General features: G+C 46.4%; 3 protein-coding genes across 5 annotated transcripts; 1 reads left to right on the top strand and 2 right to left on the bottom strand.

Annotated features, from left to right (window-relative positions):
* Positions 1-14,716: 14,716 nt before the first annotated feature.
* On the bottom strand, positions 14,717-41,740 carry TLR5 (toll like receptor 5). Of its 2 annotated transcripts, none has more exons than XM_058533648.1 (2): positions 41,696-41,740; positions 14,717-18,317 (listed from the first exon to the last, which is right to left on the bottom strand). In XM_058533648.1, exon 2 carries the CDS (start codon positions 18,311-18,313, stop codon positions 15,737-15,739), a length of 2,577 nt encoding a protein of 858 aa, XP_058389631.1. In that variant the 5' UTR covers positions 18,314-18,317; positions 41,696-41,740; the 3' UTR covers positions 14,717-15,736. The 2 variants fall into 2 exon arrangements, with proteins under 2 accessions (XP_058389631.1, XP_058389629.1); XM_058533646.1 differs by lacking the exon at positions 41,696-41,740 and adding an exon at positions 41,209-41,657.
* A 59,176-nt stretch (positions 41,741-100,916) lies between these two features.
* SUSD4 (sushi domain containing 4) lies at positions 100,917-224,144 on the bottom strand. 2 transcript variants are annotated; one of them, XM_058533645.1, is made up of 9 exons: positions 224,083-224,144; positions 222,853-223,035; positions 158,073-158,285; positions 141,102-141,275; positions 137,240-137,428; positions 108,155-108,346; positions 106,756-106,900; positions 102,938-103,320; positions 100,917-101,941 (listed from the first exon to the last, which is right to left on the bottom strand). In XM_058533645.1, the coding sequence occupies exons 2-9, from the start codon at positions 222,998-223,000 to the stop codon at positions 101,913-101,915; spliced, it is 1,473 nt and encodes a 490-aa protein (XP_058389628.1). In that variant the 5' UTR covers positions 223,001-223,035; positions 224,083-224,144; the 3' UTR covers positions 100,917-101,912. The 2 variants fall into 2 exon arrangements, with proteins under 2 accessions (XP_058389628.1, XP_058389627.1); XM_058533644.1 differs by lacking the exon at positions 224,083-224,144 and adding an exon at positions 223,621-223,859.
* Positions 224,145-244,699: 20,555 nt separating this feature from the next.
* On the top strand, positions 244,700-246,779 carry CCDC185 (coiled-coil domain containing 185). Its single transcript, XM_058533920.1, is given in 2 exon segments — positions 244,700-246,490; positions 246,492-246,779. Coding segments are annotated over 2 exon segments (1,926 nt in total). The 3' UTR covers positions 246,627-246,779.
* Positions 246,780-288,358: the final 41,579 nt, after the last annotated feature.

Raw genomic sequence — 288,358 nt, 5'->3', positions numbered from 1 at the left:
TCTGCCCCTCCAAAGCCCCAGTAGATAGTTGTGTATAGTTGTAAGTCCTTCTGGTTCTTCTATGTGAGCCGCTGCTATAGCATGGCTACTGACAGACGAGTGGTGGGGTTCCATGCCCGGGAACCGAACCCGGGCCACCAAAGCGGTGAGTGCCGAGCTTTAACCACTAGGCCATAAGGGCTGGCTCCAGAACAGTTTTAATTATAATGGTACCACTATTACATTGAAGTGCACTCCCTCCTTAGCTTCCATGTCGATTCACTCCCGAAAACTCAGCACCTTGCTGGTCAGCTCCCTTTGCCTCCAGTGTCCCTCTTGCCTCAGCTGTCTGCTTCCTACCTCCGCAGGGGTGCTCAGGTGCAGGGCTCCCCCTCTAGGACACTTCCCAGGCACCCATGCTGGAGGCTGGTGGTACCTTGGCCATGTCTCAGAAACAGCCTTAGAAGCCAAGGTATGGACTCTGAATTTTAACCTAAAAGCAATAAGTTCCCATTTAAAGATTTTAAGCTGGAGGGGGGATGTGGTTGGATCTGTGGTTGGAAGGGTCCTCCGGCTGCTGTGTGGAGGAGGAATAAGAGGGGTAGAGGAGCACTCGGAGCAGTGATGCATGCTGGAGTCCCCAGGCGACTTACAAAACACCCAGGCCTGGGCCCCACCCTCGGGATCCCGTGCAATGGGTCTCTGGTGTGACCTCGGCCATGTGAGTGTCAAAAGCTCCCAGGTGATTCCACTGTCCAGCCAAGGTTGAGAACGATGGGCGAGAACAGTGATCCTTAATTCCTTAATCCGGGTCACATGGGAACCACCTAGGGGATCTTATAAAACCACGCCCAGCTCCCACCTCCAGGGATCCTGATGTAATATGTTTGGAGTGGTTCCTGGGTGTGGATAGTTGTGATTCTGCTGTGGGCCCAGGGCTGAGAGCCACCAAGCGCGTGGCTGTTGCAGTGACCCGGGTGGATGAACCAGACGTGGGGATGGCGAGAAGTAGAGTCGGAGATGTTTAGGAGGTGGCGCTGATAGAGCTGGGTGATGGATGCAAGGGAAGATCTGAGGCAGGAGAGAAAGGCCAAGATGTGCCCTACTTTCTTGACTTGGTCAAAGGGGTGAAGGGTGGCAGAATATGCCCCCCCAAAATACACTGGTTTGGCATATTGACTATTTTGAGCTGTAGGCACTTAAGAAACAGCAAATGCAGGGAGAGGCTTTGTCTGAACTCCCTTACCTGCCTACAGACAGATCCTCCAAAAGGAACTGAATTGTCGTAACTCCTCCTCCCCAGGAGTTATATCAACCAGGGATGACTGACTCTCATCACGGGGGAGGAGACTACAAGTTAACACCACACCCAGATAAACTTGTCACAAACTATCATACCTCCTATCTAGTCTTCTAAGGTCCATTCATCTTTCCTAAGAATCACTTACTCTCCCCTGAGAGGCCTACACCTCCCCTCCCCTTTCCCTATTAAGACAGCATTTAAGCCTGAATTCTAAGCCACCTCAGGGAGTTACTCATTTTTTCCTGGGTACCTCCCACCTATACAGGAAGTCTACATGTTAATAAACTTCTGTTTGCTTTTCAGATTAACTCTTGTTAATCTGTTTTTTATTACAGGGGTCTCAGCTAAGAACTCAGAAGGGTAGAGGGAAAATTACTTTTCCTCCTCTACAGGGGCAAATGGTGGCCCTTCCAGGTGGGGGTCAACTCTCCCAGCCTTTGCCCATAATCCTAAATCTGCTGCTGCCTGCAGTCCTGGCAACTGAGAAACAGTCAAGTCCAGTCTTGTGTAAATTACAATATTCCAGGTGTGATCCAGTTGGCACCACTCATGTAAATAGTAATCTTTACTACACATGTTAAAGATTTTGTTCTTACTATCTTTAAACTAAATCAGGGTATAGAGCATTGCTCTGGTCTCTGATGCACATCCAGTAAAACCAAAGATTATCAGGAACTAAGACCAGGTGTCTGCTCCACCCAGAGACCAGCCCCTATATAACGGGCCTGTAGTCTTTGTTCCGTAAGATGGGCTTTAAGGACACTAGTCAGCCATCTTCTGTCTTTGCTGGCAAAAATGAATAGACCCTTTCTATTCCACCGACTTGCCTCCTGACTTTTTGGCTAGTCTTGTGGCAAACAGAACGAGCCCGTTGCTTGGTAACAATCCATGTTTAAGAATGTCAAGTATTGCTGTCTCCTGATGTCTGAGAGATCTGGTGAAGCTCTGAAAGTGCTACCCCAAGGGACTCCCTCTTTCAGTGGGGGATCTGGGCCCATGGAAAGCACTCTGAGCCTCCCACAAGAGAGGAATTGGACCAAAACCACAGAATGTGCCAGCAGAGAAGGAACTTAGAGACCTTCTCTGTCACCATGGAGGGAGGGGTACGTGTGGGAGGATGCACGTGGGCTCATCTACAAGGAAGGAATTTTTACTCATCATCTCATCAATTCTAAAACATAGTTTTTCATATTTAACATTGAACAATCAGGATGCATTATACAATAGTCATTATTTAAATGGTAGGCTTTTAAAATTTATTAGTGGTACATCAAATAAAGGAACACATTACATTCAATGACATCTTAGATTTGATGGCATTATTTTGCTTTTATTTTTATAACCAACTTGGAAATTCATTGAACAAGATGGTCCATTGGCCAAATACATTGAGATAATGATAATTGCATTGAGATAATGAAAAATCTGCCAACTAAGAAATTCCTTTGTGAGCTGAGACTGTGGCTTATACACTTTTGATGCTCTGAAACTTCAGGCCTGTTCTTGCTTTTTGCAGGAGCCTAAGAACCGCTTGTGGAGATGGTGACCCTGATAATGATGCCAATGGCAATCCTATTCCCAGGGTTCTGAGGATGCTTATATGCTACTGCTGCTTTTCCTGCTACTATGTGGGAACTTTCTTTCCATGACAACTAAGGATTTGGGCTAGTGTGGGTGGTAGTTTGTGGACTTTACTGGGCAGCCGCTAGGGCTCATCTACATTAGCCATCATGGTGGCAGAGAATGCAGAACAATCTAAGGAGGCCAGGCAAATAGCTCCTGTATTCCGTCTACTTTTTTCTTTTGCGGTATGTTGCATAAGCCTGGTGGTCTAGTGGTTAAGATTCGGCACTCTCATGAAGGTTTCCTCACTAGGTTCAGTTCCTGGTCAGGAAACCACACCACCTGTCTGTCGGTTGTCATACTGTGGCGGCTGCGTGTTGCTGTGATGCTGAAAGCTGTGCCACTGGCACTTCAAATACCAGCAGGGTCACCCACGGTGGACAGGTTTCAGCAGAGCTTCTAGACTAAGACAGACTAGGAAGAAGGGCCTGGCCACCCACTTCCAAAAACATGGGCCATGAAAACCCTATGAATAGCAGTGGAGCATTGTCTGATATAGCACTGGGAGGGGAGAGGATGGCACAAAAAGACTGGGCAGGGTTCGTTTCTGCTGTCCACAGGGTCCTAGGAGTCAGAATCGACTCTACGGCACTAACAACAATGTTGTGTAAATGGGTTAAAATTGGCCCCTGTGTATTGGCCCCTATTTTGCTTAGTTCTTCACAGCAGGCTAGGACTGTTAGCTCCAAGACTGGCAGCATCAAAGTCAAATTTTTACACATCCAATTGCTTTAAATATAGCCCAAATAAATATATATTTTTTACCCATTTAGAGTCTGCCTGCTTTGCATAACCCATGACTATGAAACTGCCCCCAATATCTGCTAGCCATAGATAAGACAAACCCCAGAGCTATAAAAGACCCCACTCTGCTGCTGCCCTTCAAAGGTCTCTGACCTCAAGACTCGCCACCATGTGGCTGAGCAACATCACCCAGACACATAAGTCCCCTATCTGAACCCCTTCTCCCCTGGGAGTACACTTGCCCCCTACCCCTTCTGGGTGGTGGCCCCAAGCCACTGTCTATGGAAGGTCTCCTGGCTGAGAGGGACTTTACATCCCATGCAACCTGTCCAAGTGTCATCCCAATAAAGCTGGGTGTATGCCACTGCCATCTTGTGGGCGTGTCTTTCTCCTTCATCAGCCCCCAAACCCTAGAACACACCACAGGGTATAGTGTGTAAATAAGCAGATAAATCTAGTCTTAAGCACTGAACCACCAAGAGGCTTCACTGGAGTCTGCAACGTGAGAGATAAGCACGGCTGATGACACCATTGAAACGCACACTGAAACATATCACATTGATGTGATGATGTCAATCATCATATATGCAGAAAGTTCTAAAATGAAAAAAAAAATAGTATCAGCTTCCTTAACGCAAAGATAAACACATTTTAAATTACAGAACAGAGGAGTGAGCACACTTGGCTCATTGGTTTTGCTGCTGTCCTCTGTGGGCTAAGGCCCCGGACAGTCCCAAGGCGGGCAGCTCAGCCACTATTCTCAGGAAGAGGACACAGCTCCCCCCAGCAGCAGACACCACCTAACAGGGAATATTGATGTGCATCTCAGGAGACGGGATGGAGCAAGAGAACCAGCGACGATCACTAGGGCTTATTACATTTGTGCTAGATGCCAAGTACATGGATTATCTCAGATCTTACTCACAAAACCCTACAATACAAATGAGGAAACCTAAGCTCAGAAGAGATAACTGACTTGCCCAAAGTCACAAATTTAACCTGTGGTACAATTGGGATACAAAACCAGGTCAATCTGACTCCACCAGTGATGGGTTTGATCACCTTACTCTGCTGCAGAAATTCAACCAGTCCGAGCATATTGCAACGTGTCATCAGTTCTGATAAGGGGCTGGATGAAGGAAGGCAGACATGTAGATAGGAACTGTGTCTTCTCCCTCTGTCTCCCCCAAAGTTATGGGCCAGAGGAGGGTGGGGCAGGTCTCAGGGGATAGGCCAGACCCCTGTGGACAACCTACATCCTGATGTCAGGCTTGGGTACTGACCTACAATGGGGTGTGTATGGTTTAACAGGGCTCTGACTGCTCACAGCCCAGTTCCATAGGTCCAGGAACCCCATCAGCCTTCCATGCTCCTCCCTGGCCACCTACAGCACCTGGGCAAAGGGCTCCTATATTCAAACAAGAGTGATGCTCAAGCGACAGAGGATGGAACAGAATGCTGTGAAACCAAGGGAAGATTCTAGTTCTTTTCCAGTCCACAACCAAGCTCTCTTGTTCTCAGTTATCAAAACAGTTGGGAACATCTCATCCCACATCCCACCCCATAAGAACTGATCCTCCATGTATTAGTTTCCTAGGGCTGCTGTGACAAATTACCACAAACTGAGCGGCTTACACAACACATGTGTATCATCTCACAGTTCTGGAGGCTGGAAGCCCCAGATCAAAGTGTCAGCAGGGAGCAGGGTTGGTTCCTTCTCAGGGCTGTGAGGGAGAATCCATTCCAGGCCTCTCCCCAGCTTCTGCTGGTTTGCTGGCATCACTGGCGTTCCTTGGCTTGTAGAAGCACCACTCCGATCTCTGCCTTCATCTTCACATGGTGCTCTCCCTGTGTGCGTGTCTGTGTCCAAATTTCCCCCTTTTATAAGGACACCCGTCCTATGGGATCAGGCCCCACCCTACTCCAGTACCACTTCTTCTTAACTAATTCCATCTGCAATAACCCTATTTCCAAATAAGGTCACATTCTGAGATACTGGGAGTTAGGACTCCAACATCTGAATTTGGGGGGGGACACAATTCAACCCATAACACTGCATAACTCACAAATCATTTTCTTTTCTGTGCGAGTTTCCTTTGAGTAATCAGCTGTTGTGGTATGAAAGCCCCTTCACATTCACAAACCAGCTCCTGGCCTTTCCGGGCTGTGGGGGGAGCACAGGCTTCTATGACGCACATTAGCTCAGGACACGTTGTTGGGGTACATGTTGTCCACGATCAGGACACGATGCCCCATCACAGGGCACAGGCTGCCTGCAGAGGACACAGGATGGGGGGTGCTCCAGCCCAGCGTCAGGCCTTAGGCTGCCATCTTCTCAGAAGCGCTGGGCATTCTCTCCTTCAGAGTCTTGTCCCTGAGCCATTCATCTTTTCCCAACCTGGACCCAACACCACTGGCTACAAGGCTTTACCCACCTCACTTCTGCCTTTGCTTCGCCCTTCAGATTGCTGTTCTCCATTGTCTTTTTGGCTAAGACATGGCTCTTGTTCATGGCTGCCTTGGCCACCCTGGGTAATGTTGGGCTGACCCAGAATCATCCTGCCTCTGCACCTTTCCTGTGGGGACACAGCACACCATTCCCCAAGTCATGGGTGATGGAGGGGCCCTGAAAATGCTACTCAGGGGACACAAACTCCCCTCATGGGCTGGAGCATCTTGAAGGGAGTGCTGGACTGTCTGAAGTCAACTTGGCATTACCTCCCGAACCCACCTCCAAGGTCTCTTCTGCAGAGAGAAGCAAAGTCAAGAACAGTTCCCCGAACCCCTTTCCTGTCTGGCTACTGGTTAGCGTTTGCAAATGAGAGGCACTCCTGAAATTAGGAAGAAGGAAGAGGAAAGGCTATTATTCTTTGGAGGCAGTTGCAGCCACACTTGTAGGGACTTGAGATTCAAGATGTCTTCCATAGCGCTCTTGAGAACCATTCTTTGCTGCTGCAGAGGAAGCCAGTGGGAGCTTCCTAGAGGCTCTTGACAACGCTGTGACTTCCGGGGTCCATGTGCTTGAGTGTTGCAGGCTGAGGCCTTTGGTGTTGGCTTCCCTGTCCTTCTGCATTCACTCTCCTAGAGTCTTCCAACAGTTCACTATACCCCTAATTCTCTAAATTAAAATGGTGAGTACCTGGAGTACATAGAGTGGCTTCTGTTTTCTCATTGAATCCTGACTGAAACAGAGAGAAAGAGCAAACCTCCAATGAGAAATGTCTTATAGCCTGCTCCAAGAGCAGGGGTCCTCTGGTGGTTTGCTGGGACTGGGCCATAGCACTTTGGCAGGAGGAAAGAAGAAGGCAGATCCCAACAAAGAGAGCAGCCTCTCTGAGTGAGCCACAGTGGGGAGAGACAGCGGCATTTCAGTGGACCAGTAAAGAGAAGCAGAATCAGAAAAACCCAGATTTGAATCATTTAGTAGCTGGCAAGTTGCTTAACCCTCCTAGTCTGAGTCTGAGGTTCCTTCTCTGTAAAGGAGTGGAAGATCATGCGATGACTGGGGACCAATGAGTGGGGATGTACCCCCTCATTGCCTGATCTTGTTGTGACTTAGATGAGATGATTTAGGTAAATGTCTAGCATGGAGCCTGGCAGTGGAAGGTGCCAATAGGTGTCAGTTCCTCTCCTCCTTCTTGGCAGAGACAGCCCATTTGCTTAACAAAGATGCTACCAGCAGCTTTCATCCTTTACTTTCAGCCCGAGGCTACAGCTTCTAACTGTTCCCTCCTATTCAGAAGGAAGAGGGATGAAGAGGCAAAGAACAAACTTCTGCTGGGTGCAGTCTCATGCTAGAACAGCTCCTAAGCCATGCATTTAGCCCCCAAAGCAGTGTGGGGACCATCAATTTAAATACAAGAGCTAAAACTAGAAAACCTCTAGAAGAAAACAGAGGGATATCCTCCGGACCTTTGTATAGGAAACGTTTCTTAGGCAGAACACAAGAACACCACAAAATAAAATGATAAATTGGACTTCATCAAAATTGAGAGTTTTTGCTTATTAAAGACACTTATTAAGATGAAGAGGCAAGCCGAAACCTGTGATAAAATATGGGTGATATATACGTCTGATGAAGACTTGTATGTAGAATAAATAAAACATGCCTACAAATCAATGATAAGAAGATAACCCATTTAAGATGGACACAAGACTTGAACAGACAGTTCATAAAAGAATATATGTAAATGGGTAACAAACACGTGAAAAGGTATTCAACATACAGTCATGAACCACATAATGACATTTTGGTCAACGGCAGACCGCATATATGATGGTGGTCCCATAAGATTAGTACCATATAGCCTAGGTGTGTAATAGGCTACACCATCTAGGTTTGTGTAAGTAGACTCTATGATGTTCACTCAATGACAAAATTGCCTAACGACGCATTTCTCAGAACGTATCCCCATCGTTAAGCAGTGCACAACTGTTCCAGTTATTAGGAAAATGCAGATGGAAACCACTATGAGATACCACTTCACATCCACTAGAAAGGGTAACGTGAAATGCTGACCACACCAAGTGCTGGCAAGGATGTGGAGCCACTGGAACCTCATACGTAGATGGCGGAAGTGTAAAATGTTACAACCATTTTGGAAAACTGCTTGCCAGTTTCTTTCAAAGTAAAACATATACTGACCCTATAACCTGGCAATGTCACTTCTAGATAGTTACCCAACAGAAATGAAAACACGTCCACAAAAACATTTGTAAAAGAATGTCCATGGTAGTTTTACTTGTAGTAGCTAATAACTGGAAACAACCCAGTTTGTTGGAAACAACGAACCTCAACAGGAGACTGGATAAATAAATTGTGGTAAATGCATACAGTGCAATGAAATGGAGCAAACCACTGACAGACACAACACCTTGAAGAATCTCAAAATGTGATAAGCAAAAGAAGACAGATGCAAAAGATTGATCAAATGATGCTACGTATGTGAAGTTCTAGAACAGGTAAAATTAATCTATGTTGATGGAAATCATGGTTATCTGAGTTGGGGCAGGGGTGGGTATTGGCAGGAAAAGGGCAAGAGAGAACTTTCTAGAGTGATGGAAATGCTCTATATCGTGATTGAAGTAGTGATTACATGGGTGTAGACAACTGTCAAAACACATTGAAATGTACACTTGGCATCTATTTGGTATGTTAAAAAAAAAAAAAAACCAAAAATCCCAGCTCAGGGATTTCCTTCTCAGATTTCCAGAGGCATTGCCTAGACCTCCAAAGGGGTCAGCTTCACCCCAGGGACGAGGAGTGGAGTGTCCAGACCAGAGAAACTGAAGGCAGACTCGAGAAACCCTGGGAAACCCAGATGATGAATGGACACAATACAGCTCCACCTCTATGCACCCACCAGGTGTTAATGTGCATTTATTTTGTGCTAGAAATATGCTACCTGTTTCTACATACCTTTTAATCCTGGGGGGACATCAATAACAGTAACAAAAACCCAAAACCTGAAGCTCCAACAGCTAAACAACACACAGCTAGGACAAGAACTCAAGTCTTTCAATTCCAAGCCCAGAGGGTTTTCTAGCTGGGAAGGATGCTAGCTGGGGAGCTCCCATCCCACCTCATTTGGGGGCTGCAGCCTGAGCAATGTTAGAGGCAGCACCTTCACCAGCCAGTGAGCCCCACACCAACTTTTCCTCTTTTTTTTTTTTTTTTTTGCTGAGGAAGATTTGCCCTGAGCTAACATCTGTTAGCAATCTTTCTCTCTCTCTCTCTTTTTTTTTTTGTATGTGAGCTGCCACCACAGCATGGCTGCTGACAGACGAGTGGTGTAGGTCCACACCCAGGAACCAAACTTGGGTTGCCGAAGCAGAGTGCACCAAACTTAACCACTAGGCTACCAGTGCTGGCCCCTCCTTTGTTTGACATCTAAGCCTTAAGGTCTTCCTTAGAAGCACCAGTGGTGACTCCAGGTTCCCTCTCCAGAAAGGTTCTCTTGTTTTCACATGGACCAGCACACAGTAACACCAGTGACTTATGTTTGCAAACCCCTCCAGGCTTGGCAGGACCTGCAGGTCTGGAAGATGCTGGCCCTATAACACAGCTGCAGCTGGAGAAAGAGCTGGCAGCTGATTCATGGCCAAGGTCACTGGAAAAACCACAAAAGCGGTCTCACGTGTTAAGCCCTGAGGGTTGCCTGAGCAGCAAACCCTGGTCAGGGCAGCAGAAAAATGCCCCAGCCTCCACTCCGCCCAAGCACCTGCTTCCTAAAGGGGCTGGGGCCCCGATGAGACATGATGTCATTGATTTTTATCACGTCTCAGTGAGGCAACCTTCGTAGTGGGGGAGACAGGAAAACAGGGGCCCTTGGAGGTGAAGGGCCTGTGCCGGGAAAAGAAACGTGATTTCCAACCTGTTGGATCAAGTCCCCAAGTTTGAGGAATAAAGCCGCCTTGTCATACTCACCTGGACCGTGACGCCCGAGAGGACCACAGGAGCCTAGCAAGTTCCTTCCCTGGAATTGTCTGTAAAATAAAAATGTTTAATTTTTTAAAAGGCACATCTAAATGGAAGTTATTGTGGCCATGAAGGAATAAAATCTTTAATTGCTAAGTAAAACAAATGAAAAGTTCCTTTAATCTTAAGAAAAATAAAATCGAGCAAAACATTATACATATCATTCACATGTGTATTCACCTGTTGAAATAATGCTATTTTTCTTTGTTGGTGATTTAATTTTAAAATTCTGGCTAATGCTATTTTCTCTGTCTTCCACCAAGGGCAAGCTATCATCTCCATTTTATGTATGTATATATTAATTTTTGTCTATATTAAAGAATTATTAATGAAACGCATGCACAGAGTTAAACATTAAATAATACGAAGACACAAATGAAAGCTTGTAGTCCCCTGTCCCACCCCAGCCTCCTTCCATCTCCCTAGGCCCCCAGAACAATCACTTGTGTATTTCCTTGGGTTGGGGCTGAGCAAAGAAACACATTTAGACCAGAGGCCATTCCTAACAAAGATAAAGTATTTGGGGAAGAATGTCCCATTAGCGCTACAGGAATTGGTCTACAACATGTCTTCTATTCTTTTAACAAAAAAAATCTGCCTGCTTCTTAGACACTTTTTTTTTAAAACTGAATAATACCATACAGAAGAGTGAACAAATTGGTACAGATAAAATGTATTGTCACAAAGTGCACACACCCATGTCATCATCCCCCAGGTCAAGAAAGGGAACATGACCAGCATTTCAGAAGCCCCCCTCTAACACCCCCACCCTTCTCCCCAAAGGTAACTGTTATCTTCACTATCATCATACATGAGTTTTGCCTTTTTGAAATTTCTAAAAATGGAACCACTCAGTATGTAATAGTTACGCCTTGCTTCTTTGACTTAACATTTTTGAAAGATTCACTCATGTTGTTGCATGTAGCTGTAATTGGTGAATTGCCGTTTCTGTGTAGGTTTCAAGTACTGCAATTTATTTATCCATTTTATGGTTGATGGACATGTGGGTTGTTTCCAGTGTTGGCTACTAGAAATAATGCTGCCATAAACATTTTTGTCTTCTGGTGCATATGTGCATGGATTTCTGATGTATATATACCTATGAGTAGAATTGCAGTGTCATAGGGCATGTGTGGATTCAACTTTAGTAGATAACAGTACACTGTTTTTAAAGTATACCAATTTACATTCTCACCAATAACGCGTGAGAGTTTCGATTGTTCCACATCCCTGCCAACACCTGGAACTGTCAATCATCTTAATGTTAGCCATTGTGGGTGTGTAGTGTATTGCAATGTGGTTTTAATTTGCATTTCCATGATGAATAAAGGAAGACAAATGTCTTCTCATTTGTTTGTTGGACACTGGATATCCTTTTGTGAAATTCTATTTTTTTTTTTTTTGCTTGAGGAAGGTTGGCCCTGAGCTAACATCTGTGCCAATCTTCCTCTATTTTTTTGTATGTGAGTTGCCGCCACAGCATGACTGGTGAGTGGAGCAGGTCTGTGCGGGATCGGAACCCGCGAACCCTGGGCCGCCAAAGCGGAGTGCACGGAACTTTAACCACTCGGCCCCGGGCCCGGGCCCCTGAAATTCTTAAGTTTCTTGTCCATTTTTCTTTTGTGTTGTCTTTTTCTCATCGATTTCTAGGAGTTCTTTCATATTTTGGCCATGAGTTCTTTTCAGATACATGTATTATTATTCTTCCATATCACGGTTTGCCTTTTTAGTCATTGATGGTCTTTTTTTAGTAGAAGGTCTTAATTTAAATGTAGCCATCACTCTTGAGTTCCTTCTTCTCTTGGGTCTTGGCCCTATTTACTGCCTTGTGGTTCTTCAATGTCTTTAAATAGATTTAAAAGAATAGTTTCTCCAGCTTTTCTAGATGATCCCAATGGAAGAATTGGGCAGAACTCCCTCAGGCAATCACCATTAATTTGCCTAGTTCTTTCTTCTGGCATTTTCACGTTTCTAAATATACACTCAGAATGCTATTTCTTGATTTAACATTCTAGATATTTTATATTGATTTTATATTGTGGTAGATGAACATGTAAGCAACATGAAACATGTTAACTCTTGTCCTCCATATTCTCCTATCCTCCCAATAGAGTTATTTCATAATTTCAAACCTTCAACCACAGTTACATTATTTCAAGACTATCTAAAATATTATTCACTACAGATTCATGTGGTTGACAAGAAATTTTCAAAGGCAGTTGTATTTAGGGTGATGAGTAGGATTCTCTTGGAAGTCTTCAGCAGCTCCAAACAATATTCTAGATTTTCCAGAAAAGTCTCAATTTCAAACACAGAAAGCTCTTGCCATTCTTGAATTGTTGTAGTTCCTCCTATTTAGGAGTGATCCTGAAGGGCCATACTGTACGGAATTTTTCCATTCACTGAGGCCTGACTTTGAATTGCTGCGAAGTGGAATGTAAGAGCAGTTGCTTAGCAAGGAGCATCCCAGCTGACCACCTAGGACCCACATCTCAACATGGCGCTGCCTGTCTTTTCTCTTGCCACCTATGCAGCAACTCTTGTGAAGTGAGACTTGGAAAAACGGTCTCAAAAAGAATTCCAACTGCTGAGCCTGGTGATAGAAAAGAAGACAAAAATGAAAAGAATTTAAGAAAGTTTTGGGTCTTTGCTGGAAAAGAGTTTTGGAATAAATTAAGAATGGCACATCGAGTTCAACCGTGGCTGGGATATATGATGTGAACAGGTCCCCCATAAAGTCTGTACGGAAATGTCAAAAGGTGCTTTTTAAACGTGTTTCATTAGGAGAATTACCTGCTATTTGTGTTTTCAAATAAGGGGATTAGAAAAGGCTGTGAAACAGACTCCTTTCATATGTCAGGTTATCTGTGTTCCAACGTATTGTTCCTCAAAATACACTTACATTGGTCATTTTACACGTCCCAGGTCTGGTTTGGTCATGGTGATGGTCCCCCAAAGCGTGGGGGTACCTGGTATAGCACCACTTCCCCGAGCCCCTAGCCAGGACTAGGGATCTCCTGTCCTCAGGAGTCCTGTTTGTACAGGAGGTTCTGATGGGGAGACTTTGTCAGTGTTATGGCTGCTCCTGCTCCAGCACCCTGGGGATAACCATGGCTGATAAGCAGGTGGGACAGGAAAGACTGCGCTGAGATAAAGTGGCCTTTCTACAGTCTTCTTGAACTGTGGTTGTAGTTGTTACTGGCAGCAACACTTTGTTGCTGTTGTTTTGTTTTACTGTATTTCTTAGTATAAGGTTCAAGAGGAACTTCTTCACCCATTTTCCTTCCCCACTCCTCCATCTTCCATCCCTGTATCCCTCCATCCCTCTATCCGTCCATTCTAGCCTGACTCCTGGCTGCTAGTCTAGGCTGTGACCGTCCCTCTACCCAAGAGCTCCACACTATGCCCCATCGTTTGACACGATGTTCAGTGGGTTTCTTAGAGCCTGTGGTCTCCCGCCCCTTCAGCTCACCATTCAGCACCTGTGTGGATATCCCACTCTCACTGGCTCCTGCCCTGCTCCCCCCAGGAGCATCTAATAGCAGCAGGCATTGACGCTAGGGAGGCTGGGCTTTGCAATGCACCTCATCCGTTCACCAGGCATATATTAAGCACATACTATGGGCCAGGCACCTTACCGGGCTTAGGTTACGAAGATGAACAAGGTCCCTGCCATCAGGGGTTCATAGTCTAGGTAGTCTGCAACACACCCATACACACACTGGCACGACACACTGTTACGTATCAGTGACAGAAATCTGTGGGGTCACAAGGAATGGGCGGTTGTGCTAGGAAATTCACCAGGCAGACAGGGGTGGGGATGGGGAGAAGAAATTCCAGGGGGAGGAAGAAGCATGGACACGTGCAGGTGGGAAACTCTTTTGTGGTCCCGAAACCATATGTGATCTGTTATGGCCAGTGAGACCAGGACACAGAAGAAAGGCCTTTCCTCATGGAGCTTATAGTCCAGAGGGGTGGGCAGCCAGACAGGCTCACAACTCTCTAAGGAGGCAGGAAGTAGTAAGTGCTTGTTTTAAAAGAATAGATAAAGTGCCAAGAGTTTGCACAAAAGGGAGACAGGACTTTGGGTTGGAGGCATCCCAGGGAGCTTGGTGGGCTGGATTTTAAAGAACATGTAGGATGGATGTGCAGAGATGGGAGAACATTCCAGAAGGAAGGGGTAGAGTGGAGTGTGTGTGTGCTGTGCATAAGAACAATGCTAATGGGCACAGGCATTGTTGCAAAGAATAAAGAACAATGGGGGCAAGGCAAGCTCAGTCTCATGGATCAGAGGGGGCCCAAAGAAGCTGGGATGAGAACAGCAGTGTGTGTGTGTGTGTGTTCTGGAGGAATTAGGATTGAGGGGGCACAGTGAGGGGAAGGGAGGGACATTTTGGAGTGCTGAGTCCCAGGCCTAGGTGCACGCCTACCCCCGCAGCAGCTGACCTGGGGCTGTGTTGGATTTGGAGGAGCTCATATGGGAAGCCATGGGGTAATTTGGGCACACCTTCCTTGGTCTAAATACTCTTAATACTTTTGCAGCAAAACATTTCTATATTAAAATAAACAAGAAAAAAAATGAAACAATGCAAAATACATATAGATTTATTTTAAGATAAAAAAATACAACTTCAAAGAAACTTTGACTGCCTCCAGAAGACCCCTCAGTGTGTATACCCTCTCGAGGCCATTTGGGCAACTAAGAAGCCCTGATATCCTTGGCCAATTTAATTTTCCTGGCAACTCTATGAGGTAGATATTATCATGCCCACAGATAAGAACACTGAGGCCCAGCAAGGGTGTGTAACATGCTTGAGATTACACAGCTAATGAGCAGCAGAATTAGCACTCAAACCAGGATCTGTGTCCAAAATCCAAGTTCTTTCTGCAACAGCCTGAGTGGGTGATAAATGAGATGGGGGAGGAAATAAAGCTGGGATAGGTTGGTGCTAAATCATGGAAGTTCTTGAATGCCAGGCTGAAACAAAGGCTGCATGCAAAAAAGAATGTTCGTGACCCACTAGGGTTAGATCTGGAAGGTAAGCGTAGGAAGAGTGGTAATGAGCACAAGAGATCTAGTTATTCTCATCCTGGCTTCTTTGGGGCCACCTCTCATCCCTGAGACCGAGCGTGACCTGCACCCAGCAATGGCACCATTCCCATGGCCAAAGAAGGAAATACCACTTCTTTATCTGTTTGTTTTCTACTTAATGTTGTTCTGCAGAGCGCAGAGCACTCAGAATCATTGGCCAGCCCCTTCTGGAACTGACGCTGGAGAAAGGGTGTCAACCATCCATAACTTCTCTCAAGGTGCCCTTCCCATGACTACGATAGATTCTGTAGTCAACGGGAGAGAACAATATTATTGGGTCTGAAAAGAAATCAATGGATAGTGGGAACCTGTGGGGGCAGTTGCAATTTTCCAGATCTATTACTTTCCACTTGGAGGTCAGTGAGACAAAACATTGCGTTGTTATGAAAATCGAGAGATTTATATTGTTTTCATAGTAGGAAAAACTCCCTCCAAAAACCTCAAAATGGTAACTTTAATGCAAATACAAAGTGAAGAGCTATTTGTGGCTTGAGATAAGTTGAAACTGCTCCTTTGACTAGGAGATGGTTGCTAGAGCTTCCAAAGGAATGTTATTGTCTTTCTTTGTGCCCTTTTCTTTCTTTAGTATGTGTTGAGAGAGTTTATTGAGAAACCAGCCAACATCCTGGAGATCCTCAGGCCACCTCAAGTACTGCTGGGTCTGTACGAAGCCTCTGATGGACTGATGCTTCATCAGCTGGTACTGGGACAGGGACCCCACCACCACCATGATGAGAGCACTGTTGAGGTCAGATAAGCACCTGCTCTGGGCATAACTGAAGGCTTCGAGGCACCACCCGTCTCCTAGGAAGTGTCTGCTCACAAGGCAGACAACCTTTCTGCTGCTCCACACGGCATCCTGGATGTTGGTGATGTGATTTTCTCCTGGCACAAAGTCTCTTTCTTCAAAGCACAGCTTAAATCTGTTTTGGTCGCTGTACTGAGCATCCAGGTGTGTAAGCAAAGCATTCTGCACCCATTCAAAGTCTTTGCTACTGAAGCACAAATAGGCATCGTATTTGTACGTGTCTGTTTCTCTGCCCCTGGTACGGTCCTTGAACACCAGTCTCTGGGCTGTCATATAACAGGTGAAACAAGACCCCCGGAACTTCGTGACTATGAGGATGGTCATGAGAAACAGAGTCAAAGTGACAGTGAATAAAAGGAAAAGGGAAAAATTGAGAGACTTGAAGAATTCCTCTTCATCACAACCCTCTGTGGAAACAGAGTAGAGGGAAGCGCCAGAGAATGAGTCGGGGTACATGCAGTATATGTCTGCATGAGACCCAAATATAGTGACATTGGTTTGATTGAGCCAATTGATGAAGGCACTAAGCTCACACTCACAAATGAACTTGTTATGAGTTATGTCCAAGGCACTAAGTGATGCGAATAAATCAGGATCAGGAGACAGGAGCTGGTTTCTGGATATATCCAGGACCTCTAAATTAGCAGGTAAGTCTCCAGGAGAAAGAGCCGTCAGCCTATTGGAGTTGAGGCTGAGTCCCCTTAATGCAGTCAGATCACTAAATACTCCTGGTGGAAGGAAATTCAGGTAGTTATTATTCAAATACAAGACTTGTAGATGGAAAAGCCCCTTAAAAACATCCCAACAGAACCCTCCTTCCCAGGCAAGTTGCAACATATTTTCTCCAAGGAAAAGCTGTTCTAAGCTGAGATTCTTTGAAGGGGCATGACCTTTGTTACAAGTAGAAAAGCGATTTTGATTTAAAATGAGAATTTGGAGATGAGGTACCTGGAGGAGGAAGTATAGATAATCTAGATTTTCTAGCCTGTTCTCTGATAAGTGGATGAAGTTGGCTGTAAGTTGTATGTTTGGCAAAGTCACCAGTTTATTGCCACCCAAGAAGATATTAGGTATGTTTGGAATAAAATTAATTGTTTTAAGAGCATTATCCCGAAGATCTAAGGTCTCTAATTTTTCCAGGAATCTGAATGTTTCGGCCTGAATGATTCCAATGTGATTCTTTTGCAGATCGACATAGGCCACCTTAGGTAGTCCATCAAAATTAGAATTATAAAGTTCCCCCAGAAGGTTATATGACATATTGAGAATTTGGAGGTTGTCAAGTCCATAAAATGCTCCATCTGTAATCTTGTTTATCTTGTTGTAGGCAAGGTTCAGAACCTTTAACTCCTTGAGGGTCTCAAAGAGTCGGAAGTTCAAGGAGAAAATAAACCCATGTGAAAGGTCCAGGCGTATCACCGAGCTTCTGGCCAGGCCAGCAAATGTGTTCCGGTCAGGATCTTTGATGTTATGGAAGCCAAACCCAGAACCCATAATGTGGTAGGCAAGAACGAGAGAGAAAATCTGGCTTCCATTCATGGCACTGCTAAAGTTTCCTGTGACATCCACGGTCCAGCCATTGCCAGAAACATCCAGGGTTTCCAGGACCATGTTTCTGAATGGGTTCATACACTTTTTCCAGTCCACTGCGACCCTGCTGTACAGGTTATTTTTAGCAAGGCTTAAAAAGGAGAGTGTTTTCCCTTGGAGGGGCTCGAGCCCATGCTCACATACAATGGGTATTTGGTTGAGGGAAAAATCGATGGACTTCAGGGAATTCAAGTCCTGGAATGAAGGATGAAGGTAGAGACCACGAATCTGATTTATGGATAGGTCTAAGCGAGTTAAAGACTCTAAATTTCTGAAATAACCATCTTTCAATACAGCATCGGAGAGACCACAGGAAAAGAGTCTAAGTTCAAACAGATGGGGCAGCCCCTGAAAAGCATCTGGATGCAAGAAGTCTATCTGATTTTTGCCCAGGTCCAAGATTCGAAGATTGGGCAGGTTTCTGAAGGCTTCTTTGTCAATCGTCAAGGGGGTAAACTGAGTCCCAAGCTCCAGAAGCTGCAGCTGCTCCAGGAAGGGGAATGACGTGGTTGTGACTGTTTTGATATAGTTGAAGCTCAGTAGGAGGTTCTTGGTGGTGCTGAGGACCTGGGGGACCTGAGTGAGGTTGCAGAAACGATATAAGGCCACCTGGCCATCTGAGGAGCAGGAAGGAATTCCAAGCACAGGACTGGCCATGAGCACCACGCCTAAGAGAAGGTCAAGGTGATCTCCCATGATCCTGTGGAGAAGAAGAATGAAAACACAGACATCTAAGCTCAAGGCATTGCACATGGCTCCTGAGAATTTGGGGGATTCCTCTATGATGCGCCTGCTCCCTTAGTCCCTTTGTTCCTCTGGCTCCATGGACGTGGCTGTTGCTATATTGCCCGGTGTAGACAGAGCTGGTCTCACTCTCTTTCTATAAAACACTACATTGCATTTTCCACATGCTAGGCACTATCCTAGGTACTTTAGAAATATTTCACTTAATCTTTATAATAACTCTGTTTGTTCATTTACTAGTTCATGCATTCACTCATTCAAGATTTGCTGAGGGAAGTTAGAGAAAACAGCAGGATGAGCATTTTTGTTTCACATCAGCCAGGGACCCCATTCCTCACCCTCAGAAGGCTCAGCTGATGAGTGGAAAATAAATCCATTGATTTCTTTCCCCCCTGTAACCTGTCAAGGATGCTCGCCCATCTCCATCCATCTATCCTTACTCCATGCATAGTACATCTCATCATACAAAAATTGGGTACTTTACATAGTTTTCCACAAAAAGTCAGATTTGGCCAGTTTAATTCAAATGTATTAAGCACCTACCGTATGCCTGGCACTTGGGTGACTGCAGGAGTGCACAAGAATAAACAGAAACAGTCCACTTGCTTACGTCCAATAGGGGAGTTCACCGTCTGTCTGCATTGACCATTTGCTTCACATGTGTAGCAGCAAAAAGCACTCAATAAATGTGTCTGGCTTATGTTCCAAGTACTGTGCTGGGTGCTGTGAGAGGTACAGAGAAAACACACAAGGACCCCACCCTCAGAGAGCTTAGTGTCAAACCACTGGCATAGCACCTCCATCTTTGGTGCCTGCGATGTATTCAACTTGCTCGAACTATGACCTCAGAAGGCGTCTGTTGGAAGAAGGTAAGGAAAGAGTCACATGGCTCAGAAGGCAGGAGAATGAGTGGAAAAGAAAAGAAATTGGAAGAAGGCATTGGTTTATAAAGAGCTTTAATCCCATGAAACACCATCACTGGCAAGTTTCAACATCAGGGTAGATCGAGCATGGAGCCGTCATGGCGCTAAGGTAGGGCACGGGCCCTGGACCACCGGCTCGGAAGAGGTTTTGCTTTCTGTTGGGGCTGATTTGTGAGGGGTTTCCATAGAAACTTTGAAGCCATGACACGCAAATCAGTAGACATCTACTCCTGAGTTGACCCTAAGTATCCAAACTAGATATTTAATAATTAGGAAAAACTCGGTGAGAATGTTTATCCTAGCTCCTAATTTCTCCACCATTTCCTCCCAGAGGCTCAGGATAACAACAGCAGAGTCACTCTTGTTCCCTTGAACATCACCCCCACGTCCTCTCCATCAGCAAGTCCTGTTGGTCCCACCTCCCAAGACTACTCCATTCCAAGTCGCCACCATCTCTCCTCTGGGCTAGTCTGGAGACTCCTCACTGGTCTCTCTCATTTCTGGTCTCGCTCTCCATTCTCCACATAGAAGTTAGGGAATTCTTTTAAAAACACAGTTCAGCTCCTCTCTGCACAGAACGCTTCCTGCCTTCCCACAGCTCTCGGAATAAAATCCTGCAAGGATTTACATGATCTGGCTCTTGTCTGTCTCTTAGACATCATCTTGAACCATTCTCCTCCTCAATAACTTAGTCAACAAATATTTGCTGGGCATATACTCTGTGTTGGGCCCTGTTTGAGGAGCAGGAGATTCAGCAGTGAACAAGATAGACCAAGCCTGCCCTCACAGAGCTTATGTTCTAGTGTAGGGAAGAGGCAACAGACAACAAAAGAAGAAGAGGTACTATCAGGAGGAATGTAAAGCAGGAAAATGGAGACAGGGAGTGCCAGAGCTGGGGTGGCTGATATTTATAGAGTGGTCAGGAGAGGCCTCTCTGATGTAATGTTATTTGAGCAGAGACCTGAAGGAAGGAAGGAAGGGATATGGAGAGGCCAAATATTTGAGGTAGAGGGAACAGCCAGTACCATTGCCCTGAGGTGGCAGTTCCTCCATGTGGGGCTCCTGTCTGCTGTTCCAAACTCTTTCCAACCTCAGGACCTTGGCACATGCTGCTTCCTCTACATGAACTCTTTTCTCTCTGCTCCTCACATGGTTGGATCTGACATCAACATTTTTTCAGAGAGCCTTCCACTACACCCACTATTTGAAATAGCTCCTCGGCCCCATTACTCTCTTCGAAACCACCTTGTTTATTTCTTTCAAAGCAATTATCACAAATCCTTAATTATCTTGTCTAACTATTTGTTTACTTATTTATTGTCTATCTCTCCTTATTGTTAGTGCAATCAAGTCGATTCTGACTCCTAGCGACCCTGTGTCCAGCAGAGCAGAACCCTGCCTGATCTTTTTGTGTCATCCTCTCCCCTTCCGGCGCTATATCAGACAATGCTCCGCCGCTATTCACAGGGTTTTCATGGCCAATTTTTTCGGAAGTGGGTGGCCAGGTCCTTCTTCCTAGTCTGTCTAGTCTGGAAGCTCCACTGAAACCTGTCCACTATGGGTGACCCCGCTGGTATTTGAGATACTGGTGGCACAGCTTTCAGCATCCCAGCAACACACAGCTGCCACAGTATGACAACCGACAGATAGTGGTGTGGTTCCCTGACCGCGAAACAAACCCGGGCCATGGCAGTCAGAGCTGAATCTTAACCACTAGACCACTAAGGCTGGTTATCTCCCCTTACGAGGCTATATTCTCCATCAGTGCAGCACGCATTCAGAAGGATGCTTGGTGCTCAAAAGAAAAAAAAAAAAAAAAAGAAGAGTATGTTGAATGAATGACACTGCCACCAATGAAACATGAAGGCCTTAGATCTGTTTGAGGAACTTCGCCCCTTTTAAGCAAGAAAATTGCTTTTTTATCTATAAAACTTTCCATGTAAAACAGCGGCTCTTAATGGGCACGGCTGCCTCTTCACGACTATTCTATAAATGTGTAGGAATGTTTTGTGGTTGTCACAACGATGGGGTGGGTGTCCCTCCAGTAAGCAGGGACGCTAACATGCATGACTGTCCCATCCCACGCAGAATCGTCCAGCATCCACACAGCTTTAGGATGTCCCGCCAGACGTCACTGAAGATGAAAACCCTGCTCAAAATCACCTCAGAATCTAACTCTCTTTTACATGCCAATAAAACGTTTTTTGTATTGCTTTAATATATACCGAATTTTCCAGGAATGCAACCACCTTGTAAATCTAGGAAAGACTGTACCTTGTTTAGTTTGGAACGCTATGAAGAGTTATTCACCGTTTCAGAAAATCTCTTCACGATGGCCAATGCCTCCTTGGGGAGTCACGAACAATGTAACACACCGTGTCGTCTATGTCACCTTCATGGTGACTGCATTTATGTGTGAGTAGATTTATTTGGCCCTCGTTTCTAAATGCCAAATGTAATTAAAAAAAGTTTAAGAAGTGCCAGTTGAATATTTTAATACTTCTCTTGAATTCAAACTTACTCTATAAATAGATACAAGAGTCTGACTCACATTTCATTTTCTAGTGTAGCTGAACCCAAGCGTGCACATGTTCAAACACGTATTAATTCATTATAAATCACTTTCCCTTTTATTTCTTTTTTATGTTCCAGTTAGGGCATTATATTGATTTCTTTAAAATTATGTGTGTAGGTAGATTGTATTATATCTATGAATTTCATTTCAAAATAGTAAAAGGGTTATTCAAACATTTGTTATAAAAACAGACACTGGGCCTGACCACACTGCAGCCCACAGATGTAAAGCTTCTAGTTCTTTCTTTCCACATGCACTTACAGGCACCCCGATGACCAAAACCAGACATTCTTTAAGTCCTGTTTATTATTTCTGCCTACACAGTTTGTGATTATTTCTTTTATGGTGGGCCTCAGAGCCAATGGTCTTGTACGTAGAGATGACACAACACTGGTGGGGAGGTTGGCATTTTGAAAAATGGGACCGAAGTTCAAAGTGATCTCAATAAATAAATAGAAGAATTATCAGAAAAAAAATAGAAACCAGTCAGGGCTGATGTGGGCGTTACAGCTCAGAAGAAATCCCCAAAGGCCAACACCGGTCCCTCCTATCTTGAGGTTTGGGACAGATCCTCTAGGGACAGGCTCTGTAACTCCACTGTCCCTGCCATCTTCAATTATACTTTTGTAATGTACATTCTGTGTATTTCCCCAAAGCATTCCACAACATCAAATATAATCATGATGATGAAACTCACTTAAAAAGGGCAGATTGGCACTTTCAAAGAGAGTCGGACATTACAAGGAACGAGATAAGAGGCAGTTACTACAGCGCGCCCTAAATCGGGCTCTGAGTCTCCTGGCGTGCAAACCATTGGACTGTGATTCTAGAAGCTGGTACAGTTCTGGGCGGCACAGATAAACGCACGTGGTAGGAGCATGAGCCCTTATTTGGTAGTCTTGGGGGAAGATTCTAAAGATGTGCTTTGGAGGAGACAAGAAGAAAACTGAGAATGGGCAGAACCAATGGTCAAGGAAAGATCATATTCTAACTGGGTTTTGTGTATCTCACCTTTTAGTGTGAAGCAGACCCTAAATTAACCTGCAAGGACATAAGAACGTTAGCATCATGGCTCACATGTGAGGATGCTCCAGTGAGCTGTTGCTCTCTGTCTACACAGCCTAGCAGCAGACCACATACCACAGGAGTTCTTAAATGTTTTGAGGTCATGGACTCCTTTCAGAATCTATGATAGCTCTGCTTCCTTGCCCTCCGTAAATGTAGACTGCATCACAAACCAAACTTTGCACCCAATTTCAGAGAGTTCACTGACCTCCCGAAGCCTGCCCATTTCAACCTCATGAAATATGAGAACCTTTAGTTTACATATAAGAACCATCATGTTTTATGTTCTAGAACAGGGCTTGGAAAACTCTTTCTGTAAAGGGCCGGATGGTAAATATTTGAGGCTTTGCAGTCCAAATACCACAGTTTGCTGACCTCTGTTCTAGAAGAAAAAGGAATACAAATTTTGATTTCACAAATGAGGATTTTAAGTGACAGATAAACATGTTCTGAAATTGAACTACAGTACTTTTGGGAAAGAACTAACTTGGCTTCCAAATTGCTCACAGTTTTGCAGCTGCTGTTTGAGCCAAACACCAGAATGAATTCTCCTCTGATGTCACCAGACAGAAAAATCCCTGCAGAGACACGGGAGTGAGAATATCAGCTCAGAATAACAGAGTTAAATTTTCTAGTTTTACTTCTGTCTTTTTACAGATGACGCAGTGCTGGCCCTCAAATGCATATGCTGAACTAGGTGGCTTCACTTGAATTTGTGGTTACAAGGAGTGAAAGAGAGCCCCAGAGAATATACATTCCAGTATACTGAATTTTCAAGTCCATAGTAGGGAAGCTAAAATTAAATAGTAAAATGGGTAAGACCAGGGGCCAGCCCTGTGGCCTGGTGGTTAAGTTCAGCGTGTTCAACTTCAGCAGCCCAGGTTTGGTTCCCAGGCATGGACCCAAGCCACTCGTCGGCGGCAGTGCTGTGGCGGTGACCCATATACAAAACAGAGGAAGACTGGCATGGATGCTAGCTCAGGGTGAATTTTCCCCTGCAAAAAAAGACCAGTAGAACAAATAGATTTTAAAAGAAATTATTTGGGCTTATGTTATATTACAAAGATACCAGGCAGACCTATTTTCTTATGAAATACAGAAATGCATGAAATAACTACATTGATATCTCTGAAGCAGACCTCTGTGAGTCAAGTGCCAGGACAGGTAAGCAGAGGAGCCAGGTGTGCTGGTGAACCGATGGGAGCCTAGAACTCACGATGACAGAAGCTGGGAGGAGGGACCACTCAAGCAGGAGAGTCCTGGAATGGGAGCCAGAAGCCAAAACCGGTTGAAGTCAATATGACTGAGCACTGAGATAGGGCAAACCTAATCTAAAGATGAGAACCAGGCAGAGCAGACCAGATCAAACCTCGGAAAGATGAGAGTCCGGGAGTGGAGTGTGTAGGCAGCAAGAGAGCAGGTGGGCAGACGGGGGAATCCAAGAGAGAAGACCAAGTGACCTAAAACCTCGAACCCTAAATGGGCTGAAGCCAGAGGGAGCAAGAGGGGTGAGCGTGTGTGGGGTAAGGCCCAGAAGAGGCCTGCATAGCTGGGAGCCACTTGCAGAGAGGAGCGTCTGACCCCATTAGAGGAGTGCACCACGTAGTGGGGCAGGAGTGGAGCTCTAGAGGCGGCAGTAGAAGGAGAAAAGGGACAGACAGGGGCAGTGCGCTCCTAAATCACTATTAAAAAGATCACGAGAAGCAACACGTGCAGTTACTTATACTATTAGTTCTGCCATCAGGCGACATACGCGTTCCTTCCTAAAAATTACTGCACTATGCAGAATCCCACAATGAAACCACCGGGCTTCTGGAGAGAGGGGCCAGCACACAACAATCACAAAGGCCGTTGGTGGCACCTAAAACACCTAATAAAAATGGTAGCACAGTTTAAACATGTTGCATGTTAAGGAATACACAAACACTGCCATAAATATCTCTTTACCTTGAAAAAGACCTGAGGGCTGCTTGGGGAAGTGGGCGGCAGTGGGCTGCAGCTTGTGAGGGCCCGTGAAGTCAGCAGTAGAGGCGCAGGGAGGGGGTTATTTGCTATCAGGTGGAAAGTTGTAACACTCGTCAAAACACACGTGGAGGGGCCGGCGCTGTGGCCTAGTGGTTAAGTTCGGCATGTTCTGCTTTGGTGCCTTTGGTTCAGTTCCTGGGCATGGACCTACACCACTCATTGGCAGCCATGCTGTGGTGGCGACCCACATACAAAATAGAGCAAGACGGGCATAGATGTTAGCTCAGGGATAATCTTCCTCACCAAAAAAAAAAAACAACAACAACAAAAAACCCATGTGGAGAATGGAGCTCACTGGTGGATTTTTGAGGTGCATTTTGTTTATTCATACGTAGGTCCGTTCACTTGGGTATAGTTTTCTTCATTTAAACAAATGGCACATAAACAAATGTGAAATTCACATTCATTAATATGTTAATATTGTTCAATAATCTCCCCTAATATATCAACATTGTTCCTTAACGTGTCAGTCGCGTTGGCACAAATTCGTTATTTCAAAATAAGTATTAGAGCAGAATTGACTGTGCTCTAATCCAAGGCTCCCAGTTCAAATTTAGAGGAGAAAAGATGCAGGTTCTATCTGAGTCTGCCCTCCACGCCTGTGTGGTAGTTTGGAGGACCCATGGGATTGGCTTGGGAATCAGCCCTGGGAACCAGTGTAGATTCAGGTCCCAAAGGCTCAGAGACTGGGGTGGGTCGTGTCACCTCCAGCAGCCTCAGCGTGCTCACGTTTCAATGAGGGACTGAAGAAGATGAGAGGTTCTCAGCCCTGGCTACATATCAGAGTTACCAGAGGAGCCTCGAGAGCAAAGAAGCCCAGGCTTCCTGTAGACCAACTAAGTGAGACTTTCTTGAGTGGGCCTCAGGAATTCGTATTCTTCACAAGTGTGTGAATTTTATACACACTCAAATCTGAGAATCACTGGTGTAAACCAATGGTTCTCGAACTTGGCCACACATTGGAATCACCAGGGGATTTTTTAAAGACACAGGTGCCTGGGTCCCACCTGAGAGATGATGTAGTTGGTCTGGGCGGTGGTGTGGGCATCTGGAGTTGCTAACTCTCTCCACATGATTCCAACTGCAGACAGTCTGATCCCCTAGTCCCGCAGTTCCAATCCTGACCACATCTAGAACCACTTAGGGTGCTTTAAAACACTCAAAAAATTAAACGTAGAACTGCCACATGACCCAGCAATTCTACTTCTGGGTATACGCCAGAATGAATTGAAAGCAGGGACTCAAACAGATATTTGCACACCCACATTCACAGCAGCATTATTCACAATGGTCAACAGGTGGAAACAATCCAAATGTCCATTGACAGATGAATAAATAAACAAAATGTGGTATATACGTATAATGGAATATTATTCAGCCTTAAAAAGGAATGAAATCCTGTCACACGCTACAACATGGATGAACCTTGAAGACATGATGCTAAGTGCAATCAGCCAGTCACAAAAGGACAAACACTGTATGATTCCACTTATACAAGGTACCTAAAGTAGTCAAATTCATAGAGACAGAAAGTAGAATGGTGGTTGCCAGGGGCTGGGGGAGGAGGGAATGAGGAGTTATTGTTTAACAGGTACAGAGTTTCTGTCTGGGAAGAGGAAAAGTTCTGGAGATGGATGGTGGTGATGGATACAACCACAATGTGAATGCACTTAATGCCAATGAACACTTAAAAATGGTTAAAATGGTGAATTTTACATTATGTATATTTTAGCACAATTAAAAAGACAAAATTAAAGAGAAAAATATGCTACTACTAATACCTGAGCCCGACTCCTAGAAATTCAGGTTCCACAGGCCGTATTTTATAGCCGTATCCTGGGTACTTAGAGCCACACGCTTCTCAGGCCATGCTTTGAGAAACACTGGTCTGAAGGATGCCCTCCAACTCAGAACCCCTCTGAATCTCTTGGAGGAAGAAGGGCAGGTAAGAAAATTCCGAGGCTGTTGAGTGTGGAGTTTTGATTATTAAGTCTGGGCCAACTGGCATCCAGGGCTCTGAGGGGGTAATAGCAACAGAACAATCAATGTGGGCCTCCATGCTCCTGTCAAGGGCTGTTAATTAAGACAATGAGACCAGAGGGAGACGGGTCAGTATCCCTTTCATCTGAGTTGAATTCATTTAGCTTGAATCCCAGCCATTAGCAGAGCAGGTTCCCTTTCTTGACTTAATTGTCTGGACAGCAGAGCTTGGGTGAATTATGGGCCATGGTGTCTCCACCGGAAACAGGCAGCCTGTGCTTCGGGGGCACCTCTGCTCCCCGGGCACCACAGTTAGCCTGCAAATGCATCTGCTGGGGCCAGGGCGGCTGCTGTGTTCATTTAATGCTTGATCGGTAACAAATAATACTAGTAATGGGCTCCTTGGCAGGACCCAGGATTCCGAGCTGGGCTGCAAGGCTATGAGAGAATGCTTCAACTGGCAGATGACGGCCCACACCTGGCAGGTGGCCGGAGCACTGAGCATGGAGGACTCGCTGTTTGAGTAAAACAGTTCATTCATTTCCAAATGGGTGCTTGGGAGAGTTTCTCCAAAGCTCACATAGCAATAAAAATCCTGGACTGAGTCCAAATATGAGTATGGAATGCAAGTTCAGCCTTGGATAAAGGCTCAAGGCTAGTAGACAAGGTGAATCACCACGAGGCAAGTGCACTCTCTAGATGCAGAATCTAGCATCCCGTTGGAGCAAGCCGGCAAATGAGCACATGAAATCCAAAAGGTTGCTTCCAGCCCAGCATTCCGCCTCTGACGATGGTTCCAATAAGACATGTGGGTGACTGTCCTGCCACGAACCTCAGAATATGCTCCCCAAACACAGATCTAGCTTCCTTCCTAAACCACCATGACTCGGAGGCTCTTCTGGAGTGACCTCTTTTTCATTCACACCACCTCTACTCATAGTGACCAGCTGCTGTCGTTAGAACTTGTGCTTGTCCTAGAGAAACTTCATGGGCTGAGGTCCCACCGTGTGCCGATCACTGTGCTGGATGTTGAGGAGTCCCTGCCCGCAAGGGGCTCACGGTCTCTAGAGAGCACCACTTGGGGCCAGTGAGCACTGCCAATTCTCGGGCCCCATCCCAGCCCTACCGAACCAGAAGCTCCTGGGCTGGGGCCTGGCAGGCCGTTTTATCAAGCCCTCTGGGTGAGTCTGATGCACACTCATGTCTGAGAACCACTGGGCTCGAGTCTGGAGGGAGGAAAGAAATATATTCTACTAACTACACCACCATGTGCCAGCCCTGGTGGGTCAGTGGTTAAGATCTGGCCCTCTCACCGCTGCGGTCCAGGTCTGTTTCCCGGTCAGGAAACCACACCACCCGTCTGTCGGTTGTCACACTGTGGTGGCTGCATGTTGCTGTGATGTTGAAAGTTGTGCCACCACTGGTATTTAAAATACCAGCAGGGTCACCCATGGTGGACAGGTTTCAGTGGGGCTTCCAGACTAGACAGACTAGGAAGAAGGACCTCGCCACCCACTTCCGAAAAAATTGGCCATGAAGACCCTATGAATAGCTGCAGAGCATTGTTTGATAGAGTGCTGGAAGGGTAGAAGATGGCGCAAAAGGACGGGCAGGGTTCTGCTCTACTGTACCCAGGGTCACCAGGAGTCAGAACCCACTCTATGGCACTAACAACAAAAACAGAACCATACAGTGGGCTATCTTCACCTGTATATGCATCGACACACAGCTCTGAGCTTCCTCCCTTCCCTCGTCCCCCCAGGCTTTTGTGGGGACTATTGTTATCTCCTTATACAGAAGAGGAAACTAAGGCCCAGGGAAATTAAGTAACTTTCTTAAGACCACCCACACATCTCTGTCTGCTGCCCTCTGGTGTGGCTGGACAAATGGCTCAGCACAGGGGTGCTGCTGTAGCCCACCTCTCGGTCATCATCTGCTGATCTTGTGGCCACTTCCCCACAGTCACAAAAGGCGTTGGCCTGGCTCCCAGTGGAAGGTTACCCTCTCAGCCCCTTACCCTCTTCAACTTCCACAGGAAGGTCCACCTTACCCCCATGGTCACTCATTTCCGAGATGGTCCCCTCTGAAATGCTGAGTTCTCTCCTCCTCTCTCATCACAGCCTCCCCCTGGCAGGTGTCTCACGCCCTTCCTTCCCCTACCTGACTGTCTGACAGCCTCATAATACCCCTGAACCTTCACTGCCCGTTAAATGTATCTGCTTCCTTACACCATCCATCATTCTAGACCCCACGGACCTTCTCTTCAAACCCTCTTTCAACACCTTGAACTCTCATGCCTCGTTGCTCTTCTATCCCGTTTGTCTACATCAGCTGCCTGCCTTCCGTGTCTACACTCGGTGGCTGAGCTCTGTCAGAAAAAACCACACAACGGTGTGCATTGGTGCCCAGACAAAGGTGCCGTATGCAATCCCGCTGTGCCCTCAATACAACTTCCACATGCCCCCCTCTCTCCTAGCCCCTCAGGAATGATTCCAACCTTCACTGGTTTCCCTCACCCATCCTGCCTTGCCTCAGCCCTCTGAGAAGCCATCCGGGTAACTCACCATGTTCGGAAAGCAATGCCCACCAGGAGGGCTCCCCAGTATCCTGGGGGCAGCGCCCTGCAGTGCCACTGGGAGGTGGGCTCTTGGGTCAAGAGGGTGTGGCCGGACTGAGGGCAGGTCACACTCAGACTAATGCGGTCAGAGAGGGTGGCTCACTTGTGCAAACTGAGTGCAAAAGGTGCTCCATGGCCAGGAACAGACGGTCTGTTCATGCGAGCAAAAGCAAAGCATGCTGCCCACCCTCACTTCTCCTCAGACCCATCACGCGCCTGAGCGCGGACAGTCAGCATCTTCCCGAGCATCACGGATTAACACAGCGAGGTGAGAGCCTGACAAGCGACGACTGTTCTCCAAAGATGAATCAGAAAATCTGCACATTAGGTTCCTGCGCACTGCTGCGCCCTCAGGTGAACAGTGTACTTACTTAGATGCTCGGTGGGCTCATTAGGGTCTGTTTGCATCTCTAAGTGCAGGTGATTCCATAAGACAAAGCATTTCTACTGAGTAGCCTAGTGAGAAATTCCCCTTCTAGGTGTCGTCTTTGATCCATTACCACTGTAGCGGGGGTGGCAGGGATAGCACGAGGAACTCTGTCAAATGCCTCGCCGAGTTCCCAGAGCTGCCAGAAACTGGTCACCCCGTCAGGCTGGAAATGAGCTGAGTCCGATATGACTTGCTGCTCCTGAACCTACGCTGACATGCAGGGGTTCCCACTGCCTTTCCTCAGAGCTGCAGACCGTCCCTAAATCTCTTCTAATAATTTGTCCATAATTGCTGTCAAGTTCGTGGTTTGTGGCTTAAAAGCCCACCTGCATCGCTTTGTGTAAATCAGAATTCCATTCCTGAGGGTGGGTATTGCTTTGTTCTTTTTGGTTCACTGCCACATCACCAGCACCTGGGGTGGAATATGTCGGCAAATATCCACTGAATGAATGAACTTGCCACATCCTGCCTCCGGGTCCTCCCTCCCTCTTCCTGGCCTGCAGGATGGCTGCTGGGGTGTCGAGGGCTAATCTGCGCTGAGTCCCTTGGATGGACTGGTCCGGGCGGGAGGCTAGGACATTTCAGAGCAGCCCCATCTCACTTGCTCTCTTCCCTCCTACCAGGGACTGGTTATCTGCTAGTATTATACCATCAGCTTCTGAGAGTGAGCTTGTCTCTTCCTTCTTCTTCCTCATCTGGACATACCTTGAAATATCCTTTTGGGCATCTGTAGCACTTCCCCCAAATTCAGAGCATTTGAGGCTATAGCCTTTCAGCACCCCTTCTAACTGATCCAACACTGCCTCATATTCATCTTTTGTTAAGGACTCTTATTTCCATCTTTGGTGTGTGTATTCTTCAAATCTAACTAGGTGAATGAGGTCATCCTGGCTTCCTAATGCCACCCTGGAAGAAGCTTCCAGTACCACATCAATGCAGCTGGTGGGAAGTCTGTGAAGTTCCCCTTAGGACACCGCCAACATCGATTCCCCTCCCTTCCAATTGTGCTGTCTCTGCTCAGCTTCACGGCCCCGCTGCCTCCTGGCTGATTCCCCCATGGTAAGTCCTACCCTGACACATGCATCTCTCACTCAGCTACCTGAGGGAGCCTGTGGAGCACAGCTCTGATCAGAAGTCTTTGCTGGCTCCTTATGCCCACGAAGGTCAAACTCTTTGGGGTAGAAGACTCCAGGGTCCTCCACCGTGGACTATACTCTAATCCCGGAATGGTTGATTGGAGAGGGCCCTTACTGCTTGAACCCTCTCACGTGACAGAGGGGGGAACTCAAGCCAACATACCTTCCCGGCTGTATTAACAGTCTTGCCCTGTGCTCCAGGGATAACTTGCCTTCTCAGAGCTTGGCCTCTATCTGATTTCTCTGCTTAGGCTGGTCCCTGGGATTCAAATGCTTCTCATCTGCTTGTCCAACTGAAACTTCCTTCAAAGGCCACCTCAGAGGCCAGCTCTCCCATGAAACAGTCCTCACGTTCCTATAGGCACTTTATCTCCCTTGATATTCTGTTGGCATCTCCATGATAGCATTTTTATTACATTACGCCTTCCCTCTGGATTGTTAACCTCTTGAGGGCAGAGACCCAGTTCTACTCACGTGGTATCCCCTGCACAACTTAAGCACCCCAGTAATATTTTTTCCCCATGAATACTCTGAAGAAGACTTATTTTTGTCAGGAGTACCTACTTCCCAGGCCTACCACAAGGGGCTTCTAATCTGTTCTTATCTAGGAGCTCGGGGTCCTCTGGTTGTTTAAAGTCTTCGGTTCCTGAGACTATAGGACACTCATCACAGTGAGGATGGTGGTCAGTATTTTTTTGGTGAATCAGAAGAAAGGGCCCTTGTTTTCCTAAGGGAGAACAGGAAAGCTAGTTAAGAGGGAGAAATAGGGCCGGCCTTGTGGCTTAGCGGTTAAGTGCGCGCGCTCTGCTACTGGTGGCCCGGGTTTGGATCCCAGGCGCGCACTGATGCACCGCTTCTCCGGCCATGCTGAGGCCACGTCCCACATACAGCAACTAGAAGGATGTGCAACTATGACATACAACCGTCTACTGGGGCTTTGGGGGGGAAAAAAAAAAAGGAGGAGGATTGGCAATAGATGTTAGCTCAGAGCCGGTCTTCCTCAGCAAAAAGAGGAGGATTAGCATGGATGTTAGCTCAGGGCTGATCTTCCTCGCAAAAAAAATAAAATAAATAAAACTGTAAAAAAAAAAAAAAAGAGGGAGAAATAGAAGACATTATAGGTGTTTTTCTACGCCATACAGAAATTTTCTTTGTAGAAGAATTTAAAACTTTAGATGTGTCTCTGATTAAGCGGAATTTTTTTTTTAACTTTTTCTCTTTTTATTTTTGCTGGGAAAGACTTTCCCTGAGCTAACATCTGTTGCCAATCTTCCTCTCTTTTTTTTTCCCCCCTCCCCAAAGCCCCAGTACACAGTCGTATACTCTAGCTGTAGGTCCTTCTAGTTCTTCTATGTGAGCCACCGCCATGGCTACTGACAGACAAGTGGTGTAGGTCCGCGACAGGGAACCAAACCCAGAACGCCAAAGCTGAGCACGCTGAACTTAACCACTAGGCCATCAGGGCTGGCTCATGATTAAACGGCATGTTAATCGGAAAAGATCAAGACCATTTTGTAAGTCAAGGCAGACAGCACATCAGAGCTGAAGGGATCTTGAGAAATCTCAGGCCCAGCCTCTGGCTCAGAAGGTGGGTGTCTAAGCCAGCCAGTTGGATGGGCAACTTTCTTCCTTGTAACTCCAGGGAGGGAAACTCTACACTTTCATAATCCAATCCATTTTTATTAAATCACTACAGTGGTGAGGAATATCTGCCTTGGACCTAGAAGTCTCTTCCACGACATTTCTGTGGTCATTTGGTTACCAAGGACTCACACACAAGGATGAGGGCAATCCACTGTCTACTCCATGGTGAGCAGAGAACTTGCGGGTTTCTTTCTTTTTCTGCGAGGAAGATCAGCCCTGAGCTAACATCCATGCCAATCCTCCCCTTTTTGCTGAGGAAGACCGGCCCTGAGCTAACGTCTATCAGCAATCCTCCTCCTATTTTTCCCCCCTTTTCCTCCCCAAAGCCCCAGTAGATAGTTGTGTGTCATAGTTGCACATCCTTCTAGTTGCTGTATGTGGGACGCCGCCTTGGCATGGCTGGACAAGTGGTGCGTTGTTGTGCGCTCGGATCCGAACCTGGGCTGCCAGTAGCGGAGCGCGCGCACTTAACCGCTACGCCACGGGGCTGGCCCCGAACTTGCAGGTTTCTAGAGAAAAACAGCTAGGTTTGCCATCAGAGTTTGACACTTCTAAGCAGCACAGCTAGGTAAATTATGGCAGAGTTAGGAGACTGGGTAATTATTGAGTCTCAGATTTAGGATGAGAAGGGTCCTGAAAGTTGAAGAATTGACGTGTAGTGTTTCTCATCATTTTACAGACAATTAAACTGATGCTCAGAGTGGTTAAGCTCTTGCCTAAGGTCACACAGCCATTAAATTGTGGAGCTAGGATTTGAATCCAACTGCAAAGTTAGTTGTCATTCAGATCTTTCAAAAAAATCAAATTTGCGTACACTGCAAAACAGATACAGACCTCAAAGGGTGACTGCGTATGAATTACCTGGAGATCTTGCTGAAATGCAGATTTTGATTTAGCAGGTCTGGGGTAGAACCTGAGATTCTGCATTTCTTCTTTGTTTTTGGTGAGGAAGATTCACTCTGAGCTAATATCTGTTGCCAATCTTCCTTTTTTTTTTTTTTTTTGCTTGAGGAAGATTAGCTCTGAGCTAACATCTGTGCCAATCTTCCTCTATTTCGGATGTGGGTTGCTGCCACAGCATGGCTTGACAAGTGGTGTAGGTCCGTGCCCAGGATCTGAACCCATGAACCCAGGCGGCCCAAGCAGAGCGTGCCGGACTTAACCACTATGCCACAGGGCTGCCCAAGATGCTGCATTTCTAATAAGCGTCTAGGTGATACTGATGCTGCTGGTTCACTGACCACAATTTGAGCGGTAAGGACTTAAGGGACCTGTTATTTGCCTCATTGCTCACTACTCAGACTGCCTGGTTCTCCTGGGAATAAAGTATGACCAAGATGCTGCATGATCACTTTGGAAAAGGGGGCTATTAACATACATTCACTGTTAATTCTTTCCAGCCCTGAAGGAGGAAGCATCAGATGGTTTCTCAAAGAGGATCAGTTGAGGCTTCTGAGGCCGGAGAGCTGGACAGAGCACATCGTGTTACTTGGAGCTAAGGCAACACAGGGCTTGGGTGCAATTTCTCTGGTTCCAGGACAGGTGCTTCTCCTGGAGACCAGCAGGGGGCGCCAAAGGGCGTAGACCGAGGGGAGGAGCCCACGGAACTGCCCCCCACAGGGAGAGGCTAAGCTGGGGGTGTGGAGGCCAGGGCTGCTCTGAACTGAGCTCGCTGAGAAGTTGCTATTGCTTGTTTACGTTAGAGTGCACACAGGCGCTCCTGGCAGGCCGGCCATTCCTAAAGCAGAGGAAGAGGAGGTCACGACTGAATTTCAAAGCAGGACCGTGCTGTCTTTTCTTCCTGGGCATGCACCTTAGAAGGAATTATCCACCTCCCATCCTCAAGCGCCCTTTGAGGCTCTGTATCCGTTTTGCAGTGTACACAATTTTGACTTTTTTTTTTGGAAAGATCAAAATGGCAACTAAGTTTGTCACTGAATCCAAATCTTAGCTCCACAATTTAATAGACGTGTGGCCTTGAGTAAGTGCTTGGCCCCTCTGAGCACCGGTTTAAGCATCTATACACGAGCAACAAGAATAGTTTTTACTTCCTCCCCAGGAAGCATCACGGGCAGCTTCTGAGGACACTCCAGTGGCTGAACCAGAGAGTCCAGTTATTAATGCGTAATCTTCTCCTATTTCTTGCTCGCTTAAGTAGACAGACAACTCCACCTCGCTGGAAATGTACTCCTTTTAGAAACCACTGAAGGGGAACAGAGGAAATGGAATTTCTCAAAACACTGGGGTGGTTTGGTGTTTGTCTTTCCTGCACTTATGAGAAATTATGTAAAAACTTGCCCTATTTTCTTTAACATCTTCAGGGAGTGGTCCCCCAGACCACGAACCAACAAAAACAGCAGCATCCAGAGGCAATGATACTCTGAAGACTGTATGTTGAAAACCCAGATGCTTTAGGCACAGAATGGCTTCTCTTGTGTCTGTGCATTACAAAGTATTGAGCAGCTTTAAAGCATCTGCTTGAAAGAAATAATTCCATCCGAGCGATTATTAAAAACTAACAAGTAGTATGACACATTTAAAATCTTTGGGAAAAGATAGCGCACAGAGGAATTGAACATCTCTACCTGTCTTCGGGTTCAGGCAGCACCAATATTCTCAATTAGAAAATTAACGTCGGAGGTTCTGACGGTGTCCCTGAATACAACTCAGCGAAACCTGGTGTGTTGATGGGCGACTCCAAGGCCAGGAGCCAGAGCACGAGAGAGCTGGCAAGTCTGATATTGCATCCCCGGAAAGTCACGACACAGACAATCTGGTAAGAGCAGTGAAAATCATTTGGATTGTGATATAAATTGGAAGCAGTTGCAGGGAGGCACGGCGAAGAGAAATCTTATTAAACCATGATCCGTTAGACACAGAGAATGCAAATGTGAAGAGAGATTATAAAACACTTGAGAACTGTCCTGGGAAGATCTGGAGTCTGTGCTGAGCTAGCAAACGCATCAAGAGAAACCTCCCCGGGCCGACAAAATCCAGTCCGCTCTGTGGCTGATGGAGACACTCCCTGGTGGGAGGTGAGGGAAGGGAGAGGGAGTGAGTCAGGCCAGAAGGAGGGGGACCTGGTCTTCAGGCCTGCCAGGCGCAGAGGAGGAAAGATATTTCATTGGCGGTGCCCCAGAGACTGTGAGCCCGGGGAAGGCAGAGCTGGGAACCAAGCCTCTGCTGGAAGCACATGTTCCTGTCATGTGCCTAGTGTCCTGGGCCTCCAGAGAGTTTCATCGAATGTGGCATCTGCCCTGGGCACGCTGCCTAGGGTGACTGTGCTCCATTCTGACTGGCGGTAGAGTCATCAAGAGATTTGGCTCCAACTTGCTGTTGCTGGTAACTTCCAAGATGTGTGAGATCATGGCAAAGACCCTGGGCTGGGAGAGGGGAAACCTGAGTTCTAGTCCTCCATCAGCCACTATCTGGGCATCCTTGATGAGTTTAACTTCCCTTGTGCTGTGTCTGCATGTGTATCATGGCGAGTGTGAATGGGAAGCATTTTCATATCCCTGTAAACTCTAAAATCATCTACTGAAACTTGCAGAGTATCATGACAGCAATTTACAGACCAGGGCACCATCTTCTTTGGAATGGTACACTCACCCTCCCTTTTGGCAAATTAACGAGTCTTGGTGGAAAATGTTATGAATGTACCAATAAAACGAATAAGTAAAATGGACCCACATATATCCTGGCCTTAAATAGCAACTTTTTTCCCCACTAAGAATTTACTCTCAGAAGGGATTGCTTCTGTGGCTGGACAATATTTTGAGATTAGAAAACTTTCTCCCCCTCATATTTCCACCTTGTCCCTTCCCACCTCCAGACCTCTGGCAGTATCCCATGTCACTGCCCCAGGCCAGGGATGTGGCAGAACTGTACCCAGAAGTAGCTTGCAGGTTCTTCTGGCTTTGATTTCCCAAGCAGGGCCTTAGGTTGAGGACACAGAGGCTTTTCCAGGAGGTACAGAAAAGAGGGGGATTGGTGGGGAGAAGCAGAGAGGCTTGGAATAAACAGGAAGAGAAAGTAGGTCTGTGGGTCCCAGGGGGACAGGACTCTGGCAAGACTCAAGAGTCAGCTGTGTGGTCCAGAAGCAGCAGAGATCAGCCAGAGAGTGGGGATGAGAGCATGCTCAGTGGTAATCCATATGGACCAGACTGGTGAGCTGGATCACCCCCTCCCTGACCTCAGGTCTGGCCAACTCATAAGATCTGGAAATTGCGACACAACCCCGGGGTGGTTTCTATTCTTGCCAGCCTGGTGAGATGAAGCCTCCAAACAAATATTAAGTTGCTACCTAGAAAATGAAAGGAGAGGCAGTATTTCTTGCGCACCAGAGCACATTAGAGATTCATACTCGCTATCCTTTCATTTTGCCATGTTGGGAAAGGAAATAAAGTTAGTCTTGGAACATTCTAGAACCAGATAAGTCTCTGACCAAGATGAGGGGGAATCTCAGGTCAGAGAAACTCACGGCTTTAGATCTTGCCTTTATTATGGATGTCTGAGTTCAAATGCCGGCTCATTCTCCCAGTCGACAAAATGGAGTGGTTATGAAGATGAAATGAGATGGGACGTGTAGCTCATATTTTTGGGTCCCTTGCCATGCCTTGCACGTGGTAGATTATTTGTTGACTATTAAATTATTTATTGACTATTAAAGCTAGTCTAACCCACAATGATGCTGGGTCCAGAGAGATAACTGGTTTGGCGACCTTGGACAAGTCATGCTGTCACCAGTGCCAGGACTATGGATCTTGTAATGGAGTCAGGAAGGTCAATCTCAATCTACAGTAAAGTAGGAACTTGCTTCCCTTGAATTAGCATGGGAATTTCAGTGCCTGGACCCTGAAGCCACACATGTCCAGTTCAAATCTTGGCTCACCACTCACCACTGTGTGTTACCAGGTGAGCTTCCTGGGCCTCATTTTTGTCATCTGAAAAATGAGCATAATAACACCACCCACCCCCTAGGTACTCAGAACAGTGGCTGGTTCAGAGTAAATGCTGTTGATGTGTTTGCTATTATTACTGGTGTTATTCATTTGTGCACAGTAAAGGAGAAAATGTCTGGCCAGCCCCCTTATGAAGGAAACTTGACTCTGAGGCATTTGAGACAAGTTTACCAGGGGCCATGGAAGTGATAACCAATCACTTCCGCGTTGCAACATTCTGTGGTTGGATTTAGCAATAGCATGACTTTGGAGATGACACAAAATGAAAGTTCTCTGGGACATTTGTCGGGGAGGGAAGACAGGGGAGGGAGGTTTAAATGAAATACAATGTGAAGAGGGGCCTTTATCCATATTCCTCAGCATACATGGGCTCTTTCCCTCCTGCATTCAACCGTGGTCCGATCTCTCTTATCATAAAACAAACAAAAGAAATCTCTTGATATAACCACTCCTCTGGTCATGCTGAGCGAGAATCTATCCTTTCTTTAACGGCCAAACTCCTCAGACATGAATTCTGAAGACTCTGCCCAAAGTTCCCATTGCCCATTAACTAGCCTCTTTTTGACCCCATGAGATCTGGCTTTCCTAGGGAGCTCCCCTCTAGAGGTTCACCTCCTTCTCATCCATCCTTGTCTAAACCTCCCTGATGTCTTTTTTAGCACGGACAGCTGTGGCCACCTATTTCGTCTTGAAACATCTCCGCCCTTGGCTTCCCTGATTTGCTTCCGAACTTTCGGACATTCTGTTTTCTACCATTTCCTTCCCTCGCCCACGCCCCTGGCTTGTAGGTTCTTCCCAACCCCTTGTTCTTGGCTTAGACTTCCTCTCTCAGGGGTCACATTTGCTTTGACAAGTTGGACCGGCCCCACTATACTCCCAAGATCTCTCTCTCTCTAGCCCTGACCTCATCTGTACTCAAAGCATGTATTTCAGCAGATTAAAGGATATCCTCCCTTGAACGTCCTGTCATAACTTCAGACACAGTTTGCCCCAAAGTGACTTCAAAATAATTTGGAATTTTTAAAATCCTCCAAACAGAAACATTTTTGCAGAGCACTCAGAAGCATATTCGTGGACCTCTCCCTGGCCCGGGGACCCAACTCTCGTGTGGCACCACCTCCTCCCGCCTCGCAGGTCATAAGCCAACCTTCTCCTTTACTCTCTTTATATAACTAATCACCAGATCCTATTTTTTTCCCTTTCAAATGTCTCTAGAGTTGTTCCTCCTTTTCTATTTTCATCACCCTGGTCCCTCCTTCCATCCATTACATGTGTATTGGGCACTATCTCCCAGGAACCATGTTAGCCAGTGGGGCTTCATCAAGGATGAACCCAGTCACTGCCTTCAGGGAGCTAACAGCCATTTTCAGGGAGGCAGCCACCAGAGGGCGTGATGCTGCTAGATGATGTGCACGGGATGCAGTGGGTCACAGAGGATGCGCAAACCCAGCCTCAGGGGACCTCTACTCCCAGGGGACAAAGACAGAGTCCTAAGGATTAGGAGGAAGAAGCTAGGGATGGCAGTGGGCATTCCTGGCAGAGGCTGCCAAACAGCATGATCAAGGGAGAGGTGGGAGGCCAGCCCTGGGAGCCCCCTGCAGTAGGAGTGGCTCAGAAGGTCGAAGTGTGAGTTCGAGGTGGGAGCTGGTGGGAGGTGAGGCTGGAGAGGATACTCTGGGCCCAAGAAAGACCTCGCATTCCATTCTGAGGGCAGTGGGGCTGCGGAGGGTTTGGGTACTGCCGCTGCATTCAACTCAAATGCTTCAAGGCCTCTGGAATTTGGCTCCACCAAATTTATCCAATCTTAAATTTCTAATAAGAACACAACCCACACCTTCTGCTCCAAGTAGGTGAGGTGCTTCACTGTGCCCTATATATGGCTGAATTTCAATCAAGAAACACGTACCAAATGCCTATGTGTCAGACACCAACAATGGCTCAGGGGATCACCAGATGGGTGGACACAGCCCTGCCTCAGTAAGTGGGGCAAAGACCCCTCAACTCAAATGAGCACAGCCAAGAGCTTCAACAGAGGTCATTTCTAAATGCAGCTGGAGACCAAATAGCTCCCCAAAGCCCGTTCTGCCTTTTCCAGCCCACACTGGCTGTCTTCTATGAACTAGCATAAGATATCACATAATTCACACTTAATTCCTCTCTAATTGTTTCACAGGTGCTGGCTTTGTCTCCCCACCTTAATCTGGAAGCTTCTGAAGGGCAGGAACAATGCCTCAAACTTGAGCTGGTCCCATAGAGTGAGCACACTGTAGGTTGCGGCCCACACATTGGGAGCTGTACAACCGGCACCAGGAATCACGGATGCTTGAGATCTGACTGAAGATTGAGACCTGCCAACACTAAGATTGACACAAAAACATCTGGATTCAGCAACCGTACATTCCCGTGACTTCCTGTATCCGAGTCTGTGAGCACGCAGAGACACACACACAGGCCTGTTTTGATTTGAACACTCAGCAAAGCCAAATTTCCCGATGCAGGGAAATCAACAAAGAAGGCTCTGTGATGCCAGGTACAACTTCCCCAGAAGTCTTCCCTCCTCAGAAACAAAACTAAAAACCTGGCAGGGTTGGCTCTGTATTCAGACAACAGAATCTAAAAGCTTCTTGCTTTGCTCAGAGCTGTAATGCTCAAGGGGACGATCCCATGACGTCGTTTAGGGTGGATGGATCAGTCAGGCTGATATGCATGCATGTGGTCAGAGAGACGGTTAAAATACGCTTGGTAATTAGCTTTGGCCTGGGCCCCTCCTCTGGGACCCCCCTGGCACCTTCCCACAATCCCACAACTAAAGGATTAGCATCTAGCACCACAGAACTTCTCCCTGCCCCAGGGCTTCCATTCTGACTGCCCGTGCCTGGCACACGGGAGGTTCCTGGCCGTTATCTTCTGCCCACAAGAACAAGGGTGAAGCCAGTCAGGGAGTCCAGGAGATCTTGGACAGACTTGGCAGAGCTCAGATGGGCTGAGTAAATGCAGGGAAAAGTGATCAGACCACACGTCTGTCAAGGGCCAAGCTGTGCTCCCCAGGGCAGCTGCATAGCGTCAGCAGGTAATCTCCTATGCCCTTCTCCAGGCACTGAGCAAGCAGACAGCACCTCAGATGTACTTCATGTCCAAACGGGGCATCGTATTGATCGGGTCACTGCTCAGCAACACTATCTATCTGAAGGGCACAGGGGTTAAGCCACTTGTTTGTGGGTCACGGTGATGGATAGGTGTGTTCCAAACACAAGGTGACTCCATAGCTAACCCACCGCAAGCAGAAAGCTCCCGCCATGGATTCCTACCCAACATGGCCTGGGCAGCCTTCCCGGAGCAGCACCCCTCACCCCCAAGACAATCAACCAAAGCCACCCTCACCCCTTAGAAAATGTCCTTCCCGCCGTGGTTTTCCAGGAGATTTGCAACTGTGCTCTTATCTTCATAGGCAGATTTTTTTTCTTTTAAACACAAAGGTCAACAATATTTACCGTGCAGCCTCTGCCAGGTTGCTCCACCCGGAGCTGTGGGTTCAAGGCCTTTTGTTGAGAGGCTCAGTCACTTTCTGGGATTTCCATGGCCCCGCTAGAGGTGGCCGTCTCCTCTTTCGAAGGAAGACAGTGAAGCCACCTGCCCCTTTCCAAGGTGGGGATGGAAGCGACTTGCTCACAGCCGAGGTCTCCTCCTGTCCCTGCGGGGCACAAGGTATCCACATGCCCTGCTCCCCCGCCGCCGTCCCCCCAGGCCGAGGGAACTCCGCCTCCCGGGGGCCCCCGAGGAGCAGAGAGATCGTCCCGGGATGGGACGCAAGGCGCGGGGAGGAGAGCTGGAAGCAGCCCCGGACGCCACCGGAGGGGCAGAGGCGCCCGACCGCCGCAGGCAGCCCGGCTCCCGCCCCGCCGGCGACTCCGGGCCCGCCCCCGTCCCCTGCCGGGGGCGCCAGCCCTCGCCTGCCCTGCTGCGCTGCACGGCGCTCACCTCCGGCGAGGTCCCCCCGCGCCGCGCGCGCCTCCGCTCGCTCCTCCTCGCGCAGAAGCGCCGCCGGGGGCCCGGGCTCCGGAAGACCTCGCCGACCCCGCCCACTCGGCAGGCCCCGCCCCTGACCGGCCCCGCCCGAACAGGCCCCGCCCCCCCGCCAGGTAACCTCTTCGCGCTGCTGGGTAAGCCGGGCGAGCTTGGGCGAGCCCCGGAGACGCTGCGGCTGCCGGGACGGGGCAAATTGTCCGTTTGCCGAGGAAGAATATAAGGGGGCCCGTGGGTCTGGGGGGCGGGAGGCTGCGACACGGGTGTTGGGTGCCCGGGGCGCCCTGGCCCGAGGGGAAGGGGCCGCCTCTGAGGGCTGTGGGAGGCCAGAGGCGCGGAGAGGGGCAGAGCTGCAGCCTCTGTAGATTCCAGAATGTCCACCGAGATCATCCCGGCCAGCATTGTCTCTTCCCGTCCTCTTCCCATCGTACTGAGGAGTAGCCCAGGCCCAAGGAGCTGGAGTAATTGTCCAAGGGCACAGCCAAGCTGGCAAAAGAGGAACTCGACCCCATGCTCTCTGACCCCAGTGCAGTGCTCCTCCAACTAGCCAAACCGCAAGCGAAATTTTGATGATGTTAGTGATAGATTCCGGTCAGCAAGGGCCGCTGCAGATTTCTGGGAGCTGGGGCGATTTGAGGAAGGAAGCAGGAGACGCTCCCACTCACTGGCCAGCGGAGCGTGGCGCTAGGTGGGAAAGACACGTGTAAAACAAAGCCTGGCACCTAATTCCAGCGGAGGATATCAGTGTAGAGTCTTCTCGGCCCCCCTCCTTGGCTGGCAGCTTGACGTGTGAGTGACAAATGCCTCAGTCTCTAAGAGCTGCATGCAGAGGGATGAATCCGCTCAACCCCAAACCCATTGTGGGGGCTGTGGAGATGGAGGGGTGCTCACCCTAGCGCTGTGCAGAGTGGAGTTGGGGGGCAGAGTCTGTAAGGCACGCAGGAAGTGCTGAGAGCTGGGAGCCACAGGGGCTGGAACCTGACCCTAAATGACACCCTGCTGGGCAGGCCCAGGGTTCCCTTTTTGTCAGTGGAACCAGGAGCATGTGGGGAGAGGTCCATTTGTGGCACCCCTTTACCCTGCTCCGCCCCACTTCACGGGTGGACACCGTAGGGCCAGTGTGGGCCTTGCATGTCATAGGAGCAGGAGCACTGGGCATATGTAGGGGAGGGAGGAACATTCCAGGCGGTGTTACAGCCTCCCAGGGCCTTCCAAAGCCCTCTCCTCTGGGCTGCACCAGGCTTTGGATATGGGTTCCAGTCACCTGGCTCCGGGGACTGATGTCAGACCTGGAAGGACCCTTAGGTCCTGTCTACCTGGCCCTGTCTATGGACAGATGAGGTCATTGTGGGAGATGACAACTTCCACCTGAACGGCCAGGACAGCTTGGGGTCTTCTCACGTGTGACCCTTGAGGTGAGCTTCCATCCTCTTTCTCCAGTGTGGCAGTGGAGGGGCTGGTGATCAGTCTTTGCCGGTCAGGGCCAAGGGGCTGTCATTTGCTTTTTGTCCATTAAAATCCAGAGTAGCACACACACCCGTAGGATACTATAGGTGCTCACAGCCAGAGCCCTCTTAGAGGTTGGTGTCACTCCCCTCTTTAAACCTTCAGTGGCTTCCCTATGCACTGAGAATAGAATCCAGATTCCAGACCAAGGCCCTGGCAGCTTGTCTCCCCAGCCCCCACCTCTCAGGCTGCAGCCTCACCAGCTGCCTTTTGCTTGCTTGGGGTCTTCATGCATGCTGCTCCTTCTGCCTGGAATGCCCCTTCCCTATGACTTTGTGTGGCTCACTCCTGTCCATCCTTTAGTCTCCCCTCAAAAGTCACTTCTGCAAAGAGAAGTTCCCTAACCCCTCTATCTAAATTAGGCCCCTCCTGTTAGTCTCTCTCCTATATCCTATTCTTTTTCTTTACAACTCTCACCTCAATTTGTAATTTTATGTGATGTGTTTATTGGTTCAAGGTCAGTTTCCCCTTAATACTTAATAGACTGTAAGCCTCATGAGGGGAGGAGCCATGTCTGATCTGTACCACGTCAAATCTGGTATCTGACAAGTATCTCCCAATAAATATTTGTTGGTGAATGAATGACTGAACGAATGAATGATACTAGCAGTCTTCATTTTAAAGGACAAAATTAGAACTCCATAAACTTGTAAATGTAAGCATTAGTGACTATTCTCGTTAAAAAAGGTAACAACCAAAACAAGATTCAGGGAAATACAAATACCAAGGTTTATTAGCTGCCTCTTAAAGCTAACCATGCATTCAACCACCATATATTAAGCTTCTACTATAGAGCCTGTGCTTCTTGTTGGGAATACAAATCTGGATAAAATTTGACTTTCAGTATCAGGGAGCTCACAGCCGAGTGGGGAGGGTGGACATGTAAACAAATGGTTATAATATAATTTGACAAGTGCTACAATAACATCTGTACCTACCTCTGCCTGGAAACCTGCATCCAGGATTTGGTGATGTCATCATTGCAAATAAAAAGATAATGATAATTTTGTCAGCTGGACAAGGCAGAGCTGAGGACATTCTAGGCTGGGGGAACAGCCTGCAGAGGAACTGGGGGGAGAAGGAAGGTGGCTTATTTGGCGAACTACCACTGGTTTGGTGTAAATGGAGTGCAGGTTGTGCGAGGGTGTGAGGGCAGATCACAGGAGTCCATGCACGAATGCTCTGCTAAGGAGTTTGGCTTTTGCTCTGGCTGCCTGTGGGGTTGGGGATCCATTGGGTGGTGTTCAGCAATGGAGTGGCATCACTCCTTCATATTTGTATAGTGGAAGTATAACCCTAACAGCAGTGTATAGAATGAATGGGGTAAGAGATGGGTGGTCTGTAGAAAATAAGCCCAGTGAGGAGGCTACTGCTATTGTCCAAGCAAAGATAACAAGAGTGTGAATTAAAGCAGTGGCATTCATTCATTTCAGTCAATAAATATTCTTTGGTGCTTTTATGAGCCAAGCACCATGCTGGTGCTAGGGTATGATATTAATAGCCAGGGTTTATTGAGTGGTTCCCATTTGCCCTGCTCTGTTCTAAGCACTAACATGCATTAACTGATTTAATCCTCACCACAACCCTATGAATCAGTTACCATTATCTCCCCTATTTTACAAGTGGGGAAACTGAAGAAGAAGAGGTTATGTAACTTACAGATGCTCACATAGCTAGTAAATGACGGAGCCAGGATTTGAACTGAGGAAGTTGGGCTCCAGAATCCGTGCTGTTAAGCGTTATCTTGTACTGATATGGTAATAAAGAAGCCAGAGAAGGTCCCTGGTCTCATAGAACTTACATTCTGGCCCTGGAGATGTAGAAGAGAAGACAGACTGGGGCAAGGTTTAGGTTGTAAAGTTGAAAAAACATGGTCTCTTCTAATGAAAGACGTCAGGGTAATTTCGCAGGAAACTGGCTTTGTGATTGGTGGGTGGTTGTGTCAGCCTCAGAGTTAGGAAATACAGGTGTGGGGTGGCAGTGTGATGGAAGGGGGACTTGGAGGGATAGGTTGAGTTCAGTTTTGGGTAAATTGGTGTTGGGCTGTCTGTGGGATATGTAGGTGGAACCATCCAGTGGGCAGTTGAAGTCATGTGTCCAGAGCATAGGAGAAACTTTTAAATGGAGACAGAGTTGGGAGGCATCAATGTGGAGGTGACAGTTGAAGACATAGGTGAAAAACAGTGTCTAGAAGACAGGCAAAGTCAAGGCCCAGGAAACCGAATGAAAGTTCATAAAAGATTGATAAATTTGACTACATTAAAATGAGACCTCTGTTCATCAAAAGACATCATTAAAAGAGTGAAAAAGGCAAAAAACAAAACTGAAGGAGATGTTTGCAACACATATAACTGCCAGGGAATAGATTATATAAGAATTTTTCTTACAAATCAGTAAGAAAAGACAATAGAAAAATCGACAAAAGATATAGGCAGATACTCTACAAAAGAGGAAATCCAAGAAAACCAATAAATAAATAAATGAAAAAGTGCCAAACCTCGTTAGTAATCTAAGAAATGCAAATTAAAACTATAATATTGTTACCAATTTCACCTCACTCCGGTGCGACTCCAACCCACATTTGGAGGAGCTCTGAGGAGGGGCCCACGGGTGGGTCTCATACCCACAATCTGTCCCTTCCCCAGAGGGTTTTCTTTTCTGTTCGGTGTCGCAGATTTGTAATAAAACTGAAGCTGAGTGTTCAATGGTACAAGCTTTTATTCAATGGCCAAAGAATGGAGAAGTGGGGACTAGGTTCACAAATCAACTTCTCAGCTCTTGGAGTGAGTAAGCAGCTGTTATAAGGGGTCGAGGTAATGAAGGGGAGGAATATTCATAAGATTCCGGGGAACAGGGCAGGCTTTTCGGGAGAACAAGGGTGCCACCTCTTTTCTTTCCTTGTTTAGTCATATCCTGGCATTGTCATGGCAATTGTAAACTATCATGGTGCTGGTGGGTGTGTTATGTAGCATGGTAATGTATTACGATGAACGTATAATGAGCTGTGGGGTCTATATCAGGTCAAGTCAGACTGCCGTGTTGCCTTCACCTGGTTTTAACTGGTTTCAACTATATGTCTCAGCCATCACCTCCTTCCTCTCATTGTGGTTTCCTGTAGGCTAAAGAGAACGTGTTAGGCTTGTTCTGAGCAGGGTTGTCGTTAATGTCTTATGGGGCCAGGGGCTGGGGTAACAATATATCACATATTTCACATACATCATATTGACCCCAAATAAAAAGTCTGATAATAAAAAGTGTTGGCGATGATATGGAGCAACAAATATTCTCACATGTTGCTAATGGGAATGTGAATTGGTACAACCGATTGGGAAAAGTTTGGCATTATCTTAGAAAGCTGAAGATTCACATGCGCTAAGACCCGGAAGTTCCATGCCTACTAGGTGTATAACCTGGTACTCTTTCATACCAGAATATATACATGAAAATGTTTAAGGAAGCATTGCTGTGATATTCCTGTGGTAGATAGTTTCTAAAATGACTCCCAATGATTCCTGCCTCCTGGCATTCTTGCCTTTATGTAATCCCCTCCTCTTGAGTGTGGGCTGGATCTCGTCACTTGTTTCTAACAAATAGATTACAGCAAAGGTGATGGGCTGTCAACTCTGAGATTGGGTTACAAAATAATGTGATTGCTACTTGTTTACACCTTCTCTTTGGCCCCTCACTGCTTGTTTTTATGAAGCCAGTTGCTATGTTGCCAGCTGCCCTGTGGAGAGGTCCACATGGCGAGGAGTTGAGGGGGCCTCTTGCCAACAGCCAGTGAGGATCTGAAGCCATCAGTCCAACAGCCTGTGAGAAAATAACTCTTGCCAAAAACCACTGGGGTGAACTTAGAAGTGAATCCACCTCCAGTCAAGCCTTAAGATGAGACCATAGCTGCAGTCAACATCTTGATGGCAGCCTTGTGAGAGACCAGAGCCAGAGGACCCAATTAGGCTATGTTGTTGTTTTAAGTCACTAAGTTTTGGGGGCAATTTGTTATACTGAAATAAGTGACTGATACAATCACCAAACTGGAAATCACCCAAATGTCTATCAAAAATAGAATGGATAAATAAACTACAGATTGATAATGGTCATACAATGGAGCATTAGACAGTATTGAAAAGGAAACAGACTATAACTACATCCAACAACGTGGACGAAACATAAAAACATGTTGAGCAAAAGAATCAAGGCCGAAGAGAATAGGTAAATGTTATTCAGTTTATGTAAAATTCAAAAACAGGCAAAGCTAAATTAGTCATACACCGCTTAACGATGTTTCAGTCAACAACAGACCGCATATACAATGGTGGTCCCATAAGATTAGTACCATGTAGCCTAGGTGTGTGGTAGGCTATACCATCTAGGTTTGAGTAAGTACACTCCATGATGTTCACACAGCGATGAAATCGCCTAATGATGCATTTCTCAGAACGTATCCCTGTCGTTAAGCAACGCATGACTGTATATTGTTTAGATATAGATAAATAGGTGGTAAACTATTTTAAAAGATCAAGAAAGTGACCACTGTAGAAGTCAGGATGGCCAAAGGGAGAATGCACCATTGGGAAGGTGCCCCAGTGGTCTTCTAAGGTGGGGCAATGTTCTGTTTCTTGACCTGGGTGCTGGTCCAATAAAGGTTTGCTTTATGATTGTTCATTAAAACGTGCAGCTATGTTTTATGCACTTTTATGCGTATGTATTATATTTCACATTTAAAAAAGTATAAAAGAGAGAAAATAAGAAACAAAGAGAGCAGAAAGAAAAATAGGAGGAAAATCAAGAAAGAGAGGAGGTAAGAATGTCATTGTATGACTTTCAAGAAGGTAGGAGTGGTTAACTGTTCTAGAAATCAAACACCAAAAAGTATTCCTATTGGATGCGACAAATTCCAGATGTATAGGCAGAATTCTGAGATGGTGCCCAAGATTCCCATGCCGTAGTGCACCTACCCTATATACACCCCTCCCCTTGAGTGTGGGTGAGACTCGTAACTATGACGGGATATACTCTCCCTTGATTAGGTTATGTTATGTAAGACTCTACCTTAGCAGACAGTTGAGAGATTCACCTGCTGGCCTTGAAGAAGCAAACAACCATGTTGTGAACTGCCTTCTGGAGGGGGCCACATGGCTAGGCCCTGAGGGCGACCTCCAGGGGCTGAGTGTGGTTCCTGGCCATCAGTCAGCAGGAAAACAGAAACTTCCATCTTATAATCACAAGGAACTGAATCCTGCCAACAACCCCAAGCTCTAGAAAGGAGTGTAGCCCAGCTGATTTCAGCCTTTTGAGACCCTGAGCAGAGAACCCAGCTACACCACTGGACTACTGACCCATGGAATCTGTGAGATAATAAACGTGTGTGGTTTTAAGCCACTAAGTTAGTGGTAATTTGTTATGCAACAATGGAAAACAAACACAGCAGGTCATTGAGGACCCAAGCATCAAATTGGTCATTGAGAGAAGCCTGTGCAGTCCTTTAAAATAGGATTATGACATAATTTCCGCTTCCTGTGGTCCCTCCTCGTGGATTCAATTAATCCTCTCTCAATTTGCTATTTGACAAATTTGCCTGAAATAGATTATTACTTCTACCCTGTGCCACCATGACATGTCATTCCTACCATTGGTGCTGCACATCTCAACTTGAATCCAATTTGGTCCTCTTCATCATCCCCGCCAGACTGTGAGCTCCAAGAAACTCTCTTTGTAGAGTTTCCTTATCTTCACCGTTAGGTCCCTGGTCTTTGGCTCTGGGTAGGACACATGGTGAGCACCCAATAGATGCTGGCTGAAAGAGTGAACCAACGAATAGTGAAAACCCGTGTCACTTCATTATTCCCATCGGGAATCATGCTTTGAGAACAGTAGGGAGCTGACTTTCTCTGTGGCGGCTTTGGGCCTCTGGAATTCTTGTGAAGCCATTGCCAGCCACGTCAGGTAATTTGCAAGCCCTGAAAGACCCTTATGGGTGACTGCAGTTGTCCCCTCTCTAGGGCTAGTTGGCCACACGTCACTGAAAAGGAGCCCACGGAGAGGGCAGCTGGGGTGGCCCTGTCTACTGATGCGCTCAAAGAGCTGAAGAATAAAATGTTTCTAATAGCCTCTCGGTGAGGTTGTAGCTCTTCAGGACTGTCAATTATTTGAGGGCATGAAACAGATGGAGGTCTCCGGAATGCAATAAAGCCTGTGTAATCCCAGTTTTGTAACTGAACTTCACAAGAGTCTTTTGGCTAATGCTCTCGGCTAGGAAAGTAAATAGTGGCTTGCTCTCACTCTGCTAAGGTGAGTCGACATTATCCATCTAGTTTAGTGCTAGATTCCAGCTTTCTGTCCTGTTGGGAATGTCTCTCATTGGATCTTAATTGCTTCCTTCTTCCCCTCCTTCTCTTTTCCCCTTTCTTCACTTTATTTCTTTTTGCCAAAGCAAAGCTTTTTATTTCCAGGAAACTTGTGCAGGTACACCTCTCTCCTATGTGACCAGAGACATTCTTTAGACCACAGGCAATCTAACTCCGCCCTTTGTTTCTAGGTAGAGTCTGGCTGCTTCTTCCCAGACCCTCCTGTTTCCACTCTCCCTACCCTCTCCTTTTCCCAAGTCCCAGGCAAGGTGGAATGCCTTTCACCTTGTTAGTTAGCGAGTACCCAGCAGTTGGGGTGAGTAGATTCACCCCTCTGTGATCCGCACTTGCATATGTGAAATCACAGTTTCCATCATAGCTGCAGGGTTGCTAAGATGGCATCACTGGGTTGTGCATCCTATAGACTTCCAGGTTGGCAAAGGGGTGTGGTCCAGAGGGAGGCGTGTCTTGGCGGGGGTTCAGGCACTTCTAGCAATGTTTCATTCTGCTGCCTGGCAAGTCTAATACTAAGAAAGTGAGATAATCCCCTTTTTCCTTCTTTTTCTGTTTATGCTGTGAACATGAATTATTTTTTTCTCCATCTTTATCATCTGTAAACTTATTGCTGCATTTCTATCTCTAAAAATCTTGAGGAGGGCCTGGTGAGACCCTAAATCACACATTTCTACCAGCCCTCCAGGAATAGTCATAAGGTTAAAATGTGGCTCCCCGCAGGGCAAAGACAAAAGTATGTAAAACTGTATAATTGGAGTCCAATTGTGTTCCCCTTGTGTGTTGGAGGGAGCCTCTCCTATTGGGTGAGCTGCCGTCAGACTCAGGAGCATTTGATTATCTGGGTCTGGAGGGAAATCTGTTCACCATGACCAAAAGCTTCATGGTTGTGTCCCCTCCCTCCCTTGTGGCTGTCAGGGATCTGGGGTGGGAAATGGATGGGGGTGGAAATGGACTTCACAACCTCACGTCAGCCAGACTTGATTCTCTTCTCAATTATCATATTGCAAAATATTGTTAGGTGGTATTGCAATTTTGGTTCCTCAAAAAACACTGTGGTAAAAATATTTTGTTTTTAATCCACTTGACCTAGAAGAAACAGTTTGACCCAGTTGATAGCCATGTCCTCCACACTGTCTTCTCCCTTTGTTTCAGTGACACAACAGAGTCACTCCTGATGTTTTTATCACAGCGCCTCATGTCAGACCCAGAAGTATCATCTTCCTTGTTGAGTCAGCTCCCCTCTCACTTCCATGACCTGGTGGTCCCTGTGTGCTTCCCATCATCCATTTGGGCCATGTTGAGGCCGTCTTGGATGACTGCTTCCTCCCTCAGTTAATAGGCACAAAGGTTTAAACAGATTTTCTTTTCGAGATTTCTCTCGTAGCCAGTTCTTTATATCTAGTTTCATCAACACTGCCCTCGTCCAGGCCCTCATCTCTTCATTCATTCATTTGACATGTATTTATTGAATCTCTACTCGACAGTGACATGGGCTCAAGAGCCTGCTAGCTCCACATTCAAAATCCAGCTCCCTCATTTCCCAGCTCTGTGACCTTGGTTGAGTTTTTCAATCTCTTTAAACCTCAGTTTCTTATCTGTAAAATGGAAAAAAGAATACCTACCTTATCAGGCTATTGTCGGGACTAAAATAATATATGCCTTGTACCTCACTTAGCAGACGTCTGGCAGGGTCTAGGCATCCAATACTTGAGTCATTGCTGTTGTTTAGCGCCAGCGGCTGTGTTGGGCATCAGTAGGAGTGAAGGAGCCTGACCATTTACAAGAATGAGATGGACATGCACACAAGCAAGTCAGTAAAGTGCTACAGTTGCAGCAAATGACATCTGTAGGGGACACGTGGGGTCACAAAGATCAGCTGGGAGAGGATCAGGAAAAGCCATGGACAGGAGGCAACAGCTGGGCTGATTCTTGGAAGACCGCAAGCTGAGTCGTATTTTCCAGACTCCGCCGTAGCCAAGCCCATCATCTTTCACCAGCAATTGCCCTGACCTCCTCACTGCTCTCTGCAGTACCTCTCTTGTTCCCCTTCGGGTCATTCTCCAAGAGCAGTCAGAGTGACCTTTTGAAACATAATTCACATTGGTCGTTCTGCAACCACCAGCCCCTCTAGGATCAGTTCAACGGACCCCATCTTATCAATAGAGTAATTAAGAGTGGTTTTTCAGGGACTGAGACCCCTTGTCCAGTTCAGGCCAGTTGAGACCACCAATCCATCAACTGGGCCTGCACAAATGCCAGATAAGTGACCTTTTTGATGTTAAGGAGCGAAAATTCCACCCTCAGATCATGGTAGTGCTGCCATTTTGTGAACATGCATCTTACAATGAGCCATGAAGTTTGACGACGTTTGTGCCGATCATCAATTCCTCACTTCTCCTTACCTCCAACCATCTATCTCCACACTTCAGACCACCCTGCCCCCTTATCCCATAAATTGTGCCCCAAGCCCTGTTTCGGGGAGACAGATCTGAGAGCCTATGCCCCTGCCTCCTTGCAGATCGATCTAGCAATAAAACTGGTTTCTTTTCCCAAAAGCTGATGCCATAATGATTGGCTTTTTTATGTGCATTGGGCAAAAGAACCTCAGTTTTGTGCAGTAACAATTCCACTACTTAAAACCTTCCAATGGCCTCTACTTGTACTTGGAATACGATGAAAACTCCTTTGCATGGCCTATAAGGCCCTATGTGACTGGTCCTGCTTTCTCCAAGCTCAACTCTTGTCCCTCTTCCCCTCCTGCTGGCGTCCTTTCTGTTCTTCTTCCCAGACTTTGTCTGTGCAGTACCCACTGCCTGAAATGCCTTCCCCAGGGCCAGCTCCTTCTCACCCGTCAGGTTTCAGCTCAACCTTAATGCCTCCCAGAGTCCTTCCCTGCACACCTTATCTAAAGCAGAACTCCTTCTTCACCATCTGCCTCATATTTTTTGGTTGGTATCTTATTTATTTCCTTCATATTCCTTATCACTATCTGAAATTAGCTGTGTGTTCATTGGTTTACCTGTTTAGTGCATGAATGCCCGACTTAATCTAAACTCCTCATCTGTTGTGCCTGGCCCTAGGTTGGCCCATGGCTGGTGTTCAATAAGAATTTGTTGAATACATTAATAAGCTGAGGATCTCATTGTGGCTGGAGAGCTGACAAGGCTGCACGGGCAGGACCCTCCGTGTCTCAATCAGTGGCCTCTCGCCTTGCTCTAATCAATTCCAGACGCAGTCAGACAAACTTTCCTAAAACCTACTGTCTTCACATCCTTTCTCTTTGATAACATCCCATTGTTTGTTGCATCTGTTTATTTATTTATTTATTTATTGTGAGGAAGATCAGCCCTGAGCTAACATTCATGCCAATCCTCCTCTTTTTGCTGAGGAAGACCGGCCCTGGGCTAACATCTGTGCCCATCTTCCTCCACTTTATGTGGGATGCTGCCTTAGCATGGCCTGACAAGTGGTGCATCGGTGAGCGCCCGGGATCCGAACCCGGGCCGCCAGCAGCAGAGCGTGCGCACTTAACCGCTACGCCACGGGGCTAGCCCCTGCTTGTTGCATCTAAAATTGTTATTATTGATTTCATTTAAAACACTTCTTACCATTTCAAAATTGCCATCTAGTTGTTATAGAAAGATTGGATAATTCAGTAAAGTAAGGAAGGAAAAGAGATTGCTCATAGTTCTTCCATCCAGTTATAACCATTGCTAACATTTAGATGAGTTTCTTTCCAAGCTATTTGCTATGAACATTTTAAATGCAATCATCATATTGCAAATACAAAATTGTATAAATTGATTTTTAAGCAAGAATCTTTTTTCCTGATTATAAAAGTGTATACATTCAGTGTAGAAAATTACAGAAAATGAAAATGTAAAGGAGAAAAAAATTACCCAGATCCTTCTACATTCTTACATCCTTTTTGTACACACACACACATGCATACACACCATACTTTGCAATTTATTGTATCCTATAAAACAAATTCAACTTTACCACACATTACGGAGACTTATTTTATAAAACAGCTTTGTTGGAAGATAGGAAAGAGAAGCCTCATCACATCCTAGCCATCAGAAACATCCAAATTCCTATTAGACGCCTCCCTCCCATAGTTCTCCTTCTCGGGCAGTGGATTATAGTGGGCAGTATAGTGAAAGCTATGAACACAGATCCTGTTGCCGGAATTGCTTGGTTTGATCCCCAAGCTCTGCTACTTACTAGCTGTGGGACCTTGAATGAGTTACTTAACCTCTCTGTGCCTCAGTTTCCTCATCTGTAAAGTGGGGATGATGATAGTACCTACTTCACAGAGTTGCTATTACCTAAAAAAAATGCTTAGAATGACGCCTGGCACATAACGACTGTTAGCTATTATTCTTCTTCTATTTAGCTTCCCCCAGTTCTTTCTACTTTTTGGAACAATTCAATTACCACCTCATTTTGTATCCCCCACTCCGCACAACAAAAGCCACATGGTTGGAAAATTTACCAGTACTAATTGTAATGTGCCCACCTGTGGGTATGTATGTGTACACAGGCCCACATCACTATTCACCCTAAGGCTCATCAAGGTAAGCTTCTAACATAAGCAAATATTTCCCTGCAGAGGATTTCTGCTGCTTGAGAAATAAGATTTAGTTCTGTCTTGCTTTCTCATCCACACTCTTCCAAGCTCTCTTTATATATATGCATTTATGTGCATAAGTATAAATTACGTAGTCAAGATCACACTACATATATTCTTTTTAAAGAATAATTAACAGAAGAACCTTCACATATCTTAGATGGAAGATGATATGAATAGAGGCTAACGACATAATATTTGCTTCTTGGTATTGTATTACTTTTTAAAAATCAAAAACAAAACCAAAAATTTTGTACCGCTCAAGATGTGGAAAAATCACTATTAAAGTTCCTTATTATTATGTGACCATTATTAACATTTTTTTTAATGGAAGGCAAAGTAAAGATTCATAGTTTAGTAATTCTCCTGGCATAGGCTTCTACCATGTTAATCATTTACTATTGTTCATAACTACTGGAACAGAACAGCAGCAATTATTGTTTTTGATGCGCATCAACCATGGCAAAAAATACCATTGCAATTACAGAGTGATGCATATGGCTCTAAACCACACCCCCAGGTGCTGGAAAAGATACAGAAGCAGAAGACAAGAGATGAGGGAACTCTGCATGGCCAAGCTTTGCTCTAGGTAAACACATAATCAGACTTGATTACTAAGATTGAGATCCAAATCCAGCAAGAAAAGACCCACAAATACTTTTATATGTGGTTTCAGTTTTGTGTTCCAAATTTATCTCTTGGTCAAATGGAATTTTTTCCCATAAAAGTTATATTTTCCAAGCCCAAATATAGGAATATTTTTATGCTGCTTCCACATAGCACAATTTGTCTGGGAATAAAATTCTTGAATCCTTACTTTCTTTACTCAAAATATTCTGCATATAATTTTAAAAAATATTTAGCATTGCTGAGAAGTCTGTAACATATGATCCATTCCTTTGCTTATAATGCAAATAAAAAATTTCCCTTTTCTGGATGGCTATAGTACTTTCTTGCATTTCCTTATAATTAAAAACAATGTCCAAAAGGTTTGTAGAAATGAGTCAAGTCATTGATTTTGCCTGGAATCCAGACTGTGCTTCTATAATTCCTACTCGGGCTATTTTTCAGTTCTATAGCATGTGCTTTAATTATGTTTTTGATTATTTATTCTATTTGTTCTAACGTCTTCTTTGGGAACATTTATCATTCCTATGTTGGATCACCATTCTTTTTCATTTCTGCTGCTTGGAAAATAGGATTCGTTCTGTCTTGTTTTCTCACTGCCACTCCCTCAGGCTCTCTCTATCTCTGTCTACATACCTGTCACCTTCTTTCTTATAGTTTTCATGTCTTTGTTCTTTTCTTCTGCTTTCTGGGAGTGCTTCTCAAGGTTGTCTTCATATTACTGATTTGGTAGATCACAGTTACTTCTGCTCTTTACTGACACAATGCAAGTTTCCCCCAACTTTTCATTATGAAAAATTACCAAATGAAAGAGTTGAAAGAATAACATGACTGTCACATAGCTTCAATAACTGTTAGTGTTCTATTTATTTGTAATATATGCATATTTCAAATGCTGATCCATCTGAAAATGAATAGCGAATATTATAACATGTCCCCTTTAAGTACTTCAGCATGTATCTCTTCAAAGTAAAGACACTCTTCTCTATAATCTCAATACTGTATCACACCTAAAAAATTTAACAATAATTCCCTAATATCTAATATCCAGGCTATATTCAAACTTCCTCCCTTGTCCTCAAAATGCCTTTTTTCCAAATAAGTACATAATCAAAGTTAATATATTGCTTTTTGTTGTTTTGTCTCCTTAGTCTCTTAACCTAGAGCAGTTCCCCCCTCCCCTCACCACACTTTTTCATGAGATTGACTTGTACACTCTCCCACATTCTGGATTTGTCGGATTGTTTCCTCTGGGTGTATCTGGCTTCCTCTTCCATTCCTGTATTTGCTATAATGTGGAAGCTAGGTTTAAAGGTGTAGTTGATTCTGCTTAAACATTTTTGGCAAGAATACTTCATAGTGATACAATACTCTTTATGTTGTCCCGTGTTCCATTATTCATGATGCTAAGTTTGATTATGTTGTTAAGGTAGGAACAATCGGGGCTCTCTATTGTAAAGATATATTTCCTCTTTGAGATTAGCAAGTGATCTGTGGAGTGATATTTGGCACCAATGTGAATTTTATTTTTTCAATTGCACAGTTAATTTCCCTGAAATATTTTCTTATCTTTCTCTTCATATAATAATATCTGCTGTCTTTTCATCTCAGATCATTTTCTCTTTGCTCTGCTTTATGAAGGCCATATCTTTTCATATGCTTTAGAGAATGCCAAGTACTATTTCTCAATTTTCCTTTTGGTTTCTGCAGAAAACCGCTTCCAGAGACCTGGACATTCTCTAGGTCTTCAGGATGACAGATGCTTTCCCATATTCCACACTGTGTTTTCATAGGTCCTGTCTTGGGTTTTGGTTCACTCCTCCTCAAAGCAGTAGGGATCCACCCGGACCTGGTGTATGTCTACAGAGGGGTCTGTGGCTCACCGTGGCCTCTCTCTCTTTGTTCACTTGTCCACTTGTCAAATTCTCTTTCTGGATTCATCTCTGGGCAACAAATCAAGGGGCAGAGCTCCCAGCCCAATTCCCATGTCTCGTGGGCACTCGTCTCCTCTGTTCCACTGGACTAAAATGCCTCTTCCCCAGACCCTCCTGCCTAGTTCTGTGACACATGAAAGTACATTCTTCAGAGTTCACTGCCACCAGTCCCTTCTTGACATGTGTCCTTCTCTCCTGTTGCCTCTCACTGCCTGCCCCACTGGTTTTGGAAGTGGAAATCTATAAACAGATATACAAAAAGAGAAGGGATCATGAGGGGCAAGTGGATGACGTGCTGAGGGAGAAGGAACACAGTTCTTTGCCTGCCTCTAAAAGAGCTGCTCTGTGGTCTGAACTGCCAGTTTTCAATACAGATTTGGTGTTTTGGAATCAAGGTCAAGCACTGAGGGAAGGGATGTGGGTCCCTCTATCTACAATGAGACAGACATCCTCCTATCTGCCTCTGATTGGGATTTTTTTTGTGTGTGAGGAAGATCAGCCCTGAGCTAACATCTGATGCCAATCCTTCTCTTTTTTCTGAGGAATATTGGCCCTGAGCTAACATCTGTGCCCATCTTTCTCTACTTTATATGGGACGCCACCATAGCATGGCTCAACAAGCAGTGCGTCACTGTGCGCCTGGGATCCGAACCGGCGAAACCCGGGCCGCCGCAGTAGAGTGCTCGTACTTAATCGCTTGCGCCACCAGGCTGGCCCCTGATTGGGATTCTTGATCCAGTTTTATAAACTTTGTGGTTAGAAATTGGGGATAGATTGACTGTTAGACCTAATTTTTAGGGAGTTCCCATACCCCATCTTCATCATTATTTTAATGAGAAGTTGGGAAAGTTATGTTGGTGGCTGACATCCAGGTCACTCTGGAAGCCCCCTGTCTGACTGTCAAGGCCCTTTGGAGTCCAGCCCTATTTCTTACCCATTTTACTTCCACTACACCTAGGCCCTTTCCATTCCAGTCAGGGTAGCATCTTTATTGTATTCCGAACACCAGGCTCATTCGTATCTTCTTCTAGTTGGTCCCTCTTGCCTGGAACCTTTTCCTCTACCAATCTAATCCTTACAGTATCCCTTACCTCCTCCATGAATGTTTTCTTGAGAGTTCAGTCCCTCATATGTCCCTCTTCCCTCTGAATTCCTATAGCACGTAATGTCTGAACCACCCCTGTCAGCCCCCATTCTATTCTATGTCCACTTTGTCTTTTTGTTGTCATGACAGCATGGCTGTCAGCTTTGTCTCCTGGACTAGCCTGAAGCTCCTGGGGGCGGGGGCTAGGATCCTCTCTTCAAGCCCTCCCCACATCTCTGGATCGTGTGGGAGGGTTCAATGCACACGTATTGAGTGTCAGTGCCTCTGACTTCTGTGCAAGTGGGAGACAGCAAATGACTCATGAATTTAAAGACAGGATGGGGTTCCTGCTCTCTAATGATGCTCTTTCTATGACTCACAAGCTGTGTCCCCTACAGTCGCCACCTACATTATGTTCTTCAGATCCCCATGTTCTTCATGTTTCCATCCGCCCGGAAACACCCTCCTCAGGCATATGACTGTGAGATCAGGCAAGTCTCAATTTCTTACAGCTTTGATTTGATTATCTGGAAAGTAAAAGAATAATGCCTTCCTCCCAAGGTTGATGTGAGTATTAAATGAGGGAATGCGTGTGGAAGAGTGTTTTCCTCAGTGCCTGGAATGTCCTGGGCACTAAGAAATATTTGAATCTAAGTTTCCATTAATACCTATTACTGTATAGTCTGTCCTGGAATTAGCCGTGTAAGCTGCTCTTCTCTTTCCCTCTTCCTTTATCCTGTCCTCTCTTTTTCACCTTTATGATCTCCTCCATTCTTTTCCTTCTTTCCTTTTTGCATGTTATTTCAGACTCTGTCCTGCTGGACTGAAATGGTGTATTTTCCTGCCTCCCATGGCCTGTTTCCTTGACGTTCTGAACAGCTGGGGTATAAAAAAATCCATTCTAATAGTCGCTGCCGCTGTCTTCCTGTCAACAGTCCTCTCCTTTGTCCTCATTCATTCTTTCACTCACTCATTCCTTCATTTGGTCATTCATTCACTCATCCATCCATCCAAATACTCATTGATTTATTTTTGGCAACTTTGTAAATGAAAATGAATAGCTTCAGTGTTTGTGTGTGTGTGTGTGTGTATATACGCACGCGTGTGCATGTGTGTATAATTGCAGCCACCTACTGGTTACCATGACAAACTACAGGATGAAGATGGGAGAAAGAGGATGAGGAAGGGAGGGCAGAGCTCCAGCCAGGCCCTCCTAGGTACAAGGAACAGACACAATTACCCATGACAAAGATATGTTTTTGTTATATTAAAATGTGTTCATCATTCCTTTTCGTTATGTTAGGGAAATTCCCATCCAGCTCCTACAACCTTTAGGAAACTTACCATGATTCACAGAACATTAACATACCCTGATGCGTCTCAGCTAAATTGGGTTCACCGAAGGGGAACAAGGACTCTGGGGAAGATGGACCACAGACAGGTGGGAGGTGGGAGCAGAAGAGAGGTGAGATTGTTGCATCTTTGGGAAGCTATGACACCAATGATCTGATCTGCTGACTGCAGCAAAACCCATTTGGGTTGTGATGTAAATTAGAAAGAGTTTAGTTGGGGGAAGGGCTAGCAAGAGAAAACCTATTTAGTAGAGATTATAAAACACTGGAGAACAGTCCTTGGATGGATGGCTAGTTTTCTGCGCTGAGTGAAGAAGACCATTGAGGGAAACCTCCTGTAGCCTGGAGGTTCAAGTCAGCTCGGAGCTGATTGGGCTCATCCTGGTGGTGGAAAGCGGGAGGTGGTGACACAGCCCAGGAGGTGCTGGTGCCAGGTGACTTCAGGACATAGAAGCTGCATATGAGAGATGAAAGATGATTTCCTCAGAGGCACCTGGGGGAATGTGTAAGCAGAGGTGACGATGTGGAGAAAATAGCCCTCCAGACATAAATTCATCACAGTGTTCCTATCGCACCCTGTTTCAGGAGATGGCTCATCCTTGCAGCCATCCCAGCTCACCAGCTCTGGATTCACAAGCCCACTCAGGTCCCCTTGGGCCCCTTCTTACCTGGATGGACACAGGGCCTGTCAAGTCTCAGCTGCCCGCCTCCCCAAACCTCTCAGAGGCAGGCCATGGGAAGACAATTCCCAATGTGGATGGGACAAACTCTATCCTCAAAAAGAAAAGGACCATCCTGAAAAAAAATTCAGAGTTGCCTTCAGAGTGTGCAGACCTCCTGTGGGTGGTCCTCACCGTGCTCCAGGTGAATCTTGGACTCTCTATCTTGGGAGGCTCCTTACTGCCTGAAGACAGCAGTCTTCCCTGGCCTGTTGGTTGCTGTGGACAGAGGAGCTCCATTACCCTAGGGGCCAGGGGTCGCTACTCAGGAGCCTCCTGGGGCTACAGGGCCTGAGTCCAGTGGAACCCTAGAAGTTTTGCTGTTCAGGACTAGCTCAGTGGGGGGAGGCTGACAATCCTCCAGCTCTCTCTCTTCCTTCCTCCGCATCCTTCCTCTTCACTGGGTTGGCCCTCAGAATTATGGACTTTCACTTCACCAAAGCAACTTAGCACATACACATCCTGAAAGTCTTGCTACCCCAGCCAGTAAAATGAAGCAAAGGATTTCTTAAACAAGGCACAAACACCATGAACCGTAAAGGGAAGAATTGATAAAGGATTTGACTACATTAAGCCAAAAAGCTTCAGTGTCCACATGCTTCTATTTCATCATAAATAAGTGAAAACTCAACACAACTCAAAGACTGAGATAATATATTAGCGAATGTGTATTGCTGACAAAAGTTTGGTATTCAGAATCTATAAACACTGCCTACAAACCTATGAGATAGGGACAAACGACACAATAGATGAACGGGCAAAGAATAGGAATGTGTAATTCCCAGGATAGGAGACTTCAATGGCCAATGAACTTATGCAAATTTTATCAACCTCACTGGTAATCAGAGAAATGCAACTAAAAACAACGAGATGCCGTTTTCTACCAGCTGAAAGAAAAATGTTTCTTCCCCAATCCTGAGGTTTACTTTCAGAAGGAAGATTCCTCCTAAATATTCATAGCTTCTAGTCTTACCCTTTCTCCTCCCCATAGAGATGGAATGAGTTACCTAGTTGGGGGGCCTTTGGTACATATTCTTCTCCTGGGTGAAACTTATCTAAAAAAGATCTTGAATGCATGGAGTTTGGTCTCTTTCTCTCTCCCTCTCCACCTGGACCAGCATGATCCAGCAGCCCGGGTAAACATGATTATGCTGCAGATTCAATCTCCCCACGAGTGGGCTGTTCTAAAGCCTAGCAAACTCTTTTTGGCTCTCGTTGTAACCCAACTTTATTGCTGGTAAAGGTGATATTTGGGTCTCCATCTGCCAAGTCCTTGGTCTTATTTCCCAATTGGCTCAGAGCTTGGGCAAGGAGCAGTACTCCTCTTGATTGGGTCCCCCAAAGCCTACCCATTAATTGGCAAAAATGAAAGAGAAAACCCAAAAAACTAACACCACCAAGTGTTCTTAAGAAAGTGGAGCAACAGCACCTCTATGTGCTGCTGATGAGAGAATAAACCGAGCCACTACTTTGGAGAGAAATTGAGCACTATTAAACTTGAAGATGTGGTTCCCTAAGGGTCCTCAGTTCCTCCTTTAGGTAGATACCCTCACCTACATGAACATAAGTGTCCATTCAGCACTGTTGATAAAATTGAAAAATTGGGACCATCCTAGATGTCCATCAATAGGCAAAATGAAGAAATAAATCATGATGTATTCATGCCATGGAGTGCCACACAGGTACATTTATCAATATGCATAAAGAAAATGTTGAGTGTGGGGCTGGCCCGGTGGTGCAAGCAGTTAAGTGTGCGCGTTCTGCTGCAGCGGCCCAGGGTTCACTGGTTTGGATCCCAGGTGCGCATCGATGCACCACTTGTCGAGCCATGCTGTGGCGGCATCCCATATAAAGTAGAGGAAGATGGGCACGGATGTTAGCCCAGGGCCAGTCTTCCTCAGCAAAAAGAGGAGGATTGGCAGATGTTAGCCAGGGCTGAGCTTCCTCACACACAAAAAAAAAGTTGAGTGAATAAAAGAAAAGTTGCCAAAGGAGACATAGAAATGATACCATTTAAATAAAAGTTGGAAATTGTACAGAACGATACTGTATACGTGTGTGTGGTGATGGTGGTGCTACGTGGGACTGCAGGGGCTGTGCAGGCACTGAATGTGCATTATTAAGTGTCATCAGCCCAATAATACCGTGAAGTAGGTATGATTAGGGATGAAAAACTAGGAGACACATGGCTAGTAAAGGGTAGAAAGAAGAACAGAACTAGGTTTATGTCACCCCAAGGCTCACCACGCTCTAGCGGACTTCATAAGCGCAGCTGGAGGAGGGGGGAAGATGGGTCAAGGGAAGTCACAGGGGCTTTACCTTGCTCATGGACAGGGGCCCCTGGGTCTTCATTCTTAGCTCCATCTGGATAGATTCCTTCTCCTGGCCAGGCATCTGATCCCCTCAGCTTTTTCTCCATCCTTCAGCATCCTGAAGCAGGGACCCCCTAGCGAACACGATAAGATGAGACTAGAAGACTCAAGATTTGGCAGTGACCTTTTCGTAAAAGGTGAAAGGTAGAAAGTAAAAGTTCATAGAGGACTGAGAAATATTGAAAATTTCCCACCGTATTGGATATTGTGTCAATAAAGAACTGCCATCAGGTGTAACAGAGACTTGAAAAACAGTGGTTTAAAGGAATTAGTTTTATTTTTCTCTTGATACAAGAAGTTCAGAGATAGGAACTCAAGGACATCAGGACCAAGGTCTCAGCCAGTTCTTGGCATTTTCCCCATGGTTGCCCTGTGGTCACTTCCAGGCAGGAATAAGGAGAAAGGTCAATGCCAATAGGAGGCTCACTAGCTGAATCTACCTGCCTTTAGGTAGGAGGGAGCATCCTGTGACATCCCACCCAGTAATTTCTACTTACATCTCATTGGCCAGAACTAACACTCATCCAGGGAAGTTGGAAATGTAGGGTTTTTTTTTAAATTAGGTCCACCAACAAAATTGGGGTTCTAAAATTGGGGTTAGTAAAAAAGAAAAGGTGTATCAACATTGGATAGCCCAAAAGTACTGAAATCCCTCTGATAGGAAAGGAGAAAGATCTTTTAACTTTGAGAATCTGGAGGATAGTCTCAAGTGGTCCATAACAATTGGATTTTTAATTTTAAAAATCCATTTGAATTTTACATTCAATTCTTTGTCTTTTTTTTTTAAAGGCCAATGTTTTAAATTACTTATTGGTTAAAGTACTTTACTGTTTACCCCAGAAACTTTTCGGTAAAATCCATGCTCCATGAAGAAGTCTCATATTGATCGTGTTGTATCTTGCTCTCCCAACATACCCTTGCACATCCCTGGCATGGAGGGGAGGGGCTGAATAATCCATTTGAGAAGCACAACCCAGAGTGACAGGGTGGATGTGAGGCAGGAGATGAGGTAGGGATTTCAATTTATTCCTTACTTGAGAGCAAATGTTGATACATCCCTAGAACTCCTTGTGCAATCCTGGCTGCCTTCCTCCCCAGCACGCGATGTTATAAGCTGTTTCTCTCCCCTGACTGCAATCTGTCATCCCACGACTGCTGGGTTAAGCCTGTAAATCTCTTTCAGCACCTTTTCTAGTTCACTTTTCACAACCACAGTGCCCTGGGTCAGGTTCTGCAGAAGCAGACTCTAGACAGGGACTTGTGTGTAAGTGATTTATTAAGAAAGTGCTCCCTGGAGAAATGAATAAGGAGTGAGGGAAGCATGGCCAGAAAGGAGACAATGCCAAGCAAGGGCACAACTATAGACTAATTGTGTCCCGCCCAGATTCACTTGCTGAGGCCCTAGCGCCAGATCCAATGGTAGTAGGAGATGGGGCCTTTTGGAGATAATTAGGTTTAGATGAGGTCATGAAGGTGGGTCCCTCATGATGGGATTAGTGCCCTTATAGGAAGAGACACCAGAGAGCTTGCTTCTCTCTCTCCCTCTCTCCATCACATGAGGACACAGTGAGAAGGTGGCCATCTGGAAGCCAGGAAGTGAGTTTTCACTAGAAACCGACCATGCTGGCACCTTGATCTTGGACTTCCAGCCTCCAGAACTGTGAGAAATAAATGTCTGTTGTTTGAACCACCCAGTCTGTGGTATTTTGTTACAGCAGCCAGAGCTGACTACAACGAACACTTTTAGGCAAAGCCTCAGCCAGATGGTGCAGAAGAGCTCTGGAGTATAAATCACACCTCAGAAATTGTCCTGGCAGAAGAGTTGCAGGCAGGAGCTGCTAGAAACAAAGGGACACCCAAGTCAGGGAACAAATGTGCCTGACGGTAAAAGAGGCCTGAAGAAATTCAAGCTGAGCACTCACAACATCTGCTACACACATGGTTGGCCTTGCAGCTGTGTGCTCCCCCCAGTCAGCAGCCCTGTCACCCATGGGCCCACAGGGAGCTCTATCCTCTGATTGTGGCCAGGGTCCTTTTGTATGGTTTACCCTTGCAGGCTGGGTTAAACTCAGATTCCTCCTCACCAGTCTAATCCCAAAGAGAATTTGAAATTCATCCATGTATTCTGTTTATTGTCACATAGACAATATTGCAGCATGTTGCCTGAAGGAAAATGAAAACAGAACTGTGAACTTTGAGGCAACTCTGTGATTTCTTTTGCAAGTGGCAGAGTTTGCCTATTTTCCAGACCAATAATATCATGGTGAGACCTCAAGCTGCCTGGGAGACCAATAATGAATCACTATGGGACTATAGGGTGCAAAATACCGACTTGGATCTCGGCTTAGAGCAGAAATGCTGCCACAAGCTCCCGTGTCCAATCTGCGGACGAGCACGGGATGTTTCTGTTCTTAACGAGCCCAGATGCCAACCAACCTGAGACCACCTACCCCAAACTCCCCCCGAAGAACTTATAAATTCTTAGTCTTTTCTGACAAATTTAACACTCATTTTAGCTAGTGCTTAAAATTAAATCACATCATTTATGTGTGGTTGGGTCCATTGCAGCATTATTTATAATTCTGAAAGAATGGGAGGAGGTGAGTTACCCAGTAAAGGGAAATCGGCGAAATAAATTATGGCACATGTGGCCTTTAAAGAAGTTCTTGGAGAATATTTAAGTTCATGGTATAGTTAGATAGATAGATAGATAGGGATATAAAGGTAGAACTAGATATGTATAGATATAAATTAGTCTATAATACATATGAAATTAGTGTCAAACATTTCACATTTTACCCTTTAGAGTGGTCCTTAAGAAAATAGAACTACTCTAAAAACTGAGCTGAATGTACTTGGTAAAGGATTTTTTCTGTAACTTGTTGGGCTCCTTTGGTGTCAGTTTGTAGAGGATAATCCTAAATCACAATAGGAGAACCTTGTGCAGGGATAACAGCAGCATTATCATCTACAGCAGACACTTTAGAAAACTGTAAAACTCTCTCTCCCTCCTTGCTCTGAAAGATTACCCAACCAGTAACTCAATGAACACCATCAAAGAGTTCAGGAAATATTAACTCATAAAGCATTATTAAACTAAAAAAAAAATCATATTGCAGTTTGTGTAGTAAGATCCCAATTTTAAAAAAATAACAAAACAAAAACACTGCATACCTGTGTCTGAAGATACATGCATGTGAAGAAGTTTGAAAGGGAGAGCACAAGTATACCCCACAGTGTACCCCTGCTTTCCCTGTTGATGCCATCTTTGTTCTTCAGGGCTTATAGAGGATGGAAAGACCAGAAAAACACAATGGAAAAGCCAACCACAACCTAGGGAGGAGCTGAGCAGAGAACAGGGTGCTGGTATGTACTGGTTCAGTGCTTTTGGGACCTATTAGGCCTGGGTTCAAATTCAGATCTGTTCATCTCTCGCCAGATGAGACCGTGGTAAGCCACTTTACTCTCTAAGTCTCAATGTCTTCATCTGGAAAATAAGGTTCATAACGCCCCCCTTGCAGAGATATCTGAGCATAGAAGTATTAATATTGTAGAGTTCTTAGAAACTGGCTGGCATAGAGCCAGGGCTCAGTCAATGGGAATGGGTTTTTTTTTTAAATCGACATTATGGAGGTATAATTTGTACACAATAAAATGCGCTGGGCCCCACATCACGTAGCTGTAGCCTATCCTACGATCACTATAAATTAGATGTGCCTTTTCCATAGTTTGATATAAATGGAATCATGAGGATGTGCTTCTTTCCCTTGGCCTAATATTTTTGGGATTTACCTATGTTGTTGCCTGTATCATCAGCTTAATTCCTAACAACCCCCAGCTGACAACACTCTTAATGTCCATGAGCAGGTGAATGGTGCGTAATGAAGAGTTAACCAGAGAGAGGTCTGGCCTTTGCCTTCAGCTGCTGGGAGGTGATCTGTAGGCCCCTGGAATGTCCTGCCTCGTAGGACTGTCTTTGTTTGCTTGGTGGCTTGGTCACTCAATGGTCTAACAATGTGATTTCTGATGGGTCTTTGAGACACATCATATCAGCTCCAACTGCTGAGAGGGGGTGGAGACTAGAGGTTGGCCATGTGGGCACTATGTGATCGAGCCCCAATAAAAACTCTGGACACCAAAGCTCAGGTGAGCTTCCTGGGTCAGCAATACTCTGTGCATTTTGTCACACATTGATGCCAAGAGGGTAACACATCCTTGAGGACATGGGAACGTCATGTTTGAAGCCCTCCCAGATTCTGTCTATGTCTAGAACCTTTGGCTGGTTCTAATTTGTATCCCTTTGTTATAACAAAAATGTAATTCTAAGTATAGCACTTTCCTGAGTTCTGTGAGTTGTTCTAGCAAATTATTGAATCTGAGGCTGGTTGTGGAGACTTCCAAATTTGTAGCCAGCTTGTCTGAAGTGAGGGTGACCCTGGGGATCCTCAAACTTACGGTGGGTGTCTGAAGTGAGGGCAGTCTTGTGGCGATTATGACTTCAGACTGCAGTTTGGCAAACTCATTGCAAATGGATAAACAAATTGTGTTGGGTACACGGAGTAGTACTCAGCGATAATAAAAAAAGGAACAATCTCCTGATGCATGTCACACAAAGATGAATCTCAAAAGCACCAGGCTGAGGAAGTGTGGTTTTTAATGCAGCAATTCAGCAACTGGTTCTGGGCAACACATGACCGGGGACCCTTGTGGGCTCATTGCACAGGAAATGCCATGCTTTCACAGAAAGACGGAATAACCGAAGCCTGCGAGAGAGGAGAAATTTAGAGGGAAGTGAAATGTGGGCGGGGCCTGGAGGATAGAGATGTGTGGAGGTGGAGAAGGCACTTTCCTCCTAGGCGGGTGGAAGGTACCCTGGGAAGACAAGCCTGGCAGAAGCAGAGACATTGAGGAGTTGTGGAAGATGCCGCTGGAAAGGTGGCAGACGAGGAGCCAAAGGGAATTTGGATTCACCCAGTAAGGCACAAGGAGGCCTCAGAGTTTTCAGAGCTGGAGGAAGGTTGCCATGTCATGAAAGCAGATTCGGAAGAATTTGTTTCATAATGTTGCACCAGATGGAATAAATGGGGGGAAATCTGCTGACTCCCCAATGTAGAATAATTGGGGTGGTTGGAAGATTATTTGTTCTGAATATAGCAGTCAGCAATCAGTATAAATTTATTTTTATTTTTATTTTTTTTGCTGAGGAAGATTCGCCCTGAGCTAAAATCTGTGCCAATCTTCCTCTGCTTTATATGTAGGACGCCACCACAGAGTGGCTGATGAGTGGTATAGGCCCGCACCTGGGATCTGAGCCCACGAACCCAGGCCACCAAAGCAGAACACGCCCAACTTAACCATTATGCCACAGGCCAGCCCCAGTATAAATTTTGATGTCTAATAAGTGGTTTTCAGACTTTTCTTGATAGTGACCCCACCAAAAAAATACATTTTACATCAATACTCAGTCACACATACACACAAACGAAACAGAAGTTTCATGAAACAGTATTTCCTCTTACACAATGTACTCTGAAATTTTCTATTCTATTCTATTCTTTCCTTTTTTAAAAAAAAAAATCCTGGTCATTAAGCAGTAAATTTATTCCGTGACCTAATACTGTCCCCTCCAACCCCTGCCGCCCTCTGGGTGGATGGAGGACATCGCCATTTCTGAGGAGCCCCGGGGAGTGGCTGCCGTGTGGACCCGGCGGCGAGCCTGGGCTTGGGGTGGAAAAGCGTGCATGAGGACAGGCTCTGCCTCTCTGGTTGTGTGGCCTCAGGCACATATCATTGCCTCTGACCCCCTTGCCCACTCCTCAGAGGGGCTGACCACCCCTGCCTGCCTCAAGTGACCTTCAGGGGTGACATCACGAAATTGAAAGCATCTCGGAGCTGCCATGTGCTATTTGGGGGAGAGATCGTGTTCCTGGTTTTGCCCCTCTTCCCCCATCCCTTCCCACAGAGGTCTGGCCACCGCTGCAAGTGACGCTTATTACAAAGTGAGCATGCGGGTGTCACAGCACAGGTAATTTAAAAAGTCTGAGGACCCACTCTGAGCCAGGCGGGTCTAGACATTTGATACATGGTCTCTAAACCTTACCAAAACATTCTTAGCTGGGAATTATTATCTCGTCTTATCAGTGAGGAAACAGATGCTCAACATACCATATGACTTCACTCAAATGTGGAAGATAAAAAAAACAAAAACAAACATATAGATACAGAGAACAGATTGGTGGTTACCAGAGGGGAAGGGGGTCAGGGGAGGGCAAAAGGGGTAAAGGGGCACATATGTACCGTGATGGATGGAAACTAGACTTTTGGTGGTAAACACCATGCAGTCTATACAGAAGTTGAAAAATAACGATGTGTACCTGAAATTTACACAACGTTATAAACCAATGTGACCTCAATAAATAAAATAATATATTAAAAAAAAAAAAAGAAAACAGAGCCTCAGAGAGGGGAGAAGCTTGCCCATGATCACAAGCGTGAGACAGGTTTCAAAGCCCAGATTGCCTGCTCATCAGCCCCACTCCCCCTGCCTACTCCGCCCCCCACCATGCAGCCCTTGGACTCCCAAGGCCAGACCCTGGGCATTTAGGGATCAGTTTTAGCCATGGACATCCCTGTGGTGCTCATTCCAGGTTGTAGGTGTCCCCCAGTGCTCTGGAGATCTTACGTATCCCGGTCTAGCTCTGCCATTGGAATCTTGCTTTCCAAAATGATAATAAGGGCAATTGCTAACACTCAGGGCCCTGGCTAAGCTTGATATATTCACTTCCTCGACCCCTTTGGCAGGTACAGTCATTATGCCTGCTTTCCACATGAGGAGGGAGGGGTGAGATAATTTGCCCAAGGTCACACAGCTAGTAAGTAAGCAGAGTTGGGACTTGCACTCAGCTTGACCCCAAAACCTCCGATGCTGTCAGCCACTGTGTTTTCGGGGATTTGAGGAACAAGGAATGGAGAAGTGGAAGAGAAAAGGTGGATGCTCAAGTCTGAGGACATCCTGAGTGCTCTGAAGGAAGCCCAAGAACAGAAGAAGGGAAATCTAGACTAATAGAGCAGAACATCAGCCAAGCCAGAGTGTACAACACAACTAAGACCCCAGTTCCCAAAGAAAGTGTTTCATTGTTTTCAAAATGGCCAGGTGTAAAAATGGCTCCTACAAACAAGATGGCGGAAAGGCTAACCCTGGCTAGTCCTCCAGTAATGGCAATTCCTCAGAGCCCTAGCCAGCACAACCACGAGAACGAGCCTTCGCTGTGAGCTCTCACTCAGGCAGGTGGATTTTTCACAAAGACTTTGCTTTTAGTCTAGAGAAGAGTGTAAAATTACAGTCTTGGCGGCTCTGACAGCTCAGCGGACCAGGAAAGACTCTCCATCCACCCTGTCACACATGCATGGCGGGGTCACCAGGAGCCTGCAAGCCAGGGGCAGTGACCACAGAGGAGGGCAAATGGCTGAAGAGATGGGAGAGATTTTATAAATAACTCCGTCCTTCTCTGCCTTGAAATCACAGCACCGTGACAAGCTGTGAAATTAAATGAAGAGCAGGCAGGGCCTGGGAGAAACTAACGCATCAGTGGGAAAGAAGGTACAGGAGAGAGATAAGGCGGAGAGGCAGGTTGATGATAATATAGGTAAACAGGTGGTCCTTGAGTGGAGTCGAGGAGCCCTGGGGTGTGCACGCGTCTGTGTGTGTGTGTGTGTGTGCATGTGTGTGAAAGAGACAGAAAGGCCCATGACATCCATTTGTATTTCAGTCCTTCCTCCTTTGTTTTTTTTAACCTAATCAAATTGGTTTTCTTCTGCTACATGGAGGTTTGTATGGGCCCCCCATACTCTCCTGGCCAGTCCATCTCTACCCTCATACCCGAAGGTTACTATAAACTACTTTGCAGTGAAGGTGTCTTTAAAATTTAACACCCTGCACCCCCCTAGCCTGGAGTGGAAGGATGATTAGGCGGCCTGGGTCCCAAAGAAAGGTAACCAGAAGGGACTAAACCAGATCCTCCGGGAAGAGAGACACCCGCCTCCACATCAGCTCCTCACTGATCTGCCTCAGGAAGTCAAGATGAGCTGAAATCCGCTCCCTCAGAGTTGTGCCCCTGAGCCAGGGAGATAACTCCTGCAGTGTCTGGGGCAGAAAACACTGAGGGATGGTGCCCTCCCTTTCAATGAGGTGAAGCATTTCCTTCACTAGCTCTATTGTGTGGCTGTTTGTTAGAGTCCCACCTCCTTCAAAGTCCCCTTCTCTGCTGAAGCATCTCATTTAGACCTTCATGGTCCCTCTCCCTCTGGCTCTTCCCACCCCCAGTAGCCTCTCTGGTCTGAGACTGACCACAGAAACTGCTATACTATGGACTGTGTTGTATCCCCTCAGATTCCGTGTTGAAGCCCTAACCCCTAATATGATGTTAGTTGGAGATGAGACCTTTGGGAGATAATTAAAGGTAGATGAGGTCATGAGGGTGGGGTCCTAATGATGGGATTGGTGGCTTTTTAGGAAGAGGAAGAGAGAGTTTACTCTCTCTCCACCATATGAGGACACAGTGAGAAAGTGACCATCTGAAAACCAGGAAGAGGGCTCTCACCAGGAACTGAATTGGCCAGCACCCTGATCTTGTACTCCCCCGCCTCCAGAACTGTGAGAAATGTGTCTGTGGTGTAAGCCACTCAGTTGATGGTATTTTGTTTTAGCAGCCCAAGCAGACCAATACACACTGCAAGTAATTCTCAGGCCCTTTCAACTTTATGTAGTATTTACTGAGCCAGGCACTGAGCTAGGTACTAGAGAATGTTGAAGTGTGAGATGCTGTCCAGTCTTTAAGGAGCTTACAGTTTGGTTAAGGATATAAGACTCACCATAAAGCAAAGAGACACATGTATGTAATAAGGTCTCTGGATGGAAACAAGTCTGTGTACAGGTCAGCATATTCTGGGGGCATTTGGCCCAAGAACATCTCTTATCAAATATACACACTCTCACCCATATGTACATACTTTCCTTCCTCGAATCCTTGGTAGCTGAGCTGTGTGACCACACTGGAATGAAGTAAAGAGAACTCTGTGGCCTGAGTAGTTTTCTCCAAGAGCTGTCGATGTGACCTTGACAAATGGCATCGCGTGAGTTAAGCTCATAAACTAAACCAGTGGCTCTTGTCCAGTGGTCACCACAGCCAAGTGGGGAGGACATACCCAGACTTGGAAACTTTCTATCAATTTGACTCAGGTTGAGTCCAGCCTCTTTCTTTGGATGGTTTTGAAGCCAGGGTTGGTTTTGTCTTCTTGCTCACTGCCTTCCTTCACTTGCTTCGATATTTACCTTGTATCTGTTCCTACTCTGGCTGAGAGAAGATTTGTACTAACTTGAGGATAATCCTTGAGTGACATTGTCCTCCATAGTCCTTTCTAAAGATGCAAATTTCCTCAAAGCTCCAGGATTCAGTGTTTAGCCATCTCTTCTGGGATTCTCGTACAGAGAGAGGCTTGATGTTAAGTTCAGCTTTTCTTTCATACCAGGAGCCGGTTGTTATAGAATTACAGAAAGCTATTCCAGAGAACATGCTGTCCACTCTTAGAATCTGCCTGAGCTACACAGATCCAGCCAGAGTCCATTTATATAATGCCAAATGAGAGTTCCCACATACAGAGAACTTGAACATCCCCAGATAAATAATTCTGCAAGGAGAAAATGCAAATTATGACTTAAAGTCGGCTTCTGATTCTGCACAGTGCATACCAATGTGGCTTTATGCTTTAGCTAGGGCAATGTAGCCACTGCTTTTTTTATGCAGATATACTCCCTGCATGAATTTGCTTCCTGAGACTGTTAGAAAAATAAAGATCATTAGCTACTTGGTATCCCCTTCAGAAACACAGCAGGCAGGAGAGGGTTAGTTGCTGAATCTTTAAGCACCTTTAAGCATTCTACAGGTCTGTGCAATGACCACACCTTAGGGCATCACTTTGAGCAGGACTGAGGAGGTTAAAGGAAGTCCAGAGAAAGGGTGAAGGCAGTCAGGTAGATTGGAAGGTGCTAAGTTTGTGCCAGAGACTTTTATAATCAAGATTCTTGCCATCTAGATCTTGTAACAAGCAGAGAATCCACATGGATAAGGAGGAAGTGTAAGAAATCAATCAGAACTTCAAAGAATGAAATATGGGAGGCATAGAGTACCACATTCTGGGAGACAGGAGGAAAAATTAGTCACAGAAATGGATCACGAGGAAGATGCAAGTGCAGGATAATATGAGCTGAGGATGCCAAGAGGGGCCACGGGATGTGTGTGGGCCCTAAGGAGCGGCGGATTCCTGCAGCTTTCAGCAAGCCCAGCCTGGCCCACGTGCACGTGTCTGGGATGTGAGAGTGCATGACGTAGCATAGAATGATAGATGGGCTTTAAACAGTTGCCCAATGGTTCTGCTGAATGCAATCAACTCTTCCTCAGTCTTAAAAGGAAAATAGAAAAGTGGGGAAGGGGGGTAGGAAATAGAGCACAGAAAAAGGAAGAGTGTGGGGCAGGGGAGGGAGAGAAAAATAGGACAAGGTAAGAGGAATGCAACGGAGGAGAAAGTAAAGGATGAATGAAAATTAGGGTCCCAGAGCCCATATTAAAATGAACACTGTGTGTGTGTGTGTGTGTGTGTGTGTGTGTGTTCGCATGCGCGCTTCTGTTTCTGGGAAGATGCACTTTTTCCTTTTCCTCTTGCCAAGGAAAGCTAGAAACTCTGGACAGTTTATATAAAGCAAACATGAGAGGACTTCGAAAGGTGGAGAGAAGGTAGACCAGCTAAAGACTGGGGGACCTGAGGAATGACACTGTAGTGAGATTCCTTGGAGTTTTTTTGGCTCATATACCTTAGACTTGGACCCAAAGAAACCAGCAACAGGTGCAGACAAAAAAAAGAAGCCCCAACAAGAGCCTGCTCTCTCTAGCCAAAGGATGAGGAAAGAGGCAGCCTAGCAAGATAGAAAATGTTTAGACAATAACCATTCTACTCCAACAATACAGAAAAAACGGTGGTCCTATCCTCACCCATGCCAGCAAAGGCCTAGTGGGGAGCATAGATTTCCACCCTCCGGAGACTTTAATGAGATGCCCCAACACCTCTGCTGAAGTGGTGTCAGCAAAGGCCAAGTAGAGAGTCGGGACTTTCATCTTCAGCTGGGGACTAAGCATCAGCAGCAGCCAAGTGAGGTGGAGGAAGGGCAGGAGCTGTCCTGGCTGGGGAGCTGGGGGCTTGCAGTTGAGTCAGAAACCCCCAGGCTAAATCTTTGGTTACGTGCTTCCACAGTCACCTCTGAGTGCTGGACATGTGTCTCCCCCAGACAGGGCTGTGATCTCCTCTCATGTGGTAAATTAGGCAACGGACACTGAGACAACGCACTGGGGCCTCAGGAGGAGGATGAGGAATAGGATACGGGGACACTCATCTCTCTCTGAGTGGGGGGACTCAAGGGCCTGCCTCCTGGGGGCTACGAGGGACTAAAGGGTTTGCAAGATTCCTGCGTATTGTGGGATTCTGACTTATTTCCAGAGCCTTCCCCGGGAATGAGAGAATTTATTTACCAACATGACAGCATCATATGGGAAGTGATACCAGGTTTTGTCTCATCTCTGTCGCGTTGTACTCTCTCCTCCTCTGACCTCTCCTTTCTAACCCACCAACCCTGTCTGGGATGTTGGCCTCTGCCATACTTCCCCTTTGCTGCATTCCACTTCCTGCTCACGGCCCTCTCCCCTTCACCTTCCACCTGCCACTTGTCTGGATTGGAAGCCACTGTGTGGGTTGTCGTTAGACTACTGAGCCCTGTGGTCAGCAAATGCCTGGTGTGTCTAAAATGCTTGGGGAGTGTGGACTGCGCCACCTGGTTGCGGCATTCTCTCCGTGAGATGGTGGAATTGGGTGTTTCCAAAATGACCCTACTTCTCTGTTGTTTTAAGTTTTCTAACCACCAAAAATTTATGTTTCATACTATTACAGAGAAAATAGAAATATGGTTTATGCCTCACAATTTATGTAGCCAATTTCATAAATATTTGGTAGTTCTATCGAGTATCTGACAGGTATGTATTATTTTTTCCCCTAAGAAGTCGTTGAGTGTGGATAGAAACTACTTAAACATGATGAAGACTATTTACTAAAAACCAAGATCAAACATTTTATTAAATGGAAAAATTCTGAAGTCATTTCTATTGATTCAAGAATAAGATAGAGAGCCTGCTGTCGCCACTATTGATCAACACAGCTTTGGAGGTCAATACAGTAAGATAGGAAAATGAGCAGAGTGGAATACCCATTGGAAAAGAAGAGAAAATACCTTTATTTACAAATGAAGGAGAGTATACCTAGAAAACCTAATAGATTTTAACAAAATAACATTAAAGTCAGTAAGAGAATTTAGCAAAGTAGATGAATAAATATCTAGAGTTTTGATCTATGATAGCAATAAACATTTGGGAAAGGAAATGGAAAAAATAGCCTATTCACAACAGCAATAAAAACTATAACATTTCTAAGGATGTATTTAACAAGAAAAGGGATGCTACTTATACAAATAAAATGATAAAATTGTATTGAAGTGCATAAAACAATACCTCAACAAATGGAGATGTATAAGGTGTATTTCTGTGTGACAAGACTTAATATCATAAACATACCAGTCCCTAGAAAACTAATATATGAATTTAAGATATTAATATATAAATTCAATGCAGTTGTATTTAGAATCCTACTTCTAAGAACAGGATAAAGTAATTTTACATTTTATATGGATAAAATAATTTTACATTTCAAATATTCAGAGAATAATAGTGAAGAAAATTACAAACGAGAGATGACCAGCTTTAGTAAACAATTAAACTTAAGACTCATGCTTCCATATCTAAACAGCATGATACTGACACAGGAATTAACCAGAATACCAAGGAAAGAGATTAGAGAGCCCAGAAATAGATACAGGTAGATAGAGGAAACTAGAATATGATGGTGGCATTTCCAGTCAGAGGGAAAGGGTGGTTTAGTCAATAAATTGTACCAATACAACTGATTATCCAACTTTAAGAAAACAAAAGGAGACACTACCGTAACCATATATAAAAACAAATTCTGGACGAATTAAATATTTGAGTCAAAATAAATCATTAGCATATTGTAAAAGCTTCTTAAAGAAGGTAGGAATCTCAGAAGCCATCAAAGAAAGGGTAAAGATACATTGATTACATAAAAATTAAACACTTCATACGACAAGAAAAATCCATAAGCAAAATCAAAGAGTGAACAATTAATTAGGAAATATATTTCCATTGGATGGCTAGAGAGGTAGATGGATAGATAGGTGGATGAAGGGTTAACATCCCTTGTACTGAAAGAGTGTCTATAAATTAATCATATTTTTAAAAGACAAATAAAAAAGATAGTAAGAAAATGGAGAGGGAATATAAACTGCCAATTTGCAGAAGAGGCAATCTAGGAGTCCAGTGAACATATGAAAAGAGCCCAACCTCATTGATTGTCAGACAATACAGATTAAACAAATGAGGTAACGTTTGCACATAAGGTTTTAGGGTGACTAACTTGTCTCACTTTGCCCAGGACTCTCCCGGTTTGAAACCCCTCAGTGCTGGGCAAATCTGGACGGTTGCTCTGAGAGAAGCAAGAAAAGCCTAGAGAGAGGGTTTGGGTTTGAACTTTGACTGGACAAGCCTTTACCAATGAGATCAAGTTAACCCAAAACTGGAAGAGAAAAACCTGTGTTTCTGTGCTTCGTCATTGCCCGCCTCCCAGTCCCCACTTGTACTCGATAGTTTGTAGCATCCTGGCTATGTCCAGTTCCCTGGAAGACACGGATGCACTTTGAGTTATGGGGGCGAGGGAGGCAAAGAGGCCAGATATTTGAGGGTGTTATGGACTGAACATTTGTGTCCCCCCGAAATTCATATGTGGCTGCCCTAACCCCCAATGTGATGGTATTTGGAGGTGGGGCCTTTGGGAGGTGATTAGGGTTAGATGAGGTCATGAGGATGAGCCCTCGTGATGGGGCCCTTATAGTGTCCTTACAAGAAGAGACACCAGAGCTCTCGCTCTTTCTCTGCCATGTGAGGACCCAGCAAGAAGGTGGCCATCTGCAAGCCAGAAGGAGGGCTCTCTCCAGAACCTGCCATGTTGGCAACCCTGATCTCAGACTTCCAGCCTCCAGAACAGTGAGAAAAACAATGCCTGTTGTTTAAGCCACCCAGTCTGTGATATATTTTTTTTTGTGAGGAAGATTGGCCCTGAGCTAACCTCTGTGCCCAACTTCCTCCATTTTGTATGTGGGACACCGCCACAGCATGGCTTGATGAGTGGTGCATCAGTCTGTGCCCGGGATTTGAACCTGCAAACCCTGGGCCTCTGAAGCAGAGCACTCGAACTTAACCACTACGCCACCGGGCCGGCCCCTGTGATATATTTTTATGGCATCCTGAGCAGACTAAAAGACAGAGGGGAGAGGAAGTACGGAAAGCACCTCCAAGTCCAAAGGAAGCTTTGACCATTTAGAGCCCCGGACCCACAGTCCCAGCCACAGCTGGGAACTTGTTAGAAAACCAAACAGACCTCCAGAATCAGAAACTCTGGCAATGGGGCCCAGCCTGCCAGATGATCATGGTGCATGCTTGAGTTTGAAAGCCACTCTCAATTTACACTGTACCTGGGAAGCCCCAAGCGTGCCTCCCGAAGCCCCACTGTCTCTGGCACTTGAGATGTCGGGCCATAAGGATGAATGTGACCTGATCTTGCAGGGGCTGGAGGAGCACAGACGCCTGCTTCTGAGAGATAAGGTGGCACAGAACATTTGCATGAATAGGCAGGCAGGAGAAGTACAAGCCCTCTGCCAGCTTCACTATGCAAAGGCTGATGATGCTGTTCAGGAGAAGCAGTGGAGAGGGGGGAGTTCCAGCCTGGATCAGCTCCTCTCCCATCTCTGGGGTTCCTCCCTCCCTCTCAACCCCACCGTGGAGAAGCCACATGGCTCTCGAACAGGAGTTTGAGAGCCCGCTACTTAATGAACTACACGAAGAGCTCACCCTCATCAGGTGTTGTTTCAACCTAGCAGACCCAACCTGCTTTTGAACGAGTCAGGCCCCAAATGGCAAGCTGCGCCGTTGCTGATTTCCACGGCCAGAAGTCATGCCTCTTATCAAAGTGCTGCTACCTCATGCAGGGCCCCTGTTGGCCCTTTCACAGTTTGCAGGAGAAAGGGGAGATAACCCGGCTGGGAGCGGAGGCCAGTCCCTCCAGGTGAGAAATTTCTGTATCTCATTGATGAGATACAGAAAGCCTGCGGCGCTCTCCAGCTCAGCCACGTATGGGGAGGTAGCAGAGGCAGGAAAGTCAGTGGAATGGCAGTGTCTGCTGTCTTTCAGTACAAGCCACCTTGTGTCTCAGCTCAGGGTTGGGCGCACAGTAACCCCAGAGTGGCTGGACACCAGTTAGGAAGAGAGGGGCTGTAAGTGAGTGATTCAGGGCATGCGTAATGGTTAGTTTTACGTGTCAACTTGACTGGACCATGGGGTCTTCAGATTTTTGGTCAAATATTATTCCAGGTGTGTCTGTGAGGGTATTTTTGTTTGTTTGTTTTGCTGAGGAAGATACACTCTGAGCTAACATCTGTTGCCAGTCTTCCTCTACTTTGTATGTGGGTCGCTGCCACAGCATGGGTGACAAGTGGTGTAGGTTCCCGCCCGGGATGCAAACCTGGGAACCCAGGCCACTGAAGCGGAGAGCACCGAACTTAAACACTACGCCCAGAGGCTGGCCGTGTGAGGGTGTTTTTGAATGAGATTAACATTTGAATCAGTAGACTGAGTGAAGCAGATTGCCCTCCCCAATGTGGGTGGGCCTCACCCAATGAGTTGGAGGCCTGAGTAGAACAAAAAGACTGAACCTTCCCTAAATAAGAGCAAACTCCTGCCTGCCTGCCTTCAAGCTGAGACCCTGGCTCTTCCTGGTTCTACAGCAGCCTGCTTTCAGACTCAAACTGGGACGTAGGCTCTGCAGATTTTGGATTCGCCAGTCTTCATAATTTCATGAGCCAATGTCTTATAATAAATCTCAATCTCTCTCTCTCCCTGTTTGTATCCTATTGGTTCTGTTTCCCTGGACCACCCCAACTACTACAGCATGTAAATGAATGATTTGTGTAAGTGGAGAGCTGCTGCAGGGGACTCTTTGGTAGCCTCCTTCTTGGCTCTGCCCTGAAGACTGCTCTGTATGGTTGAGAAGTCTGTGCAATGCACAAGGCAATCAAAGGCTCAGGTAGGGACTGGCATCCAGCTCATGCTCTGCTTGCTGAGCCGTGTGCCCTGCTGTGGGGCCAAGTCTGTCTGGAGAAAAGGGTGCCTTTTACTTTGTACAAAGGCATCACATGAGCTAGAAGGGACTCTGGTGATGGCTGTCCTGCCATCTGTAGAAACCCTGGGGTATGTGAAGCCCAGGCCCACAGTTTCATGACACTCAGAGGACATGCCCCTGTGTGGTCCAAGGTGATGTTTCTGAGAAGCACCTGTCTGTGTGGGAGACTTGGGGGTTTGTAGGGCTTGAAAGTGTCTATGATGCTGCCTATGATGGTTTTTGACCTTCCTGGAGCCTTCACTGAGGGGGCACCAGGCCTCCCAATGGCCCAACTGGCCATGTCATCCAGTGCTGCCCTCCCAGCTCTCCTGTCCCTTATTCACACAGCCAGCTCCATGGAACCGCTTGCACATCCCTGCAGCCTTTCCTCCCCTGGCCAGGCCTCTTGGCCCCCTCCTGCCTGCAGCCTGCTCTGCCTGGGCTCTGAGAACCTGCCCTGACTGGACACTCCAGCCCAGGGCTCTGGGGCTGAGCCTCAGGTCTCAGATGTACTTCCTAAGACAGCTACCACAGGGCTTCCCATCCCACAAGCTCTTCTTACAATGTGTTGTTGGCTTTCTTCCCACCCAGAGGTGAGGTCGAGTTCCCCGCCATTGAATTTGGGAGGGCCTGTGTCCACAGCAAAAGTGACATTATGTGAGGCTCATTTCTAAAAGGCAAAAGAGCTTCTGCCTGGTTCTCTTGGGACGCTTGCTGTTGGAACCCAGCCACCATGTTGTGAGGAAGCCCAAGCGTTCAGGAGAGGCTACACGTAGATCTGGCTGATAGCCCCCACTGAGGTGTGAGCTGACCACCAGATGGTGAGTGTGGAAGCCTTCCAGACCGTTCCTTCTCAGCCACCATGACGGTGCAAGAACCACCCAGCTGAGCCCAGTCAACTCCCAGAACTGTGAGAGATGATAATAAAAGTATCATTAGTGTTTTAAGTTTGGGGTGATTTGTTCAACAGTAGCAGATAATTGGTGCCATAATTCTGGCAGCTGGACACTCAGGCCGAGCTGCTGTTGTAAGCTCCTGCCCTGATAATTCTGTCCTTGTCACTTTCCTGGTGATCAGTCATTTGTTCAACTTGCATTGGTGGAGCATCCTCAACGGCAGGCTCGGTGCTCAGCACTGGGGTCCAGGGCCAGGTCAGGGAATAAATAGACCTGGTGGCTGCCTGCAAGGAACTCGCAGTCTGTTGTAGGGAAGACCCACGCCCTCCTTACGGGGCGGGCTGAGGGGTTCTGGTCCCGCTAGCTTCCTCCCTCTGCATCTCCCCTCAGCCAGGAGGGCCTGGTGGTGTCCTAGTTCCTGTCACTCCAGTGACTGAATTCTGAATGTTATTATAGGCGTCCCTGGAGAACTGAAGGGGGCCTTGAGGGATAAGATCAGATGATCAGGCTTGAATCAAAGGGGAGACAAAGCCACCCCAAACTGAGAGGGAGGGTGGGGGATAGAGAGGCCCCCAGAAAGCAGGGACCTCACTCAGGATGAGGGGTTTGAAGGACGGGTAGGTGGGCCTGGGGCGGTGATTGGCATTGGTAGGGGGATACTGCTGAGGGTGACTCAGCATGGTGTCCCCCACATGTCCTCCAGAGAGGGACCTGTTAGGAGAGGAGGCTGTTAAAAATATTGTAGTAACTCCCTTTCCTGAGGTTGGCCCAAAGATCTGTGAACTATAGAGGGAAACCTCTTCCTCAGTTCAAAGACCTGTTCTGAGCACATCATGGAGCAGGACTGCCATGAGGAGGCCAGGAGGCAACAGCCACCTCAGAGCTCGGAGACTGGGATGGGCTGGGGGGATGGGTGGGAGAGTTCCAAGCCCTCCCAGTGAGGGCCTATTGTGGCAGCTCAGAGTCTATAGGGTGTGGGGAATCCATTAGTTTCCTGTGGCTGCTGTAACAAAGTACTACAGTCTGCGTGGCTTTAACAGCAGAAATTTACCGTCTCAGTTCCAGGGGCTGAAAGTCCAAGATCAAGGTGTCAGTAGGGTTGGTTCCTTCTGAGGGCAGTGAGGGAGAATCTGTTTCAGGCCTCTCCCCAGCTTCTGGTGGTCTGCTGGCAATCTTTGGGGTCCTTTGGTTTGTAGCATCACCCTCATCTCTGCCTTCCCCTTCATGTGGCATTCTTTGTGTGTGTCTGTGTCTAGATTTCCCCTTCTTACAAAGACAACAGTGATATTGGATTAGGGCCCACCCTAAAGACCTCATTCTAACTTGGTTATCTCTCTAAAGACCTATCTCCAAGTAAAATCACATTCTGAGGTGCTGGGGGTTAGGACTCCAACATAGGAATTTGGCGGGGGGAGTGGACACAATTCAACCCATAAGAGAGGACATGATACTGTAAACCAGACATCTTGTCCTACTTTACTTCTTCACCTCAGGTAATCTGCTTGGCAGCTCTGTGAGAAAAGTCCTATTTTTTTTTGTAACTCTTTATTGGAGAAATTTTTAGACAAACAGCAAAACCAAAAGAATTCTGCAGTGAACACCACGCCCAAATGCCCACCACCTAGATTCCACCATTGATATTTTACTAAATTTGCTTTGTCACATAATCTACCTACCTATTCATCCTTCTAACCATTCATTAATCCACCTTATTTTTGGATGCGTTTCAGAGTAAGTTGCGAACATCAGTACACTTTCCCCTAAATTCAGCATGCAATCATTAACTGGAGTTCAATATATTTTTTTTTTACAGATTTCTCTTTTGAGGTGAAATGGACTTAATGAAATGCCCAAGTCAAATTTATCGAGTTTTGAAAAAAAGAAAACAGCTGTGTAATCTAAACAAGATATAGACCATTACCATCACTCCAGAAAGTTCCCTCATGCCCTTTCTCAGAAATCCCTGCCCCCACACCCCCAAAGGTAACAACTGTTCTGATTTTTCCATCACAGGTTAGTTTTCACTGTTCTAGAACTTCATATAAATGGAATCATTTAGACAGAATGCACTCTTTCATTGAAGGCTCCTTCCACTGAGCGTGTTTTCAAGATTCATCCATGTTGAATGAATGATGTTCCATGTACCCTTTTTATTGCTGAGGAGTATCCACTATAGGGATGCACCACACTCCTCTTGATAAGCACCTGGCTTGTTTCTATCATTTGGCTACTATGGATAACAATTTATTTGCACTTGCATTTTACAGATGAAGACAGTGATGTTCAGGCTGTTAAGCGACTCGCTGAAGGTCACACAGCTAGTGAGGGGCAGAAGCAAGAGCTGAACTCAGCCAGATCTGTCTGATACTAGAGGCCAAAAAGCTTTTTATTACACTGTGATATCATCTTTGGCTTTCCCTAGCCTGGGGTGGCTTGGGAAATAAAGTATTCCATGGCGTATGGACTCTGTATTCAAGGGACTGAATTGTATCAGAGTCGGGGGGTCTGTAGAGTGGCTTTGAGCTCACTTTGATGTTTACCAGATGCATGACCTTGGGCACTGAACCTGCCTCTGCCTCTACTTTCTCATCTGTAACATGGGGTGATAACAAGATGCCTTCACAGGGTTGTTGTGAGGGTTAAATGAGCCAATATATGTAAAGCCTGTGACTGTCCCAGGCATGTGCTAAGTGCCATATCAGTGTTTGCTGTTACTAACTTCACAAACACCAAGTGAGCATCATCTCTAGGCCAGATCCCTGTGCTAAAGGATGAGTAACACGTTGTATCAGACTTCTCTTGTCCACACTTCGCATCCTCTGGACCCACCTTTTCCTCCAGCCACTGGTGAGGCCATCAGCTTCATGCAAGTGTACCTGTCAGCATCTTGCCTCGCTGCGCCACCATCTCCCGCAGGAACCGGCCTGACACTCACGATGGGCAACCTGAATGAACGAGGGCATTAACAACCCACGGGACCACTGTGGACAGGGGATGGGAGCCATGGATAGTGCTGCCCTTCCGTCACATGGGGGGAAATTCCAAGGCACGTTCTCCTAGGCATCTCAAAGGGTCCCAGTGGGATGGAGCTGCAAGGGCCCCAGTGGTGACATCTCAAGCACAAACCCCTTTCCTTCTTTCTCTGCTTCGCTCTTCCCAAGCCCCCCCACTCCTGCTTCTTAGCATCACTTCCCCAAATTAACTACCTGCAAACAAGCTCTTGTTTCAGGCTCTGCTCTTCAGGGAGAAGTTAGGCTGAGACAGCTGCCATTGCTCACAGGCCAGCAGGGAAGACAAATGAGAAGCCAGTGACAGCAGCCCCTTAGAGCTGGCATCAGGGAGCCCAGGTAGCTGTGTGGCCAGAGGAGCAGGGGACACAACTGATGTGGGGCAGACAACGTGGTCGGCCAGTGCATCCTGAGAGCGAGGCTCGAGGGGCCTTCATGCCATCTTCCCTCATGCCTTCTTTAGTCACAAGGGGCATTCTGAGGGTGGCGTGTGGCATTCAGGTGTCAGGAAGAGTCTGATTAAAATAGTCTGTGCTTAAAGCGGTGTAGCCACTGTGGAAAGCAGTATGGCAGTTCCTCAAAACCTTAAAACTGGAATTATCATATGAGCCAGCAATTCCACTTCTGGGCATACACCCAAAAGGATTGAATGTGAGGTCGTGAAGAGATATTTGCATACCCATGTTCGTAGCAGCGGTATTCACAATAGCCAAAACGTGGAAGCAACCCAAGTGTCCGTTAGCAGATAAACGGATAAACAAAATGTGGTATATACATGCAATGAAACATTATTCAGCCTTAAAAAGGAAGGAAATTCTGACACATGCTACAACATGGATGAACCTGGAGGACATTATGCTAAGTGCAATCAACCACTCACAAAAAGATAAATATTGTGTGATTCCACTTATTTGAGGCACCTGGAACAGTCAAGTTCATAGAGATAGACAGTAGAATGGTGGTTGCTAGGGGCTGGGGAAGGGGGAATGGGGACTTACTGCTTAATGGGGACAGAGTTTCAGTTTCACAAGCTGAAGTGAGTTCTGGAGTTGGATGGTGGTGATGGTTGCATAACAATGTGAATGTACTCAATGCCACTGAACTGTACACCCAAAAATGGTTAACATGGTAAATTTTGTATGTGTATTTTACCATAATTAAAGGTAAAAAAATGCTTCCAAATGAATTTAAAAATTAAACAATAAAAGTCTGTGCTAAGTGCTCCCTCCTGCTCCTGACCCCTGGTGGCTAACCTAAATGATGCTCTAATGTTGCAGAGGGCTAGGCAGCATCAGGAAAATGTTCTGGGGCCAGAAGGCACATCTTAGAGTCACTTCTCCGCCTGTACGTCTGGATGGCCCTGCAAGGGGAAGAATGTTCCTGTCTTCCCAAACCCTTCTTCTAGTTTGTGAAGAAGCGGGAGAGGAGGGACCGGCCTGAGCAGGAAGACGTAGCCCCTGCCCCCTCCCGCCTTTTCAAGGTGGGCAGTGCATTCAGCTCCCTCTCTTGCACCCCTCTGTGGTGTGCTCCCGGGCCCGACACCCTTGTCTGTCAGGGGAGGAGCAGAAAGGCTCAGCTACTTGGGTCTCAGGCACGCAGACTCTGGGGTCCTTGGGTTACTGGGCGCAGGCTCCCCACTCAGGGGGAGCGGGGAGACACCCCCTTCTGGAGAGGACGGACTGATCTTGGAAATGTTTGACTTGGTTATGTGAAATCTGAGTCAAGCCCCAAACACTCTCTATGACAATTTACACAAATGTCTTGCTCTTTGTAATGAATCACAGAAGCACATGGTTATTCATTCATTCGTTCACTCGTTCGTTCATTTAGTCAAAGAGCATACACTGTCTACCAGGTGGTAGACACAGAGCTCGGCACCAGGAGAATAGACACCGTGGAGGCAGACCTAGCCATGCCTTCCAGCAGGTTCCAGTGCTGAGGAGGATTGGACGTGGGACAGGAGGTGGCACAAAACTGGGTGAGCCTCTGACGGCAGGGGGGCTCTGGGCACAGAAGACAGGAAAATGTTTAGTGATGCCTAAACTGAGATTTGAAGATTGAACTAAGTTAGCTGGGCAAAGGAGGAGGGGGCAGCACACCCAATGCCCTGGGGTCCAGAGGGCAGGCATGTTTGAGGAGCCAAGAGAGGTGGAGTTTGGGCCGAGTGTGGAGTGTGAGGGAGACGGCTAGAGCTGGGTGTGGCTACAGACGGCCCTACTGGTTGTGTGAAGGAGCTTGGGCTGCATTCCAAGGGTAATAGGAAGCCGGGGAGGGTCTGAGGCAGGGAACTGTAAGCCGTTTCTGCAACCGGGCAGGAGGTTCCACTCCATTAGTGGAAGCAGCCACAGCTGGCTGGCACTTCACTGGCCGGACATCCAGGGCTCTCAATGTCGCCGTGGGCACACGTCCAGCCTTGCTGGCTCCCAACACTGGCCAGCCAGTGTGGGGAAGCAGAAGCTGTTGAATTGCTTCCTCATCCAGGAGCCTCTGAGCCCAGAGCCAGACTGATACCTCAGCATCTGCCATGTGGAACAGGTGGCATTCTGAGGGGTTCTCAATTAGCCCATATCTGATTCTTTGAGCAAGCCTGCCTGGGGCAGCATCCCCAGGAACCAACGTCCCCATGACCCAGCATCCTTTTGGGCTTTGGGCTAAGACTGAGGGCTGATGGGGACACTAGGTCAGCTCATCTGTGCCAGGAGCACTCCCCAGCCCACCTTCCTGCCTGTCTTGGAAGGTGGGCTTTGCTGCAGTGCACTAAGGGCTAAGGGGCTCCCTTCGGTGAGCAGCAGATGGCCCCTTCGTGGGAACTGTAGACACAGCTGTAGAGAGTCTAGTGCTGGGGCCAGGAGGGACCCCAGAGTTCATCTCTCTACTCGGATGGTTCCCAAGCATCACTGATTCACCATGCTCACCTTCTTTGAATGTGCTGTTATTTACTGATATTTTTTAATTGATTCACTTAAAATTAAATATACTGATTCAAAAAGGAGAAAGTATTCTTATTGTATAATGAAAAACTATTTGCACTTTCCATAAATAGGAGGTTAAAAGATAAAAGCCTAAATATCCAAAGAAGGTTGTTCATGTACCTTGTAACATCTCTCCGTGCACGCCAGCTGCAGATGTGCCCCAATTTGGGGTTTTGTTTGGATCCACAAGCATGTGGGGGAAGCCCTTGCAGCAGCTCTGTGCTCAGCCCTGGGGTGCGAGAGCCCATGGCCGGAGTGATGGACTCATGTCCCCCTCATGCAGCAGGGCTGGTGCTGACCTGGAAACATAGATGGGAGCCCATAAGGTATGTGGGGGGCCCTAAAGAGGTAGTGGCCAGCCAATGGACAGGCAGGGCTGGTCTGGGAAGGTTTCCAGGGCTTGAGGCTCTAGCTGCCTCCCCGAGGACATGGGGTGATGCTGGGCTGAGGACATTCCTGGCTGGGGCAGGAGCTGAGGGGCCCGGTGCCATCGAGGGGCTCGAGGGCATCTAGAGAGGCCGATGTGGCTGGCCAGGGGGGCCTGGGAGTGCCTAGAGTATGGCCTTTATCCCGAGATGGGGAGCCTCAGAAGGGTTTTGTTTGTCTTTTGGAAGGATTATTCTGATGGGATGTTGGGAACAGAGGAAGGAAGGGACCCCAGGCAGGAAGTGAGCACTCTGGTCTGAATCTAACTGAGGACCAAGAGGGTGAGTTGCTGCATACAGACCCCTCAGCGAGTAAATGGTTGAAGAAGGACAAAAACTAGATCTCCTGATTCCCACCCAAATGGCAGGGCTGTGACAGGCAGTCGTCACACCGGGAAGCTCTTTCTGAGTGCCTGCAGGCACAACTTACGTTGTAATTACAGAAAATTCACAGAAATGACCTCACTGCGCCAGACACAGTGAAAGTCTTCAGTCCTTCCTCTGTGGCCTTTTGCACCGAGGTGTGCTCCCCTGTCCACCCTCTTCCCAGCCATCTGGTTAGATGCCGTCCATTCCTCGGGGTCAGCCCCGGCTGCCCGCTCTTCTCACTCCTTGCACGTTCTCAGCGCCATCTTGCCCTTCACCCAGCTGAAAGTCCCATGCTGGTGACTCCAACTCTCCATCTCCAACCCCACATTGCTCCTGCGTTTCTGACCCATTGCCCATTCTGTATCTCCACTCCCAAGTCTTACATGTTCCTCCAACTCAACATGGCGGAGCAACCTCACCATCTTCCACCCAGACCCGTGTCTCCCCATCACTGTGACTGACGCCCACAGCCCTCTCGCTGAAGCCAGACACCAGGAAAAACTCTTGGTAGCCCCCTCCTCCTCCCCCTAGCGTCCCTGTGCATCCATCTGAACAGCCTGTCCAGGCTGCCTCTGGAGCATCTTTCCGTCCACTGCCTCCCCCTCCAGACTAGTCCGGGCCACATTACCTCTTAGCACAGCCTCCTCTCTGGTCTCCCTTCTCCAGTCTTGTTCATGCCACACTGCAGCGGCAGGGGTCTCCCCAGACCACAAAGCTGATTGTTAAAACCCTTTCATGGCTCCCCCCTGCCCCAGGGATGAAGCCCACCCTCCTTAACATGGCCACATGGCCCTGCATTAGGTTTGGGGGCCCATCTCCAGACTCCCTGAGCACGCTTTCATCCCCCATCACAGCACTCGTTGTCTGATTGCATTTTCCTGGAACTTGTCATCTCCTCTAGACTTGGAGCCTTCTAAGGGCTGGCCATGCCGCTAACATCACCCCTGTGTCCCCAGGGTCCCTTACAATGCCTCACACAAGGCAGGCACTCAATAAATATTGTCAAATAAATACCCGGCCTCGGAGACCTTGTCAGAGCTAACACAGCCCTTTACACCATCTCCCACCTACGCTCCTGGTGCCAGGCCTGTACCTCTGGGTGTCTCTGGGAACCCATCTGAGCCCTGGCCTTTTGAGGAATGAAGCACAGCCCAGGGATTGCCAATTCGTGGAGATTTTTGCCACTTTTAGCCCATTTACTTTTGAGAGACATGGGTTTCAAGTCAGATAAGCCTGAACCCAAGCGCAACCATGTGGCCTTGATCAAGACACGGAGCCTCCATTACCTCATGGGGTCACTGGATTCAGCGAGAGAGTGAGTCACGGAGCCTCGCAGTGGTACCAGCAGAAGAAGGCTGCCATGATGGTTCCTCTCACTTTCTCTTCCTTGGCTCTTGGCAGGCAGGCGGTTCTGTTTGGACTTTTAAAATGTTGCACGTGTCTGCTTTAACCATTTTACCAATTAGGAGGCTGGTTTACACCACCTCCAGCCCTTCCTGCCGACATCCAAGTGGGACACCCCCTTTGCACGGCACCCAACCCGGATTCTCTCTTGGCCACAGAAGGATCCAGTGTGATGGGCACTCGAGCAGGCCTCATACCACCCCTGGTAACCCGGCTACCTGGCTAAGCCAGGCCTAGGAGGGGGAGAGTTGCTGAGCCGACGTGTGACACTTTCTCTAAGACCATCACTCACGTTTCGTCATCATCACCCTCAGCTCCCAGACCTAACAACTTGCTCCCACATATTTAGAAACTGTACTTTTCGTCCCTTGTGCCATATTATGCGCCTTGTACCCCAGGGGCTGGACTGGGGCCTCTGCAGATGCTGGAATGAAGTGGAAGCACAGGGCATCAGAGCTAGAGGGGACCCCGAGAATCATCTATGTTTACCTCCTCTGATGCAGGTGGGGAAACCGAGGCCCAGAGAGATGAGCCAGGGTTGGAGTCCTTTTCCTGACTCCCCATCCAGTGCTCAGCATGGCAGCCCAGGCTGCCTCCCCAGCTCCTCTCTGAAACCCCAGAACTACCCTGACCTGTGGGGCTGGGGAGAAGGGAAATCAGTAGACACAGATGGGGCTGTGTTTGACCTCTGTTTGACCTCTGGAGAGGCCAGCGTGAGAGGGCGGTGCTTCTTCCCTCAGCGCTCCAGCCCCATCAGCATTCAGAGAGGCAGCCCTGGCGTGTGGATGAGGGCCAAGGACTTGGCAGGGAATCAGGCTGGCCGCCGCATGAGTCATGAAGAGTGGCACTGCCTTGATGATCAGACTCGGAGAGCGGGGACGGATTGGCATGCAGAGCAGGTGTACGGTGGGCAGGCGGGGTGGGGGAGGGTACCACATCTGTCCACTGTGAGAGGCAGTATTGCAGGACAGCCCTGCGGGTGGACGGATGGGGGGCTCTTTTGTCCTGCCGGTCCACCCTCTCTTCCCCACATACACTCATCTCCTCCCCCTTTTCTCCTCCTTCTCCTGGCTTCCCCCTCTCCCTGACTCCCTTTCTCCCTCCTCTCTCACCCTCCACCCACCAACGTCAGCCCAGAAGCAAACCCGGGCTGTTTTTTCTGACGCCCTGTCCTCTGTGGATTCCTCTGATGCTGCTCTTCAGGAAGAGTGTGCTCCCTTCTCCTGGGTGCAGGCTGCACACAGCCTCTGCTCCCTCCTTGGTCTGAATGAGCAGTTCCAGGGCCTGCGGGCTGCCCCTCCTTTCCCGAGAGAGGTGGGGGCTCTCTGAGACCCTGTGCAGAGGCAAGGACAGCGAGGGGAGGCCTTCAGGGGTTGGAGCTAATGGAAGGACAGGGAGCGGAGCAAAGCGAGTGATGTGGGAGGGAAGGAGGCTGGTGGGTGTGCAGAGAATGGAGCCACTTGGCAGCACAGTGCCTGGGACCAAGCGGGCACTCCGTGCTTGTTGAATGACTGCTTGAGGGAAGGAGTGACTGAAGGAACAGAAGGAAGGCTCTCAGATAGTCAGACTCCCAGGGCTCCTGGCTCGGGGGCTCTGTCTCGTCCCACCAGCTCTGGGCTCCTCAGGGCTGACTCTGTGTATTACAGATCACCCTGGCACTCTCTTCCTCTGGGAACCATCCTATGGCCTCTCTCCAGCCCTCTGCCCGGAGAGTGAGGAGAGAGGTTCATCATGCTGGCACGTCTGGAGGAAGCTGGCAGGCCCGAGGAGGCCTCTGTGTTCCCTGGAGGGAGCTGCCCGCTGCTCCCCTCAGCAGTCACTGTGGCCCAGTCCCTGCCGCATTAGGAACCAGGAGAAGCAGCACTCACTCTGGCTTTGGGCTCAGCGGGCCTGGCAGGAGGAGAGGGGCGCTGTTCCTGGAGAGCTGGTGCATCAGGGCCTCCTGAGGGCAGAGGGGTAAACTCACGCCCTGAAAACACTGGTGCGGACACAGTTAGAAATTCTACAACCAGGGGCTGTGTCATCTGCAGGTTACCCAGTCTTACCCAACTGGCTCATTTGACAGGTAGGGAACTGCAGCCAGAGAGGGAACAAGGTCTGCTCAGGTCACCCATGTAGCGACAGAGCCAGGCCCCGAAACCAGGTCTCCTGGCTTCACCACACGGTGCTGTTTGGTGAACAGACAGACCAGGGAAACGGCAGCCACAGTTGGCTGAGTGCGTGGTGCCATCACTGGGGGCGGAGGGGTCCAGGCTGAGAGGGAGCGCTGGCAAAGGCTGGAGGGGGAGTTCAGGCCAGGGGAAAATGCTTAGTGTGAAGGCACATTGGTTCCATTAGGCTTTTTAAAGAATTTATTATTTAGGCCCGTGGAATGATCTACCTAGATACCCCAGAGTCGTTGGGAGAATTGAACGAGATAACGGACGTGACAGTGCTGTGGAAACTTGACAGCTCTACAAATATTAGTCCTTATTATCACCTTCTTATTAGTGGCTTGTATTCCTAACACCCGGGTTTACGGAGACTGATAAAATGACAGAGCTGGAAGGGATCCACGAGGTCTCCCAGACCACCCGCTACCTGTCAGCGAGCCTCGGGCAGGGAGGGCCCAGAATCTTTAAGGAAAAGAATGCAGAAGTACAGATGCAACGTTAATACAAAAATGAATATTTATTTAGAATAAGAAATCACAACAAATTCTCCATTTCAAAAAGCTGACGACACAGACATCACAAAATTCGAGATAAAATAAAATATTTTATAAGTTATTATTATTGATCATCTGCTGCCACTCACCTATAATACTTTTCTCCTACGTGTTTTGGCTGTATGTTCTTCGATCGCCTCTTGATGGGACAATAACTTTGTATGGCTATTTTCTACAGAGAATAAAAAGGTAATTCCGTCTTTCCTGTAAGCATGGTTGATCCCAATTTGTTTCATACTGTCGATAGTTTGAAAACGTGTTTCTTCTGGCGTCTCCTGCTTAGTGTTGGTGATGCTGTGTCTGCACCGTCCTCCTGGTCGGGGCCGAGAGCCCAGCCTCTGTCCTCGCTCTGCATGGCTCACAGGTGTCCCTGTAGCAGCTGCTTCATCGCGGTTACATCCTCGCCCACCTCCCCGGCCTCTGCCGATCCAGTCCCGGCGTGGGGGCAGGGTGGCCATGAGGCCCGAGTCACGGTGACTTCTGAGTGGCAAGCTGAGCAGTGTCTATTCTGACTCTTCTTCCTGGGGTCGAAGTGTGCGGGGCCTTGGTGAGGTCCTCCAGAAACAGGTGGGTGCCCGGCCATTGGGGGTGCAGTGGGACTGAAGTCTGGGATGCCGCTGCAGAGTGGCGTGTGACCCCAGCTGGGGCAGTGCACGCCGCTTCAGCTGGGTCCCCTGTGACCTGCTAGCCACAGCAGAGGAGAACGTTCTGGGACTCAGAGAGGCCTGTATGACTGCGGGGCCATGAGGTGTGGGCTCTAGGCCTCACAGTCAATCCCCCTCTGATCCCAGGTTAGCGTTTCCCAGAGGGGTCCTGGGGATGCTCTGTGATAAGAGGGTCCCATGGGAAACCGTATATTACCGTATTAAAAACTCCGATGTGTCCTTCAGTAAGAAAACCCAATGATTTGCCTCACAGAACTTTCCCGAAATTTGACCTCAGAACCTTCTTGCACCTAACATCTATTAACATCCAGAGCTTAGGGAAATGCCACCATATAGAGACTTATCAGAGAAGAGGAAGAGGAACTAGGGTTCAAGACCCTTCACAGGGACCCACAGGAGACCCCACAACTGGTTTTCCCACCGGGAAACAGACACATCAGTAACGTTCCATTCAATAAAGGGCTAGAATGAGCCCAATGCTCACCAGACATGGGCTCAGATGGGGTTTAATTAAATGTAACTTTTCCAATTTGGTTTAAGAAAACATAGGTAAGGTCCACACCAGGAGAGTAGGGAGTTTGGGGAAATCTGGGTGGGAGGGAGGTCCGAACACTGAGGAGAGGAGCACTGTTCAGAGTTTGGAAAAGTGGAGACAGTCTCGGAAATCATTAAAAAAAAATTGCTCCCAACACAGGGCAGTACATACCACTTTGGGGTTAGCCCTAAGAGTCTGGATGAGCCATGCGCTGGGCGGCTGAGCCTCAGTCAGAGGGAGTGGAAAGTGGCAGGTATGGAAGATACATACTTGCAGGTGAACTTGTGGCTTGGGGGGTAAAGAGACCCAGAAAACACTTATATGTGGATAACGGGAGATGGGACAGGGTAGGAGTGGTGCAGAATTTGTGAAGAGCCACTCGCCCAGGTGGAAGAAATGGATGATGTGTTGGACACAGATCGGAGACCACATGTCATCATGATTTCAACTCTCTAGAATCTTGCTGAAAATATTATTCAACTCTTGACTTCCCTTAATAATAACTACCCATTTTTGAACAACTATTTATGTGCTAAACGTTGCAATAGGCATCTTACGTTTGCTGTCTTATTTAATCCTTACAAGACACCTGCAAAGCAAGTGGTACTCTCTCCATGTTATGGATGAAGAAACTGAGGTTCAGAGAGGTTAAGTAATGAATACAAGGTCACACAGCTAGTGAATGGTAGAGCTGGGAGGTAAATTCAGGTTTTCGTGTTCCAAAGCCTGTGCTTTTTCACTTGACTACAGACTAAATGGCAAGGGCCACTCTGGGGCTAATGACAGCTCATAAGACCCAGCAGTATCTTCTCTGATTCCAGAACCCATGCCTGTTGGGAAGAATAAATAGAGTTGGTTGGATGCAAACTTCAGCCTTAGCAATACAGGCTGCAGAGGAAAGGTTTAAAACTTGGGTTGGTGGATAGAACTCACGGGGTCCACGGCCTTGAATGAGAAACACTTGGATCTCCTTCTTACAAACCTCTAACCGAGGTTAGCATTTCTATCACTATCACGCGGACGAGAAACCACAGCATCAGCTGTACCTACAACTTTGTCACCAAAAGAAACTACAGGTATTTCCAGATCACCTTCCGCTGTTTACAGAGATCTCGAAATATCGTTCACGCAACCTGTCACTGCATTGCAGTTATGGTAGTTATTAGACCTGCCGCTAGACTTCGTTATTTAGTGTTAATCAAGAAAAAATGTATAACGTATTATATATTAGTTTTTAAAAGTATTTTGATAACTGTGCTTCCATATAATCCACTGGTTTTATTTATGTTGTGCATTTAAAAATATTACCATGAGTAAAGGCTCCATAGACTCGCCAGACTGTCAAAGGGACCCCAACACGAAATTGTCTAGATGCCTTGATTCAGAGCATGGGTGACTGAGTCAAACCCTGATCATCTGGCAGCTGTAGGACACAGAGTAAGTTCCATAGCCTCATGGACCGTCTCTCTAAATCAGGTTTCTCAACCTCGGCACCACTGGCATTTGGACTGGGTGATTCCTTGTCGTGGGGGCTGTGCTGTGTGTACTGTAGGGTGTTAGCAGCACCCCGGCCTCTACCCACTGGATGCCAGGAGTGCCCCACCCCCCAGTTGCGGCAACCCAAATGTCTCCAGACATTGCCAAATGTCCCTGGGGGGGCAAAATCACCTCAGTTGAGAACCACTGTGTGGATGCACCATGTGGAATTAGAGGAGTATTTGGGGTTAACTGCAGTAATGCCTTAAGGCCTGAGCGCTCAGTCAACGAGGCTTTTGTTTAACCCTGTTTTTGTTAGAACACCAGATTTCAGTAAGTCAAGAGGGACTGGTCTCACTGCCTGAGATTCCCCAAGAAAGTCCCCACTGGAGTGCTGGCAGCCCTCCCAGTGTTAATTATGACATGGACTCCGGGGAGGCCAGCCTTGGTGAGCACTCGGGTGGGGAAAGAGCAGGGAAGCCTGAGGGGTGCGGCCTGACCTGGAAGAGGGAGGCCAGGGGGCTAAGCCCAGAAGGGCCGGAACTGTGTGGCACGCCTCACCCAACCTCAGAGGATTCGTAGTTCTTCTAATGGCCAGAAGAACGAGAGCGGTAGGGCCACACTGCTGCCCTGATGGATGGTGCAGGGCTGACAGGAGACTAAGACAAAGGGGGAATTTCTTGATTCCTTCCCAGTACAGAATGAGAAAGAATAGAATATTGAGAGCAGCTACGCTTTTTGAGTGTGCACTCTGTGCCGGGCACTGCTCTAAGCTGTCTGTATCCTCACCACATTTAATCCTCACAACAAACTATGAAGTAGGTGCTGTTAGTATCTTCACTTTACAGGTGACGGATGTGAGGCTTAAATGTCAATCATCCAGCCTGACTTTGCTTCTATAAGTGACAGAGCTGAAATTTAAACCTAGGTCTGTCGGATTTCCACGCCCAGGAGTTTAACCAGTTGATGGCACTGCCCAAGTGCCTATTCCAGGCCCCTAGAAAACCCAAAGCTGATATTGCTAAACCAGTGTGAGGGCCCCCTGAGGAACTGCGGGGGCCGGAGCTCCTGCGAGGATGGAGATGCTCATCTGAGACAGTGGTGGAACAAAATGGAGAAGGGGGTCTGTGACCTCTGGTCTTGGGAATCCAGTGTTGATGTGAGACAAGCATCTGATTCAATTATTAAACAGATGGCTTGTTAGCCTGAGATACAGAAGTGGTGGTTGATAAAAGCCACTGTAAGTTCCTAAGTTAACAAAGAACAAGTCATGCTGGACTAGCTTCATTCTTCTTTACAGCTTTGCCCCCTGATGGTTTGGGGTTGGTCGAGGGGAACCTGTAGACGGCTTACCGCAGAGCGTCTGCTCCCATTTCTCATGATATCCGAGAGGACAGATTTGGAAAAATGAGCTGGAACACACTTTCCAGTGGTGGTGTGCTGCTTTCCGGTGGGCTGTGACCTGTGCCACAGGGGCCTGTTTAGCCACTAGGAGCTTAGAGGGAATCTCAGGGGCTAACTGGAGACGGTGCAATAATCAGAATGGAAAATGTCACCGTGAAATGCTTGTGGAGAAAAGCAAACACCACCCAGGAAGTAGATTTAACTCTGTGTCTGGGATGTTGGGGAAGGAGGCCAATATCACAGAATTGGCCAGATTAAATAATAATGCTAACAGCTCACACCTTTTGAATGTGTCCTCCATACCATGAGTGGTTCTAGTCCCTTTACGTAGATAAGCTCATTAGTTCATCCCAACAACCCTATGGAGTGGGTGCTATTATTTTCCATATTTTACAGTTAGGGAAATTGAGGCACAGAAAGGTGTCACAGCTAGCAGACAGCCGAGATCGAGAGTCCCATTTAGCACTGAGATTTTCCTCTATGGTGGGGAAAGAGTGGCTAATGTGTGCACAAAGAAGATGACCTCGCTGTGCAAAGGAGCCCCCGTCCCCGTCTCTAGGAAACTTTCCCTGCCTCCCAGGCCGAGTTGGGGGCCTCCTCCATGTGCTGGCCAGGCACCGGGTATGTGGTGCTGTCGCCGCCCCTCCATCTGGTTTGTGATTTCCTGTGCCTACATGTCATCTCATTTGGTGCCCTCGGCATGTAGCTCAGTGATAACTCATGGGCTTCCCACAAATGTCGATGAGGGGATGGGAAGGAATCTATTGTTGAGGGATTGAAGGAGTTGTAAAATATGAAGGAAAGATGAAAGTTCTAGAACCATGGAGCCTGAGAGTTATCAAAGTATACAGGGCAGGTGTGACAAAATCTCAATTAAAGACCATAAGGAAGGAGTTTGTCACATCCCAGAATGTGGGCTTGAGGGAACCTGTGGAATGTTCTTTTCTGAGTCCTTGAGTGGCCTGGGAGGGGACCCTGGTCATAGACTCAGTGGCCTCTCCCATTCTTCTCCAGCTCCATGAGCCGAGGAGTCTAGGAAGTCTTTGAAGTTTCTAGTTGTGAAAATCAGGCCGCTTTCCTTGTCCTTTTAAAAGGACAGAGATCTAAAGACACGGAAATGTAAATGCATATCGCCAAGGGAAAAAAGCCAATCTGATAAAGCTACATACTGTATGATTCCAACTATGTGACGTTCTGGAAAAGGCAAAACTATGGAGACAGTAAAAAGACGAATGGTTGCTGGGGTCAAGGAGAGGGAAGGATGAAGAGGTGGAGCACAGAGGATTTTTAGGGCAGAGAAGCTACTCTGTATGATACCGTGATGGTGAATACATGTCATTGTACATTTGTCCAAACCCATAGCATGTACAACACCGAGAGTGAACCTGAAGGTAACTGTAGTTCATAATAATGTATCCATATTGGCTCATCAATTGTAACAAGCCTACCACACTAATGCAGGGTTTAATAATATGAGCAGCTATGTGAGGTGGGAGATGGGGGATACGGAAACTCTACACTTTCTGCTCAGTTTTTCTGTAAACCTAAAACTGCTCTAAAAAATAAAGTCTATTAAAAAATACAGAGATCTCTGCATCCACACCTACAGCATAACCAGGAAACACTGCTGACACACTCACGTAAAGTCACAGGGACATGAGAACCACAGGAAAAGGCAGCCTCCTCATTTCTTGTGATGGATGTAAAAACAGGCACCGGGAACCTGGAACTTGTCTGCTTCCTTCCCGTCCCCCCACCAAGTACACAGTAGGAGAACATGCTTCACGGAACGGGAAATGCCACACAATTATAAGGAATCTGTGGGCAAAGTCAGTCTAATAAATTTGTTTGGGCTTTTAGCTGCTTCAAGTCCTTGTACTAAAATGGACTCCAGGAGGGCTGCCATTAGCATCTGCTCCTTCTGGCCAAGGAGCCGAGAAGTGCCACAGGAGGTCAGAACTGCCGTGACTGGTGTCTCTTGTACCCTACTCTCATCCCAACTGAGGTGGCTGCAGAGTTTCTAGAGGGAAGACCCCTTCCTAAGGGAGTTCGGGGGTGGGGCTGCTCCTGAGCTCCAGGTGCCCCGTGGGAGGAGGAGCTGGAATGAGCGTCCCACGTTGGTGGCGGGGGAGGAGAAGCAGGAGTGGGCGCTATTAAGAGAGAGCAAAGGGATGGAGTTGGGTGATGTTTGACTCTGGATTTAAGAAAAAAGTGAGGAGGGGCCGGCCCCGTGGCTTAGCGGTTAAGTGCGCGCGCTCCGCTACTGGTGGCCTGGGTTCGGATCCTGGGCGCGCACGGACGCACCGCTTCTCCCGCCATGCTGAGGCCACGTCCCACATACAGCAACTAGAAGGATGTGCAACTACGACGTACAACTATCTACTGGGGCTTTGGGGTAAAAAAAGGAGGAGGATTGGCAATAGATGTTAGCTCAGAGCCGGTCTTCCTCAGCAAAAAGAGGAGGATTGGCATGGATGTTAGCTCAGGGCTGATCTTCCTCACAAAAAAACAAAAAGCAAAGAAAAAGAAAAAAGTGAGGAAACAGCATTTTACCCCATCAGAGCTGAAAGAAACCTTTGAGACCACCTGTTCGACCCTCTCACTATACAGTTGAGGGAACCAGGGGCCCCCTAGAGACCCAGAGGCAGCCTCACACTGGGCTCAGATGTCCCTGACTCCTAGGCTCAGCTCCACAAAATTGAATGGGGCCTGAAAAACAGCTCTCAGACCTGCTGGCTTCTCCCCGTGTCACCTAGCACTTCTCTGCTTCAAAGCTTGTAGTGGCTTCCCATTCATTCCCTAAGGGAACCACTTGCCTCCTTAACATGGCACCCAGGCCTCTATGGTCTGGCCCTGAGTTCCCTCTCCAGTCCCATCTCTCTCCCCATCTGCCCACCCTCTCCTCCCCTCAGCCTCTCTCCACCCCCAGCCTCCGGGCCTCCAAAGCATGGGACAACTCTCCATTTCCCAACCCACCCAGCTCTCCTGTACCTCCAGGACGGCACCTGCTCCTAACGTCCCCACCCCCCACACTCCCACCGTGCCTGCTCCCAGCCTGGCTGCCGTAGCCTGCAGGCAGCCTCCTGAGAGCCCAGGTCTGGGTCAGGCGTCCTGTGCATCGTAGCTTCGGTATGCAGCTGCCTGTTTACCAGTCTGTACTTCCCACTGGACTAGAGAACAGAGAGTGCCTGGCACTTAATAAATATTTATTGACTGAAACAGGGTCTATAAATATTTCTTATAGGCTCCAACTGGAAAATATTAGTCTCCTTATTCCCTCAGGCTCCATCTCGCCCCCCTTGCCCCAGATTCTTTATGCATCTGCTGGTGTTCGGGTTTCTTTATCCCACGGCCTTGGAGGACCAGGGCTCCCGCGGGCTCTGAATGCGTGGACGAGGCTCTGAGCGTAGCAGTTTTGTGGCTCCTACTCAGAGCTGGGCATTCCTCTGGCCACTTAAAATTGCGCATTGCAGGTCCCCAGGGACTGATTCCAGCCCAGTGCTGAGACAGTACACTGCCTGCCACAGCAGTTAAACACGGCTGCATTGACAAGTCACACTCTGTGTTAAGTTTTATAATTTCAATGCCATCCTGCTCAGCCTCCGCCATTACTGACAAGTGACTGCCGCTCTCAGGGGCCCCGTTCTGCCTGCGAGACCACGCATCCCTACCACGGGCTTTCCCTTTATCACCTTGGAAATGTATGGGCATTAACTTTTATGCTTTAAATCCAAAATAGACAATAAAATTAGAGAAGCAGGTAAGTGTTAATCTACAGGGCTGTCTGTGGAGATGATCCGAGTCTTTCAGATTCCTTGGGGAAATTGCTGAGGTTGTCCTGCCCTTCTTCAGCAGAACTTTCTGGAACATTCCAGAAATGCCCAAAAGGCCAAGGATTGAAAACTTTCCTCTGCCTGGAAAGCTTAGCATACAGAAGCAAGGGAGGGGCTCCTGGGAAGAGGGTCCGGGGGAACAGGGGGAGCACATTTCAGTCCATCTGCTTGGGGCGGCCCCAAACAAGCTACACCTGCAGACACGTTTGAGGGAGCAGGGACCAAGGCAAGTCGAAGGTGCCTAGGGACACGTGTCTGAGTTAGTCACCCACGTGCCAGCCTCCCTCACACTCCACAACAGGGGAGAATAGCTGCTGTTTATCAAATGCCTAGTGTGCGCTGGGTGCTCGACTTATGTTAGCTGTCATCCTCGCCCCAGCCCAGCGGGGAGGGCAGAGGTCAACCATCTCTACTTTCTGCGTGAGAAACTGAGGCCCAGGGAGGGCAATAACTTGTCCACGTGCACAACCAGCTAGTGGCAGAGGCCGGTTTTGAAGCCAGAGGATGGCCTGTTGCGAAGCCCATGCTCTCCCACGATATTGCACTGCCTCTGGGGGCAATACCTAGGGACCTGGCCATACCAGCGTAGGGGGATGAGGTGGGGGTGGGAAGCAGGAAGGGGCACAGGAATGGGAGGAGCATCTGCACCCGGCAGGCTGTGGCCCATGAGGCTTCGCATTTGACTCCTGCTGTGCGGCCAGGGGCAAAACACTTCTGCAAGAAGAAAAGGCAGTCTCGTCCAGGTGCCAGCTGCTAGGATGGGGGTAATTAGGTGGGAAAGACTAAAGATCCCACATCAGCAAATCACAACCTTGCAATTAAAAAAAGCTACATGCAAGTGAAGTGTGAAGACGCCCTGTGACTTCTGCTGTGCTTCTTACGGAGCCAGTCAGCCGGAAAACTGCCGCTCTGCGGGTCCTGGAAACATCCTCTATAAACACCCCGGGCTGACCACGGAACAGCCTTGGGGTCGCAACCGTGTGCCCCTGACCATGGTCCTGAAGGCACCTCCCTCTCCCAGAGCAGAGAGCATTGTAGTTGGGGATGGTTCTCTTGCACCCCACACCTCCAGGGTACCAATTCATGATATGCCCGGTGTGCTCTCATACCTAATTCCTGCAGTAATATGAGAAAGATCAATTTCGTTCATACCCAGAGGACCTCCCGGGACTTTTGAACCAAAAGAGAGTCCAAATCATGACAAGCTTGGGGTATTATGGGGATTTTTTCTTGCCACATAAGCTCAGTATAATGAAAAAAAGATCACAGTAAACAATATTTGTGGGTGAGACTCTGATGTGGCCATAAACTAAAGGGACTGACGGGAGGGTCCAGGAGATTCGGTAAGACCTTGTCTGACGCTGCCATTAAGCAGGCATTTCCTTCCCACAAGCCTCTACTCTTAGAACAATGTTGACACAATACCTGGACATATGTGGTACCTGTGTTACGTGTCTCCCAGGTGTGGAGAGCTGAAGAGGCATCCCTGTACTGGTTCACAGGGGAGGGGGCTGCACACTGCTGTTCTCTACTTTCCAGAACATTTTCTGGAAGGAGGTGAGGCCAGGCCCCAGAGACAGCCCTGCGTTTCTCCTCCCACCTGCCTGGTGGGAAATGAAGCGCTTACCTGGTTGTCTCTGAGACATGCCGTCCATTTAGGGGGCGTGGGAGGGAGAACAGGTGTCAGTATGGAGAAGAGCTGAGACTTGGCCTGACAGAGATCCTGGGAAGGCTACCAGGGGAGGCTGCCCACAGTGGACCCTGGCTCCCCCCACGCCCACACAGCTGCTCATGCCATCTGTCTCTGGGTGGACCAGGTGGCGTTTGAGCACCGACACTCGAGAAAAGCAGCTCCTTCTATGGGGCTTGTGGTACAAAGTTGTGCCAGTGGCCGGTGAGGCCATCACTAAACAAAGTGATAATTATTAAACACTGTTACCCACACGCCCAGCACACTGTTGCTGCTGGTGGCACCAATGCCTGGGGCCCGGGGCTGGGCGAGCACTGTCCAGTTACTTCCTGTAGGCTCAGGTTCTAGTCTTAAGCTTTATCTCCATTACCCCTGATCCCTGTCACTGCCCTCCCCTGCCCTCTGACTCCACTCCACTATTAAAGGCACACTTCAAACGGTCATTCTCTTTTTAATTTTTAATCAGCCGGTGTCAAGAAAAAACAGGATTTGACCAAGCTTCCAGCTCTCACTGCTCCGTCAGCAGAGCAATTTTATGGATCAGAGTTTTGTTTCTATTTGTCTAAAACCCAGAGGAGGAAAGGAATCAACGCCACAGATCAACATGTATCTGAAGAGCCACTTCGGGACTCCGGACATGTTTTTTCCATCATTTTCTGAGGAACAACACCCGGCAGGCACCGGGAGACAGCGCAGTAGGAATGCAGGACTGGCAGCCGGAGAGGCAGCCCCAGGCCCTCAAAGCGGGAGGGGAGAGCCGTCTCGGGGCTGGGAGGCCAGCCTGTGGACTGGGCAGGACAAAAGAAAAGGAAAAAAAAAATCCAACCTCATACTTTATTTGGAGGAGGAATGTATTTACAGAAACAATTTCTGGTTTGGAAAATAAAATATGGCTGAGTTCGGGATGGGAGCAACACCGTAAGAGTTAACTGGAGAGGGGCTCATGACTCTGAGATAAATCGTTAAGTGGAATCGTTTAAGATGCCGCAAAGAAACATTACCTTGGTTACTTTCTCCACCATGAGATGTATTTGAACACATTTTTACCACCTGTCAAGTCACAAGATTTATCCAATGCCACGGATCCACGTGCCAGACCATGACCACGAACACGGACGATATTTCACCGAAGGACAGCACGGGGTGCACGAACTCTACTTTTTGAGTTTTCCAGAAAGCAGAGTCTGCCTGAGTCTTTCCTTTCCTTTCTCACTGGAACCGCCACATCCTCTTTAGTCTTGCTCTGAGTAGAGATGTCCAGGTGGAGGAAGATTGTACAAAAGCTGCACGAGAACCTTCCCTCTGGGAGCCTGCAGGGGTGCTCTGCGTCTCTTCCAGCAGGTCCACACAGACTTTTGCGCAGAGGCTGATCCATCCTAATTTGGAGTCCAGAGGCAGTTGGAAGCGGATTTTAGAAGTGAATTTACATAATGTGACATGCTTTCAGAGGAGGCAGGTAGTAGTCATAACCTAAGTCAATGGGATGTAGGATTCGATGGGATGTGCGTAGAATTGTCCTAAGTTCTGCAGCACGAGACACACTTAACACCTTCATCCAGGACTGCACAGGGGCCTCCCCTCATCCCTTTGTTCCCCCCTGGTCTTGGCGAATCCTCAAGTCTCATTTAAAAGCACTGCCACCGCAGTTCATCAGCCTTGCTGTTGAGTCCGAGATGTAGGATGTGAATCACCGTCCCCGTGGAGATAAATTAGAAAACTTCCCCCATCCCCCAAGCTCTGTCCTTCTGTGGCCTCACTCCAAGGTACAAGGATCCCATCCCCAAAGGGGCAGTAGAGTCATCAGGACTTTGCCTGGTCACGGATCTTCTTCCATTAGAGGGATCTCTGTAAGAGAAGAGATGGTTATTACCTTAGTACACTGAAAAATACTGCAACGATCTGGAATTATGAGCTTTATTAAAATACCTACAATTCCTGAAATCAGTGAGAACAAGAAAATGTTAAGTTCCACATATCAGTTAACAATCAAATAAACCAACTCCTCCATACATCTATTTGCTGGAAAATCTTATACCCAGCTCATAAAAAGTAAAATGTTAGATTTTAGCCATGTGCCCCATACAAACCGAGAGGTTACAAATTCAGGTACAGAGAGGGGGCGTGGTACTGCAGGAGAGGAACTCTATGGGGAACCAGAGACTCCTGTTTCTGCATCATCACTGCCATTTACCATTGACACAAGCTGGAATTAGTGCTCTCGTTTTAAAGTGGTGCTGGTGCCCCCCTCCCCTGGGAAACAGAGCCCTAATTAGTCTGATGCATTTTTCCTACTGTACTGTGAGCTGCAATCTGCCTTTCCTTGTGGCAGACACACAGACATCTTTTATGTCACGCCCGGCAAAAATAACCTGTATGTACACAGAACTTCTCCGGGGCTGGGCTCTAGTGCATGTATCTGGTCTTCTCTTTTTGCACGTGTTGTTATCCTGTTCCTAAGCACTACTTTCAGAAGTCTAGCCTCATTATGGGATAAAGAAGAAAAACAGCCTGGATCATACAGACGCTGCGAAAACCAAGTACCGCCCACCATGCCCTTTCTACTCTGGATGGCTTGTGCCCTTTTGTGCCTCCTGAAATTTCAGTTAATGGGCTCATCACTTGTGAGATGATGATCATTCCTTCCAATAATTGGCCTTGCCCACGGCCTCTGCATGCAGAGAGAGCAAGAAGCAATTGAAGCTGAGTGAGAGGGAAGCAGATTGAATCGGCCCGGTGATGGGGGGTGGAGGGATGTGCACAGCAAGAGGCTGGCTTGAAGGTGCTGGTGCTGGGTGCGGACATATGTGCAAGGGTGGCTCAGGCCTCAGGGAAAACACTCACCATCCGCAATGTCGATGCCCGGGCTGGTGGATGCCACCTCCCCCGCCGTGCTGGCAATTGTGTCAGGGCTGTCGGAAGTGGGGCGGGTGCCCCCTTGGCACATGGGAGGTGAATACAGACTCTGCAGCAGCTCGGAGGAGCCTGAGACGCTGTCACAGGTTTCTGACTCCCCCGGGCCCGTGTCCGTGTCCCCTGAGCCGGGGTATGCTGGGGGGCTCTGGTCATCCACAGGTAAGGGGCAGCCCTGGCCCACAGAGGCCAGGTACCCAGGGCCTAAGGCACTCAAGCCACCACTCACGGCCTCGTCGTAGGACGGGAGCATGACAGGGACACCGTCCACCACCACGAAGTCGGGGTCACTGCTGGAACTCCTGGGAGGCCCCCTGTGCAAAGGAAAGCAGTGCCAACATGTCAGAGCGACATGCCACCCCAGGATGAGGCCACCATTGCTCCCCACTGCAGCTGGGGACCTCAGGCCCTGCGAGGATGTGGTGCAGAAGGACCAGCCTCCCTCCCAGGTCTCCTCTGGCAAATGGTGCTATCCACATGGCCACACTCAAAGAGAAGAGGTTTTCCTCTCCTCACTGTCTCGTGCCTCCTGCCTCTCCCCTCCTGCACTTCCCTGCTGCCTCTGGGCTCCGCTACCTCCTCATGCTTCCTTCCTCCTCCATTTGACCTCTGGGCTTGGCCTTATGGCCATAAACTCATGGGCGGGGGACCACGTGGTCCCTTCCAACGGAGCATCCCAATTGCCTCTGCAGTGCCCCTCGGGAAGGCTGTTGGAAATGGCATAGCACTGTTAAAAGTATACGTGGACTCTATGAGCCTACAAGGAAAGGTGAGACCCTGTGCCTTTTATGTTACTTTTTTGTTTTCTGCTACGGTATAAAAATCACTAATTTTTAGTCAAGATAGAAGAACAACAACAACAAAAGAAAGCTCTGAGCACCATCTTACTACGTGGTTCAAGTCATGTGGACTCCCCTCCACCTCCCGACCCAGCATCCCTTGAACCTAAGCTACACCTGTGCCGCCTGGAGGGGCTCCCGGAGGGGCACACACGGTCTGTTGTCTCTGCAGACATCCCCTTCGTGGGCACACACACAGCTCCTGGCCTTGTCCCTTTGTGTCTGGCCACCCTGCATATTCAGTGCTGTGGATCTGAGCCCAGGTGGTATCTGATGCCAAAGCTCGGACCCAGGCTTCATGTGACGGCCATTCACTGCTCCCGGCCCCCTAGAGGAACATCGAGCGGCTAACAAGTGGCCAGTGGAACTTGGTTTCTTATTTCCTCTGCGGGGAAGTGGCGGCCAGAAGGTAAAATACCAGGAAGAGAAGACAACCCAGCCGGTGGGCAGGACCTGAACCCCTGGGCACTGGCAGCAGGGCCTCTAAAACCCAAGGAAATGGAATGTGTGGACCTGGCGTCTGAGGTGAAAGGGAAGCATCGGGCTGCACCTGTCTCTAACACTCAAGGGACAGTCTCAAGCCCACTGACTCTTGGGAGCGCCTTGCTGAGAGACTAAGGCGGTGGGCTCTTGCTCCAACATTCTTAAGGCTACTCACAGAGGGAGGGAGACCACAGCGCCCACGCTCCCTAAAAGCAGGAGGAAGGGAGGGAAGGAAGAGCTTGCTCGAGTCAGGCTCCGCTCCCCCACAATAGCTGCTTGTCAGTGTTCCCTTGACAAGCTGAGTCCCCTCCCTTCCTGGCCTCCCGTGGTCCCACGCTGGCTTCCTTCCTCATTTAGGACTGCCTGCCTCTTCATCGCCCTTCCCCCCGAAGTTGTCTACACCAAGGCAGCCAGATGCCTCTCTGTTCTCCACTTCTCACTCAACAGTGGCCCAGGCTGTGGCTCCCACGATCTGGCAGCTTCCCATCCCCTATGTCCCAACCATAACGCCCAGCTCCCCCAGACACAGCCACCAAACATCTCCTCAGTATCTACTCCTGTGGGAACTGGAGGAAAAAAATCCATTCTGGGCTTGCCCTTGAGAATCTTATGCATTTGGATAGATGAGACCAACTTTTCCAAAACAACTAGAGACTCATTTAAGATAAAAATACTCCAGGGATAAAAAAAAAAAAAAAAAAAAAAAAAAAATCAAGTGAAAGAATTTAGGGGAAGATTTTGAAAACATCTCAATACTGGAAAGTTTTCTTCCGGCATATGCAGAAAAATAGCTCTCTGCGCCATTTTGAAGTGCTCCAGTGTACAAAATCACAACGTGTGGTTTAGCTTTCTCTTTGTCATCTTTAGGACTTCTTTAGATACCGTAGCTGCTCAATGATAGAACATGGTCCTTGATGAATACATAACAATGGTGAGGACCGAGAGAGCGGATTGGCAGGTTTGAGGGAAAAGAAGGTTCCAGCAACCTCAGCAAGGGCTTGGCTATGGTGCCAGGATGGCATGGACACGCTCTAGGCCTGGTAAGGATGCAGGTGGCCCCCAGACTTAGCTTCCTTTCGTGGCTGGGAGAGTGGGGTGCATGTCAGGTTATGGGGCCCCTGTGGGGCGCAGGGGAGCATTGCTAAGTGAGATGAGGCCACCCCGGGGGGCATGGGGTTAAGGGAAAGGTGGGTAGATGCTCTCTCCAGAAGCTCATGCTTCCCTCACTCCTCGCCTGGCTGGGAGGTGTGAGAGACACAACTGGATTCTCCAGGAGGGAAGAGAGGAAAATGGAAGCGGTTAATTCCAGGAGCCTCCTTTTCTGCTTGGCAACATTCTGTTTCCCAGGGGGTGGTACCCACGGCCCTGGGGGCTAGACTGTCCCTGTGGGCAAAAGGAAACGCCCTTTTCTGCAGTGTGAGGTCCCAAAGAAGATTCTGACATGGACACAGGAATCCCAGGGAACACTGATGATTCCTCCTGTGTGAAAGGCAGCTGGTGAATGAGCCCTGGCTGGCATCCTGTGATGTCTGGCGCCCTGCCCTCCTTTTCCTATTGGTCACAAACTCGTCCCTTTGCTTTCTAAAGGACTTCTCCTTCCAGGAACAATATCTGTCAGCAGCAGTGGTGAGTGGTTCTTCTGTATTCTGAAGGGCGCTGGGGTAGTTTGTTCCAGACAAGTGGCCGGGGCCGGGAGGGGATGAGGGACAGGCTGCTCTGTGCACTGAGAGGGGAGTTGGACAGTCTCTTCTTTGGTGATGACGACTGGGAGGATGAAGACACCAACCCAAGGTGTCTTGGGTTGCAGCCGAGGAGGACGGAGAACCGCCCTCTGTGGGATGGAGAACCCAGCCACACGCTCAGATCCACCTGCGAGGCAGATTCTCACAAGCCCTGTACTGACTCCCCCATCCCGAATCCTCTTCTTCTTCCTGAGACTTCCCATCGCACACTGGGTCCACACCTTTGATCTTGTTGCCTAATTCGTTCTGTGTATTTCTTATCTTCCCTGTAGACTGGAAGCTCCAAGGTGTGTAACTCCAGGGCTGCCCGCATAGACGGCAGTGAGAATGATGCCCCTGGTGGTGGGCGGCAGTGCACGGGGTGTGGCCTGGACCCTGCTCCTTTTCCCCACACTCCCACAATGCCTGCCTCGGAAATGGTCTATCCAGGGAAGGAGGGAGACAGGGGCTCATGGAGGGAGGGCGGAAAGAGGGAAATGAGGTCTGTCTCCAGCTTGGCACTCTGACCCCTAGACACCCCAAAACAGCCCGGCAAAGTGGTTTTAGCTCTCTTGCCTGTTCACCCTTAGAACCTCAACTTTGCACTCCTCAAGGGTCCAGCTCACCACCTGCTCCCTCTGCTGCTCACGCGGCTGCACTGAGCCCCACCCGGGTGGCTGTGGGTTGCCGAGGCCGCAGCACTGACCTGGGGGGAAAGTGGGCCTTGAACTTGGTCTGGAACATCCTGGCCAGGATGACGAGCAGCAGCACCAGCAGCACACTGGTGGCCGTGAACGCCACGATCTTCCACGTGGTCAGGAGGGTCTCGTGGGTGCCGGGCCACGTTTGCTCTGCCGTGAGAGAGAACAAAGCAGTGCGTGTGGCTCCCAGACTGTGCAGGCGCTGAGGTTCCCACGTGCCCCCGTATGCTGGATTTACCGGCCAATGAGCTGCTCATCGCATGCTCCGGGTGCTCCCCAACAGGCTCCTGTTACATCCCATCAATATCCCAGAAAACTCATCTCCAGTATGGGCTCTGCCAGGTTGAAGACAGACCCACATGTTCACACGCCAGACTGGGGTGAGCCTGGCATGGGGCTAAATAGTGTACTTGCTGCTCGCGCAGAGAATGGGGGGGGGGTCCCTCGCCCCTGGAGAAGTCTTGTTCTGAAATGGACCAACAGCTGGGGGGCAGTGGGAAGTGGGCTAGAGCCCTTCGTGAGTATTCTGGAATAGATCATTGGTTGAGTGAAGAAAGGGACAGAAGGATGTCCGCCAGGTAAGGGGAGGCAAGGGCAGAGCCTTCCAGAATAGATTCCTGTCCTTTTGGCACAAGCCACTTTGTCTCTTATACTCCATACTCTGTTGCTGCTGCCTTCTCCCCGCTCCTCTCATCCCGCTCAGAAGCCGCCCTCTCTGTACCCCTCCCGCACTGGCTCACGTGACTATCTGTGGGCCTCCAGACGCCCCGTATTCATGAACGCTTCCCTCACATGCTGTGTGCAGGGAAAAGTGTGCAGCCACCACCACTGCTCAGGGCAGGCAGCCACAGGCACACCAGGGCGGGTGGGCAGGACCGGGGAGGGCAGGAGATGGTGGGTGGGTGTGCGCTGGTGCCCAGGTCTCCATCGTGCTGTCACTACCCCAGTGCCCTGAGATCTAGTAATGTGTTACAAACTAGGAAGCACTGAAGTTTGCAAATGGCCTACATTTTTATAAATGAGAGAAGGTCTTTCCCATAATAATATCATCTGTGTTCTGCTCTGCATCCTTAAGTGGAAGAGAAAGGTGGAGCTAGGCATCACTTGGGTCATACCCATGGGCTTGTGTCCTTGTCACTGGAAGGGGACCAGGCTGGAAGAGGACAATGCAGAGAGGCCAGAGCTAAATCCACGGGTGCTGGGGGTACATGGACCCTGTTCAGAGGGTCTGCATTTTAACCTGGGGACGGGTAGGTTAATAACCCTCTGAACAGGGCCTGGAATTATCATCCATGTGAACCACGAGGATGAGATGCTGTTTCTAATGCCGTGTGGTGGGGAAGGGAGATGGAGCTCAGGACACACCCACTGGCCTCTGTGCACCTTGAACCTGGACGTGCTCACCTGACTTGATGCAGTAGACCTGGTAGGAAGGGAACCACTCCCCATACTGGCAGGTGATGTACTTATAATCACTGGTGAGGCTGTAGCCGGGGTCGCAGTAGAACTCCACCACAGTCCCATGGTTGTAGCGCTCACAAGGCCGTGGGTGGCAGACGAAATCGCCGTGGCTCACCATCGGAGGCAGCGGGCACACTTGGGCAGTGGGGAGAATAAGAGTTTCAGAACCACATGCTCACCCCACATGAAGCTCCCAGAACAGAGATCGGGCTAGGAGAACACACTACTTAGAGATGCAAGAATGGGTTAATCACCAGCCTGGTGAGTTGTCCTCGAGACAGTCCCTTCTGTATTCTCACGGGAGGTCAAACGGAAGCCGGCTGTAATATTCTGAACACGTGCTGTTACCACGTGGCGTTGTAAAGTACATCGTAAAAGAGAGGTTCGTTTTACATTGCAAAGAGTATGCCTATTTAATAGAGAGTATTAAGCTACTCTATTAATAATGCATGCTGTTATGTGCCAGGACAACCCAGTAAATAAAATTAAGCTATTTATGGACAAAGTCTTCACCGAAAGGAACAGCTATCCCAAGCCTCTAGTAATCCGGGACTGGCCAAATCCTTGGGTGTCCCTACCCTGATTCCCAATGCCCTGCTGGGGTGTGGCCGATGACAGAGATGTAGCCCTTCTGCTGGCTCTGCGTGCAGGCCCAGGCCCCAGCCTCCCGTTCATGGGCACCCCAACCGGCGGGGAGTGGGCAGTGGGTGCAGGGAGGAGCTGTGGGTCCTAGGCGTGGTTCTGCCACCAATACTCTGTGACCTCACTCAGGTCACTTAACCAATCTAATCCTTGATTTTCTCCTCTGTAAAATGGAAGCTTATTCTACCCTTGAGGATCTTTTTTGGTTTCTCTGACCCTAGTATTCTATGATTTTAGGGGAAGAAAAAGGTTGTTTTCAGGTTCCTCTCTTGAGCCCACGCTCTGGGTCGCAAGGTAAAAGCAGTTCCGTCTCTGTGTCCAGGGAGACGGCTCTCGTGGAAATTGTGGCTTGTTCATCTCGTGCCACAAGGAGCTCTCTCTCCTGGCAGACTCAGAACTACCCCTCCCACTGAAACGTTCTTCAGGAAACGATCAAAGCACCAACTCTACCAAGGCCAGCTTCAACCACATCTGTGGAAACCACTAAGAACTCTGACTAAAAAGAAGAGTTAACTTTTGAGCTCTTGCCCAGGGGTACCCAAACCCCCAGCCAGTGGCGAACCACAGGCACCCTCTCAGCTCACCCACTCTGACCACTGGAAGGCCACGGAAAGGGTGTCAGTAGTACTCACTGCCAGCAACGTGTCCCCACTGCAGCCGGAGAGCCATATGGGCCCCCCACTCAGCAGGACCACCCGATGGAGGCTCTTCACAGACACTATCTCTAATCCTACCAATGACACCGCAATGTAGACCTTGTCAGCTCTTCCTAGAAATGGGGAAACAGAAACTCAGAGAGTTCAAGTTCTCTTCTCTAGAGGAGGGGGTGGGAGCGCAGGCTTGTTCCAGGCAGCCTGGGTCTGAGTTCCTGCTCAACTGCTCACCAGCTGAGCGACCCTGAACAAGTGGCTTCTCGCCTCTGAGCTTCAGTGTCCTCATGGGTAAGATGGAAGTGGCTGTGGGTTATGCTGAGGAAGGCCGGCAAGGGCTTAGTTCAGAGCTGACATCACGGAAGTGGGCAGTCAGGGACAGCGGGGACCTGAGTAGCTAAAGAGAGGGACCGTAATACGATTGCTTACATGGGTGATGGGAAGGCCACCGGGGGCCATGAGGCCCCCTGATGAGCAGCAGCAGGAAGCTCGTACCCCCCCGGGCCGGCAGGATGAAGGGATCCTAGTTGCTGGGATCCCAGTGGAAGTTGGGACCACGGAGGTTAATCCTGTGGGACCTGGATCCCGAGGAAACTCAGACACTGCCAGACATGCCCCCCAGGGCAGAGAGGGTCTGAGCGAAATGCCCCAGTTTCTCCCCCTCCCGCCCTCCAGTCTCCCTCTGCACGGAGCCAGTGAGGAGCCAGCCAACCAGGGGGCCTGGGGAACACGGCCTGCAGGGGGCAGCATAGGAGAAGGTCCAGGAAGGGGCCTGAGGCTGTCTGGACTGCGGTTCAGGTCCCATAGGGGACACTGGCAGAGTCAGGACTCGAGCTCATTTGAGGCTGAGGCACTTTCCGCTGCCCCAGGGCATCTCCCATCCTGGCAGACGCCCTCCACAGAGCTGCCCAGGGCCATGAAACCGCACCACCTGACGCATTTCCAGTTCCGCAAACTGGGGGCTCTAGTCAAATCCACTACCTCCAGGGTGTTCTGTGAGCATCCCCAGCAGGTGAGCAAGGTGGCAGGAGAAGAGAGGGAAGGGAAGGAAGGCTGGCGGGGAGGAGGGAGAGAGAAAAAGGCACTGGCAACTTTCGACTGGTCCTGGGCGTCACCAGGGATGAGGCAGCCAGCGAGGGCTCCTCCCTCCCCAGAGGCCCCTGCATGACATTTCTCCCGGAAGAACAGAGGGAAGAGAGGGTGTCTGGTGCTCCAGCACCCCCTTGCCCAGGGAGGGGAGCCACCAGGCTCTCAGGACCAGAGTGAAGATGCATGCAGAGTGGGGACACTCGATGTCTGCTGTACAGCCAGCCCAACAGCAACATCTGCCACCCCTGTGGCCTCCAGGGCTGCCTGGCTCATGTGGCTTGAGAGAGGAGAGAGGAGGGGTCCCTCTCCTCCCGTGAGTGCTCCCCCAGCGCTGCAGCATGCTCGTGGGAGGCCTTTTCTGTGGTCAAGGGCATACCGAGCAGGGGACTCTCCTAGCGAGCCCTCCAAACAAGTCCCAGTGATTTCTAATCCCAGGATTAGAAAATTACCAGAATGTTTTCAAGGCCCAGAAAGCATCATGAGAGGTCGGAAGAGGCCCTGTAAATATATGCAAGTTTGCTGTCAGCAGCATTTTCCCTCGCTTGGCCTGGAGGATAAAGCACTGTTCAAATCATCGCACCAGCCCCGAGGCAAATGGTCCAGGACGTGCTGAGGAATGACTGGACTCTGCGGGCCAATCAATTAACTGGGGAAAGGGAGGCGGCACAGCGTGTGCACACAGGCACGGGCTGTGGAGGTCCCCAAATTTATGCGCAAACCCCAGCCCCGTATTGATGAGCCACGGGGTGTTAGCAGCCTGTTTCACTTCCCAGGTCGTGGCTTCCCCATCTGTGTAATGAGGGAAACAATTCCTAGGGTCCTTGTGAGGGTTAGAAGGTGGATCTAAAGTACGTAACACGACCGTCCGGAACACAGCAGGCACTTAATAAATAACAGCAGTTAGGGTCACCGGTGCCCAAACTTGCTGTAGTTCCCATGCTGGGCTCCACCAGGCCCCTCACACTATCGGGATACCTGGGCTGCCCCAGGCCCGCCCCACACATCCCGAAAGAGAATCTGGATGCATCTCATCTGCATGTTTTCTCAGAGGCCGGATAAAAACCACCCACTGTAGAGGCTTTAATGCCGAGACTATCATAATCGGCTGCTAATGGAGACGCCTTTCCCGCTAAGTGGAAACACTTGTCTTCACACCTTGCAGGGTTTCTAATGACTGCACCTGGCCCTTCCTTTGCTGCAAGGAAACCCCCTGTGCGTCCTGGTAGGGGCAGAGGGTGGGAGTGTTCTTTGAACTTGGAAGGAAGCAACAAGTGTTGTTAATTATAAACTTGGGAAGCTTACTTAAAAATAACAATAGGTGTGGGGCCAGCCCTGTGGCCTAGTGGTTAAGTTCAGTGCACTCCACTTTGGCAGACCAGGTTCTCATGTTCGGATCCCCGGTGTGGACCTACACCACTCATCAGCCACGCTGTGGCAGCGACCCAGATACAAAATAAAGGAAGATTGGCATAGATGTTAGCTCAGAGCCAATCTTCCTCAGCAAAAAAAACCAAACAACAATAGGAGTACCCAAGGCTCAGGGGACTTCCACCTCTCACCCCAGCCTCTCACTATGGGTTAAACCGAGTTCTGCTATTTCTCTCCTCTCCACACTTCCCTGAGAAGCAGACAGATCTACACAGACAGAATGACACACTGCCCCACACGGAAGCCTCATGCACATGGCAGACAGCCACTTCACAATGGCCATGAGGCTAGCATTGGAAACAACCCATGGGTTCCTCGCATTTCTGGTTGGTCAGAGTTAATTGTTTTACCTTAGAACTCCCTTAGGTTCCACTGGTGACCCAGAAGCCAGCAGTTGCTAGTTCTAAGCAAAATAATACCCATGAAAACCCGTGGGTGGCATGAACAGATTCTTCTGCAACTCTATTTTTTTTTTAATGTTTCTCACAACTTAGAAATTATTAGCAACAGTTATGGGTTTTGTGAGGGTTGGAGTCTGGACATTGGCTGGTTCCAGGAAGAATCCATGTGATGCTCTGCTGAGACTCAGTCAGAAATGGTTCGTAATTACTGTCTAGCTCTGCTCCTCGCTTTGTGATGGAGGATTATGGCTCCTTCCTGATTGGCAGGAAAATTCCTACCCATCCCAATGGCTGCAGAGTACAGTTTTCACCATCTCTAGTGTCTCGTGGGCTAGATTGGGGGGAGGGCAGAGGATGGGGTGCAGAGGCAGGGGAGCCTCAGTCTGCCCTGGGCTGGCCTGAGTTGGGGGCTGGAAATGTCAGGTGACTCTGGTTTCCTCAAATGAGTCCTCCTCTGGTCCAGCCTCCCCTCCTCTCAGGCAGCCCCTCCCCCTCCTGCTGAACATCCTTCTCAACCTCCCTTCTGGTTATTTCCACCTATTCACATTCAATTCCAGCACGAACACCAGCTTCTGCCCCAAGCCCTCCCTGACCACTCGGGCGTGATCTTGAAATTCCTGGGCACTTCGTACATTTTCCATGCCTTATACTTGCACAAATCCACAAACTCTTTGAGAGTAGGGGCTGTGTCTTTTAAACTGATATAACTCCTATAGCATCCAGCACTACTCTTGACAAATATTGTTATATGAGTGAATGAAAACTTCAAAGTCTTCCCAACGAGCCAAGCTACACCCACCCCTCCCCACCATCATTCTCCCATGGGCAATGAGCTACAATTTTCATGCTTTTTCTGGTCCCATTCTTTAATGGGAGAAGAAAAAGTTGAGACGTGATAATAGCTTTATGAAAGCTTCTTCACCACGTGAACACAACACAAAGATTTGCGGGCATTCATGGATGTCTTAGTGAAGGGAGACGGGCTCTGCCAGTCCCACCTCTGAGACATACGCTGAAATAAAGAGCTCAACGCTCCTGACACGTTCACAATTCGCTTCTTCCCAGAAGGCACCCAACAGTGTGCAGATCCCGGTGCAACGGGGTATCTGATAAAATGCGATGTTCAATTCGAACATCCTTTATGGCACTTGGATGACATTTGGAGCAGAGACATGGTGGTGCTAGTTGAGGAATAGGTAAGTGTGGGGTGTGGAGAGGATTCAACACAATGTAAAAATAAAACACAGGAGCTGCCAGTCTGAGGTGTGGAAAATAAAGAGCAGGGAAGATGCTCAGGTCCTCCTCCTGAAAAAAGTGTAAAAATGGAAATATACAAAGATTCTACTTCTCGATTGGAAAAATCCCTAAAGGCTTTTCAAGGTGCTACTGAAGTTTACAGACTGGGACCAGCGATGGCTGTGACAGCGGCCTCCCTGGACGGGCCTCGGCCGACCTCCGATTTAGTGGGCAAGGGCTGGCCTGGTGGCTCTGTGCCTGACCGCTGCTCACACCCCGATTTGGAAGTGACGGCCATCCAGTATAAAGGAGAGGGCTACCTTTCCAAGCCCTGGAAGCTTGTTCTTTAGTCTTCCTGAGGGAAGACAACCTCGCCATCTCCCTTTTACAGGGCAGCCTGGGGAGCTGGGAGAAATCAGACTCCTTTCTTAATACTATGCAGCATCTCAAGGAACCCAGAAAAGCAAGGGTGAGGTGTAAGCCCGCAGAGCCTCTCGCCAGGGGTGCAGTGACATTCTGGGCAGGGGGTGGTTCCCTGCGTGGACTGTCTCTCCAGCCCACCTAGGAAATAACCGCAGCACCTCCCAGTCACTGGAACAACCCAGAACGCTCTCAGATGTTTCCAATGCCCCTAGACTCACACCTTGGTATCTCTTCCTGCCCCTCGCCCTCAACTCTGGCCCCAGGCCCAGCCCTGTCCACCCAGCTGGCAGGATGCCCAGTGGTGGCTAGAGAGGCAGATGAGGGAGTTTGAGCCCAGCTCTGCCTTCACTGGCAGAAAAACCTCAGGGAAAGTTAGTTCTTCTCACTCAGTTTCCCATCTGTCAAATGGAGACAAGAATACCCAGTGGCTAGAGCTGTCGTGAGGACAGTATGAGCAAAGAGCACCAAGTCAGTGGCTTGCTAAGGGGGCTCATTTCAGGTACTACTATTGCCTGGTTTGTTTTCCAGGGTGCAGGGACTCATGCCCACCCCCTCAACCACAAAGTAAGCTGCTGGGGAGTGTGGGGAGAGGAAAGGGTTTGCCTGGTGCCTGGGACTCTGCGAATTCCTCATGGTCCACCTCCGGCCTGGGGAGGTATCCACTCTGCTGATTCCTGCTCATGAGGCATGTGCCCCAAGGAGGATTTTCTCCCTGTCTCCCAGCAAGAGCATGGTCTAGTTAAGTTTGTGAGTTGAGAGAGTATCCCCTTGGCCAGATGGCCCAGCTGATGGCTCCTCAGTGGAGCACACCGGCTCTGTGGCCATTCCTCCATGCGGACACCAGAGGACTTTCTCCAGAGATGGACGCTGCCTCGCTTTCAGGAGGCCTGTGATGCTCACATGCCTAATGGGCCTCCCACCTCGCCCTCTGCAATCGTGGCTAGCTTCCTCTCGGAGGTAGACTGCACCATCCTTTCCGTAGACGGGGCTTCCCCAAGACACAGTCAACTTGCTTCCTTCTGCCCTAATGGGGGATACAGGGCCACCTTCTCCCACCTGAGTGATCACTTCCGTCTCTCCAGCCTCTGATCATTTCTGCAGGTGACTCCCGGCCTCTCCCAGTAGTGCCGTTCATGACACAGGGAGTGGATGGCTCAGAGGGCCCCAGGGTCAGGCAAATACCACCTTGTGTTTGGGGGGTGTTGGAAGCAGAAGCCCATGCTGTCCCCGCCACCAGGGTGTGGTTGGAGCATTTTCATTTGCTTACAGGCAAATAAATCTCAGATGGCTTCCCTCCTGTCCTTCCGTCCACCCAGGCCCCCATGCCCACCGTTGGAGCTCAGGGAAGGTCAACTAATCCTATTGCCCAAAGTGAAATGAAGCTGGAAAGAAAGCCTGATGCATTTCTAAATGGAAAAAAAAATGATTCCTCAACCATCTCTTCCTGTTTGAGTTATCAGCCCTTTGGCACCTGCTTCGGCATAGATAAGGAAACTGAACCGCTGGGGCAGGCTGCATTTAGACCTCATGAAAGAAGAGCCTCTTCACGCTCTTGTCCAAGTACGCTGATCATGTTCCTTCACACATTTCTTTTTTCTTTCTCTTTTTTTTTGTGAGGAAGATTAGCCCTGAGCTAACATCCGATGCCAATCCGCCCCATTTTTCTTGAGGAAGATTGGTCCTCGGCTATCTCTGTGCCCATCTTCCTCCACTTTGTATGGGACGCCGCCACAGCATGGCTTGACAAGCAGTGCATCCATGCACGCCCGGGATCCGAACCTGCGAAATCCGGGCTGCCAAAGCAGAGCGCGCGCACTTAACCACTGCACCACTGGGCTGGCCCCTAGCCCGATGTACTTTTATGCACAATAAGACCCAAAATGTATCCTGGAATTGACAGGGGATTAGGTACCCAGGGCTGGAAAGGCTTAAAAATGCAAGGCCCAGGCCACCTTGCTTCTCTTGCCTGCAATGGAGATGGGCCAGACAGAACAGGTGCCGTGTGCACCTGGAGAAACTGAGGACTCCCTGGACACAAGAGGAGGCTAGGAAAGGTGGAGAGGTGGCCTTCAAGGGGACAAGTGTGAGGGGGTTAAAGGGGCCAGTACAGGTGGGGAGCAAAGCACAAGAAAGAGAAAAGGAACAGAGGAGAGCGAGTTTCTGAGTGGAAGAGACTCTATAAGGAAAGGGCAGGTCCATGTGGGGATGTCCTCGAGGTCTCGGCCCCTCCATGTGGATAATACAGGGTTCCTGTGATGGTTAATTTTATGCATCAACTTGACTGGGCTAAGGGATGCCCAGATAGCCAGTAAGATAGTATTTTTGGGTGGGTCTGTGAGGATGTATCTGGAAGAGATTAGCATTTGAATCAATAGACTGAGTAAAGAGCACCCTCACCAATGCAGGCGGATATCGTTCAATCTGTTGAGGACCCAAATAGAATAAAAAGGCAGAAGAAGGGAAAATTTGCTCTCTGCTTGAGCTGGGACATTCATCTTATCCTGCCTCAGACATTGGCACTCTTGGTTCTCAGGCTTTCAGATTTGGACTGAATTGTACCACTGGCTTTCCTGGGTCTCCAGCTTGCTGACACCACATTGCAAGAATTCTTGGCCTCCATAATTACACAAGCCAATTCCTATAATAAATCTCTTCTTTTAGAATATCTATCTATCCACCTATAGGTTGGTTCTATTGGTTCTGTTTCTCTGGAGAACCCTAACTAATACAGCCCCCCACCTCCACCCCCATCCGAGATCTCCAACCCCACCCTGACTCTACAGATTGGATTCTATGACTAGAACTGGAGGTTAGAAACTGCTCAAGCCTCAGTGGAGGTTCAGGTGTTGTTTCCTGACAGAGGGTGGAAAATTGCTGCTCTTTCTCTCCCCTCCTCGAAATCACAGGCGTAGGCACTGGAAGTACCTTCAACAGAGAACTTGGGTAGTCAGAGAGAGCTGGGAGAAACTACCCATCAGCTAAGCAACAGACTGATTTCAAGATCAGGAGCTGCTCATGTTACATCTGATCACAAGTTCTCTGTGCCACGATGGAGACCACTGGGAGGCAGAGGAGATGTTAACAGTATTGCGTGTGCGTGTGTAAGAATCGACTTTAGATGAGCTATTCAAGGAAGGACCCTAGGGAAGCGGTATTCAAACTGAAATCTAGAGCAGAACCTTCACAGCGGGTCCACAGACCAGTCCTGGTGCACCAATGCTTTGCTACTAGTCCATACAAAAGAAATAGAGAAATCAAGAGTAGCCGTTCAGAAGTTCTTGTAGCAATTTGACCTTGTCGCAACATCCAAGAGTGTTTTCTATTTCTATTTATTGAAATGCAATTTTACTACTGTTGAATCTAATAATTAAAAATGAGACTTGTATTATGTCTTCGTCTTTCTATTTTTTTCTATAACCCATCTTTATTGAATATTATACAGTTATTGATCTGTAATGTACTGGAAAACAAAAACCAAACCACTGGTTCTTTCAAAATACAGATAGATGAGAAGCTATATTGTATACTAATACTTCGCATAAACCAATGCATGATGCATAAAGACTAGGAAGGATCCAGTAAAAGGAAGTGTTGGGAGGAACATCCCAGGCAGAGAGACAACACATGTGAAGGTAAGTTGGAGGCAAGACGAGAGGCTGGGATGGGGGCTGTGTGTGATAAGCAGAGGGGAGATGGTGGAGAGGTAGCCAGGGCAGCGTGCGGGCAGCTCCATGGGTCCCATGGCAAGAAGCTAGGATTTTATCATAAGTGTAAGGGACACTGAAGAGCAAGCATAGACATGTTTTTAAAACATAGCTCTAGCTGCAGTATGGAGAACAGACTTGGGGAGCAGGATGGAAGTAGTGAGGCTGTTAGGAGGCTGCTGCCACAACCAGGTGAGAGAGAAAGGTGGTTGGAACAGGACAGTGGCAGCCAACATAATGAGAAGTAGAGCGATGGGACATATTTTAGAATTTTCTAATTCTGTTTCTACAATAGGTCTTGTTGAGACATGGAATTTGGGGTCCAAGGGAAGAATCAAGGCTGACCCCAAGATTTCTGACATTAGCCCCTGGATAGATGGTGGTACCCTTCACCACGTAAGGTTTTGTTTTGTTTGTCCGGGGGAAGAGAGTGGTACCAAGAGTTTGGCTTTGCACTGGTTATGTTGGAGTTTCCAGTGAGACAGTCATCCTAGTGTCAATCAGGCAGCTGGAGGAAACATCTAGGGTGAGTTAGAACTCAGGGGTCATGAGCACAGAGATAATACTTAGAACCACAGGGGAACTGGATGAATCCACCTAAGGAGATAAGGTCTAGACAAAACAGGAGGGGTCCCCGTCCAATGCCGGAAATCAGTTAGGGGTAAAAGAGACTGGGATGTATTACGGAAGCCAAGAGGGGAAACTGCTTTGAGGAGAAAGGAGTGGCCTAGCAAGCTGAGAAAGATGGGAACAGAAAAGTTACCCCTGGATTTGGCCACATGAAAGTCAGTGGTAACCTTGAAGAAAGCAATTTCCATAGTGTGGTGGCAGGGGGAGGCATTTTGGAGTGAGTTGAGTGAACGGGGTGGGAACTGTAGAGGACTCATTAGAGCAGGTTTGCTGAAGGGAAGCAGCAAAAGGGGCCGCTGGAGGGCCGGGGGGATTCTGCTCAACCCCCACAGGGCTCTAGACCTTGTTTTCATGTTATACCATCATGCGACACACCGACAGGGATACGTTCTGAGAAATGTGCCATTAGGTAATATCGTCATTGTGCAAACATCATAGACTGCAGTTACACAAACCTAGATGGTATAGCCTACTACAAACTCAGGTTATATGGTACTAATCTTATGGGACCACCGTTGTATACGCAGTCTATCCTTGACCGAAAGGTTGTTATGGGTCGCACAACTGTATATGGGAGCTGTCCAACATGGAGGACAAGACTGGTGATGCAGGGTGGGAAGGGGGACGGAAGGAGGGAAGTCATTAAGAAGGTGAAAGGAGCTGTGATCATATGACACGAGTGGACAGACTGGCCTCTGACAGGAGCAGGAGGGAGCCAGAGGGGAGATGAGCTGGACACAGGGACGAGTAGATCCGAAGCCAGGGCGGTGGAGAGAGATGGCCGAGTTGCTATCTGACGGCTCCCACCTTCTAAATGAACTATGAGGTGAGGCCATTGCTTGGCAGTGGGGTGGGGGGTGGGGAAGCTTAGAGTTGAGAATTATATATCACTTATCACAGTCCTTAACCCAATTATATATTTCACTATGGGCAAAAGAGGAAAATGAGGTTTAAAAATAGTCTATGTGCCTTGTGACTAGTCACACAAATTATCTTGGGGGGACAGAAGAATGTAGAACACTATAATCTATAGCCTCTAATTTTTTTTTAATCCTTCTGAGCCATGAGTCTGGGTGCTTGGATTGGATGTCTTCATTCTTACTCTTCCAAAGGTTCATGCAGCCCCCTGGATGCTCTTCATGTAGGAAAGAGCGGCCCCTTTAGTCTCTGCACCCAGATCTACCCCGCAGGGCTGGAGGTGGAGGCTGCAGGCTGCTCACCACAATCCTCTTCCTGTCTTCTTCCTGGACACAGAGCTGTCTGCGTTGTCCCTCTAAGTTCTAGTCAATGGAATATCAATAGAAATGATAAATACTACTTCCAGGCCTGATCCATGAACCTCTTCCAAGCTTCCGGCTCACTAGAATGGAGACAACCCCTCAAGGGGACCTTAGAAGCCACATTTTGGAGACAGCAGAGCCTCCACTGGCCCCTGAACGACTTGGTGGAGAAGAGGCCCTGGCTGACCACATTCACTAATACCGCTGCATGAAAATAAACTCCTATTTTGTTTGAGCCACGATGCATTTTGGGGAACCTTCTTAGAGCAGTGGTCTACCATACACAGTGAGGAACAGCAAAGCACTCCCTCTCCTGCTGTTCCCTGCTGTGGTGACCAGCACCACCCTCCCTGCCATATCAATGCTGCATTTGAAGAGTGTCTTAATGACTTAAGTCTGCACATTAGCATCACCTGGGGAGTTTGCCTAATTGGCCTGGGGCAGGTCCTGGGTTTGGCAGGTCTTCAAAGCTCCACAGGTGGGGAGTCAGAGTGCCGAGCGCTGCCTCAGGCAGTTGCAACAGAGAGCTGGGGAAAATGAAACTCCCTCCACTCTCCAGCTGCTGGGATGGATGGCTTACAACATTCAGTGGAGCCAGTGTGAGAATTAAATGGACACGGTAGCTGGTCTGGGTCTTCACCTTCCACCAGACCCTTGTTGTCGAGTCCATGGACCATCAGCTTTGGAATCAGCTGGGAGCTTGTTAGCAATGCATAATCTCAAGCCACACTCCAGACCTACTGAATCAGAAACCTCATTTTAGCAAGATTTTCAGGTGATTCACATGCACAGTACCGTTTGGGAAGCTGCCCCGGGACATGAGGAAACTTCGTGGCTGAGTTCAGTGGTGAAGAGGAGAGAAAGCTCTCTCTTAATGCCAGAATCTGGGCCACAGCCGGCCTGCAAGAGCCTGGGGAAGTGATGGGGAAGCCAGGATTCTGTGTATGGAGTGCGAGGGCACCATCTCAAGACAACCCACCGCGTCGTCTGAGCAACACTCATAGGAAGCAGGAGCACAGTCGCTGCTCCATACATGGACAGACCCACCCAACCCTCTGCCTTCAGGAGTTCTGCTGGCTCCTAATAATCAAAGCTGCCATTGCACCAGCTGTCCCCAGTCCAATCTAAGCTTGGGTAATGATTCCAAGGAGCTGGATGGAACCCTCCACGCCAAAGTCATAGCTGTTTCCAAGGCTACGTCCAAAACTTAGCTTTTAGCTCAGGAAAAATCAATAAACATTATACAGCATATTACATTTTCCACTTCTTTTGCTGTTACAACACGGAAGGCCAATAAATGCGTCCACTCGAGGAAGCAAATGTTGGCGAGGCTGGGGCTTTGTTTATTCCTGGCTGGCTGGGGCCTGGTGTTTACTTGCTCACAGATGTGCTGACAGATCAAATTTAAGATCGATATTACCCAGCAGCCCCGAGGGATGGGCTCTGATCTGCTTTCCAACTCGGAGCCACCACATGAGGGTGTCCCTGAAGATATACAGAATGCATCTGATGACAACTATGAAGCTTCAGTGCAAGAAAAAAACACAGCTTCACATGAGAAATCTGAAGTGTGTCTGAGCTGGGAGACACGATGAAGCCAGGGAGGAGCACGCATGTGGGGGAGCACTTGTAAAACTGTGATTTACTCTGATGGCCTTTTGCAGCAAGGAAAGGCTGGCGCCAGAATCAAAAGCTGACACGTGTTTCTGGGTTCTGAGGAGGCTGCTCTGCTTTCTTTGCAGTGACTAGAGCACCAGCAGCTCAGACGAGAAGAGCCTTAATCGCCACAAGGTGAAAATAAATTACAAGATCTCTGTGGTGTCAAAGCGTCCTGATGTGTGTGAACCTTTTCCAAAAGAGGATTCCCCTGCAGCTGGAATTCCTGAGGGTAATCGGGGCATCTGAATTTTTTGAAAGGGAGAGAAATCAGGGGCACAAGGTTAAAAAGGAGTGTGTGTCCCACGCGTTTGCACAGAAAGCCCACAGGTAAGGGGACATCTGGAGTAGGTCCTTTCTGCCCCTCTCTGCAACCGGCAGACCCTTCCGCCATCAGCCACGCTCGAGTTAAATGTTGCCAGCTTATCCTTGCAATTTTTAAGTTCTCTCTCCACAAACTGGACCAAGTGCCACACTGATAAATTCATGTATCAAATTTTCTAAACTTCAATTTTTTCTCCCATAAATTTTTTCTTAAATTTCTGGGGCCTTCTCGTTCTTGTCTATTAGCAAATCCTAGCAGGAATAAATAATTGGAAATAAATAATTGAGTACACATTCATAATAGTGGGAAGCAACTGGTCACGCTTTGTTTCTAGCTGTGTTCAGTGTGTCCACATGTGTACATGCACACTTACGGGTATGGTTCTGTATTACACATGGAAAATAAACAGCAAGAGGGCTTCTTTCTGCATAAGAAATACTTATGCAGTATTTCTTAGCGTTCTGCCAAAAAAAAAGTATGCTCATCTGTGAAAAGTACCATGCTTTTCTGACATCTGAACAAATTTGAGAACCGCCGACTTAGAAGTCATAGACAGTGAAAGGCGAGTTAGAAAGGGAAAAATCAGCTGGAAGAACAGAACAGGAGACAGTGTGAGAGCGAGAACGTGAGACAGGCTGAGAAGATGTAAACAAATCAGTGGATGAATGCAAGATCCACAGTCAGCTTCACACAGTGCGAAGTGCACCTTCTTGGGTTCAAATCCTGGCTCAAACACTTGGGCATTTTACTTAACCTCTTTCTGAGCCAGCTTTAGTTTCCATCATCTGTAAAACAAGAAAAGTAATACCCACATGGCAGGGCTTTCATAAAAATTAGAAATAATATCTGAGAATCAGCAAGCACAGTGCCTGGCACAAAAGAAGATGCTCAATAAACAGAGACAGTTGTTATTAGCTATATTATGAGCCAGTGAGATAAACATGCACGCAGTAATTACAATAACAACTTTTAACAACCACCTCCAGCGAGGGCAGTGTACATGCACTAGTTCACTTGATCCTAACAACAATTTTGCAGAGCAGGTGTTATTATTGCCTTATTTATACAGATAAGGGAATCAAGGCTCAGAAAGAGGAAGTTACCTGCCCAAGGTCACCCAGCAAATAAATAGCAGCGCTGGGATTTGACCTTAAGTGAGGTTTACTCCAAGGCTGGGCTCTCTCACTGATTCTTGCCGTGGGGTTTTAAGTGTGCACAGGGGAAAGGGAAGGTAGGCCACCCAAGGGCCAGATGTGAGAGCAATGACTTCTTTATGTGCTAAGATGTGGGTTGTGCACAGCAGGGTTAGAGTTTGGAAAAGCCTTGGGGTCTCTAGAGAGAGAAGAAAGGTGAGATGGAGGAACCCTGATGGACACAAGAGTGTTCCCATTGGTTCGGTGGGCATAAACAGGGTGCTGTGTCCTGGGCCAGAGGAGAGGCTAGCTCACAAAAGGGCTGTGGGAAGAGTCCAAAGGATGCTGGCCAACTGGGATTTGGGAAGCTTTGAAGACAGCCCTTTAAACCTGGAAGCAAGAGGTAGAGGGAAGACAGAAGGGGCATCTGCTTCTTCTCAAGCCAAAGCAGAGAGAGCATGTGGTGTGGGTTGAATATGCGCCCCAAAAAGACATGTTGAAGTCCTAACCCCTGGTACCTGTAAATGTGACCTTATTAGGAAATCTGGTGTATTGCAGATGTAATCAGGTTAAGATGAGGTCATATTATAGTAGGGTGGGCCCTTAATCCAATATGACTTTGGTCCAACACCAATCCAATGGTGTCCTTATAAGAGGAGAAGAGATACACAGAGTGAAGACGGCCATGTGAAGACACAGACACACAGGGAGGATGTCATGTGACGACAGAGGCAGAGACTGGAACAGTGTAGCTACAAGCCAAGGAATGCCAAGGCCAGCCCTAGAAGCTAGAAGAGGAAAGAAAGGACTCTACTCAGTCTCAAAAGGAAGATAGCCCTGCCGACACCTTGAATTCGGACTTCTAGCCTCCAGAACTGTCAGAACATAAACTTCTGTTGTTTTAAGTCACCGGGTTTGCGGTACTTTGTTAGAGCAGCTCTAGGAAACTAATACAGCATGAGTCCATCCTTGGCCTGGGAGGTGGAGGCCAAGCTCTTGGGCCAGGTCCATGGGGAAGCAGCTGGCTGGAGCAGGAAGGTCTCCTGACTGATGTCAGAATGTCTGTCTGAAATAACTAGACACCAAGATTTCCCCAAAGTGAAGTAAAAAACAATCGTGTACATTAAAGTGGTTAATTTGTGAGATGTGCTGCAATGGAGGGGGAGGGGTGGTCAAAGTAACACAGAAAGCCTGAATCCCGGGCCTCGAACCCTAAGAGCTCCTTGGGGAGAAATCAGTCATTCTTCTCTTTGGGTAGTGTCAGCAGAAACCAGGCTAGGGAGCCTTGTGCTTTGGGGACAGTAGAGGGTCATCCATAGTTAACTCAAAGGGCCACAGTATCTTTGAAGATGTCAAGCAGTACGGCAGAGCAAGGTTCCTCTCACATGCTATCTTAGCCATGGCTGTATGTAGAATTCTTGGCTCCCCAGCTTCCTACAAATTTACTTTTCTGCCCAATTCAAAAAAATTTCTCTCGGATAAGATGTCTATGGTATGAAAACCCAGACTGATGTAGGCACAGTGATTGTGATTGTTTGAGCTAAGGATGAGTTTTAAAATCTGAATTCCTAATGCCTGGAACTATTAAATCCCTTCCTACGAATGGAAGAGATGGTGTTAGAAAATGCATTAGGTTCTCATTCATCAAAGAGTAAAGTGAGCGAAGAATGTGAGTGAAGTCCTAGACTTTTCTGCAGGAGCCACAGTTACTCCAGGAAAAGATGAAGTATCAGATGAAGCACCATCTCAGCTAAGCCCTTTAACTTTAGAGAAATCTGGGTATAATTTAGAGTCAGGCACCATCTTTTTGCAAAAACAACAAAAAACCCTCCTCCTGTACAAAAAGAGAAAATGACTGTGAACACAGGCATTTATGGTTACAGGTTCTATGAAAAAAAATGAATGACACAAGACAGCAAGATGGACATGGAAAGGTGTGACTATTTTACCTGCCTATCACCCAAATGTCTAACTACTTTGGGGAAAAAAGATAGGGAATTCTGGCAATCATTTATGAAGACAAGTGGGGATGGGTTGGGAGCTGGAGACGAATGACCCCAAAACCACCCTGCAGCGTGATACTTCCTAGTGACTCCCAGCCTGAAAAAGGCCCACAGAGTGACTAAAGGGATTTACTACTGCTATGTTGTACCTGATTGCAAGAGGTTTTATGACCGTACAAGTCATCAAATACAAGTCTTCAACTTCCCAGAGAGGAAAGAAGGAAATAAATTCTGCCTGGAGCAGGGATGGAGAAGATATTCTAGAGTTTAAGGACAAACATGGAGATCTTCCCATTTGTGCTGGTCATCTATTTTCTGAGCATAATGAAGTCACCCTCTTGGCACAAGCTAGTGGCTCCAACTACTGGTTGCAGCTCGGCTAATGCTTAGCTCTGCACTCTTTTCAGTGACCTGACATTTAAACATCACAAAATAAAGACCTCAGCCTGCATGCCTGTGAGTTTTTCAAAAATATGAGGAGACTACAAGGTAAAGTGGGAACACATTTTGGTGAGAACCACGAATCCAACAAAAGAAAGAGACTGGTTCCCCACCCCTCTGCCCCCAACAACATCTACCCTGGCCTCCAAGATCTCAGCTGCCATGGAAGATGTGGAATTCAGACGAATTCAGAATGGTGGGCCCCGGGAGAAGTTTGTGTGTAGGATTCTTGTCATGGATGAGTAGCTGTCACTGTAGAAAACTTGCAGCATTTCTACTGACACAGTCTGACAAAGGGCTTCAACAGATCCACAGCAGGAGGCGGGTCTCCAATCTCTAGATTCATTCACTGACTAATGATTCAGCCCTATCCCTGCGCCTTGCACCCAAGAGACATTTCCACAAAGACACAAGTGATGGTGCCTGGGTTCAGATCCACTGTGTCCCCTGGGCCGATGCAGGCCCCAGGACAGGCTGCCTGCCCTGGTGAGAGCAGAGGAATGGAGGGCTTGGGAGAAGCTGGGCTCGAGCCTAGTGGGATCCCATTTCTGAATGTGAGTGTGTGGTGGGGGAAGGGGGTATTCAACTCTTCCGTTGGTGTTCTCTTCATAACTTGATTTGATGGGAGAAACGGCTCCAGAATTCTACGATCCCATGGTGGGCCCTTGGTGGGAAAAAGAAGCACTTTTCTTCTTCCTTCGACTTCAATGTAAATCTCTTCATTTGAATGAGGTGGAAAAGAAATCTAATTCTAGGAGTCCAGGGGAGCTGGAGGCTTGATGGTCACACGTTTCGACTGAGGCTACAAGAAAAGCAAGGTGCTGAGACAGGGTCCCACCAAGGAGCTAGGGCCAGTGAAGAGCAGACCCGGAGAGAGAGGACGAGGAAGAAGTCAGGGCTATCCATCAAGTCAGGAGTCACAAAATTCAAGAGAAAAAGAGCCCGTAAAGTACTAGCAGGGAAGCCTGAGAACTTAGTTCTACTTGAAAAATAGGAACAAGGTCTCTTGGTTTTCTTAGGACAGAAAGATCAGTGTTTCTGGACTCAATATAGAAAAAAAAATAATGAAGCCTCTTGATGCCACGGCACAATCTGCTCTTGAGTACAAGAGAGATGTGTGACCGAGAAGAGGAAGAAGCTACAGTGGCAATTACTTATTTTAAAAAAACAAAGAGCAAGAATTCAGCACAGTGATCCCTGAGAAATGCAGGTATGGCACGCAGACAGCTATTATCTTGTGATCACTCTGCTGTAATGTATGAACAGTACATGGAAATGGTATTAGAATAATTTACTGTTGCTGGTGAACAATAAATTAACAGGACCACTTGCTATTTTGCATTTCTCTCTAATAAAAAAACCTTGCCAGGGTCAAGGGTCATGGGGAAGTGCCACATGCAGGAATGTTCATTGCCAGGAAACAACACAGCAGAAGAGGATGCTACGGAGTAACGTATGTGCCAAGAAGTAGGGCACATTTTCAGTCCAGAAAGCCACCTCCCTGTTGTTTCAGACAAGTTTTCCCTAGCTGATGTCACTGACATATGAGAGGGGGAGGGCCTGAGATTTCCTCTTTCCCAGGCCCAGGGAACACACATTTGTCTTCACAGGGAACTGAAGATTCTCCCGTTTTTGAGAATAAGATCTAAAAATCCCATAAGACTTTGGTGTAAGCTGGGTTCCTCATGAGGGGTCTAAATTCGCCATCCACTCACACACGTGAAGGCTGGGGGTGTGAGGAGAGGGGGTTATTTTTGTGTGACCCAGCAAATCATTTCAATTCTCTGGTCTCAAGTTCCTAAGGAGACAGAACTGGATGGGTGATTTTCATACTTCACACTGGCAAGTTCTTTCTTCAAATAAATCTGAAGTGGGAACACAGTATGCACATATGTAAAACAGCCAGGACAGAGCTGCCTCAGGCCTCTCTGCTGCCTAGGGGACATCTTGGGCCTCAGAACCTTGGGGGTAGGAGTCCAAAGCCATCTGACCGAGTATTACCTAGCCTTGTACAAACCTCTTACATTAGGCTGAGAAGAAGAGAGAAGGGTATAGGTTGGGGCAAGCAGATAAAGGAGAAACCCTCCCTCCATCTTCCCCTGAATAGAGGCCCCACTGCTCTACTGGATAAGGAAGAGAGAAAAAAGGCATTCATTGCTCTTTTCTTCATTTTCTGCTGATTCAATTTCATACTGGATCCAGCTGCTGGCAGGATCGTGGGTGAGTCTGCAGGGAGCTTGAGAGCCCAGGAGAGGCTAATGGAGACCACGGTCCTAGCCAGCTGCTCTATTCTGACGGTGGAAGGCCTGAGGGGGTGTGGGTGACCCGTTGGTCACTGCTATTATCACTCCAGTTGAGACGAGCAGGACTTGGATTCCTAATAGCAATGGCCCCACAGCGCTTAGTACATCTCTGGCTGGTGCCAGAGCCCTACCTGGGAAGGAAGGAGGGAGGGAGGGAAGGAAGAGAGGAAAATTCCTACACTGCCCACCATTCTACGCAGTGCAGCTTGGGCCAAATCATAGTGTATCCTTCTTCCTCCTCCAAAAACTCTCACATGATAAAAATCCAGGTTACAGGGAACGTTAGCAGAAAAAAACGTGGCCCGTGGGCAGCTGAGCAGATGACTCAGAAGGCAGGGATCCCGCCTCTCTCGTGGAAGCCAGCACAGTGCAGAGAACAAGCACAGCGGGGGTGTCACGTCAGGGCTGCTTCTGAGTCTTGGCTCTGCAACTCAATCTGTGAGGCCACGTTCCACGAAGGGAGAATAACACCTGGAGTCATTTTGAGGCGAAAGATAACAAATGAAGTGCCTGGTGCCTCGATGACCCTCAGCAAACATCTGCCTCCTCTCCCTGCTGCCCCCCTGGTCATCAAGGGCAGAAACTCTCCTGGCACCCCTACCCCTCTGCTTCACCTCCCAGAGCCAGCGAGGACAGGGCAGCCTCTCTGGGAACAGTGTGTTCTGGTTAAGAGCAGAGTCAAAGAATGTGGCTGCCAGGAAGGAGCCTGGGAGATCAAGTCTTCCAGCTCCTTCCCTTTCCATCTGAGGAAATGAACTCCCCTGCCAGCAAGCAGCAGAGCTAGGATTAGAATCCAGACCCTAATTTACAGCAGGTACTCTGGGTCCTAGAGGTGCCTGGAAGAGCAAGGTGGTCTCAGGAGGCACGTGGGCTGGGCCACTTGTGAGCACGGTGAAGGGTGGCCTCTCTGACCCTCAGTTTCCACATCTGCCAGTTGGCACCACACTTCTCATCATGGTCATGAGGATGAGAAATCATGTTTTAAAGGTAACTCCACAGTGCCTGGCATAGAGTAGGCATCCAAAAACTGTCCAAAAAATGAATCAAAGGCAGTTTTAGTTACAACTGCTACACTCTGTTGAATACAGATACCATGTGCCAGGAATGCAGGGGGGAACAAGGCCCTTTCTGTCTCGGAGCTGCTCCCCGGAAGATGAAATTCTGAGTGTGGCTTCTCCCTGTTCAAGAATGTAGGGCAGGAGGCCAGCCCTGTGGCTTGGCGGTTAAGTGCGCGTCCTCTGCTACTGGCGGCCCGGGTTTGGATCCCGGGCACGCACCGACGCACTGCTTCTCCGGCCACGCTGAGGTGGCGGCCCACATACAGCAACTAGAAGGATGTGCAACTATGACATACAACTATCTACTGGGGCTTTGGGGAGAAAAAGGGGGAAAAAAAAAGGAGGAGGATTCGCAATAGATGTTAGCTCAGGGCTGGTCTTCCTCAGCAAAAAGAGGAGGATTGGCATGGATGTTAGCTCAGGGAAGATCTTCCTCACAAAAAAAAAAAAGAAAAAAAAAAAGAATGTAGGGCAGGAAGGGAGAGGAGACTGAGTGGCATGGGCCTCCCAACGGCAGGGCCGCCTGATGGTGCAGAGCTGGGGCGTGGGTGTGGGAACCCCAACTGGCCGTCCAGGGACAGGCCTTGGACACACTCCCTCAGCTCTGGCACTGCCAATTCACCTTTGCAACGGAGGTGCCGGGGTGCGCAGGGGCAGTGGGGGAAAGGTCAATAGTGGTGCTTAAGGCTTTCTAAGCTCTGAATTCTCCGATCGATGATCCCAAATCAGCGCCATTAAACCCTGCTGTGACTTTGTCCTGTCATTCCCTTGATCCACTTAAAATTCAACGCAGAAGACTTTCCAGCTAATTAAGGGGTCCAATTCGACACTCTCTTATTGAGGATCTCCAGGCAAGACAGCTCGAGAGACCCGACTCTCCCTCACTTGTCTGGGGAAGGGTGACAGGCAGAGGGGCACAAGTTCCACCAGGAGAGTGTCCAGACTCTGCTGGGGGGATGGCTTAGCGACGCGACCTCATCACCGACAATAATTTACAGCAACCTTCTTTGGAACAGGCCCGGGCTCCTTGCTTTGAATTTCCCCTTTGGAAAATGGGAACAACCTTGGCACAGGGGCGGCTGTAATTACACCTCTGAGTGTCACCCCCGGAGCTCCCTCCCAGGGGCTCTCATGCTCTCCTAAGAAGGCAGGGCAGGTCTTATCTGAGGAGGTCCCGATTTGGCTGCTGTCTTTCCTGTTCCTACACAGGACTCACTTTGAAGTCCCGAGGCGCTTCTGCGCGAAGGCAGGGCTCCTGGAGGGAGAAATCGCTTCGGGCGCCTCTTGTACCGGAACAGAGTTTTGACTCGGGAACAAAGCGGACCACAAAGGCGGCTTGGGAACTGGGAACCCTCCACATCCAAACTGGCTTTGAGTTTTGATCCCAAATTGGAACCTTTCAAGTTATTTCACATCTGGCCAAACAGGGTTTTTGCTTTCTTATTTTTCCTTCTTTTCTTAGAAAAGGACGCAGACCTAAAAGGACCCCTGGGCGCAAGCAGGTTCTTCGGAAATCACGCTGCTGCATTCCCTGTAATTGAATCTGAAATGTCTGATTAAGCTTCCGTCCCCGGCTGTGTGAGTTCTGAAATGAATGGGAAGGGGAGAAATCACTTCGGGCCTTCTGAGTTTTGGGATTGGTGGGATTTAAAAACAAAAAGTTTCAGCTGTTCGGCTTCTAATGGGGTCAGGTTTGCTGGTTCCTGGGAGAAATGCCAGCCACAAGGCTGAAGGAGCCTGCTGCAAAGGTCAGCCTTGGGGAGGCCACTGCCTAAGTCATTACAAACGAAACCTCAGGTACCCACAGTTCCTGGAGTGATTTATTCCCCTATTTGGGCAAAGCAAACACACAAGCACAACAGACTCCCCTGGGCCCCTGGGTCCACGCCTGCTGCCTTCCGGGAATGCCTGTGGCCTGGCTGCCTTCTGAGTGGGGCCGGGCACTGTGTCACAGAGCCAACCCAACACAGCCAAAAGTGATTCCCCAACCCCACCCACCCCAAGGCTTTCAAAACCATAGAGACCCCCTTTAGAACCCCTTCTCAGCGACCTCAGAGGAGGTAACCATCTTCTCTACCACCAGAGGCCCTGGATAACTTCCAAATGGAATATTTGGAACAGAGCTCCACCTGTGTAGATTTCAGGACCCACGTACGGGATGTGTGAGCCAAGCAGGCAGAGACCTTGTGTCACCTGTTTGCCTCTGAATTCTTTGCACCTTGCAAAATACTCAGCATGTGGACATAAAAAATGTTTACTGGATGAATGACTGAATCTCATAGGCGTTTATTTAAAATAGCATATACCAGATTTTGGTTTCTTTCCTTTCAAACTCTAATCTCACTAAATGTTTAACTGGTCCTTTCTAGATTTGATCCCATCTTTTTCCCTAGAGATTACTGAAAGAAAAACTTCTGGTTAAAGAATCTAGTCCTCTAATTTAACAGTTGGGGGGACAGAGGAATCTTTAAGTAGGTAGGTCACAACCAAGGACTCCAAATTCCAAGTTTTGGCTCCAACCATCTGTCCTCTCGGCCCTTGCTACCTGCTTCAAAGATGCAGTCATGTGATCTCTGCTGTTGTTAACCTGTCCCCAGGAATTCCTGTCACCAGATACCCTGCATCAGGGCTACTTCCAGGCCATTTGAAAACCTGAATGTGAGGAGAACGTTCCAGAATCTTACGGCTTTTGGATGGTTCTTCCCCACGTAGAGAAAGAGCCCTTTCCCCAGCTGCCCGTAGCCAGAATTTGCAGCCCCGACAACACAGTGTCTAGGGATTCTGGGCAGTTAGTACGTCTTCTTAGACAGCGCTGTGTGTGTATGCAGCCCTCCTTGTAACCATTTGTTGAACAGTTGGTTCATTTACAGTCATGTGCCACCTAACGACTGTGAAAGATGACAGGAGTGGAGCTATATTAAAATAGAGCCAGGGCAGCCATTTCAGAAGAATTTCCTTGCACGTCTTGTTTTCTTTATCTTCCAAACTGGACCAAACCGCCAACATTCCAAGAAGTCAGTAAGGACAAGACTATCCTGTCTGTAAGGCCTGATAACACTGGACTTTGCTGATGACCGAATCGCCAACCAATCAATGAAGTTTGGCCTTTTGCCTGATGACCGAATCTCAAGCCAATCTATGAAGTACAAACCCAGCCTTACCTCATCTAGCACCAATGAACTCCTCTTTAATACAACTCACCTCATCTCCCTCATTTTTCCCCATAAAAACCCTGAGCCCCTCTCCTGTAATCAGGAAACTATTTGGGTCTCTACCTGAATCTGTGCTCCCCAAATTGCAATTCTTTGATCCCCAATAAACGCTTTGCCTCTTAAACTGGTTTCTGTTTTTGTAGGTTGACATGATGTTTTGGTCAACGATGGATTGCATATTCAACGGTGGTCCCATAAGATTAGTACCATAGAGCCTAGGTGTGTAGTAGGCTACACCACCTAGGTTTGTGTAAGTACACTCTATGATGTTCGCACAACAATGATATTGCCTAATGATGCATTTCTCAGAATGTATTCCTGTCGTTAAGCGACACATGACTGTACTTATTTTTATGCCCCTCAATATCCTTCTATATTCGCACCCTTCAAACCCCTCACATACACTGAGGCACGCTGCCTTGGCTGACAAGCTCTACAGAGCTTCAAAATGCCGGTTCTTCCGAATGAGTGAGATGTTCAGACTCTCTCTTTTCCCAAAGCTCAAGTGGAGACAGAAAACATGCTTCTGTTTAGTCTCCAGAAAAATAAACAAAACCCCCATAAATCCCTGGGTAGAAATTTTCATTTTACAATTGTGATATCACCTACTAGAACTTTCCTTCCACCCTTTCCAAATGCATAAGCACTCAGGTGCTCCTTGGTAAAGGTAGCCGTGTGCATATGCAGACACGTCTGTAATGATGCTAGTCTCCGGATAAGGGGATTTGTCACCTTGTTCTCCCCAGGAGACTGTAAACTCTTGAAAGTAAGGAATTATGTTCTTTTCTTACTTTGTAACTCCCCAGTGCCCAATTTGGTGTTGCTCTGTGCCTAGCAGGTGTTCGATAAACACCACTGACAACATAAACCGAGTTCTTAGCACTTATAAATGAGAAACTGCCCACAGTCATTGTCAAAGGTTTTTTTTTAAATATTTCTTGGTTTCAGTGTGTGTGTGTGTGTGTGTGTGTGTGTGTGTATGTGTGCGTATGAAAGAGACAGAGAGAGATGAGAGCCTCAGAGATGAAGATGGCCCAAGAATGGAAAACACAGAGTTGAGGAAAAGCACATAGACCCACAGCAAGACAGGCCAACACATATGGAGCTCCTTCCAGGTCCAAATAGTCCAAATATATATATCCATCTACTTTAAAATGACGTAGCAATATTCTGGTTCTAGACTTTGTGATTCTGGGCGCTCTAACAACTTCCATACAGCTACGGGAAATGCACCTGCTCCAGGATCACCCACTCTCAGGAAGATGGGAGCAACAGCACAGGCCTGGAAACACAGGACCTGCACCTTTGGGGAAGCTGCCAGAGCGCTTCCTTCCAAATCACAAACTCCTTCCTGAAGCTAGGCATCAATTACGGGATTGTTGACATGGGAGTGTGACAGCTGTCACTCAATGTTGGCACCAGTGATGCCTGCCCTTACAAGGTGCTCTCCATTCCACTAGGGAGAGGAGGCGCCACATGGCAGAAAGAGCTATGGACGAAGAGTTGGAGGTCTGGACAAGTCAAGTCATCCTTCAAGGTATCAGTCTCGTGGTCTGTGAAAGGAGACCTTACAAGCCCTGACAGCCCACTGGCTGGAGTGAGGCTCCCCTGTAACGTGCGAGACTAATGGGCACTTAGGGGGCAGCAGTGAGAGCTCGCTGCCACCCAGTGGGCAGCAGGGTCTCTCTTGGGGCTCATGGTCCCCTGCAGCTGGGATTTCTACAGGGAGGATAACTAGACCAGAAAGACAAATTCCTTCCTATGCGATAATTCTTTAAAAATTCTTTGACTCTTTAAAAAACGGCTATAAAAATATCAAATTGTTTCCCCGCTGGATTGTAGAGTAATCAGAACAAGTTAAACAGTACCTTCATGATTAAGAGCATGAACTTTGAAGTGACAAAGACCCATGTTCAAGTCCCAGCTCCCCTACTTACTGGCTGTGTGACTTTGGGAGTAAATATTGAAACTTTAGAAGCCTGGGTTTGTTCGTCAGTAAAATGGGGTTAAAAATACTACATGCCTCACAAGAGCAAGAGGAAGACAAAATGAGGTCCTGTGTCAAACATGTGGTTGAGAGCCTGCCACACAGTAAGCTCTCAAAATTAATGGCTATTATTGTTGTTCAGTATTTCCTCCATTATCTAGAATTCATCTTATACAAACACAGCTAAAAGTGTGCAAGTAACCAAAACACCATTGGAACAACCAAAATAGTGTCACAATGTATATGCAGAAAGCCTGGGTGCCTTCTTCACACAGTCATGCCCACATTCTCACTTACTTACTGTGACTTTGCACACAATTCTAAGGGCAATAATAACGATGGAGATTTGATTGACCACCTACTGTGTGCCAGGCACTTCACTAAACGTGTTATCACGCTGGATCCTTACAGTCCCACAAGGTAAGTATAATCATCTCCCCCACTTTACGGATGAGGCAGTGGAGGCTAGAGGCTAGGTACTTGCCCCAGGTTAGATGATTAAGTAGGAGACCCGGCATGTAGCAAGGCAGTGGGAGGTCAGTCGCACTCTTCATCAATACATCACACGGCCTCCACCATCATCTCAGTGATTCCATCTCCTGGCTCGCAGCAGGTTAGAAAACGAGTCGCAGGCAGAGGAGCTGCAGTGACAGGTGCACTGACAGCTGAGGGATGGATGGATGGATTAGCAGGGAGAGGCGGAAGGGCTGAGAAGCTCATGGACCACACAGCTGTCCAGATCCAGTCACTGTAGGGGTCAGATGCCCTAATATATTTAAAAGCCCCTGAGAGCATCACGATCCCACAGCACAGTGCAATAACGTTCACTATGCCATCAAGAAAAATCCAATTGTGTGCTAAGGAAGACAGGAAAAAGAGGAGAGGAAAATGCGGGTGATATAGCAATGGGGTAGATACCCTTGGGACAGGTCATCTACGTTGAATGCCCCAGGACACTACTGCATACATAAGGCACTATCTTTTAAAAAGATGATATACAATTCAAGAGTGAAAGACAAACCAACACCTAGGTACATCTGGATAACTTTTCTGTGAATCCTTACCTCTTATTTCAACCCACTGCTTCATTTAACCCAGTTTCTATCAAGTCTTGAGACAAAAAATCCTTTAGTCCACTCTGTGCCTTTCAGTTTAGAATCGTGGCTTAGGTGCCATTAGCCAGGGTAGCATTTAAAGGTCTCACAAATGAATTCCATCAGATAACTTAAAGGGACATGAATTGCAAATAAAGATGTAAAGATTATTTTAAAAAAACAAAACCTGAGGGGAAAAAGGTGTTAAGTGGCCTTCCTGGCACAGATATTTGTCACTCTGGGTTTTCAGGATCATCCCTCGGCCATAACCCAGCTGGCAGAGGAAAAGGGACATGCGTTAAACCAGAGACTCGTTTCCAATCAGAAGCCAGGCACAGCTTCCTGTTCATCTCCTTAGCTTGTTGCCCCTTGAAGTCAGATCATGTTTGTGCCTACTCATATCATATTCTCTAGGCTTCCTAAAAAATACTTTCAAAGTCCCAAAACGAAGCTTATCAGAACATGACTGCCTGAAAGGCATTTAACCAAATCTGATAAGATTTTATAATAGGCACTTTAAATTGATATAATCATAACAACGATACCTTTAACCGAGCCTCTATTTCTGGTTATCTGAGCAGGGAGGAACCTCCAGGAACCAGAAGAGCCCCCTTTCATCAGACCTCGGCCTGCTGCAGTGTCCAGACAGCAGAAAAACTGTCCCTGGTGGACATAGAGGGGATGCCCTGATCCCTCTAGGCTAGGGTTGCCAGATTTAGCAAATAAAAATAGAGGACATTTGGTTATATTTGAAATTCAGGTAAAGAAAGAATAATTTTTTACCATAAGTAAGTCCCATGCAATATTTAGGACATGTTCATATTAAATAATTATTTGTTGGGCCGGCCAAGTGGTGCAGTGGTTAAGTTCGTGAGCTCTGCTTTGGCGGCCCAGGGTTCGTGGGTTCGGATCCCGGGCGAGGACCTATGCACTGTTCATCAAGCCATGTTGTGGCAGCATCCCATATACAAACTAGAGGAAGATGGGCACATTTGTTAGCTCAGGGAACATCTTCCTCAAGCAAAGAGAGGAGGATTGGCAACAGATGTTAGCTCAGGGCCAATCCTCCTCACCAAAAAAAATTATTTCTTTATCTGAAATTCAGATTTAACTGAATTTTTCTGTATTTTATCCAACATCTCTACTGTAGGCTCTGATCTCCTAGGGGATTTGGGATAGGTGGGAAGTAGGGGCGAGTGGGGGCATCACTTACTAGCCTAGGAGAATGCAAGACTGATGGCCCAGGCCTGGCATTCTCGCTGCTTTGGCACCAGGCTCCCATCCCTTCTGCCCCTTTCCCCACTCCTCTCCAAGGAGGCTCCATGGCTCCAGCCAACCCCACTCCAAGTCCCTGTGTCTCCTTTAAGAGATGCCTCCTCTGATTCCTCCGACCATCACTCTCCCCAACACACCTCCCACTCTGACCTCTTCCCGCTCTGAGGTGCACACTGGAGAGATGCTGCCTGTAAGGACTCGTTTGCTTCCACATTCTATTGTGTCTCATTTCATTTCCCAAGAAAGGCTGAAAATAGGCTTTGGAGGGGCTCTTGATTGGAGGTTTCCTTTCATTCTTTTTCTTTCCCCATACAGACCCCCTCCTGCCTACCATGTTCAGATGCCAAGAAGCAAATCAGTGTTTGTTCTCTTTGATTACAATTTCAAGACCTGAGTTAAAGCAAGGGCTGTGCCAGCCTGTCCAACTTGCCCAGCAGAAGATTTTATGGCTTCTACCCCCACAAACTGCCCTGATTCTGACAATGATGCCCTGTCCCCCTCACTACTTCATACTACTGATTGGTGGTCTTCACTAAACCACAGTCCAAAATAATCACACAGACTGTATTTAACAAAAACAGGGAGGAAAGAGCTCCTGGTTTCAGGCTACCGAGCATGTGCTTGCAGCAAAACATTTACAGCTAAGCCATAAAATGCATGGAAATAGGAAGAAACATTGACACAATAAAACGAAGGATGAGATTAATGATGCTATAATGCAATCTGTTTTCATGTGGTGCAGAGAAAATTAATTTTTGAAGACATTTCATTTAACTTTGCAATCTCTTGCAGTTTAACCTTTGATCCTTGAAACTTTCTCTTTTATCCACTCCGTCCCTCTTTCAGCCTGAGGATGGGGGAAGCAAGTTTTATGTCTGGTTGTAAGTATAGCTTCATGGTAGATGACCAGCTTTGCTGCCTCTGCTCGAGACCGAGGCACGCGGCGTCCTCAGGGAACAAAAGTTATTGCTGATTGTAATTCTCAGCCCTTCACCTCCTAGTGAAACATCCACTTTAATCATCCAAAACTCAACTTCCAAAAGAATAAGATGTGTTACCTTCCAGAGCAAGGCACCGGGGCGGGCTGGACGACCAGATGAGGTTGTGTAGGCACTCGAGAAAGTCTGACCCCTCGAGTTTAAATCCGGGAAAGCAGTGATAGGAGATGACCGTGCCCACCGGGAAGGAGGTCTGGAACTCGGAGATGTTCACGTAGCCATTAGAAGAGGCGAGTGGTCTCAGGCAGCCTGTGACACACGAAAGAAACAGGGAACATTTCACTCGGTCCTCTCTGTCCACCTAAAAGATAAAGCACTGTCGCTCTTTCTGTAAACGTGGCCTGGCCTCTGAGGAATGAGCACCGTGGTCTTAAATGCTCAGACTTCCTTATCCACTGACCTATTCTCCTTGTCATGTGGATATTTGCCTTTATAGTTGAGAATGGCACCAAGAGGGCCAAAGTAGGGAAGTACCAGGGACGGGTGTTACTGCTGGTGGTTCTGGCCCTAAGTACACGTTAGAATCACCTAAGGAACTTAAAACACCAATGCCCAGGCCCACGCCCAGGGTCGCCGCATAGCCTGGGCATCCTTATCTTTTTTAAAGCTCCCCAGGTCATCCTAACGTGCCATCAGAGTCGAGAACCACTGAGGTGCCACAGAGGAAAGAGACAGCCCAACTGTCTCAGTGGTGGTGGTGGGTGGCTTGAGAAGGTCATGATGCAAACTTCGTTCCATTATAGCAGATTATGGAACAGAAGCCTGCCTGACACAGTGCAACTAAAATTCTGAAGATCCAGTCATGTTTTATGTGAAATAGGTAAGGAACCTTGTAGCACAGTGGTTTGCAAACTTGAGAATGACCCAGAGAGAGGGTTTATTAGAACAGACTGCTGGGCCCCACCCCTAGAGCTTCCGCGGAGCCTAAGGATTTGCACTGCTAAGGTTTCCAGGAGCTGCTGCTGCTGGAGGCCTGGGAACCAGGCTTTGAGAACCTCTACTGCAGTGAGCCCGTGCACCACGCACAGAATTCTGTGTGCCATCCGAGTGGAAGTGAGAGCCGGATGCCACACTCCTCCTTCTGTAAAACAGTCACTGCTTTTTGTCTTGAAGCCTGTGCAGCCCAGTGGGACATTCCCAATGGCACAGAGTCCCATGTTGTGTGGCATCCACTGTGATCATGGAATTTCTGATGGGCTTCGGCAATTTCACTGGAGGGAATAATGACCCTGCAGAGCTGTGCGTTCCCGGGGAGAACTAATTGTGTGTGAAGTAAATAACGTATCATGGAAATACCTACTTTCCCTTCCGATTGCCAAGTACAAACTACGTCGCGTGTGCTGCAGCAGACGACTGAACTCTTCTAAGCCGACTCTGTTAGATATTGTAAGTATCAAAGAGCTTTGTGTTCAGCAAATTGCTTCAGTCAGCACCCTGGTATACGGTGTCTGTGTATCAGGGCGAGACAAGGGTGAGGCGAGGGAGGCCCCTGGGATGCAGAATTTAGGGAGGCGCTCACTCTGGGGCCATGTAAGTGCTGATCCTACACTGCTGTGTCCTGATGCCACAGAGCTCTGCAGACCCAGCAGACCATTGCCCAGAGCCGGTCAACACTCAGGACTCACCATACCTGAAATGCATGGTGCTCAGATTTTTTTTTTCTGAGCTGAAAACTGGCAACATTTATGGCTAAAGTGAAAAGTGTTGGGGGATGCTGGGAATCAAGAATAAACAGAATCGATAACTGAGAAAAAAAGATAAGCAAATTAATATGAACAAGGGAATGGATTTGAACCCGTAAGCATAGTTCATGTGAGTTGGCACCAATGATTGTGCCCATTTGCCCCTCCTCCTAGGAAGCAGTGTAGTTTGAAACCACCCACATGGATAAACTGGCTTCCCCAAATAAAAACAACTCTGATCCACAGCGAGCAGGAGGCATCAGGTCACTGCTTTCCAAAACACAAAGTTCCCATGGAAAAAAATGGCCTTGCAACAGCCCTCCCATTCCGCCCTAAAAGGTGATGGAAGAGGTTATACTCGTGCAATAAATTGGAGAACGAAAGAAATGCTCCCTCCTGGTTGGAGACAGCCTGTCCTAAGTATAACAGTAAAAAACTGGCTTCAACTCAATACTTCAATGTGATTTCTATTTGCACTTCTAGATAATAGAGAGTAGGCTCCTCAGGCTGTAGCCCCTGGATCTATAGGTGCAAATAAAAGTTACAGGAGGAAGTGTCACTCTAAGGGCCAATTATATCCCCCCTGGGGCTCCAGAGGTGTCAGGCTGTCTAAGGCAACCGATTCCTCATTGCCTGTGTGGTGCCCGGAGGGTGCGAGGGTGGCTGGAGGAAGCTGGAGCAGCCAGGACTCGCTCCTGCCTCCGGGCACAGGGCACAGGGGTGGAGTGGAGAGCAGAGCACAGACCAGGGACACCTCCTGGGTGGGGACGGAGGGCTCTGAGGAAAGAAGGTGGGCTGTGGGTTGTATTGCTGTTTGAAGAAGCACGCCTCTCAAGAGCAGCCAGCCGGCTTTTTTGTCGTTGCAGAACTATAAAAGCTATGTTTTGACTGAGATTTGACTAAGGGATGAAGGAGGGGAGGGGCAAGAGTGGCCAGACAGAGCAAAGGGGAAGCCTGTGTCTGAACTCTCGACAATGATACCCCAAGACGTACACCACCATAGGGTATGTTTTAAAAAATCATTGGGGCAAAAAGAACCCCTAAAGGAGCATTCTGTATTTAAATGATATAAAAGGAAATAAAAAGGGTGGGAAAACAAAATGATAAGTGGAAAATATGAAAGGAAGAAGTGGCCAGAGTCGGGGGTAATTTTCTTCACCATTACTCTGGTGGTACCTCAGGACTGGAACAGATCAGCGGTTAATAAAGTTCATTTGAATAAATAGCCCAACCTAAGAGCCAGCTGCTGATTTTGTGGAAAGTCTCTGAAAGTGTAAATAAATCACGTGTCTCCTTTAACAATGTAATATATAACATGCTAAACAACACAGGAAGTTTCTGGGGAGAAATGCCCCAGTGTGATGGTCTGGGCTGCCACCGTCCTCGTAATCCTGAAGCCTTTGTTTCCTCAAGGGGCCATGACTTTTAAGTTCTTGCATAAGGAAATGATTCATTTCCAACTACAGGGCAAGCAGAGCAATATCAGAGTTTGCCAGTTGTGATTTCCAAGCACAAAGTTAACATTCATCTCAACTTTAATATGCCGGTGCTTTCGGTGCAAATAAGATTGCTCTCCTTCTCCCTCGAAATATGAATTATGCATTGGCTTCTTGGTCCTTTGGTCCAAGTCACATGTCAAAAAATAAAAATCAGAATTAATGTGAACTTGAGGGCTTATTTTCACAAACAGGGCCCTCTCTGTCAGCCCAGGCAAATTTAAAAAATGCAAGCGGATAAATATTCACTGTGCGGTTTGGATGAAATTTGAATTTGATTATTTTTCTGCTCCTCATGCATTATAAAAAGGGATAACATTATTAAGAGAAAACAGCCTCTGTAAGATTGGCTTTAAATATATTCTCACCACTACTGAAGTAAGTAGAAATGCTCGGTTATTTCCATTAAATATACAATAGATCATCATTGCGTTCACAGCCTGGTTACAAGTCTCCTAATTCTTAAACTACTTTTGGTTTTTTAGAGTAAAGGAGACATCCAACAATCTAAAGAATAAGGTATTTCCCATTTAAACTTTAAAACTAGGTGAACAGAGCTGGAGAAAACTATAGGGTGTGATGTGGAGTTTCTAAGAACAGAGCTTTGGTGATCACAGTGAAGACACAGCTGAACCACGTGGGGAGGGTGGTTTTGCTCTCCCTCCGTCATTCTGTGAGAGAAACATGTACATGCTCCACAACAAAGTCTGAGAACAGCCGAGAACCATAGCTTCCGTCCCATACCTTGACAGATGGGCAGGTTGTCCCATGTTCCGTCATCGCGACATGATGAAACCATGTTGTACAGGTCGGGGTAACGGATCTTGAATCCTTCGTGACAAGTGACGATTAACTTATCTCCGTGTCTATATGTCTTGTTATGAATCTCAGCATCTTCAATTTGAGGGATACGGCAATCTGCAATCGTATAAAAATGATACGTTATTTTCGGAATTGAAAATGGTTGTGGTTCACAGCTTCACAAGAAAGCTCTTATGTTCAGCTCTGGTCTCGACGTACACAGCAATCTGATAAATGGTTCCTTATTTATCACTAGGCTCAGGTCCCAGGAATAAACAGCAGCACCTCCTTCACAGAGAAATAGGAAGATGTGGCTCAGGAGGAAGGACTGAGGGCGCAGGGATCCAGTCACAAGAGGAACTTTGTTTCCTGGCCGCAAAACTTCACACCGGAGAGTGGAGCTTATGGACAAGTGTGGAAACCAGTGAAGAAAGACAAGAATCGGGGATTCTCCTGAATTATATATCTGGTTCCACACTTTGCCTGTGTTGTGGATGGTACACAGCACAATGTCACCTGTCTGGCTGGTCCCGCCCAGTCATGCTGCCTCTGCCTGTGGGGTGAGGGCCTGGGCCTGATAAGAAAACATGCTTTGCAGAACAGCAGGGGCCAAGCTGTGGCTGCCTTTGCTATTAGCATTTCCCATCCGCCTTATCTGTTTTTAAAAAGATAATAAATAGAGCAGCACATCCTATTGCCAATATCACAAAGGCTCAGAGCAAGCAGCTCCTAAAAATGGAGGAAGAGCAGGATGCACGTGGACGGGAAGAGAAGAGGCAAGGCTGGGAGTCAGGAGAAGGGCAGTGGAGGACCAAAGAGCCCACGCAACAAAAATGATTAAAAGAGAAAATAAAAAGAATCAATTATGACAATCCACTTCAAACTCCATCCACTTCCAGTTTACCATACAGGCCACTCCACTCTGTGCTGCCAATTTGAGGTCCTGCTCACTCTGCCCCCTCCCACCCTAAATACCACCCCACTAATCCCATCTGGTTTAAATCACATTGGTCACCATGTGTCTCTCTCCGTCTCTTATGGGCACATCTCTGTTTAACATCTCTGATTTTACATACACATACGCTTCCAGCATGAGCTATTTATTTGCCCTTCTAGAGTCAGGTAGGCCCTGACTTACAGATGGATTATGGTCCAAATTTGTTGCTTCTGCATTTTTTGAAACAAAGCAAAATCCAAGAACAGCACTTGTCAGTCACAGAAACTTCCTCCAGAAATTTGTCTCAATGGTCTAAAAGATTGTACGTTTCTCAGCCACTCAAAGCCAACTGAATCCACATAGAATCCCTGACCTTCAGGTTCCCCTACGCTTTGACCTGTCAGCCGAGGCACAGAGCTCTGGGAACCCTGATGCCGGGGGAAGGGAAGGAGCAGTGGCTAGCTGGTGGATGGCTCTGGTGGCTGGGAACTTGGGTGGCTTTAAAAAGAACATGTCCCAGGAGCTCTGAGGTGGGCTTGGGCTGGGTTTACTGGGAGCAAAGGGGAATCTGACAACAAGGACTCGGGAAAACGGAATGTCAGTGATGGGACAGCCTCCGGCAGAAGGGAGCTTCTCCGGCAGCTGCAAGCAAAGGGGTGGTGGCCATTCACTGTCTCCTACGGGTCATTCAAAGTCAAATGCTTGCAAGCCCAGTTCTGCCTGTATTTCAGCCCTCGTTCATTACCACCATTAGCTTGAGAGGGCAGACTGTGTCGCCCACTTCTTCTGACATTCCTTCCACGTCCCAGACCTTTGTACAAACCTAGCAAAGAAGAAATGCCGAGGGAGCCACGTGGACCTCTGCCCAATAACACTGTGAGCACACAGCGCCCCGCCCCCGCCCCAGAGGCCCATTAACAGGTTCTCAGAGCAGCTCCAGCAGCTAAGCCGATCCCTGAGAAAACCCATCATCAGGCCTTCCCTTTGCCTATGGATTTCAACAGACAGGGTCTTGGCTGGAAAACCGTGTTCTGGTTTCAACTTTACCTCTCATTTCTGCGTTTCAGGCTGTGGAAAGGGTTTTTCTAACTGTTCACGTTTACCCAATAGTTTTTCTACCAGAATAGCTGAAATCCCCCCAAATCAGTCCCAGAATAATCCTGACCAGAGTCACAAGACAACTCTTCGCACACCACTGCTACCTTCTTAATGGAAAATGTGAATTACCTTTTTTTCAATATCACGAAGCAGAAATTATTCACAGCAAATAAAAAGACATTTATCAAGGCATCTGTCTGTAAAAACTTGGCTGTAAATAGATCCCGTGGCAGTAATTCATATGACTAAACAACTATTTTCATGATAGACTTAAAATTTGTTCAAGAATTAACCTGTATACTCAGGAGGTAGCCAGCCACAGGGGGTTAAGTCAATGGAAACAAATGTCCATTTGGACACTGTGGACATGTGGACACCAGCTGACCAGGAGCAGAAGCACCCAAGCCTTGTTTCCGAGGGCAGTTTCTCCACATAGTGGTCTATAATATAGAATATCTTGAACTTCTAATTAGAACTCCAAGTTTCCATAAGCAGGAGTTGGGGTCTACTGCAGAGCATATGACACAAGGTTCAAAGGGAACTCACAGCCTCCCAAATCCCAGTAATCAGGTACTCTGCTCAAAGAAGAGCCACCACAGGGAGTGACACAGGATCAATTTACTACATGAGAGGAACCACATATCACCTGGGGAGTCAGAAGTTGGAGTTCAACTCCATTAAGGTAGAGAGGCCAGGAGAGGCTGTGTCCTAGGAGTAAGGACAAAACAGAAATAGACCAGCTCTAACAAACACAAAACTAAATGACAGAAGAAAAGTCATCCCAATCCTTTCCAGTTTTCTTATCTACAATGTCTGGCACCCCATCCCCCCACTGAAGGAGGGTGCAGTAGGACGAAAGGGGCATCTAGAATAAGTATGTGCCCCACTCAGTTGTCTGCAGCAGTAAATAACTATAGACCTTATTTCTATGGAAGGAAATAAATCCAGGAGCGCTAGCATCTGAAAAGAATGTGTAATCTTCATCAATTCTAAAGTGTCAAATAGAAATCACACGATGCTCTACAGCACAAATGCATCCGGTCGACAGAAAGAATTTTTAAAAGGCACTTCAAAAATCTTGTTACCAAAGACGAGGAAAAAAGGTCTCTTAATATCTGATTCTGTCACGTGGAATTAGGTCAACAATCAAAACTTATGTGTTTAGGGCATAAATGAGCACTTTTGGCTTTTATTCCAGAAATCAGCTTTCACCAGCCCACCACTGTCACTATTTTTGTATCCTGCTTCTAGTAATCATGGGGATTTAATATAATAAATAAATAAAAGGGAGGTAAAAGGCCCTAAGGCAGTATTACACATTTATACCTAGGTACAAATTAATTGATCGGATTAGTTATCAGGAGCACAGTCCTAAACGATGGAGCAGGAACAATAAAAGAAATTTTAAAGAACATGTGCCATGTGTTACGATTTACTTTTCCGTAAACTGTTAGTTACATGTGAAAACATCTAATTCCTTAAAAATGCCAAGTTTCAACATCAATACTCCCCAACAGCATTCCCAGGAACATGAATACCAGATACACACTCAGAGATTCACAATTCGTATCACATATTAAGCCTCTGACAGTCTTGCTGTAAAGAATTCTACTGGATATTGTTTAAGCCAGCATTTGCAAAGCTTATTATTTATTCATCCATCTGTCCACTCATTCATTCATTCAGTGAATTATTGAGCACTTACTCCAGGTCCAGTACGCTCTAGGCGCTGGGGGTAGAGAACAAGTCAAGAATCTTACTCTTATGGCACTTGCAGGGAGTGAGACTGCTGACAGACAAATTAACAGATAAATGAGCTAGAAAATAACAGGCGATGATCCCTACTGATGATCACATAACAAGGTCACATGATAGGGACTGACTCTGGCGCTCCCTTAATTTGGTTAGACAGGAAAGGCGCCTCCGAGGAAATGACATTTATTAAGCTGAGACCTAATGACAAGAAGAATCCAATCATGTGTGGGTCTGGGAGACGAGCATTTCAGGCAGAGGGGACAGTTAGTGCAAAGGCCAAGAAAGAGTTGAGTGTCCTTAAGAACACAAAAGAAGATGTGTGTCTGGAATATAGTGAGCAAGAGGGAGATGGAGAGGCCAGATCATGCAGGGCCTTGTAGATTAGGGCAGGGGATTTGGGTTCTATTTTAATGTGATGGGGAGCTAGCTACTGGAGCTTTTTACACCTGGGCTACATGATCTGATTTATATCCAAAAGGGTTTGCCATATGGACAGTAAAGGATTAACCTCGCTCAAAGAGAGGTTAATCCCTTACCTTTGCCCTCAGCTCCTGGAAAGTAACATCTAAGCCCTTGAAATGTCCAACCTGAGAAGAATCTTTATCCTTGTTTATCTGGAGCCTTTGGGCCACACCAGACAGTCTACACTAACAATGTGACTTAGGCTGGGGGGCCCTGGCCATGCAGTATCAGCTCCACTTTTGGAGGGAAAGGAAACTAAGGTCAGCCACCCAACTAGTCAACCATCTATACGTGACCGAGCCCCAGTAAAATCTCTGGACACCAACCCTCGGGTGAGCTTCACTGGTTGTCAATACTCCACGTGCATCGTCACACATTGTTGCTGGGAGAAACGGGCACAGTCCGTACAGCTCCACTGGGAGAGGACAACCGGAAACTCATGCCTGGTATCTCCTGGACCCCATGGGCCTCTTCCCTTGGCTGATTTTAATCTATATTCTTTCACTACAGTAAACAACAACCATGAGTATAATGGCTTTTCTGAGTTCTGTGTGTTCTTTTAGTGAATCATTGAACCTGAGGGCAGCTTTGGGGGCTTCTGAACTTGTAGATGGCATCAGAAGTGAGGGTGGTCTTGGGGATCTCTGAACTTTGTACCATGGAATCCTTTTTTCACTTAATATAGACTAACATCCCTCAGAATTCTATTGGTGCAGTTCCACACGTCTACTGCTCTATAGAACTACTGTCTCATGCAACAGCACTCAGAGAACGCTGTCCTGACCACCATAATTTACTCAGGATCAGGCTGAAGGTGCTGAATGGAATCAACTGAGGCAAATGATGTCATCAGAAACAATCAACATAAGGCAGAGAAAAGCAAAGGCAAGAGTTGATGCTGTTCAGAAAGAAGGCGACTGGAGAAAGAGGATACTTCATAGAAGAAGAGGGACCACCACAGGGGCCAGTTTTGCTTCAGAAGCAGGGCTAGTTCAGGCTGTTTCTTTCTTCTTTAAAGGATATTGACTCTTACAAAACCTGAAGAAGCATCAGAACAGGATACTTAAGACCTTGTGGCTCTCAGCTGAATGTTAACTCGGAATTATCGTTTTGCACTGCTTAAACCACTGAGAAAAGCCATGTAAAAGAGAGTTGGATGGAGTAAAGTCATTATAAGTAAGCACACTTTTTATAGTTAGTGTTTTTCTTCAACCTGTAGATTGGTATATTTTATTTACTTGTGGTTGACAAAGGTAATTAATATCTTTGTGTTTTGTTATTTAAAGTATTTATTTTTATTTTTTTATTTTATTTTATTTTGTGAGGAGATGAGCCCTGCGCTAACATCTGCCAATCCTCCTCTTTTTTTGCTGAGGAAGACTGGCCCTGGGCTAACATCCGTGCCCATCCTCCTCCACTTTATATGGGACGCCACCACAGCATGGCTTGCCGAGCAGTACGTCGGTGCACGCCCCGGATCCCAACCGGCAAATCCCGGGCCGCCGCAGCGGAGCGCGCGCACTTAACCAGCTTGCGCCACCGGGCCGGCCCCTAAAGTATTTATTTTTATATTGAACACTTGGATAGTAATTCTTTGTGGGTTCTTAGCTGTCTATTCTGAAGGACTAAGACTGCTACACATTTCTTTTCAGCACATATAGAACATTTATAAAAGTTGGCCATACTTGGGACATAAAGAAAGTCTCAACAAATTTCAAAAGACAAATTATAAAGCATATTTTTCTGGCCACAATGAAACTAAGATAGAAATAAACAATTAGAAAATCCCCTTATGTTTGGAAACTGGTAATACCTTTCTGAATAACCCATGTGTCCAAAGAGAAATAACAATAAAAAGAGAAAACATTTTGAACTGAATAACAATGAAAATACTACATATTAACGTGAATGCTGTGCAGATAAAACTATGGCTCTAAATTTCTCTCTAATCATAAATGCGCATATTATAAAAAGAGAAATATCTGAAAATTAAGAATGTATGTCTTGCAGTTGGTTAGGTCAAGTTTGCTAACAATATTGTTCAAGTTTTCTATATCCTTACTGTTTGTTTTTTCCTGATTGGTCTATAAATTACTAAGAGAAGAGTGTTTAAAGGTGTCACTGTGATTGTGGATTTGTCTTTAAATTTCTATCATTTTTTGCTTTATATATTCTGAGGTATATTATTAGGTACACACAAACTTAGAATTATTATTAAATACCCAAATTAAGAATTCATCTAGAAAAATTAGAAAAGGCACAGGCAATTAAACTCAAAGAAAGTCCAAAGAAGTAAATAATAAAGAAAAGAACAAGCATTAATGAAATAGAAAAGAAACATAGACGAGAGAATCAACAAACCCCAAAGTGGGTTCTTTGAAATCAATAAAATTGATAAATCACTGGTGAAACTGATCAAGAAACAAAGAGGGACCACAAACATAACTGTGTCAGAATACAAACGGGACACAGTTACAGACCCTACATTCAAAAAAATAAGAAGGTATTACAAAAAACTTTACACCAACAAATTAGAAATTTTAGATAGAGTCAAATTCCTAAAAAAACCAAAGACTGGCACTGCCTATTAATGCCAGACACAGGAATACCCTATGACCCAGCACTGCCACTCTTAGGTATATATCCAACAGAAATGTGTATATATATATACGAATATATACAAATACACATATATTCACCAAGAGGTGTGTTCCAGAATGTTCATAGCAGCACTATTTGTAATAGACCCAATAGGAAAAAACCTAAATTTCCATTAATATCAGAATGTTCAAATTAAGGTCTATTCATACAATAGAACACTATGCATCACGGGCAATGAACAAACTATGGCTACATGCAATAATATGTATAAATTTCACAAAAATAAAGTAAAAGAAGTCCGATGTAAAACAATACTTACTTTATAATTCCATGTATATAAACTCAAAAAAAAAAAAGGCAAAAGTAAATTAAACTTAAAGTAGTACCATATTTAGGAATGCATAGCTCTGGGTTAAGTGATTACCAGGGGAAGTGCTCACCATAACTCAGGAGACAGGTCACTTCTGAGATGGGGGGAGGAGGTAGTGACTGGGAGGGGGCTTCTGGGGTGCTAGCAGTGTTCTATATCTTCACCTGGATTGAGGGGACGTAGGTGTTTGCTTTGTGATAATTCATTGGACTATTCGGTTTTGTGTACTTTTCTATGTAAATATTTTACAAATTTTAGGGACCGGCCCAGTGGCATAGTGGTTAAGTTTATGCACTCTGCTTCAGCGGCCCGGGGTTCACCAGTTCGAATCCTGGGCACAGACCTCCTCACTGCTCATCAAGCCATGCTGAGGTTGCGTCCCACATAGAAGAGCTACAACTCTACAACTATGATATACAACTATGTACCAGGGTTTTGGGGAGAAAAAAGAGAAAAAGGAAGATTGGCAACAGAAGTTAGCCTAGGGCCAATCTTCCTTAAAAAATAAATAAATAAAAACAAATTTTAAAAAGGTTAAGACAATAATAACAACAACAAAATTAATCCAAAAAGAAGAATAAGGAAATTCACTGGAAATGTAGCGATCTTTCCCAACTAAACTGGGAGATTCTGGGCCTGACAAGTAGAGAGTAATTGACAGAATTTTGGGGAGTGAACGACTAAACATATCGGAGTGCCATTTAAATTTACAAAAGCATAAAGCCTTAATTATTTTCCAGAAAATTTTCCAAAGGCAATTTGACCTCGTATGTAGACACAGAGGTTGTTGGAGAAGGGTTTAGTTCAGAGAGATTTGCCCTAGAACACAACGTATCTGATTTCTTACTTTTCTCTTGATATACAGTTTTAACTATCTTATCTTTAAAGAAACTTTGAGGTCTCTTTCCACCTTCTGAAAAGTAGCCTTCACTTTCAAAGTGATAGAAAGCACTCGGTTGCCAGAGCTGAGCTCACGAGAAAAATAAAAGAGAGCAGTTCAAATGCAATTCTCGTGGGCTGATGACTTACAGAGATTCTAGCCTACATCTGGATGTTCTCCTTGCGAAATGCCTATGGCAAGTATCTCAAGGCGGCCTCGGAGGCCCACCGGCATGAGAATCTCCTGGAGGTGCCCGCTAACTTCAGATTCCTAGTGCATAAAAACTCTAAGAGTAGGCCTGGGAATGTGCATTTTTACATGCCCCTCGGGCAATTCCCATAAAATCAAACGTTGAGAACACTGCTTGATGGATACGTAAGGTGATTGACTGAATTGAAGACAGCAGTCCAAATGCAGAGGCTGCCTCAGATTTAACAAGCCCCAGCCCATCCCTTAGCAGCTGTGTCAGACAAGTGTAATAAAGAGCAGAATCTAATCTGAGCCGCCTGGGAGGTGGCTCGGCACCCGGAGCCTCTCACTCCTGCGGCCCGGCTTTGGGCTCTGAGGAGAATACATTAGTAACAGGACTTTCGAGATGCTGAATGGGGAGCCATGGTGAGCCCCAAACTGTTCAAGGCTGGCATGAGGAAAGATGAATTTCATCTGCTATGGGTTTGGAAGGACACCCGTGGGGGTTGCCCTGCATTTTTCATAAGCAGCCAACCTCATTCTGGATAGTTTCAGTTGCGAGCTTGTGAAAAACTGCTTTCTGGGGACTCTGAATGATCGGCTTGGTGTTCAAGGATGCTAACAATCGTTTTGTGACCTTTATACATGTTCTGACAAGGATCTGTGTATCTGCTGATGCTGTTGCTCTGCATCTGCCTAAGAATTCTGTGACTTAAAGCAACTCCCTACCTCCAAGGCCCCTGTACAGAAAGGGCGAAATCTCAGCGCTCACGTGACATGGGCGACGACGTGAGGTGGCTGGTAAAGGCTGCTATGATCTGGCTTTTCCCTCCACACTTAGAGGGGCTCAGCTGAGCAGGCTTGCGAACCCTCGTCCGCGGCAGTCCCCCTGTCATCTTGCAACGATAACTGATCATTTCTGTTACTTATCTTTGCCGCATCTGCCCCAGTCTCACCTGACTTATTTCCCCTGGATTTTTTTTTCCTTTCAAGTCATGACCACATTTAAGTCAAAGAAATCTTTTTAGGAACAAAATCCAAACTCAAACCGAAGCCACAAAGGGAGGGAGAGTAGTGAAGCCATGACTTCTGTGATAAGCAGCATAAATAAGACATGACAGTGGTCCTGGAGACAGGGAGAGGCACCCCTCTGCTCCTTCCCATCTTAGAAGATGCAAAATGAGAAGAGAGCATCTTAGGGGAAGACATGCAAATACTTGCCCTTGTGGGCACAGGCTGCTGTTTCTGACAACCCATGTCAAAGGCAATAAGAAAGAGGTTTTAGATGATAGAGAATGCACATGAGAAGAAAAGGATTCTAAATAAAACATTTTTAAAGCATCCGTCCGTTTTGGTGAAGTCTCTGGAGCTTGGAGACAACTCACCTTAATATTGGAGTAACTGTAAAAAAGGAGTATGAACATCCCGCTTTTGAGAAATGTTTGCACCCCCCAGTTTCAATGAATAAAGGAGTTATGTGCCAGCGTTACTGCCAGCTTTAGTTCATGAGTCAAGTTGAACCTTTCAATTAAAAATTTATAATGTAATAATAATACTTAAACTCGTATGCACCTTTTTTCCAGGAAGCTCAAGAACTTTCTTAACATCAAATTATTCATCTCTTATAGCAATCCTGGTCAGGTCTAAGGGAGTCAAAATATTTTGTAAGGACTTAAAAATAATGCTTGCTGAATGAACTCATATTTTTCCCTGTTGCACCCTTCAAGGAACTGGAGCAAAAAGGGGTTGAGCGTGGAGACATAGCAAGTTGGGCCATCGACAGGGACAGCTCTCCTGTGCTCTATGCGACCTTTACCCACAACCAGACAATAAGGGAGATCCAGACAAAAAGAGCAGGTGGCAGGGGTAATTGAAATGACCTTAAGAGCTTTTAGAAATACCTATGCTTGAGCTCCCACTGCTTAGAACAACTGAAATAGATCCTCTTGGAGAAAGTTCTAGGCACTGTTATTTCTAAAAGTTCCCCAGGTGATTGTGACAAGCAGCCTGGGTTGCATACCACCAGTATAGTAGAAAGAGCACTGAACTAGGAGTCAGAGAGCTGGTCCTAATCCCTGGGTATTTGTCATGTGACTGTAAAAGTCACTTAAATTCTACAGGATTTAGCTTCTTCTTTTGTAAAATGACAACACTGATATTCTCTGATTCTAAGAACTAATGATCTCCCAGGAGCTCTGTTTAACACTAGAGAGAATCATGTTCTCTTCCCCCTTTTAAAGTAATATCAGACCACATCCCTGCATGAGTGGGTCTTAAAATCTTTTGTGTGTAAGAATCAGTTAGGAGTTTTAAAAAATAGACACTGTCCTTGGCCTCACTCCTAACATTCTGATGCAGGAGATCTGAATATGTATATTTAACAAGTTCTTAATGCAAGTAGTCCTTGGCACACACTTTGGGAACCAGTGGCTGCATGAACAGGTTCTTACCTCTTTAAGCAAGATGCCTCCCCCATGGGGTATGGGTCTGGGGCCATTATGATATGTGTCACCTGCTCCCTCTCCTTTTCCCCAGGAAAAATCACCTTTGGTCAGGTGAGATGAATATACTGGAAAGCAGAGACCTGGATCTGAAGCCCAACTCCGCCACTAGCTACCTATGAGACCATGGGAAATTCAGCCTCTCTGAGCCTCCACTTTCTCATCTGCAAAGAAAGGTAACAGAACTGACTTGGTAGGGTTGCTGTAGTAATTAAAGAAGATAACGCATATAAAGCATGAGTACCCAATGCATAGGACAGACACCTCCCTAAAACACTGCAGTCTTGTTGAGAAGAAAAAACAAAGGCAACGTGCAGACAGGAACAGGTCTATGTGCTGGGGATGAGCAGGGTGCTGAACAGCAAGGGAGCCTTTAGTGTTGGCGAGGGGGGCAGGTTCTGCATTGATGGTGAGGGATCTTCCTCATTCTCCTTCAGCTGCTGCCTCCCTGAACCCCTGTCCATCTACGTCAGCATCCCCAAAGTGCAGGACCTGGGACAGCCAACTCAATTCACAATGCCCTCGGAAAACTCATTCTCCACTGCATGACAATATTGGTAATTGTGGGCAAAGCAATGATAAAATACATAGTAAGCCAATCAGAAGTATGGAAGGAAAGAACGCTCACGTGCTTTCCTTGGGTGTGAGTGACTAAAAATGGCTGAAGCCAACCACACTTGCAGCCTAAAAGTCAGGAAAATCGGTAAAAGAAAAGGCCAGAAATAAAATCAGCAACTTCTGAAGGAGCTTGGTGTGAGTGTTCATGGGCAGAGGCCCATCTGAGAGATGCAAGTCTTAACCAGACCCCCTGTCCAAAGGCTGTGGGGGGATCAGGTGAAGACAGAGGCAGATTGGCTCCACCAGACCAACAGCCAAGTGATGAAAGAAGGCAGGCGAGGAAGCAGCCACGGGAAACAGCGCTGCCAGCGCCCCGGGGCCTCCCTTGCCCACCTCATGGATGAGAACTGCCTGTTCAGACACGCGGGTAATAAATGGCTGTCACATGTGCCATGGCTACAGCGTGTCATTTGCACCCACATCTCCCTCCTAGAGGGAGGGGTCTTTCCCACAGAAGCACTGGAAGGTCAGATGAGGGTGTTCTTTGGATTGTCAGGCAAAGCTCCTGGGTTCCAGCCACGTCTCCCTCCACCCCTGCTCAGAGGCTTTGCCTTGACCCCTGCTATTCGCACAATGCTGCAGGCTGTAGGTACCAGGGTGTCCAGTAAGGGGCCATGCTGGTGGGTGACATTCTCACAGTGAGGAAAACCATCCCAAAGTGGGCAGGGGCTCTCCTTACAGGGGTTACATTAAATGTGTGGCTTCAGCAACCCTTTTGTGTCCGACCCAGTCCTTCCGACCCTCTCCAGCTCACAAGGAACTGACTAGCCAATCACAGAGGAAGGATTTCCTGAGGAAGCCCGTCAGCTCCTTCCCCAACAAGCCGTGCTCTGCAGAGGCCGGCGGAAGCTCTTGTAACAGCATCATGCTGGGGCTGTTCGGAAAAGCACCACAGTGGTTGTAAGCTAGTATGGAACTTGCTCCGGAAGACTCACATTTAAATACGCTGTCTGCAAGACCCGTGGGACTCCAGCTTCACCAAAATTCTTTTTCGTTTGCTTCATATGGATTTATCTGAAACTGACTTGAAACCGAATGACCAATGAGACCACTGACGACGCGCAGAGCTGCTCAAGGAGAAGGTGAGTGGAAGTCCTCAAATGCTAAAACCCCATTTCATAAAAATGTAAGCCCACAGCAGCTCTCATTTAGTCTCCCTCGACCACCACAAGCACACACTCCAGAAGAAGAAACTCAAAGAAGAGAAGAAAAAGTGTTTCTGCACAAGGGGCATGTCGTCTACACCCAAAGGTGCTCAAGGGACACCCTGAATCCACCCAGAGGCTGAGTCTGTCTTTAAAAAATGTCCCAAACGTCATCCCCAGGAATGAGACTCCCAAGGAAGGAGGGATTTGAATGCTGTAGAACATTGTCTTAGAATTTAAGTAACGCCCTCGCCCTACCCAGGAACTATGTGCAATTATTTATTTAGCTCCCTTTTAAAAAAACAAAAACAAAAACTTTTATCTAACTAGTATAACCAATGCCATAAGAGCTGAGATGTATCCTGTATCCCAGCTATATCCAAGGGATGGTTAAGTCATGAAATATTTCCAATAATATTGATAATAAATAGGTTTTGGCAAGATATAGTCTGATTCTTCTCTGCCCCTCCCACATGATATTTGCTCATAATACAAATGGATATGAATTCATTTTATATTAGTCTCTTTGGGATATTTATTTTTAAAATATACTGCTTCTTTACGGCATGCAAACCCAAACCTTAGTCTGAATCACAACACTGACCCCGCCCCTTCTAAGGATTTCAGGGCCAGGGTAGTATCTTTCCATGTCCTGATTCGAATAAGTGTTTGTCAAGTGAATTTATGTAAAGTCAATCTTATTTTATCTCTACCTTTTCTTACGAAATGTGGAAAGGGACATATTTACCAAGGGAAAGTGACCCCCACTAGACTAGTTGAGTGGTTTTGGAAAGGAAGAGACCCAGATGGTGGCTGTCACCCTGGCCTTTAGTCACTGTACTTACCATGCCAGTAGTCCTGTGCCAACTCCAGGGTTTCCTCTCCACCACACTGGTCACCTCCCCTGCTCCCTAGACCATAACATTCTCACCCCTACTTAGGGATGAGCAGACTCTAGTCTTGCAGAAGCAGCTTAGAGAAGCAGAGACATCTCTTAGGCCGAAGGCTTTGGGTGCCATGAAATTAATTCAACACTTATATTAGCAGTTCCGTAAGTACTAACTTCTATACATTGAGTTTATGTGGAATAAGCAATTTAGATTGGAATAAAGAGGCCATGGGAGAAGGGAGATGGCTGGTGCACACGGCAGAGTGAAGTGGAGAATAAAAGAGAGGGAATCTGTGTGAATGCACAAGAAAATATCTGCCTAATACCACCTTCTTTCTGTAGAGCACGTTACTGTTATAAAGCATTTTAATGCATATGAACTTATTTTTTAAAATCTGCATCTCAGGCAGAACTGGCTGACAGCGTGAAGGACTGGGACCAGAAGTTCAAACAACAGTGACAAGACGTGGGGCTAAAACAGACCTGTCCCTAAATCGCCATTTAACTGTGGGAAGGTTCTTAACTGCTCTGAGACTCAGTTTCTCTGTTGATCAACAAAAACTAAATTAGAATGAGGGCTTGGATTATATGATTTCTATGAGTCAATGATGCCATTTGCTGTAACAATGTGCCATTGTGTAACCGATTAGAGGGGGGCTTTTGTGACACAAAGAAGAAAGTTAGACATAACCTTGTAGAGGAAAAAATGCTGGCTTAGAACTAGTTACGGATCTGCTGCTGACTCCTCAGCTGTGTGACTGTGACAAAGTGAGTGAACTTCTCCGAGCCTCCGTTTCCTAATCAGGAAATGAGGATAATGAGACTCATCTTATAGGGTGGTTGCCGTGTTAAATGAGAGAGTGAATCTGAGAGCACTTTTAAACTTTAATGACCTATAAAAATGTGATAATTTATTATTGTTATTACTATTATCACTGCACAAAAATCCATTAGCCTTCTAAGAATTACCTGACAAGAAGAACAAATGAATTCAGCAGCCCTTACTATTCACCCAGCATAAATCCTGATCAGGGAGTAGAGGGGATTTACAAATCAGAGGGAAAAAACGTTCAGCTTCTTCACTGCAATCTAACATCCACGGTAGAGACTTCTACGTGCCCCCGCCTCCTGTAAACCACGTAGAATAAAGAAGGCTTATTAGGACATTAACAACGATGATTTACTCCTCTTTCAGGGCAACAAAAGCAATCTCTTTACACAGATCTTTCGCAGAACAACAAAATTACCAATAATATTAAAAATGACGACACCATCGTACTTAGAAAGGCAACACCTGTTCTTCCAAACTTTCTAAGATGAGGATTAGAAAACAACATCACAACGTGGAGTCCCAGGCCCTCCTTTGGAAACACGTGGTCTTATTTTAGGTTGCATAATAAAAGAACCGACTGCCCACCGCCATCCCCACATACACAGCCCCTCCTGTGCATCTGGGGCTCGGTGTTAAGAATTCCGCACACAGGGGCCGGCCCCGTGGCTTAGCGGTTAAGTGCGTGCTCTCCGCTACTGGCAGCCCGGGTTCAGATCCCAGGCGCGCACTGACGCACCGCTTCTCCAGCCATGCTGAGGCCGTGTCCCACATACAGCAACTAGAAGGATGTGCAACTATGACATACAACTATCTACTGGGGCTTTGGGGAATAAGAAAAGGAGGAGGATTGGCAATAGATGTTAGCTCAGGGCTGATCTTCCTCACAAAAAAAAAAAAAAAAAGAATTCTGCACACAGATCTGTACAACAGAAGCCTCCACTCCACGGTGATTTCTCACTCCCTTTCTTGGAATTTCTATATATTATGTAGTTAATGTACAGGGTTGGAAAGAAGCTCATCCAAAAGGGATAAAGTCTTTTTTTTTTCCCCTAGGATGATCAAATAACAGAGGGCCTTCATCTCTGGGCAATATTCAGGAAGCCTGTTGGGGTTTTTTGGTTCTCTGATGTTTTTGAGTTTGTCTGGGTTTTAAGGGTATCTTAGGCCATAGGTTTTAGCAGGGAAGTCTATATATACAAACCAAATAAATAAACTGTTTTTTTTCCTAGTGAGGAAGATTGGTCCTAAGCTAACATCTGTTACCCATCTTCCTCTTTTTGCTTGAGGAAGATTGTCCCTGAGCTAACATCTGTGCCAATCTTCCTCTATTTTGTCCGTGGGACACTGCCACAACATGGCTTGATAAGCGGTGCATAGCTCTGGGCCCAGGATCCGAACCCTTGAACCCCAGGCCCCCGAAGTGGAGCCCACAAACTTAACCACTACGCCACCGGGCCGGCCCCTCAAATAAACTTTTAATTAATAGAATCATGGAAATCACAGCGCATGGGCTGCATGTAAGAGGGAAAAATGAATTTATTTTTAAAAACCTTAATTCTTTATATTGATTTTGGCTTTTTTGTTAAATACCTTGAAAATAAAAGCACAGATAGCAATTACTTTCAGGTAACACACCACCTCACTCATCCTTTATAATTCCCATAAGGAGGAGCATAATAGATGCCTGATAAATGCTTGTTGAATAAATGATTTAAAAAGTTGCATAAAGATGATATACACTAAATCAGAGTATTAGTTTACATATCATTATTATAAAAGCTCCGTCCCAAAATAAAATCAATAATGGTGTTGAGAGAAGCTGAAATTCATTTCTAATGAACTCAATGAAATGTAAGTTCTATGCCTCATGGAACTTTGGGGCTAGAATTAGTTCTTGATTCATGCTTATTCCTACTTCAGCCTTGCCGATCCTCGGAGATATATAATCAACAATTTGGCGTGCCAATTAGTTAAACTCAATGTATTCTTTTAAACTCCAAAAGTATCTACATAGAGTAAAACAAAAAAATATACAAAGTTGTTTCAACCAACAGATTTAGGGATAATTGCTAGGAGTAAATGAATATCTTGTTACGGCCAATAAATTTCCGGATAATTGCTAGAGTTAAATGTTGACCTTGTCAATCCGTCATTGCTTGCCACAGTCTTTCTTTCTTTAAATGAATCATGTCTAACACAGAACTGATAAGTAGTAATTGATTTAATCCTCAGTAACATGCATCTTCTGTATCATTATATACAGTTTTTGCCCAATATATTTACTGTGCTTTTTACTGAGTAACATGGAAATGAGTGCTGATTTGGCAGCCTAATAATAAATGGCCCTAATGATATCTGAGTTGCTGTCTTGCATTGACAAAAATGGTGATAAATTGGATTGTAATTGAGATGGAGAAGGAAGACAGTTACTTCCAATGCTGAGATGAATTTACCCCCCACTCTAGCCCTCATTACACACTCATGCTTTTCCGTCAGGACGCAGGGTTAGCCCTGAAGCAGAGAGAGCAGCCCAGGGTACTGACCCTCTGGCACAGTCTCCTATCCTTGTGATCGTGGCCATGCAAGCTGATCACGTGAGTGGCTTCCCAGGGGGATGGGGGGGAGTAAGCACTTTACCTTCTTGCACACAGATGGGTCTATCACTTGGGATCCAGCCTAGGGTTCCATTAAGATGTTTCATACACAGTCTCTTCGTAGAGCCCTTCAACTTGAATCCGTCTTGGCAGTGATATCGAGCAACAGAGCTTTCAAAGAAAACCCCTCCACTGGGTGTCCGGAAGCCATTCTCGGGGACGCCTGGATCAGCACACACCTGAAGGTCATCGAACCCTACATCGACAGAGAGAAGAAAACATACCTCTGAATATATTCTAATGCTGAGGGTTTTCCCAGATAATAGCATATACTGTATTATTTCTTACACTGTGGACTACCCAATGGCACCAAAGAAAAAGCCAAGAATATAGACATTCTAGTGCACATTTCACTGTGCTGTTTGCTCTTTGCTTAGAACATCACTCATTAGAGTTTTCAGTTCCATGGCCAACTTAGCCCTTCGGGGAGGTTCCAGGAGTAGGGAGATGAGGAAAAGTAAAGAACTTTATACAAAGTAGTAAATGCTATGACAGGAGTACAAAATGTTGAAGGGAGCTGAGCAGGGAGGAGTGGGCAGGAAAGAAGGAGATGGAATCTGAGCCCAGCCTTGAAGGATGGGTAAGATTTCATAAGATAGAACTAACTCTGTAGAGGGAGGCATGGATGGCATTCTAACAGAGGAATGGCATGAGCAACAGCCAGGGGCTTGGAGAGAGCGGGCCATGTGTGGGGAGCAAGCAAGTGGATGTGAGAGTTCTACAGGGTGTGTGGGACGCCCACCTCTCTCCTTCCCCTTGCCTCTTGCCCTCGCCCCGTCTGCCACTTCAAGTTTCTCCTCCTCTGGGATGCCTTCCTTAACCCCACTCTCCCCCACCCATCCCCTCTTTGTTCCACCACTGTAATGTGAACACCGCCCCATATTGAATTATTTGTGGAATGGCCACCTCTCATACTGAGCTGTGAGCCCTTCAAGGCCAGGTCATGTGACTTTTTCCCTTTTGTATCCCACAGAATCTATCACAGTCCTGCATAGAAAGTGCTCCATAAGTGTTTGCTGAATGAATAAAGAGAGTTGGAAAAGGGAGTTGGAGACATGTTGGGGCGACCCTAGAAAGCCAGGCTAAGTGAGACGGCCAGTGTGGAGCCATGGAACAGGGCAGTGGGCACTGGGAGCTTGACAGGATGGCAGTTTGAGAGATTAATTGAAGGAAGGAGAGCCCAGAAGCTCGGTTAGGAGACCAAGGCAATGGTGCAGTTAAGAGGTGATGGGCCTCACAGGGCACGAGAGCACTGGAGGCAGCGAGGAGGGTGCGCGTGTGTGAGGCATCTCAGTCCAGGCCCCCTCGTCAACCGACTGGATGTGGGTGAGGGAGATGCCCATATGGCTGGGATGAAGGCAGATCCTTGAAACAAACATGGATGTCATGAGCTGGTTGGGGGTGGCCAAGGATAAGGAAGGGGTCCTCTGTGTACATAATGCTCCAAACATACCCCCAAAGGGAAGGAATGTAAACGTCACAGAGAACCGTAATCTCCTGAGCACTATGAAGGCTCTATTTTCTTACTCACGAAATCAATCAACAAATCCTTACTAAATAGGGACCAAGAAGAAATATGCATAACTCCATCTAGATGGGGGTTGGTGTGCCCATCCACCCCCACCCCCCGCGCGGCTGCTGGTGCCAGGTCGGGCCAGACCATCAAGATGCGGCAGGGGGGCAGGAACAGCCTGGACCATCCTATAAAATCCCAACCCAGACCCAGAAGGCAGTATCACTGGGCCTCTTGGAGGATCTACCTGATTTCCAGGAGATGCCCAGATATCGGGCATGAGATCTCTGATCCTCTCTAACATACTGGGCTTGCAAAAGGTCCTCAGCTGGCAGGTGATTCCCCTGCCCCAACTTGTACGTGCTCACGTAGGACTCACTCACTGCCCTCCTTGACAGGCGCTGTGCTGAAAGCCACACAGCACAGAAGGCACCACAGTGCCAGGCTGTCCAGAAGTCATAAAGGGCTTGTTCTATAGAAGCCATGAGGCATCGTGGAGCGAGCCACAAGCCAAGGAGGAAGGCAGGAGGAGAGAGCATCCACATCTGACTCTAGTACATCTTTGTGCAGGAGCGGGTCTGATATTTTATCAAACGGAGGATGCTTTAACGAAGGAGGCGCCATCCAGCCTTCTCAGCTCTCCTCTCACACTGTTGGTACTGAGCATCCTGACAGTGCAGGCTGTATCCAGCCTGGCAGAGCGATGATGGACACCTGTCTGGGGGAGGGCAATAAAGTATTGGCAAGTCATTAAGTGATGACTTCATGTTTTATTTAGAAGGAAAGTACTATAGATCGTCAAGTACTTCCTACGGGATGAATGTCAATGATTTCCTTCAGAGTCTGGCTGTCTCACGGTGGGTCCTTTCAACATATATCCATTATGGTATTGAGATGGCAAAATGAGCAGCAATGGAATTCAGGATTCCATCACAGCCTAGAAAGTCTAGCAGCATAAATGTACAGAAACCTGAGTGGTCTGGACATTTGGCAGTCTGTAGGTGAAAGTCATTCTCTCACACATGCTTGTAACTCAAACAGAACCTGTCTCTGCTCTCACAGTATTGGTGTCAGGCACATGTTATAAGGTAAGCTAAGGGCTGCAACAGAGGAGGGGGAAGCCTCTGGAAGGCCTCAAGCTGAATCCTTACTGCCACAGGTGGAGCCCTGGGGGATGAAGGAAGGGCAAGAGACGGAGGCACATCCTGATGGCTGTGTATGTTAGCTAAGAGTTCGGACTTGATGTGGGAGCGGGGGGTATGGCGGGCACTGAGAGTTTTGAGCAAAGACACGATTGGGATCTGATTTGCATTTTTGAACCATGTCTCTCATACCCACATGGAGGACTGACTGGTATACACCAAGCAGAAGGCGGGAAGATCATCAGAAGTGCCTCCCAGGCCACCAGCTGCACCTCAGGATCCTGGGGACAGCTTTGTAAAAAGACAGACCCACTGATCCAGGCTCTCTCTGGGTGGGATGGGACCCGGGGGCCTGCAGTTTTAGAAAGCTCTCCAAATGATCCTTAGGCAGCCGTCCAGCTCCTGAATGAGGGCCAGCACTTGAGATCTGTGGAATTTCAAGGCTACTGTAGTAATCCGGGTGAGAAATGACAAGTCGGAAATAAGGCAGAGGCAATGGCATAGAGAGGGCCACAAGAGACATTAAGGACACAGAATCACAAAACCTGGTGACTGACTGCAGGGGGCACGGAGCGAGGAGAATGAGTTAAAAGAGAGGCGTCTAGGATTTCTCCCAGGTTCTGACGCTGATGACAGAGTAGATGGCGGTGCCGTGCACTTGGATTGACAGGACGAGATGAAGAGTGGGCCTGGGAGGACAATGAGTGAGTGAGTTTGGGTTCTCGGGGGACACCCAGGCAGAGTGTCTGGTGATCAGCTGGAGAACTGAGTCTGAAGCTCCGCAGTCCCCAAGCTGAGAATCTCACTGAAGGCATGGGTGGGCACGCTCTCTGGTGAATACAGTGTGAGAGGAAGAGCAGCTGAGGACACATAACTAAGACGGAGGTACCCACAAAGGACACTGAGAATACAGGGCCATGGGGAAGACAGACCTGACTGGTGTCACTCAGGCAAGGGAAAGGGTTTCAGGTAGGAAGGATGAGCAGCAGTGTCAGAAGTCACCCATAGGTCAGCTAAGCAAAGGTCTGAGAAGCATCCACTGCCTGAACAGGGAAGACACTGGGACCACTGCCCAGGCAGGTTCGGGGACAGGAAGGAACTGCCCCTGGGGGAGGAAGCCCGCCTGCCGATGTTTGAAGGGGAAGGGTGACAGTCAGCATGGGCTCTCTTTCAAGATTCTCAGCGTGAACAGAAGAACATAGGGTGGTAGTTATCCCTGGATTAGGGTCAAGGGAGGGGTTTTATTATTGTTGTATTAAAATTTTAAGATCAAAGAGATCTTAATATGTCTCTACACAGCAGAGAGAAAGAAAGGTTGCAGGTGAGCAGGAGCAAGGGGGAGGCAGGTGGGGTAAGTTCCCCCACCTGGATGTGGGCAGGGAGGGCACCCAAACCCTGGAGAAGAGACTTGCCTTCCACTGAGGCAGGAAGGGCAGTTATACTGCAACCTCCCTGAGAGAAGCACTTTCCCCATATGTGCTCATCCTCCAGGACTCAGCTAAATAAAGCCTCTCCTGGGAGCATTTTCTCCCCCTTTAGTGTCTGAATAGGAAGGCTCTCTTCTATGAAGCCACTCCGGTCTCACCTCTCAGAGTGAGTGTTCCTGACCCTGACTGTCATTGCTGGTCTACTTAGCTGTCTCTCCCACTGGGCTGTGAACTCCTGGAGGGGGAGACCAGGTCTTATTCTTCACCTCCTTATTACCTAGCACGGTGTGTAGTGAGTGTGGGCATTCCACAGTGCTGCTAATGAACGATGGATGGATGGATGGATGGATGGATGGATGGATGGATGGATGGATGGAGGGATAGAAGATGGATGGATGGATAGATAGATGGATAGAAGATGGGTGGATGAATGGATAGACTATGGGTGGATGCAGCGATGGAGGGACAGATAGAAGATAGATGGGTGGATGGATGGAGGGATGGATAGAAGATGGATAGATGGATGGATGAATGGATCGAGGATAGGTGGATGAATGGATGGATGGATGGATGAAGGATGGATAAGGATAAATGGGTGGGTGCATGGATGGATGGATGGATGGATGGATGGATGGATGGAGGATGGGTGGGTGGATGGATGGAGGGATGAGTGGATGGATAGAGGATAGATGGTTGGATGGGTGGATAGAGGATAGGTTGATGGATGGATGGATGGATGGATGGATGGATGGATGGATGGATGGATGGAGCCACACACCAACTACTCTGCTGGACTCCTCAGGCAAACATCCCTATCCCATCCCACCAAACAGTAACACTTATTGCTCTGATAGTCCCAGAAACTTATGTATTCCACAAACAAGGGAGGTGTGAAATGCTCTCCCTCAGCACAGACACACTCTCTCCTAACACCCTCTCACCTTCCTCTCTTCTCCCAATCTGATTTAGACCTGTGGCCTAAGTGGACCACATTTCCTTAAGTTTTTACAATTTTCTTCCAATCCACATCCTCAGACACCTCAGCCCTCCTCCTTTCTCTCCAATGTAGGGCCAGAGGTAGGTTTACGCCAGGGACTTGGCTGAGACTTCTGTGTCTCTCCCCACACACACCCTTTTTGGCCAGTCACCCCTGCTGACAAATGAGCCATGCTGACTGCTGAGTCCTAGGCACAGACCCCTGAGCTTGTCACACCTCCCTGCCCTGGGCCACAAAGCTGTTCTGTCTCAGAGAAGGACAGATATTCAAGTGAGAGCTGAAGATCCAGCTCTGAATCCATCAGAAAAATGACTCCTGCTCTAATAAAGAAATGGTGAGAGCGTCATGAAAATTACAATGTGAGAGCAGCAGAATTTCCTCATGAATCCAATTCTGTCCTCTTTCTTTACTTATTCCTTCCCTTTTAAAAGAGCATTCCTATCCACTTTCTCTGCTCTCACGTAACCACAGCTAACCTGGGCCTCTGTTCCCAGGCCTGGGACAGGGCTGGTGATCAGGGTGCCACTGGCCATAGGATCAAGCCGTTGGCACAGAAGGGAGGATATGAACAAGTGGTGAAAAGAGAGCAATCAGAAAACAGGATGGTATAAGCAGAAAATATTCTTCATTTTAGAGAACTAATCCCATTGAGCAAGACAGTAATTTTCTAGGACTTGCCAGAGCTTCAGATTCCACTTTTCAAATTACCCCCTAGCAGATCAGTTCTCAGCCTGAGTCATTTTTCTGTAGAGTGGTTCTCTTAGTGTCTTTCTATAAGGTTGAAGATCAGCCTCATCAGATCACATATCCATTAAGGGGGTGGGCTGGTTTACGCGTCAGGGAAGAGGAGAGGAAAATAACTTGCGTGCAGGCCCACTCAAATAATCCCATCCTGGGAACCTGTATTCTTGACGTCTCAACCGATTTCCCTCCCATTCTTTAAATTCTGCGTCTGCTTTGCAACTAAGCAGCCATAGCCTGGAGAAGAGACAACAGTTCACAGAATGATTTGCAATACGTTTCTTCTGGGGGGAAGTGGGAAGAAAAGGAAAAATTCCATTTTGATAAGTCCTTGGAAGTGGCGTCCCTTAGCAGGCAGTTCCTTCTAAATTCAATTCAGACTGCAGCGCTTATGATGGTTCATTGCATGTATCAACTTGACTGGGCCATGGGGTGCCCAGATATTTGGTTGAATGTTATTCTGGGTGTGTCTGTGAGGGTGTTTCTGGATGAGATTAGCATTTGGGTCAGCAGACTCAGTAAAGCAGACTGCCCTCCCTAATGTGGGTGGGCCTCCTCTAATCTGTTGAAGGGCTGAATAGAACAAAAGGCTGAGTCAGAGAGAATTCTTTCTCTCTGCCTGACTGTCTTCAAGCTGGCACATCTATCTTCTCCTGCCTTTGGATTCAGACACAGATTGGAACTTACACCATCAGCTCCCCTGGGTCTCCAGGCTGTCAGCCACAGACCTTGGACTTCTTGGCCACCATAATTGCATTAGCCAATTCCTTATAGTGTGTGTGTGTGTGTGAGCTACATATATATCTCCTATTGGTTCTGCTTTCTCTGGAGAACCAGACTAACACAGCTCTCTTAAAGGTACTCAGGCACTTTAAAAATACAGATGACATGAATGCTGACTGTCCCCACATTTCAGAGGACACTATTTTCTCTGGACCCCTGATTTGAGGTAAGCAGCCTGTTGGGTGGGGGCAGTGCCTGGGCCCTGAGGTCTGAACAGCCCGGTGTACAGTCCCGGCCTGCAGTCTCCTCTGTGCTCTCTCGGCCTGTGTCACCCTCTTGGGTCCTGGCATCTCCATTACTGGCACTGATTTTCCCGCCCAGCGTTGGTGACCCCAGGAACAAGTCAAGGGTAGACTGTAATTTGGACTCTGGTTCTCAATGGAAGGTGAGATCTCTTTTCCTTCCCTCCCGAACAAAAGCTGTAGCAGTAACAGGGATTGAGAACACCCCTGTCTCCACACACAAAGAAACGCATCAAACCGTCCATCTCATTTTGAGGTCTTGACACTTCTGGTTTGGTTACTTTTGAGCCTCTGAAACCTCCCAGACAGTTTGACTGTAAGCCACATAAGAAGTCTTTGAAAAGAATCATAAAAATGAAAGAGGAGTGAAAAGCAATCTTTGGGCTTATTATAACTGAAAAGTCATATTCCAGAAAGGCAAGAGTGTATCAAATGCAGCCAAATCAATTTAGGACTAGGGCTGGGTTTCCATTTCTCTGTAAACTGCCATATGAGTCTTCTGGGGAAGAAACAGGATATAGACACAAAAATTGATTTTTTATGCATTTACATAGTGAGAGAGTCCTGGGGCTAGGGAGAAAGGGGAATTCCTCCTCAAGTTTAAACAGACGCGTTTGCAAATTTTAAGTCGAATCGAGAGTAACCTCCACCCATCCCCAGAGCACTCGCTCACTCAGTCTCACACAGTTGGCATGAAAATCACCTTAGAGGTCTCTGGGCTGACCCTTTTGTCTCCTAGAGGACACTGAGGCCTGGAGAGGTTAAGCGGCTAGTCTAGGCTCTCTGATGGCTAACAGTGGAGCTGGAACTAAAACCTGGGCCTTCTGACTCATTGTCAAGTGCTCTTGCCACTTACAATGTTGTCTCTACTTAGACTTTCCCTGTCATGTTTCATGTTTGTGAATGTCAAATCTTCATGATACTGTAATTCCCTCTTCATGTATGTATTCTCTCTTTGAGGGAAAGAACATTTGTCAATGTTTTTGAGTCCCCATATCTGTTAAAACAGGCCTGAGCAAATAGCAATGGTGAAATGTTTAATGATTCGATAGGAAACAAGCCTCATGGTTCCCCCAAAGCTGACACCACCCAATGCACAGTCTCAGTGTGATGGGCCTGGGAATATTCGTTGTCACCTAAAACATCCAAGAATCCAGTCAGTCGGCCATCAAACATCTATTGACCTTAGCGTGGTTCTATAGAACATTTCTGGTGATGAAGGATGCTCTTGAGGAGATCACAACCTAACCCCGGATATCGGCTTCATGAAATAGAGTTAGTTCTAGAGACTGGAGTGCATATCACCCTCCGTGGTGAAAGAATAAAGGGAGAAAGATGTGGCGAGCTTGAGGACATCCCTCTCGACCACTTAAGGGCTTTCCTCCGTCAGATCCGAACAGTCTAATTCCAGCTTTCCCTGGGCTGAAATCTATTTTTTCCTCATCATCAGCAACACAGACAAAGTTTCTCTTAAACCACCTAACTAGTAAAATATCACCATGCTTCATACTGGGAAGGCAATCCTTCTGTCGCATTAGAGAAAAACCTTCAAAACACCTTTCCTATTATTAGACTCTGAAAGTTTAGTCACCTGGGCTTGTTGAGCTATAAGCACAAACTAGAAACGGGCAGGTCCTGAGGATCTGTCGATGAGGGACTCCTTTGGCCGTCTCCTTATTGTGCACACACACTTCACCTTATACCACCTTGAACTTCCCCATCATCTTAAAGACCCCCTGCTCTTAGAACCACTTTAACTTACTTTCTTAAATGAATACATGTAGGGAAACCCTGTCGTATTCCAGAAACTACTGGAGCTGGTGTTGTATCTGCAATGAGGCATCAGCAATGAAAAGACGAGGAAGAGAGAGGCAATATTAAAGAAATCATATAAGGCGAAACCTATTCACAAATAAACTAATTCTCTAACACCAATATTTTAAAACACAGTGCTCCTGGCTCTTGGTGGTCTGATGCCATGGAACTACCTGGCATGTCAGAAGTTTCCAGCCACCTTGTAGCCAACCGCACATTTGGGCTGGTCCACGGTCCGCCTACTGGCCCATCAGAGGATCCTGATGACGCTTCAAGGTCTATGTCTGCACTGGAGGGTTCCTTCTGAGCCTGAGATTCTAAAGAAGTTCTACATATTCTAGAGGCCTGTTCTGAGTCTCAGTCAGGCTCAAATATTCAGAGGATCCCCTCCCCAATGACAGATAGCTTAGGGGCTGCCAAATATCTCACAGGAAATTCTAGAAAGATTGAGTAAAGTGGGCCCCAAGGCTGCCCTGGAAGACCTCAGCTCTCGTAGAGATGGAGGAGGAGGTAAGGCCATCCCAGACTAACCTACCTCTAGAAGAAAAGCCAGAGTAGGCCACAGGTGACCCTCACAGGAATTAGAGGAGGCCCCAGAATCAGAATGTGGCAGAAAGAGCAGGAGATACAGACCCCCTGTTAAAACTACAATTAAAATCAATGGGAAAATGTGATTTGCTTTACAAAAATTCATTTATAACCCATATTTCCATAACAAGATCATTATGAAGTATTTCTTGACCTTCTCCATTCCAGTCTAAACAGTCTCCATGTTTGGCAAAACTTCAGCTCTTTATTTTTAAAAAGAAAAGGGAAGTAGGGGAGAAGGGCATTTTAAAAATAGAGATGGGGGAAGAAACATTATAATCTGTTTACACATTTACTCAGCCAACAAATAGTGCTGAGCACTGTGGAAAAGGAGCTGACAGGCATTCATTCAACAAACCCTATGAAGCAGGACCTCCTGAGGAGTGAGCTCATATCCGGGACTTTGAGTAGTTTTTGATCTGCAAGTTGTGACTTTATAGAAGGTTATGAAATCAATTTTAAGGGTCACAACCAGCACTTTTTAGAAAGGAAAACTCAGAGTGCATCCTACATGGCAAGGGGGAGTATTGTTTTGTGTGGTTTCATTAGTTCCATTTGTGCACCCACAGTAGTCTGCGATGCAGAATATATTTCAGTGGTTCACAGTCAAAAAGGTTTCAAAAACACTGCTTTAAACATACTCCACCTTGTCATTCTATTCGGAAACATAAATTTACTTCAAATAATGTAGCTGGTGTTAAAGGGCACAGGTTCCGGAGTGAGAGTGTGTGTTTTGCATCCAGAATCTGCCATTTTCTAGCTGTGTAACCTTGGCTAAGTTACTTAACCTCTCTGAGTCTTAGGTTTCTTTATACAGCCACGCACCACATAACAACGTTTCAGTCAACGACGGACCGCGTATACAACGGTGGTCCCATAGGATCAGTACCACAGAGCTTAGGTGTGTAGTAGGCTGTCCATCTAGGTTTGTGTAAGTACACTCTATGATGTTCGCACAACGACAAAATCGCCTAACAACGCATTTCTCAAAACACGCCCCTGTCGTTAAGTGACACATGATTGCATAAAAAATGGTTATTATAAGAATAGTGCCCACTTCTAGGGCTATTGTGAAATTTAAATGAGACACAAATACATGTAACGCAACGACCAGCACATGGTAAGTGCACAATACATGTATGTAAGCAATTATGTCATTAATAGTCAACCAGTTCCCTAAAGAACAAAAACATATAGTTTCACAAAGAGGCAATCTCCTAATTTCCTAGAGCCACCCTAATTTCCAAAAATACTCTAGCTTATCTTTTTTTCCTAACTTGTCCTAGAATTAAGTGTCTTTGAAAATGACTGTTGAACACAGGAATAAAAACGAATACTTGTAGAGTCCTTCTCTTGGCCAAATGGTCAAGCCGTGAAACAGTCAATGGTAGCATACAAACCTCCAGAGAATTGATTTCTCTAAATTAAGAGCCAAGCTTGGAGGGGAAATCGGAAGGCCAGCAGCTTTCAGCGCACTGACAGCTCTGCCCTTTGTTCTAAAGACGGCAGCCGGCTCCTGGTGGAAACCTTCCAGTGCCTTCTCTTAGGGTGAGCGGTCAGCTCCCGTACCCCCTGGAGCACAAGGATGTACACAAGGAGGCGCACATTCCTGGACACCAATGAATCAAACCCAAACCAAACAGAAAACACCAAGGATTCTAAGATTTACAGAGAAAGAGCTCAGAGCAAGAGAACAGATTGAAGGCAAAATTTCCAATGAGAGACAACCGAGAAAATTCAACAAAGGAAATCAAAGGTTTCTAAATTAATTTTGTTTGTGTGTTTAGTGCTATGTTATTCCATAATTCAGTGTATTATCACTTAACATATTTAAGAGGTATCTGGGGGGAAGAAAGGGAATCTGATTACTGTTACCATTTATTAGGCTAAACAGATTTTTCACTGCAAAAGCAATCTCCCTTGAGAAATGCATCAAAGGAACACCAGAAAGCAAGACCAGGCTAGTTACGATAGTAATATTTCTGCCATACCGATAGCAGGACATACTATTTATTACAGCAAATCCATACTAACAAGATACTTAAACCTAGTTTTTAAGACACAACACTGATTTGGAGGATCTGTATCAAATCTGTACCAATTTATCTGGGTGGGTTGAGGGCTCAGTGTTCTGATTCCATCACCCAGAATCTATATTGCACAAGGGGCCTGCAGTTCTAAACATAATAGCAACTCTGAATATTTGGATGGTAATCAAGGTAGGTAACTTTTCCCTAGAAACAGCAAAAGTGTTTTAATGTTTCAAGAAATATCCAGAGATGAATATAAAGTCTGCTATGTCTGAGCAAGTAAACGTAGCAAAAATAAGCCTTAATAGCATAATTTAGAATGATTAAAATGGATAAAGACCACAGATGTGGAAGTCACAGTACTCCCCATTCGATGCCAGAACTGATATTTTCCCCCTCTTGATTTAATTCGTTTTGATTACCCAATTATTCCTAACTCCTTTCATTCAGCTTCAGCTCCAATAAAATTGATAACAATGCTAACTCATAATGTGATTTTCACTCAAGTCTCATGATACTGCTCCATAAAAGCATGCCCAGTGACAGAACAAAATGATTCCAGATTGTGATATTCTAACACAGAAAGGCAAAATAAACCTTTATCGACTTGAAACAAAGCAAGCACAGAAAATCATCCATCAGAAAAATCTGAGGATTTCTTCCATCAACAGGAAGATGGTGGCATGGAAATTTCACAGACAATATAAACTTTAAGATTATCAGTTGACAAAACGTTTGAAGAAGGCAGGGATAAATTAAAAAACTGATTGATAAGTTAAAACGTGGCTCTTCTCTAAGGCAAATCCTTATCGAGTCTAATGAGGTTGTCTGTCTAGCTAGCTCTGTGACCTTGGAGATGTAACTCCATCTCCCAGGGTTTTAATATCTTATCACTAAATGAGACAACTGGATGATTTCTCAGATCCCTTCCACTTCTAAATTCCATGACTTCTAGTCTCTTTTTGATAAAAATTGGTTACAACCTCCCAACACACAAGCACTTCGACAGAAGCAGCCCAGAAGACAACTCATGAGTGGTTTAAAAAAAAAAATTCCTAGAACACACTCTCAAAATGCCTATGGCTATTTGTTGTTTTTAAAAAATCAAATTTCCTTTCTTTTCTGGGAGCAAATCTTTAGGGCAATACGAAAGCTGTTTTCCACACATATAGAACTTTACAGTTTATAAAGTGTTTTACATACATGATCTCATTTCATCCACATAACAACCCCGTGAGATCAATATAACAGTTTGATAGGATTCGTTTTCACAGTCACTTTATGAGAATCCAACTGTTAATAGGACTAATTTTAAAACAATCTTTACAGAAATACTGCATATTCCCTCCCCTCAGCGGTTCATGATCAAACTAGAGTCTGGATCATTGGTGAGGTTTTTAATCTCTATTTACATTCTCAAGTGCCACTGGGACTTTTTCAGACCTCGGGGATGGGGAGGAAGAGCCAGATACTATGTGAAACAGAAGATGGAAAGGAAACCGCTGGCTAACTTAGGACAGCATCTTTCCCACCAAGATTATCTTCAGCCCTATTAACAGGTAAACCTCAGTACCTGCTGAGTCAGGTAACAAAGACATTAGGGCTCTGCTTTGGCTTTTTTGTTTGTTTTTAAGATGATTAGCTTGAGGAAAATCTTGCTTCCATCACCTATATAAAGTCACCACAAAACACTTGCCCAGATGTTCCAGTAACCACCATTTCTGTTCTGTCCCCCTAGAAATTAGCTGTCTTCGGTCAAAGCCACAACACTGCTCACTGATCAATTGCTGGGATGTGTGCCAGCAGATCCTTTATCTGAATGTGGCAGGATCATTTATTCAAACAGTAATGTATTTTAAGTACAAAGTTTTATCACCTGTCTCCCTGACAAGGTTCTTTAAGGCAAATGGCATCTTTATAAAAAATATTTTGAGGGGCTGGCCCAGCAGCACAAGCGGTTAAGTGCGCGCGTTCCGCTGCGGCGGCCCAGGGTTCACCGGTTCAGATCCCGGGCGAGCACCGACGCACCTCTTGGCAAGCCATGCTGTGGCGGCGTCCCATATAAAGTAGAGGAAGATGGGCATGGATGTTAGCCCAGGGCCAGTCTTCCTCAGCAAATAAAGAGGAGGATTGGCAGATGTTAGCTCAAGGCCGATCTTCCTCACAAAAAATAAATAAATAAAAAATAAAAATAAATAAAAATAAAAAATATTTTGAAAACTACAAAATAGTACGCAAGTATACATGAAACTTTTCAGAAATACAGAAATTACAGATTTCTGGAAGGAATCTTAGAAGTCACCTAAGTCATTTCTCTCATTTTATAGCTGAGAAATTTGAGAATGAAAAGTTGAAATGACTGCCCAAGCTTACACAGCTCTGAATGAGGGGACAGGGTCTAGAACACGGGGTCCAGAGTCCTAATCCAGGTTTCTTCCTACGCAGGGCGCAGCAAAGCAAACCTCAGAGGGGCTGCACTACTTTGCCCCCTGCTGGAATGGGCATCTTCACCTGATGGCACTTATATCTCGGACCACTACCAAAATGTACCTCCAGGAAAGTGTACAGGGATCAGATCGTCAAATATAAAGGATTTCCTCTAAATTAAGATGACTATATGAATTCGTTCGAATAGACTTGTATAGAGCACGTCATTCTTTTCTGACTACAAAATTTGGGGAACATTATTCTTCTGCTGATGCATTCTCTTCTCTCTTCCAACAAACCATAGTAGGGTAAGACATCAAAAAACCTTCCTGCAACAAGTTCAACGGCTTCAAAGTAAAACTGAAAATACAGAGGTAGCATAGAACACGTGCGTTCCCAACCATCTTGCAGATCACTACACATGATTACACGTACATCAGCCTCCTTTTGAAAGGCTGCAGTGTGTTCCATTTACACCTTGCACTGTGCTGGCTACCTAGTCACTGTCAGTTATCTTTGTTAGCAGAAGAAAGGTAAGCATGGGAGAAGCAGAAAGGAGCCAGTGCGGGGGAGGACAGAGGCTCTGGAGAGCTTCTCTGGGGATAAGAGGGAAACAGGGGTTCACAGGTGCTACTCGAGGGCCAGAGAGCCGGGCCTGGAGTGGTGCTCAGCGTTGGGCGATGCTACAAGGGGCAGCCTGTGCCCTCTCAGAAGAGCAGTGTCCAAGACAGTGGCTGGAGAACAGCCCCACGCAGCTGAAGAGGCAACGGTAAACTGGCAGAGCCAAGGACTGATAACCCAGTGCTTGCCCTGCCAGGCACCACAGGAGCCCAGGTTTCTGTCTGATCCAACGAATGTGGATGAGAAGGAGCCTCCCAGGTCCCCCATGAGATGCACACACACGCGCGCACACACACACACACACACACACACACACACACACACTCCAAGTTCTCATCAGCCAGGCAGTAAGGGGCTCAAAGCAGATTACATTTAATTGAGAGAAATCAGATGTGCCACTTCCTGCCTCTTGGTCACACTAAGTCTCATTCCTTGTGCGTAAGTTTGGTGCGAACGTGGAGGGGCTACCCTGGTAACAGCAACTCCAGAATGCACGAGGCTGGATGACAGTCACTCTCAAGGACAAGATGTGTTCCGACAAAGGACTCGTCTTTTTGAATAACCCCCTGACATATCCTTGACTAGTAGTCAAAGTCAGCTGACTTTTTATCGTATTTCCCCAGGTGACCTATGTTGCTTATAAAGCGTCACATCAACGCCACCAGCGTTTTATGGCTGAGTTCTAACATGCGGTCTACACAAGAACTCCAGCACCAGGACGAGCCTGGGACAGACGGGTGGGCCTCACTTGTGGTCCATTGGTGACTACTTGGAAAGCGACATTCTTGAGTGCAGGCTTGAAAAGGCTGCACATTTTATCTTTTACTGACTCCCATGGTTCTGCAAGGCCATGCCTGCTTTAGGCTGGGCAGGCCCTGGGACAGTGTCTTTAACCAAACAGAGAGGGCAGTGAATCTGGACAGTGCTCTGCATGTACCTTTTAATGGTTTAATGCATAAACCATCAAAATTACATTTTGAAGATTTTCTAATCATTAAATGTTAATGATTATGAGACAATTTCCCACATATAGAGTTAACTAAAAGGACAAAATACAAAAAAGTGTATTGAGCATGATCTTTTTTTTTAATACACAAGAAGGATGCATGTGTATGGAAAAAAAAAACAATTGCAGATTTATGGGTGGTTTTTATACTCTTCTTTATACATTTCTGCATTTTGCAAATTCTCTGCAATGAACATTTATAATCAAGGAACAAATGCTATTTTTTTAATGAACCCTAAAGGTAAGGGAGTATTACATTGGGGAAGGTGGGGGTTGGAGATGGCCCATGGGGCTCTCTACAGACACACAGTCTCAAAGATTAAAAACAGAACAAAACAGTGAGGTTCTTCCAGAGGAGCGTGGGACTGAGGACTAGCTCTGCTTTGGTAGGTATTAAATTCTGCAGAGGCGCCTGCAAATAACATAAAGTCCCTTTAGTGGTTTCCCTAAATCATCTCCCTGTCGGAGGAGCGGCGTTCACTCTGAGCGCCCAAGACTCTGAAGGTCCGCAGAGAACGTCTGAGGGCTGCTGACATCTTGAATGGTGCTGGCGTGGTTTATAGCTCTCCTCCCTGAGAGGGTCGCCTGCATCCTGAAAATAAACGGTGCTCACCCTGGGCAGGCATCAAGAGACCAGGAGAGAAGCAAAGCAGATGGATGCCAAGGATAACACAGCCACCCGGTCGGGATTGATAATGAACCGTTACATCCTATCTGAAATTACTTAATGTCCGAAACACTGTATTATAAATATGCCATCAATGGAGTCAGTCGCTTTGTGAAGAGAGGAGGTGAATCAGAAATGGTTTGATGAAATACCACCGGTTCCCAAAACAAGTATTGTACTGTCTGATCTTAGCCTAAACACTACCTGGAGGATAATGGGAAACACTACAAATGATGTAAGAAGATGCTCTCCAGGCAGCCTTGGGTTGCTGAGAAGCAGTTTGCTTCAAAAAAAAAAAATCATAGTCACTAAAGGGCATCGAAAAATTGGCCCTTTTTATCTGCAGATTTCTACCCTAATTTAGGGTTTAAAATGACAGTATTACAGTAGGGATGGAGGGAGAGGGTGTTTGCGAGGAGTCAAATACAGGAATAAATCAAGATGAATGCAAAGAAAAAAAGGCAAACAGGTACTTGTTTACTCAGAAATAGGCTCAGGTTTTATTGCTTATTTTTCTCGCAAAATTTTATAAAATCTCCAAACCTCTACAACATAGAAGCAAATAAGTCTTCCTTTCTCTCATGTCAAAATGCAGCCTATACTATCATTACTGGCCAGAAAACAAAACAAAATAGAAAAATCTGCACTGAAGACTTAGGTAAGACTGGGGCTTGCACGGTACCTTCTGTCTGTAATCATTATTGCTAAAAGAACAGTATAGAATTTCGTGCTCTAGGATTCAGCTGTTCGCTAATTTTCCCGAAGCGCAATTCATCTTCTAATTTCATCTCTTCGCTATTATTCCAGCGAGACGCCGCAGGTAGTGCCTCCTCCACTTGTAAGGTATTATTAATTAGCAGCCAACAGGGTGAGCAGAAATCTCGTGCTCTACTTGCACGGCTAATGGTTCAGTTCATGAATGGCGGTGCTCAAGACAGTTTATACCAGCCAATCTGAAAAAAACATATGATTCTGGTTACATTTACCCAGAATTGAATCTCGGATCCTGCAGGCCCAGACAGTCATACCTTGAGCTGCCATGCAAATGAGATGGTCATAATTTCAAAGCTGGAGGGGAAGAAAATGAGGCAGCTGCTATTTAATGTTTTATGGAGCCTTCAATTTGTCTCATTAGCTGGCCAACAGGATAGGCTAGGACCTAAAGCAGTTCAGCCTCGACTCTGCACCAGAGAAAAAAGCAATCCGTATCAAATCACTCGCTGTGGGGAGGGGAAGGCACAAATCGTAGCTTCCAGGCCAGCACCAGCATCTCAGTGAACATCACCTTCAGCAAACCGCAGAAGATTCCAGAGCCCCATTCCCTTATCTAAAAAAGAAGGATTTGGAATCATGTTGTCCATCTCTCAGAGCTCTGGGTCATCTGGGGAGGCAAGGATCCCCAAGTGCTTTGAAAACTCTGAAAGGCTATTCAAATGCAGTTTGAGAATGACCTGGATTGGTAAACTGAGGCTCAAGGGCAGCAGATTTGACTGGAATCACAGAGGCTGGGCTCCCTTATTCAGAGACTCAAGGAAAATCCCTATATTTTTCCCCGTCTCTATGCACGGTATGATCCATCAGCCAGCAAGGCAGTTGAAGAAACAGAGGATGAAAGTCAGTGTGTTTCCTAGGTCATTTTCTGCTTAGAAACACACTGATGTTAACCGGCAACAAGTGGTGGTAACCTGCTGATGGAAGTCTGGAGACCACAGAGGAAGGAGGGCTGGGGAGGTGGGCAAGCAGAGCCCTGCTCTATAATAAAGAATTTGGCTGGCCTTTGTCCCTGGTTCCTAGGAGGTACCCCCTAAATCCTTGGAATTTCCTGAGTGACTTAAGTGTCTTTATTATTCACGGGGGTCCCCAGATAGGGTACGCTAATGAGATGACTCAGAATGGGGGCTGGTCTCCTCAGAAAGACCAACCATGTGATTAGAGGGTTGGGGCTTAGAACCATATGATATCAGCCCTACCTTGGGGGAGGAGAGGGGTGTTGGAGATCAAGTTCAACCCCATGGCCAATGACTCATCAATCATGCCTATGGTAACAAAACCCCAATAAAACTCTGGACACAGAAGCCCAGGTGAGCTTCCCTGGCTGCTGATACACATCGATGTGCCAGGAGGGTGATGTGTCCTGAAGACACGGGCTCTGCGTGTTTGGGACTCTCCCAGACCTCACCCTATGTGTCTCTTTTTTGACGGGTCCTCATTTGTATCCTTTATAATAAAACTGTAATCATAAGTACAGCACTTTCCTGAGGTCTGTGCATCACTCTAGTGAATTATCAACCTGAAGGGATAGTGGGAATGCCCGAATTTGTAGCCAGTCGGTCAGAAGTGTGGGTGGCATGTGAACCCCCAGAGTTTGTGGCTGATGTCTGAAGTGGGGGCAGTCTTGTTGGGGACCGTGGCCTTAATTTATGGGGTCTGTGCTGACTCCAGGCAGTTGGTGTCAGAATTGCACTGCAGGCCCTTGGGCCCAACATGGCAGGAAGCCAGTGAGAGATGTGGTAAGTGATCTAGATCTGGATTTTGATTGGAAAACTTGGGGCTGAATTCTGGCTTTATCATTGCTTAGCTTTGTGACTTTCTGCAGATTACCAAACCTTTTAATTTCCCCAGAACTTAGTCTCCTAACTGGCAAAGTGGGCGAAATAATACCTGCCACATGGAGTTACGAGGATTGAATGAAATATCACACCAAGTCCTGGATAAACAGTAAGTGAGGAAATCTGATCTTAGCAGAGTGGGTGCAGCAGAGCTGAAAGTTAAGCAGATCAATAACTTGTTTCAAGTCTTGAGACTCAGGGTGGGGGACTGGGGGTATGATGTTTGCGTGGCCTGCAGGCTGGGGGAGAAATGAGTGGGGAAGATAGATTTTGAAAGTCGGACGATGATCCAGAAATGCTCCAGAAATCTTCTCTGACCAAAGCATCCGACAAGTTCTGTATCTGCTGAGAACATTCTCTTCTAGAATATGGGTTGTTTCAGGTTCAGGCTCAGATGAGAAAGGAGAGGCTGAGGGAGAGGGGCTCCCGGACCACCATTTATTTTATGTTTTCTATATTGGGGTTACAGGTGAAAAATCATTTGAAAAAAAGTTTCTGCTGCTATTTAAAAAAAAAACTGGGGGGGGTAGCTCAGCGGCATAGTGGTTGGGTTCGTGGGCTCCACTTCGGCAGCCTGGGGTTCGCGGGTTCGGATTCCAGGTGTGGACCTACACACTGCTCATCAAGCCATGCTGTGGTGACGTCCTGCATGCAAAGTGTAGGAAAATTGGCACAGATGTTAGCTTAGGGCCAATCTTCCTCACCAAAAAAAAAAAACAACAAAAAAAAAGTTTGTCTTAAGAGAATAGATATGATTACTTGGGTGGCTGCTCCTCCGTACCTTATCCTGAGTTTCAAGAATCAGATGACAAAATTAAAGTGAGCAACCCTCGGTGGGGAGAGACTGCTGACTGGAAGTTCGGACTGCAAGGGAAGGGGGTGTTAGATGTACACGGTCTGTCTTAAAAGCCTATACTTATGATAACAGGTTTTCAAAAAGTCAAAGAAAAAAATAGAGCTGACTCCATAGTGAGACTCTAGAAAAAAAGGTGACACAAAAGTGTTGAGATGCTCCTCCAACTGTACAGGCCGAGGAAAGTGACTTCAGATGTTAAGACCTGAGTACAAAGGCTGGAAAGGAGGACACCACGGTAACCACGGGTGCACAGAGAGGTGTGGCATGGGCTTGTGAGAGGAGTGACAGGGAAGTATAGTGGACGGACCTAAAATGACTTGCAAAATCTTAAGGACCAAAAAATGGTAGGGGGTGGGGATGGAGAGCAACTCTATTCGGGCATTTATCCAGCATCCAGTAGCCAGGCACAGGGCCAAGGGCTTCTGGGGAGAAGTGAAGGAGAATGTCTCTTCTTTTTACATCATTCTGATAGGGATGCCAAAACAATACTGTCTTGCATCCCGTGGCTTACAGAATTCTCACTGAAAATGGCTCCTTCAGTCTTAGAGCTCTCTCCACATCCTCCTCCACGCTCCTGGCCGGACTGAACCCTGGAGGAAGCGGGATGAGGGAAAAGCTATGGTGGACACCACGCAGTCCTGGAACTCTCTCCTTGCCCCTGATGACTGCCACTGGTCGATGCCATCTACCTGCCTCTTTCTTTCCTGAGGATGAGTCTGTCCCTCTTCAATCCTTCATTCAAATAGACTTCTGCTAGGTCCAGGACCCACCTACCAGGTCAGCGCCACGCCCAGTGGAGGGCAAAAGCTAAGCCAGGCTGGGGCTCACAGCCATGCACCCATTTTACAATGGAGGAAAATGAGGCTCAGACAGGTTATGAAACTTGCTCAAGGTCATCAAGTTAGTAGGTCACAGGACCAGGATCTGAATCCAGGACTGTCCAGCCCACTCTCTCTCCCTACACAACCCCACCAGGAGAGGTCTTGAACTGTGGAATCTGGTTGGTCTAAGAAGGCAAGAAAGGGCCTCTAGAGGCAGGAAGGTTTGGAGCCAGTGAGGGGCCAGCAGCACAGATCTTGTCGGGGGCAGTCAGCAAGAAGAACCTTCTAGGGAGTGGGCGGGTGGGTGCTTCAAGTGAAGCAGCAGCGTCTTCGAATTTCTCAGATCTCAACGTGGTTCTGGAAAGATTTTGCTTTGCAATTCCATTTAGTCTTTCACAAAGTCTCCAAGAAACTGGGGGAAGTGGTCTTTGCCAATAGCTCATATTCCTCCTTTACTCCCAGAAGAACACCATTTATTTATTTATTTTAAATTCAAATCACTATTTCTCTTGAGGCTAAGAAGGCCACTTGCTCCAGACTGGCTTGGCTGTGACTGCCTTGGAGTTGCCTTGACTTCACGGGGAGCTCTTGAAGGCTCGTCCTCCTGAATGTGAGATTAATGAGCCCAGCAGGCTCCGCCCTTCTCCCCCGGGGCTAGGTTGATAACCTCCCCAGGAGACACCCCCTTACTCCTCTGCTGGTTCACGTGCATGCGCCCAAAACACACTGACCATTCACCCACAAACCAACGCATGCAGCCACTGGGAGCACCAGACCGACTGGTTTTCACTGGCAGTAGAGAACAAAGCAGTGCTTTCAACAGGATCAGCTTCTTTTCTAGGGGCAAGTTTCTTCTTGCTGAATTGTAATCCACAGTTCTTTATGTTTTTCAATTGTCAAAAGCTCCCTCCTGACATTTCCAACTAGCAAAGAAAATAAAGGTGTAAATATGCTTAGGAGCAACTCCTTTCCTTCTCATTGCACAAGTATTGGGGGTTGCGGTGGACAGTGGGAAAGACAAGAGATGAAGTCAATTAGACATGAGTTCGAATCTACCTCTGCCACTGACCAGCAAGGCGGTCTTGGCTGGATAAGTTACTTTTCCTTGTGTGACTCCATTTTCTCATCAGCAAAACCAGGTGAACACCGGCTGTGTTGGTGAGGAGTCAATGAAGTATCGTGTGACAGCCAGCACCACACAGAACAGGCTTCCTTTTGTCCTTCCTCGTCTAGGGGAGTTTTTTTTTTTTTTTAATGGTTTCTTCTAGGAGTTTCATGTTTTGTCCTCAAAAAAAAGCTTGGTAAAAACTGGAAAAGTGACTTTCATCTCCTCTCTCTATTCCCACCACCTCAATAAATTCTGCACATCTAGAAGAGATCAGTGCCACACGCGGTCTCTGCCCTGCCCTGTTTTTAATGTGGTGTCATCAGGGGAGGAGAGGTGGGAATGCGGTGGTCCTTAAAAAACTGGTCAAGGGATTAAGGGAGGCAGAAAGAAGAGATGACCCCCATCCACCCATGGGTGGCGCCAGTGAGCTAGGGCAGGCGCAAGACTCAGAACAAGATGGGAGAGTGGGAGTTCCCTGTGGGCCAGGGCTGCCACTTCCTCCCACAAAGGCAGGGCCCAGGTGGCTGTGTCTCTCTGCTTCCTGGGGCATCACACAGAGGCCCCCACGGACATCTGTGTGGTTCTGGGAGCAATGGGTTTGCCTGCTACCATGAATACCTCCCTCGAGTGGAACAGCGCACACACACAGGGCGAGCTCTGAGAATCGGGGAGCCATTGAATCTAGTCTTTAGCACCCTGCAACTCACCCAGGGAGAGCCAAACAGCTCATTCAGTCTGAGATCTCAGGGCACCGCAGCTCCCAGGCCAAGCTATCAAAAGCCCTCGAGAGGGGGCACAATGTTTGCCATTATAAAAGTTTCTTTTCTCCCTCGATGCCCCTGGGCTCAGAAGAGCTGTCCTGGGACAGTCTCATCTCCACTGGCCTGTGCCCCAGGTCATGGATCCAGCCGCTCCAACAACTGTGCAATTCACAGATGTGCCCTAACTCTTCTTCAAACCATTTAGAACACACCTGGGCTTCTGTGCAAAGTGGTATTTCCTTCAGGTTTTTCCTAAGTTAACTTCTTCCAAGTTGCCAAGGTACCACCCTCATTCTAATGGTCTCTCCTTCCACATGGTTCATGAGGTTGTCAATTCCCACCGTGACGGCTTTCACGCCTCCTCTTTCCAGACCAGAGTCGTAGTGTTCGCCGATGCCTGTTCAGTGACAGCCCCTTCCCTCTCATCAGGCCACTGCCCACATCCACCAGACTTGCCCACCCTCTGAAAGGAACACTGACACCACACAGCCAATGAACAGCAGAGACAGGGCTGTGTCCTGAGATAGAAGGTGACGCCAGAGCAACTTCAGGAAGACACTGGCTGACCTGGGTGGACCCAGGAGCATCGTGCCTGCTCCAGGCTCAGGCACTGGCCCCAAGCATTCCTTCCTGCTTTTCTTCAACACTTTGGGAGGCAGGAGATATGCAGAGAAAAGCACAGACACCATAACCTGACAACCTGCCTTCAACCCCGTATCACCCGATTTTGAGTTGTATAACTTGGGGCAAGTCAATCAACCTCTCTGGGTCTCAGTTTCCTCATCTGTAAAATGGGAATAAAAAAAAAAGTGTTACCGCCCAAGAGCTGCTATGAAGTTTAAAGGAGATATTATATATAAAGCACTTAGAACTCTACTTGGCACCTGGAAAGCAATCAATACATACCAAATATTATCATCATCATTACTGAGTACCCTTCATCTCTTCTGGGAAGATTTTTTTTTTACTTCTCTTGCTCTGCCTCTGTATCTCCCTAAAACCATGTTCCCACCACTAGCCCAGCATTTACCATGTTGTTATAATTATTTAGTCACATTGTTGATCCAGCTAGACCAGGTGTTCTAAATCTTTTTGTACCATGGGTCCCTCTGGCAATTTGGTGAAGGCCATGGACCCTTTCTCAATGTAATGTTTTTAAATGCATAAAAGAAAATGCATAGGATTATAAAGGAAACTGATCATACTGACATACAGTTATTAAAATATTTTTCAAAAACAGATCTGTGATATGGTCATTTATGTGCCTCTTTATTAACACATCAATAACAAAATTTACTGCTGGGTGTAATATAATGACCCTAATTTTGAAGGAATGATGAACATAAATGATATTTTCAGATATTTACAACAACTGTAAGTGAAATGAAAATATCTTGTGATTTCTATTGGTGACAAAGTCAGAGGCACTGTAAATATTACTCTGGCCAATTCCCTACCTTCATAAGTAAAGGAAATGCTACACTTCAGTTAGAGATTAGTGAAAATAAAAAGGTAATTTTTTTCTCATTGAATTCTATTGAGAGCCTTGATCTAGACTGTGAGCTCCATTGTTTTATTTATCTTTGTAACCTCAGCCTCAAGTACAGAGTTTGGTACACAGGAAGGACTTAACACGCTGTTTTTTCAAATTAATGAACTTAGGACATTGTGCCAAGTGCTACAAAACAGATGAGGCTCCTGTCTTCTAGAAGCTAAAATCTGTACAACAGTAACTGTGATACAAGATAAAAGCTGGAAAAAGCCATAATGTAAGTAATTAGAAGGGTAGGTGGCCTGGGGTGTGCTCATGCGTGTGTGTGTGTGTGTTTGTGTGAGGTGGGGAGTAGAGGACTCTGACGGGAGTTGTGCATTTATCAAATTATTTTGAAATTACAGGGTATGAATCTATCTCCTTGACTAGAGTAAGCTTTTCATGGACACGGACCATGTTTTATTTATGTTTGTGCAACAGGAATGGTATTTTGAAAATATTAAACGGATGTATTTTTCATTCCCTGATAATCACGTCCCCTGCAACCCTCACACTATTACAGCCAAGCCTTTCCCCAGGGCAGAGGAGCGGAGCCCCAAGGAAGGTCAAGCGAGGGGAGGAGGAGGGCATGAAGAGAAAGGCTGCCACCTGCCACCCAACAGGCAGAGGCAGTGGACAGCCTTTCCACCTTCGAGTTGGGGGGCCAGAGGAAGAGAGAAGGGAGGGGTAAAGGGCAGCACCAGGGTCCTGCTCCTCCCCTCCTTGGGGCTGATCCTCAACAGAAGGGAGGGCAAAGGAAAGAAGGGAGGGAGGGAGGAAGGACGGAGGAAGGAGGGAGGTTAAAGGAAGAAGACAAAAGCTGAGAGTGCTTATTACCTGCATCCCTTCGAGACTCTGGGTCAACAAGACCACCTGGCAGATGCCTCGGCATCAAGAGGAGATGTCCACAACAGAAAGGAAATGCAATGGTGGTGATGGTGCTCAGGGCAAGCTGCCCCAGGAAGCACCACTCTGGTTTGCGGATTATTTCGAGCTGAAGACAATAAGGACATTTGACCTCCCCCACTAACTGCCTAAAGAATCTGACATGGTAGCTCATTCCTGGAACAGATCTTCTATCATGATGGCTATAAAGATAATGTAAAATAGATGTTACAATGGGAGGGGCACCAAGCCCCTTTTATCAAAAAAACTCTATCTCTCCCTGACCAAATGATCAATAGATGACCCTGAAAAGAATTGTCCTTCTGCCCTCTGAAGTCCCAGGCCACTACCCACCCCCAACACGTTCCTTCGCCTTTAGCTGCAATACTTAAGCAAGCAGCTTAGACAGAGGGACGAGTTGCTCATTTCTGAGTTTCTCCCATGTATACATGTTATTAAACTTGGTATTATTTTCTCCTGCTAACCTGTCTTGTTGATTATTTGGCCAGCCAGAAGAACCTTAAGGGAAAGGGCGGAGGGAGATTCTCCCTCTTCCCCCTACAGTGGTGTGTAGGGTTCTGACAGGCAGGGGCCCAGGAGAGCACCACAGGGGTCCCACAGCTTCCATGTGGCATGAAGGGATCCAGTGGGGACACGTGAGGTAGCTGAACACTGAGAGCCAGAAGGCGTGCCATGAGGCTGTGTGGAGAGAAGAAAGGGGGCTTCACAGCTAAACTGCAGGGTGGACCACCCAGGCCAGGACAGGATGGAGAATGAGGCTCAGACTCAGAGTACAGGCCAGTCAGCAGGTGGCCATGCTGAGGGACCTCAGGCCCAAGAGTTACACCAGCTGTGGACTCTGGCCCTGGATGCCAGCACAATGCCCAGTGGCCAGAGGGCTAGGACTCTTGGGAGAAGAGCTCAAAGCCAGCATGGCCCCACCCCTGCCATGAGGACACCTAGGCTTCCCCTGCCCCCAGACGCCACATCAGCACTTAGCAGAGTAAGGACTGAACTCAGTCTGCATATGAATGAGTAATGAAGAGGTGATGGGCACTCATGGGTAGAACCATCTAGCATGGCCCACTGTAATCACATTTGCTGTTCTCACCAGTAGGGTTTTTATTTATGAACACACTCACACTCCCCCCACCTCATCCCAAGATCAATACACTGCGCTCCAGTGTGGGGTTCTTTCTTGTGTGTCTCTATGACACCCACTCCCACAATGCAGTTGAGGTGAGTCTATGAATCCTCTGCCACCATTTTGCCAAGGGGGAAAGGAACTGAGGCATTTGGAAATTTGAGTGACTTGCTTAGGTCATCCCTGACCAGGCGTGGAACTAAATCCAGCTCTCATTATGTAGCTTGGCATCAGTATCCCTTCTCTCCTTTCCTCCCTAGAAGGCAAGAAAACCTCCAATGGGCTGAGTTGTATTTTTTTTTAAATAACCAAACAAATTAAAAAATAAAAGAATTCCCAAATAATACCATCATTTGATTGAATTTAGCCATAAGAAAAAACTGTGAAAAGATATGACTCTAACAGAAATATACTGAGAGTGACAGGGGAGATTAACTTCGGAAGTTGTGGTAGTTCTACAGGATTCTAAGCAAAGATGATTCATAATTCATACCAAACTTCATCAATGTGCACAGTTTCCTGTAAACCATGTTTAACTCATCCCATGATTTCACCCATTCACCACAGAGAACAAGAGAAAATGACTTTCCTATTATATAGCTAAAACCTTACTGTGTGACCCCAACATGCTTAGGGCCATGAGGTTGACGAGCCCCTGGAGGGCAGCTCCCAGATCCTGCTTACTCCATGGTCCCTCTAACTCCATGAAGGGCACAGAGCCACTGCTACATAGGGAGCTTTGGCGCACTTAGGAAAAGGCAGATCAGGTTCCAGGCCAGAGCCCAGACATGGTGAGCAGAGCCTTCTCCTCGCTTGGCATCCTTGGGCCAGGGGCCACCTACATAACCCCTATCACAGGGAGTTGTCACCGGCCTCAATGATTCAATAAGATATTGCATTTACATACAAAGTCTCCTTGGTCAAACCCTCTATTCATTTAGAAAGCGCCAGCTTGCAGAAAACACATCTTCTTGAGGGGTAATTCCTTGTTTGCTCTGATCCATAGGGAAGCATGCACCAGAGAGAAGAGAGTTCTCCATAGAGGCCTCCAATCTCCTTATCCACAAAGGCAATCTTTTCCTCCATACTCAAGACTGGACGGAGACAGAACACTACAGGGGTAACGTCATCTGTCATTTGTAAAGTAATTAGTGCTGTCTAAAAACATTTTTTAAAAAGAAAACTGACATTTTTCATTTCTGCAATGGAAATGATAATCACAGTGTCAAAATGTCCAGGTATCACTATTAGTAAAATATCTTATATTTGCTTGACTCCTCATGTTTTACAAAGGGCTCTCGAGCACAGTGTCTCCTTTAGTCCTTCCTACTGGGCCCTTACATCTCAATTCTAGGAATATGGAAATCCAGGCTCTGAGATGTTAAGTGACTTATGTATAGTCTCAGGGTAGGTGGCAAAGCCAGGAGTAAGACCTACACCAGCCCCCTACCTACTCTGCCCATCCAATGCTCAATTGTCTGAATTGCTCTGAATAGTGGAATCCACCTATTCTGTTCTTGAAAACTTCGTGATTCCTCTGCTGAGACATATCAAGGATTCCTCTCTGGTCAGAATGTACCTCTGTGCTGGCTTTTTCCACCTGACTGCCAACACCATTCAGAGAGTCAGTGAACCTGTCCAGGGAAAGGGAACCCAATGATGCTTCTGCCTCTGCCATTCATCAACCTCATCTCAAGTCCCTCGCTATTTCCCCATGTCCTGACTTCAGGAGCGTTTGCAAGGCTCACTGGGGGTAAGCCTGATTGAGCCAATGCCGTCAGGCCCACATGTCAGCCGCTGGGCCTCAGGGGCGGTCCCTGCTTCCTTGGCTGGTAGACCAGTTGGCTCCTCAGCATCATCAGGGACTCTGCAGTTCAGGGTCAAATTTGGCTCCCTGGTGGAGGTGAGTCCCAGCTACGGTGATATCTGCTCCTACCACTACTTCACAAACTTTTATTTTGGCCTGGAGTTTGATGACCATTAGCACCATGCTCTATCCACTAGGTTTCCAAATCCATCTGTCACTGGATTGCTCCAAGAAAGCAGAAACCAGCCACGGTGTTCAGTCCTGACTACTGACTCTTCATTGTCTAAAGTGGATGATCCTCCCTAGTACTCACTGTGCCTCCCTCTTCTAACATCTTCTCTTCCTCTCTGGCTCACTGTACTCTCTGGGGGTGATTTTCACTTCAATACAGCAGCCTTATCAATGGGTATAAAAAAGAGTTATAAAACGGGTTTTTTAAGTTCAGTTTTCTATTTATAATCGGGGAAAAGGCTGAAACACATACAGATAAAATTTGGGGATTATCAATGGACTTCATTTCCCCAAAGTATCCTATTCTTGATTAATAAATGCACAAGAATGACTGTGGGTTGTCTGTCTGTTCTGACTTAATAATTTATAATATGATCCGAAAAACTTGAAAACACCTTTGCCTGAAATTGCCCTATTCTCCCATGTTTTCATACTCTCACTCCTTTTTCCCGAGGTTGTAACTTCCCTCCTCCAACCTTGCCCAGCACTTCCTCTTCATATTCCTTTTTTGCTTTCTCTATTTCAAAGTCCGTTGTGTTCCATGCTCATCTCTTACTCTAAGCTCCTAGAAGGCTCACCCTCCGGATTTAGCTCTGCATCCCTAAGGTTCTTACTGCTGGCCTTTCACATGAGTGGATGGAGCTCAAAGTTGATGTAGTGAATGGACTGATGGAGGATGGATGGATGGATGGATGGATGGATGGAGGATGGATGGATGGAGGATGGATGGATGGATGGATGGATGGATGGAGGATTGATGGATGGAGGATGGATGGATGGATGGATGGAGGATGGATGGATGGATGGATGGATGGATGGATGGTGGATGGATGGAGGATGGATGGATGGATGGATGGATGGAGGATGGATGGATGGATGGATGGATGGAGGATGGATGGATGGATGGATGGATGGATGGATGGATGGGTGGAGGATAGATGGATAGATGGAAAGATGGACAGATGGATGGATGGATGGATGGTTGGACGGACAGATGAGTGGATGGCAGGATAGATAGATATATGGATGATGGATGGCTGGATGGAAGGAAGGAGGAGAGAAGGGAGACTCTTCCTTCGTGCATGCTACTACAACTTACTCTCTTTTTGTATTTCTTTGCAAAAGCAGCTCACATTCATCCTCATTATCACACTCATTTGATTCCTAAGCACGTTCCCAGTTGGGGAGGTTTTGCAATTTCTCTACTGCCACCACTAAATTAAAAGCACACTGGCATGCTGTAGCAAGGGAAAGCCATAAAAGGTCCAAAACTTGAAGGGCTAGATTTCTGAGTGAACCACAACCCACATAGCACTGCTCTCACTTCATATTTAAGAAAGAAAAGTTTTCTGTTTGGAAAATTCCCCAGGCCGTTCTTCTCTCACCTGCTTAATATGCCTTCCAAGTTCTCCTGAAATATCTTTATTCTTTCCTAAGACTCACTGCCAATTTTCATCAAATTTTAAGTCTTACACCAGGAGAGTCAGAAAACAACAAAGGAGAAAATAAGGTCTATGCGAAGAAAAAATAAAATAGGTTAGTTGACAGCATAAGGAATATCTGCCAATAACAACGCCATTTGTCTTAGTTACTGCTTTTAACTTTCTCTCTTTCCTGGCATTAATAGAAATAGAACTGCATGTCTCCAGCCTCATGCAGCTAATGTACAGTTAGCACCCCAGGCAATATGAGCCACAGAGTTCAAGTACAGTGGAGACGAATTCAAGTAAACAGATTGTAGACACAATTGATTGCAGCACTTAGTCTCATGGTACTAGTCACCATAGCTGGTGGGTTTCATGTAAAAACAGGGAAGTCCTATGGCGGAACAGCCCCACGTAGCCAGCTAGGGCCGCGTGTCACAGAAGTATTTACCTGCCAGAAAGAAAAGATCTAAGGATGGCAGAGACAGAGGAACGAAATGAGGAGTGCGACCCAGTGGTGATTTGGGGTCCTTGTTCTAATAAAAATGCCTGTACCCACATACTAGTTTTGCTCCAACACCAATCCCCACTGTCACTATCACTGATGGAGGAACACCACCTGTCTACTGATGCACTGGGGGCCAGGGCGGGACAGGCCCACCCAAACCCTTTAATGGATCCACTTCAAGGTCACCTTCTAAACATGTCTGCTTATACTTCGACATCACATTCGTACTATTTTCTCTGATGGCACTGGCAATTAAAACAGCTCAGAGTGGCAAGTACTGCCAATAATCAAAAGTCATAACAATGACTTCTATTTCATTAGAGTTCGCAGGGTGCTTTCCGATTCCAGCATCACCGAGGGACCTGCTCCTTAGCACGTAACCGTCGCACTGGGCCACGGAGGTCCAATTGCAAGCTCTTTCCTATATCTTTATTCTTCTCATTCCAAGCCAGCTGTGTAACCTTGTGTGCCAACAAAGCTCTGTCATTTCCAGCAAAAACACAGCTGAACCTGTGTCCCCACTTGGTTGGGGTTGAGCACAACTAAAAGGGCCTCCGAAAAGCAAATGTGAGCACGGCCTGGAAATTACAGTCATCCGCGCTGCCTACTTAAAAGCCCTTGGTTTCTTTCCAAGGCCTTTGATACTATCTGCACAAGGCAGCAATGAGGTTCTTGGGGCCTGAGACTTTTCAACAGCAACTCGTCTGGCTAACTCACAACATTGTGCGAGGGCTCAATTCACATGACTTTTTTGCCTTTTTTAGCTGGGCAGGAAAGACTCTAATCAAGCCATCTGCTCCTGCAAACAGGAGCCTGAGGAGCCCTGGGGGCCCCAGGAGCCCACCCCCAGCCTGGCGGTGCCAACCAGAGATGCCAAGGAGGATGTGTGCTCGCCTCGTCTTCACCAAGAAGTCACCCCACAAACCCACTAAAAGGCAATGACAAAATATCCATGCTCTATTGAAAACATGAGTGTAAGTAACAACAACACAACTACTAATGGATAAGGCAGCAAGCAAGTCCTTCATAAACCCTAAAGGGACATTTTACAATTCCAGTTTCCCATCGCCCTCACCATGTGGACCTCCCACCTGCATTCTGCTTCATGAAATCCCAACTTGGGGGTTCTAGAGGGCTTCCTTGAAGCCTTGCAGAGGGGGCTGAGTCATGGGGACAGAGGCACCCGTGTGGCACTGGTTACAAGCCCCCCTATTCTCCAGCTTCTGAGTTCTAGTCTTCTTGGTCAAATGCCAATTACTAGGTGAAGCAGCAGTCAGGGTGGCATGTTGGGGACACTGTATGCAGCTGTGAAATACATAAGATGCGGTTCATAAGATATTTGGAGGGTGCTATTAGGAAGCATAGCTAGGCTCCCTCAAAGCAATTTGTTTTATATGTAACCATATACACCCATAGCTACAGAAAATATTATAGTGTATGTATAAATGACTAAATATCTATATTCAGACATGGTACCTGAATTCCAACAAGCATCAAAGGAATTAAATTACTTCGGTGAGCTCTCTTGCAAAAATTGGATATTTACCGCTGCTGGTATCCATAACAATTTTCAGGCACTCGCATTACCTACCACCAGCCCTTCCTAGTTCATTGTACAGAGATACATAAAGTTTCTTAGGATCTGTCCATTTCAACTAGAGGTCGTTAGTTATTTTTAAGGCTGTAATTTGGATTCAAGACTTTAAAATACACATCCTGGACACTGAAACATGGCCTGACCGCAATGGAGAGAGTTATTCTGAAATTCTTGGTGTTGGGAAGTAGTTGTGGGAAGACTGGAGCCTCCAGAGATGAGCCTCTCCTTGCTCAGGCCTTGTTCCGGGAGACAGAACCAGGGGTTAAAATGTTCTCTTGTGGCTTGATGGTCTGAAGCTGGATCCCTCACTCTCCTGCCCCTGTCCTTTACAGCTCCCTCTGGCCACAGGGGCATTGAGGAGGGTGAGGACCATTCTAGGAGTGCTTCACAATGGCCATTTTCTGCCATGTTCCCTCCCCAGTGATTGTCCCTGGCCACCTGCTCCTAGCACTCTGAGTGGACACTGCCGTAATTGCGACCTGCCCCTCCATGCCGCCCCTCCATGCCACCATGTCGAGCTTGCCCACACCACTGTCCTGAGGAAATCAGCCTCACACCATGTGCAGGTTTGCTCAAAGTCTCTTGGCCAACTCACTTTCCTCAGGCCTCTCCTTCCAGAGCTTGGCACAGCCTTTCTTCTTTGTCCTCATAACAGAAGCCCATCCCAGGTTCCCACTGTAACCTCACCTGTGAATACGTCCCAGGTGGCACATGCACGCAGGCACACACCCTCCTTCCTGAGAGGCAGCGCTGGGGAGCAGCGGTTAAAGCTTAGACCCCACTGGCGCATCAATCCAGATTCCACCACTCACTACTAGGGCAATTACCAAACCTCTCTCCACGCTGGATACTGGGGCTAACAGTGCCTCCTTCTAGAGCAAGCATGACATTCAGTGAGATCATACACATAAACCACTCAGAATCGTGTCTGGTACTATTATGCACTCAATAAAAAATTATTCTGAAACAAATTAAAATGAAATTAGGGCTTCCTGCTGAACTTGGCAGATTTAACATGTGGATAATTTTTCTCCTTCCCCAAACTCCACTAAAACAAGAATAAAAGATTAAGAAAAGGCATGACCTCCCCAACAACACAGAAAACGGGAGAAGCAATAAGGCAAAATATGTCCCTAATTTGTTAGAAAATGGAAAGTGGATAAGGGAGTTAACAGAGCTGTGAAGAGTAAAGTCAGGGGCACCCTTTCGGAGCCACGGAACCCCAGAAAGCCTGAAGAATTGCAAGCACCAGGCCCTACAGAAGGTGGGGTGGGGTGTGGGGCTGAAAACAGAGGGACTGGCTGAAATGCGTGAAGGAGCTGTTAGACCCAGTCCTCTCTCCTGGCTGGGGCCTCCAGGTGACCACACTTCCCCCACCACAGCAGGAGCAGAGAGGTTCATTTAACGGAAGCCCCAGACTTGAAGATCTGGGGATACCAGGCACAGCAGCGATCAGGGACAAGGCACCATACACAAAAGAGAGGCTTCAGTGAAAGTTTAAATCTAGACCAAACACCCATCCCCACTGCCCTTCCACCCCCTCCAAGTAAGGTGGCATCCAGGTCAATCTCCTCATCCCCATCCCAGGAGAGACATCAGAGGACTCTCCTCTGGAGAAGATGAACAGCCTCAGAGAAAACACTTACAGACGTGGAGAGTCGGGGAACACCCCCTGCCTCCAGTGAAATGGCTGAATTCCAACCCAATCAATTTCATTCAGTGACGCTAGAAATTAACAAGCCTCACAGGTGCACACAGAGCTTCCCTTCATGTCTCGGTCTTAATTATGAATGGTCAAGGAAGTCTCCAGTTTGAAAGGCAATGCTTGAAGAAGTCAGAAACAATGCAGAAAGAAAAATATTACAATTAATATCCTCAAAGATATGAGGGGATAATGTATCCATGAAACAAGAACAGAATGCTATTTAAGAAAGAAACAATCAGAGAAAAGGAAAGAGTTCTTAGTAATTAAAATATGGTAGCTGGGGGCTGGCCCCATGGCCTAGTAGTTAAGTTTGGCACACTCCACTTCGGCGTCCCAGGTTTGGATCCTGGGTGCGGACCTACACCACTCGTCAGCCATGCTGTGGTAGTGTCCCACATACAAAATAGAGGAAGACTGGCATAGACGTTAGCTCGCGATGAATCTTCCTCAAGCAAAAAGAGGAAATAGGCAACAGATGTTAGCTCAAGGCAAATCTTCCTCAGGAAAAAATATACATATATATAAGGTAGCTGAAAAAATTTGACAAAAGATCTGGAAGAACAGTAGTGGAAATCTCTCAGAAAAGAGAAAAAAAGGCAAAGAGATGGTAAATTGAAAAGATAAGAGCATTTAAGGATCAATCTAGGATTTCCAGTATCCTACTTATAGAAAATCCAGAAAGAAGAGAGAAAATGAAGAAGAGAAAATAATCAAAGCAAGAATATAAGAAAATTTCCCAGAAATGAAAGGCATGAGTCTCTAAATGGACAAGACCACAATAAATGAATAGACTCCCATACCATGTACATTACTTGGAAATTTCAGGAAACCAGAGATAAAGAGAAGATTCTAAGCTTCTAGTGGAGGAAGGACAGGTCACATATAAAAGACAGAATCAGAATGACATCAGATTCTCATCAGAAATTCTAGAAGCCAGAAGACTATGGAGTGATTCCTTCAAAATTCTATGCTTTGCTAAGCTATCAGTCAAGTGTGAGAGTAGGAAAAAAAGATATTTTCAAACAGTCAAATCTCAAAATAATTACCTCTCAAATCTCCTTACTCAGGAAGCTACTTAAGGATTTGCCCCATCAAATCAGGGGGGTAATGCAAGAAATAGGAAGACACAGACTCAGCAAACAGGGAATCCAGTACAGGAGAGCAGACAAGTCACAAGATAACTGGGCAGCAAACCTGGATACCAGCCAGTCCATATTGGGATGGTTGTCGGAGGGCTCCAGGAAGGACGTCTCCAGGGAAAAAATTGGGATTGATAGATTACCAGTTGCATTTAACAATACAGAAAAGAATATTAAGAAAGATTTAGAGTTCTTTTGGAGATTTGGGGAAGAATCAATTATAGGGACACAGAAAATACTGCAAAATAAAACAAAACAAAAAAAGAACAAGGTGATTATTAACTTCTGGAAAAACAAAAAGTTGTTTAAAAAAAAAAGGCAGGGGGAGGGGGGCGCCAGCCCGGTGGCACAGGCAGTTAAGTGCACACACTCCACTGCGGCGGCCCGGGGTTCCCCAGTTCGGATCCCGGGCACGCACCAACGCACCACTTGTCAAGTCATGCTGTGGTGGCATCCCATATAAAGTAGAGGAAGATGGGCATGGATGTTAGCCCAGGGCCAGTCTTCCCCAGCAAAAAAAGAGGAGGATTGGCAGATGTTAGCTCAGGGCCGATCTTCCTCACAAAAAAAAAAAAAAGGAAATGATATCTTAGTATACTTTTTGGCTTGGTAGTGAACAGCACTTAGAAAGTCATTAGAATGTAAACAATGACTATAGATTTAAACAAAAAATTAGGAGACAACTGCCTTAAGAGGAAGAAGAATGGGAATTGGGGAAGGAAACTGTCATCATTGCCCATGTTAAGAAGTCAATAGGTAATATCTGAAAATTTTAATATCTAAGTTTTATAAATCAAGAAATATCAGTATAAGCAAATGATTTAGAAACACAAAGGTAGCCTCATCAACAGTGAGTGAGAAGCACTGAAAGTGGCTGCCTCATAGGAGTGGAACTCAGGCCTGGAAGGGGCAGTGCAGGGGACCGCCCTCTCTCATGTTAAACCTCTGCCCAGAAATCACAGTTTCCATACTTACTTGCCTGTCTATTATCTAACAGGTGAATATTTTGGTCAATGGACCTACGGGCTTGCATGAATCTGCATCCTTTATGCAACAGCACCTTGGTGATCGTAACAGAGAGCTTTAGTCTGATGTAACAAAATGTTCTATTAGAAACAGTTTTATAAGAAAGATACTTTCAACCACTAAAGGTAAACCCACTTTCAAGAAAAGAAAAGTTGGAATCTACTCAAGGCATTAGCAATAGATTAGAACCATCAGTAATAAACACGGTGTCTGAACATAAACGATATTGCGAAAGTGGTTCTATTAAAAAAAAATGTGTTGGCCTTAATTCTTATTGAGGTTCAGCTATAATTGTCTCACCCAGAAGAGAACTGTCTGATGGGCAAGGCTGGAAACAATAATAATGGCAATAGCCCCACTGCTACCATATTTATACCTCTATAACCTTCCATAAAGTACTTTCACTTTTTTTCATTATCCTCTTTTTATAGACATAGATATACATAGTTGTAAGGACTTGACAAAATTCACACAGCTCACATTCCAGGTGGGCTTGGACCCTGGCTCTTCTGACTCCAAATCTAATGCTAATTCCATCTCACCAATTCCTGGCACATGAGAGGTGTTCCAAGAGCATTTGGTGAGGGTGAGATTTATTGTGCTCCATAGCTTGTGACTCCAGCCAACGCTGCATGGCCCAGAAACACCCCCTGAAGAGCTTGGAACCTGGTGAGAGTGTCATTGAGATGGTAGGAAAGGCTACCGCCACCAGCCTTCCAACTGGTCTCCCTCTTCCAGCCCTGTTCCTGCCAGTATATTCTCCACACAGCCACCAGCACATCTCCTTAACAGTACTCTTCACACATCATCGTTATGAACCCGCTTCATTGGCCATCTTCCATCTAGACTGCACACTCCATGAGGGCAGGCTGGATCTATCTCAGTCACCACGGTTCTCTCAGAGCTCAAATATTAGCAGAATGTACGAGTGCAGGCATGACACTTCACAGAGCCTTCCACAGACTCAAGTGGAAGAAACCTTAAATGTCTAAATTTAGCTTGAGGTGTGAGGGACAAATATAAGGATCCAAGTAAGGAACTATTGAATAGGGCGGGGGGTGGAGGGGGAGGAAATGGAAGCTCTTGCTACAACTGGGTGTTAACAGCAGAAGCTCCACCGCAACCTTAACACCACCGAGCAAGCCATCTGCTCAGAAGATGACAATTAGGACACTGCAGCCCGAAAGCCAGCGCCGCGTGCTGGCGTCTGTGAGCTGTGTACTAAATTGTCAGGTCGCACTTGCCCCTCCTCGCCCGTGCCAGCTGCACGGTTACCTGCGACATGATCAGTTTACAGAGGCATCACTCACGGCTGCTTCTGTGTTCAAGAGGCAGGGCTGTTGTTTTTAGTATAAACAAAGGCAAAAGAAAGGAGGCTTAGAGCGAGAAAATGAGGCCAAAGCACACCAAATCCCTTAAGAGAGATCCCCAGAGCCCCTCCGAGAGCCCGCCCTGCTGAGGCCACCCAGCCCTCTGCGCAGAGCCTCTTTCTCAAGCAGGACTAGCTCTGCTCCACCCAAGGTCCCCGGACTCCGGGGAAATGCCTGAACTATTTTTCATTTCTTTAAAAAGGCGAATGGAAATAGCACATTTATCCAGGACAGATCCGCGTAGGCCAGTGTAAAAATTCAGGTTTCTTTGTTTGATTGGAAATAGAGGGTGGTGAAAAGACTGATATTTACATATACACACGTCTTTAATCAAAAATGAGGGAAATGAATTGACTACTGCTTAATAAAGCTAGTCCATCTCTTTTAGAACACCAAGTCAGTAGGTTGAAAATAATAAAAGGGATCCAGAGGGGTGAGGTTGGGAGCCACTGTTCTCGGAGGAATATCTGGGTCCTCTGCTTTGTAATCAGACCCATCAGGGCTGCACAGAGCATCCGGGGACCCTTCAAGCATTTAGTACAGCTGAAAAAGAGAGAGAAGCGGCAGAAACTGAGGCAAGAGAGAGAGGGACAGGTGCAGATCGCAGAGGGCTTTGTGTGCAGGCTTCCACTGCAGCAAGGGGAACCAGTGGAGGACGCGAGCAGTAAAATGATACACTCAAAGATGTTTTGGAACAAGTCTGGTAGCAGTAGGGAGGATGGGCTGGAAGGGGCAATGCTGGAAACAGAGAACCCGCTAGGAAGCTTCTCCAATGGTCCAGGAGCAACAGGAAGGGAGCAGGAATGAGAGCGGCCAACGTGCGGAGGAGGGGTGACACTCCGGTGTCTATGGTGGAGAAGTGCCAGGACAGACAGAGCAACGAGACACAGGGGGTCCAGGCATCTGGTGTGAGGACCAGACAGAGAATAATGCCATTCTCCGAGATGGGGAACTTGGAGAGAGAAGCACTTTGAGACAAGAACATAATTCCGTTTTAGACAAGTTCAGGGATGTTGGGGGCAACTCAGTAGAAATATCCAATTTGTTAACATCATTGAGTGGATTTCAATTCCTAGCAACCCTGTGGACAGCAGAGCGGAACCCTGCCCAGTCTTTTTGCACCATCCTCTCCCCTTCCGGCGCTATATCAGACAATGCTCCGCTGCTATTAATGGGGTTTTCAGGGCCAGTTTTTCAGAAGTGGGTGACCACTTCCTTCTTCCTAGTCTGTCTTAGTCTGGAAGCTCTGCTGAAGCCTGTCCACCACGGGTGACCCTGCTGGTTGGTATTTGAAATCCTGGTGGTACAGCTTTCAGCATCACAGCAACACGCAGCTGCCACAATATGACAACCAACAGACAGGCAGTGTGCTTCTCTGACTGGGAAACACACCCGGGCCACAGTGGTGAGAGCACCGAATCTTAACCACCAGACCACCAGGGCTGGCCAGAAACGTCCAGCAGGCAGCTGCATATCCTCATCAGGTCCAGGAACAAAAGCTGAGTGGGAGAAACACATCCAGTCCGAGCTGGCAATTTGAGTCACGAGGGTAAACGAGCTTGCGCGGGCAGACTGTGTGGAGTGAGACGAGAAAAGGACCAAGACAGAACTCTGGCGAGAGAGCAGCGTGACATCCTAGCCATCACGGGAGGGGAGAATTTCAAGAAAAAGTAGTCAAGTGCTGCAAAGAGCTTGAAAAAGATGAGAAGAGACAAGACTCCATCGTGTGCATGGATGTGTGTTCACATGTCTGCTGCTGGTGACATTTACTAGGATAATTTCAGTGGAGTGGTGGGGGTGGAAACCATATTGCTGTGGGTTGGAGAGTGAGTAGGAAGCGAGAAAAGAGACTAAAAATGGACTATTATCTCTAGGAGCTTGACTGTGGAGAGAGGAGAACATTAGGGCAGGGCCGGGATCAAGGAAGGGTTTTTATTTGAGGCGGAAATGTTGGGTCTATCTGTCTGCTGGGAAAAGCAGTGGTGGGGTGGAACAGAAGGACCCCATTCTCCCCACCTTGCCAGCTCCTGTCCTGCCTGCCACGCCTCAGAAGGTGGCATCTCCTGCTGGCCAGTTTGTCTGGGGACTCAGCGCTGCTGTGGCCACCTTGCCTCAGGAATGTCAAGTCCTCTCAGATCTCATGTGGGACTGAGGGAGTCACTAAAGAATCTCATGGCGTTTGTTAAATATATAAACCCCCAAGCTCCTCCCAGATCTACCTTCTCAGAGTCTCTAGAGGTCAGGCCAAGGAATCTGTCTATGTAGAAATTCTGCAGTGATTTCTGATGCACTGGGACACCACTAACTTAACAAGGCTGTGAAGTGTACACCTAAGGGCCCACAGGAAACTCAGGAAGCAGAAGCCTGGCCCCGCTCCTCACCCAGAACCAGCTGGTCCTGAAGCCTGCACGCCAGTTTTGCCCTTACACAGTACAGCGTGGTTTCCAACAGTCTTGAGAGAAGCTGACACTAATTTGCTAAGTTGAAGGGAATGGGGATCTCATCCACTGGCCTTCCTCTGACAGAGCAATGACACTGAAATCCTTTATCTCCTTAAAGTTGTCTTCCTTTCCTCAACAGGGCTAGGAAGAACTGCAGCAATAGAGCCCCACAATCATCTTGCTTGAATTACATTCCCTGAAGATGACCGCATACAGCCAAATCCTAGAAGAATGTTCTGGCTTGTGACATGGGCTTTAGTGCTAGGTCCAGTACCCTAAGAAAGAAAGAACAACGCCAAGAAGTTAAACACCCTGTTTGAGAACCAGGTGAGCCATCACTCCTTTTCCCAAGACAGCTCAGCTCTCATGAAGCTGGTCCTGCCTCTTGGAACTAACCAGAATTCAGGCTCTGGAAGCTTGGAAGAGCCACAGGCTTGTCAGTCCTTCCAAGGGGGTGGCCGGAAGAGATGGGTGTCTCAGCAGACACAAAGGAACAGCCTGACCCGGTGTGGCCTCCATCGGGGTGCGGCGTTGGGCGAGCATGCCATGTTGCAGCTGTGACTAAAACCGCAGTCACCTCCGTGTTGGAGAAGAGGCAGCAAGAGCATCCTGGTGCAGAGAAGACTTTGGGAGTAGATGTGCCACCTTCAAAGACCAGCAAGGGGCTGCCAACACTGAGTCCTTTCCATCCTCGCTAACCCAAAGGGGGCTTCTGTCCAAAGGCCATGACACTCAACCTGCTTTGACCGCTGGGCAGCTGGGTCTAAGAGGTTCCAGCCAAAGGATCAGGAGTAAAGAGCATGACCTCTTCCCCGCAGAGGGCGAAACGAGGGCCCTCTCAGCCCTGAGAACTAGTAGGTGGTTAGGGAGAGAGTGAGAACCCGGGCACACAGGCCCGCAGTGGGACAGAGTATGTCAAAGGCTGCCAAACCCCCTGCAGGAACATTTCTTAAGTCTCCATTGTTTCAGAAATATAATAAGCACCCAGCCAAAACTGAATTCTAGAAAAAGACAGACTTGACCTCCTCCATCTAACCTCCTATATGTTACACATAGTCTTTTAATCTGGTTTGCATGTAGGTGCTATCTGTTCTAAGGGACGGAAAAAAAGCAACTTTGATTGCTATAATACACACGTTTGATATGCGAAGTCCTCATCTTGAAGCAGATCCATGTAATGATCCGGTGTGCTTTGGGGAAACATTGTTGAGTTGTAAATTTATAAAACCCAAAGGTATGTAAGCACCATGGGGGTACTGAGCCTGACTGGTACCCCTGTTGCTCAGGTTGGTCATCACTAGACCTGTCCCCCACTATATCACGGGAGCCCAAGATACAGAGCCAGATGTCTGTCTGGGCACTTGGCAGGCCGCAGGCACTGCTGCAATTAGCAAGCTGGATCATGATTCAGCATCCGACGCGGGCAGCCTCCACCGGAGCAGAGCGGACAGCTTAAAAATAGCAGAGTTGCGGCTGCATCTCGCCAGCCAGCCCAATGCCACCAGCAGAGCCCGGAGAGGGTCCCACCGCCCACCCGCCCCGGAGCCACCCTCCAGCTGTGACGGCCGCGTGGGAAGCGGAAGGGGAGGCTCCCATCCAGCTCCCCACGCAGAACACCCCATACAGAGGTGCCGGTGGTCCCCGGATCCACTGACGCGGCACCTGAGTGTTTGCAGGTTTTAAATACACAAACCGAGGGACAACCAATATTGCTCGCCCGCGTCCCAAGTACGACAACAGCTGCGAGTGCAGCCACACCCATAGGGGGGCGCTCCCAACTCCCCCCTCCCAGTTAATGACCAGTGAGGGGGCCACTTTCAGCCTGAAGGAGAGGAACAAACTTCTTGGTCTAGTGGAAAGACGTGGGACTTTGTGTTCAGAGAGGCCTGGGTTTCAACCCATGTCAACCACCTGCCAACACACAGCACCTGCCTCCTGCCCGCCCATCACTACCCCTCCCTGTCTTGACCAAGTCCTGTCACTTCTCAGGGTCTCAGAGTCTGGGTCAAGCAGAGCTAATGATCACTAACTGGCTGGTCACGGCACGAGTGAATGAGGTGACACATACAGCATTGAGAAGGGTGCCTGCATAAATAAGTCTAGACTAATAAACACATCTTGCTTCACAGCTTCTTCAAAGTCGTGGCTGAGGTCCACCCTGGTGGACCACCATCACAGCAAACCCACTACCGGGAGGACAGGTGGGGGCCGGGGGCTCACAGGACAGAGAAAACCACCGGAGGGTCCTCAGTGTCCTGCTATTGGTCTAGTTTTCACTTCAGTCATGTTCTGCAGGTCAGTGATATTTTTTGGGTAAAATGGCAATATCCTCAGGGCTGCTGTTGTCTTGAGAAATGTTCTACCCAATACCCTAAAAGGAGATTTAAAATAACAGAGAGGTTTGCCATTTTTCCGAGAATATTAGGATTGAATACGTGTCCCTTGTCCCCAAATTAATCTAGAAAATAAACAAAATGATTCTAAAATGTATCTGGAAGAATAATTTCATGGGACTGGCTGAGAAGCTTTTGAAAAAGAAGAGTAATGAGTGGGGATTTGCTCTATCAGATTTTCAAAGGTACAAGTAGTAAAACAGTGTGATAACGGCACTGGAGGAGACATCAAATCAATGGAACATAATAGAAGGTCCAGAAACAGACCCAAATATCCAAACGATGTTAGTATATCATGAAGGTGGTATTTCAAAACACCGAGAAAAGAATGGGCGATTCAGTAAATAGTGTTGGTACAAGTGGCTAACCATTCAGATGCAAGTAAACTATATCCCCACTTCTCCCAATTCACACAAATGAATTTCCAGATTTACTGAAAGTTTAAATAAAACAAATAAAATATAGGCGTATATTTTAAAAACTCTGAGTTGGCAAAGAACTTTCCAAGCCCGACACCAAATGGCAGAAACCATAAAGAAAAAAGTTTGATAGAGTTATCATAAATGTAATTAAAAGAAAATGGAAATGGCAAAACAATAATTGTTAATATATGTGAAAGGGTGAATATATGAATTTACAAATGAATATGAAAAAGATAAAAACATCAACGGGAAAATTGACAACATGAACCAACAATTCAAACCAATAAATACAAATGGCCAATAAAGAGGAATGAGGCTCTCTTCAGTCCAGCCACACTGGCCTTCTTTCAGGGTCTGGAACATTCTACGCTACCTCCTGACACAGGATCTTTGCACAGGCTGTTCCCTCCACTGGGAACACCCTCTCCCTTGATCTGCACCTAGATCATCCTTCAACTCTCTGCTCAAAGCTAATTTCCCCAGGAAAGCCTTCTTTGAACACTCACTCAACCCAGCTAAGCCAGATTCCCCCTCTCCTCCTACATAAGCACTTTCAACACCAAGTAGTTTCCTTCCTGGCACTTTTTACAGCTTGTAATTGCACATTTATTTTTGCAGTCATCAGATGTCTTCCCCACTGGACAAACTGCCTATTTTTTTGTTGATCATTGCATGTGCAGCAAAATGCTTACATAAATTACAGGATATGCATAAAATGGAATACTATACAGTGAGTTAAAATGATGTTATAAAAGATTAATTTTTAAAAGAGTAAAAAAGATACCATATATATTGGTAAGTAACAAAAGCAAGTTACAAAATAATGTATATAGTACCATTTTCGGGAAAAAATGTGTACTCATAGAAAAGACACACATCACTTTTTTTTTTTTTGTGAGGAAGATTAGCCCTGAGCTAACATCTGTTGCCAATCCCCCTCTTTTTGCTGAGGAAGATTGGCCCTGGGCTAACATCCATGCCCATCTTCCTCTACTTTATATGTGGGACGCCTGCCAGAGCATGGCTTGATGAGTGGTGCGTAGGTCCACGCCCAGGATCCGAACCTGTGAATCCCAGGCCGCCAAACCAGAGTGCTCGAACTTAACCACTAGGCCACTGGGCCAGCCCCATATATCACATTTTTAACTGAAGGTTAGTGTGTCATTTATTTTCTTAATTTTGCTTATCTGAATTTTCTAAAAACATTTTAACAATGAATACATAAATACATACATATATATGTATGTATGCATCTTTTTTAATAACGGAAAAGATTAAAACTTGCTATGGCTTTCCTCTCTAACCCGTGGAATCCCTGTGTGATTGTTCAGGCACCACCGTGGGTGTCCCTTTCCTAATTTCTCCCTGACCCTCCTTCTCTACCCCTCCAGCTTTATTTCCACTAACAGAAAGAAAGAGAACATAGCCCAGCTCCAAGGCACCCTGTAGAACTCTATTTAGCCCCCTCTAAGCCCCAGGTTCCCCATCTTCAGAAAATAAAAACTAAACATATGAGCACACTGCACTTTATGAAAACTATAGATTTCCACTAAATAGCCAGACTCCCAAGAACAGTTAAAATGGAACGTGAGTTACAACTTTTTGGAAACCTGTCTATGCTTCATCTTGAGAACTATGTCTACTCAATGAAAATATGTGGACAGACTGACCACCTAAGAAAATGGAGGAAGGGGCATTTGCAGGTTTTAATATTGAAGAGCAAAGATCATTCTTACAAGATTTCAAAGAGATGGGCGTATTTTATGTGTTCGGCATGCGTGGTATGTACGAGATAAGCAGGATCCAGGTGGGTAAAGGTGTCACTGCCAGAGGTCAGGGTAGGGGTGGAAATGGACCCAGCGTCTCAGGAGGGTCTCAGACCACAGAAAAATAAATTTCACGTGAGTTCAAGTACCCCCTTGCCTGGCCTTCCTAACGCAGTGAGGCTGTACTGACACCACTTCCCTGAGGCTTCCTTTCTTGAGAATAAAATTGGCTTGCTTGTTTGTAAGTAAGGGAAGAGCCAGTCTAAACTTAAGACACTGAAGGAATTGCTCAAGAACGGTTCATCCCGGGGAAAAACTTCCGCTTGAAGGGCCGCCAAGGACGACATCCGCGTTCCTTATCAGTATGGGCTCGGGAGGTTTCAGTCGCCCGGAGTGCGACTCAAACCAGAAGAAGTCAACGGCCACACCCCATGCACTGCAGACCCCATGGCCCTTGTGTAACCAGGATGGACATTTCCCATCTGAGGCTGGCCATGCTCTCCTTCCGCTAAGCTCTAAAACAAAGCAGGCCTGTCTTGCAGTCCAGGAGGAGTCTGACAGGTACTCACGGAAGGCAGGCAGCTTGCTTCCTCGAGTCCGTCTGGACCATTTTCCTGAGTTTAGAACATTTCGCACTATTTCTTATGTTCAAGCCTAGGAGTTTGGGGTTCGAAGAAAAACAGATTCTGCAGAAATGACCATGACTTCCTTAACTTCTCATCTACTCATCTTCTCTTTCTCCTTTTCTATAATTTCTCTCTCTTGCTTAAGGGGGAAAAAAGATAAACCAGTAATTCACTACTAAGCCCACATGTACACAACTTCTGTCACCCACTATAAAAAAAAATAATTGGATGTTGTGGTACTATCAGTGAGGCTAGCTTATAGTGAAGGGGTTTCAATCATGAAAATGCTGTCCCCAAAGTCACTAACGCGCTCTTAACATGGGGGCTGTTTTCAGCTCTCCTCCGTCTCCCCCACTTCTGCAGTTTCACACTGCTGACCCCCCTCCTCACACCGTCTTGTCCCCAATTTTGGTGACACTGCACTATCCTGGCTCCCCATCAATCTCTCTGAACATTCCCTCGGTCTCCTGTGAGGAAACTAAGGCACAGAGGCTCAAGGACACGTCTAAGATCACGGGCTTATTAAGAGACGGAACTGGGATTCAGGCCGGTCTCCCGACTCTCCCTCTCCTCCAGCTCTCACCCGTGTCACCCCCTGGCCCTCAGTCTTCTCTCTGGACCACTGAACACTGATTGTAATTACTGCTTCCCACGAGATGACTCCTAAATCTGCATTTATAACCCCAGCCTCTCTCTTTCCATCCTCAATCTCAAACGCCTGCTGGGCAATTCCACCTGCATGTCAAAATTTAAATATCTTAAGACCAAACTCATCATCTTTCTAAAATAAGCTTTTCTCCCTGACATCTCCATTACAGTTAATGATCCCACTCTTCTCTCTGACACCCACACTAGAAACCTCTGGCTGCAATTTCTTCCTTGGTCTTCCCCTCTAGTGTCTTGAATCCATCCTTTGAAATGTCTACCCTGGCTTTCTCTCCCCTCCCATTCCTGCTGCCAGTACCTCCTCTGGGCCCTTGGAACTCTCACCTGGAACACCTCCTCCTGGTTACCCGCCTCCGGGTCCCCCTCCAGCCTATTCCGCCCCCACCACAGCCAGACTAATCACCCTAGCGCAGGGTTTCTCAACCTCGGCCCCGTGGACACTTGGGTTGCTTGCATCTTCGTTGCAGAGAGCTGGCTTGGCCATTATAAGATGTTCAGCAGCATTCCTGGCCTCTACCCTCTAGGTACCAGTTGCACACACCCTCCACCCACCCCTCCACAGTCACGACAACCAAAAATGTCTCCAGACCTTGCCAAATATCCCCTGTGCGGCAAAATCACCCCAGTTGAGAACCATGGCCCTAACGCATGGCTCACACGTGCTCACTGCTCCTTTCAGCAACTCTCAACCGCTCGCCAAGGGCCCCCCGATGACTTCTTAGGAGGGAAACAGTTTTCAAAAGATTAGGAAATTATTTTTCTATTTATGATTTCCTTTCTCACCTTTGGGCTGGGGTTCAAGGTACGGGGAAAGAGGGTCTAAAGAGGAAAAGCAGAGAGGGTGGTTGACAAATTCATCCTTGCTCTGACGTCTGAGGCTCCCATGGCTGAGTGCCCCCTACCTGGAGGCATGAGGCCAGCAGTGGTGAAGACGATGGCTCCAGAAGGCTTGGACGGGGACCCCAGCCCCACCGCTTCCTAATTCTAGGACCTTGGACTGTCTCTTAGTCTCTCTCTGCTGTGGTTTGCTTCTCTGAAAATGGGGATGAAAACAATACCTAAATTATAGGGTTAAATGAGTTAATATATATAAAGCACTTGAAAAGTACCAGGCATGAAGTAACCGATAGACGTTAGCCATCGTTATTACCATTCTTATTAATATTATTACTGCTTTTCCGGTCTTATTGCTTGTACGTCTCCAAAACATGCTCTCAGTTCAGGCCAAAGTGAGTCCCACTTGACAATGAACACACGTTGGGCTTGCCCACAACAATGCCTATGTTTGTGCTCCTCCTTTGAAAATCCTCTGCTCTCCATTTCCTCCTGGTGAAACTGTACACACCTTTCAAGGCCTAACTCAAATGTCATCTCTCTTACAAATCCTTCCCTCTTCAAACCAGCTAGAAGCCATCTCCCCTGCTCCTGGACCCCACAATGCTCTGATTACGCACTCCACACACACGCTCCTCTGTCACAATGATAGGTGATAGAATTATTTCCCGACAAAATACATCTCAACCCCCGGGGGCAGAAGTCCTATCTTAGGGGTCACTCTACAGAACCTGGGATATTGTCCTTCACATAATAAGTACTTAGGAATTCTAACTTGAATGCATACATGAAATAATTTATCTAAGACACTATTTTATAATACTGTGATTTCTTGTCTGACACAAGCATTTTAAGAAATATGAATACTTGACCTGTGCTGTACTGAGCTGGATATTCTTGTAACATGTACTTGTAACAGAAAAGTTTTCAAACTTTCAGTTCTTAGTTACAAGGTCTTAAGCAAGATGAATACCGTTTCTCCACTTTTTTTTGGCATGTTAAGTGTTGAATTCATATTTTCACATAAATCGTTAATCGCTCCATCATAGTTTTGCTTCCGTGGTGGCTTTGATGATTTCACCCCAGCAAGGCACGGTAAAACCTCCCAGTTTGTGCTCATGAGCGTGAAGTTCTCAGCACGAAGGAAGGGCTCCTCACTTCGCCCGCTCTTGAGTTTCGTGTGAGCGCCTCTGGCTCAGGGAAAACAATTCACACTACACAGTGTTCATGAGACCATGGGCTCCCTGCCATCAGTGTACAGAAGGCCTGAGAGATAACATCACCCAGCGAGCCGCCGGAAACAGAAACAGAGTTGGCAACAATGTTCTGGACGTCATCAGAAAGGAACCTGTCACACTGACCTTGGGCCAGCCCACGTGCCTGGGCAGCTGACCGCCAGTGACCCTTGGCCAAGCCTCAGGGGGCCTGGACCCTGGGCCCTAGCCAAGGGAGACAGAGGAAAACGGACAGATGAGGAGAAGGGGGGACAAAGAGAGTGATCTTCTCAGGGAGGTGAGGTCTGAAGGGCAACAGCATATTCAAATTCTACACAAAAGTGCAAAGCTTATCTGAGTGTCCCCTATAATTATAAATGTAATTGAGAGCCTCAGCAAGAAGTGCATATAAAATACATTACCCAATAGGAGGGGGGACCTATTCAAGAAGGGTTTAGATGAATTTATGGAGATCCATAGGAGATAAGGAATAGTAGAAGCAATAATGATGAGCATTTATTGAGTTTATGTTCTGGGCCAGGACTTGTTGGAAGAGCTTTTCCATGTATTATCTCATTTAATCCAAACAACCCCCAAACGGTGGGTCCTGCTGTTACAATCTCCAGTTACCTGAAGGACGGTGAACGATGTTACAGAAAAGCCCCACCAGAGAGAAGATATTGGGGTCCCAGTCCCAGCTGCACCACTAACCAGTTGGGCCTTCGCTTCCACACCACGAATTAACACAACTTCTAAGGCCCTCCAGCTCTCATACTGCTAACCCAAAGCCCAGACTGGGTGGACCACAGATCTGAACAACAGGGACATTTATTATGTTTTCTAATATTCATTATGACATAAACAAAACAAAACAAATCACTTTTTTTCAAGTGCAACTGAACCATCCATTTATTACACTGGGAATAGTAGCATAATCACAGTTATAAAGTTTATAATGCTTCAATATGTCATGAAAACTTGCTGAATTACAGAGATAACTGAGACAAAACCATCGCTTTTGCCTGTTTATTGGAATATTTCTCATTCTGCCCACATTTTCAGGGGAAAAAAATTAAGATGGATATTTCCCACACATAATTTTCTATACTAGCCCAGGCTTTGGGGTCCTGTCCATTATTCATGTTTGACTCTCCTGCCCTGCCTGGCCCAGTGCCTTGTGCATAATAAAGACTCAGTAAATGTCTTCTGAGTCAATGACCACCCCACTTCTTCTCTATCTATGTATTCTTCCGATAGTTATAGAGAAACCACTTAATCGCAGAGTTTTTCTAAATTGCACAGTGTTTGTCATTGCCAGGGCGGATGAAGGGTTAACTTAAAGGGGCAACTCTTGGATGGCTGCCGGTTCAGATGAATATGTCAGCCAGCCCTGCCCGCTTCTCCTTTTTAGACTCTCTTTTCCAGTCCACCTTGAACCTCAGCCCATGGGTGTTTCCGTCCAAAACTTCAAGAGAAAGGTAATCCTAAGTAGGAAGAATAATTGCCCAGTGTCTTGAAAACCGCCTCCTTCTCTGCATGATCTTTATCAGTAGCTTAGCCACAGACTCACTCGAAAGAGTTTGCTCTGAGCCTGTGATTTTTTAACCCTCTGCAGGTCATGAACCATCTGAGAATCTGTTGCAAGTTACAGACCCTCTTCAGAGAAAAGCACACACGAGTCTTCATGCACGTTCAGGGTATGGGGATAGTTCACAGACCTCCGGGAGCTGGTCCACGGTACGAGGGTAAGAACTCCTAGGATGTGGGAAGCAGAAAGGATGAGCAAGGAGACCGAGACCTCAGCTGACTTGGCGCCTGCTTCTCCGTGGGTCTAGGTCTGCACAAGGCCCCTTCTTTAACAAAAAGGGCTGCGGGTCTCCTAACACAGACTCCTTAGAATGGCACCACAACCAAACCCCAAGTCACTCAGCTGCTCCATTTGTTTCAACTTAAAATATCAGAACAAGAAAAAAAAGGCACAAAGGAAATGTTTTGAGTAGGAGAGAAGAAATGGCCCCACAAAAGATAGATTTGAAATGACTTAAAAATGCAATCAGAGATCGCCTTCTATTACTGTAGATATTCACCCGTCACCTCTCCGCAGGCTAACTCCACGTCATAATTCAATATTTACCTGACCTGAACCAGGGGTGGGCCCCTTGGGTGGCCTGGGAACCACTTGCAATTGATTTTTTAGTGGCCAGCAGCTGTAATCGAATAATGGGAGCGTCTAGCAGTAGGTTGATTAGGTTAGAGGGAACATTATGGTCCTGTAATTTGGGAAACTGCAAATCTGAGCTTCCGGATCATCCGTGTCTGCATGTTAGTCTGTGTAAAGCAGATCTTAGGAAATGTTTGGTGAATGACTTAATGAAAGGCACGAATAGGTAAGTGAATGGCTTGAAAACCACCCACCCACACACACACACACACACACACACACACACACGTACACACACAGGCAGGTTCATGTGGCTACATCTTTGTTCATATTGCTCCTTCCTCCCCTTCTTTACCTAACTGCCACCCTTCCTTCAGAACTCAGCTCTGGTATCACTTCCTCCTGGAGGCCTTCCCTGATCTCCCCTGGCTGGATAAGAGCTCAGGATCCTCATGGTATCTTTTCATCAGAATTAATATTTATCTTTCTTTGGTATCTGCTAAGGACTGAATTGTGTCCCCCAAAATTCAAATGCTGAAGCCCTAACCCCTAATGTGACAGTATTCGGACATGGGGCCTATATGAAGGTAATTAGGGTTAAATGAGGTCATTAGGGTGGGGTCCTAAGCCAATATGCCTGCTATCCTTATAAGAAGAAACATCAGAGTGTTCCCTCTCCTTCCTCTCTCTCCCTCCAGGCACACATACCAAGGGAAGGCAACATGAGCACACAGCTAGAGCGCGGCCGTCTGCAAGCCAGGAAGAGAGCCCTCACCAGAAACCAACCTTGCTGGCACCGTGATCTTGGACTTCCAGCCTCCAGACCTTAAGAAAATAGATTTCTGCTGTTTTCGCGCCCCCACCATGGTATTTTGTTTTGGCAGCCCAAGCAGATTGATAACAGTATCAACACACAGACTCAAGCTCCTTGAGGACTGGGGCTGTATCTTATTCCTGTTTCTAGTCTTAACACCTAACACAGTCCTTACACATAGTCAGTGCTTAATAAATTCCCATTGAATAAACATGAGAGTGGATGAAGATAAGAGGCTCAAAGACCTGCTCACCTTTTCACCCTCAGGAGGTCACAGCCACGTGTAAACCCCATCAGGTTAGAATAAGTGAAAAACTTAGTCCCTCCAGGTGCTTTCACTCACTGAGGGAGGGGCCAGGTTCAAGGCCAAGCCAGATGTCAACCCCCTGAGTGTCCTTCCTGCCCATTACTGCAGCTATTGTTGCCATCTGACCCAGATGTCAGAAGCAAGAGGGAAGACAGAGGGAAGACAGAGTTCAGAAATAATAAAATGCTCCATTCCACAATATCTTTTTTTTTTTTTTTTTTTGTGAGGAGATCGTCCCTGTGCTAACATTTGCCAGTCCTCCTCTTTTTTCGCTGAGGAAGACTGGCCCTGGGCTAACATCCTTGCCCATCTTCCTCCACTTTATATGGGACGCTGCCACAGCATGGCTTGCCAAGCAGTGCATCAGTGCGTGCCCGGGATCCAAACCAGCGAACCCCGGGCCGCCGCAGCGGAACGCGCACACTTAACTGCTTGCGCCACCGGGCCGGCCCCCCACAATATCTTTTATCCATATGGAGCAGGTCTTGGCTGCTGAACCTGGCTGCAGAGTCCACTACCCCACTGACCAAGCCATGGGTAGGGGACGGTGACTTGCTACGTCTGGCTGTGCTTTGAGAAATCAGCGAGGGAAAGCCTGGTGCCCACCCTCAAGGAACTCGTGACCCATCGCAGAGGTCTGACGTTAGGGTTTACTCTCTCGGTCCTTCGCACATTTGTTAGTCAGTAGACATGTGTTTACCGAGTATCTAGAACACGTGGAGCATGGTTGGGTCAAAAAAGATGACTCGGCTGTGGATCCTAGCTTTCAGAAGCTTCTATAACTAAAAACACAACAAATGATGAAGATAATGAGGAGACTAACAGTCAACACTTATTCAGATCTCACTATATGCAGACAATATTCTGTGTGCTTTCCATACATCAACCTACTAAATCCTCACAACGCTTCTATGACATGGCTATCATTAGCCCCATTTTACAGATGAAAATGAGAAACTGAGGCAGAGACAGATTAAGTAGTTGCCCCACATATAAAGCAACTAAGCAGTAGAGCTGGGATTCAACTCCAGGGGGCCAGTCTCCAGACTCCTTGTGACTAGCTTAAAGTGCCCCATGGGTGACAGAGATCTTCTTTATTCTCCTCTTTGGAAGGATGGGGCTGGACCGCGTGCAGTGTTGTCATAGGTTGGTGAAAGGATGTGAAGAGGCACAGCGGGTAAAGCAGGTGCACGCTCAGGTGGAAGCAGGTGGAGGCCCTGGGGCAGCTTGCTCAGCCAGGTCCCCTCAGTCCCCATTCCGCCCAGCAGACCCTGTAGGGGAGCCAAGAGCTCCACGTCAACCCCCTGGACCAGGCCATCTCCACAGTTCTCCCCAGTTCAACGGTCCATGATTCTAGTGCTCTGCGGGTTCTGAGAACAGAGAGATTTCTCAGAGCTGGGGGAGCTAGGGGCCATCCAAGAGGTCACAGAAGGTATGGAAGTGAGATGTAAGCTGTCTCTCAAGGGACAGGACGGCTCTGTGAAGCTAGAAAGGGGACAGAGGGGAGTCGAGGCCCGGGAACAGCTGAGTCGAAGCCAGCTGGAGATCAGAGGGGGCGGCTCAGGGCAGAGGAAATGAACGGGTTCAGCAGGTCTAATCTGGATTTTGTTCCACCCTTGTTTTTCCAGGTCAATGGACCACTCTTAGAGCATCATCTTCCTTCTGGAACTCTTCATTTTTTTTTTTTTTTTGCTGAGGAAGATTGGCCCTGAGCTAACATCTGTGCCAGTCTTCCTCTATTTTGTGTGTGGGTCACCACCACAGCATGGCCACTGATGAGTGGTGTAGGTCTGCGCCCAGGAACTGAACCCAGGCCGCCAAAGCAGAGCAGACTGAACTCAACTACTAGGGCACAGGGCTGGCCCCCTTCTGGAACTCTTAATGAATATGTGCCATCTTGCTCTTCAACTTTCTCAGAGTAGCTTTATGTGTGTATCTTAATCCAGGAATATGGAAAAATCAGTGTTCAAATGTAAATGGAAGGCCCAAGGAGAAAAGGCTTGGTACAATCTTTTGCATTTCCATGGAACTTAGCTTATGCTACGTCACCGAGAACATGACCCAGTTTAGCAAGAACATCAACACAGCAGGGACTGGAGAAAATGCCAAGAATTAGAAGACCAAGACACGCAGGAGGTGAGATGCACACAAACCATGTCGCAAAGCGGAGGGAGAGACCAGTCACCGGCTCTGCTTCTGATTAAAGCCCCTGGTAACCATACTGCATGGAAGAAACTCAGAAAGAACAATTTTAACAGCAGCAGCAGCAACAGACGAACGGGAACCTGCCCTTGAGTGTGGCTCCAGCTCTCCACCCAAGGTGCAAAGGTGATTGCTACAGAGACAGGGCAGGTTGGCTCCCATTTTTAGATACTCTGTGTGTTTGGGAGCCCCCAAAGAACTGGGTCTTCCTTCATCTGAAGATGACAAAGGGCAGAAGCTCTGCACGCTCATTACCATGTAAATGAAAACCACAGAGGCAGATTTTCAGCAAAGCCACTCTCAAGGGGATAAATGCCCTGCTCCCTCATAAAACCGTGCAAGACCCTCTTCTACTAACTCAGAGCCCGTTGATCAGCTTGTACTTTAAGGAATCAACCCCTGGCATTCCACAGTCCCCAAGGACCGTCAGGGGCCGAGAAGAGGCTGCAGTGGGGCGCCCTTGGCCGGCTGACAGGCTGCTTTCCTGAAGGGAGCTGAGGCTGGAATGCAGACAGGGGATTTCCAGGCATTCCCGCTAAAGACTAGGAATCCCAAGATCTCCAGCCCACAGACACCCAAAAGCAGCACCCACCTGCAAAGCTGTAAAGAGATGCTCAAGAATTAGAGACAGCGTGCCGCTGGAGGTGAGAGAATGCCTTCACCACCGATAAAGCATTAGTGATTCTCTGGATCCAAATGCAGCTCCCAATTCATCCCACAGTCCGACCTGAGCCTGAAGATGCTGGCCCACTGGGCCCAGATGCTTCCAGCAACAGAAACCCCAGGCGGGATAAGGGGGAGGCAGAGCGGGACACGAGGAGCCATCGCCTCCCTCGTGGACCTCAGAACCACCTATAATGAATCACCTGCCTGCCTCACACGTTTAATCTCTTTTTCCCGAGGCTTCTGCAGGCACACAAAAGGGGCCAGCTGGGCTTTGGCCAACAACTATTGAGAAGTTCCTCTCAACAGCACGAGACCTTCTCCATCTCCAGACGCAACTGTTCACTGAACACGCCAGCAGCAGGGACTGAGCATGGATTGGCACGTCCCCTCTTGCAGAAAAAGAGCTCCTCCAGGTGCCTGACATCATGTCCACACAAAATGAGCTTTCACGGGGGTCACGCCCTGCATGCAGGGCGGTGTTCATACGCTGTGCAGAGCATCCCGCATCCTCCTTTCAGACTGAGGGAGGCAAAAGGCAAAAATGGCCCTAGGCATGGTGGAGAGGCGTCCCCTTCCAGATAGGCAGTCATAACTGTTTTGTATTTATAAAACGCCTTGTCTTCTGACCCTGCCTCCTCCTTACCCACACATCCCGACCCCTGCAAAGCATAGAGGAACGAGCCTTATTGCCCCTGATTTGCAGATGAAGAAACCAAAGCATGGAGAGGTTAAGGGACTTGCTTCAGAGGTGACAGAGCTGGTCACAGGGGGTGGGGGTAACAGAGGGATCACTCTCTGACAATCACACCTTTGAAGATTAACTGACAGCCCGAGAAGACTGAGTCTTTGAAGGACCGGAGGATAGGGCTGCCAAAGGAACTGTGTAGGAAGGACACGCATCTGGAATACTGAGCACATACAAACCCCAGCCCCCGGGGGTGTGGCGGAAGGGGCGGCAGCATGGAGGAAGCCCTCCAGCCAGCATCACTGCACTCACGCACACAGTCCCCTCTGCTCAACATCCCCAGGAGGGGACACCCAAAGCCGCCCATGGTCACCTAGTGACCCTGTCGAACTCTACTTCTCTGGTTAACTTTGTCCTCCCAATGACGGCTGGAAAATATTCTGACTCTTCTGCAGTCCAACCTCAAAGATCTCTACGCAGATTCTCCACCCTCCCAAACAGAGCCTTCCTCCCTCCTGGCCCTGCTCTCCATTCTGGCCAGTTGGTATGGGCATCCAGAATTCAAAGTACTTAAACTTCATCCTAATAATAACATAAGAAGAAACTTCCTGTCCCCAAATCAGAATGGGTGACCAGTAGAATTAAGTTCTGTTGTTGTTGTTGTTGTTTTATTATTATTACCAATCTGATTATCAGCACAATCCCTCATCCTCCTTCCTGGCTTCTCCTCTTGACACTTGAGTGTGGGTGTTTTCTGGGCTTCATCCTCAAACCCTCTTCTTGGCTCATTCTACACTCTCTTCCTGGGGAAGCCCAGCCCCTCCCGCAGCTCCAGCAACCCTCTCCACGTAGGTGATACACAAATCTACAGCTCTAGTCCCTCTCCTGAGCACCTAGCTGAATTTTCAACTGCGTGATGGACATCTGGTGCCCAAATGGATGTCCTGCAGGCAGCGCAAGCCTCCTCATCTGAAATGAACTCATTAGCCTCCCTCCAAATGACCACTGCCAGGGCTCTGCTAACGGCTCTTCCTCCTCCTTCCCCACATCCAGCCAGCTGTCTGGCCTCAGATAATTCTCCTTCACGTCTTTTATGTGCATTTACTCCTCTCTAGTTAAAGCCCTCATCACGCCCCTCCTGGGCCAATGCAAGAATCTCCTAACTGGCCCCCACTAGAATATAATTCCCTGAGGACAGGGCTCTGTTTTGTCCCCCACTGTTTCCTCCACCTAGTCACTGGTAAACGCAAATAAATACTTAATGATTAAAGGTCTCTCTCTCCTACGTCTTCCACATTGCTAAAAATTTCTTTCTACAACAAAGATCCAATCATGCGGTGTCCCTGAAGACTATTTTGTAGGCTCCCAGTTGACTACAGTGTAATCTTCAAATTCCTCAGCATTGTAGTTAGCTGGGCAGGTGGGTCCAGCCTCCCTGCCCAGCATCTTCTCCTGTCTCTTCTCAATCTATGTGCCCTTTACCAAGGCTGCCCTGAGCTATTCCTTGTTCTCGGTACATATTCTTTCTCATTCTGAGTCTCTGCTTATGCTATCTTCTCTCCTGAAAAAAAGCAGCTCTCAATACCTTCTCTGCCTGGAAACTTATTTTATTGTTCAAGACTGAGCTCAGGGGCTGGGCCGGCGGCATAGTGGTTAAGTTTGCACACTCCACTTCAGTGGCCCAGGGTTCGTGGGTTCAGATCCCAGGCGTGGACCTACACATCGCTCATCAAGCCACGCTGTGGCAGAGTCCCACATACAAAATAGAGGAGGATGGGCCCAGATATTGGCTCAGGGCCACTCTTCCTCAAGCAAAAAGAGGAAGATTGGCTACAGATGTTAGCTCAGGGCCAATCTTCCTCAACAACAACAACAAAAAAGGCTGAGCTCAAACATCATCTTCTTTGGTAAGCCTTGCCCTGCTCCTCCCCCTTCCCCAGAGGCTCCAAGATAAATCCCCACTATAGGACCCACCATACCATAACATGACAGTGAGTCCTATGGGGCTACTGGGGCCAAGGATCAGGGGCTGCCTAGTGATTTCTATACCACACATCTATCTTGGCCTGTGCCAATGGGTATTACTATGTATCTGTTATGCTATATCCCTTTAGGACAAAGGAAGCTCTTGGTAGGGCTAACCCCAGTATAGTGAGTGGAGCAAGCATTCATTGCCAGTTTGTGGGTGATGATGTTGATACCTCAAATAGTTATTATACTTCCTCTTATTAATGCATCTGCTTCTCCCAACAACCATGGGAGGCAGATGGTCCATTTCACAGATAATGAAACTGAGGCAGCGATTAGGTTACCGTCACTTAGCCAGCTGGCGACTGTAGCAAGAAAAACTGGCTCTGTGTACTTTCTAATGGACCCTATACCTCTCCAGCTCTTTGCCCCAAGAAATTAAAACCTATCCACCGAGTCATAATTACAAGCAAATAAGCACGTCCCATCTACAAAATAATGGTATAAACAGAGGGGTGAGAGGGAAAAATCTGGTCCCCCATTTACAATCCAAAGAGAAAAACCTAGGCAAGCCCTTTAAAGGCCACATAGCGATTCAGAACTAGATTATTCTACATGAGAAGAACTGCAGGTTTCTAAAAGATTATTTCCCCATTTTGTTTAAGTATGATTTAAACACAGAGGTGGCCCCAATCAGCTATCGAGTATATGCTGTCACACTATGACTTAAATTTGCAGATGTGTCCCCCAAAAGGAACTGTTAAAAGCACCCTTGGATTAGATTCTGACAATGAGACTCAGAGTTAGCTACTAGAAGCAGTCTAAGAGAACAGCTGAGAGCCTCTCATGGGATTAACCCTCTAAAACTATCAAATTTCTACAAAACAAGCAGATCCTGTTGTTTCTCGCCTGGAGAAAATCAGAATCTTCTGAGTATAAATGTTTAGGGAAGTCCCAAGGATTCTTTTGCAAACTGAGAATCTGATTTTGGAAACCAGCTAGATCAGTAACAATGTGGTACACACAGAGATTTTAAAGAATCCACTGTAAGCATGGATTTGATTTATTTCTTAAAAGAACCTTCCTCTTATTGGTTCACCCCCTTCAATCACATATATCTTTGATAGAGGCAATCAGATGGAAGAAATAAGGTCTTTTTGTATTTTGCGACACTGAGAAAGAGGAATATAGCACATGAGTGACCCTCCTTGCTTAGATCTACTCCCACGCTGGTAATTCCCGGAGATAAAGTCAGCAATTTCAAACAGAAACATAAGATAACCAGGGTGAACTTTCATTTCCAAAACACCTTACTCATTGTCTCTCTTGCAAAGCTCAATTTATTGGGATAATCATGAAATGATCATTGATCAGGTTTACCAGGCTCTGCAATTCCTCTCACTTCTAAGAATAAAAACCCATTCCTGGAGACTGAGCATGCACTCGACAGGTTCACGCCGGTGTCTGCCCCCAGCTCCCTGCCCTGCTGGGGCCTGCATGTGTCTTCATGCCAGAATAGAGTAATGGAGGCTCATCAACCACGGTGCTCCCAAGTTTATTGTCATTTCCAAACAATACCAATAATTATTTTGTTTTACTTCTCAGATGTTCCCAGTTTACCTTATTTAAGATTAATAAAGCAATTACAATACTCTCAATTAAGAAGCTATTTTAAAAAATGCACTTTTAATTCAAGTTGGTGAGCAACTCACTTAATTATTTCTATTTGTGTTTCTTCTTGAGTGGATAATTTCTTCTGTCTTAGAGTAGTACAGCAACCTTTTTCTTAACGAAGAAGAAATATTGGGCCAAATTCTTCCTTAATGCTTAGCAACTTAGGCTCATCCCATGCCTTCCTGGACAGCAGAGTATAACTCTCAGATCTCATAAACTATCAAATCTCATTCTTACTTCAAAGTTAACCTTTTTGAGGGAACTTTTACTCACGCTCATGATCCTCAGATATAATTGTTCTTTTATCTTTTGATATATACTAACTAGATTATCATCTACATCATACAACCGAGAAGATAGGCTGAAAGGCTGGCCAAGAATGACGAAGAGGAAAGTCTTGATCAATAAGCCTGGCTGCTAATGTGGCTTTGTCTGACTATTTGTGGGACCTTAGGAGACCAACCTCCTTGAGAATTTCTTCAAATTAAAAAAAATGGAGGGAAAAAGTCAAAATCTCTTCTTTACTGGGTTGTTAAGAAAACTAACGGTGGTGATGTATGTAAAAACACCTTGCAAGCTATAACACTCTAAGCACACTTTAGCTAAAGTTATTACCAATGCTTGACCAAAGGACATGGAAAAGGACCACTCCCTATCACACTGGGAACAATAAACAGAAGGGGATGGTGATGGTAGCGACAGTCACTAGCAGAGGGTCCCAGAGACCAGCCATTTGCTTATTCCTCTGTGCTCCTCAGAGCGGGTAGGAGTCAGAGCATGTCCCATTCTGACCACCATCCTCAGAGGCCACAGAAAGACAGGAATTGAGATAAAACATCCTGGAAGGTTCAGGGGCTTCTGGCCCCCTCCCTATCTCCATTTGGAGGTCAAGATTCAGGCACTCTGGCCTTCACTGTGTCTTGGGTGGTGGGATTGTGTTGTTGTTGTTATTGATTTGCTTATATGTTTTCTGCTTTTTGGTCACAACACAAAAGAATTCCCTTGTATCACGGTGGGCAGGGCCAAAGATCTAAATTATTTGATAACATGGGTTAAAGAGAAATATTTAGGTTGAAAAATAAGAAAAAGAAAAAAAATGCATTTAGAGATTGGGATTTCCATGCCTACGGAGAAAGTTTATAATTAAAGGATAATCTGGGTCACCATGCCTCACTTTCTAGCCGGGTGACACTGAAAAAGTTGCTTAATCTTTCCATATCTTAGTTTCCTCTTTTATAAAATCAGGATAAATAATGATACCTGTCTCACACAGTTGTTGCAAAGATTAAATGAGTTAATATATGTAAATGTGGAGAACAGCATTGCCACGTAGTAAGTACTCTCTAAAGGTGTGCGGTTAGTAATATTATTAATGATTTGCAAACCTTTATCAATCATTCAGATGTTGGCCAATTTTAAACTTTGTCCCATCCTTTTCCAACCTTCCATGGTTAGCAACAAACAGCTTGTTCTTGTGAGAATGGACCAATTAATCAATAAAATGTTGTATCTGATGCGTGAGAATATACATCTGATGTATCTGTCCTAAGTGGTGTGGCTGGTTTTGGTGAAATGCGACTGTGTCTGTAAACAAATGAGAAAATCTATCTTTCTGCCCCTTTCCCTCAATTCAGAGGCAATGATCCCAATGACCTATTTAGACATACTGTTGCTATGTGTGATTATTTCAATTATGAAACACCAAATGAGCCTGCAAAATAAGACAAAGATAAAGAGAAGCAGTCTGGGAAAATCACCTTTCTCATCAGTATCAATAAATAATACTAAATTTTAAATTGAATTAAAAATGCACATAAAAAATACAGTCATGTGCCACATAACAACATTTCAGTCAATGACAGACCACATATACAATGGTGGTCCCATAAGATTAGTACCATAGAGCCTAGGTGTGTAGTAGGCTACACCACCTAGGTTTGTGTAAGTCCACTCTATGATGTTCGCACAATGACGAAATCGCCTAACGATGAGTTTCTCTGAACGTATCCCGTCATTAACAGACACGACTGTGATTTTATGCAAGCCTTTTGCATTTAAACTTTTGAGAAGAAACCAACCCTTACTTGTATGTTTCCTCTGGAGCAAGGACTGCATCCCCTTATCTGCGTATCCCCAGGGCAGACAACAAACACTCGCAAAAGATGGATGGATAGATGGAAAAAAGAGAGCCAGCTTTCCCCATCAGAACCCACCAAATTCCTCTAAGCACAGAATCAAATGTTAGCAATATGGAAGGAAGTGAGCCAAAGAGAAGTTACACAACTTGCCCAAAGCCACACAGCTATCTAACGGCAGAGGCTGAACTTGATCTGTCAACCCTATAAAGAATGCAGGGCCCCTATGCTGCACCAGAGCTTCCCAGATGAGGGCAATTCTCCTCGGCCTTTGGGAAGCTTCTGAAATATGCCTCTGACACTAGGAACAGAATAATGCGGGTGCTTTTCTTCACGTACCTAATCAGTATTTACTGGGGAGAGATCTTCACCCACACTCTTCATTACTCTCAGGAATTAAAGAACCACAGACTCTCTTCGACCTGCCACTTCAGGCCCCTGAGATGAGAGATTTGCTGCTTAGTGGATGAAATCCTTCTCGTGTCTCTAAAAACTTTCAGATTTCACCTCATGGATAAATCGAAAGAGTTTCCATGCTGCTTATACTAAGGGGGCTTTTTGCTGAAGGATCATACTTTAGAGTTTGAGGCGTTGGGACTTTGGTTTACAGGTTAAGTGCAGCTGGAAATCAGGGCTGTTAGACACAGCATTGCATGAAAAGCTTACACTCTACCAAGTAAGAAATCTTTCTCAATACAACTCTAAGAGACTGGCATCTCCAAAGCAGTGAGCCAGTCAGAAATTATCTGTTCCTGCCTCGCTGGCACACAGCCCAGTGCTACGGCCACATGGCCCAAACAAGACCTTAAGGAGCTTAATTCAACCGCAGTAGTGCCATAACTCTGAAGTGCAGAGGGCAGCCCGACAGAGAGTGCCCCAGCTCAGAGGCTTGGAAGCAGAGAGAGGAAACCGAGCACAGCTCAGATGATATTATGTTCCTGCTCTAAACCCTGCAGTCGGTCCCCATCGCCTGCTATGTGACATTCAGAATCCTCATTGGGGCTTCCGAGGACCCTTGTGACAGGCTTCCAACCTATTTGTTCTCTTTACTGCATCCCTGCAAGTACACTATGCTCTACATTAACCAGACTGTTCTCCCTGAACAGTCCAGTATTGTAACCACCTCCATACCTTTGCACAAGGTGTCTTGCCCCGTGGAGTCCTTCAACCGGCCCCTCCCTCAGATGCCATCTTAAGTGCCACTTCTTCTCTAGAGCCTCTCCTGATTTTCCCTCCAACTTCCTAGACCACCTCCAAATGGAAGTAGCCTCAACTGCCAGGAGACTCTTCATTTTTCTGACTCACCCTGGTAACTATTTTCTAAATGATGTGGCAGTAATTTGAGAATCTTTTTTCTTGCCAACAACCAACATTGGCTAAGCATCTACTGTGTGTCAGATGCTGTGCGGGGTGCCTGGGACACGAATATGAATAAAGTCAAGGTTCTTGCCTTCAATGAGCTTATGGTCTAGTGGTAAGACAACACTATGATACAGGGTTGGACCCAGTGCAGTGGGAGCCCAGGAGAGGGGAAAGCTTAGTGACCAGGGAAATATGAAAGACGTGACGGCATTTTAAGTTGAGTCTTGAAGAGAAATTTGTTCACTGGGCAAAAAAAATACAGAGTACAAGAAGGTTCTTCTAAAAGAACATTATACACAACAGGGCTTGGCACAGGATGGGGATAGACACTCAATGTTTATTGAATGAATAAAGCAAAGGCCCAGAAGATTACTACATTGTCTTAGCCCCAAAGTCACTCCTACTTCCACATTTACTGAGTGACTACACGATCTCCATCCCTCACACCAACCCCTTAAGGTAGGCGGCATCATCCTCATTTTACAGCTAAGGAAACTAAGCCTTCCAAGGCCAAAGGCCCCAAAGTTGTCAAGTAGCAGAGCCCGGCCTGCGTTCCTGATAATATAGGGATGGGCTAATGAGTTCACCTTCAGGGACCAACTTACAGAGCAAACTCTTAGCTCTCTTCCTCTAAGCCTGGGTGAATCGCTCCGGGCAGCCCTCAAATAAACAGCAGGTGTCTGGTAACTCGTACTGGGATGGAGAAAAAGAGAAGCAGTCGAAGCCGTGCGCCATAGAGATTCTGGAACAGCGGGGTCCTGTCTCCCTAGAAACTTGACGTTAGTCCTCTCAGGGTATTTGGTCTTAGCGGCCTCAGAGGAGGGCCCTTTGCCCTAATTTACAGAAGACAACCTGTAAAGAGCCCCCCAAGTCACCTCAGGCCAACTCAGGCTCATAAAAGCTCTCCTCGGGCTCCAAGAACCGAACCGAATCTCTGGCTTTCTAGGACAAAGCATTTCATTTTTGATAGAGTTCTTTTTCCCCCTTTGCTTCATCTGATCACTTCTCAATTTCTCTCTTTCTAGTGCAGGCTTTTTCTGTAATTCTTGTCTTGGGCACATGCTTCTATTCTCCTAGCTGAGACTCATATCTTGCCATTGTCGTGTTCCTTTTCCATTGAAAGCAATCAAAAATGAAAACCCACATTTCAGAACAGTGTCTATTAAATATACACCTTTTTTTGTGGATAAAAAAAAAGAGAAGGTGCTCTCTGAGGGCTGATTTTCAGCTCTGTGTGTCACCTAAAGATTAGATGCCAAGTGAGACTTCGGCTCCCTCAGAGGCAATTTGCATTTGGTAATTGAGAGCGATGGCAGAAAGTCTGGGGTCAGAAGCAATGCCTTAGTCTGAAGCATTGCTAATCAAAGCATGGTCCTTGATCTGCATCATCTGGGAGCAACTGCATCACCTGGGAGCTTGTTGGAAATGCAGAATCTCAGGCCCCATCCCAGACCAACTGGACCAGAATCTGCCTTTCAGCAAGGTCCAAGGTAATTCACATGCACATTAAAGTTTTAGAAGCTCTGGTCTAGAATTAAGATGAATTTGCTCTTATGATCATCCTGGAGCCTCCACGTGGGTTTCTTTCCAAAGAAAGAAATCTCTGCACAGCGAACTCCATAGAACATCCCCACCACCACCCTTCTCCACCCAAATTGTTGATTCACGGGGAATTCTGAAATGATAAATATTCTTCCAGAAATCATACTCTCAGCCCGCAGGAGTTCAAGATGAAACAAAGCTGATGGCTAGCCTTCCTGCAGCATACGAGTGGCTGAAAAGGAAGAGCTCTGAAACTGAGACGTGACCGGCAACTCTCACTCCCACCTTCTTCTTCGAGGCTCTGGATCTTTCTGCTTGACATCTTCTCCCCTCGGAAGAGAGGGATAAGAGACGTGCTGTACAACCGCACGGGTGACTAACGTGAGACTGAGGGGGCCATGCTGTGCACTGAGCTCTGAGATCCTTGAGGAGGATGCTCTGTAAACAGAAACAGCAGAACCAAGAGCACAGCCTTCAAATCCAGGCTGTGCTCAGACCTCATACTTCCATAACAACAGTCAAGACACGTGTAGATGTACCCTGATTAATCTGTCACCTATAGGGCCGGCCTGGTGGCTCAGCGGTTAAGTGCGCGTGCTCCGCTGCTGGCGGCCCGGGTTTGGACGCCGGGCACACACCGACGCACCGCTTCTCCGGCCATGATGAGGCCGCGTCCCACACACAGCAACTAGAAGGATGTGCAGCTATGACACACAACTATCTACTGGGGCTTTGGGGGGAAAATAAATAAATAAATAAAAAATCTTTAAAAAAAAAATCTGTCACCTATAATGGATAAAGGGACATGAGGATGGAAAATCACAAGGACCTGGAGGAGGGAATGAAAGCTAGAACTGGAGGCAAGAGAAGAGAAGAGAGAAGGGAGTGACCCAGCCCCGCTCATGCTGTCCTGCCCACCTATTCTCAACCACCCGTGAAGTGGAGCTAATGTCTATAGCTGGACAGAGGCTATGACCTGAGCCCCGGCAGGCCACACAGGTGCTGGCCTGGCATCCCATGTGACCTTGTTCTCCATAAAGAGGAAACTAGCCTCAGAGACATTTCTATCAAAACAAGAGCACCAAAAAAGTCACCCCTTGTTAAAAACCGAAACCAAATTGGTCCCCAACCAAAGCAAACCGTTAGGGTTTTCTCACTAATTCAGACAGACATGCACATCACAGAAAGCTCCTTTATACCCTGGGCATCTTTCAGATGTCTAAGTGGAACGCCTGAGCTATCGATTACTCTGTGTTAAAGCCCAACTTGTTGTTCCCCTCCCCCTACTTTCACTAATTTTTCACTCATCTTTTTCCATCTTCACCTTTGCATTCTCTGCAACAGCAATATTTTAAAACACTACAATGGTTTATTTATATCAACCAATACCTGTTTTTTCCACCAATTATAATGTATTTACATATTAACAGTATTTCAGCTCCGGAAACATGATTCTGTCCTTTTAATACACCCACATCGGCAAACTCTCACAGAAAATCTGGAATGGACAGCAATGATGGACAGCCATGAGCAGTGGAGGCAGAGAGACTCAGGCTCCGAAATTCAGACAGGAACTCCGCCTGTCTTCCTCCACCACAACTGAAAGCTAGCGCCCTCCCCCAGAACTGAATATGTTATAGATTAGCCACCCATGGAGAGGGAGGCTGTCAATTTTATTTCAGCTAACTTTGCTTCACAGAAAAGCACTTGACTTTATTTCCCCTGTAAATCAGAGCCGGATAAACCAAGCAATCCTCCAGAAACACATCTGAAGAACCTCTGCATCCCCTCCCCCACTACCAACATGCACAGACAAGCCTGAACATACCACCTCCCACGGAAAGAGAAAGTTAACTTTCAAATAAACCTGTTCTTCAGCCAGTCTGGCCATGTTTTCTAGACCTTTCACATTTACAAATGTGGTTCTTGCAACTCTGGCCTAATTCCAGAGGCTGAAACCTGATCTCAGTCTGCTAAGGGCATAGACAAGGGTCAAAGGTCCACAAACACACTTTAACCCCAAATACACCACTTACTTTCCCTCTGTCTCTCTCTCTCTGGGCCAAAGTAAGAATAATGGGCCGAGCTTATTGTTTTTCCTTCAGGGAAGCCAGGCTGGGCAGCTGGTGGGAAGCCCCAGATACCACGTGGGTGTGTGAATCTGTGTGGGCTCCACAGAGGAATTTTCTGGCAACTCCAGGGGTTTTGAATAAGAGTGGTCTTAGGCTGGGGCACAGGGGCTCCTCGGGTTCTCGGGTACCCCGGAAGTCTGGATGTATGAGGAAGTAACAGGGTTGTCCTGCCATCCAGGCTCCCCCTCCCTGCCGTCCCGGGGCCCCTCCCGGTGACAGCGGGGTCACTCACCACCCGTGAGCTGTGCAGGGCCGAAGCACAGCGCCAGCTGAAACCACAGGATCACGGCCAAGAGTCTCTGGGGGGACTGAGGCTGCTGTTGCTGCTGCTGCTGCTCTAGAAATCCATCTCCATTGCTCGGGTTCATTCCATGATACATCTTTCATCCACAGAGGGCATCCGGCTTGCAAGAGTCTGCAACCAGGAGCGAATACGACAATACCCCAGGCTGCCGGGGCTCCGGGGGCCACGCTCCCCCTCCTCCGCCCCGGGACCCGAAGCCTCGGCTTCCCCGGCTCCATCCTCGTTCCTCCCCAGCGCGGCCCCCGCCCCCTTTCCCACGGCGAGATCCCCCCGCTTCCCCCCAGCGCGGGGTACACTGAGTAACAGCCGCCGCGGGATGCTGCGTGTGCGGGAGGGATGGAGGAGGGGAGCGGGGGCAGGGGTTAGCGCGCAGTGGCTCTGCGCCGGTCCCGGGGATTCAGAGGCTGTGACAACGACAGGAAAGTCTAAAGCAGTCCAGCGTCTCGGGGCTGAAAAAACACTTTTCTCCGGGCCTATACATTCCACTCTCAGGAATCTCACGATGTGGCACCGGATCCCCCAGCTACTTCTCCGGTTTTCCCCAGGATCGGGATGGGTTCTATTGCCCCCAATGAGATTTCTCTGCGCTGTCAAAAAATTCCTCCCTTGGGGAGCAGACCCGGGCGCCAAGTCCCCTCCTCCGCCTGCGCGCGCCTCCCCGGGATGGAAAGCCCCTTCCGGGGCTCTCGGTCTTACCTGTGGGTCTCATGCATGCAGCTTCCTTCCCTCCTCCGCCTCCCCCCCCGCCAGTCTAACCCGCATCTGTGCGCGACCTCTGCTGCCGCCGCTGCGCGAGCCAGCGAGACGGAAACCTCGGCGGCGGCGGCGGCGCCCGGCTCCAGCTCCCCCGCCCGCGCGCTCCCTCCCCAGGCTCCCGGAGCGGACGGGTGCGGGGTGGGGGGAGGACGGCAGCCCGGCCGCGCGCCCCCGAGGAGGCGCCCGCGCGCCCACTACCTGAGCTCGCGAGCGCGCGGCGGCGGCGGCGCGGAGAGGGAGAGGTGGCGGGGGCAGGGCGGAGGCGCGCGGCCCGGGCGCGCACACGGGCACGCGCCTCCGCCGACCGAGCTGGCGCCGCGGCGGGGGAAGGGGCCCGGCGAGGGCGGGGAGGGGAAGGGGCCCGCCGCCGCCGCGACCAATGGGAAGCCCGCGCGCCTGCACCTGTCGGGGCGCCAGGCGCCGGGCGGCCGCTCTGGCACACACATGGCGCCTGGGGCCGCTCGCCCCTTCCCTGGCGCTGGACCGCGGTCCCCGCCTGGGCTGCGCGCGAGCCCGGGTGCCCGCCGCGGCCTCCACGCGGCCTCTGGTGCCCCCGGCGCGCGGCGCGGGGCGGGAGAGCGCTGTAGGCTGCCGCGGCGGGAGCTCCAAACCCTGGATCAAGAGTGCGCAGCCCGGCCGGTCCCACCCCGGACCCTCACCACCAACAGGGTTAACTTGGGCGGGGCGAGGGGCGGCCATTTGCTAAAATCTCTTATTTTTCTGCGTTCCACCCCCCCTCCACTCCTGCTAAGGCTCTGCTTGTCCCCTTGGAGCCTGAATGACGCTCTTCCCTCTCCATCACTTCCTTGGTTTTGCCCTTTTGCGAGCTGCAGGCGTTGTGCGCGAGGACTCAGCCTGTCTTGGAGATGTACTGGCCCCTCCGAACCTCCGCCCAAGGGGCGCTCTCCTGGGGGGAGGAGGACGAGAGGGATTGGTACCGCTGCAGAAGGTTGGGTACCGAGGAGCGGGGAGGCTTCTGGGGCGGTGGATCAGAACCCAAGGGGATCGAGGGGATCTGGTGTCCCAGCCCCCAGTGGAGAGAGTTCGCTTGATCGGTGCTGTCTGTTCAGTTTTTGGTGCCCGAGCTCGCCCCGCAGCGGGTGCGATTGTCACTCCCTCCTGGCCCTGGCCGTCCGCTGTCTCCCTCTGCAAGACTGGCCTTTCTCAGCCTGCCTGGCTCCGAGGGCCAATGTTCCAGCCACACCAGTTAAGGGGTGTGAGCTAATGAGATGGTGCCGACAGGCAGCATAGAACCAGTGGCACCCCATTATTCTGTAGCAATTCGTGGATATGAAAACCATATTTCTGATAGCGCCACCAAATCATCCTTTGCTTCTATCGGCTTTCCCAAAATCTCCCATTCTGATGGTAGTCGGGAAATTACAGCTTTTACTGTGTCGACTCTTACTGGCAGTAATTTTAACAAATTCTTTATAGATTAACTTTTACTAGATAAATCAAGCTCCGTGTATTTATTGATTTCTTTATACTTAGTAAAACTGAGATGACAGCTTTGCACAGAATAAGTTTAACATTTTGACTAGCGCAAATTCATTCCTGCTAAAGCTTGTCCTTTGGGGGTCTAAAATCTTAGTTGGACTTTCCACATTTCCAAGGTCCTGTGACCGACCTCTACCCTTTGAATATTTATTGCATTTTTTTCTCACTAAATTTTCTAAAGCTTTTCTAATAAGCCAGCAAATCGACAAAGCTCAAAAATATTTGTTAACCGTGTACGTTTTTAGAATCATAAGAGATATATCTAAGTACTATTGAAATCTGTTCTTCAGCTGGAGTACAATCCATTTGTACAGAGAATATCAGAATTGAAAGGAACATTCAAGTTTATCTGGTCCAAACACTGGGTCTGTGCTTGAGTCCCCTCTCTGACATTTCTAAGAAGTGGTCATCCAGCCTCATCGAATACTCCTTGAGGAAGCCTGTTATATTTGCCTCTCTTAGAAAAGCCTTCCTTATATAGATCTGAAATCTACCTCCCTGAAACTTTTATCCGCTGGTTCTGTCTCTCCCCTCTGGACCCTCACAGCTAAATCGAATTCCTCTTCCTTAAGACAGCACTTCATCTTTTTGGAGATGGCTTCATGTCCCCTTGAATCTTCCCTTCTCTGGGTTAAACTTAACTACTTCCATCAGTGTGACAATTCCTAGACCCCTCATTGGCCTTATAGCCTTTCTCTGGATGTGACCCAGTTTTTCAGTGGCCCCCACCCCCAACAAAGTTTGTTTTCAAAAGGGGACTCTACTTCTACTCCGTGGGTTCTGACCAGCATATGACAGTGCTGGCACATCCTGTATTTTAAATAATTTGCTTCTATTAATGCAACTTAAGAAGACAAGCATTTAGAGGGCAGACACAGCATACCATTTTGTTAGTTTCCACATTATCTCGTGCATTAGTTCGCTAGGGCTGCCATAACAGAATACCGCGGACTGGATGGCTTAAACTACAGAGATTTATTTTCTCGTATTTCTGGAGACCAAAAATACGAGATCAAGGTGTTGGCAGTGTTGGTTTCTTCTGAGGCCTCTCTCTTGGCTTGCAGATGGCCGCCTTCTTGCTGTGTCCTCACAAGGTCATCCCTCTGTGTGTGCAAGTGTCTAGTATCTCTCTTCCCATGTCCTAATCTCCTCTTTTTATATTGGATTAGGGACCACACTAACAACCCCATTTTAACTTTATTGCCTCTTCAAAGGCCCTATCTCCAAATGTAGCCAGCCCTGGTGGTCTAGTGGTTGAGATTTGAGGCTCTTACTGCCACATCCTGGGTTCGTTTCTGATCAGGGAACACCACCACCCGTCTGTCGGTTGTCATAATAGAGCAGCTGCACGTTGCCGTGATGCTGAAAGCTATGCCAGTGGTATTTCAAATACTACCACCCATGGTGGACACGTTTCAGTGGAGCTTGCAGACTAGACAAACTAGGAAGAAGGACCTGGACATACACTTCTGAAAAAATCAGCCATGAAAACCCTATGAATAGCAGCAGAGCATTGTCTGATACAGCGCCAGAAGGGGAGAGGATGGTGTGAAAAGACTGGGCAGGGTTCCGCTCTGCTGTCCACAGGGTCGCTAGGAGTCAGAATCAATTCCATGGCACTAACAACAATAACAGTCTCCAAATACAGTCACATTCTGAGGTTTTGGGGGTTACGGCTTCAACATATGAATTTGGGGGGGACACAATTCAGCCCATAACATCTCACAACAAAAATAAAAAGCCAGTGTTATGTTTGTGTTACAGGCGAGGATGATGAAGACAAAGGAGATCCGTCCATTTGCTCAAGACCACTTGGCCAAAGAAGGCCTCAGACTTAAAGCTAAAGCAGTTTGACTCCATCCTAATAGTTTTTCCACCATTCCACAGCTATTGTTATGAATGCCTTCCACCTCAAAGATTCTATAAGACAAGTTATCCTGAATACATTATGATACATCTTTTTCTCAAGAGGAAGAGAAGGAGGGGAGATGGGAGTACAGAAGAGAGCATGACTTACTTCCTACTACATGGGAAGAAAACTTATTTAATCTCTCTTCTTCTCTCATAGAGGAGTTGACTCCAAAACCAATACCAATTGGGAGAGGAGCTGAAGCAAAGCCCCAGAGTTTCCCTCCCAAACGTAGGAGAGCTCAAGGGGCTTTTCTAGGGAGATTAAAGACCCCAGCCCTCCTCAAGTTTCACCCCTTCTCTCTACCCTCTGTGCATGAAGTTCCTCACTCTCTTCACTCATTTTTCCCTTCCATCCCCCATCCTCTCCCTGCCCCACCTCTTGCCCTAGGATTATTTTTCAAAATTTACTAAAGCTCTTTCTTTGTGGCATAGACTTGATTTCACTTTCAGTGGGCAAAAATATTCCATTCCAAATATATTAATTGAGCACCTACTATGAATTGGACACTGGACTAGGTGCTGGGGATGCAATAGTGAAAAAGACACAAAAATCCATGCCCTCGAAGAACTTACATTCTAGCTAAGGAAGGCAGATGATAAACAAAAGAAGGAAAACATCCGGTGTGTTGGATGGTGTTAAGTGCTAGGTAGAATAATAAATCAGGGCATGGGTAGAGGAGATGTGTAGGTTAGAGTACAGGCTAAGTTGTAACAAAGTGATCCAAATATACAGCAACTTACATAGCAGTTTATTTCTCTCTCTTGTGAATGTCTTACCATTGTAGGTAGGTGGAGCATCTCTGCACCACAGAGTCATTCAGGGACCCAGATTCCTCCTATTTCATTGCTCTGCCATCCCCTAAGATACTGTCTTCATGTGTGTGGTTGAAGTTGGATCACCAGCGTGTCTGGGGTCCAGCCCGAGGGAAGGTGGTAAAGAAAGGAAGTCTGAGGCAAACAATTTTCTTTCAAGCAAGTGAGGCAGGAGTTACACAAATTAGTTCTCTCAGATATCATTAGTGAGAACCTAGTCACATGGCCATACCTTGCTGCAAGGGAAGCTGGGAAATGTAGTCTTTATTGGGCAACCAAATGACCAGAAGGAAGAAGAGAATGGATTGAAGGGACAAGGGAAACTAGCAGTCTGTCACACGTCCTGTGCAAGGATAGAGGTTGTGGTTTTTAATAAAGTGGGCAGGGACGCCCTCATTGGGAAGGTAATGTTTAAGTAAAAATCTGAAGGAGGTGTAGGAGTGAGCCATGCAGTTTTCTGAGGGAAAAGCATTTCCAGGCAGAGAGGAGAGCAGATGCAAAGTCCCTGAGGCAGGAGCATGCCTGTCATGTACAGGAAACAGGAAGGCGATCAGTGAGACTGGAGAGAGAGAGTGATGGGGAGAACCAGGAGGGCTGAGGTCAGAGAGGTCTCCTGACTGAGGTGGACCTTAGAGGCCTTGGCAGTGATCTGGCTTTTATTCAGAGTGAGAAGAGAAGCCATTGGAGGTTTGCGAGCAGAGAAGGGACATGATGGGACTTGAACAGGAAGTGATTGAAAGGACCGATGTCCAGCATCATATCAACTACACTCCACCACTCTATGCCCTATGGCCCTTTCTTCCTCCCTCCTGATCACCTCCCAGCAACTGTGCCCCTGAGGCGCCAGAGTGCCAGCTTCAATGGCCCAGTGCTCCACAATCCTACTCAACCTCCATGTCTACACATCACCTCCATGCAGCACCTCCCACACCCCGCACCTTTCCATTCATCCCTCCTGCATGCGTGTAGCACAGACTGTTACAATGAGCTGCTTGCCTGCCCACGCTTCTGAACAAATCGTGAGTTCTCTGGAGGCAAGAACAGTGTTTACCTACTTGGTCCACCTATGGCTGAGCACAGAGCCTGGAAGACAGTAGAGCAATCAAGAATTATTATTCTGCATTAGTTAGTTAATATTAGAGGGAAAGGAGACCATCCCCACCAATCTCTCTCTGACATTGAAAACCAGAGACTGGAGCCAATTCACCTTCTTCTCTCTGGGTTTCCTCAATCCCGCAAATCTAGGAAGACATACAATCAACCACAACCCATTTAATGAGCTCAGAACATGCTAGAACATTAGCCTAGCATTGCACAGGATGCTGTGTTTGAATGCAGATGTAGAATTTTCAAAGCATCTGACCCACCCACCCCCTCTGCCCTGGGCGGATTACACACTTGGCAAGGAGACACCCTTCAGGGGCTGGGATGTGAAAAGGATAAATGTGCTCATTCAGTCACACTCTCATCCATTCTTCCATCCATTCAAAGTATATTCTGGGTACCTGACATGGTTCAGTCATTGTGCTAAGTGTGGAGGATACAAAAATGAAGAAGACACAATCTTTGTCTTCAACACATTTACAATCTATGGAGAGAGTTGAAAAATAAATCTGCAATTACAGGGCCATGGGCTAAGTGCTAAGATTGGAAAGCACATAGGAGGAGGTGTCCTGGAAAAGGATCCTAGAGGTGACCTCATATGTCATATGAGTAGAATTGTGTGTGTGTTTGTGTCTGTGTGTGTGTGTGTGTGCGTGTGAGGGGAAGAAAGGAGAGAGAAAGTGCAGTGAATTTCCCAGGCACAGGGAACAGGCTGTGCAAAGACCACGAGGGAGGGGGTGGGGACAGAGACCAAGGATGGAATTTAGTAAGCAAGTTGGGAACTGCCAAAAAGTAAAACTTCTGAGAAGCAGCTCGTCCACGTCTATAAGGGCTGGGAAAGCCATGCAGGGAAGTTTGGCTGGTGTCTGAAGACAAAGAGAGAAGACTGTGGAGGAGTGGGAATCAGTTGGAGAGGGAGCCAGGAATGGACTATTCACCATTGGCCCATAGATACATGAAAGGTACTCAACATCATTAATTAATCAGAGCATGCCAATGAAAACAACAGACACCGTTTTCATTCCTCAGATGGACTACAAATATAGGTCTGATAGTATCAAGTGTTTAGTTATGCTGCAGGGAAAAGGGAATGCCCATATTCTGCCGGTCAGAGTGTCAATTGCTGTGTATTAACCATGTCTTTTATTGTCTGTGTTCTGATGCTTTGACACCTGGGGCCTTGCTGACCCTGAAGAGACTGCCCTCCCCACGGCTAGCTGATTCCTAGAGCTAGTAAACTAGAGCCCGCACACCCCACCACCTCCATCATGAGCTCTCACACTCAGGGCCTGGTACCAGACAACTAGAGACAGCCCCTATGCCCCAGAGCCCACTGAAATTATTCAAACTAGCCAATCCTAAACCTGTTTACCCTGCCTTACCCATGCCTTCCCATGAAAACCATGATATGGGCTCTTTCCCACATTCTTTACCCCACCCCTCCCTCCCTCCACCTCCTTACCAGCCCTGGTGCTTCCCTGTGTGGCCCTGCATGACTTGCCATGCATGTTTCCAGGGAATTGTGAGTCTAAAAAACATGTTCCTTCCTGACAGTCATTTTCATGTCTATATGTCTCAACACACTAGATTAAAACAAACCCTGGGTCCTCTTAAAACATAGGCGAGGGTATACTGACCACTATAGGGGAGGGTAAATTGACCCTGCAATTGCACCACTCATTTTTTACTGCTAAAGAAACACTGACTAGTTTGGCTCAAACACTTCATGCACTAAATGAAGATGATGTCAGTACTTACCTCACACAACGGCTGACGGGGTTACATGGGATCACACCTGGAAAGCTCCTGAAGAGTACTCAGCACCTAGTACCTGCTCAGGCAAGCAGGTCCAAAGATGTTCATTGCAGATATTTTTGTAATGGTGGAAAATTGGAAAACATTTGAATAATGGAATGACTAAATAAATTGTGGTATAGTCACACTAAGGAATACTATGTAGCCATTAGGTATAAATTAGATTTCCATGTAGGAACATGGAGAGCTCTATGAAACACTGTTGTTGAGTGAAAGAAGCAAATTGTGCAACAAAATTTACTGTAAAATATGATTTATGAAAAAACAATACCATAGATTTTTCTATAGATTAACGTGAACACAAAAGGAAAAAGCCTGAAATGATGCACAGAAGATGGTGGGGTTACATCTGGGTGCACATGAGCAGATGGAATTGTTGGAGAGGGATACTCAAAGAATACTTTAGTTTTATTTCTATGATTTTTATTTTATTCTCATTATTTAATTAATTTATTTATATATTTTTGATGAGGAGACGATTATGTAATGCTTAGGTAATTAAAAGTTAATTTGAAATGCACAAGAAAAGATAGGAGGGAATAAAGATAAACACAGAAGGGGAAAAGGTAGGAATGAACTTGGAGCTTGACGACATGGAGTTAACTTTGAGAACACAGTGTTCTCTCAATGGTTATTTTTGAAAATAGAGATAATGGAGATCTATCTACATAAGGTATCCTTTGACTGAAGGCTTTCCCTTGGAAGGGGAGGGGAGGGATGCCCAGTAAACATTAACTGCTAAATTAGTTTGCCATTTTGTAAAAGACCAACATTGAGCTCCCCTGCTCATAGGGGTTATTGGGATAGTGGCTTCCTCTGTCTCTCTGGAAGCTTCCTCATCCCACACTATATCCTTAGCAGTGGGTTGGTTGTTTTCTTATAATAATTGGAGTAGTCTAGACTGCCATTACAGATAAGCTAAAACAAGTAATGGCTCCAACACGGTAGAAGTTTCTTTATCTTTCGTAGGCCAGTGGAGAGCAATGATGGTGGGGCAGGGATGGGGGAGTTGGAGGAAGTCCACTCCACAGCAGTCATTCAGGAACCCAGGCAGAAGGGAACTTTGTCATCTTCAATGCATAGTTTCCAAGAGTCTCTGATCTTTGCCATTTCAGCTGTTTTATAAGATTTAAAGATGGTAGGACCCAACACAATAACACTCAGATAGATGAAATGCAGAATTCTCTGTTTCTTAGAGCTCCAAATGAGAAAAGGTTGCTAGGCAGGGCCACACAGGGGATTGTACCCAGGGACAGAGTAACAGCAAGCTGGAACTCTAGGGCATAGCTTATGTATGGCAAGTGGGTGGGATTAGCTAGGTTTCATGGGCTCACTGTGAATTTTGAATAATGTGAATAAATCTGAATAATTTTGGAGGGCTCTAGGGCATAGAGGTTATCCCCAGTTGTCTGGTACTTGGCTCTGGGGGCAATTAGGTGTGTGTGTAGGGGCCCCAGAGCATGAATGTCCAATAAGGGAAGTGGTTGGGGCTATGGACTTAATTCACTGCTCAAGAAGAGAAACTGACCAGCCTCAAGCTAGGACCTCAAAACTGGGTCAAGACACCACAATAAAATTTTTTTTTTTTTTTTTACATCACCCTGTAGAGAAGGAGGGTATGACATGTATGGGCCAGGTCTAAAAGTGGTCCACATCTTTTCTGCCATTCCATTGGCCAGGATGAGGTCACATGGTCTCACATAGATGCAAAGGGAGCTGGGAAATGTAGTCCCAGGGACAACTTTCTGGAGGAGAAGAAAAGCTCAAATTTCTTTTTCTTTTTTTTGTGAGGAAGATTGGCTCTGAGCTAACATCTGCCAATCCTCCTCTTTTTTTTTTTTTGTGCTGAGGAAGACTGGCCCTGGGCTAACATCCGTGCCCATCTTCCTCTACTTTATATGGGATGCCGCCACAGCATGGCTTAACAAGCGGTGCATTGGTGCCCGCCCGGGGTTCCAAACCGGCAAACCTCGGGCCACTGCAGCAGAGCGCGCGCACCTAACCGCTCGCGCCACCGGGCCAGCCCTGGAAAGCTCAGATTTCAATGAGCGACTAGCAGGTTTTGCCTAAAGGCTGTAAATTAATCTGAACTCATGTATTTCTTTGCTCTTTTTCTTGCTGTTTAAATATCTGTTTCACCTGCTTACATGGTAAGCTCCTATAGGGCAAAGACCATCATGTTCTCTTGCCTTTGATTCTTTCCCCAGCAATTAATCTGCACCCAGTGGGCTTCTCACTAAAACAAGCCTCGAGTAATTTCAATATGCAAAGATAGCTGCCACTTCAGAGCCTGGCATAAATATCTGATACTTAGAATAAAATTTCAGTTAGTTAAACTTAGATCTCTGGGAGGAAGAAAAAGGACAGCAGCAGAAATATTCTCTGGGCCTTTAGCCTTTGTATTTAATTCTGAATTGGATACATTTTCAATACTTTAAGCTTTGACCTCTATATAGCAATATTCGGTTCTTGGATTAAATCAAACAAATGTTGCTAATGAGATAGTTTAACAATGTCACCACCTATAGCTAAATTTTCCATTTCAGTTGACTACCAGGTCAAGTAAACCAGTGCTTTCCAGAATACTTTCAGTAGTTAATTACATTAAAAATGTTATTTTCCTGATCTTTTCATTTTGTCTCATCTTCTATCACCTTGCCTTTTTTCCCTGGTTTCTTAAAGACTCTTACCTTTAAAACCACTCTCAGCGTGGCGCGAATATTTTCTTCAGGAAGGCTAATACTTAATGACACCAGGGGAAGGGGTGGGAAGAAAACAAACCCCACTATGGCATCACTTATTCAACATTCGTCCAGCATTTATTGAGTGCCTAAGATCTGCTGAACACAATGCAAATCCATAAAAATGTGAATAGATATCATCTCAGCCTTCAAGAAGCTCACAGTTATGAACCTCAACCTACACTTTTTTTTGTTGTTGTTGTTGAGGAAGATTTGCCCTGAGCTAACATCTGTGCCAATCTTCCTCTATTTTTTTGTATATGGGTCACCACCACAGCATGGCTGATGAGTGGTGTACGTCCATGCCTGGGATTCGAACCCGTGAACCCGGGCCGCCAAAGCAGAACACACTGAACTCAACCACTATGCCACAGGGCCGGCCCCTAAACCTACAATTTTTATAATACAATCTTTTTATTCAGTCACTCATTCATTCAACAAATAAGTATTGAGTCCTACCCTGTGCGGGATGCTGCTCTAGGTCCTGGAAATACAGAATTGAACAAAACAAAGATGCTGTTTCCCTGGGGCTTAACATTCAACGGAGGGAGATAGGCAATAACTTATCTCTACTCCCCACCCTTCCAGCTTAGAAGTGATGTCCTTTACCTTTGAAGTCCCCTGATATTTTAATATCTTTCTTCTGGCAATTGCTACTATCTACCAGGTATATCTAAGTTGACAAAGAGCAGGAACTAGGTCTTAATCTTTATATCCACCATGATGTCTGGGAAAGGGTTAATAAAAGCTTACTAGCTCAAGGAATGAATGAGTATGTCTTTCACAGAAGTACAACCAGTGTAGCTAAAGCAGGTGAAGACCCACAGAAGCCGAAAATGCCTTTTTCATGTCCATTATACAAAGCTCAATGGGATTTGCATCCACACCCTCACCCTGCCTTCTCCCCTTCTGGTTTGGGAACTGGGAGGAGAGGGTGCAAAGTGGATCACATCTACCATTGTAGATTGCATCACAAGTACATTTTGCAATGGGCTTTATATTATGATTTTTTTATTCTCAAGGGAGAATTTCAATTCTCTAGGGGCCATCATAGTATGAGAAGAGATATAGACAACTCCAAGGCATGTTTGGGAAGTTATGGATAACCCCTTGTGCCTAGAGAGTATGTGTGTCTAGGGGCGGTTTGGGCGAACGCTCTTAGAAATAACGGCTGGAATGTCCTGTTAGGGCCACACTGTTAGCGACCTTACATGCCACACCGAGGAGTTTAAACTTTATTCAAAAGACAGTGGAGAGCCATCAAAGAATTTTGAGTGAGGAAATATCATGATCAGTTGTACCAGACACTAGTCTTTTAGGAAGAATGAAGGTTGGAACGGAAGAGGTGGTGGGAAAGAGTAGAGTGAGAAGATAATGGAGCAGTTATCCCAACAGGCCAGCTAAGGGATAATGACATGGGAACCAGAGCCATGCCAGTAGCCATGGGAGGCTCTGAAGAGGGGGATTGTCAGATCTCAGAGATCAGGATGTGTTGAGGGTGAGGGAAAAAGAGGATGCAAAGATGATATGCAGATTTAGAGTCGAGGAGACTAAGCTATAAACTGCTAACAAAAATCGGAAACACAAATGAAAAGGAGGTGTTGTGAGGATAGTTACAAATTCCATGCTGAATTTGAGTTGCTGGAAATCCTTAAGGCGACATCCAGCAGGCAGTTGGAAATTAGGACTCAGGAGCTTTGTAGCGGGCTCCGAGTGGGAGAAGAGGCCCACGAGTTGCTCCAAGGCTGTTGGTTAAAGCCACTGAACGGATGTGCTCGCCTGGGGAGTGCACAACAGAAAGAGAAGAGGCCTGGATAGAACTTTCGGGAACTGTGCTATAGGGGAAGGGAGGAATGGAGGGAAGGAAGAAGAGGGAGGGCAGTCAGTGAAAAACAAAAAGAGCAGTGGTTCTCAACCGGTAGAGCATAAAAAAATCACCCAGAAATATTCATGCAATTTCCTAGGCTCTCCCCAGAGACCAGATTCAGTAGGCCTGGGGTAGGGTCTAGGAGCATACAATCTAAAGAGCATACCCCCTTCATTATCTATTGATGCATAACAAATTACCCCAAACGTAGCATCTTAAATCAGCACAATTTTGATCTCATGGTTGCTGTGAGCAGAAAGAATCTGCGAGCAGCTTAGCTGGGCGGCTCTGGCTCGGGGTCTCTGACGAGGTGAAGGCAGGTTGTCAGCCAGGCTTCAGACATCTGAAGACTTATGCGAGGCTGGAGGATCTGATTTCAAGATGAGTGTCCTCAACACATGGCAGCCAGCTTCTCCTAGAACAGGTGATCCAAGAGACCAAGTCAGAGACCACAATATTCTTTATGACCCAGCCTCAGAAGTCGTGTTTGTCATTTCTGCAAAGTCCTATTTCTGCAATAATCCTATTGATTATGCAGGTGAGTCCTATTCAGTGTGGGAGGAGAGTTCACAGGGTAACAGGAGACAAAATCGTGGGTGGACAGGCAACTTGGAGGCTAACTATCACATGTCACCACACTCCTGGAGTTATGCATGTTGATGCAAGTAGCCCTCAGAGAAACACTGGATGGGAACGAGAAAAGGTAAACCGAGAAAAGAAAGTCAAACACAAGGTGGGCCTCAGTGCCAAATAGCATAGGGAAATCAAGATAAGACTGAGAGCAGGCCATTGGATCTGGCCTCTGGGATATCAATCTTGACCTTCTCAACTCTAAAGCAACACTTCTAGAGAAACACAACATTTTTTTAATGTAACTCATGGTAAGAAATATATTTTACTTCACTGCCTGGTACACACTACATTATATATAGAAACAAATGTGTCATGAACTAATACCTACCTCTATTACATGAGAGGCACTCATATTTCTTATTCTACTCTAGTTAATTTCTTTTAAAAAAATGCTAGTCAAGACCCACTAAACTGATTTTGTTTGTCATTAAAGCATCTTGACTTGGAGCTTGAAAAAACAATCTGAATATAATTGGATAACAATGAAGATGATGATTACAACCACAAAGACACAGTGAGTGCATACACTTTGTGCTAAAGGTAATACCATGAATTATCTCATTCACAACAACTCCATACCTTAGTACCATTATCACAATTTTAGATGAGAAAGTTCAGTACTTAAACAACTTAAGTAGCTTGCCCAAGGCCATATGGTTAGGAAGTGGTGCAAGTGCAATTTATTTTAACCCAAGAATATGATTTTGGAATTTACACTTTAGAGCTGTGCTGTCCAATATGGAGGTCGCTAGCCACATGTGTCTTTTTTTTTTTTTTTTTGCCTCCCCAAAGCCCCAGTACATAATTGTATATCCTAGTTGTAAGTCCTTCTAGTTCTTCTATGCGAGCCACTGCCACAGCACAGCTACTGACAGACTGGTGGTGTGGTTCCACAACCAGGAAACAAACCCAGGCCACCAAAGTGGTGAGAGCTCCGAACTTGAACCACAAGGCCATCAGGGCTGGCTCTACATGTGTCTATTTTAATTTTAAATCTAATTACTTAAAATAAAATTCAATTTCCTCAATCATACTAGCCATATCTCAAGTGCTCAGTAGCCACCTGTGGCTAGTGGCCTCCATATGGGACAGCACAGATAGAGAGCATTTCCCTCATCATAGGAAGTTCTACTGGGCAGCGCTGCTCTAGAGGTAGACTACCAAGGGTCGATGTATTTGGAAGATGGGAGTTACCTGAGCATGGCTGTAAGATGAGAGGAAGGAGTTGGTGGGGAGAGAGAGAGACAAGAGTCGAGATACGGGATGGAGGATAGAGCAGTGGCCTGGGGGAGAATGAAGGGGCAGGATCAGAGTACCGGGAGTTGGCTTTGGCAAGGGATAGGGACAATTCTACTCCGAGTCAGAAAAGAAGAAGGAAATGGTTGAAGGTCCAGAGGAAGGGGAAGTTGAGGAACTTCACTTTAATAACCTTGATCTTGTATAAAATATAGGGGCTGAGAACAGGAACAAAGAGTGAACGGGCCAAGTCGGGGGCTTGAGTCAAGAAGGGAAGATGGGAAATCACTATGCAGTAGGTGCATGTACACGCGTAGAAGGATTGACGCCCATCGTGGGGGCTCAGCTGTGGTTAGACACTGAATTTTTAGTGCAGCCAACTATTTATTTAATTCATTCAACAAATATATGCCACGTGCCTACAACGTGCCAGGCGCTGGAGATACTTGAGTGACAGTGACGAAGGCAGGCACCTCCATTCACTCATGGGGCTTATTGGCGGAGGACTTTGTTAATCAAATATTCACCAAGTGCAGCCATGCAATGGACACAAGCCACCAAGGGGAGGCGCTGTGCTCTAACAGGGCTATGAGAGTGTACAGCAGGGGACTTCATGGGTCAGGGAGGGCAGAGGAGGCTTCCCTCGAACCGAGGCTTGAAGAAGCAGCACTAGTCCATACAGAAAGGAGGCCACTTCATGACTGCCCAGAACTGGGGCCTTGCAGACACCCAGGCAGGTAGACAAAGGCGCCTTTGTGAGGTTCCTGTGGACAGAAGTGGTTGCTGAGCGCAGAGACAGAGCCACCCCTGGCTGCTGGGATTCTACGCCAGCCCTACGTGTGGGTGGCTCTGAGTGAAAAGGACACTGTGAGCCGCCTGCTGAAAATTCTTCCATGGTATGATAAGCCTGCTGGAGGCAGAGGCTGGAATTTTAGGGGGCTGAGGGCGCCCTCCCTGCTGATAACATCAGCAAAGGAGTCACAAGGCACAACATATTACAGTACACGCAGAGTCAGCAGTCACAGCAAAATATCCATTACCAGACTTGTATGGCAGACCGCTCTCCCCTCTTTGGAAAACAAATTCCCTTTGAAGTTAGAAACTCCAGGCTCAATTCTAGCAAAACAGAACTTTAGAAAACCCACACATTTTTTTAAAAGTTTCAACAAAGCACATTCTTTAAAAAAAAAAAATTTAATGTAATATCTATGTTACATTGAGGATGAAGAAGTAACTCCAAATTGGATAAGTTATTAAGTGCAACTATTTTCCCAAGTTTCCACTGGGAAAACCTCTTCCTATGTTTAACGTTACAAACTATTTGTGATAAAATTTCAAAAATAACTTATCACGGGGTCCTGTGTTCCTGTGTCACTGCTGAGTGATCCAGTAATGGCATCCTGTTATCTCCCTGTCGAAATGAACTCACTTTCAGCTCAGAAAGTACTTATTTTGAGGCCTCCCTTTCTTCATAAGAATTGGTTAATTACCCTCTCCCGCTTTCAAGTGCACCACAGTTACAAATGTGAGAAACATCAAAATCCTCAAATGCAGCAGAATTAGAAATGTTTAAAATCCTCTCCTGCTCCCTTGTCCACACATGATTTTCTCTGGCCATGATTATGCAGCGCTAGCTCAGAAAGCCCTACAGTGCCGAGGTCAGGGGTGGGGGCCGGGGTTCTCATCTTGTCTCCTCTGCTGACTAGCTTCCTGAACTTGGGCTTCTCTCTCTGGGGCTCAGGAAAGAAGAATCCCTACTTGGGGTTGCGTGGCCAGGTTTCCATACAAAGCACTTAGAGCAAGCTTCCAATGCATGCTCAGCTCGGTATGTGTCAGCCATCACTTTACATATACAAGCTCTCATACATGTGGAATATTTGCATTGTGGATAAATGCTTGTTTCCATGGGAACTTAACTTTCCTATTTCCAGGCTCTTATCCCGCTATTTTCTTTTTTTTCAAAAAAGAAGTTTCTAGGCTAGAATTTTCTTTCTTAGTACTGCATTAACATAGGTTTTCCATTTACTGCCCTGGGAGTTCGCATAGTGTTTTTTTTTCTTTTTTTTACTGTTTTGTGGGTCTGGTATTTTTAATGAATCTATATCTAGTAGGCACACGTAGAGAGTGGCCCTGCTCTGTGTTCTCAGATACTGTGACTTCGGGGCATCTGCTTTTCTGTGTAGCAAGGAAAAAGTGGAGGTGGGGGCGTAAAAGAACTGAATTCCTGTGAAATTGTACTGCAAAGCTGAAATTTGAAAATTAATAGTTTACCCTATCATCCAGCCATTGAGGAAAAAAAAACTTCTGACCCAAATATTATTTTCTTAGAAAAGGTGATTTCAAAGCAATAAATTTACATAAAATAAAAATTACCTAGATGTTGAAAGCTTTCACTTACAACATGAGTATTGGGGACCCTTAATTATCCAGAGCAGCGCTGTCCAATAGAAATATACCGTGATATATCTTACATACATATGCAATTTTAAATTTACTAGTAGCCACATTAAAATGACATATGAAATTAATTTTGATAATGTATTTTATTTAGCCCATTGTGTTCAAAATACCATCTCAACAAGTAACCAATATTAAAAAAGCGTTGAGATAGTTTACTTTTTTTTCATAGTCAGATTTTGAAATCCTGTGTGTATTTTATACTTATAGCGCATGTCAACTTGAACTACCCACATTCAAGTGCATATACCCATGTGTGACCACTGGCTGGTGTGTTGGACAGAGCAGCTCTTGCTTAATGCTCCCCTTTGATCCATCGAAGATCTAGGAGCTTTGCTAAGGGATCAGATTTAAAGTCACCACAACTAACAGTCATTCTGAGGAAGGGCCCAGAGCACACTGCCATCCCACAGATTTATTCGAATTGTGGGATCAGATTTAGTCAAAACTGTGCCACATTTTCCAAGTCTCCAACAAACGAAGAGGCCCAGGTCTTCATTTGGCAGAAGGCCCAAATTCTGAGGCCTCCAGGGAAATACACTGAGGATTTTTCTGCCAAATAAAAAGGAGGCTGATTGTTCTTAGTATCAAGGGAAAGCTTGGCAGATCAGCATTTGCAAAACATCTCTTTCATCTGCCCTGTGGAACAGCTGACTGAGGCTTCCCAGCTTGTCATCCTCCAGGGTCTTAATCAGACGAGAACGATGCAGGTGAGGAGGACTGGTCACACTCCAAGGCCCAGAGCCTTCTCACCAGGCCCTCAGAGGAAAAGGTTTCTCTTCCCAGTTTTGTCAGTTTCTTCCAGACATTCTGTTTGCTGTTCAGGGTGGGGTTCACTTGTTATTACAGCTTCTTTCACCTGATTTCCAAGATCACTGTTTCCAAGGTCACCTAGACTAAGACCTCTTGTCTCTGCCCCTCACCATCTGCCCAGGCACCCAGGTTAGAAACCCTTTTCCTCCAGATCAAATCCACCTTCAGGTCGTGGTCCCTCGACCTCTGAACTGTGCCTTGAATCTATGCCTTCCCGTCCCTTTGCCATTGTTCGGGTTTACACTTCCTTCTTGCTTGCCAGATAACTGAACCAACCTCCTAGCTGGCCCCGTCTCCCATTTCCCTCCCTCATTGCCTGATTTATCTTCCACACTGCTGCCAGGGTGAGCTGTCTAAAACATAGACCCAATCGGCTCACTTTTTTGGCTTCGAGACTTTTATTGACTCCTCACTATTGCCTACACAGTGGATTTCAACCCTTTTTTATAAGCAGGAGAAGCCCCAATTTTTCCAGTGGGGTGTTACCAGGAGCCCCAGGATATAAAAGAGAAAATCTGAGCTGCTCCAGGGGAAGCAGGGACAGAGGCCTCAGAACCTGCCCTAAAGTCCTCCAGCCCCGCCCCCTCTGGGGCCATGGCAGCTTTAAGAATCCTGGACCTCTTCCAGACACAGCTGGAACACACTGCCCGGTGGGAAGCCTATGTTCCTTGGCCTAGCACTCAGGGTCCTGTGGAATCTGGGCCCAGCCCACTTTTCTGGTGTCACCATCTGTCACTCCACTGCACACACTCCCCAAGCCCCCACTACACAAACCACTCGTGACCCCAATGTGCCAGGAGTCTCTGAGGCTCCACTCTGCAGCCATGCAGCGTCGTCTGCCCGGTGTGAACTTTTGCTCATCCTATCTGGTGAGACCCTAGTTGCCTTCTGAGGTTTAGCATCAACATCATCTGGTATGAAACTTTCCCTTGCAAACAACCCAGATGAACTTTCCTTGTGAACTAACCCCTCCCTCCTCCAGGAATCTGTTAAGGTTACTATTGAACCACTTACTACATTGGTTCCCTGGATGTGTTTCTCCTAGCAATATTGTGGGCAAAGGCCCCGAATTACCTTCCTAATCCCGGCCCAGATTTCCAATAAATGTTTGCATCATGAAGTGAAGACTGTGTCCTTTATTCCATCATCCACAGAGGTAAGTGAGCTATTCTCAATTCCACAAGGAATTCTAAGAACCTTCGGAGAAAGCCAAAGAGCCCTGAATTTGGAATCCGAGTCCTGGGGTTCTAATGCTGGCTCTGCTCCAGACCAGATCTTTAAATTCAGCCCTCCACCCTGGTTTCAGTGCTCTTGGCATAATGATAATGATAATTCTAGTGCCTAACATTTATAAGGCAGCAACCACATGCCAGGCACTGCTGTAACCATTTTTCATGGATTAACTCATTTTTGCTTTACAGAATGAAGGCTGCAGTATTTACTAGATTGAACCCCTCTTTCCAGTTTCATTTGGGGCTGAAAGAGATCTTACAGATTACCTCCTCCAGCGATGAGGGCACCGAGATTCACCAGAGCATGAAATGACCACTCAAGGTGACTCAGCGGGTAGCAGAGCTGGCTGATGGCACGTCCGTCTCCTGGCTCTCAGGTGGCTGTACTTTCACCCACACAAAACTGCTTCTCAGTGACAGGAAGTGGCCTGGTACTGGCCAGAGCCACATTTGGTCGTACAAAATGTTTTACAAAGCTTCAACAGAGAGATATCACACTCAGGTATCAGTACAATGCAGTTTATGCCCAAATATTTCCTAACTTAAAGTTAAATGATTCCATTTCAAATCTGATTTATTTATTTTTGTGAGGAAGATTGGCCCTGGGCTTACATCTGTGCCCATCTTCCTCTACTTTAGATGGGACACCACCACAGCATGGCTTGATGAGTAGTGCGTAGGTCCGAGCCCAGGATCTGAACCTGCGAACCCCGGGCCGCTGAAGCGGAGTGCACAAACTTAACCACTACGCCACCAGGCCAGCCCCTGATTTATTTTTTTCAAAGAGTTGCCTCCTAGGAAAAATTACAATCACAAAATAATTTCTTTAACAATAGTATGAGTGGCACCAATAGAAATCTAGGGTTGAAACCACTTCCTGTCCTCAGTTCTAGACGTAATAATGATGGCACATGAGATCCCATCTAGCTAGAGTGGGTCCTGGGAGGCCTCAGTCACTCTAGTCAAGGCTGCTACTACATGGCTTCAAAGACGTGGCCACCATGACCCTCAAATGTACATCTGATCATAATCTTCTTAGTCATCTTAGTCATCTCGGGCTGCTGTAATAAAACACCACGAACTGGGGGGCTTAAACAACAGACATTTATTTCTCACAGTTCTGGAGACTGGGAAGTGCTAGATCAAGGTGCCGGCACATTCAGTTCTTGGTGAGGGCCCGCTTCCTGGCTGACAGACAGTGCCTTCTGGCTGTGTTCTCACATGGCAGAGAGAGAAAGTTCTGGTCACTTCCTCTAATCCCATCATGGGGGGCCTCCCCTCATGACCTCATCAAAATCTAATTACCTCGCAAAGGCCCCACCTCCAAATACTATCGCACTGGGGTTTGGGGCTTCAACATATGAATTTGGGGGGACACGAGCATTTGGTCCATTACACACATCTCAATTCAAAGTATAGTTCCTGAGAGGCAGGATGATATCATGGAAGGAGAAGTGACCTTGAAGTTAAAACTCCCACCATTGACCAAGTGACCTTTGGGGAAATCAATATAGCCAAGTGTCAGATTTCCCTTAAGGAAATGTTATCAATTCTACTGGCCCTGCCTTGCTGGATTGCTGTGAGACTCCAGGGAGATGTGGGTGAAGAGGATCAGGATGAGTAAATACTAATTTTTCTTCTTTAAGGAGTGACCATATTTGGAGGATGTTATCCAGACCTGTTTCTTCCTTGCACCCCAGGACTTAGCCAAGATCCACGGTACAGGATGGACATGACAGAGCCTAGGGGTCACCCCTCCCCCACCCCCCGCCCCCAGCACTCCATCCTTTACCTAAACTGTTTTAGGATCACATTAATTCCATTCTTCTTTTCTTAGGCTAGGAATCTGTAGAAACCTTTTCAAACCCATATATTAAGTCTTACAATTTTTAACTGAAAGCTAGAAAGACATCAAACTCATATTTACTGAATGCACGAAGGTGGGAAGCTCTTGATCCGTAATTTCATCTGACCCTCAGGACCACCCTACAGTCTGGTATTGTCACAGCCCCTCCTCCATTCCACTTTTTCAGAACTTGAGGGTCGGGAAGGTCAAGTAACTTGCTCAAGACCACACAGCTGGAAGGTGGCAGAGGAGATTCAGACTTAAGTTTGCATGACCAAATCCACTGCTTTTCGTGCCTCAACAAGGAAAAATAATCTCACAAAATTGGAGAAAAAGGAAAAAAAACAATAAATGTGATTTCGGCATGGTGTCCACTGATGCTATTTCAGAAATGTGCACACAACATCCGGTTTTTGACAAAAGCAGTAATAGCCATATTAGCAAAAAAATAGGCTAGTCTTTTTCCTTTTCTAAAGTTTAAAAAAGTAAACAAAACATATTCTGGGCTTGCTAATTTAAAACGGCAACAGGGTGGTGCAGCATATTAATTAATTTAATTAATTAAAAACCCACTTCCCCGGCCGCTTAATTTGCATAACGGTAGAGGTGCACGAGTGTAGGAGTGGTGACCTGCAGCCAAGGGTGACTCAGCACTCCCATCCCATCCCTTCCCCGCCACTGCACATTCCATTCTGGGGGTGACGCCTTCACTTGGGTTCTTTTAAAATCCTGCTTCTTTAAGGTGTACAAATGCGAGTTCAGATTCCTGCCTGAAACACTGGCGGCAAGACTACACACCCTCAGCTTTAAGGGTCACTCCTGATTTCCTACAGCTCCCTCCTCCCTGCGGCCCCCTGCCTGGGCTCTAGGAAGGCCGGGGTAGGCGGGGGCCAAGGGCTGCTGGGACCCGGTGGCGCCAGGTGCATTGTGAAGTGGCCAGAGCGTCACAGGCGACCGGGACCCCCGGGATCGGAGGGCGGGGTGGGTCTCCGCAGCGCCCCCGCGGGGTGCCGGGACCCCCGCTCAGACGCTGGGCGCGCGGGGAGTGAGCATGGAGGACTTCGGCCGCTTCTCCCCGCGGCCCTACCTGGACCCCTGGGAGCCCCCGCCGCCCCGCGGAGAGCGCGCATCCTCGGCGCGGCTGGGCGAGCCTGGGCCACAGACCGAGCCGGCCCTGTGCTCCTGGGCCGGGACTCCGTGCGAGGGGAGTGAGGCCGCGGCGCCGTGGCGACACCCGCGCTGCACGCCCACCCCACGGCCTCGCCGGCGCCGGCACCCCGACTCGCCGCGGGAAAGCCGCAGCCTGACCGACGTGGCCCGGAGGCCCCCGGACCGCGCCAGGAAGCACCGGCCCCGCAGCCGGCTCCTGGAGGATGCCTGGGGGCAGTCAAGGACCAAGCCCCAGCCGATGGGAGGCAGCCGGCACAGCCCGGCCTGGCAGCGGCAGTTCCAGCTGCAACCCCAACAGCCTCGGCGCTGCCAGCACGATCCTCCAGCCCAGGGAGATTCGCCCCCACCTTACCCAGAGGGGGCTTACACTCCCCTGAGTGGAACTTTCGGGGTAGAAAAGGCGCAGAATGGAGACCAGTGGGCAGTGCCAGTCTGCAGAAGTCTAGGTCGCTGGTCCCTTTCCTCAGTTCCCACGGAGAAGTCTTCTGCGCTCTCCCAAGAATTCAGGACGCAGTCAGCTTGCGTGCACACCCAGAAGCGACACAGTAGTGACCCGGGGGAGTCATTAGGCAGCCAGTACTCCCAGCCCTCAGTCTCCAGCAAGGAGGTGCAGAGCCAGCACACCCAGATCCTCAAGAACAAGCTGGAAGAGGCAGTCATGTCCTCCAGGGACCAGAAAATTGTGGCCCTAGTGCTGATCCGGCTCAAGAAGGCCCAGAGGATGCGGGAGCTGCAGCAGCAGGCAGCCATAGCCTGGGAGGAGCTGAAGCTCTCGGACCAGAAGGTCCAGATGACCCTGGAGAGGGAGCGCAGGCTGCTGCTGCGGCAGAGCCGGGAGCAGTGGCGGCAGGAGAAAGAGCGGCGCAAGACTCGCCAGAGCCGGGAGCAGCGTGTCCGACGGCGGGACAGCCAAGAGAAGAACACGATCCAGCAGGAGAACCGGTGGAAGGCGCAATTGGAGGAGAAGAACCAGTGGAAGGCGCGATTGGAGGAGCAGGAGAACCACCGCCAGGAGAGGCTGGAGAGGGCCCGCGCTGAGGCCGAGCACAAGAAGCAGTGCCAGGTGCAACGCTTGCAGGAGCAGGAAAGGATGCTGCAGGACCTGCGCGAGCAGAACAGACTGCAGCTGCAGAAGAGGCTGGAGCAGGCCTGTAAGACGAAGCACCTGCACACGCTGGAGAGCCAGAAGAAGGTCCAGGAGACCAATCTCAGCTCCCTAGTCAATTTCCAGGCCCGGAAGGTCCTCATGGACTGCCAGGCCAAGGCCGAGGAGCTCCTCAGGAAGCTATCCCTGGAACAGAGCGCCCAGCGGTGCCGAGAGACCCACCAGGGCCTGATGAAGGAGCGTCACCGAGAGCTGAGGGAGAAGGCCCGGAAGGAGGAGGCGCAGCTCCAGCAGGCCAGGTGGCGCGCGGAAGAGTCGGAGGAGCAGAGGCAGATGCACAAGTGGTTGTTGGCGGAGCTGGGGGACCAGAAGATCCGGCAGGCCAGGAGTAACGTCCAGAGGAACTTGAGAGACAGGGTGCAGCACCTTCGAGAGCTCAACATCCTGCGGGAGAAAAATCATCACATCATGAAGCTGAAAGCCGAGAAGGAGGAAAAGTGCCACATCGAGGGCATCAAGGAAGCCATTCGGAGAAAGGAGCAGAGGATGGAGGAGATCTCGCGGGAGAAAAGATGCAACCTTGGAGGAATTCCAGACGATCTCCAAGACCTCCAGGAGAGACACCGCGAGAGCTCTTGCCAACAGCTGCTTTGACGGGATGGTGCAGGAGGCCGGTCAGCAGAGAGGGGGCTACCGAGACTGACACATAGCTGACAGCCCAGGCAGCTAGAAAGAGATAGGGCAACGTGATTCATTTTATAATCTGATTATAATTGAGCATTGACTTTAAAAAAGTATATAAAAGAGCTGTGATTTCCTCTCATGAACTAGTTTATTGATTTGCTTCGATAGTTGAGAGGGTTGGGGCTAGAAATTTGGAAATCTTAAGAAAATTACTTGCCTTTGTAAATTTTGGTTTAATAGAATATATTCATTTAGCTCTCAAATTATCTGAGAAGCACTGACCAGGCACTTCCGGGAGGAACCAGAGAAAAATCAGTAGGGGACAGAGTTCTGTGTCATGTCTTAAGTCTTTTCCTGACTCAGAACTTATGACAGGGTGAGGTGTTAAGCACCAGTCATAAGACATCTCCAAGGAAAAAAAGAGTGCAAGGGGGCTGGGGGCCTGGGGGGGGGTGGAGGATTTCTGTAAACAAGTAGATTTGGGAAACCTGCATACCACATCCCCTCTTGGGATTTTATAATGCATATGAAAATTTTAAAGGCTCTGAAAAGGCCTGCAGTAAAGAAACGTATTTGTTTAACCTACTGTTTTTCACAAACCATGGAACCCTTTTTTCTCGGATCATTCCCTGGAATTAATGTTCTGTGAAATGTTTTTGGAAACGGCTCTCTAGACTTCCTCCCAGATTGTGACCTTCTTTGGCCTCCCCTCCCTGTGTTGATGGGAAGTGTTTATGATTCCTCTAGCATTACTGCTTGACTACCCTGCCACGTCCATGCTATCCAAGAGCTCACTGGAACCTTTTAGCCTGATTCATTTTTTTTTTTTTCCTTTTGGTCAGTCCTATCCAGTCTTTTGGAACAAAATTCTATTGGAATCCTTCTCTTCCCCTCCATTCCTCCTCTGTCTCTTTTGAAGGAGATCTACGATGTCATGCTGTCTACCTACATTGTGTCGAATTAACCTCTAACTGGGCTCTGAGTGAATGACTAAGCATGATTCAGGAACATGACATTTTTAAATAAGGAGCCAGAAGCTAAGTATGATTTAACCCATCACATCTCAAAATCTCTATCGCAAAATTCTAAATGTTTTCTTAAAGGCCCTCGATGTGACATTTGTCTTTAAAAAAGAGAGAAATAGAATAAGCCCCATCAGAAGATTTTTGTCTTATTAGTATTTTTGAAATGTCACGAAAGGTAAACAAAAAAGTTTACCTTTTTTGTTTGGGTAAGCAAGGGATTTGGTTCAGAGGTCAGTGTGAGAGGCACGTTCTCATCTTATTTCATGGAAACTGGGCTCTCTTCCCTATTTTGTTTTCTTCTTCTGCCCTAGGCTCCCTCTAGCTGCTGTCCCCAAAGAGGCCCACTTGGGCTCCCACTCCTTTGCTCAAAAATGGAAGGACTCTTGGGGCCAGCCCGGTGGCATAGCGGTTAAATTCGTGCGCTCCACTTCTGCTGCTGGAGGTTCACAGGCCCGGATCCTGGGCGCAGACCTACGCGTCGCTTATTAAGCCGTGCTGTGGCTGCATCCCACGTACAAAATAGAGGAAGATGGGCACAAATGTTAGCTCAGGGTCAATCTTCCTCACACACACACAAAAAATGGAAGGACTCATGCATCTTGCCTCAATTTTCAATCTTATTCTCGTCTCTTCGCCCAAGTTCATCCTCTGCCCTAGCCGAATGCCGTGTGGATTCCAGGCATTCTAGGGAGGTGCTTAAGAGGTTTCAGAGAGACCGCACATGAATCCTAACTCCTCTTCTTATTAGAGTCATGTGACTTTGGGGAAGTTAACTTCCTGAGCCTCAGTTTCCTCATCTATAAAATAGATTATATTTCCTACTTGGAAGGGATGTTGTGAGGGATGATTAAATAAAATAATCAATATAAGGTGTTTGGCATTGTGCCCAGAACCTAATGCGAACCCTATAATTAAATATTGCAATTTTTATTACTTATAATACTGACCTTCCATTTTTGTCAATTCCATTCTCTCTATCTCGATGCCTTCTCAGCAGCTGCCTTCTCCCATCATATCAAGTCTGATTTTTCTGCACTTAGTTCACATTCTGTCTCTTCTGTGAAATGTGGGACCTCCCTGGCTGCTGCATCTTGACATCACCCTTCTCTGACAAATTGCACGGCTCATTCAGCACTTAGCAGTTGCTTCTTTGTGTGGTATATCCATTTTGCAATCCACATCTTGGCCTCTAAGAAGGCCATGCTGCTCGAGGCCAGGGTCATTGTCTTAGATTTCTTTATACCCATGCTTAACATGGCAGTCAATATACAGTCAAAATAAAAGCCATTTGACCCCAAATCTATATCCCATGCCTTTACCCTAGTAGTGTTCTTTGCTCTTGCTCCAAGAAATAAATAGATACTTTCATCCTTTTATCCAATTCTTTGTGAATATTGCTGGTAGAAATAATCAAAGCAAAATAAAACTGATAGAAGATGGAGTAGACTTACTTTCCCCTATTCTTCCCTTAAATGTATATATTATATACACACATATATACACCCGGAATGTTATATATGAAACAAATATGAAAAGACTCTGAAAGATGGAAAGAAGGCAGACTGGCTAAAGACCTCAAGACCTGAGGAACAACACAGTGGTGATTCTCTGGGTCTCCTTTTTGCCTCATATATCCCAGACATGGAGCTGAAGAAGCCAGGAATCAAGAAACACCAACAAGCACAGACAAAAATAAGCCCCAACAAAAGTCTGCTCTCTCTAGCCAAAGGACCAGGAAAAAGGCAGCCTAACAAGATAAAAAACTTTTAGACAAAAACTACTCCAGCCAAACACTACGGAAAAACCTGTGGCCCCCACTCTTACTCATGCCAGCAAAAACAGAGTGGGGAGTCCAGACTTTTAGCCTCACCAGGCTGTAATAAGGAGCTCCCCACCCTGGCAGGGTCCATTGAGACTATATGGGGAGCCTAGACTCTAAATCACCACCATCACACAGTAACGGTGCCCCTCCCTCTCACTATTGGGTGGTGTCAGAGGAAGCCAAGTGGAGAGTTAGGAGCTTCATCACCATCCAGCAGGAAGGAGGCCACACACCTCTCCCCCCTTGGTGTCAGTAGATGTCACGTGGGGAGCAGTAATGAAGCACTCCTACTCCTTCCAGCCAGGAAGGCATCAGTGGAGACCTAGAAGGGAGCCAAGATTCCCACCTCTACCCAGCAGTAATGAGGAGTGCCACCCCCCCCAATAGACACCCCTCAGGTGGCAATGGAGGCTGAGTGGGGAACTGGACTTCTACCCCCACCTGGCAATAATGAAGCCTCGACCCCCTTCCCTTTCTGGAGCAGGGTGAAAGGAAGCCAGATAAAACAGAAGGTTTAAATGAGATCCAGTCTTATAGTACTCAAAATGTCCAGATTTCAATTGAAAATCACTCTTCATACCAACTGTCAGGAATATCTCAAACTGAATGAAAAAGACAATCAGTAGATGCCAACATGAGGCTGACAAATGTTGGAAATATCTAGAAAAGATTTTAAAGCAGCCATGATAAAAATGCTTCAACAAGCAATTATGAAACACTTGAAACAAACAAACAAAAATTAAGTCTTGGCAAATAGAAAGTCTCAACAAAGAAATAAAAGGTATAAAGAAGAAACAAATGGAAACTTTTTTTTTTTTTTTTTTTTTGTGAGGGAGATCAGCCCTGAGCTAACATCCGTGCTAATCCTCCTCTTTTTGCTGAGGAAGACCTGCTCTGAGCTAACATCCAATCCTCCTCCATTTTTTCTTCCCCAAAGCCTCAGTAGATAGTTGTATGTCATAGTTGCACATCCTCCTAGTTGCTGTATGTGGGATGCGGCCTCAGCATGGCCAGAGAAGCGGTGTGTAGGTGCACGCCTGGGACCCGAACTTGGGCCGCCAGTAGCGGAGCATGTGCACTTAACTGCTAACCCACCAGGCCAGCACCAAATGGAAATTTTTGAACTGGAAAATACAAGAACAAAAATAAAAAGCTCAGTGGGTAGGCTCAACAGCAGAATAGAGGGAAGAGAGGAAAGAATCAATGAACTGTAAGACAGAACAATAAAAATTACCAATCTAAGAAACAGAAAATTTACTGAAAAAAAAAAAATTAGCAGGACCTCACAGGCCTGTGGGACTATAACAAAAGATCTAACATTTATGGTGTGGGAATCCCAGAAAGAGAGGAGAAAGAGGGCAGGGCTGAAAAAATACTCAAGGAAATAATGGCTGAGAACTTTCCAAATTTGGTAAAAGAGCTAAACCTACATATTCAAGTAGCTGAGTAAACTTCAAAAAAGGGTAAACCCATAGAAATTCATAAGACACATCATAGTCAAACTTTCAAAGCTGAAGAAAAGAAGAAATTCTTGATCAAGAGAATGAGAAAACTAGCCACAGACTGAGACATAATACTCCAAAAGCCTGGCTATATTACTTTGAGATAAAGCGTACTGCAGAGTAAAAAAACTACCACAGACAGAGAGAAACGTTATAAACTTATAAGAGGGTCAATTTACCAAGAACACATACATATATGTTTCAAACAACAGAGCTACAAAATATATGAAGCAAAAGCCAATAGAACTGGAAAGAGAAATAAATCACAGTTGTAGTTGAAGACTTGAACACCCTTCTCTCAACAATTGATAGAAGTGCTAAACAGAAAATCAACAAAAATACAAAAAAACTCAACAACACCATCAACCAACAGGATCTAATCAACATTTATAGAAGAGTCCACCCAACAGCAGCAGAATACATATTCTTTTCCAGTGCCCCTGGAACATATATCAAGATCGAACATATCCTGGGCCATAAAATAAACTCAAAAAATTTAAATAATTGAAATCATACAAAATGTGTTCTAGAATCAACTAGAAATCAATAACAATGATAACAGGATAATCTCCAACACTTAGAAATTAATCAAAACACTTCTAAATAATCCGTAAGTCAAAGTCTCAGGGCCGGCCCAGTGGCCTAGCAGTTAAGTGTGTGCACTCCATTGCGGTGGCCTGGGGTTCAGATCCCGGGCATGTACCGACGCACCGCTTGTCAAGCCATGCTGTGGCGTCGTCCCATATAAAGTGGAGGAAGATGGGCACAGATGTTAGCCCAGGGCCAGTCTTCCTCAGCAAAAAAGAGGAGGATTGGCAGATGTTAGCTCAGGGCTGATCTTCCTCACCAAAAAAAAAGAAAATGTCTCAAAGGAAATTTTAAATATCTTTGAACTTGAAAATAAAACGTCAAATTTGTGGGATGCAGCTAAAGCAGGGCTGAGAGGGAAATTTATAGCATTAAGTGTATACATTAGAAAAGAGAAAAGTCTCAAATTAAGCTCCCACCTCAAGAACCTAGAAAAAGAGCAAAACAAACCCAAAGCAGGCAGAAGTAAATAATAAAAGAGTAGAAATCAATTAAAGTAAAAAACAAAAATAATAGAGAAAATCAGTGAAATAAAGACCTAGTTCTTTGAAAAGTTCAATAAAATCGACAAACCTCTAGTAAGACTGATAAAAAGGAGAAGATACAAAATTACCAATATTATGAATGAAATAGCAATATCACTACAGACCTTGAAGACATCAAAAGGATAATAAGGGAATGCTATGAACTGCTTTACACACGTAAATTTGGCAACTTAGATAAATAGACCAATTCCTCCAAAAGCACAAACTACCACAACTCACCCAATATCAAATAGATCATTTGAATAGCCCATAACCACTAATGAAATTAAATTCATAGTTTTAAAACTCTCTCTCGGAATCTCCAGATCCAGATGGTTTCACTCAAGAATTTCACAAATGCTTAGAGAAAAATTAACGCCAATTCTACACAACCTCTTCCAGAAAATACAAGAGAAAGGAACACTTCCCAATTCATTTCATGAGGCTGGTGTTATCATGATACCAAACCGTAGAAAGACAGTATGAAACAAAAAACAAACTACAGACTAATGTCCCTCATGAATACAGACATAAAAATCCATAATAAAACATTAGCAAATTACATTCAACAATATATAAGAAGAATCACACACCACAACTAAGTGGGGTTTATTCCAAGATTTCAAAGGTGATTCAATATTTGAAAATCAACCACCATATTAATAATCCACCCTATTAACAGGCTGAAAAAATCACATGAACATATTAATCGATACAGAAAAAGCATTTGGCAAAATTCAATGCCCCTTCATGAATAATACTTTCAGAGAAATGGAAATAGAGAGGAACTTCTTCAACTTGATAAAGAGCATCTACAAAAAATCTACAGTAAACATTACACCTAATAGTGAAAGACTGAATGATTTTTCCCAAGATCAGGACAAGTCAAGGATGTCCATTCTCACTACTCTTATTCAACATAGTGCTGGAAGGCAGGAAAGGAAATAAAAGGCATAAAATTGGAAAGGAAGAAATAAAAATATCCCTATTTGTAGACGACATGATGATCTATGTAGAAAATCCTAAGGAATCCACATAAATCTTCTAATAAGTGAGTTCAACAAGGTCACAGAATACACAGTCAACATACAAAAATCAATCACATTTCTATATACTATCAATGAACATATGATCACTGAAATTAAAAAATACAATACCATTTACAATCACTTAAAAAATACTTGGATGTAGCAAAGTGAAATAAGTCAGAAGGAGAAGGTCAAATACCGTATGATTTCCCTCATTAAGTAGTAGATAATAACAACAATAAACAAACACATAGAGACAGAGATTGGATTGGTGGTTACCAGAGGGGAAGGGGGGAGGGAGGAGGGTGAAAGGGATAATTCGGTACATGTGTGTGGTGATGGGTTGTAATTAGTATTTTAGTGGTGAACATGATGTAATCTATGCAGAAATAGAAGTATAATGATGTACACCTGAAATTTTTACAATGTTATAAACCAATGTTACTGCAATAAACAAAAAATTAAAAAAAAATACTTGGATGTAAATCTAACAAAACATATGTAAGACTTGTCTGCTGAAAACCACAAAATACTGATGAGAGAAATCAAAGAAGACCTAAATAAAAAGACATACTGTCCATGGATTAGAAGACTCAACATAATAAAGATGTCAATTGTCCCCAAACTGGTATACAAGTTTATTGCAATTCCTATCAAAATCCCAGATAGATTTTTCATGGATATGGACAAGGTTATTCTAAAATTTACACGGAAAGGCAAGGGAACTAGAATAGCTAAAAGCATTTTGAAAAAGAGAAATAAAGTGGGAGGAATCAGTCTACCCAATTTCACAACTTATTACGTAGCTGCAGTAATCAAGACTACGTGATATTGATGAAGGGATAGACACATACATCAATGGAACAGAAGAGAGAAACTAGGAATAAACCCACATAAATATATCCAATTGTGATTTTTGACAAAGATGCAAAAGCGATTCGATGTGGAAAGACAGCAATTCAACAAAACGGAGCTGAAACAAGTGGGTATCTACAGGCAAAATGAAAGAGAGAGAGAATGACAGAGAGAGAGGCAGGAAGGAAAGAAGGATGGATTTCAACGTAATGAGCTCACATCACATACTCAAAATGAATCATAGACTTAAATGTAACTCATAATATTATACAATTTTTAGGAAAAAACATAGGAGAAAATCTCCAGGATCTAAAGTTAGGCAAAGAATTTTTAAAGTTGACACCAAAAGCACAATCTATAATAATAAAAAAAAAAGTGGGGCCGGCCCAGTGGTGCAGCAGTTAACTGCGCGTGCTCCACTTAGGTGGCCTAGTGGCCAGGGGTTCACAGGTTTGGATCCTGGCAGGCACCATCACACTGCTTGTCAAGACATGCTGTGGCGGGTCCCATGTAAAGTGGAGGAAGATGGGCATGGATGTTAGCCCAGGGCCAGTCTTCCTCAGCAAAAAGAGGAGGATTGGCATCGGATGTTAGCTCAGGGCTAATCTTCCTCACCAAAAAAAAAAAAAGGATAAATTGGACTTCACCAAAATTAAAAACTTTTGCTATGTGAAAAAAATCTGTTAAGTGGATGAAATGACAAGCTATGGAATGAGAAAATGCAAATTAAAACCACAATGAGATATCACTATTCACCTATCAGAATGGCTAAAATAAGAAATGGTGACAACATGAAATGCCAGAAAGGATGCAGAGAGACTGGATCACTCAGACATTGATGGTGGAAATGTAAAATGATACTATCACTCTGGAAAACAGTTGGCAGTTTCTTCAAAAACTAAAGATGTAACTACCATATGGCCCAGCAATTGCACTCCTGGGCATTTGTTGTTGTTAGTGCTGTAGAGTTGATTCTGGCTCCTAGTGACCGAACACTGCCTAGTGTTTTTGCACCATATCTCACCTTCCGGTGCTCTATCAGACAATGCTCCACTGCTATTCATAGGGTTTTCATGGCCAGTTTTCAGAAGTAGGTGGCGAGATCCTTCTTCCTAGTCTGTCGTAGTCTGGAAGTTCCACTGAAACCTGTCCACTATGGGTGACCCTGTTGGTATTTGAAATCCCAGTGGCATAGCTTTCAGCATCACAGCAACATGCAGCCACCACAGTATGACAAGTGACAGACAGGTGGTGTGATTCCCTGACCGAGAAACGAACTGGGGCCCCAGTGGTGATAGCGCTGAATCTTAACCAATAGACCATCAGGGCATTTAAAAGAAATTAAGACTTATGTTCATACAGAAACCTACACATGGATGTTTATAACAGCTTTATTCATAATAGCCAGAAACTAGGTTAACCCAGGTGTCCTTCAATGGCTGAAAGGTTAAACAAACTGTGGCACATCCATATCGTGGAATACTACTCAGCAGTGAAAAGGAATCAACAATTGATACACGTGACAACTTGGATGAATCTCCAGAGAATTATGCTGAGTGAAAAAAGCCAATCCCAAAAGGTTATATAGCATGTGATTCCATTTATATAACATTATTGAAATGACAGGATTGCAGAAATGGAGAACAGATTAGTGGCTGTCAGGGATTATAGATAGAGTGGAGGTGGAGGAAAATGGGTGCGGCCATAAAAGGGTAACATGAGGGATCCTGCTGGTGATAGGAATGCTCTGTATCTTGATTGTGTCAATGTCAGTATCCTAGGGGTTAAATTGTGCTATAGTTTACAGGATGTTATCATCAGGAAAAACAGGGTAAAGGGCACACAGGATCTCTCTGTATTATTTCTTAAAACTACACGTGAATGTACAATTATCTCAAAAAGTTTCTAAAAACAAGTAAAACTGACATGGTTTATTGCCGGAAAAAACAGGATTTCTGTTGGTGACAATGAGAACTTTACAAATTGAACCCAGGGAAAACCAGATTTAGTAGAAATATATTAACACAAAGCAAACTCAACGGTGGCGAGAACTGCAAATAGTAACGGTTGTTATTGACCAAAATTGAATGATAGAACCAAATTTTCTTTACAGCACATTGATCTGTACGATTTAGCCTGGGAAAATTGAACGTGGTAGAAGTAATTCCCACAAAGGAAAGCCCACAACAGCAGAAGCTGTAATTGATCACATTTGATACTGTCAAAAACACTGATCAATACAATTATCTCAGTGCAAAGAATTTTTGTAAATTAAAAACGAAAATAGAATAAATTTGGAAGCAGAGACCATACTGTTTAGAAAACTGATTACAGAATTGAATTGGCTTACAGGAGTTTGTGTTGGAAAATACTCTCTCAATGAAATTGTATTAGCCTTGGTATTCTGACTTAAATATTTATATTTAAGTACCTATCTGATCAAATCTATGGGATCAAAACATCCTCTCCTCTAATAGCCAAACCTTATCAAATGCTTGCTATGTGCCAGGCACTTGACACACACTAGACCCTTTCAAATTCAATTATCTACATGAATTTTATAACCTCTATGGTATAAGTACTATGATATTTCACAGATGAGGAATTGAGGCTTAGTAAGGTTGAGCAAGATTTCTGAGATGCTGCTGCTGCTAGTAAATGATAGAGCTGGAATTTGAACCAAGTTCTTTCTGACTCCCTTTGTGGTTTCCATACATTATATGGCCTTTCAGTGATGAAGAGGCAGTAGATCATAGTGGTTAGGACCCAGGCTCTGACACAAGACTGCCCATGTCCAAATCCAAGCCTTATCACTTAACTAATGAGTGACCTTGGGCAAGGTTCTTAACCCAACCATGCATTGGTTTCTTTAACCACAGAGAGGAAATAGAGTATAAAACTCGTAGGGTTGTGATGATTAAGTGTATTAATACATGTACAGAATTTAGAACAGTGTCTAACACACTACAAGAACTCCATGTTAGCTTTTATTATGCAGTATTTTCTTGAGTCTAATTCAGGACAAATTTTCATTTTAAAAACTCTGCTTTGCTGGGGCCAGTCTGGTGGCGTAAGTGGTTAAGTTTGCGCACTCCACTTCAGCGGCCTGGGGTTTGCAGGTTCGGATCCTGGGCGCAGACCTACACACTGCTTATCAAGCTGTGCTGTGGCAGGCATCCCACATATAAACTAGAGGAAGATGGGCATGGATGTTAGCCCAGGGCCAATCTTCCTCAGCAAAGAGAGGAGGATTGGCAACAGATGTTAGCTCAGGGCTAACCTTTCTCAAACACACACACAAAAATCTACTTTGCAAGTACACTCAGAATTTTGGAGGAACGAGTGGTGAAGTAATCTAACTCATGTCAAATATTAACATACATATGTCTTTTATTGTAGAATTTTACAGATGGACGGTGATAATAGCTGCATTTGAACTGATAGTCATCAGGAGTTTGAAAGAAGTACCTTTGGTTCTAGGGCATCAAAGTGTTTCTCCACTGGCTGTGTAATTGAATTAATTCCACATGGGACCAGCTTTTATTAATGTTCTCACTCCATCCTGACCCTATAGCAATTCTGCATTGAGGGGAGAAAATGCTGACTCAATTGAGTATTCTCAGGCATTAATGCTTCCTGGGTTTGCAATGTCACTGAAATGATCTGGAGCCATTTTATTCTCCTTTTTGTATATCTTGTATAATCAAGAGTCTTTCAATAATGGGCTTTTTAAAGATTATATTTTGAGATGCCAAACATTTGCCAATTGATTTTGCCTTTTTCTAAAATCAGAAAGTTCTGAGTGTTTTCCAATTCTATGTCTAGTTACAACCAGCCCCATTTCGCTGTCTCACAGCACTTGAAACCAGAATAGTTCTATTTCCAGTTAATTTTTCTGTGCTTCAGAAGGAGTTATTGTTTCACTTTGATGTTGCAGATGTTCTAACTCAAAGGATCTAGGGGGTCAGATTTACTGGCAAGCTTACTTTTTTGAGGTTAAGTAGAGGTGAGCTAATTATCAAAAAGGGAGGAAGGACTCCTCCAAAAGGTTCTGAATCTTGTTTTCTCCATTAGCCTAATCGTCAGTTGTACTGGGTGGCTGATGATAATTGCTCCAAGTTGTGCCCCTTTCACTGCCTTGTGGGTGGCAAAAGGACAGAAGGTTTAGGTCCCAGTTATAGCACAGTGAGGGAGTTCTTCTGCAGCAGTGAGAACGTACATGCTGCCAGCGCCCTTCCTTCTTTATAATCATTTTGTAAATATCTCCTTTAGGCTCAGCTCAGAAACAGGCCCATGCGTAAATCACAGAAGATGGCCACCAAAAGCCTCAGGCTTAAGTGTTTCCCATTTGCAATCCAAGAAGAGAGACTTCTCTGCCTCCAATATGGCAAATTCCAGGAATAAACTAGCATTGGGACAACTCATAAGCCCTTCCCTCGGACCTATCTTTGTGTCCGTTATAGCAAATAGCATTAGACTTGGTCCAGCCTGCAAGTGGGCCTTTTGGAGCCATTACAGAATAGAGTTGTGTGGGAAAGGGTGTTCTTGAGATGCTAAATAGAAGAAAGGATACTGGTGTAGCTCTTGGAACTTAGGAAACAAGCTTCACACACATGAGGTAGCCAGAGAACAAAGACAAGATGAGATTTAGGAAACAATATGCCGCAAACAATAAGTAGCATTGATTTAGAATTGCTTTAATGGCAAGGAAGTGTTTTTACCTTTCCCTGAATTCTCATATTCCCTCTCCCTTTTATTAGTGCAAAAATAGACCCCAACTTCTACTTCCCATAGTGTGGAGACCAGTGATCTTGAGGGTCCTCCTGCTTCAGAACAACTATATCCTTCATAAAAAACAATCTCTTTGTAATGCTGGGATTATGGCAGTAAGGGAAACCTCCCCAGGGACACACACACATACACAGTCAGAGACCTGAGCAGTTACTACACGTAAAGGCTGAGCTGCTCTGAGGACTATCCAAATAGCAATATGTCAAGAGGGAGAAGCTGACTCCGAGTTTAGACCAGGGACTCTGGAAGGGAATGACATTGGTCCAGGTCAGTAATGTCCCTGCTTCCTGGAAGAAGCAAACATAAACCCACTCTGGAGGCAAGCATCTTCAATTTAAGCTCTCAGGTTTTCCACAGATTAAGATCAGCCAAATGTGAGCTCACAAAGATCATCACACAAGGATACGAATCACAATGAGTGATAATAGGCAGAAATAAAACAGATTAGGACCCATACAGATTTGAAATATTAGAATTCTCAAAATTAGAATAGAGAATAGCCATATATAAAATGCTTAAAGAAAAACTGGAATCATAAAAATGAGCAAGTGGCAGAAAAGAATAGCAAATATGACTAGGCAGATTTGAAAAAGACACAGAACATTTAGAAATTAAAAATATAGTTTTTGCCATTAAAAAAAAACTCAGAGGGTGGGGCAAATAGCATATTAAACACAACTGAAGAGAGAATTATTGAACTTGAAGATAGATCTGTAGAAATTTCTTAGAAAGCAGCACAAAGAAGCAAGATGTAAAGTGCAAAAGAGAGATTAAGAGACAAGGAAGATAGAGTGAGATGTTCCCACGTCAAATCAGAGCCCAGAAAGAAGGAAGAGAGAAAACGGGGGAGAGGCCAAATTTAAAGATAATTTTCTAGAGCTGATGAAAGACATGAGCACAAGGTTGCAGTAAACATGACAGATACCAAATAAGACAAAGTACATCCAAATCCAGACACATTGAAAATAACATGCCAAACACCAAAAACAAACCAAAGATCTTAAAACGCCAAAAAAGAAAATGCATCACCTTCAAAGGAATGACAGGTAGACTGACAGCAGTCTTCTCAACGGAGAAAACCAAAGCCGAGAGACACAGGAAAAACATCGTATAAGTGCCAAGAGAAAATCACAGTCATCTTAGAATAGTCTACCCAGCAAAAATATCTCCACTCATAAGAGTGAAATAAAAACATCTTCAGAGAAACAGAAACGGAGTTTCCTACCAACAGACACAACCCAAAGAAACTTTTAAAAGAGGCACTCCAGGAAGAAGGAAAATGATGCTGGAAGAAAGGTCTGAGACACAAAAAAGTAAATAAGTAGGCAAATCTTAACACTGTCTATAAAAAATAATATTAACATCTGGGGCCAGCCCGGTGGCATAGCAGTTAAGTTCACATTCTCCACTTCGGAGGCACGGGGTTCGCAGGTTTGGATCCCAGGTGCACACTGACCTGTGTGTCGGTGATAAGTGGACGCACCACTTATCAAGCCATGCTGTGGTGGTGTCCCATATAAAGTAGAGGAAGATGGGCACAGATGTTAGCCCAGGGCCAGTCTTCCTCAGCAAAAAGAGGAAGATTGACAACAGATGTTAGCTCAAGGCTAATCTTCCTCACACACAAAAAATAATAATAATATTAACATCTAATTTCTACATGTAACTTATCGAAATAAAAATGTTTAAAAGGACAAAATTAAAATACTGCAGAACAATAGTATGAAAGTTGAGAGAGCAAGTGGTAGTGTGGTTTGGTAGGAGGATTGAGGTACTGAAGTTAAAGATTAGTAGTTTTGCTGCTAAAATTTCAAGGGTGACCATAAAGAATAGAAATAGAGTACAACAGAACATCCAAATAACTAGAAGAAAAAGATGCAATGAGAAAGCAAATAAAAATGCAAAGTTCCAATAGTCAAAGAGGAAAACATGTAGAGGAAAAATGGGATAAACAGGAAGCAAAAAAGTAACAACATAGTAGAAAGAAATAGACATATCAGTCATCATAATGAACGAAAAAGGACGAAACTCACCACACGATAGACCAAGACTGTCAGACTAGACCTTTTAAAAAATTCAGCTCTGTTTATTCACAAGGGACACATTCAAACACAAGGACAGAGAAATGTTGGAAGTAAAAGATTTACGATGCAAATATTAACCAAAAGAAAGCTTTCTGCAGTCAGAAAAAGTACAGAAAAGCGTTATATAGGTAGGGTCTCTACATAATAATAAGTGTTCTGTTCATTGGAAAGATAAAATAATTCTAAAAAGTCTGAATAAATGTAAAGCAAAATTGAGAGAACCCATAGAGAAATTAAACTCATCGTCAGAGTAGGAGATGTTCAAGGTACCTCTTTTATTTATTTCTAGGACAAAAATTTAGTAAAAATATAAAAATGCCATTAGCAAGTTTGGTTTATTGGAAATATATCGATTCCATATAACAGTGGGATATTTACAAAAACTGACCATGGAATGGATCATAAAAGAAAAGCCAAAATTTTCAAATATCCATTAACATATGGACCCAGTTTTCCTACCACAATACAATTAAATTAGAACTCAACAGTATATGCTTAGAATTTTAAAACTTCGCTTTTAAACACCTTATGGATAAAAGAAAAAACCGTAAGGGAAATTTAAATATATTTAGAACTAGACAGTAATGAAAATAAAATATACTGAGGCTTATGGCAGTGAAAAAGATAATATGAGAGAAATAAAGACTCAAATGCTTACTCATATATGAGAAGAAAAGCTTAAAATTAATGAGCTAAGCATCCAACTTAAGAAATTAGAAAAAGAACAACAGGATAAATTCAAAGAAAGATAACTATAGATGCGGAAATTAATGAAATAGAAAAAAAGATGTAGTGGAGGTAATTAACAAAACTGTTTTGTTTGTTTTCTTTGAAAATATGAATAAAAGAGGCAAGCTTTTAGCAGAACTCTTCAAGAAAGACATACAGATAATATTAAAAGTAAAGAAGAGGCTATAATGAGAATCTATCCACGACTAACAAGATAAGAGTGTACTATAAAAAACTACATGTTAAAGAATGCCTAATGACGCATTAACTTAGAAGAAATGAACGCATTCCTTTAAAAATAACCAACTCAAAAAGAAATAGAAAGTCCAAATAGCCTCAAAACCATTAAAACAAGTGAATCAGTTGTTTAATTTTCCTACAAAGAATTAGCAGGCACAGTGATTTTACAGGTAAGTTCTACCAAGTGTTCATGGAACATATCATTCTAATCTCATGCAAACTATTTGAGAAAAAAGAAAAAGAACACTTCCCAACTTAGTCTATAAGTCCACTACATCTTTGATACTAAAACTCAAAAAATACAAAAAGAAATGTCATAGGAAAGCCTCATTCATGAACATAAAGGCAATAATCCTACACAAATATTAGCAAAGCAAATCCTGCACGTTATGAAAAAAGATAACACATCATAACTAAACTGGGTTTATTTCAGGAATATAAGGCTTAACTTCAGCCAGAACATCTGTAATTATCATTCACTACATTAGCATATTAAAAGAACAAAACAATATAGTTATTTCAATAGATGGTGAAAACATATTTGATGAAATTCAAAACATCTATTTATGATTAAAAATTTTAACTAGCTCAGAATACAAAGGGATTTCCTTAATCCAATAAGGGGAATCTACCAAAAACCTACCGCAAACATTATTTTTAATGGTGAAACAGAGAAGGCTTTTAAAATCAGGAAGAAAAAAGAAAAGAAAAAATGGTATAAGGTTTGGAAAGAGAAAAACAATGCTCAAAACTCTCATTATTCACAGATGATATGATTGTCCCCATAGACTATTGTATCTACAAACCTTAGAAGTTTATATATTCATAATAGTGCTTTTTTACGTTTTGTAATAGCCAAGAACTGGAAACAATTCAACATCCATCGATGGTAGAATGGATAAATAAATCAAGGCATAGTCACACAATGGAATTCTATACAGCAAAGAGCATGTGAATGATCAATAACCAAAGTCAACGACATGGGTGGATCTCACAAACCCAATATTGAGTGAAAGAAGCCAGATACCAAAGAGCGCATACTATATGATTCCATTTATAGAAAGCATGAATGCAGACACAAACTAATCTCTGCCTGGATATCAAGATAGTGGTTTCTCTTGAGTTGGGGGCTAACAGCTGGAAGGGGTACAGGAATGCAGTGTGCAGTAATGGGGTAAAGCGTGAGATGTAGGGTCAACCTATGTTGGGTTTAAACTCTGGCTCTACCACTCAGTAGCTGATTGTCCACAAGATGACATAACTAGTATGAGACTCAGTTTCCTCAACAGGAAAATGAGTGTAATAGTGGTCCTCACCTCACTGGATTGCTATGGTGTGAACAAGATAATGTATGTGAAGCCTGTGGCTTTAGAAGTTCTGAAAAGTGGTAGCTATGGTTGTTACACTGTTACTTTTCCTCTCAGCCCCCTCCTCCAGGAGCCGAGGGGGTACAACAAGAAACAAATGAGAGTTTCAACTCAGCCGATGGCTTTAGATTTCAAGACGTTTCCTCCAAAACCAAACTGGGGACTCTCCACACCCCAGATATGGCCTATTCAGCCTGCACCGGTGTTGTTTTGTCATTGAAACTCCTGCCAAGGTCACATGCACCAATAGTCAAATGATAAATTCTGCAAGAGGAGGAGATGAGATACTAACTCGACTGCTTACTTTACTGTGCTTCCTACAAATCTCAGAAGCAGCAAAACAGATGGTTTATTCCCACCTTTCTGGTCAGAGCTACTTGAGTCTAAGGGCGTTTGGGTTTGGAGCTGGAAGTGGCTGTGTTTGGAAAGCCTTCTCGTACCACTCTCTTAGGGACCAGTCAGGCCGCCTCTCCCCCACCCCCGCCCCCTGGGGGCACAGGCATTCATCATGAAAAGAATGCAGCACCTGCTTCCCCCCCACCCCCGCTAAATTTCCTGCTTCTTATAAAAGCTTCCAAAATAGATTTTGAATTGTAGTTTTCATACAATGCTGTTTTTGCCAAGTGTTTCTTGGATAATTATTTGTGCTTAGTGTTTGAAAAATAACCTTGCTCAAAGAGAAAGAACGTAATGCGGCTATTGAATATAACCTGCATTCGTGGGAGCACCCGGAGCCAAACTGAGGGATGGAGAGGGGGCACGTGGATGATCAACGTTTGGGCTTTTGGGAGGGAGCCATAAACACGAACTGCCAGGCTTGCGTAGAGCTTTACCAGTTAGTGTGCACTGGGCTTCACTCACGAGACAGGGAATTGAGGAAACAGCCAGCAGACACACACACATTCCAAGGGACATAAGGACAAGCCATTGGTCCAGGTATCCCCTCAATGTGACTTCTGCTGCACCCCAAGATGAGTCTGCGGCTTTTAAAGCAGTGAGGAAAATAGAAAACAGTCCTCTGGTTCATGACATAAAGCAGGAAGGAGCTTGCATGGGGTGGGCTGGGCTAGGGGGACTGTACAAACCCCAAAATAAAACAACGTTTTTTCAGCCCCAAAGAAAAGTCCCCCCACCCCCTGCCCAGGCTGAAGGAGGCACTGTCCAGAACATCCGTTCTGCCACGCTTTTGTCTTTCAGGCAGAAAAAGTCCTGGCAGAAGAGATTTTTGCGGGTTAAACAAAAAATCCTTTTTGGAGCAGATGGGACCAAAGATAATGGATGGGGAAGCACTTTGGAAAGGTAAAGTGATTATACAGAGGTAAGAGATCATTGTTATTAGTGGTGTGTTTGCTAAGAAGATGCCAGAATATTTCTTCTCCATAGGTGACCATGACACCACAAGGGCCAATTGTGTCAGGGTGAGGATAGCTTCAGGCCTGGCGCTGGAAGGCCCGAGGTCAAGTACAGCCCCCTGCTGATTAACCACTGTCCACCAGCAAGCCTCTCGCCTCTCTGGCCTTGAGTTTCCACATCTGTAAATGGGGCGTAATAACATCCTGCTCATAGAGTTGGTAGGAGGCCACATGGGTGAGGACCTCCAAACCAACTGCTGATCACTGAGCTCTTATTTTGGGGCAGATCCCATGCTGAATGCTTTGTGTCCAGCCTCCCATTCATCTTCACAAGAAACCTATGTGGTGAGAATCGCTCTTCTCCATTGCAGTGAAGACAATGAAGCTCCGACAGGCTCTCCAAGTCAAGCAACGTGCTCAAGGCCCTGAAATCCATAGGTGGCAGGAGCAAACCCCAGCCCTAGGCTCTCTTCACTCTTACATTTTCCCTCAATAAATCTTGGTGGAATCCCAACTAAGCTGTCCATCTTTTGAAGGCAGGTACTGTTGGTATTTCCTGAACTCTCATCCCAGAGCATCTGTTCTAGTGTTGCTGCCAATAAATATTTACTGAAATTGAATTGTAACAGCTCTGTGGGAAGGTCCCTGCTGGCCAGGTCAGGGCTCTGACAGCTGTTCCATGAGCTCCACGTGACTCCCCGACCCAGGCAGGACCGACCTCTGCGCAGGTGGGCTCAGAGGCCATCACGCACACTGCTTCCAAGGGCAGCAGATCAGCCGACTGTGCCCATTCCCCACCCTGTAAAGAGGGAACCAGGTCAGGTACCCTCCAGGTGGCCGAGCAGGTGTCTGAGACCCTGGGGGCATCATCCAGCCCTCCTGTAGGAATATAATTTAGCTTATTTCAAAACTTCCACAAAATCACTTAGAAAGTAACATTTGAGGGAACACGGCTGTCCTGCATTGTAAAGCTTGGCATGTTTTCAAATGCTTAACATAAACACTGTATTGTAGAAAACGTTGAACCACCAGCAACTTCCAAATGAAAGATACCAAAGCTACACAGTGGAAAATGCACCCAGCGTTTCAAATTAAGGCTTTCCAATCTAATATTTCTTCATTCTTAAGGACAGATACACAGGGCTTGATTTGATGCGACACCCAAATACAACTAAAGTGTAATTTAGGAAGTCCAAGTTGTCTTTGAGTCGATGATAAATTAACACCATTGTAAATTTTCTCTAGGATAACTTCTTCACATGCCAGAGATAGTAATGTTCTGGACTTCAGTTCAATGAAAGATGAGATTGAGTATTTCCTGGGGAGCTAACTGGTAGATTCGGGGAAGATCCTTCTCTTGTGCAACCACATCTCATTTTCTCTCTTTCTTGGCTATCCTCCTCTAAGAAAGACTTTTCGTGCATTCATCACTCTTTGTAAGTGCCTAGTTCAGAGCTAGTTCCTCCGGGGTATATATAATCCTGGAGAAGGAGGACTGTTACTCTGCCATTCAAAACCCAAGGAAGCCCCAATGAGTGAGCGAGAGACAGCCAAATTGTATTGACAAGCATGCCAGTCTGGCAGATGGAGCAGCTCCCCAGTTTGGCACTGTGCTCCGAATCAAAACAAGCCCCACCTCTATTGCAACTAGGATAATTTTTCAGGGACTGTTTGCCAGGTCCAAAGTGCTATACGGATTGGAACTCAAGTGTCCTGTGGCCTCTCCAGCTTCTAGCATGAGGTACCCCTCAATTTTAATTGGCTTTTATCTCGACCTGCTCAATTAAGATCTTAGACTCCTGCGAAACTGCCTCTGGAACTACCCAGGGGACCCCCTTCCCCACCACCATGTTCATGGGCCATGTTCCGCCTCTGTCCTGCTCCCGTTCTCCTGAATGCCCACGTGAGAGTGACTGGCACTGCTCGAGTGAGACCCCAGTGTCCCTGTCTCCCTACACTGCCACTGCTGCCAGGTCATGAAGTTCTACAGCAGGGGTGCCATGTTCCCAGGATATGTAGAGTGAACATCCCTGACTCTCACCGTGAGTCCTACTTTGTCATAGGGACACATACACTAACTGCTGGAATTCTTATACTCACAGCCTTTCATGCAAGACAATTCCTTCAGCCCCTGTCTGCTGCCCTCTACACCCTGCCCATCCTCAGGAGCCCCACACAAATCCCCCACCACACTCAGCTCCTCGGTGCAATTCAGTTCTTGCAAACTGACTTCTCCTGCTGGCTCATCAGCTCACTAGACGGGCCTGGACATGTTTAGCCTCAATGAGAACTGAAGGAAGGACACACACTGGGGGAATACTTCAGTTTTCTTAGTTAACATGATTAATTTTATGCAGACAGATTTGTTTGAAAAAACTGAGATAATAAATAAATACATATATACACACATACATGGGAGGGGTGGCAGCCAGAAAGTACTGCCTTACAGTAGAAAGTCAACAAACAAATGTAAAAGGAGCAATGGATTTAGAACACCAGCATTTGGCAACCCTCACCCTCATTATAGATTCAGGCCAGGATCATCAATGGATGCTGAAACTAGTGTGTGAAATTTGGAGTATATTTATAATCTCAAAGTATCTCCCCACAAGATACTTATTAATTACAAAATAATTTTACAAAAGGGAAAAAAAGCCACTTTACAGCAGAGAAATCTGGTCCATGCCATCTCATCCAAATGATCAAAGGTAGCATCAGTAGTAACGAGACAAAGTGACAGCAGGTGCCTCCTGATACGGTGCACAGAGAAGAACACAACACCATTGTTATGGTATTACTGCCAAAAGCACACAAGCTGAATATAATCACAAGGAAACATCAGACAAACCCAAATTCAGGGAGGTTCTACAAAATAACTGGCCTATGCTATGAAAAAACATCAATATCATGAATATAAAGACATACTCAATAAATGTTTGAAATTAAAGGAGACTAAAGAGACATGACGACTGAATATATAGTCCTGGGTTTTCTTTTGCTATAAAGGGCTTTATCAGGAAAATTGATGAAATCTGAATAAGGTCTGCAGATTAGGTAATAGTACTGCATCAGTCTTACTATACATCAAAACATACAGTGAGAGAGCAGGGGTAAAGCAAATGTAGCCACATGTTAACATTTGGGGTATTTGAGTGAAATTCTTTGTACAAGTCTTGTAACTTCTCTGTAAATTAGAAATTATGTCAAAATTTAGTTTTTTAAAAAATATCTGTTATTCTTTGAGGTGTCTGAAGGAATGTGTTTATGTTGCCAAACCAAGGTCATTGGGGAAATGGTTGCTGTTTTCCAAGCAATGGCTCAGTCCAGTCTTCTCCTTGGCTAGAAGAGCACAGCTGGCTTCCCTGACCATTGTGAGCAGAGAATCATCACTGTTACCTGAATGTGAACCAGTTCTAAACATTTTCATGGCTGTTTCAAAATAGCTGAGGAGGAATTGGTGGTGGGAGGTGGGATAGGCGTGGGAGTGGGGAGTGCCTGCATTTCTAAAAGAACCCATGCCCTGCACACTCCTCCTGGACCCCCTGTAGGGTCTTCCACTTGGCTTCTGAGAGGGAAAAGCTGGAAGATCAAGGGAAGACCCTCCTTCCCCTTCACGCCAGGGACCAAGAGCTCCTTGTCTGCAGATTCCTGTGAGCCTGTTCGGTGACTCAGGCCTCAGACCTGATTTCTTATGATCCTAAAAATAAGTCAGAACAAACCCAAATCTACTCACGCATCAGACACCCTGAGGGCACTCTTGCTGGCATCAGGAAACTCAGAAATACCCAATTAAACTCCTCTTCACCTTCCCTCTCTGGGAGCACAGATGAGTGGAGAGCAAGCCACAATGGTCAGGTCAGCCTGGGTGTCGCCCAAGGGGCGGGGGTGGCCTCAAACTCCAGCAAAGGAGCAAGGAAGGTGAGAAGACCATGGGAGTCTGGGCTGCCTGAGCCTGGCTTCCAGGAAAGGGGAGTCCCTGCTGCTTCTACCTTCTATTTAGGGGCCTGCCAGCCCTCTGGCAACTGCTCATATGTCCAGCTGGGGCAGTCCCACTAGGGGCAAGGAGAACTGGATATTTATGCTAGAGAGGGGCTTCTGAGCAGTATGTGGGCTGCAGCAACCGGAAAATACTATTATCAGTTGAATCTTCTACAATCTACCATTCCTCTCCTACGTAGGAGGGACAGATATAAACTGCGGAAGGGCGGTTCTCCCAAGATTAGTCAGGAAGTGACCTCAGGGTTAGACAGGGGGAAGGTATAAGAAGAGAACCCCGCACCTCAACCCCTTCACCACCACCCTCCTGTCCACTGTCACCTACCCTGAGTGAACAGGAAGTGCTTATACACCTGGTAGATATGTAACAACACTTTTTGGTTTTGAGTCAAATAAATCACATCAAGACAATATTCAATATTCATTGTGTACCTGCTGTGTTCCAGACACTATGTTTATCACTCCAGCAGATGGTTTCATTTAGTCCTCCCAACAACCTATGTGGCAGGTATTATTAGTCCCATTGTAGAGTCGAGGAAACTCAAGCTAAGAGAGGCAATTTACCAAGTCACCTTTGAGAAGCCAAACAGGGAAGCCAAACAACAACATGAAATATTACACAGCAGTAAAAGAGCTCTTTGGAGAATGTTGTCGCCACAGACTTTGTTGATGACCTCATCACTCACAAGGCTTCAATCATCTCCATGCAGGGCTCCCTAAATTTCTAGCTCTGGGTCCATCCTCTCTCTTGAGCCTCAAAAATTCCCTAATTGTTAGCTGTCTGCCTGATATCTCCTCCAGGATGCTCTGTCTGGAGCTCACACTCAGCCTGGCCGAAACCACACTCATCATCATTTCCCAAACTAACCCCACACCGGATGTCTCCATTTCTGGCCCAGTGCCACCATTCTCCTAAGGACTGAGGTTTGAAATCTTGAGCTTTTCTACCTCTATTCCATTACATGCTGCTGGAAGTACTTTTTTCTCATTTTCCTTCCTCTCCCAGACCACTCCTATCACTCAACCACTCCAATCCCCACACACACCTATCTAAGGAAATCTGGGCTCTCTTAGCAGAGAACTATGATATAATTCCTTTCTTATCCATCCCCAGTGCCCAACAATAATTTTTCGGAAGTTGATCAATTAGAAAAAGGTCAAGTCCTGGACACTCACTTTACCTAGATCTAATTTTAATGGTTCCCATAAATACCTTTATTACCTAACAAAGTGGGACAAGGATACTCAGAGTAAAGAAAGTAACATTTCTTTAGAATCTACCAAGCCTTGTGCCAGATGCTTTCACATATATTATCTAACTTAATTCTTGTCACAACTCGACAAGGCAGATATTATAAAACTCACTTTATAGACAGGTTCAAAATCAGCTTAGAAAAGCTAAATAACATGCTCTAATCAGACACCTAGTGAGTCTAGGAGCCTTTCTCTTCTTTTACAACATCTCCCTAAGTGATCTCATTCAGATTTAAAATACCATCCACAAGCTGATGATGCCAGACTCGCATCTACTGCTCTGTGTTCTGGACTTCATTGAACCACCTGCCTGTATCTCCCCTTAGGTGGCTAATCCACCTAGATGGTTTAACATGCCCAAAACACAAGTCTTGATTTTCCACTCCCTCCCAAAATGGTTCCTTCTCTCCTCCCCATCTTCCCCACCCAATTAGTAATATCACAGTTGCTTGGGCCGAAGATCAAGGAGTCATTCGTGATCTGCATCTTTCCCTCCTCCACACACATCTAGTCTTTTGGCAAATCATGAGCAAGCCTTTTGGACTCTATCTCTAAAGCAGGCCTTGGGTTCAAATACTTCTCACGATCTGCAGAGCCAAACCCCTAGACCAAGCTTCAATCCTCTCTTGCCTAGTTGACTACAGTGGTCTAGCAACTCTATCTGCCTCCCCTCTTGCCACCCACCTTCCTTCCCCATAGTACATTCTCCCCACAGTAGTGTGAGTAATCTTTTGAAAGCATAATTAGACCATCTTGCCCTCCCTGCCTAAAACCCCTCAATGACTTCCCATCACTGTGGCCTCCAAGGCCCAGTGAACTTTCTGCTTCATCTCTACTATGCTCTCCCTCACCTTCCACGCTCTAGAAACACAGCCTGACTTGATATCACTTAATCATGTTCCTCTCTCCATTTACCTGGAATAGTCTTCCTCCAGATCTTCCTTCTAGTTTTTTCCTTTGCATGACTCAGATCTCTCACCTCCTCAGAGTATTTCTCTGATTATCTAGCTAAAGTAGCCAATTGGCCCCATTACTCTCTATCCTATTATTTTATTTTCTCCTAAGTACCTATCAGTATATAAAATTAGCTTAAAAAATATGTTTGTTGACTGTCTCCCCAGACTAAATAATAAGCATCATGTAGGCAGATACTTTCTCTATCTTATTTCTTATATCCCCGTTCCTAGTATAGTGCCTGACACAAAATGTGTGTTCAATAAATATATGGTGAACCAAAGAATGAGTGAGTTTTGGAATAAGAATTGAAATCAGGCTCATGTAAATGCAAACCTAAAGCTCCTTCTATTACACCATGCTGGGTGAAGGACGAGTGACGGTCCTTTGTCTTGGAAATCCCAAGATAAGGCAAGTTCCTAGGTGTGCATCACTTCATTACACACTTTGGGGCCAGATTGATCCCAAGTAAGCTAAAGTCAGCAGTAGGAAAGAAGCAGGGGTCCGGAGTCTGCCATAGTATTCCATATTCAGTCCCACCTTGAAAGATCCATGCTTCCAGCTCCATACTAGGATGGGTATTCAGACATGGATTCAAACCCTTAATTTCACCCTGAAGTAGGTGCTATCATCTGCTTTCCTAACAGGCATTCCTGTCTTCCTAAGATCTCAGATTTTATTCATGTATCTACCATCAGTTTACCATGTGCTTTGAGGAAGGCTGGGCACATCCCCAATCCCAAGGGTCTATATAAATCTAAGCCAATCATGGTGGTCCCATTCTCCTTGCCTGTGACTGGCTTGAACATGGCATGAGCATGGCGTGCACTTCTGGCCAAGGACATATGATGGGAAATCTTGCATGGGGCTTCTTTGAAAGATTCTTTCACTTGCCCAAAAGAGACACAAGAGGAATAGTTTCTCTTCTTCCACAGGAGTAATTGCGTCATTGTGTCTAGGTGTGACACAGTGGAACTAAGGCAGCCCTCTTTACCTCAGAACAAAGCTCACCTGCAGAAGAGGCAAGAGTAGAAGTTTGGAAACAAACTGAGCCACGGAGCTAATGAACCCCTGGAGCCCTTACTTCAAAACCTCTTTTTATGGGAGATGACACATTGCCCTTACTGTCCAAACTATTCTGAGTTGAGGTTTTTGTTTCTTGCAGACGAAAGCAGCCTCAAGGAGCCATGCCCTGTTGAAGCTTCATCAATCTACTTCTCGGCTTAGCTTCAAGTTTGCATTAGTCACTCTCAAAAGGATGCTCCAACTCAAATCATCGTTGCTGCCTTCAGCAACAAAGTGATCTGCGTTTGGTCCTTGGTCCTGAACTAGCCTGACTATGTGGAATACTTCCAGATTGAGAAAAGCCTCATGAAATTAATAACAATTTTGACATATTTATTGCACTTTGCATTTTATAGAGCTTTCAATATTTCCTTCTACATATAATTCTTAAGCGCCTGGTATGTGCCAAGCATGGTGCAAGTTGCATGCTGTAGCTGTGAACAAACCAGACTAGATCTTCACCCTCGTGAAGCTTACAAGGAATCAAGTACAATAATTTCAGATTGTAGTGAGTGATATACAGGAAATAAATAAGGCAATGAAACAGAATAACCAAGGAATGGATGGGGAGCCTTCTTTAGACTGGATGGCCAAGGAAGTCCTTTCTGAGGACGTGACATTTTTTTTCAGTTGTAACTTGCATTTATATTTTTATTGTTGAAAAATGTACATAACATAAAATTTGTCATTTTAACCATTTTTAGTGTCTAGTTCAGTGGCATTAAGTACATTCACATTTCTGTGCAACTAATCACCACCTTCTATCTCCAGGACTTTTTCGTCATCCCAAACCTACTCCCTATCCATTAAACACTGAGTCCCCATTCCTCGTGCCTCCAGCCCCCAACAACCACCACTGTACTTTCTGCCTATGAATCTGACTACTCTAGGTACCTCGTATATGTGAAATCTTACAATGTTTGTCTTTTTGTGACTGGCTTATTTCACTTAGCATAATGTCCTCAAGGTTTATTCGTGTTGTAGCATGTGTCAGAATTTAAGACTGAATAATATTCCCTTGTATGGATATACCATATTTTGTTTATCCATTCATCCATTGATGGACACTTCAGCTTGAGGAAGTGACGTTTGAAACCAGAGTAAAGAACTAGCCGTCCAACCCCATAGGACGTACAACACCGAGAGTGAACTCTAATGTAAACTATGGACTTGGGTGACCATGATGTGTCAATGTAGGTTCATCAATGATAACAAAGGTACCACTTTGGTGGGCGATGTTGATAATGAGGCGGGGGTTATGCATGTGTGGGGGCAGGGAGTATATGGGAAATCTCTGTACCTTCCCCTCAATTTTGCTATGAACCTAAAACTGCTCTAAAAAAATAAAGCCTTAATAAAAATAAAATAGGACCAGCCACAGGAATTGCTGAGGGAGTGGTTTCCCGGCAGACGGAGCAGCAAAAATAAAGGCTTGGGCAACACCTAAGCTTTCCTTAATACTCAGCTCCAATGCCAGCGCCTCTTCAAAACCTTCTCTCCCATCCTTGAGCAGCTGGTCACTCCCTGCCTGTGCTTGAAGGACCCTTACCTGCATTTATCCCATCACACTGTTGTCTCCCCCACCAGGCTATGGTCCCATCATCCTTCCCCAACACACTTTTTTGCAAGAGCTGCAAAAAGCTGCAAAACTGCAAAAAGCTGCAAAACTGGTGAATGTGAGCTGCCAACAAATTGCAAAAATGATGGATTTGAGCTTCTCTTTACTTTGAGTCCCATAAGGCAGAGGGGATAAGGAACAAGATGAAACAGCAAATGCAGGCAGCAGAGGAAAATAAGCAAAGAGCTTGAGTCACCTGCTAGTTAAGCCTTGAATTTAGAACCACAGCTTCCTGGAGCTGGGAGGGATATTGGAGATCACTTAATACAATGTGCTCACTTTGTTCTGGAATGAAATGTTTGATGCCAGCTTCCACGATGGATGCAGTTTGGTTGGGAGAAGAGCAGGCTCTTAGCAATCCTGGGAGGTGGTTAAAGGGAGTTTTCAGTGCCCCTCCAGATCCTCCTGGTGCCCCAACAGCTGGAACACCTCATGTTAGTCCATTATTAGTGGGCTGATGGGCAAAGGGCCCTAATAGAGCCCTACAGCTCACACCCACAAATACTGCACACAGCCCCTGGGTGACTTGCTTCACTCTGGGCCTTTGCTGGGAGGGAGGAGAATGGCTGCTACTACCACTACCTAGGCGATTCTGGATCCCAGAGAGAGAGAAAGAGACTTGGTCTTTCTCCAGAGGACATGGTCCCATCAGCAGAAGTGGGCTGGGAGAGGGTCGCTGGCAGTACTGAGCCTCCAGCACACTCTAGGGGTTGGTGGGTGGGCGGACCATCCTGGAAACAGCCGGGCATAGGCTGCCCCTGTGCTTTGTCCGTTCACACAGACTTGGACTTGTCAGAGCTGCCCCTGCACTTCGCATGAGCTTGTCCTCTGCAGCCCAAGCCATCCTTCTCTGACTTGGTGTCACAAGCTGATGAATACTCTCTCTTGGAATAATTCCCAGACCCTTCAATCCCCTTCAAAAGCTATTTTCTCCCTTTACATGGAGCATCCTTTTGTGGGGACAGACTATATAAAATAATGCCAGTGCTGAATTCTCAGAAAACAGCCAGGCATTAGACCTGTACTTATATATCCCTCACATAGAAATAGGAAGACATTTGCCTTCTATTTATTGACTAATCAATCAAAAAAAAAAGTATCCAGAATCTACTTTGTGCTCAGAGTGAGGCATTTTGGAGGAGAAAGTATAGCATGACATGGTCCTGGCCATTCACAGAATTATCAACCTGCTTAGAAGGACCAGTGTCTGTGAAACAACGAAAGAAAAATGGAACGCTACTGTGTGTGGCCCTAACTCTTTGTGCATAACTCATGGGCTGCCACCCATCCTCCGGGAAGACTCCATTTCTATGGATTGGCGTCCCTCGGAATATTTTTGAAGGTTACCCAGACACTGTTCTTCCAAATGTGACATTCCTTCCAAACACTCTAGCATGTTAGTCATATGGATATATTTGATCAACAAATACTACTCTATAATCTTTAGAGCAGACACCGAGTACAGATGCTGCACATAGACCCTGACGATTGGGGGTCATCTCAGTGACAACTCATCATCATGCAGACCTGGAAAATCAAGGTTGCCAATGCCCCCTCTTGCCAGGCTGGCCCACTTCCCCTCTTCCCTGCAAGGCTTCCCAATGTTGCAGTTCTATATCCCTCCCAGACACCTGGGCTGTGGCTTCACCAGGCATGATTGTCACTTATTTCCCTGGGGCTGACCTTGCAAACGTCACAGTCTTGTCCCCTGGGCTACCAGGAATGTCCTTTTGGGTTGGTACATCTGAGCTGCCTTCTCTTTACAGTGGGCACCTGCACCTCCTCTTCCTCGCTTCTTGTGGGAAGGACAAGGTTTAGGAAAAAATAGAAGCAAGTCCTCTCTGAGAAATTCCACATTTGGCTAGTCCTTCCCCATATGATGCAGTCAATCAGAGCCACCACATCTGTCCAGAGTTACAAGCACAAAGGAATCCAGAGACGGGAGAAGTCGATGTGGCATGAAATGGGCTGAGAAGGCTGCCTGGAGGAGGAGGCACCTGGCCTGGTTCTTGATGTATTGGTATGATTAGAAAGAGAGGGGAAAGGAGGACCCCAGAAGAACTGAGGCAGACCTGAGCAGGCTAGGTGGGGCCAGCCGAGGGTGACACCATGGGGCAGAAGGGCATGGAGGAGCCCAGTGAGTCCAGGGCAGAGGGCGAGGGGAGGAGGTAAGTAAAGTCCACTCAGCAGCTAGGAATGAGCACCTATCATGTGTAGGCACTGTGCTAGGGCCTTGGGACAGAGCAGAGGTCAAACAGAAAAATCTGCTGCCCACTACATTAGAATGCAATGGAGCTTATATTCTAGTGGGTAGAAGCACACCACAAGTAAAATAGTAAGTAATTATATGATATTCAGAACCTTATAAATGCTATGGAGGAGAATAAAGCAAAGAGTGAAAGGGTGAGCTGGAGAGGATGAGAAGTATCAAAATGTAAATGTGATGGTCAGGGAAGGCCACACTGAGACAAGTGGCATTTGAGCAAAGATATGAAGGAGTTGATGGAGTGAGCCACGTGAAAACTCAAGGAAGAGTAATCCAAGCAGATGGACTAGTAAGTGCAAAGGCCCAGAGGTCAGAGCTAAATCTACATATGTGCATAATAGTAAAGAGGCCAAATGGCAAGAGTGAAATGAGCAAGAGGAAAATAGCAGTTCAAGATAAAGGAGCCATGGGGAGATAGATTGAGCCAGACCTTGTAGACCATTGAAGGGACTTTCTTTGCCTTTTACTCTGAGTGATATTAGGAGAGATTTAGCAGCTCTCTCTGGCTACTGGATTGGCACTAGGGAGACAGCAGGGAGACCAGTTAGGAAAGAATGGAATAACCAAGGCAAGTGGTTATGATGGTGGGGACCAGCGTGGTAGCTGTGAAGGTGAGAAATGGTGGAGGCTGGGTGTGTTGTTAAGGTAGTTTCAACAGGTTGGCTGTAGCCTATGATACAGCCTGGGGTGAAAGATAAAGAAAGCTCTCAAGGAAGAGTCCAAGGTTTCTGAACTGAGTAACTGGAAAGAAGGAGATTCCATTAATGGAAATGGTTAGGTGGTGGGGGAGGGGAAGTGGACCTGGTGAAGTGGGGTTTCAACTATAGAGATTCTGGATTTTGTCCTCTAGGCAATAGGAAGGATTTAGACTCCCGAGCAGATGAATTAGTGTTCAAGATGAAATTACTGTTCTAGAAAGACAAATCTGGCAGTAATATATAAGAGGGACTAGAGCAGAGAAAGACAAGCTTAGAGACTCTGTCTTAATCTAGATGTGAAGTGGTAATCATGGAAATGAAAAGAATTTAGAAAATCTAAGCAGAATGTAAATGTGCAATGGAGTGATGTTTGGGACTCGGTAAAAACAGGTTCAATCCTCTCACATTCCATGGTAAATCCTATGCCCTCCCTGAGATTTCTGTGATTTCAAAGGCTTAAGTTTGTACAGCCATTTCTTCTGCTGGCCTTTGAACTCTTGATCTTGCTCTGTCTCACTTCTGGCAGCTGGTACCTTCTCTCTGATTTGGGGGATGGAACACATTCCCCTTTCTTTGATTTTTCTCCCAAACTACTCAGACAAGAAAGTAGTGTGTAGTCAAGTCTGCTGAAGATTTGTAAGGTCATGATGGTGGCATGGGGTGTTGGGAAGTTGACATTGCACTCTTGCCTGACAGAAAGCTTAAGGACATCTTGTTCTCAAAAAGCTGCTCTACCACACCTGTCATAAGACTTGTTCTCATTGGTGTGAGTGAAAGACACTCAAGATAACAGCGGCTTGGAGTCAAGATAGAAGCTTGTTTCTCTCTCATGTGACAATGTCAAGGTCATGAGTCTGCTGTGAGTCCAGGGTTGGTGTGGCCTTCCATGGTGTCAGGGCCCAGACTTCTTCTATCTTCTTGCTCTGCTGTGTGTAGCCTCCATTGCCAAAGTCTCCAAATGGTACAACTGGCTGTTGGAAACAGAGCGGGCTAAGAGTCCACTCCTCCTGGGGAGGGGATTTCCCACAAATTGCACTTACCACCTCCACTTGTATACCACTGGTCAGAGCTGGGGCAAATGGTCATATCTAGTAGAAAAGGAGGCTGGGATTTGCAGACTTCATTCTGGGAAACCATGAGCTGGGGAACATTTAGGGATTTTCTTTCAATTAGAGGAACAGGGGAAATGGAATACTGGTAGCGAAGCCTCCCTCCTTGAAGCTGTCTCGCCCGTCAGGACTTCACTCCTCAGCCTACCCCACCCATAGCCAGAGATTTGTTTTCCAGCCACACATACCGTTTAAGTTGAATTCCTAAAACAACACTGTTTTCTCCCTGAGAAGGACTCTATGACAGCCTCTTAAAGTAATGTTTTTTTCTTCCAACCCACAAAAGAACAGACATTTAAAGAAAAAAATGACAGAACTTGGTGATGAAGAAGAGAAAATTTAGGTTCCCGTCTTCGGGAACTGGAAAAATACGAGTTGCCCTATTGGAAATAAGATCGTCGGGAAGGAAGGAAGAGCGTAAATAAAAATAGTAGAAGGGGAGGTGGAAGGGGGATGGATAGAGAGTATATTTTAGGAGGAAATGGTTATATGAGGTTTGGACCTGATAATTTACAGGTAACGGTGGGCATCAAGGTAAAAATGTATTCCCTGGTCTTGAAAAGGTAGAAGAAGGTGTCAGGTAAAAAGTCAGGCTGAAGGATGAATATAATTTCTGTATGCCTCCGTTTTCTCATCTGTAAAGTGTGGGCAATAATAGGACCTATTGAATGATGTGGAGCACATGTTAAATGATGTAGAGCGTGGAGAACGGGGCCGGCACTCAGTAAGTGCTGAGTAAATGTTAGCTGTTATTGCTGTCATTGTGTACAAGCCATCGGCAAGCGGCGGACAGAATATGCCCGCCTAGAGGGATGTTTCAGAAACAAGAGGGATGAAAATCTCTCCTTGGGCGTCAACCGCGTGGGAGGGAGGAAGAAAGAACATCTGAGAGGCAGGAGAAGAGCCTGGGAAAGTCCAGGGCTACAGAGGCCTTGGGAGGAGGGAGGGTCAAGGAGTGGATGACCCTTATGTCAAATGCTGCGCCATTTGGACGTATAAGGACCAAGGACGATGGGGGCCAAGAAGAACCACTGGATTCAACAAGCAAATCATTAGTACACTTTGAGAGGGAGTTTCATTGAAATTTTGGAAACAGCAGCCAAGACCACAGAGGATAAAGGAAGAAGTGCATGTGTACAAGTGAAGGGCAAGGTCAGTGTAGACCCAAATGGCCACGGAGTCACAGGAGCTGGGTTGGAGGGATCCATGAAGAAACAAGACTGGAAATCTGCCCAACTTGATGGGAGAGGTGACCCGACGCAGAGTGGGACACTGGGGCTTCCAGTATGGCCGCCTAATCTCTGAGGGCAGCAGGACCCCGAGTGACACGTGGACTAGGCCTCCAGAGGGAAAGTTAGAAGACGTGCTGAGCAGCAGGCTCCAGCTCACATTCCAGTCGTCTCTGCATCTCCAACCTTCTCGATTCTAGGGCAGGATAATTCTGAAGGTCTGCCCAGTAGTCTTAGAGAGGCAAGTGTTCCTTTGTGGGTGCTCCCGTGTCCTCTTTGTGTAGATATGGCACATGGAAGTGAGTCTGAAATTGAGGGGAGCTTTCTGCCTATTGTGGTATCCCCACCTCATTCCCTTCACAATTTTCTCATCACGTAGTGATTAGAAATATGGCGAAGCAACCTGGCCAGAGACCAATATTATACCTTTCCCTCTCTTTGGTATCTTTGGGGTGATGAATAAGAAATCTGTAATATTATTTACGATAAAGGGCCACACATACACTCCCTTTGACATTCAAATCTCAACTTAAACACCGTGAAACACGCGTGCCCTCTTTAAAGGAGGACTTCTCTGAAAGCATATAATTCGCTGTTATCTCTATATGACCAGGTGTAATTTGCGAGACCAGAAGATTCCTTTTCCTATTTAAAACAATGAATGGAACTGAGCTGCCAATTTGTATGGTAGCTGCTTTAGGCTACCAACTCTAGATATTTTCATCTTTGATCTAGGCTGGTGTCTGTTTTGGAGCAAAAACAGCCACGAGCAGTCAGCAAGATAAACACATGCCTAGCGGAAACTTTTGCCAAGAGGGAAAATCTTATGTAATGCATGTAGGACAAAGATGTGCTGGTCTACCAGCCCAAGTCTGAGGACAGGCTTGAGGTCCAAGAGGAAGGCTGAAATCTCCTGGAGGTCACATAGACCTTGCCTCTGCCTTCATAACAAGTCGCACCAATCAAAGAGTGTCCAGAACTGTGTTCATTCAGGGCCTCTGGGAAGAAGACACTAAGACAGCAAGAGGTTTTTACTGGGGAAATGTCTGAAAGATAAAGGGGAGAGAGCAGGTGATGGGAGGAGAGCCTACAGACTGGTGCAGGTCTGGCCCCTCTAGAGGGAGAGAGAAGGATATGAGGTTGGAAAGGCTCAGACTTCAACCGCGTTCTAAGAAAGCTTCTGCCAAGCTGATGGGGAGTCTTCAAAGCAAAATGGCTCATCCAAGGAGTCCCCATCCTACAGGAATGGCCTGCCATAGGAGCTCTGCCTAGCTCCGTTGTTGACTGGGAACAACCCTGGGGGAAGCATGGCCTCCACACCAGTGCGATGGTGGATCCAGCTGGAGCCATCAGTCCATCTTGCTCCTTCCCGTGGAAGATCTGAGCGGCACATTTTTATGGCTGCCACTTGGACAGTTTGCAAAATGCCGTGTTTAAAAGGCCTGATAGTAATTCTCATGAAAATGTTCATGACTCAGATACCAATAGCAATGAATTCTACCCCAACAGACCACTGCTTGTTTGGATGGTTCTGAAAGTCAAGGGGCAAAAGTGGACTCTACTTATAGGGATTCAGCAGGAACTGGGTCTCATTCTAGATCTCGAGCTGTGTCCCACATACTGTCCATGCTCCATAGAGTTTATTAGGGTAACAAGAGTAATAACAACAATGATAATTGCTGCAGCCTCTGCAAAAGAACAGAACTGGGTTCTCCTGCTTGCTAAGTGTGATGCTTTCCATCAAAAGCCAGGGCTGAGATCATGGCAGAAGTGTTTTTCCCCCTCTCATATATATCTTCCAAACTCTTCTAAATTATGGTAACTGCTATACTCAAGGTACTCTTCAGTTAGAGAGGGACGGCAGCTCAGTAAGGAGGGAAAGGAAAGCTGGCGGCCAGAAAGACATGTAGGAGAACACTGATGCAGTGTGTGAGACCAGCAAACACCATCACGAGTTCTGCTGAATTAGCATCTACTACAAGGCAGCTTCCGAGGTGGACATTTTTACATATATTCATTATCTGGATGCCTCACCACGGTCTTGCAAGATAAATAATTTTTAATTGAGAAAATAGACTCACCCCAGGTCATACTGCAAGTGGCTGAGCCAAAATCTGGTCCAAGGTCTACCTGACTCCAAACTCCACGTTTTTTCCCACCTCTTCTGAAAAGATTGGAAGCAGCTTTTGAGTAACCTGCACTGCTTTTTCTGTGGCTTTAGGACCAAATTCTCTAACGTGGGATTTGAGGCCTCCATGACCTGTCCCCATCCTCCTGTCCCCATACCCTGGGGATTTCTTCTTCCAGGATTCCAGCCAGGCCCTCCTTCCTTCACTCTCTCCTCACCCTTCCCCCCACCACCCCAGCCCTGGCTTTCTTTCTGAAGGATCCACTAGTAGGGAGAAGACAATTTAAGGATTATGGGTTCACTATATATTCATTCAACCAATACCTTTTGTATCTGCCAGGATCCATTTAAACACTAATGGTTAATCCTTACATACCCTTTGTTCTTTCTCTGGGGCAAAGTCGGTGCTCTCAACATATCAGATGCCCAATACATATTTATTGGCCAGTTTATTAATTCTTTAAATAAACATCTATCAAGAGAGTGTTAAGTGCATTTGCAACACACTGATTGCACCATAAAATCTAGCACTAGTTACACATGACCTTAATCTAGAATGCTTCAATTATTAAAATAGGGTCTTCCAACTGGACTAGAAGGAACTTAAGGGCAGGAAGAAATGTGGAATGATCCACAACCCTTTATCTGTAACTCTGGAATCCAAAAAGCTCTGAGCCATAGTGGTTTTTCCCAAAGTTTGAGGCAAACTCCCTTAGCAGCAAAACTTGACCTGAACTGATGTAAGACTATTTATGGTCTTAATTTATCCTCCTAGCATGAATATTCATACATTTCCTTGCAGAAATATTAATGTGTTGCTTGCAGAGTCCTGACCCAGACCGTACTTGCAGTGTTACATAATGTATAGTTTAGGAATTGAATTACCTTTTTAAATTTGAAAAATTCTAAATTAGAAACAGGCTCCAGGATCTTGGGATAAGGGATTATCCTCTTGAATTCTCCACCAAGCCGTATATTTTCAGTTGCAAGTAACAAATAATCCAACTCAAATTGGCTTAAATAATAAAAAGAATGTACTGACTCATGTAACTAAAAAGTCTAGAAATTTTGTGGCTTTCAGGCATGGATTAATCCAGAGGTTCACGAAGTTTTAAATCCCTACATTATCTCTCCATTTTTCTTGCTTCTGCCCTCCTCTGTCTCTTGGCTTTATCCTGGGTTATATTTACTCATTGTAGCAAAATGGTGACAGTAGCTCTGGGCCTCACATGGGCACCTCACATGGCTCAGAGGAAGAGAGAACACGTTTGTCCTGGATTCCAAGAAAAATGTCCCATGGCCACACTTGATGGCCACCATGTATGGTGGGGTAGGAGGTAAATTGTGCTGATTAGCTTGGTCTAGGGCAACTGTCCTGCCCCCAAGTCTAGGATAAATTTGGTTGACCTGGACCCCCAAACAAAAATCGGGAGCTAATGGGAAGAGGAAAGAGGAAGTGGATGTTGTGGAGGTGATGATCACACCTCATCTGCTCCTATTGTATGTCGGACACACTGCCAAGCACATTAAAGACACTCAAGACATCCTGGTTGTGATGTTTACATTTATGGGTCAACTTGACTGGGCCAAGTGATGCCCAGATAGCTGGTAAAACATCATTTCTGGGTGTGTCTATGAGGGTGTCTCCAGAAGAGATTAGCATTTAAATCAGTAGACTAAGTACATATCACTCTCACCAATGTTGGTGGGCATCATCCAATCCATGGAGGGCCTGAATGGAGCAAAAACATGGTGGAAGGGAAAATTTGCTCTTTCCGCTTGAGTTGAGACATCTATCTTTTCCTTCCCTTGGACTTGACTTACACCATCAGCCTCTCAATTCTCAGGCCTTTGGGCTTGAACTGAATTACACCACCACTTTCCTTGTTCTTTAGCTTGCAGGTGGCAGATGGTGGGACTTCTCAGCCTCATAATCACAAGAGCCAATTCCTATAATAAATCTCCTTTCTTTCTTTCTATCTATCTATCTATCTATCTATCTATCTATCTATCTATCTATCTAATCTCCTGTTGGTTCTGTTTCTCTGGAGAACACTGACTAGTATACCGGTCTTTAATCAATTGAAACCTTATCCCCAAGGGTAAATAAGGATTCTGCTTTCTTTATACCATTGCTTTTCAATGCTGCTTCATGATCCCATGAATATTCATGTACTTACCTAACAGTAGTTATTTTATTTATTGTCTTATACATTGTATCAGTCATTTGTGTAAATATCATCCCATTACTACACTCTAAGCTCCTTTAGGCAGAGTCTTGTCTGGCTCTGCACCACCTCAATGCTTGGTATACGTCTTGCAATAGTGAACACTCAATATGTGCTGGTTGAACCAAGTCTACTCCCCATCTCAGGTTAAAATAGTGGTAATGGAGAGAACTCAGCAAGGCAGGGAGTGTGCGGTAGAGATGGATGGAGAAATAATAGTGTTCTCTTCACATGTTTTCCGTTGGAAAACTACCTAAAAGCACCACACTTATCACACTAAGGTAAGGTGGTTCAGGGAGCAAGAAACAGAAAACCCAAATTGAACTGCCTTAAACAATAAAGGTGGTTTATTGGTTCATAAACTGGAAATTTTTGAGCCAAGGCAGGCTTTAGAATTGATAGAAGGATCGAGAAGCTCAGAGCGTTGACATGGACCCAGTTTCTTTCATCTCTCTACTTTGTCTTCCCAAGGCTGATTTCATCATGGTGGCAAGAAGGCTGCAGCAGTTCTGAGCGTCTCATCTACACACCACACTATCTAGAATGCCTGCATTGGTTGAACTGAAAGGTGGACAGGGGAGATGAAGTGTGCTGCCGGATGGGAACCAGAGAAGACCCATCCTTGGGATACATCCGCTTTTCCCCAAGAATTTCAGGGTATATTAGTTTCCTAAAACTGTCATAACAAAGTACCCAAACTAGGTGGCTTAAACAACAGAAATTTGTCATCTCACAGTTCTGGGGGCTAGAGGTCCAAAATCAAGGTGTCAGCAGGGTTGGTTCCTTCTGAGGGCTCTGAGGGAAGGATCTGTTCCAGATCTCTGTCGTTGGCTAGTAGATGGCTGTCTTTTCCATGTCTCTCTTTACATCATCTTTCCTCTATGCATATCTGTCTTAGTGTCCAAATTTCTCCTTTTTATAAGGACACCAGCCATGATGGGTTAGGGGCCCACCCTACTCCAGGATGACTTCATCTTAACTAATTGTAACTGCAATGACTCTTTCTCCAAATTAGGTCACATTCTGAAATACTTAAGGGTAAGACTTCAACATATGAATTTAGGGGGGACACAATTCAACCCATAACACATGAGATGGCAGAGTGGATAGCTAAATGAAAATCAGGATTCTATTAGGGAGAGGAAATCAGAAAATAGATCCTGGGTCAACAACCCTAGAGGCCTTCTATAATGATCTGTTTTCTATAAAGAGGGAGTATATTTTCTCTGTTAAGTGTGTTTGTTGTGGAAAATCACTTTCCCTCCCTCTAGCTTGTGGTAGATGATAGACAGCCCAACCACAAACCCTAAGAGAGAGATCTCTCCATCAGACTGTTTCTATCTCTCTGTTTTCACTGTATGGTCTCTCTCTGGCAATCATGTACTATTTAGCCTTTTGGATCCTCGGAGATACTTCTAAACATCATCTAGCTAATCCTCCTGGTGCCTGCTGGGAGACAGGACTTACAGAAGAAAGTCTCAAGGAGATTTATGGAAGAAATGCCTGGAAATGAGACTTCCAAGGCTGCTCTGCTGTCTCAGGCATTTCTCTTGCCCCCAGAATATTCAGCATTAGGGATTAAAAACCAGACTTTCAGCCATGATGGTATCTGGTCACCTTAGTGGGAAGAGACAACCTCAGTGGGCAGTGTCCACAAGAATGTGGAAGAATGTCCAGACTTCACCTCATCTCAGACAAGGGCTCTAAGGAAGGAATGAGCTGGGAGGGAATGAAGGTCACAGGAGGACCTGGGCTATCTAGAAGTGTCTGAGCATTCAAGGTTGCTTCTTCAACCCAGGAAAAAGAAAACACTATCATTCAGAGTCTAAGCTATCCAGAACATCTTATTCAGAAGAACATAGTTGAGACCAGGTATGATGACATCTTACTTCTTCCTATTAAAGAGGTCATAATCAACTCTAAGGGAAAGTCATATGGAGTACGTGGTTTGTTTTATTTCATTTTGTTTTTTAACAGCTTCATTGAGGTATGATTGACATACAAGAAACTGAAATTATTTGAAGTGCACAATCCGATCATTTTTGACATATGTATACCACTGTGAAACCATCACTATAATCAAGATAATGAACATATCCATCACCCCCAGAAAGTTCCCTCTCCTTCCTTCCTTCCCTCCCACCACCGCTCACCCCCAACCTCAGGCAACCACTAATCTGCTTTCTGTCACTATAGATTAGTTTGCTTTTCCCAGACTTTCATAGAAACGAAGTCATACAGTATGTACTCTTTTGTCTGGATTTTTTTCACTCAGCATAATTGAGATTTATCTGTGATGCTGTACAGATAAATGTACAGACGCTGTACATCGATAGTTTATTCCTTTTTATTGTTGAGTAGTGGTCCACTGTCTGTATGTCCACTGACCACAATTTGTTTATCCATTCACCTATTGATGGATATTTGGATTGTTTTCAGTTTCTAGCTGTCATAAATAAGGCTGCTATGAACATTTGTGTAAAAGTCCTTAGTTGGACATGAGGTACAGGGTTTTGTTATGGTGTGATGGTTTGGTGGGGATAGTTTCATTTTCTGTGTGTGGGTGTGGGCCACACAAGGATGTTTTAGGGGATGGGTGGTTCTGTCAAGATCCTAGAGCTCTACTTGGCGGAGGCTGGCACACTGCTGCTGCTGTGGCCTTGGGCCGCCTCTGGGGTCCTCTGACTCAGGGGAGCTTTCTTGGTTTCTTCTTTGCTCTCTTTCCTTCCTCAACCCATACTGTTGCCATAATTAGTGACTAGACTAGAATGCAGGGAAAATAGTCATCAGGGGAAAAAGAAATGACTTTAAAAGGATCTGAGATTTATTTTCTTTAAAATCAACTCTAAGTCCTCCATTATCACCAAGCAAACCAGCTGGCCCACCCAGAACCACCCTAAGACCCAGGCAAGAGGATCTCCTGCCCTGCACCCTGTGAGCAGAGGTCCTGCTCTGGCTGTCCTCCAGCCCCACCCCACTCCATAGACAGGGAACCCCCCAAAGTCAGTGCTACTGTCACCCCTACGCTGACCACAATCTCGATGCCTGGGACCCTAGAATCACTTGCTCAGAGGACCTCAGCTCACTTGTAAGACATCCCCAGATCTGAGCTGCCAAAAGGATGGACAGCCGTGTGCAGAGGGTGTGGATGGAGCTCGCACAAGTTCACAAGTATACCCTCATGTGTGTGCACACACATATGGATACACTAGCACACGGGCCCTTGCAGTATGTGTTGGAGTCAGACACGAAAAGAGAAAAGGGCTGACCGTGGGCCAGAGTCTGGGGGCCAGATACCAACCCTTCCCATGCTTCCAGCAGAGACCTCCAAGCAATTCAAGAGTTTTACATCCAAATCTAGTCTATGGGCTGTTATAAAAGTATGTTTGTCAAGGTAGGAGGCTAGAACATATTTCACTCAATGTTTTGGCTAAATTCAGAACTTCTAAATATTTAGACATTTGGTGCATGGGTCTCCATTTGTACTCTTGCCTTGAGCCCTGAAAATATTAGGGATGGGCCTGGGACCACGCCTCCCCTCCTCCTGCATCTCATATCCCTCATGTTACTTGCCTGCTTTTGATCCTTTCTTTTGCCTTTAGGGGCTATCCTTGACGTTCATTTTAATCTTTCTTCAACAGCATAAATATTGAGAGACAGGAGTATGATTAGGGTGGGGGAAGACGGCGGGCACACACATGGTGTAATCTGCCCCAAGCCTGCAGGTCTGGAAGCCAGGCTCTGCTGAGACCCTTGAGTCATGACTTGATGTTTCTTGTCTAGATTATGGAAATCAGGGTAGACTCACGGCTTTGAAGTCGGGCGGCCTGATTTCTCACTAGAAAGCTACCCTGAACGCCACTGTGGAAGACGGATCCCAAAGATGGCTCCGATTCTCCACTCCTTCCTACATCTACCTCCGTGCAGTCCTTCCTATTAAGAGATGGAGTCTGTTTCTCCACCACTTGCATCTGGGCTGCCCTTGTGACTTACTCTGACTGAGAGAATGTGGCAGAAGTGACAGCGTGCCAGCTCCGAGCCTAGGCCTCAAGAGGCTTTGTGTATTTGAAATCTTTCTCAGAGCCCTGCTTCTGCCATGAAAATAAGGCTAGGTTGGACTGCTGGAATAGGACAGGCCACACAGAGCAGAGCTTAGCCCATCCTGGCTGAGGCTACCGCCAGCCTGTCTGCCAACTGACCACAGATGCATTAATGAGCCCCGCTGAGATGAGCTGAGCATGGCCCAGATCAGCAGAACCAACCATCTGACCATAAACCTGCAAGAGATAATACAGATGTTGTTTTGAGCCACTAAGTTTTGGGGTGGTATGGGATTGTAGAGAAATCATTTTTATGTTCCTGCACAGTTAGTGCTTTCTAAACAAATTTTGCTGATATTTACTTCCTGGGCTAAAAGCAAGCCCTGGAAGACAATTTACAACAGATAAGATTGAGAGAATTCCAGAAAGATTTACCTAACTCTGCTAGTATGTGACCATTTCAAAGGCAGATGAGGTCTGGGACTTGGGAGACACTTCTGAGTTGTAAAACTGGAGACACTGGGCTTATCTTTTCCCTGGAGAGTATTTACATACCAAAGGATTAGGATAAGGATGCTTCCATGAAGTCTCCAAAGAGACTCTCTCAGAAGGGGAAGGGCAGAAAGCCACGTCTTCTTCCTACATAAGCACTGAAAATTCATTTCTCTGTGTGCTGTGCCTACAGACAGAGGTCATAACTCACATAGAGCATTTCCCCAGCAGACTCTCATAGTGTCAGTCTGTGGGGTTGGTGGGCACGAGGGCCTGACCTGCAATGTTGCTCTAGCTGGTGATCATCCTGCTGTGAGTATAATAAGAAATTTGTCTCTGATCCAAAAACCTCTTGTGTGCATTCAAGACAAAATTAATAAAGATAAATGCTTTGTTTGTTACATAGCATTAATTGTGGCAATGGCTGACTGATACAACCACTAAATGCAGTTTCTTTATTGGCTCCTGCTGGTGCCTGTGACCCAACATACTGCACGTGAGCCAGATCTAGAGGCAGGGCCTAGGTGCAAATCAGAATTTCTTCTTAATGTTGTTGTAGCAAAGGGCTGACCACATTACTATACTCAGTAATGTTTAAAAAATCAACAAATCCAGATTTTATCAAACTGTCTTTCATGAAATTTTAGTAACATGTACAATGTTCAGTAAAATGATAAGTGTTTTCATATAAGCTTGGAAAATTCTAGGTTAAACCTGGTTAACCAAAGGTAAATCTGTTTCTTTCCTTTAAGACGTCTCAGAACTTT

This window comes from Diceros bicornis, chromosome 38, assembly GCF_020826845.1.
Source record: "Diceros bicornis minor isolate mBicDic1 chromosome 38, mDicBic1.mat.cur, whole genome shotgun sequence".
Classification (NCBI taxonomy): domain Eukaryota; kingdom Metazoa; phylum Chordata; class Mammalia; order Perissodactyla; family Rhinocerotidae; genus Diceros; species Diceros bicornis.
Note: the sequence above shows the minus strand (reverse complement) of the source record. Positions and strands in the feature narration are given on the sequence as shown.

Bases quoted from the DNA above. Each gene is read 5' to 3' on its own strand.
- SUSD4 (XM_058533645.1), bottom strand. From the start codon at position 223,000: ATGTATCATGGAATGAACCCGAGCAATGGAGATGGATTTCTAGAGCAG. The intron at 141,276-158,072 runs GTAAAGTGCTTA...ATACGATTGCAG, and splicing joins ACCCATCTGTGTGCAAGAAG to ATTGCCGTATCCCTCAAATT. The intron at 101,942-102,937 runs GTGAGTGTTTTC...CTTCTCTTACAG, and splicing joins GGGCATCGACATTGCGGATG to AGATCCCTCTAATGGAAGAA.
- TLR5 (XM_058533648.1), bottom strand. From the start codon at position 18,313: ATGGGAGATCACCTTGACCTTCTCTTAGGCGTGGTGCTCATGGCCAGT.